We start from the raw sequence: 213,278 nt of genomic DNA on the forward strand, positions 1-213,278 counted from the left end.
TCCTGCTAAACTTTCCATACGGTCTCATCCAATATCTGGACGTCTTTTGACAAGTGTGTCTCGGCAGGTTAGCTTGAGGCACTGGGAAACTCACGTTTGGTTATGTCAACAGTCGCACCAGACAGGGCATCGGGGACTTTATTATATTACACAATTTTCTTCAATTAAAAAATATAATAAAACAGAAGTAATTGTTTTTGATCCCAAGGACAAACGTTTGAAAGTGAGTGCTCAGCTTCAATCACTAATGTTAAAAACCACAAACCCAGCCAGAAATCTAGGCGTAGTTATGGAACAGCCATATCAAGACAATAACAAAATCAGCCTACTGTCACCTGAAGAATATATCAAGGATTAGAGGTCTTGTGTCTCAACAGGATTTGGATAAACTTGCCCGTTCATTTATCTTCAGTAGACTGGTCTACTGTTCACGGGCCTCTGTACAAAGTCAATCAGAAAGCTGCAGCTGATACAAGACGCTGCAGCTTGAGTTCTCACTGAGACCAGGAAAGTGATCACATCACTCCAGTTCTGAGGTCTTTGCACGGGCTTCCTATCAAACAATGACTTGTGGCTTTATAAAGCACTGGATGGTTTAGGGCCTAAATACGTTTGTGATCTGCTGTTATCTTATGAACCATCCCGACCCCTCAGGTCGTCTACTTTCTGTTCCAAGAGTCAGATCTAAACATGGAGAAGCAGCGTTCAGCTTTTCTGCTTCACATATCTGGAACAAGGTCCCTGAAAGCTGCAGGTCTGCTGAGACCCTCAGCTCCATTAAATCCAGATTAAAGACTTTTCTGTTTGCTGTTGCCTTTAATTAAACCAGATTCAAGGATAGTCATTTCTGCATCTCACTACTGCATTTCATTTCTTAAACTGTACTGCAACCTTTATTCTAGTTTTTTAATGTTTCAAAATGGATGTTATTAATTGTTTTTGAATCTTGTTTTCTTCTGCTTTATGTTTTGATGCTGTTAATGGTTTTATGTAAAGCACTTTGAATCACCTTGTTGTTTAAATGTGCTGTACAAATAAACTTGCCCTGCCTTACGCCACTGGGAGTTTGAACTCTTGCAACCAGAGTGGATCAGACGAGTGCTTGGTTTCTGAGTTTTGAAAACCCAAACCACAGACAAATGGTTTGTCACAACAGTGAAGGTCCTGCCCACCGGGTAGCAATGTCACTTTTCCAAAATCCACACCTCTGCCAAACATTCGTGGTGTGGGATTAAAAACTGTTTCGTGATCCCATTTGTGTGGGTCATAACTGCACCGAAAACTGCCGACATTGCCAGCACCCGTTTACACAATGAAGGTATCAAGTGGAATCTCGGTGCCCAAGAATTGATGGGGAGGCAAGATGCTGATTCAAGGTCTTAAAAGCAGCTTGAGAGGCGGACGTCCATATGAATTTGGACCCTTTATTGTTTAATGCATTCAGAGGCTCTGCTATTCATTACAAGTTGGGAACAAAGTCGAAAAAATAAAAAAGACGTAGTGAGATGCGTATGCTATTTTATAATACGAGTACATCAAATCAAGCATTCTGATTGATTGAGCGTGAGTCACGGGGTGTACTTTATTCAGCCATAAAGTACTGTACCACCTACATTTACCAGAGCGTTCCATATCAGTGCACACTCAAAATAACAGGTAGATTTAAATTGCGCGACCGTTAGTTGTCATTTTTTCTAACTGTCATTTGACAGTTACCAAACATGTGTAGCCGAGGGTTTCTCTTGTACCTGTAGTTATATAATAATAATAATAAAATAACACGTTGCTCCATTAGGTAAGACAAGATGGCAACCACTTAATTCTTGTCTCCCACTCAAACAAATCTTCCTCTCCTCTCTTTCCGTTTTTCCCTCCACAATAAAAGCCCCCGCTGTTTACGTTCACAATATAATAGCTTACACATGTTTCGTGTAAACTATTTTGTGGGGAATGACTTTTGATGAAAATGTCAGCAGTGAATAATGTATGTGTGGTCCCTGTTCCTGCTGTACAGTCACACGTTGATACGGCGTACAATCAGGAGAGCAGACTAGTTAACGCTCTGAGAGGAGACTAGTTAAGGCTCTGATATCAGACTAGTTAACGCTCTGAGATCAGAGAGCAGACTAATAGCGGGGAGCGAGCGTGTAAAACAAGAAAATAAGATGAGGAATGTAAAGGGTTAGATCACAACATCGTGATGATTTCCAGTAAGAGATAATCATCGTCGGTAAGTTTTCTTAACATAATGGTGGGGAAAACTTACGGAGAAAAGACGGACAGAAGCAGCACTTCTTTACATCGGTGGCTCGTGTCTTCCTCCACCTTGCTTTCAACCGACCTGGTCAGTAAATCACTTTACTGACCAGGTCGTCAGTTTTATTGTCCCGATGTGCAGACTATGCAACCGCCAAACACACGGGACCAATTTCTCTTGGCTACTGAAATGCAATACACAACGTTTGGTGGCTACAATTATTTTGTGCTGAAAGGCAGTCACTATTACTATTCATAATTACGTCGGTAACCATATCACAAAAGCAACGAGGGACTCGAGGCAGTACTGTATCTATAATAATGCACTGTTCAAGGGTGTTGTTAGGCCCGACGCGCAGCAGTACATTATTGACGATACAGTCCCTTATTGGTTAATTGTGGTCTCATTATTACAAGGTTATATTATTTATTTCTTGTTTGCCTCAACTGACAAATGTCACTATCACAAGTTGAAATAGCATCCATAACTGGGATTGATTTAGAAATTCTACATATACCTGATGAGGTTTTCTGGGCATTTTGTTTCGTCACATCAGACCACCTGTATTGTCATCGATCCTGACTCACATAATGGACCCCTCATATCTCTCTGTCTCTATGTATAAAAGTCCCAGAGGCAACATGTCAAAGATGTAATGAAATTGTGAGTGTGCTACAAGCCTGGTCGTAGGGCCTGAGTCTCCAGATAAACAGATATCAGCTGCTCACTGAACATATTATCTGTGTGCAAACAATGACACACACACACACACACTTCCTGTGTGTGTGTGTGTGTGTGTGTGTGTGTCTGTGCGTGCGTGTGTGTGTGTGCGTGTGTATACAATGACAAACACACACACACTGATTGCCAGCAGGTATTTCTACACCAGTCAGCCTTTCTTCAACGTGTATGTCAGTCAAATGGAGACTGGATTAAATCCAATACTATCATTCATATTAACAGACTCGTAGGTTCAAGCTACAGTTACCTGCATCTATGCATTCTACAATTAAAAAAACTTTCACTGTACAGGATTTAAAAACAATCTCAATGTAAAAGCTGAACTAAAAGAGATGACAAATGTATAAGAAAACTGTATTATACATAACTTGAAATTGCACAAGGATTACAGTAACAGTGTGGAGTGTGAGGAATTATAATGTAGGCATACTGCCGACTCAATAAGACGGGGCTGAGTAATATCAAGATGAGAGGAACAAAGGAAAACATAGAAGGACAGAAGTTCATTTTGAATATGAGAGCAGGTAAAAAAAGAAAGTAATTCACTCTTCAAATCAAATTCCTTTTCAAAGGACCCAATGTTGCCAGTCTTTCACAAGTCTCTGATGACTCTCTGTCTTGCTGCGTCTCTGTGAAGTGCAATAGTGCCCCCTGTGACTCAACTGGTCTCTATCCAAGCACACTGCTTTTGGAGTCTGAAATGAAAAACTCTTATCTGCCAAAGCCCCATCCTTCTTTTGAGGAAATCCATGTTTCTCTGTTTTAATGATGATTTGAAAGTTTTAGATGTTATGGAAAGCATCAAATTACACAAGGGACTGTGCTATGTCTGTGGTTTTTCCAGCCTGCGCTCTCTGCTATCTGCCTGGTTTACCACATGGAAAAACTCTTCTCATCTAATCTCTCCTCAATGCATGATTTAAAGCGTGATTATAGCCTCAAAGTGACCATGAAGACACAAATTATGGCGTCTCAACTGTTTAGCAGACATCTAGCACACTATCTTGTCATGTGTTAGTGTGTGGGATCAGGATTTCTTGCCTTCTGATTCAACCTTTGAACAGCTAAAACCCTCATGATGATAATTTAAAACATTTTTGTCATCTGAATTAAGATTTCATTTGGGAAGTGATTTGCAAAGAAAATCGTGTGGAAAACATACATCGTTTAAAGCACTACACTCTGTTACAGTGATGTATAACTCCACAGTTGTTTTTTTGTAAGTTGTGTAAATGATAAATACATGATTTTGATTACTCACACAATGCAGCCATCTCTTTGGGAAGGTCCGTCCCAAACCGGCCGAAAAGGTGGCTACTGGCCAGCAGGTCAAAGGGGGAGTGGCTACGCATGGAGTTAAAGGTGAACGGGTACATGGCTCGGGGGAAGCCGGTCATGTGACGCACTTGGTGCTCCCTGTTGGTTGCCATCGGGAAAAGTGCTGCTGGTGGATCAGGTGACTTCTTTCTAAATGTTTTGTCGTTTTGTCTCCCTGCGTCGTCTTCGTCAGGGGCCTGCTTTGAGTTTAAGGTGGGCTGCAGCCATTCAGCCCCTCTCAGCTGCTCTGGTGTCAGGCTGCGAAGAGGCGGGAGGGATGCTGCTGCAACAAGAACGTAGACCAGGAGCCACGTGACCAAGAACTGACCGGGTCCAGACTCTGTAGAAAAGGAGGGAAGAGGAGGTTAGATGCTGAAACTGAAGACAAACCTAGCAAGCACAGTGGCTCAACAACTCACCTAACATCAAATCAATTCAACAAGTCAAACAAAAATATCAATTGCTAAAACAATCGCGGAAAAATATGAAAAGCAAACTCCAGAATTAAATCATGAGACAACGAGCAAAAGAGACTGCTAAAGAAACAGCGACACTTGTCTCATGCTTTTTGTCTGTCTTCGAAGTAGTGCAATGATTTCAGGCAACGCCAGATGATTTCAATCAGCAGAACTGTATTATAAAGGGTCTCTCTGTTCGCTCTGCCAGCCTGACTTTAGCCAGCCTACTTGAGAACTGCCATGGGTACACAACATGGGTACAATTAACCCTTTACCACAACAGACACACATAACCTACTCTCGCTCACTGTATCACACCATAAAACCCTTGTCTGTGCCTTCGATTAAGCACAGACACCGCTGAAGGCTTGTAATGATCTCACCTTTTCTGTCTCTCAGGACTCACAGAGTGACTCTGTGGCCCTGTCAATAAGCTGAAAGAGGGCTGCCCTCCCATCTTTCTCTCTGACTCCCTCTCATCCCCTTCAGTGATTTCATGAGTGGGTGGAGCTTAACTCTGTGGTGGAGCCGTGTGGTAAATACAGCTCTGCAGAAGAATGTCTTGTTGTTTCGGGCCTGCTTCGGCATGAGAATCAAACACCCAGGGAGGGTGAGACACAGAGGGAGAGAATTATGAATTTACAAATGTCCCTTACTGAACTACGAACAAGAATACACAGATTCAGTCGAAATACATAGTGAAAAAATATTTATTAAAAGAAACAATCTGTCTTTTAGAAAAGCAAACCCCTGTTCCTGTCTATCAGTTGTGCTGACAGACTGCTAAGGTGTACAGTAAACATAAGCAATACGTCTGGATTATTAGTACACGATTCCTCCAGTTCCATCTCAAAGGGTCAATTCATCAAGTTACCTTTTGTGTTTTTGTGATCTCTCAACGTGCAGATTAAGATTTCATTTGCTCAGATTTTAAAATATCTCTTCTGAGATTTTCAAAACCCAACCCAATACTATTGAGATGAATGAACGTTTGTTCATAGGGCTCACAGCATTCAACTAGAAGTGCACGCCAGTTCAATTGAGTCAGTGAGTCAATGACGGTATAATACAGTAAAATATGTTGGCACTAAAGTATGTTTGTGTGTGAAGTGTGAATCACTGCAACCACGAGAGGTCCTTGAGCAGACAGTCATGAATGAGCACAGGAAACCTAAGACAGATGGGTCCAACAGTATGCCAGATTAGCCACGGACTGACAGACACACAGATGTACGTGCTCACACACAACATATATACAAATACATAATCTACTGGTGCACATATCGTTCCAGGTATAAGGTCCCAGTTAATCTCAATAATCCACATATAACCATTCACCTCCATTATATTGGGTGGGCATCTCAATACCTGGACTAATATGTCTCAAACTGTTTTGGATGGCTCAGTTTCACAAAGGCTAAATGAAAAAAACATGTTTTCTCTACAATGAAAACACATTTAATTTTTAAACTTTAGCTGCTCCGTATTAAACAGCTCTAACCATAATAGTGTGCTCCAGACTTCATGAGTCCAGATTCAAAGACAATTTAATTAATGCAGTGCAATGGATTCAACCTTCATTAAGTCTTAACTTCATTTAATTTGAAAGCTACAGATTGTGCTGCTGTTGATTTGTATTGCATCATTCTGAGTGATGTTTCTAATAGTCACCCCTCATTGGCAGACAAAATAATAGACAAATCATCAGGCATCGCTGCTGCTTCTAGTGGAGTAAAATTATTCTACATCCTTTTGTTGTTGCAGCATCTATTTCTTCCCACACATGCGAGCACACACAGCACATATTACACATCCACACTCAAAGCCACAAAGTCAGCGCAGTGAGTGTTGTTTTTAAAGTCATATTTCCCATATTGACATTTTTTCTGTAACTGCTTTGCTCTGCTGTGGTTTTTCTTCACTACAAGGGCCAGTGAGGGAGAGTCCCGTCGACTATTTTCACAAAGAACTTTTGTGTTTGAAGATCGGAAAATGTCAATCATAGGTTGGACAAAGTGTGTAGTGATTAAATAAGTGATTACATAGATGGTGTGGAATGGTCACATTTTGCAAAACATAAGCATGCACATGCCTCTCAAAAAGCAGAACACAGAAACATACAAGCATGGGCATGCAGGCGGCAGAAGTGAACATACACAGATGTTCTGTGACTTTAATCACGTCCATGGGCAAGTAATCAGTGGAAAACACTGCGTTCACATGCTGATGTAAAGGTGCAGAGTAAAATATAGGACGAGGATCCCTCCACAGATGCAGCTTTTAAAGAGGAACTTCAAGTTGACTCTTTAACCAATTTAAATTCAAAGACTGAAATCACCAGTATGAAATCCAGATGTATAAAAGGATCGGGATGAGGGAAAAAAAAAGTGTTGCAAGCTAAAAAAAAAAAAGGATGGAAAATGATAGAGGGAAACAGAGGCAAAGAAAGGGAAAGAGTTTCAAGCATATGGCCGGCCATGTGTAAGAAGTGAACAGAGTCCTATTAATTAAAGCCATACTGGGATCTGGATTATTAGGAGAAAAAACGGACTGTGGTGAAGCAGCATGGGAGGAGGCAAAAAAAATGGGTCGAGCTGTTGCAAAAAAACATACATAAAAATAACGCAACGGTTTTATTTCCACTAATAAACTATGAAATAACGTGTGCCCAAGCCAAGGAATGGTTTCTTTCTCTCTAATGAGTAACACCCCTCCGCCCCGCCCCCTCACTCTCACTCCAGGGGATACACCTTGGGTAGGGCAACAAACGCAGTGCTGTGTCTCCGGGCCTCCAGGCCTCAATGCTGCTTTTATGAGACCGAGCTGGGTCAGGTCAGACTGGGTCACCTGGTCCTGGTCCTGCTGACACACCAACACAGGCATTCACACACACAACTGATGCTCCCTTTTTCCAGACTATAGGGATTAAAAACAGCTTTAGTGTAAAAAAACGTTGGGACTTTCCACCTCGGACCGTCAACTTTGTTTGTTTTCACATAACTTCCATCAAACTACGCTTCCAGGAGCTACCTCATTGTGTTCAGGGCATTGCTGCAGCAGTTGTAAACATCTTTCAGCTTGAAACAGTTGAAATGACAAAAACATTTTTTGGAATAACAAGTTTTCAGTGCTTATTAGCAGAATCATCTGGACATAGTTACCCTGGGTGTAATTGTGACTAAACTTTATGGTTTTTCCAACCAAAATCAGCTCAAGGTTAAAGTTATGGAACACACGCACGCACGCGCACATACACACACACGCACACACACACACACACACACACACACACACACACACAGGAAGTCATTCCTGAGAGTCTGTCCACACTAAGCTGGTTGTCGTGAAAACGACAACCAAGCGAGTGTCAAGAGAGTGTTAGGAGCCCACCTCACCAAATTTGCAACATGTAAGCTGCATGATATCATTGATTTGGGCTCACTTTAACATATTTAAATAATCAAAGCAAACCGCTGCATGCAAGAGCCCGATAGAACTCACAACTTGTTGAGCGACGATCATTTGTGAAAGTTGACACTGCCACCGCTTGCATGTAAGCAGCACTTGAAGATGTTGCCTTAGGTTGTTTTCATGGAAACAGAGCCGACCATGACCTATTGGGTGCCCTATGGGCAAGATTTAAGCTGGTTCCTCTTGTAATGCAGCCAGTTCCACCATCTATCACTGTCTTCATACACTCACACTCTTCATTACATTACTACAATACATTTAGCTGACGCTTTTCTCTTCAGCAACTTCCATATTTGTTCTATAAACCGTAGACGCTGAAACAGGGAGCAATTTAGGGTTAAGTGTCTTGCTCAAGGACACAATGACGTGGACTAGCGGAGCCGGGGTTCAAACCACCGATCCTCTGATTAAAAGACTCTGATTGAAAGATGGGCATTCACCCCTCTTCAGTGCAGACACTCTTTTGGATTAAACAGATAATTTTCTCAAAATAATAAATAAAAATGTGTTTTAAGCTATTGGGGTGTATATATGCTTTATAGTTATGTTGAGGGATATTTTATAATATTTTGTAAAAAAGAAAAAACATCTTTGCCTATACAACAAAACAACAAACAAACAACAAAACTGTCGCAGCCAACATCTGGTCAGGAGTGGGACAAACAGCTGGTTAAATATTCTTTCTGTTCCCTCCTAAGAAACACAATACACTGATTTGTTTCTAACTAAAAAATGTTACCTGTTGACAGACCCTCTTGCATATCTTCTATAACGCAAAGTTATGTGACAAAATCAACATAAATAATGCTTAATGAGAAATGATTCTTTCTGTAAAGCGGCAGAAAGTTGACTTCTTAAGACAACATAATAAAACGCTTCACATTATGGCAGTGAACTGCTTCGTTTAGGTCTTGGACTAACTTCTGTTTGGGTTTTTTTCTGTTGATACATGTTTTGTTGGTATGGAGATAATGTGGTGCAGCATGTTTAAAGGAAATAGAGGGCTGAAGAATTACAGTTAATCTTCAGTTTTATTGTGTAATGAGTCCAGGTGAGCAGCGTGAGTTAAAGTATTCACAAAATGGAGCTTGAGCAGGAGGTAAAACAAAGTATACATACATGTTGTTGTTTATAACTGGCACTGATTACCAGTGCAGCAATGCTACGATCAATGCATCATGCAAATATCATCATTTACAGTCTTAGATATTAATTTAATGAGCACGGAAAAGCAAGTAATCATATAATTCCCAGCAGTGCAGAGTGAAGTTTTAAAACCTACAAGTTTGCTGAGTTGATTGCCCAGGATATAAACCAGTTCTTGTACAGATCAGTCCCAGTATCCATCTGAAAGGACTAACAGTTTTCTGCCCTTTTCTGACTGTTTGGACAGGCGTCACATTGGCAGCAACTAAACCGCTGCATTGCTCGAGTACTACGGTCTGTATTGCATGGTTGCCATCATTACTTGTCGATATGCATCAGCCTGTTTTGAGAATTATTTTACTCTTTAAACAATCCCTCTTCCTAGTAAAGTCTCTTGGTCACTTTAGGGTGGGCAAGACATTTCAAAGCAAACTCTCCTGTAATAGAAGGACGAGCGTATACGGATGTCCCTCCCGTAGCACTATAAGTTGTGTTCTGAACTAAACTGACTAGTCGGCCGTTTAGGGTTTTTTAGGGTTTTTTATGTCAACTTAATCTTCTAACTGTATGCTATCGGGAAAGAAGGCAAACTCCATTATAAGAAGTTCTTAATCAGTAAAACCTACACAATTTGCATTCTGCATGGTCATCGTATTTGTTTGGCAAAGCATGGTGTGCACAGCGGATCATTTTCAACTTGTCTCAACTGCAATGAGTTCAAGATCAGTGCAAGCTTTAGGCTTACAATCAGAAGCTTTGAAACGAGAGGAACGTAGAGGAAAGGAAAACGGTAAAAGTGACCTTGTTAGCACTAGTAATTCATCACATGATGTCCTTTATTGTGTGTGATCGTGTAGTCTCAGTGGTAACACATCAAATGGATTACGTCCATGATGTTTTTCATCCTATCCTTAAAAGTGGGTTCACTCTGGTTGTCTAACACTTGTCTAAGGCAAAAAAAACTGTGAGTGATAATAAATCTTTTGGATGGAGAACAGGACACGTGAACCGAAAAGTCAAATTTAGGTCTTTAGTCTTTATTTTAGTCAACAATTACAGAGAAACAGTTGTTGTCAATAAAAATCTCCTCTGGCCTCAGGCGCACTCCAGCAATGCTTGTTAAATATCTATATAAAAGAAAATCACGCAAGTAAAAGTTAAACTGAATCCAACACATACAAATAGTACAAGTCAAAATATATGACTAAAATATGAGCACATACAATAAGTAAAGTCATATAAACTTGTGTAAACAATAATATGAACTGTCGTAAACGAGTAAGTAAAAGTAAATAAGAGAGAAGGTAAAGTGACAATAGTGATGAATTCAAGTCTTGTAAGGTCTGGAGGGACTCTGAGCCGCAGTGCCATCTGCCAGATGGCAGCAGGCTGAACATTTTGTGGTTGCGGTATTTGATAATCAATCCGTCAGTAAACAGAACATCTAAAAAAATAGGTTTTCTTCTCTTCTCAACTATTTAGGCATATTTCTGTTCCCAAACTTCCAGTGTTTGGTTTTAATCCAGAGCGGTGTGCGTCAGCTGGAAAATAGGCGGCTATTCAATGACAAAGTGCAAAATCATTTATTTTCTCTCTTTTAGATTATGTCGGTTTTTCTCTTGTTGTTATTTTTTGAACATGGGCTTTCCTTACTGCTGTTCTGGCTCTTTTATTATCAAATCAATGAAAAGATCATCGTTTTGTTCAGCTTGCAGATTTATTTCTATGGAGACATTAGATTCGAGTGTGATATTAGGATGGAAATCACAAGGGAATAAGTGTCTGCGTTTGAATTCACAGAGTTTCTCTGTATGTCTGAGTGCATATTGTAGCGTGATCCGAGATCTTTACTTTCATAATTTCCTCGATCACGCAACAATATGAAGGCTAGAAACTACCCAAAAAACTGCCAAATGCAAGAAAAAACATGACTTTAGCAGGGACAATTAGCTGTAAACCATAAAACCACAATACGATCTGGCTTATTGTGAAAAATTGCAGCCAAGGATGATCTGTGCTGAACACACCAAGTAGAAAATGCACATACTGACACACAGAAACCATTACAGAGGGGGAAACACACAGACCCAATCACCCACAAACAACATAATTAGACTCTCCAGCAAATAGCCATACTATATTTCATGTCAAACTGACATGTAAAAATGTCTTTTGACAAATAAAAATATTGCTGAGCCATAAACAATCAGCGTCTGACAGACATCTTATTTCCGCAAAACGTTTCAGGCTGTGGCAAACACAAATTTCCATTATATTTAAGTCATTATGTTGTTAGCTTAGTCAACAATGTATACACAGATGTATGCATTATGGTTCAAAACAACATTTTATATCTGATTTTCCAAGTGTTTTTACTCAGAAACATTTTTCAGAATATTTGCCAGATATTCATTTTATGAAAATGATTTCCACTAAACAGGATCTGATCTGCCTTGCCAAGTTCATAGAGGCTATAAAAAATATGTTTGAAGTTTAAAGATGACGAAGTTGACGCTACATTTGGTCCCAGTGACGTATCGACCTAAAGTCAATAATTCTACATTTTGGGAAATACACAACTTTGCTTTCTTACCGAGAGTCAGATGAGAAGAATTAAACATAATATCTTTAAATAATGAGCATTGTGTTACACTTCATGTCTTGTTCAGTTTTGGGAAGTACTTAGCTCAATCCCGTCGTGTCGCTTCTGGTTCCAAAGAACCAAGATGGTGACGGCCAAAATATCAAACTCAAGGGTTTCTACAAAGTCCACAAACCAATGGGGGATTGCGTCCAATTCCTATTTAAAATCTATGGTTTTTATTTCAAGTTAAGCTTTGAATTCAGGATACAAACACGACGGTGTCAATCCTCTCATCTAAATCCAACTAAGAAAGTCAATAAACATAATTCCCAAACACGCTGTACAACTTAGAGTAGAGTCGTTATGATGAATACGTTTAAAATTAGGATGATATTCTCAACATTTCCATTTCATTGATGATCAATAAACTAAACAAACAACCATTTGCATAAGTAACTTTTTGAGTCAGTAAAACTACATGTTTCAGTTAAACAGCATATTTCTATAAAATACTGAGATTCCAGTCATTGACCCAAAAAAAATCAACAAGATTTTTGCTAATTGATTAATCGTTTACTCCCTTTTTACTGAAAATGCTCACAACGCTCACAACCTGTATATTTGCGGTTTCCTTTAATCTTTAATGATGATTGGTTTGACAAAACAGACAATTAAAAAGCTCAGGGATATATATATATATATATATATATATATATATATATATATATATATATATATATATATATATATATATATCAATTAATGTAAATAATATACATCGTTAACTTTGATAATTGTCAAATATATAATCCAAAAACACATTGCACCACACACTACACCAAAGTACATATTTCGAGGTACAGCAATCATCAAATCGTCTCCGCTCAGTCGTGAGTTATCTCAACGGGTTCACCGTGTTTATTCTTTACCACAAAGTGTCACTTGACTCTCGGCTAATTTATAGCTTTACTCTTGTGCACAAATCTAATCTGTCAGACATACATGGAATCACACAGTTTGAATTCTGTATTAGCCGTGTTAATGGGGATGATGCTGATAATCGCAATGCTTCATAAAAGACACAATGTTGTCATTATGTGTAGGCAACCCTGTAGGCTGCCGGGGGTCGCCAGGTCGGAGTCGGGGTCAGCCCCTGTCGCTCCATGCCCAGCAGCCCAGGCCATGGGTCAGGCCTGATTGAGGCGTTTGATAGGCAGCTTTTCATTCAGTATTAAAGTGAAAAGTATGCCTAAAGATTGCCTGAACCCCCCACCGTCCACGTATTATGCACTCAGAAGCGGTGCCTTGCTGTTCCTCCACACAGCAGAGGATTAGAAGTGTGTTTAAGGGACTCGTAGCCTGCGCTGAACAGAAGCCTTGGGCCACGATTTAACACACAGAGAAACTCTTTAGACACACTGAGGACACATTCAGCCTTGAATTTAGAAAAACTGCAGCGAAAACAATAATGAATGTTACAAGTGATATATAAATCTCTGAAGCCAATTGGATACGTCAAGCCCAACCACAGCCAGTGCATAGCTCTCAAAATAACCGTGGACCATATGTAATTCTGCAGAACAAGAAAACATTTGTGTCTTCTGTTCTTAAAACCGAGTAGAAAATCCTGCTTCTTCGTTTGGTTAGTTCCAAGTTTCCATTTATTTGTAGCCAGCATGAGAACAACCCTGTACATAATTAAACTCAGCTGACACGGACCAGCAAAGATGTTTTTTTTTTTTTTTTTGATTTTTTTATATTGAGGATATAAAGAAGAAAGAAGTTAGTGAGACAGAGAGAAAGAGGAATAGGGGCCAGAAAGCCTCCTCAGCCTCAGGGGCTGTCAGTCTGAAAAGTGTGTAGAACAAAGATGAGATTGCAATGCAGTTAAAGGAGTTATATCCAACACACCCAAATCCATGGACACACACACGTTCTTTCTGGCAATGTCTTCTCCAAATGATGAAACCGAAGAAAAAAACAAGACTTAACCAAAAGCAGATGCATCCACCCTAAATGTAAGATTTTAAAAGTCTGACCTGGGATCCAAGAGACAGAGTTCACTCAGTAGCCGGCACTCTGCAGACGTCCACTGACAGGGAAAATGACCAAGATGAAACTAATCTGTTCATCAATCAAGAAGAAGAAGAAGAAGAAGAAGAAGAAGAAGAAGAAGAAGAAGAAGAAGAAGAAGAAGAAAAAGAAGAAAAAGAAGAAGAAGAAGAAGAAGAAGAAGAAGAAGAAGAAGAAGAAGAAGAAGAAGAAGAAGAAGAAGAAAAAGAAGAAGAAGTTATATTAGAGTAGTTATATTTAGCGGGTCTGTCACTACTCTCCAGAATGTGGTCTCTAATATACTATGTATTGTTTACACCCAGCTGTTTGTGCCCTGCTTATAGACTCGTCCTCCTATTCCTGTCGACGTGCTGATGAGAATTCCTCTAGACATTAAGGAAAATTAATCTGGAATAGATTTGTCAGGGCTTTGCTACAATAGCTCAGAGCGGGGCCTCGCGTTGGAGTGCATGGTGTAGAGTGGTATGCTCAGCAGTGTGGTGTTAGCGGACAGACGAGGGCGTCTCGGATCAGCTGGAAGGAGCACTTTGCGGATAAATAACATCCTAATCACGATCATCAATCATGCAATGTGTCTGAATTTATACAGCAGATATCGCACAAAGGATGCTACTTGAAATGATTCACAGACTGCGTAAAAACGAGAACAGTAAGTGTAATCACACACAAAAACACACACACTCACAATGCAAAGCAGCCGCAGCAGTGATTAGACACACAGCAGACTGTCTTGTGATATCCGGAGTAGCCTATTTCAGTGTTTCCATCCCGCTTATGTAATTGTGTGGATGGAAACCTGTTTACATAACCTTCGGGGGATGAGTGACTGAGTGCTTTCATACTCAGGTACACCAGACCTGCTCAGCCATTTGTGAGGTTGATGGAGTGATCCATCAAGTCTGACAGCCAGTCTGTTGGCTGAGAGCCTGCAGGGTAAAACAGCCACTTTGTCTACCGCTGGAAAAATGGCCTGAGACGTTTATCGAGCTCACCTGGAGCACTCAGACTGCCCCAAGGTTGCAACAATATAAAACAGCATGTGACTTATTCTCTTATTTATTTCATTTTTGAGGGGAATTCCAACATCCATCACTCAACACAACACTTTCCTCTTTCTTGTTCCGTGTTTTTAGCAGTTATTATACAAAACTTGTAAATACGAGTGTATGGAGTCAGGAATAAACTGATGTGCATCCTTCAGTAGGGCGCACAAAGGAGGACACACACACACACACACACACACATACATACATACATCTCCACAAGCATTCATCTTCTCAGATGGAGCGCCCCAGAGTCCTGATCAGCTTTCATTCCCCTCCTTAGCTGTATCTGTCTTTCTTTATTACTCGCTGGAAATCTCTGTTCTCAATTAAAGTTGTCCTCAGGAAACTCAATCTCTCTACTCGTGCTGTCCCAAAACACACATAAACACACACACACACACACACACACACACACACACACACACAGACGCACACAAAGAGAGAGAGAGAGAGAGAGAGAGACAGAGAGAAGAACAGAGAGATCACAAGAAAAACACACACACATCTCACTCATGCTCTGACATGTCTTCCTTTCTCACACACAAACACACACTGCCACCAGAAGGTTTAAGGAATCGAAGATCTTGAAAAATAGAATTGAAAACCAAACTTACCAGAAGTGGGATGTGAACACGGCACAGTGTGGCGGTTACTGAGGCTTTATCTGAGACGGAGCGTAGTAGTTGTGTTTGCGACGATAGAGCTCAGCCTGTTGCATTCCGCCTCCCTCTCCTTTTCCCGTCTCTCTTTCTCTCTCGCTAACACACACCCTCTCTCTCTCTCTCTCTCTTTCGCTCTCTCTCTCTCTCTCTCTCTCTCTCTCTCTCTCTCTCTCTCTCTCTCTCTCGCTCTCTCTTTCTCTCTCTCTCTCCTCTTGAAATCATTGTATACTTTGATTCACAAACCCTGCCTTTGTCACGTGATCCAAGACTTCAAATATACAGCACATTTTTTACCAGCCACAGAATGCCCAAAGGAAGGGAAAACAGGGTCCAGAAAGCTTAGGTTTCAACTTGCTGCCCCCCCCCCCCACCTTCTCTCTCTCTCTCTCTCTCTCTCTCTCTCTCTCTCTCTCTCTCTCTCTCTCTCTCTCTCGCTCTCTCTCTCTCTTTGTCTTACGGTCTCTTTCTCTCTCTTTACCTCCACTCCTTCTACAATGTACTGTCAGTCAATGCTCTTTTGTTGGACTTCAACTAAGTGAGTGTTTGTTTTGCATTTCTAAATTTGTTCCTCCTCTGCTCACCATCCAAAGATAGGCCGGCACTTACACACACGGCAGAGCTTCACATGAATGTGCACACACTCGCTAAAAAGAAACTGTCATTAACTCACAGACATACACAAACACACATGCTGCAGAGGGCTGCACACCTTTGGGGATATCAGTATCAGCCCTTGGCTTTCGCTCTATGTTTACAATGCCTTGACTTCGGGGCCGGGGCCAGCCAATGTGGGAGTCCATCGGCCTGGGGCCAATCAAGGGCCACTCAGTGCGTTATTGTGACTACATATCCCTGATGGGAAAGAAATACTTTCATCATCAGTTTCATTATGACTTAGGATGATGGAAACAATAACTTGGAAACTACAAATGCAACATTAAGCATCACAATGTCAGAATATAACTAAATGAATCATGCAATCTGTACAGACTGATCACATGTAAACAACCGTACAAATAAACTTCTTTACAGTAAAATAAATGGAAACTAATATTAAACACTAAGTGTTACAAATAAGAAGAGTAGTATGTACAAAACGAATCCCACAGTATGTTCTCTGAAAATCATACAGAGCCTGGTATATATGTTAGATGACTTCATTAAATCTCCAAAATGCAAACTACCGTGAGCTGTTTTCCATCTTTCCTAGCCTGAGAAATACAAAGGGCCATTCTCCCGGCAGTTTCCGCACCTTTAAATCAGTTTAAGTGGACTCTTTTCCTCCTACAGCATTTTCCTAAGCAAATCAACCCAGTGGTTTTCTGGTAAGGAAGCATTTAATGGCAATACATTTGATCCCTGATGAGATCAAACCTGGCCAGTCGGGCCCTGAGGGGCAGAGCTACAACTGTCTGCTGCCGTCTGGCCTCAAGGCAAGTCAGCCTGCTGGCAGGTAACCTTCCAAAACAAAAGCATTTTGTACAATCTTTAGGGTTAACTTCAACATATATTTACTTGAATGTTGTGTAACAATGAATATATGGACACTACAGTAAATTGTTCATTCAGTTTGTCCTAAATTGACCAAGAAGATTGCACAAGCTCGTCACTATTGTAAATTAAGTTTTTTTTAGTATTTCTATATTACATTCAATTTAAAACAAACCAGGTAACTTTTTTGATAAAACTTCCTTGACTGTAGTTAGTACATACAGGTACAAGGGTAAGTTGTATTTTTGGAATTACATTTCGCTATAATGTACAATAATATGTTGAATTAAATGTTGAATGCTTATTCTCATAGCTTTTTTGATTAAAAAAATATACTTTGTGAAATTGACCTGTTCCTGTCCATGACATGAAAACAACAGATCTAAGCCACATGGCGAGTGAGGGATGGACAAATGAAGTTAATAGCTCACTGCAGAGATACAATGTGTGTTTTCAATAGTAGAACAAAAGACATATCTGGAATGAATTTTGTTTGTGGGACTAAATGTACAAATATGAGAGGGACTTTTGTCTGGTGTTTGCTACCTCAGCACATTACTATACATACACTACTGAATGGAGACTTGAAAACCGTGTGTATTGTCCTCATTAACACATTGTCTAAATCTACATGTTCTGCTATGAGCTTTTTAAAAAATCTTTGGTTATAAACATGAAGCTGCGGACCGTCCAATCACAGGCTTCAATCATCTGTGTTACTGCCACACTTCTCAACAATTGTGTCGACGAGAGAGGTCAAGGGTCAGTCCCGTTTGTGTTTCTGTGTCAGTGAAATGTGCAAAGAGGAGGGGAGGGTATAACATCTGGTGTGAAAGAAACATTTGTATTTTTCTGACTGTGAATCTGTGGGGCAGTAATAAGCACAACATGTGGATGCACGTTGATACATGCACACACTCAGCCACACTCACAAGCATTATCATTCTCTCGCGCTTTTGTTATTGTTAAGTGTCAATGAGTGTCAAAGCAAGTTAACTCAGAAAGAAGATTACGAACTTGAGGAGGGTTTCGATGCCGTAGTAGAGGCCTCCGATAAGTTCTGTAGAAAAGTGTACAGCAAAGAACAAAGAAACAAAGGAGGAAAACTGAAAAGGAAAAAGAGGGGCGCTTATAACTTTCTGCAGAGATCGAAATGGGGCCCTTTTTGGCAGCGAGCAGTGGAGAAACCACAGAATGGTGCGACTCTTGAGTTGAGTAGTGGAGGAGGCAAGAGAAGGGGGGTGAGCAAAGGACAAGGAAGCAGGAGAGAGTTGAGAGGAGGGAGAAGAAAAGAAAGGGCGAAGGAGGAGGGTGCAGACGGCAGGTTTTAATCAGCAACAGGCTGTTGGTAATGAGATCACTATCCCACTGCTCTCAGATTGATGTCATGTGAAGCTCTATGGTGCACAGAGAGGCATGCAGAGGATGACAGGCATGCATGACAAGCTTGCTCTCTTGCTCGGGCACACACAAACATACAAGCATACATGCAGGGAGGCAAAGACAGAGTTATATTCATATCAAGGCTAGCAAATGCCCACAAACCAAAAGACACTGGCACCAAAAGAAAAACATGCACGACACACAAAGAACCTTTAACACACCACAACTCCCTGCTGTTAATTTTCTTCAAGCAAGAAAAAGAGCTGACACAAATATAATCACACCCACACATACACCATAAACAGGTTTCAGCTCCCAAAGCTCCTTTATGTCTTCTCTGTCTCTCAAACAGCGAACTAACATGAACACAAAGAACATACTGTACCAGTGGTTAGGGTTGGCTAGACTTGCAGTTAAAAAAAAAAATGTGGGAGCAAAGTAGGAAAGAAAACGAGGACTGGGGGGAGAATTTAGGGAAAGAAAGAGAAAGGAGTGACACTCTGGGTAGCAGTTGTCAGTTTGGGGTTATACAGTTAAACACACAACCTACAACACATTTACATCTGGTAAACGCATATTATAAACAAAGAAACTGACCAAAAATGTATTTGAAAGCGCCGAGGCAAATTTGAATATTTAGTGTTGTTTACATCGATTCGCGTTTGTGGCTAAGTGGAGAAATAAAAAAAAGAAGAAAAAGACGGGAAAGAAAAAGAAAGTTGGGGTCGCACATGTGCGTCCAATGAACAGTGAATAGTTTTTCCTATATAAATGTTCCCCAAAATTCAACCATGATGTCACCGTGAACCTGTTGTAACCCCAACTCTGTCAACTGACATTACTGTCTCAGTCTGAACTCAGGCTGCCTCTCCATTACCTCTCTGTCCCCATCTTGTTCTGGAGCTTCCTCTCTTTATCTCTTGCCATATCATGTTGTCCGGCTGCATTTTTCTTTTCCACGCAAACTGCATGTGCCCCCCTCTCCTACACACAAAAAATGCTCACAGTCATTTGGAAAGTCTCTGGTATAACAAGGACAGTTTTAATCAGAACAAGCTGGCATATTTTGGCCTAGACCTGCACTTATGGTAATTCAATCAGAACGAGAGGAGAAAGAGGGGGAGAGAAAAAGTGAAAAGGGGCACACGGAGGGTAGTAGAGTGTGAGACGGGGAAATAAGAAAAACAGAGGGAGGAAAAAGGAGACAGTGGGCGGATGGGAGGGTGAGGTAGGGGTTGAGTGGTTGAGGGAGTTTGATCCACATGTGGAAATGATTGTCTAATTACAGCAGATATGTATAAGTGTTACTGCCTGGAGGACAGATGGTGATTGGAGGGCACGCCGCTGCAAAGATGAAATGATTGGATGGGGAAGAAATTAAGACGGGTAATTGGAAGAGGAAGAAGAGGAGGAGGAGGAGGAGGAGGAGGAGGAGGAGGAGGAGGAGGAGGAGGAGGAGGAGAAGGAGGAGGATGCTCCTGCATCATCTTCCTCTTCTTCCTCTTCAGCTGGAGACAAAAGGCCCCTTCCTTATATAACGGTTCTGCAACTCATCCTCAAAATGGGACATGCTCCTCATCAACTCACACGGTCCGAAACTTTTACCAGATTCCCAGTAGACGTTTCCCTTAAACGGCTGCCAAAGAGCAAATACCCGTTTTAAAGGAACAGTTAGACATTTTGGGAAACACACTTAATCACGTTCATGCAGAGAGTTAGATGAGAAGATTGATACCACTCTCTGTCTGTCCAGTGAAATTGAAGCTACAGCCAGTAGCCTGTTAGCTTATCTTAGAAAAGACTTCATCTGTACAAAATAAAACCCGGACTACTTCTTGACTGGGACCAGTAACTTCATGGAGTTGCCTGGCAACGAGGTAAGAAACCAGTCAAGGCCTAGAAATAGTCTGGCTCATAACCTCCCATAAAAAGTAAATTTCAAACTAAATAAAGCATGTCAATTACTGAGATTTAGAGGTGCTGGTAGGTGGATTTTGTTTCATTTGGACACAGCGGTAGGCGAGTGGTTTCCTCCTAGTCCGACTCTTTATGCAAAGCTAAGCTAACTGGCTGCTGACTGCTGGCTCCAGCTACATATTTAGTGTACAGAGATGAGAGTAGTAGACATCTTATCTAACTCTCAGCAAGATATCAAGTATTTTTTAAGAAAATGTTGAACCATTCCTTTAAACTAAAACAAGTTTCAGGATACTCACATTTCCAGTAGAAGCAGTGAAATGTTTCCCCAACACATGCAGACAACTGCCAAATAGTAAGCCAGGTAGTATATTTTTAAATCTTAAAATGTAACCTCTTTCTGACCCATAATTCCAGTCTCCTACCAAAAGCAATGTCTGATTTATGTCTGACTTCTTTCAATACAATGCTTTCCAAACCTACAACAAAACAGTTTACCTAAACTCATCACAACCATGTGTTTGTTTCTAAACTAAAAAGTGACACCTGTAGACACAAGATAATGCACAGAGGTCCTCGCTCTGATCCCTGATGCCGCAATCTCTGGAAATTGTAAAAGCATACAACCAATTTAAATTAATGTTTGAATACAGTTTGACACAAAGTAACCCAGTTTGGAAACTAAGTTACTCAGATTAAACCAAATATTACACAACGACAAGAAACTCATAACTATACAGTCTGTTTTGCTTGTTTTATTGTTACCAGCTGACACTTTTATTCCTATCAGTTTGCCTTTCAGACACCAGTGAAGTAATTGAGCGTTTTTTTCTGCATAAATCAGTATAGTGTAGTCAGCATCAGTAGAAGATAATTAAAACGTGGTTCCATGCTGAAATTAAAATGTTGTTTTATTCTCTGGTTGACACATACTGTAGCTTGAATGACAATACAAATTATTGTAGTAATTCTGTTGTTTGGGCATTTTGTGTGTGGTTACAATCACACATTATTTAGATAAAGATATTTTCACACTTCTGTTCTGCCATCATTTTAACATTTCATACATGTTCAGAAAATTTCAATCCTCAATTAATATTGATCAAAACGTATGTGATTATGTGGATTATGCTGCTCGTGTCAGCAGTCCAATGCATGCAACTCTAGTGATCTCCATCTCTGTGGAAATAAAAGCTTCACCTCTTTACTGTGTCGACCAGAGACTTGTCTGGGTATGTCAGAAGCTGACATCCTGTTTTAGCTTCGTGGTGATGGGGACCTTAATGTGACCATTTCCAGTTGTTCCTTCACATGACAGTTGCTGCTTAAACAAATACTTGCGAGGTGAAAGAGAGACACTAAGAAGAGAAAGAACAGGCAGCATCCTGGGCTCAGAATCCCTCAACACCAGAGGATATCCCCATACCTGGACCTCTAAGAGGCCCACACCCGGACCAGCATACCTGGTATATCCTTATTATAGTCCATAGCTAAGAGCAAGCCTTTAAATACAGCCCAATCCACACTCATAAACTGACTGCACTGCAAAAATTCAGCTTCCAAAAACAAGAAAAAAAAAGTAATAAAATGAGGGAAATATTACTTGAAATAAGACAAATTATCTGCCAACAGAACAGGAAAATTTGACTTGCCAAGACTTCTTGAAACAAGTGAAATGCTCTAAAATAAAAACTGCCTGATAAGAAGAAATATCTTGTCAATCAAAAAACAAGCGTATAATGCCTTGATTTAAGATAGTTCATCTTACTTAGATTAAAATTTCTGCAGTGTGATATTTACCGGCTAATTTGCCATTACCAACCACGCCCATGGTGTCAGTTTTTCCTCCACAACACAGCAGCTGGTCTGCTGCCACTGGACTGATTGCCAACCGCAGTTTTCATCAAATTCATTAAATTGCTTTACCGTTCATATTATTGTGTCTGCCTAGAGGCTGATGGCAGCCCGTCAGACGGTTGGCACTGGGAACCCTCGGCTCCGAAGTATTAAATCTAATCAGTTTTAGGTCTTTATTTTTGTACTCTTGTCTGTTTTTGGAAATATGCATTTGTATTAATTGTCTATTATGTTGTTTTTGTGTTTATTTAAACTCACCTCTTCTGAAGGCAAAATAAATCCCCTCCTGGTTCAGTGGCGAGGTCTCTGCATTTCCGCTGGAAAGGAAAAGTAAGAGAAGGCTGAATATCCTTATCCTTTCATTATGTCATGATATTATATTAGGTTATGTCATATAATGATTGTGCTGTTCCTGTTCCATTTTTGTCTGCTGTATCGTGCATTATCTTTTAGTCTGTCTGGTTATACTTCTAAAGACAGGGGTGAGGGATAAACCTCATGTAGCATCTTGGATCTAAACCTGGGCTTTTATATGCTGCCTCTTTGTTGATTTCAGGTCACAGCGAAGGTATCAATACAGTGTAGGCCTTACACTGCAGCATTTTACAGCATTGTAAAAAAGAAAATGACAAAGATACAGCTTCTTTAGAACTTTCCAGGTCAATAAAATTGCAGTGAGTGAAGGAACAATGTACATACTCCTAACAGAGTTACTGAGACTTGGCTGCTCATATTTTTATGGCCGCACAACCCTAATTAGAGCACCAATGCTAATTAATTTGAGATCTAATTTAGTTCTCCCTGCATCTTTGCTGATGTAGACACATATATCCACACCTAATATGCAGGGTAATGACGGTAGAGGTCCTGAAGCCCTTAAACCATTAAAGGTAAAACTTATTGTGAGGACTCTGAGAACTTGATGGATGAGCCAACATTGTCCACTCAAAAGTAAAGCCAACTCAAATACCTTTACCAAACAAGCACTGCCACCTTGTGGAAAATAAATAGTAGGGAGAATGGATGTCTTTTTTTCGCCTGGCATTCTTGTTGCTAAAACAGATGACAGGCACAGTAGTGTGACCCACAAAGCTCAACAGATGAACTATGGTTCTGCAGAAATACATATGCTTAAACAATATGAAATAAAATGTAAAAAGTGTTACTATTTTTCATCATCACACAGCTGTATCTCCTCCGACACAGCTTCAATGTAACACTTGGAACAAGTAAATAGTACAGACTGCATGCCACAAATAACTCTTAGTGTCCAGATGAGCTGCTTCTTTGTATAACAACAAGCACAATCGTCAAATCTGTCTAATCCACAGAAGTGAAAATGCAATACTTTTGTAAACCACATGGAGGCGCTGTTCAATTACTTATTACATCTTCTGTCTGTATTTGTTTGTGTTCTGAGTCTCAGACAGTCTATGAGCCCTGCACATACGTATTTATTCATTAATTCCATTTTAAACATGTCTGGTAGATTCGGGTAGGACATACGCTATTTTAGAAAATTTTAAGGAAACTGCATTTATTTCCTCACAAGATATATACTTAAACAAACTACTTTAATTCAGCCCTTCAATACAAACTGTTATCAATAGCTAACTGTTTTTATGTGTCGTTGAAAAGGATGGAGCAAACCTCAAGCATAATGCTGAGCTAAAAAGAACAACATCAATATGCCATTAAAATAACCAGATAATAGAACCGTTATCTTGTATTTAGTGTTCCTAAATGTGATTTGTGGTTTGAGTTTAAGTTAAACACATGAAATCCACCCAAAACCAACAGTGAGCTACTGACACATCTTAACATCATTGTATTTAGTTAAAAAAGATGAATATACATAAAGGAATATACTTCATGAACTGTTTCATGTGCTGAAGTTACTTATTGTTGCTGATCCTTCAGATAAAGACAAACTTTCCTAAAGGACAGATGTAATATTGGACATGAGCTTTATCTTATTAAGTTGTTATTAAAAGTGATTTATTTTGACTGCTCAGTCCAGTATGGTCGATATTCACTGTTTGACATTTGATGCCAAAAATAAAGCACATTAGGCTACAGGTATAGCAGTATTAACTAAATGCACTTCAAGGAGCAAAAGTAAAAGCTTTTTAAATAGCCGGTGTTAGTGTTATAATATTAGCCTATTTTTAATATTAAATTATTATTGGATTATTTACATACCGGTATGTAAGCAAAACTCTAATATTGCAGTGGGCTGATGTGGAGTCTTTAATGAGACTACTTCATATACTGTTGGGTAGTTTAATCTTAAAATACATTCATTATATAAATTAGATCATATGTTTCTATATGAAAAATATGTATCTGCAATTAACTAATTATTAAAAACATGTAGAGAGGTAAAAAAAAAAAAAGAAGAAAAAAAGCAATACATCTATATCTATTTTGTCACTTTCATTTGAATCCCTCTTCAACTGTATTTTTTTTTTTAATAAATTGTGTTCAAATGTGATATAAAGCTGAGTATAGGGGCGTGACTTTGCTCTCCTTAAGCACATTCTTTTAAAAAGACATGGATCATGAAATACATCTTGTGCACTGGTTAATTGAATAATAATTAACTAATAATAATTGAAGTATTCCCTGTCCCATATTAAACCTGAGTTCAGTCAATGCAGACAACGCTTGTATAATTGTTCCCCTTCACCTTTTAGGGAATAGGTTATGATGGGGATTATAAACAAGGTGCAGCAGAGTCAAAACTGAAGGAATGTGTGGATTGAAATGTACAAGACACGGTTGAAGGTCTATGAAAATGTTCTATCATTAGATTAGAAATGGATAGCTACCAGCAGATTACATTGCAATCCAGAGCAGGTGCTGATTTTACCGTCACACACCGCGACCCTTTAGCCCAATCCCTACAAGAGGAAGGCTGTCGAGGAGTCTCTCGTTGGGCTCACCTATCGAGAATAAGAAGGTTGTGAATAAACACACCAAGGGCAGAGCTACGTGACCTAAAAGTAGCCTCATTTTCAATGTGCCTGCGAGTAACTAGGCGGTATTTAGCGTGTTTTCTGAAAGGACAGGGCGTTTTTTTTTAGAACACGTTTGGACTATTTTACGACGCTCATGTTTGACCTACATTCACTCTGTTCCGGCCAATCTCCGGCGATAGTTTGGCTTTATGCAAACACACAATCTGTGGAGAGAAAAGAAACGTGACGGAGAGGAGGAGGTGCTGTGGGAGCGCGGTGGGAGTCACGGTGAGCGCCGCCCTTTCCGCACGTGCCAGCTTTTTCAGGCGAAGATCGTCTATGCTTGGAGAGAGGGGCCGCCTCGTCGATCAAAGACTGCACCAGTTTCCGTGTTGACAACGTGGGCGTTGGCCGTCGCGCATGCGCACTGCTCATGTATTTGTACCCAGAGCAGAGGAGGCACGTGGACAGGCATTGACACGTTGACCTCACATTGCAGTATTCTGTTACCTCTCACCTTCTCTGTTTTATAAGGCTTTATGTGAATTAGGTTGTATTTGTTTCAAGTGAAAATGATGTCCTACACTGTGATGTGGAATACTGGAATAATTATAGACTTTTTTATATGTTTAATCAACTAATAAAACTAACACATATCCATGTAGGTGGTTGAAAGTAAAATACTTAAAACAAAAGTAATTTTAAAAAGATTATTTAAATTATTAATATCACCAATAGTTTTTTGTTTATAATGATTTGTTCATATATATATATATATATATATATATATATATATATATATATATGTGTATGTATGTATGTATATATATATATATATATATGTACATATATGTAGCTGTATGTATATATATATATATATATGTATATATATGTATATATATATGTACATATATGTAGCTGTATGTATATATATATATATATATATATATATATATATATATATATATATATATATATATATATATATATATATACCTGATTGTATTTACTGCACTATTTCAGCCTATCTAATAAAAAGTGTATTTTAAATATTACTCACTTGTATTATTATTACATTTGAAATAACAAGACAATCCATTGTTGATTGTGCACACAAACATTGCACATGTCATTAATGCAAACCAGTAATTAGGTAATTTAGTGTATGAAGATTTTTAATTCTGATTTATTTATCTGTATATACCTGTAGCCTCGTGTTTCTCGTGCCAACATCCTAAATATGTATCCTGGGGATCCTTAAAGCTTGAATTGTTTTGGTTTTAACAAACCTTAACAGTTTTACTTATTATCTTATTACTATACTAATTGAAGACGGTTTGGTCTGCTGTTGCCTTTAATTGAACCAGATTCAAGCCTATTAATACATTTCTGCATCTCACTAATGCATTTTATTTATTAAAATGCACTGCAAATTTTATTCTATGTTTTGCTTTTTGACTGTTTTTAATATTTTTAATGTCTGCATTATGTTTTGATTCTTTTAAAGTTGTATGTGGAGCACTTTGAATCGCCTAGTTGTTGAAATGTGTTATACAAATAAACTTGCCTTGGCTATTACGGTTACTCCCAGTCAAACCTGATCCATAACATGGTTAGATAAAATAACATCTACTAAAGGTCAAATATAAAAGGTAGGCTGCACCTCTCACTAGATCCTTTGAAAGAAATATGCTTTGCTTACACAACCCACTTTCATAACAAAAGGGATACATTATTGTTTTTCACCCGTGCCGAAAGACAAGATCATGTCTTTAAAGCCTATTTCTTGTTTGTCTTTACCGAACAAAAACTGCAACAAAAATCGGGAGAGGAGACAGGAGTGAGACCTCTCGCTTCCTTTGCCTCCCCGCCTCGTTTCCTCGTTGTCTTATCGCCGAGCCCAGGCAGCCATTAGCATAAAATGTGTGTCAGTAGGGCAGCGTGAGCTCACATGCCATGCGCACATGCTGGAGAGCTTTAACCAGCATTCCAATGTCGAACGAGCACAATGTGCCGTCTCCGCGCGGGGCTCTCAGCCAATGAGAGCGCGAGGACGAGGGAAAGAGCGGGGGCACGAGGAAGGGAAGGGAGGGGTGAATTCGGGTGAAATGTTTTCAGAGAGCGTGACACACAGGGAGGGGGAGAGAGAGAGAGAGATAGAGAGACAAGCGGTTGACGCGACTACAAAAAGAGAACAGGGGGGGAAATGGTCACATTTCGCAGGCACCTGAAAACGTGCTGGTTATTTTAGGACTCGTGTTGCTTATTGATGAGCGGGGAGTGTTTAAACTACTTCCACTCCGGTCATGTTTTGATGGTGACTGTACATGGCAAGCAGCTGCGCGTCAGGACCTCTGTAATTTAGAGAACCCCTTTACAGAGATATCTCACCACAGCCTGGCATCATAGGTGTGCAGACGGAGAGCTGTCTGTTGCTGTCTCTTCACCTCGGAAATTATTTGGAGCAACTACAGATCAGATCTAATTTCCCTTTTAAATATTTCTTTCATTTTTTTTCTTCGCTGGCCGGATTTTTTTCCTCAACAACCCCAAATGCCCTGCGTTTACTGCTGCGGTTCTAAGCTTTTGGATACACTGTGCCAGTTCTTGACTCTTTCACCTATATCAACGAAACTCATCCGTGGCACGCAAAGGCAGCCAGTCCAGCACTAGACGCCCACGAGAAGACATCACGGAGCAAGTGGACAACCTCAACCTACTAGGAAACATGGAGCACAGTCCTGGTGGTAAGTACGCTTTATATAATGGAATGTGTGCATTTTGACTGAATCCTCGAGAATGATTTGATGAGCCAAACCGCAGTAATTAGAAAAGAAAGAGGAAATGGTGCAGTTGGATTAGATACCAATGCACTTATCGACATCCAATATTATAGATATATCGCACATGTATTGATTAATTCTAAGGATGATTTATCAGCACAGTCTATTTATATAAGTGGCATCATGCCTTTATAAAAACTGCTCGTCATAGCGTGGAAATGCGATTGTGTTTTGTCCTGTTCCACTTCATGTCTCTTTTAAAACACTGTCTAATGCATTTAGTTGTGTTATGCACTTGTGTAATTTATAATTTGTGCCCATTGGAAACTGATATGTTTATATATATAATGCAGCTTTTGGTAAACTAGTGGTTCGGGATTATATTTATGAATATATAACTCTGGGTGAAAGGGGTCTTTTAACCGTAATTCCGCCATGTAACATCTGGCACGTTGCCAAGTGCTTCTGGGCTGCAGACAGTTGGGAGTTTTGAGTGAGTGAGCTGCGCACGGAGAGGGAAGTCCTTCTCGTCAATCTCTGCGGCGGACTTCCGATTCTCTGCGTGTAAACAAACTCACGTGAGGCGCGACCCAAAACGCCCCCTGACCCAGAACTTTTTCATCATTTTATAATCACCTTTTTATTCGGATCACAACTGATCGTCAGAAAAGGCGAATGGCCCACTGCACTTTGCGCATTAGTTCAGGCGAAGTTTCAAGTCTCGCATTAAAGGGAAACTGTAGATGAACTGGTTATTTGCTACTTTATTGCAGTGTTTCATTCATTTAACTTGGCTGAAGGGTAACTTTTTACCAAACACGCGTGGGTTGACTAAAGGATGGAGTAATTGGGCCCATTGAGTCAAAACATAATTTATAACCAAAGCCAGTTCCTTCAGGACCAGTATATTTATATGAATGTGAATGGAGGAAGAAAACAAGCAAACTACTTCATATCAGTCAGCAACCATTTCCCGTTAAATGACACGACGATGATGAACGCCTGTGTCCATTCCAGCTACAACCCTCCTATTATACAATAGAAAACACTCCCGGCGACAACACGTGAAAGGCAGTGCTGCACTGCTGAAGCAGGCTATAGGTCAACACCGACGGAAATAGATGCCATTAAACCTTGAAGTGCTATAGACCGTGACAAAAGAACATCATAGTGCACAGCGATGTCACTTCATTTAATCATCAAATACTTCCCAACATAAATACTAATGTAATGATAACCCTGCCGTGCAGACATTATGACGTCCTTGAGCAGCGGATGCCTATTATGAGTGTCATATATTTTCATCCACTCTTCGTCCAGTGCACCCTGGGAATCATGCGCCTGATTTTTTTATTTTTTTTTTAATACGCAGTTACCCCGCCTCGAGCTGACATCACGTGTGTACAGCCCCACAATCCACGTGCCGCGCTTGATTCCCAACCGCCCCGCCCTCCCGGTTGTTCCTCTCCACTGTGCGCACTGTGCTCGCGCTCAGCTTGCACGGGGATTCCTCTTCATTTACTGATAGCTTGGTCAGTGGGTCAGAGAGGGTTAGCAGCCTGTGCTTTCCTTCTGGTTGCTATAACTGGTTTACAATGTTTATTGGAGTTATAATTGGCCATATTACACGTAATTATAGTGTTAGGTGACTATGTTACCTACTTCTGGTTGCGTTCAAACCGGATTTTCGGGTGACATAACGTGCACACACACACCTATTTAATTGTAGTATAGTAGCAACAATAACAATTTAATTTTAACAAAATTAATCAACCATAGCTCGTCTCTTCCTTTAACCTCATTGGTTGAAAATTAAACTTCATAATTATTTGAGTTAGTTTGTGTGTGCGAAATGGCCAATCTTCAATGATCAAAACATTCGAGCTGTGTGTTTTCATTATGCAAGAAACAAATGTCCATTATGTACAAGTAGACGAATGCATCATGCCAATGGGAACAATACGCTTAATGGTGAGTTCTGATGCCAGTCCTGCAACCAGAGTCTTGCAGGACTGTCTTTCAAGTTTTCTTGAAAGACGATCGCACAACTCCCTAATTCATAATAAAAGCCAAGCTTGGTTCAGGTGTCAGATAGTATTTCCATCCCATAATTGGGTAAAACCTGCTCGTCTAATATATATGTATGGGTAAACGCACATTACCTACCGTTTTGCACTACACAACTACTTAAGGTTTAAACTGGAATGGAGTTATGAATATGTTTTTGTATAGCAATAAAAGACCCTGGATACAAAGTAAATGTTACCCTCTGTTCTGTGTCACCAGAGACCCGACCCTCTGTAAAGTGCTTCATAAATAGACACATGACATGGGGCCAGCTGTTTCACGTGGAGCAGGGCTTACATGCACAGTTGCAAATGTTCACACGAAAGAGGACAGACTAGTTTGAGGTTAAGAGGGGGCGTCTCCCCCTACATACATATGCGCATGCTGCCTATACAACTGGTTGGCCATGCATGCAAGCCCAGGGGGTGGGAACACATGAGAGTGGAAGTTCATGGAGCTCTGGCAAAAGGGAGGAGCTGTGGAGTGTTTTGTTTATTCTGTACTACTTATGGCTCTGTGTGTCCACAGGTCACATGTTGTAAATACATGTGCCTGAGTACAGCAGGGGTGATTTTCTTGGAACTGCCTCTGGCACCTAGATTCTAGGAAATGGTTACGAGGAGACAAAATAAGGCATTTGTTTTACGAGGGAAGTGCCGGAGATGCAATTGTGAATGAAGAAATTGGGCGTGGAGCTTATGTGACTGTACTGCAGATGATCTACATGCCCGTAAAGCTTTATATTTGTCATACATGCACACAGGGAACAACACCTCACAGTCGGCTGTTATTGGAGCTCTAACCACCACACAAGACCCCAGACCCAGAGTGCCTTACATTCAGTAGACACGTGTGAGCAGGAATTAAGGAGGCACTTAGAGATAAACAGAAATCCAGCACGTGTTTTCTCATTGAAAGAACAAGAGATGAGGGGGGGTCTTTTCTCCAATCATTCAAGGTCCTTGAGAAGAGAATTGCACAGAGTGACAGTGAAGACAATCCAAGGATTCTGTTACCACTTGAGATGATACCGCATCTCTCTTAACATGAGTGTTTTGTAGACTTGACATTTGACAAAAGCCGCATCACAAACCTGTGTTGTTCAGTGAAACTCTGACTGACGCACATTTATAAAGATCATGATATGAATGAATGTGGAGCATGTCATCTTCTCACATGGGAAACATTTTGGTGAGCAGACTTTTATGCCAAGATATTTAGACACCCGGCTGACACAGTGATCTAATTGCAAATGAGAAGCAGGGCAAACTCCTGCACTGAATCAGAGGAGCTTGAGGAGAAATATATAAACAATAATGTTTTCAATAGTGGAGATTCCCACTTCTGTTTTTATTTTTTATGACTATGGTACTTCAAATTAAAATGATTATATAAGTGAGAACATTTGAAAAGCATGCTATTTTCTCATCCTTTTAACAGCTGTTTTAGATACTGCAAATGATTAAAACCCTGAGGCAAATCATTTGAATGTTCACAGATAATGGCCAGAAACAACGTGACTGTTTCTCTGAGTGGAACGCAGAGAGTTAAGGTGCTTTGCTCTCCATCTGTAGTCACGGCATTACAGCCCTCTCTGTTCCAAACGTGATCTGCCCTAGCGCTTGTTATTGTACTGCTGCTGTTGTCTACACGGGACTGCGCAAAGAGCCTTGTGAGCCGGGCGGGAACTGTGTCAAGAGTCCATGTGAGCTCCCGGTCAGGTGGCTGGCGGATAGATGGGTCTGCATGCCCGCAGCCAGAGGGAGGAGGGGGGAGGCAGGAGGAGGAGGCAGAAGGGGAGGAGGATAGAGAAGAAGGGAGGGGGTGGGAGGAGGGAGAGGAGGAAAGACTCCATGCTGAAAGCAAGCAGGCAGGGAGCTGGCTGGCTGAGCCTGCACGTGAGGGGCAGGCTTTCATCTTGCAGAGAGAACACTGTGTGCAGAACAGAAGGGGGTGGATGGGTGTTGTGGTGTTGAGCGGTACAGGGCATTTCCGACTTGATGACATCCTTAAACAAAGGGCTGTTTATGGTCCGTGGCACAATGTGGAATGTGTAGCGACTAACATATAATGACACGCATGTCATGGTTAATATTCCACATGTATTTGTTATGTATATTATTCTTAAACTGTGTGTGTGTGTGTGTGTGTGTGTGTGTCAACATTTACTTACATAAAACCAATTGTTACCCAGTAAAAGCAACACGCCCGTTGGCATGACGAAGCCTTTTTTTTTTTTAGATAGGATTATCTATAGAAACCAAAAAACTACACAGATGTATCGATGTCAGAGTTGTTGTTGCTCTAGCGCTGGCATTTTTTCTAAATTATTCATCAGATAAAAATTCTGTTGTCTCAACATGATCTGTGTTTTTTTTAAGTCTGCCAAGTGCGCACACTGGATCAAAGTAGAGGATTGCTCAACACTGGAACTCCCACTCACATTGTACATGTGAACACGACCCAGAGAAAAATAACTGAGCTTTTTGCCCCTCTCTGTTCCTCCCAGGTGGTGTTATCTTGTATGCTGGCTCATCCGGCAGTGCCAGTCCGAGTCCTGGCAGCCCCTCAAGTGGATACCAGACCCAGTCGCCCTCCTCCCACTCGCAGCCTTCCTCCCCAGAGGGTGTCTCCTTTCAGGAGATTGGGCCCCTGAAGCAGAGAGGCGAACGAAGGGGAGGGACGCCTTCCCCAAAATTGGTCTTCCAGTTTCCTGAAGCAAACAATGCTCCCACTGCCCAAATAACAGTATCGTCCGCAACCTACAGCCATCCCACAGTGGCCAAAAGACCGTGTGGTTTCACAGGCACATTCACCAGTAAGTATCCACTCGCTGCCCTACTTCCTGTTCTCCTTTATGTTTACCTGCCAGCACTCTGTTTCTGTATTCCTCCCTCTGATGATGGTTGTATGCTTCTTTCATAGAAACCGGAGGTATGGTGCTTCTGTGTAAGGTGTGTGGGGACATCGCCTCTGGCTTCCATTATGGCGTGCACGCCTGTGAAGGCTGCAAGGTGAGACTACACAAAGATAGTATTATGTTAGGTCTTTTTATTCAGTTACACACATGCAGACATGTTGCCACAAAAACGACACTCTTTCAAAGCCTGTTTTCTTCTTGTGCCTTCTCTAGGGTTTCTTCAGACGCAGTATTCAGCAGAATATCCACTACAAGATGTGTGTAAAGAATGAAAACTGTCTCATCATGCGCATGAACAGAAACCGGTGCCAGCACTGTCGTTTTAAGAAGTGTCTCTCCGTGGGCATGTCCAGAGATGGTGAGAGACAGTAATGTTCATTAAAAAAGATATATTTTGACATATGGAGACTAAAACTTAATTTATCTTGTTTTATTAATGTAGAGGAGAGAATATATATATATATATATATATATATATATATATATATATATATATATATATATATATATATATATATATATATATATATATATATATATATATATATATAATCAGATGTACCCTCTGCAGCTTCTGACAAACTCAGATGCTCGTGTTGAAATTGTTCATAAAGAGGTCTCGCTCCTCATCACTAAACTTAATTTTCTTTTCAGCTTCTTGTCTCTTTTTTCTCTCCATTCCCTTCCTTTTGTCTTTCGTTCTCTCTGACATCCTTTCTCGTTGCCCTGCTGTCTGTGTTATAGCAAGACGGGCTCTAGAGTCCCGGTGGTCATCAGTCATGTTGAAACTGTGACAAATGTATTTATTTTGGGAAATTGGGGCACACAGTTGTTGATTACCCTGCACGTCCAGAAGATGTTACCTATTTTTTTTCTCAACAATCAATCATTTAAGATGTATTCTGTTATTATTGAAATCCTACCTTGCTTGAAATATGAAATCGTATTACTAAAGTTAATCTGCTCTACTGCATCATTTCACCGCAGTATTTTGATCTCTCGGGATGCAGCTAAACTAGGTGATGATAAATCATGTTTTTTCTGGAGCAAATATTTTTAGCTGACCTAAAAAGGCCAAATTGTGGAAGTGAAAAATCACTTGCTTGAGATCATGCAGGAAACTTTAATATTAATAACCATATTTTCATATTCTGAACACGCACTTAAAGTAAATAAAAAGGCAAAAAAAAATATTATTGGTTCTATTCAAACCCACAATGATAATACTATAGATCCTCTAAGCCTTTTAAATCCCTTGTCTTTTACTTGAGAACATTGCTGCTTGCAAATCAATTTTCATCATCCAATTTTCACTAATTCAACCCTTTATCTCATCCTATCTCGTACCTGCCTCTTTTATCTTTTTGACCTTTCCACTTCTCATTTGCTGTCATTTTACAAATGTAATCATGTTTAGTGTTAACCCAGTGACCTACTTTCACAGAAAATAGGAGATTGAGTGCTCAACTGAAGTCAGAAAGGAAGAGCGAGCAATAGACTGGGGGAGGTGGTGTAGCATACAGTGTACTATAAATAGGGATGTCAGTGGAGGTGCAGAAATAAAAGGGAGGGAGGGGTGTAAAGGCTGGTTGTTGCAGTCGGAAGGGATGAAGGCTTTAGTGTCCATATTGTGGTGAAGCGGCTGCGATGGACACAGAATAGTCAGACACTAGAGAGGTATTGGGGTTAGTAATCCCAAGAATTGACAGTTTGAGGGTCGGATGTTCAATCCATATCAGAACAAAGAGGTTGTTTCTCTTTATTTTCCATTCATTGGAGTTGCCTGAGTATTTATGTTGTTGCACGTTGTCAGTAAGGAGCTGGCAGTGAAATCAATTCTTATTTGTCAGGAAATGCTAACAGAGGATGCTTCTTTTCTCCTCAGCTGTGCGTTTTGGGCGTATTCCCAAGCGGGAGAAGCAGAGACTATTGGATGAGATGCAGAGTTACATGAACAGTCTCAATGAATCAGCTTCTATGGAAATGGAGGTGTCACCTCCAACCGACGCCCCCTGCAGTCCACAAAACCAGACGAATGAAGGTGCAGGCTCCATATCGCAGTCTTACCACAGCAACTTAATGAACAGAGACGAGAAACCACCCAAAATGGCTGTCGGCAACAGCAACATTGGCACTTCCTCCTTCCACAACAATCAAGCGCAGCAGCCTTCAATGTCGCACTCTGCAACCCAGACCCACCACACGGTCCACGGGGAGCAGGCAAGCTACCACGTCTCCACGAGCTGCCCGGTTTCTTCCACCAACAATGAAAACTCCGCCATTGTCGACAACGCCAAGTACACCTTCTCCTCCAATCAGAATCAGTGCCCCGTCAGTGGGCACCGCCTATCTTCTCAAACTTACTTAGCCAATCACAACAGTTACCCAGCCAGCGATTCCCACAACCAAGGTCCCTGCCCCTGGAAGCTAAACGGAGGAGCCAAAGTGCTGGTGAGACTTCTTTTTTTAAATTTAGATTAAGTACATTTTATTAGCACTCAATTTAATATCAATAAAACATTCATAATACTTATTTTCCTCTCTTCTCCCTGACTGTTTTGCAGGCATGTCCCCTCAACTCATGTCCTGTGGCTCCAGCTAGTCGCTCCAGCCAGGAGGTGTGGGAGTCTTTCTCCCAGTGCTTCACCCCCGCAGTTAAAGAAGTGGTGGAGTTTGCAAAGAGCATCCCAGGCTTCCAGTCGCTCAGCCAGCATGATCAGGTCATGCTGCTCAAATCCGGCACTTTCCAGGTAGATTCCAGCTCAAAATAATTTGGTGGTGGGGCTGTGGCACATTTTCTTTACTTTCTCTTCAATCATTTGAAATTGTTTCTGATGCTGATCTGGTTTGCTTCTGTCCACAGGTTCTGATGGTGAGATTCTGCTCACTGTTTGACCCCAAGGAGAGGACGGTGACCTTCCTCAATGGCCAGACATACTCGCTGGGATCACTTAGGGCTCTTGGCATGGGTTCCCTACTGGATGCCATGTTTGAATTCAGCGAGAAGCTCGGATCTTTGTGTCTGGAGCCAGACGAGATGGCTCTTTTCATGGCTGTCGTGCTTGTTTCTGCTGGTAAGCAGGCATACTACTACATACACAGAGCACACGCTGTATGTATACAATTTTTCCTTGTGTCTAAACTTGATTTCTCCCCCCTTTCACCAGATCGCTCTGGTATCGTGGAGGTGGCAGCAGTGGAGCAACTGCAGGAGAATCTAATAAAAGCGCTGCGCTCTCTCATCACCAGTCGCCGCCCAGAGGATAGCGACCTCTTCCCAAAGTTGCTGCTACGTCTGCCGGACCTGCGCACGCTAAACAACCACCACTCCGACAAGCTGTTAGCTTTCCGCATAGATCCCTGAGTTCAAAGAGCAAAAGCTTCCTGAGGTGTCTGCTTTGGGGAGCCTCCCTGCTCCCCATGCTAGTCTGGCCTGACACATACAGTCCACTGGCTTCTGCATGATGGGCCGTTGTTGTGGGAGCTGTGCCAAGTCTGATGCCATGAGAGAGTAAACTTGAAGAAGAAAAAATAAGAAAAAAAGGCTCTTCGCTCAGCAGGAAGGGGAGGCTCCTGAACTAATTCTTCCTCCAGTTCCAGGATCGCTGAAACGAACATTAAAACACAGACTACGTTCTTCCTTGGGTGCTTCAGATCAATATCCAACCACCAAGTCATCACCGTTCCCTCGGGGAGTTTGTGCTGAAGACCAAAAAGAAGCGAGAGCCTGTTGTTCCTCACTGGACTTTGTCTTCCCACCAGCACACAAAGCTAACGAGAGGGAAGGACACGCTCTCGCCCAGAGAAAAAGGAACTTGTACAAACCTTCACCAACAATGATTTCTTACTGTACATTCATGCTACAATGTGTAAAGGGCACTTTCCATACATTAAGTCTAAATCAATATATAACATAGCAATAGAAATGTCTAATACACAGCTGGGAGGGCGGTTTGTGGAGGCCCTTTTGAAATGACATAAGCTATTTTCACAACATGTCACCATGTGGGGAAATCTTTATGAAAAGCACCCATTTGTGATGGAGAAATGTATAACATTTTTAAGAAATGAGAGTAAATGCATTGTATTTGTATGCGGTAAACAGGGAGAAGTTATTGGTCATTTTAGACCGTGTCTGATGGGATATATGTTAAGATGTTTCCTTGTACATTTTGTATATAACCTTTATTCTTGGTCCTTGTTAGTTTGCAGATTCTTGGATATGTAAATGAAGCTAGTATTGAATTATTGTATGTATGTATATCACACTTAATAGATTGCTCTACAGACTGCAAAGAGAAAGCGACATTTCAACTTTACAGAGTATAAACTTTTTATTTGAAGATATATAATTGAAATAAATGTATTGACTGCATCACTGTGTGAGTATTTTGTAATGTTTTATGGTTGCACCATAGAGTACCATTATTAAATAATGTTATGTAGCATTTTGATCTTTTTCCATTTTCCTCTTTATTGTGACGCTACCATCAGTTTTATTACAGAGGCACACCGTGAAGCCGTAGCCTAGCAACAGAGGCAATCAGCCAATCATGCTTCAGCTCTGAGAATTAGGGGCTTTATTACAAAAAAGAAATGCCAGTCTATTTTTGAGTGTTTTTAATCAGTCAAAGCATTTCAAAGAAAGTTATATATCAATAAATGCACGGTGATGTTCTTTGCCACGAACACACAATGTGACATGAGACAAGTCGCCCGGGAGGGAGACGATAACCTAAGATGGTTTCTGCTCACTGATCTATGCAAATATGGCTCTTAACAAGACCATTTTACTGCAGGTTGATTTGCAGTGCGAGTATGAAAATCCTCCAGATACCAGACAGCACAATGAGAAGACGTCACTACTGCTGTCACTGCAGTCTGCTTGAAGGCCGAGGAAAAACATGTTGGTAAAAATGTTTGGGAACATTTTCCATAATGAGCAACTCCGGCCTTCAAAAGTATTCACAATCTGATTAGTCTTTTTCTATAAAATGGACTAATATATATGGAGATGTCTTAGATTATTGCTCCTATCAGACAAATAAGTGTACTACTTGTATACAGCAAATAGTACGGATTCATGCTGAGATAAATATTCGTTTCTTGGTAATTATACTGACTAACATTCAGGAGAACAAGTGACTCATCACATGAATATATACATACACATATCCACCAGTATATTTCTAATTAATTCAGCAACTGGCTAAAAGCAATGAATCACATCATGTGATTCTTTGTCAGTTAAACTAACTACCTCTAAGCAATAGCACCAAATGAATAGCACATATCCCTCTCCCTGTGCCAAGAAAATGAAAAATTAGCCAAAAGCTGCCTTCGACCCTCAATTTTTCTTAACATAGCCAAACTTTTATTCTCAAAGCTGCATTAGAAGAAGAACAAAACACTGAAAGCCTACTCTCCAGTAAAGAATATCTACTGGAGCTTCAACAAAATCATTCCAGTCATTTCTATGTGTCGTAAAGTGTTGAGGTCTTCATGTGTCACCTACTGGACAAGATGAGAACAACAAGATGTTTTGTGATGAGTAGACACGGGGTCCTATTCGTAAAACCAAAAAGTCCACTGTGTCAGTCAATAGTTCCACCTCTTATCGCACATGAAATGACAACAAAGAGTCAGCATCTTTGTGGTGTATCAAAGTGCGTGTCAAGGGACTTGGACCAGAAAACCTGAGTTTCAAAGTTCATTCTCACCACATGTTCCATTAAGTAGCTTTCGATTACATCACACAAGCAGAAAGAGTTGAGCAGTCACTATTGCACTGTGAATCTTCATTTTAAATATGTATGTTTTTTATAGGAACCTCATTGCTTTATTAGACCAACATATATTTCTCGGAAATAAGTGTGTGAAACATAGTTTTCAAGGAAATAAGTGTTTGAAACATAGTTTTCAAGGAAATAAGTGTTTGAAACATAGTTTCGCTCCCCGATTGGAAGTAAAAGAGACAGAAGGCATTTTTTTTACAACAGGGTTGTATTCCTCTGGTCCACTGGTTTGCTTATTTAAAAAAAAAAAACAATTGGACAAAGATATTTAAGAACCAAAGTTACTGCCTACCATGTGTCTGAAAATGGTTCCTTCTTGCAGCGAATACAAGTAATATATTATTGTCTGAAGGTGCCACCTGGTGGCGACAAGAAGGAAGTGTATACAGCAGCAGTAATGAGTTTATGGATTGAAGATTAAAGGAAATGTCTGCATAGCTATATATTCTTTAGCATTGAAATAAAAGTCCATCTGTCTGACTGTTTGTTCGAATCAAGGACAAAATCATTGAATTACTTAATTAATAAATGGATGGAAACACCATTTATTAAACAATCTTTTGCCAGTGTAAAATATTGTTATTTCCCACTAAAGATGATGTGTATGTACAATTCAGAGCATTAAAATAGCAGCAAACAACTCCTGTCAGCTATGTGAAGATATAGTGGAGTATTACAGCTGATAGCGATGTCCCAACCGGCTTTGTCCCTCTGGATCCCCGTGAAGTAAACACTGGTAGCACGTTAGCTGGTGTTTGCACTGTTAGCAATGTTAGCACTGTTAGCTATGAGCCGCCAACACGCCACCATGTTGAGAGCTAATGAGAGGCATTAGAAATGCTCTTAATCTTGGATCTTCTACCTTTAGTGTATGGTACAACTATTAATTGTTACCCAGACATCAATGACATGTGATTAGTGGTTGCCTTATGTGGGTCCTTACTCTAGGATCTACACTGAGACAAAATTCATTATGAAATATTGAATTTCTTAAGAGCCCTGTATTGTGTCAAAGTTGTTTCTAATTGTCTTCTTGTCAAAGCAGAAAAACACAAACTCAAGTAAGAGTAGGCCAAAGATGAGCGCACGATGGTTAATCTCGTTATTACAGTTTGTAAAGGCTATGGGTTTGCTCCATAATGTTCTTACCTTCAATCTCATTAGTCTGACGTGCCTGTTACAAAACTCTTACACAAAAACATGATGTCACCCAGTAAGGTCAAGAGATCACTGTCGTGTTGCTCAGAGTAAATAAACAGAATAAACACACATAAAATACTCATAATCTCCTGATAATGACATACATTAATGTTGTCAGTCACCATGCTAGTGTATATCAACATATTCACACGTCAGAATCAGAATCAAAACCATTTATTGTCATGTATGTTTTTACCTACAAGGAGTTTGTCCTGGCGGAAGGTGCATATCATTTAACAATAATCATTTAACAATAAACAGAGTGCAATAAATTAGAGCATAAATATTTACAATTGAATCTACAATGTAATATACAATACAAAGTTCACAGACAACAGATAACAGTGTAATGTGAATGTGACAAGTGGAATGATAAAGCAGCAAGTATATTTCAACATAAGGTGTAGAAAATTGTCTGGAGGTGAGTCAGTCAGTGGGACTCTGTTAATAAAGTTAGAGTGGCGTGAGGTCGTGGTCCTGATGGACCGCAGCCTCCTGCCAGAGGGAGGGACTCCAACAGGGGTTGTAGGTTTTGTTTTGAAAATACATCATGAAAATAGGAAGATTATCAAATATCCTCTTTGTATGTGCCACTCATTTCAACAAAAAAATATAACAAAATAGTTATGTAATGCATATGTAACTCAGAAATGCAAGTCCTTTGAGTCTGTTTGAATGTTTTGAGACTACCTGGACTTTTCTAGGGCGACCTCAATAGTCCGAGGGTAGGGGCGGCATGGGATCAGGGTTAGAGAGAGATTAACCACACGGAGGCCTATAAAGCTCCAGTGTAATCTGGAGACCAATTCCGAGCAACAACTAATCTGCGAACAACCTTTTATGGTCGCAGCTCGCAGTGTTCTGGACCACACATACCCCATTAAACAAGAGGCGCTGAGATTTTCTTCCATATTTTGGATTTTAAAGACAAGACAAATATTTTACTTTAATCCTTCTCATCATCAGCAACTTAAAGGTGTACAAGGGAAAATCATGAAGAAGGGAAAGGTATGTTATTAACTTGTTGGCTTTGTAATACATATAGGGACGGTTTACAAAGATAAATAACATTTCAATGCAATTTTTAAGTTTGTTTTTTGGCTGCAATAGATGATAATGTGAGTAAAAATTAGTTCATAGAGAGGCACAAACTATCAAGGCATGGCTTCGAGTAAGGATAGTGGATATATGATTAATCTCTGTCTGATAGTTATTTATTTAAGTGACAACATCACAGCTCAAAATAACAAAATAAAGTAAACCAAATGATGACGTAATGTGTGTAAAAGAGTGCATGCAAACAGCATTGGTTCATTCGGGCTTGATACTTACACTATAGTGTTATCTTTGCTGGATGGGAAAACAAATGGAGGTCCATCACATCCTCCTGATACTTTGAACTAATCAAATATGGAGGCTGTTTTGTGGACAATTCCGGTTTGGAAAAGTAAAATCCAACATCTTATAGACTTTTAACTATTAAACAGTTAAACATTAGATGAAAGTAAAGTTAGTACTGTGCTGGTTAGTTTGTGTGAGATACACATTTATTTTTAACTGCACAATGAAGGCAAAGACTGTTATGCATTTTATGCATCTGATTAAAAATTATAATGAGCCTACAAACTGTACTCCTATGCCAGCAGGTGTGTGAGGAAAATGAGCCCCCCAGCTACCGGGAGGCGACTGCAGGTAAACACTAATCTCTTTACATACTTCTGCTACTTGCTACATACAGTAGACGCTTGTTTGAGGCAAAGTAGTCTCCTTTCATTATGATTACATTTTGTAATCTAGATTTTTAATCACAATAATAGTGCACCTGTTCAAATTAAAACGTTGTGACTTGACATCGTATATTGAAATGAATAAATCATGTTAGTAGATGTCTTCTGCATAGTGACTCCATTTCTCTGACGCATGCTGCAGCATCATTTAAAGACACCACATCACTTCTCACTTGCCTCTTTCTTCAGGCTATGAGGAGATGGAGGCCCAGTTTGCGTGGGACGACAAGAACATCAGGCGGACCTTCATCAGGAAGGTAAATGTGTCAAACAGGTCACAGCAAAAAAACAAAAAAACAGTTACCTTTCCATTTTCTGATGCCACGTATGTCTCCCTGCAGGTCTACGCCATTCTCATGGTTCAGCTGTTAGTTACAGTTGCAATTGTTGCTCTCTTCTCGTTTTGGTAACTACTCTTTTGATTACTCAAAAGTTCTCACTATCACAACTTTTATGAATAAATAATAATTTAATACATTTGATTTTGTCTCGACAGTGCACCCGTGAGATTTTTTATCCAGACTCATCCAAGCTTGTACATGGCGTCTTAGTAAGTGGAAACACACATCGCTCACATTACAGTCTTTTTTAGGACTTTATTTTCTAAGCATCATCATCGTCATTGACATCATCATCATCATCGTCATCATCATCATTATCATCCTCTTCTTCTTCTTTTTCTTCTTCACTTTTTCTGACAGTCTTGTTTTCTTTGCCACCTACATCGCACTGTCCTGTTGTGGAGAGCTGAGGTAACATTTCTTTGCAATATAACTGACAACCCAAACATTCGTTATAAAGCAGTGACAACAAAAACAAAGATAACAATTTTTGTTTTCCCTTTACATGAACAGGAGGCAGTTTCCGTGGAATATCATTTTGTTAGTTCTCTTTGTGAGTATTCCTCATCATGAAAACAGAATATAATATATTCTTTTTTACTCAATCACTCCCATAACTGTGGTAAACATCTTTACTTTTTCCCTCAGACTTTGAGCATGGCCTCCATGATGGGATTTGTGTCGAGGTAAACACATATTACTGATGTCAGCATGTGTTTATGTGGGTATCTAAGACGTTGAATTCAACTCATCCGAGGCTTTCCAGACTCAAAGACTCCTTCTCTTCCTCCAGCTTTTACAACACCAAATCTGTGGTTCTGTGTCTGGGAATCACAGCTCTAGTGTGTCTTTCTGTCACCATCTTCAGCTTCCAGAGCAGGGTGAGAAGAAACTGCCTCAACTATACTGCAAACTGCTGTCAAACAATCAAACAAGCTAAACAAATCCACAATCCGTTGTTTTCTCACACCTGCTGCAGATTGACGTCACATCCTGTCAGGGCGTCCTGTTTTCTCTGTGCATGGTCATGCTTCTCTGTGCTTTCACCTTCTCCATCGTCGTCCCTTTTGGATATGTAAGTTCACGCACACCTTTATGGAGGAAATCTGACATTGCTGTGATTTGTGACTAGTTAAACACCAGTAGCTGGTTAATGCCACAGGCCCTGCTGGCTGGACTTGTGTGTTAACATGAAGGGATTAGCCTCACAGATAAGCTTGCAAAGCACTGCTCTGTTTTTCTTAAATTAGAATCCTGCTGTCCTTCTTGAATGTGTTTTGTAATGCTTTTGTTCTGCACCACAGGTTCCCTGGTTACATGCCATCTATGCTGTGCTAGGAGCCATTGTTTTTACTCTGGTGAGAATTAACCTCATTATCACCCATCTGAAGTTTTTCTTTTTACTGTTATTTATCAACTCTCCTTGTTTTTCCCACCTGTCTCTCTTTCTGCCACAGTTCCTCGCATTCGACACCCAGTTGTTGTTAGGAAACAAGCGCTACAGTATAAGTCCAGAGGAGTATGTGTTTGCCACCCTCAGCCTCTATCTGGACATCATTTACCTGTTCAGCTTCCTGCTACAGATCGTGGGAGGAGGCCGCGAGTAAAGCATTTTTCCTCGGATTTCTCATGTACACATACTGTACATGTCTTTTAGCTCTTAAACTCAAACTTTTTAGCCTCATGAACAAAACTACTTCAGGGTATTACGTTTTTTCATGAATCACTACTTCAAAGTTTTATTTTCCTGATGTAATCATGTCCGTGCAATCCTGCTGCTCTTGTCTCTTTGCCCTGACACACATACCTGCCTGATACCTCACTGTAATTTAGTATTGCTCTGTGGTCGACTGTGACTACACATCCAACAGTGTGTGTTAAACAGTCATTCGGCTCAGCACATAAAAACAGAGTTGAGTCTGATCAGTTTGTATGTTTATTCATAATTGAGCCAAAAAAAGAAGCTTGAACAAATCTGCACTTTTTAGTGGAGTTTGCTTAAATAACTATGCTAAGCTATGTACAGTAGATACAGTTGTGTTTTTATACTTGCTTTAAACACATTATCGTAGATACTTTGAAGATTTACTGTACGCGTCTATTAAATTTGAGTACATTTTGTTGTCGTTGTGGGAAACACTGTTTGAGTGAAACCTGAAGGATTTGAATTTAGACTTTCAAGCTAAGCTGCAGCACCAACCGCAAAGGGAAAATGTGTGTGTACGTTTGTGTGAGTGAGTGAGTGAGTGAGTGTGTGTGTGAGTGTGTGTAGCATCATATATACTTTACCAACACACTTTAGTTACTTGACATTAGTTGCAATTTTTTTTGTAACTGTAATGTGGCCTTTGGGATGTGAGAGAGAATAATTAAACTTAAACTGGTTGACATATTATAAATGTTCGACCTGTATCGTGACCAAAACGCTGATATTTTTTTTCTAAGAACAATGAGCTGTGTCCATTACATTCTGGCTTTATTAAAATAAAAGTGACACATAAAAAGTACTGTGTCTTGTAATGTGTATGATGAATGGTGTTTCGTCCGCTGTAGTTCTCGTACTCGTTTGCAATCTACTACTACAATCCACGCAAGATGTCGCAAGATACTACACTCTCTAGTCTTTAATCGAACTACCGTAAAAGTCTGGTCACAAGCTGCTTCTACCTTTCTGTCCCTGCAGTAGCCAGCTAGCGCTGCTGCTAGCTCACAGCTAGCTCCCTGCTAAATCCCCGACAACCACCGAAGGTAGCGGCAGCACGGTATCTATCACTACACCTGAGGCAACAACAGCAACAGATAATGACCCAGGTGATATCAATAATGCATCACTTCCACTCAAACAGTTGCTGTAAATTAAAAACACAGTTCGTCCAATCACTGAAACAAGATTTTTTTATTTAAAAAAAAGGGGAAAATGACATATTCAAATTCAAAGAGAAAACCAAGAAAGAAGGGAAATCTCATCTCAATCAATAAAAAAACAAAACACAAGTTACAGACAATTTAGCAACTCTGGCACAGGAAGACAAAAGTAGCCAAGTGGCTTTGCAAAACAACCAAATATCAAAACCTATTTCCTCTTAACAAAACTGTACAAAATGAGTTATTGTATAAATAAGAAAACTGTTCACAAGCAGGGAGCAGGATGAGCGCATCAGATTTTCAAAACGTCTGGGATTCACACCAATATGGTTCATACAGTGTGGAGCAACACGTTTATGTTATTTTGTATTAAAAAGTGTCATCATAAGACAACAATGATGGGTTTTAATCATGTAAAATACAATGTTAACTTCTTGTAAGTAAAACAGAATTCAAATCATGAAGTTATGACTGAAATTAGGGATACTCTGTATAAACCAAATCAAAATGAAAAGGGACATTTTGAAAATTCAGTATGGGCAACATCAAACCACCTGTTTGGAAATCCTGTTTTAGCAGCAAAACATTTTGAAGCTATGAAATAAGCCATCAAATCTACATTAAAAAGACAAAAAGAGCATTTTCAAATTGGTGTGGACTAAAAAAAAATAAGTGCAACAAGATTTTTGTGTTTTTAAATATCGAGTGTGGATCAGACGTTGATCTCAATGTTTCTACAGTTTAAGTGTAATTTAAGGTTTTATCATTTTCAAGTTGCTAATTATTTTGGAGCATCACGACTGTAATATTATCTCTGCAGAAAAGTTTGAAAAAAAATTAAAATAAAATAAATAAACATGTCATCGTAACAAGTGGTCATTTCATAGTTTCAAAATCCTGTTTTTGTATTAAAGCGATGGCTAATACATGGAATATCATTTCTCTGAACATATAAACAACATCCATGACATTTCCTTCATGGGGCACTGAATCTGAAAACCTTGCAAGTCACTGTGTTATCTGGACAGGCTACAAATCATTAAAAAAAATAAAAATAAAAACACACACAAAGAAACAAACAAGAAGGTGAAAGGGGAAAATAAGACTATTTACAAAATTAGCTCTCGTGTCTGAAACCTTTCACCAACGTGAAAGCTCTGGAGATCTCCTGTGTGTCTGCAGAGGCCAATGAAGTTCATAATGAGTCTGTTTCCATACACACCAACATCCCAGTACGTATACTGAGGTACGCTCAGCTTAATTAACTTGTGTCAACAAAACCAGATCATGGCCATATACTTTACTATATAACAGATAGAGTCGTGGCAAAAAGTTCCCACAAAACCTTAAACTGTGGTCTGAATGTGTAATATCGTGTACAAGTCACCACCCTTATTGTGATATTTAGCTTTCTGAATCTGTCGGAAGCAGAAAAAAGGCATTTCATCCAGCGACACACAACACATGATCGTCTACAAATGAGAGCAGTCTAACTGTGAAAAGAGGGGTGGCTACAACATCTTTGGTTGTGGAAATAAACAATACAAACACACAGCAAAAAATTAAAGTGAAAACAAGAAGTTAGAAACAGAATCATCAAACTGCGAGCCTTAAGAAAGATGTCTTCACACTGTGTTTATCACTGGACTCAAACATGGATGGTCGAGGAGCGGGAAGAAAAGCTCCTCGCATCCCTACAGCTAACTCGACTGACGCGACGACGCACTCGATGGCATTCAAACAAGCCTGTTGCCATTTCTGTAGTATGCACAACGTAGTGTCAATCTTATATGAGGTCAGGCAGTTCCATCCAGAGAACAAAATTAAGGCTTAGCTAAAACTTGTTTTTGCTGAATTTGAGATCTCTTCTAAATTCATTGAGGCTGTCTCACTAAAGGCTGTAAGAATCGCCTTTAATGGCACTTCCATGGTCTAGTGAGCAGTCCTTTGTAAAACCATTTTCTATTATCTACATATCTACAGTTTTTGATGTCTGCATAAATTAAAGTTCAGCATATTTGGATGCACTGTAACACAAGCTCCACTTGATAAACTAAAACATATCTGGGGCGTGTGCGCTGGAAGCCTCTTTGAGCACCAATGCAGCATCAGTATGAATCTTTTGGATCAGGACTATACGAAGTCGTTGTTTGGTTCAGCTCTCCACTCTGAAAGGCTTTCTACAAACGGGCCCGACACATTATGAGGACAGACGACACAAAGTTTGGAACGGAAGTTCGAGTGAGAACAAAAATGAGAGAAAAAGTAATGTGCACAAGAAAACAGCATCAATCCCTACGCAGAGAAAAAAGAAACTAACATCTAGTCTATGTAAAAAGCTAAAATCTAATCTACTTCAAAGATAATTTCATCAAAAATAAGGCAAATTAGCTCAAAAGGTTTTCAAGTGACAGACAAAAGAAAAACAGAAACATTTAACTTTCTACAAACTAAAAATCACTGACAGAGAATCAAACTCAGGTGACAACAGCAGCATTGAAAAAAGACTTACAGCTCCCTCTCCTTCCAAACTAATTATTCTCAGGGATCGTGTTAGTCTTCTATTTGATTTCCCTCATTGCTTTTGCAAAGCCATATGTTAATTTAGTAACTGCATTGTTCTTTGTACACATAATCTTTCAGAAATCTGTCTGCTCAGATCTAAAGCATGTTTATGTCCTCATCCCTTCGACAGAGGATGAATTTAATGATACCTGAAGGATTGCCAAAGCAAAACCGCTTAAAACCACTTCTCAATGACACAGATGTAACATGGAGTTACACTATAACAAAACATCAAATATTAGTATGAACAGGTGTCAGTTAATGGTGCATACAGCATCAAAACTGGTAATGAGCTGAATGTTAAAGCTCATCGTTAATGCGCAGGATTAAGTCTTTATAGACGACAGTATTAAATAACTTATTTTCTATAAATGTTTGTTCCAATGATAAAAACTCTAAAAAGAAAAAAATGCATGATAATTCAAATATAAATAGAAATAATTGATTGTCTTTTGTTCACTTATGTAAGAATGTCAAATAAAAAATAAGACTAAACAGACTATGAACATTGTTATTATCATCTGTGCGTGAATAGAAATCTCTGCAGCAGTTACAGGAAGAAGTAGCTTTAAACGGTTTGCCTCCAACACGTCAGATCAGCAAAAGTGTTTTTTAGGTTTTTGAATCTGTACAAATTGATTCCTCCGCTGCTGAAAATAGAACATCAAACAACAGACATCAGGAAATAAAAATAAAAGTTTGCATATTTTACAAAAAATAAAAGACACATTGTGTTTCAACTCTTCCTTGAATCACCCTGAAATGTCCAGAATGCTTTTTTTGTGTTAAAAATAAGAATTTGTTATATTACGTGCACAAAAATAATGTGTCTTTCAACCTCTCTTACGTTTTTTTTTTTTCTTCTTAGTTTTCTTTTTAACTTCTTGTTATGTTCCTTTTTTTCAGATATCAAAATAGATCACAGCTTCTGTGAAGAAGATTCCCACCTTTGGGGTAGATCAACTCTTGAGGATGTGAGCAGGAAAATCCAATGACATAAGTGTTGTCCTTCCTTTTTCTTAAAAAGAAAAGAAAATACAGACACACACACACACACACACGTTCCTTTTGTTATCCATGTTCAAGTCCGGGTGCTTGGTGATGTATAGAGGACAGTTTAGCAGGAATCCGGTTTGGTTGGATTCACCTCGTGCCCTCGGCCCCACCTTGCTGGGAGCTGCACGCACGCACACGCACACGCACACGCACACACACACACACACACACACACACACACACACACACACACACACACACACTTTATTACAGATCATTCTTTGAAACTGTTCAATCTTAGAATGGCTTGTTTGGGGTTTACCCTTTTTAATTTAATTAATTAAATAAATGCCTTTTGTCAATATATTGGATTAAATTGTACTTGTGTATGTTTTTTCATTAAATCTGCTACTGACTCTCGCAATAAAGCAGCCATGGCCAGTTTAAACAGGCTTGTATGCTTTTTATTGCTGGATTAGAAACTACTCTCATTCGTTCTGTATAAAGCTGAAGCAGCAGCAGCCAGCTAGCTTAGCTTTGTATGAAGACTAAAACAAGGGATACCAGCTAGCCTGGCTAGAGCCAAATAAAATCTCTGCCAGGAGGTGAATAAGCAGGAACAAAATGACCTGACAAAATGACTACGTAGTTTAGATACTTACAAAACATCTGCCTACATTTGTGTCATTAGCGGGACTGAGCAGAGCAGCCGTTGCTGTCTTACCTCAGCTTCACTTGGGGTGTTGGTAAGAGTAGTTTGAGTGTTCGGCGGGACTCTCCATAGCAACCTGTTGCTGTTGACCACCATTCTCCTAAAAAAGGGGGATAGGACTTTAGAAGAAGACTCAACTTGATGATGAATGATAATGTGTCAATTAAACAGAATCAAAAATACAAAGAAGAAGACGGCCTGTATTTTACCACTGCCCTCCCCACCGTTTCAAAGACATTATATGACTTGAAGTGGATGAATGCAACGTGCAACATCCACTAAAAGCCAGTGCATACTGCAGGACGTATTTACTAAAAGACATGCTTAACATTTTCCTTTGATAAGACTGACCCAATTCTCTCTTAACACCCATCACTCAACCCCACCCTCTCTTCTCCTCTCCCACTGGCTCTCACCCACCCAATCACAGTCAGACTTCATGGCTTACCACCGTGTCTCGTCCCATTCATAAACCTGCCCTTTTTCTCATTCACTGTCTTGCTCATCCTGTGGGCTTCCATCACTATCACAGAGCTCCACCTTCCAACAAATGAGTCAGGACTCCCTGCAGGCTCAGCCGGCATCCTGCAGAGGCCTCGGTCAGAAAGCTGCTTCACACTGGAGCACAGACTGTGGAGTCGGTGCCACGTGTCTCCATGCAATGATCGTGACTCTCATTCACAAGAGGCTCTTCTCGTTGAATAATGGAGGAGCTCATGAAGATCCATTATTTGGACAGCACACTGCTATTTAACAATAGTAACATTACGTGGGAAAAACCTAAGTTATTAATCATAAAATATTTTTCAAAAAAAAGAATGACAAAAATACATTCTTAAAGCTTTTCGACACAGCAGATGCTGATGTATCATTTAAATACTGTATGATTGCAGTGAGAAACAGTAAGTTTCCATCACAGTAAAGAACAAAGCCAATTCAAAAATCATTAGGACTGCTAAAATGGGAATGAAAACCTTCTCTTTCTCATTTACTTCCTCAGGTTGAATCTGACTGAGGATTAGATGAATGGTGAGAAGGTCATCAATTTAACAACAAGAAAATACATAATATTTTTAGAAAATATGTCCGAGAGCCTGTCCAATCACGTTTCTGCGAGGACGTGGGAGTGGTGTAACTTTTTCTCGCACTATGTTTGCTGACCAAATTAGAACAAGAATAGTTTTTACACCACATCACTTTCCTAAAACAAAATAATCCTAACCTTTGATGTAATAATATTGTATTCATAGAAAACTAGAGGAATCATCAAAACCACGACTTCAGCCTCTACCTGTCATAAAATACCACACACACCTCCAAGGCAAATGGACACTGTCCAGCTCAGTAAATCAGTCAGTTAGCAAATTAAATAGTCACCTCCCTTTTTGTTGTGCCTTTACTTAAAATACATACCACTGAGACCTGGCGTGCTAACAGATGTGTTAAGTTTTAGTAAATACGTCCCCATAAGAGTTAAATACTATTCATCCCCTTCATGGAAATATAGAATATAAGCATCTGAGGTTGAGGCTCGCATCATACCTCTACTGGGACACTGGAGGGAGGCACTGGGGTGTACTGGGGGATGTAGGTCCCCTGCATAGTTGTGTTGGCCGGAATATACTGTAGGGAAAACAGAGAGGAAAACACATATTGTGTGTTGTATTTGACATGAATAATAGATCTTCTGAATTTCAGGACAGTTAGCTATGGGGACAATTTTCTGCATATTGTGTTTATGTGTGTGAGATCGGTACTGACTGTGCCCGTGCCTCCCATGGACAGGTGGCTTAGCTGCTGGGCGAGAGGTCCCATCATGGACGTGGGCTGAATGGACATGGTGTGATCCATTGTTGGGGTAAGAACAGTACCCTGTGGAGGCACAGAGACACACACACAAGAGAGACACAGTGTCTGAATCACCATTACTAATGGAATTTGTCCTACAGAAACTATAGTTTGGATATGGGGGAATAGTTAACATCATAAAATTTGGCTTAAATTCAATTAAGACCATCTCCCATGGTATTGCATGCTTCATGATTTGCTCATGGATAGCTATCCCATCCGCCCAAGGTACATGGAGTGGCTAATTGGGATGAGGAGAGGAGAGGGGGAAGGAGGTTTACTCACAGCTGGCTGCATGAGGTATGACTGATGGTGCATCCAGGACGGGCTGTGTACCTAAAGATCAGGAAACACGTCATCAAACTTATTATGTAAGTCAGCAAAGAGAAAACCTACTTAAATAAAGAGTATCAGTACTGTGGAATGTGGTCCTCCTTGAGTGTCTGTTAACTTAAATAATGAAGTCTTGGCATTAAAGCAGCATTTGAATTATAAACACAATGAAATGCCCCACCTGGTAGGACGAGACAGGAGAATGCATGTAGGGCGAGAGAGAAGTCTGGGCGATCATTCGGTTTGGAGCCAGACTGTAGGGTGAGGAGTAGAAGCTGCCGAACAGATGGAGAAAAGCCAGAAGCAAACATGAAGACAGCCACGCCATGTCAACACTCGCCAACATTTCTCCAACAACTGCATGAACAGCATTCTGTGTTCCTTCAACACCCAGCAGAGGGCAGCACTTTACTACAGTTTGAGTTTGACTCCTGTTTTACTGGAGGGTTGGGACTGTTTTCTGTCAGTCCATGCATACCACTCACCCATTTTGTAAGGCTGTGGGGTCATACGCAAGCGTCATTCCTCCCTGGGAAAACAATGCGCAGGATTCAGAAACAGTGAGCTCATGCAAACACCGGTGCAGTCTGTGCTACAACCGTCATCAAGCACAGAGCCAGAGTGATGTTGCTTTAATTTCCAACAGGAAAGGTAACATATGAACACAGGAAGTTCCCTTTAGGAACGATGAGTTGAAAGTAACCATCTTACCGTATCTCCATCTCTCGCCCAGGGCCTTCCATTGTGGAGGTATTTCCCCTGGTTCTGCCTCTTCTTCTGACCCCCGTCTGCAAACTTACATAATAAGGGCTCTGAGGGCACTGTGGAAGCAACAGATCAAACAAGAGAGTGAGTTCAGTGGTCACACCGGGGAACAAAGACACTCAGCTCTGGCACCAACGACAACAATATCGGGTTCCTTTAATACCACAACGAACATTCCACGCACCAGGCACTCCCGGTGGAGTCTTGATGAATTTGCCATTGAAATGCTGGATTATGGCCTCACACTTCTCGGTGGATTCCATTCTGAAATAAAGTCGAAAGTCAAATTGAATCCTGTTTGTAGTGCACTGTTTATATTAGGATTGGACACAGACTATGTGTTATTTGAGGCACAAATTGGGCGGTGTGTTATGTCTGACCTGGCAAAGCCAACACCGCGGCTGGTCCCGTTAGCATCTCGGAGGATGCGTGTGGAAATGACCTGGCCAAAGGACTTGAGCATGCTCTCCAGCTCTTGTTCATCCATAGACACTGGCAGGTTGGAGATGTAGAGGTTGGTGGGGTCTTGCTCTTGTTGCTGTACAGAAAGTGAACATGAAAATCAGTTCACATGCAGATAATGTACATAAAGAGATTGTGTTGTGAGATTGTTTTTGTTTCATTGCAATGCAAATATGTGTTGGACAATTACATTTGAAACCATTGCTTTATTAGTACCTACTATTGTTTGAAACATCACTGCTTGCAGGTGTGTCACTGGAGGATATGAGCCCAAAGTACGTCAATTAATGCAGTTAATAAAGAACTGTAACTAACCTCTTTTTTTAAACCCATAATATCTAATTTAGCATACCACTTTCAAACATCTTCGCTGATGCATTTGCATATGGAAATTGATTCCAAACAATTTCCACAATTTTTCCAAACAGTTTTTCAACTGTATGAAATACTGTGTAGGCAGTGTGACCTGTTTGTATATCAGCACCTGTCATCGCTCTTGGCACATTAATACTTCATCATCAAGCTTCATTTCTTTAATGGGACTTGATACAGATAAAATGTTTTCAAGCAATTGGTAGCAATCAACTGAAACCGTAGATACTTTATCACATTTATCATTGCCTCAACTACGGCTGTCTGGTTTAAAAAAAAATACAGACACACATAAATACACTGACACATGCAAACATGAATGTGTCAGAAAAGATTACGTCAGATATTTGGGAGGAATGTTGCCTAATTAAGAGATCTAGATAGTCGATCATTAGAGACTTATTTTGTGGCACTCGCTTGAAATAGAAAAACGTTATGTGACTGTGCAGAAGCAGACAGGAAGTCAGCCATGAAGTTAAGCAGTTCAGAGAGCAACAGGAGCCTGGCAACCGGGAGAAAAGAGGCTGGGCTAGAAAGAGGGGAAGGGAAAACAGAGAGTGAAGGAAGGAAGAGGATAGAGCAGAGGGAGGGTGGGAGAAATGAGGAGCTTAAAAGGGTGATATTTTGTACAGAAGGAGGGAACTGACAAGATAGGAAGTAGTGGGAGTCTTGAGTAATTTGGGTAATGAAAGAGGAGGATGACAGAAAAGAGGATAAATGAGAGCCTGCTGATTAACAGGCTCCTTTCTTTAATCAAAATATCTTTTATTGCAATCATTTCCATTGTGTCCCTTCTTTCTAACACTCACTGCTTTCAGATAGCTCTGCAAACCAGTTTGTCACTTGTGCATGAAATTAACTGTCAGACGCAAGTCAAAGACCTTTCTCAAATAGAGATTTACTGCCTTTATGAGTAGCCTCTGTTCTCAGCCGTGAGCCACAGGGCAAAGACATTTTCTGTGATTGTCGTTATTGTGGGTGCGGCAATACGTCCATTATGTAACTCAGTGGCACAGTGCAGGCGGTCATGGGCCAGATGAGACTAATGGGGTTAAAGGCTGCATGTCGGAGGAAAAACTCACCCTTTTGACCCTTGTATTTACCCTCTAACTCAGCTAGCACACATGATATCTCGTTTCATATTCAAGCAGATAGTCTTATCCCCTGTTGGAGATATGAAAATGCTGTTGGACCGAGCACAGGCACATGTACTTTTGAATTGCTGAAGTGTCATAGTGCTATTTTTCTATGCCCAGCCCGAGGTGAGCCATGTCTGTTGAGGTGTGTCTCTGTGTATTTTCCTGCTTGTATGTTGGGCTGACGTCTGAGTTTGAACAGGGAGGTGCTGGGAAATAAGAAGGGATCTATTTTTAACTCTGCAATGGTTCTCCTACACTGTGTGCAGTCCTCTGGGGCCGCAGCCTCAGGGCTGGGGTGGCCCCTTTCGGGGACTGTGCGTACTCTGAGGACGGCCAGTGCGAGGTGTGGCTGATTCTGTTTGTGAATAACACTTTGCAGCAGCCATGGTGAAGGTGCAAACAGGAGGAACTGCACTTGAGTTTGATATTAAGCTCATGTCAGATACATTCTTCTAACCTGATGTGACCCAGCGACTCCGAAGCAGCTGTGTATATTTAGGTTTTTATAGTAGTTATTAACACCTCTGACTGAGCCCATGTTGTCTGGGTGAGTCAAGTCTTGGTGTCCGGTTTCACTTGTCGGGTATTGAGATACCCAGGATTGTGTGGCACTCTTACAGAGGAGGTGCAGAGAACTTAGACTCCGGGTTTGGTTGCACTGGACTGGCACAGGTCAGCCCGCAGCGCGGATCCGTTACAATTTTCCGGGCCTGGGCTGAGGGAGTCCCTGGTGTTACATTGCAGTGGGTCTGTTTGGGTGCAGGACACTGGGAGGGGTGGGCAGGGACACTGGTGGTGGAGTGTATTAAGTGCTGGTGTCAGCCCCAGGCCTAGGCCCAGACGATGGACAATGCCAGCCCATTGTGCCTGTCCCATTAACAGTGGGTGTAGTGGCACCCTCCCCTGGGTTCCCTCAATGGGGAGCCTAAGAGCCAGAGAGATCAGCTTAATGGGCCGACAAGAGTTGCTTTGACTGCAGACACTTGGACAAAGACCTCAGAACAAGCACTACAACAGGAGCAGGTTAGCAACATACACAGGGACGAGGGTGTGAAGGGAGGAGAGAGAGGTGGTAGTGAGGAGGGCGATGAAGAAAGAGGAGATGGAATTAGGGATGAAAGGGAAGGCAGTAAAGGATTAACAAAGCAGCAAGAGTGGTGAAAGAAAGAAACTGAAAAAGGGAGTCATTTTTGCTTTGAAAATATGTAGTCTGCGTCAAGCCAGACCCTATCTTTCCATCAACTGTCAATTTTTGGCACAGGTTCAGTCACTGAACACAAACCTCCCTATAAAGAGTGAATCTTGCCCTCTTGCCAACAAGACACCCGCTGCCAATCAGGCCACTGCATGTAACCTTTCACATGAGAGGAAGGGCGTGTGTGCTTGTGGAGAAAGGGAATGACTTTTTGTGGTCAAAGTTTAGCATGTGGCTCTTTGGAAATCAATACAGTTTTGAGACGCGCCTGACAAGTTTAACATCATGGTGATTGGTGAATTTGGGGGTAAAGCGAGCATTACAGAGCAGACTGATTCTTACTTTGGCCATCTGAGCCTGGACGCCACTGGACTTCAGAGCTGTAACAGCTTTCTGTGCTGCTGCTGGACTGTCAAAGTCCACAAAGCCATATCCTGTAAAACAGACAAAAACATATTACAATAGCTGTGACGTGGTTTTGTTTTTGAATGATGTGCATATATGTCTAATAAATATGATATTGTATAATAAATGCCTTTTTTTTCTGACCTTTACATTTGTTGGTGGTTTTATCCAAGATGGCCTTGGTTGACACAATTTTGCCATACCTGCAGAGACAGAAAGAAAGAACAGTCAGAACACAGAGCCAATGAGGTGACTGTAGGGCAACAGGAGGATCTGCTCTGACATCTGCATACCAAGCCAGTCGCACTTCCTCAGGCTGACTGACTACAGGTGTAAACATGAACACACACTCCTTTGTGTAACCAATTGTGTCTTTTTGTTGCAATCTTGCGCGTCTGAGAAAACCCTGTCTGCCTCCACCCCTCCTGCTCCTTGACGTTCTTTTCGACAGACAGTAGACAGTACCCCAGGGCAAAAAAATATTTGTTCTAGGCCTGTCTTTACCACGCACACACACACACACACACACACACACACACACACACACACACACACACACACACACACACACACACACACACACACACACTTCTCAACAAGCACTAAATTCAGCTCTGCTCTTGAGTATTTTGGGCTCAAATAAAGCTCTAAAGCGTCGTCATTGGCAAAGTCTGACATTTTGACTGTCAATAGAACAGACTGTATGCTTGATCCATCTAACACACAGATGAAGTCAAATAGTGTATGAGACATAAGCCAGTGTCCTAACCTGTTATTTCGGTCCAGGGTTTGCAATATAAAAACATGACAAATGCCAACCAGTAACAAAGGAGGATAAACGAAAGCATGGACGCCGTAACATTGAACATTCATGCCGTATGAAAATCACCTCAAAAGAAGTGCGATGTAAGATGTGGAGACCAATAGAATGCAGTAAGTCTGTGCGTCAGCTCTACAGTATAATAGACCTGCCCTTGTCTGGTGAATTTAGCCAGTGAGTTGCTCTGTTTGGGCGACATGGCGTCTGGGCGGAATGTACACTGTAACCTGATGCTGCACCCGTCCGCTCGCCTTCCTTCCCCCACATCCCGCTCCCTCGCTCTGTTTTTCCACCCTCACATTGCAGCGCACCGCTGGGTCCGAAACGCCTGCCTAGTTTCAGTGTACATCTGCCCAGATGACTCAGTCCGGACGGTCATGGCAGGAACCTGTGTCATGGCGGACACCAGTCTCAACTATTTCAGCTTAAACAAACATTGATTTAAAGACGGGGGAAGCGGAAGGGCAAAATGAATGGCCATGATTTAGGACTCGTTCCTGCAGATCCCTATTACTGTCAGGACAGATACATTAAAAAGGACACAAATTAATAATTCATCATCTGCTGCCACAGAGCCAGATGACCTTTCCCTAAGCTATGTGTATAATTTCCCACTGCCATATACATTCAATTTAAACCAATTCAAGTCCAAGATACATTTTATATTTATTGTATTCATATCTCTGAGCTTCTTGAGCACATTTGTAGAAACATTAATGTAAGATTTACAGTTTATTGTTAAAAAAAACTGTAGAACATGAGCAAAATCTTGTAGTTAAAACAAAGCAATATAATATTCACATTCAAGGTTCAAATAGATGAACCATATCAACACGTGTTCCTCTTAACTAATATTGGGCATTCATTATGTGAAACTGACTTGCAAAACTTTGCTAGCAGTGCATTTCAGGAATAATTTAACTGATATTAGGCCTCATAACGCACTCATTTAAAGTTTCATAACAAATATTTATTTTTATTTTTAGAGACACTGTTTCTTCAAGACCTATTACTTAATGTACATGGATGATAAAATGTTTTTAATAATATTAAAAATAAAGAAAAAAGGGAATACCTTGATTGTCACATACCCGCAACGTCTCTGTTTCAATTTTGGCAGTGGGACCTTTTTCGCATAAACAAACAATATGCACATACAAAGATAAACTATGAATGCTAGTTCAACTATTTTTGACGAGTATATCTCCAAAACTCTTCTTTATTCATTTGTCAAATAATTAAAATATCAATCATTGGTTTAAAAGAAAATATATCTTGATAAAAACCAAAGTCAGGGATAGAAATGTATATCAAAACTAAAGTTTGGCCTGCTGTTTGGTTTTTTTTCAGATTTAGGTTCATATCTTCAGATTGAAAAACCCTGAAGCCTTTGATCAGTTTCACTGCTTGGAAGCATGAGAAAGAAAAGCAGAAGCTGTGTTTCATGTTTAACCCAGAGAGTTTAAAGGTGTGATGCAGCGACTATGTGACCTCAGTCCCTCTGCAGATGAACAGCAGCCCACCACACGGTGGAGGCCACAGAGAGTTAAAGACAGCTCTGACCCGCATGCGGCTGTCTGACATTCTTTCCCAAAGGTAGCCCTCCCACCTACCCTTCAAGGCTCAGTTTGCTGTCATCTTCCCTCTCAACCCCACCATGACTTCTCTGTCGTTCCCCTGCTTTTACATTCAAATCCCAGAGTTCACCTTTTATTAGATTGATCCGGCTTTGATTATGTTTGTGTGCACTCAAATATTAAATATTAACATCATCATTAGATGCAAGTTGTGTACAATTGTAATGGGGATTCAATGTTTCTGAGGCTCCATTATGTTGGGCCCGAGTAGCTAAACTGGAGGATGACACCAACAATCTCAGAGAGAGGGGCGGTTAGCTGTGGCCAGTGCTTGTTCAGGGAGGCGTGTCGTTGATGTGAATGACCCGTCGAGATGACGGATGTAGAGTTAAAGTTCACAAATTCCTTCTCTTATATACAAAACAGCAAAACAGTTTGTTTGCTTGTTACTAGGTTTTATCAGTGTTTGCATGTGTGTATGTGCGTGTGCGTTCGTATGGCCGACATACTATATAGAGGGTTGACTATTTGTCACGGGGTATGCAAGTCTTAGTTCACTGCTATAGCGTCAAGTCGGCCTGAAAGGTTAGATCAGGACACGAGGAGGCAACATGCCGTACCCTTCTCTGGCCCCTTCCCTCTTCTTTACCCCGTCCTGTCCTTTTCCCAACTCTCTGCATCTGTTCCCTCTTTCCCCTAATTCCCTCTCAGACTCTACCATTTTCCTGTCAATTTCTAGGGTTTCCTGGGACTGTTAAGATTTAATCAAACTGACTTCAGTTGTGGCAATTCAGCAATCTTATTCAGAAACCACAGCTCCTTTTTCTAAACATCACATTATGAACTCAAAGAATTTGATTGCAGCTGTTATGTGTTTCTACTTGATTCTTTCAACAACTTAGCATAAAGGATAACTAAAGAAAATTTGTTCCATTTACGATGGAACAAAAAGTAGGATCAGTAATAGTCAGTTTAATACGGCATAATCATTTACAGTAGGGCGGATACCTTTGTGTTTCATCCTGCACCACGGAAAATATGCTGTGTGACGTTAACATTGCACTAGATGACGTTAATGTCGCGCTAGATGGAGTTAACATTGCACCGGATGAGGTTAATGTTGCACTGGATGATGTTAATGTTGCACTGGATGACGTTAACATCACGCTGGATGATGTTAATGTTGCACTGGATGACGTTAACGTCGTGTTGGATGACGTTAATGTTGCACTGGATGACGTTAACGTCGTGTTGGATGACGTTAATGGTGCACTGGATGACATTAACATCGCACTGGATGATGTTAACTTTGTGCTAGATGATGTATATGTTGCACTGGATAACGTTAACATTGCACTGGATGATGTTAATGTTGCACCGGATGACGTTAACATCGCGCTGGATGATGTTAACTTTGTGCTAGATGATGTAAATGTTGCACTGGATAACGTGAACAATGCACTGGATGACGTTAACATCGCGCTGGATGATGTTAACATCACATTAGATGACGTTAAATGTCGCACTAAATGACGTAAAAGTTACGCTGGATGACGTTAACAGCGCGCTGGGTAACGTTAACGTCTTGCTTGGTTACAGTAACATTGCGCTAACATTACACTAGATGACGTTAACGGTGCGTTTGGTTACGTTAACATTACGCTAATGTGGTGCTTGGTGACGTTGCGTTTGGTGACGCAGACTCAGAGGTACTATCTTCAAGCTCAGCAAGGTTCGTCTTGACGCTGTCTTCAAGCACAGACATGAGAGTGACACAGATTTTCTTATAACTCTCTGCAAGAGAGCAAATTAGCGTATTTCACAAAATGTGTGACATTACGTTATTTTCCATTTTAAGCATCTTTATGTAAAATAACTTACGGTTGGCAGAGCTTGACCAGGTCTTGGTCCGTGGTCCCAGGATGAAGGCCACGGATGTACAGGTTAGTTTTACTCAGCTGTTCCCCTCCCCCACTGCTGTTGTTGCTATTGTTGGTGTTGAGACTTGGCGGCGCCATCTGGTGGCCGGAGGACACATAGGTCTGCTGCAATAAGAAAGAAGCCGAATTAGTTAACCGAGCATGAACAGACAAAAGAAGTCATTGTGAAAATACTTTTAATTCTGTAACACCAGCATTTGGGCAAGCACAGCATTGGAAAAGTGTGAAACTTCAAAGTCGTCCTGCACGAGACATTTGATTTTGTGTCAGCTGCAAACAATAATATCACACAGCCCTCATGTCAACACTCACCAATCGTGTTTGTGGGGGAATGTGGGGCCTCTTGGCTGCCTAGTCCATACAGTGAAAAGGGGCCTCTTATGCTTTCTCTGTGTTGAGTAACTTCTTTTTTACTTTTGGAACCACAAAAAAAATCCTTGCGGTGAAAATCAAAACCAAAGCTCTAAAGATGTAAAACTAACATTTAGTCTGTCTGATGATGCAGAAATAAATATAGAGCCTGGATGTGAACATGTTTCATGCTTTAGCTACTTTTCTCAGTTTTTTTTTTAAAAGCAGGTATTTAAAATTAATTTCATCAAGCTTAAATTTAAATCGTCTTAAACTGACATTTCCCTCTCAAACAGTATCTGAAGTGAACAGCTAACACGATCACGAGTAGCATGACTGAAAAAAACATGGGTTAGTTCAGTCCACGTAACATACAAAGCCCCTTCATCCAAACAAAGAGAAATTCAAATAGATGTGTGACAAAAGCACAACAGGACCTTGTTACTATACGCCTCTAGTCACATGCCCATGCTGGACCATCTGTCATGATCCGATATGAACTTCAACTACTACAGAATTGTGTTCTCATTTTTGACTTCAGGTTGTTTTGTTTCAGCAGTCAACGAGGACTCAGCACCGGTGAAGAGCTGTAATCTACGGCAGTCCACTAATCAATGACTCACACGTGGAACATAAAAGGCATGAAAGAAAAGGTTGTGTAACATGGGGAATATTTCTCTAATGAGATAAATAAAAACATATCTTTCCAGGATTAGATCTACTGGCTGGTTTCCAAAAAAGACTGAGGCAATAAATAGCAACACTTTCAGATCAGACTTGCCAGAACTGGCAAATATCTGTTTGCAGCGAGAAGTTGACTTGAATCCCATTAATCCAACAGCCGCATGTTTTCATTGAGTGTTGCATGGTGAAGGAGTAAGAATAACTACATATGCGTGTAGCCGCGAACGTCTCGTTTGAGAGAGTGATTGGACGGAGGACAGAAGCGGACAATGGGTTAATTTCAGGGGAAAAGAGAGGGTCACTGAGCAGACTGGTGGTGTTTAGGAAAAGCCCAGCAGGAAGTCAAAGTCACACCAGGACCACCAGCAACGTCTACCAATCACGCTTATTAGACGCCATCTACAAGGCATGGAGCCCCTCTCATACAGCCCCTCTGACCTCCAGCAGCCGTTTCAACAAGAGGCTCATTTCTCTGAAGATAATCTCCTCTTCCTCTGCTGCTGAAGAAACCAGAACATTTTGCATGTGTTTGTTTGTGTTAGGTAAGATGGAGAAAGAAAGTAAAACTAGGGGGAAAAAAGTGCTCTTTCCTTTCATAACTTTCCCTTCAGAGATCCAGGGATATGTACACCCGTCCACCATGCAGAGAAGATATAGGATATAAAGATTATAGGATATCTTTATATTGGTCATGGTTGGATGAGAACATTAGTATACACATGAACATCTTTTTGACACTGAATCGAGTTGCATTATTTTAGAAACATTTTTAGGGGCAGTAGTAAACATACAAAAACTGCACAAGCTTGCCCATAAGAGTATCTATCTTATCACATGATGAGTGACGGAGAAAGCTAATTTTTGAATGAAAGAGCAGTCAGCAGAGGCCTGTAATCTCTTTCACACACGCTTTACCAGAGTGCCAAGTCCCAATCAAGCTCCAGACTGTACCAGGATCACACCGTTGCAACATAACCATTTAAATCACCAGTTTGCAACCACACACATGTACACAAACCAAGCACAACACATTCACGGATACACACTTGCAGCCTACTGCTGTAGAATGCTTAATTGATCTGCATAATATATCAAGTCAAAATAGATTGTTTATGAAATGTAAACTGCTTATGATGTTATAAACACCCCAAACTGAACTAACCTTGTGCATTGGCTTTGCATGTGTTCTGTGAAAGACATAGGCTGAAACACCAATTTCTTTATTTATTTGATTAGTAGGTCAGTAGTTGCTGAGAGAGCAACAAGAGCTTGTATCTTATATCTTGGACTGCAATGAAGTCCCCACCTCTAGGAAATTATGACTGGCCAAGGTGATGTCTTTAAATTGATAGTTTTGTCCGACATACAATTCAAAATCCAAAAGATGTTACATTACAATGACAGAAACCACCGACAAGCAAACTCTCACGTTCAAGAAATGAAAAAAAAGTGGTTTGGCATCTTTGCTTAATACACTACTTATTGACTGAACTGATAAATCACTTGTGATTTAAGCACTAATCCTTTGAGCCTATTTACCAAATGTGTATGATTAATCAGACATTCTCTGACCTCAGAAATCCATTTTAGACAACTTTATTTAACTAAAAGTAAGAATAAATCAAATGTGTTCCATTAATTCTATATTCTTATAAAAACTAATACAGACTTTCTAATATTAATAGTCAAACTACTAAAATCAAGACTGTCCTACCGCTGCACCATTTGAAACCTGAGCATCAACAGACTGTACAGTATATAAGGGCTTTGATGGATTTGTAATTTTATTTCTTTTGCAGAACTGCTCCAACTTCATAACAAAGGCTAAATAAAATCCACATGGATATTTTTAGGACCAAACTTAAGATAAAACTCAGTAACACTTCTATAAATAAATCCATTTCCTCTACCTTGATGTAAACTTCCATCAGTAATCTGAAGCTGCCAGGAATTGTCATTATTTATGAAAAATCTCTCAATACATAAAAAAATGGGTTTTTATTTTGTGTTCAAAGTTAAATGAAGCTATCAAGAGTAATTCCTTCATATGAGCACTTTAAACGCATGCTACTGTATCTCTGAACAGATCTGTTTCAACGTCTAACCCTCTTTTGAGTCTCACTCCACCTCTGTTTTTATCTCCGTCTCTCCCTGTGGGGGCTTCTCCACTCGACCCCAGTTTGACCCACAGAATTCCATTGATTTCCTGGCTGTTGGGGGGTCTGCTCGCCTTCCCGTGTCCTGGCTGCCTGTCTTCTCCTCGGGCATAAAGAGCCATGGCTGTCTGACCAGCTGACATGCTAATGCATAGATTTATAGCCCTGGCTGGATGAGGGCGCAGCTTCCGGCTTGAGTTACGCCGCTGAGCTGCCGCTCTGCACCAGCTCCAATGAGTCATGGGAAATAGTTTGATGCTTGAAATCTTCATTTCTGAAGCTTCAACGAACATTTCGGAAAAGCTATTTGATTTCAAAAGCGCATCTTTTCCTGTTTGCCAATGTATACAAACAGACATTTAAACGACTACTTTAAACTAGGACTAGAAATCCTTGGAAAATGTTAACATAGTCTTTTCACATTAGCTGAGGGTTAGGTGGGGACTGTGTGTCTAGTAAAGCGGTAAGCTGCAGTATGGCAGCAGGCAGGAAATCCTCTGTATCTGCTCCTGATCTTATCACGTAACCATCTGAAAGAGTTCTGCATTCCAACCAGGTGACAGGGACACCAAACTCACGTCCAGACTCGTTTCTGAATCCTCCTTCCTTTTTTGTGTCTCACACTCCCCTTCCTTTTGTCTTTTTATAGGCACCTTTTGATCCTCAAACTCTCCTAATGTTGTCGATCACAGGTTGATCGATTGAGGTCGAGGCACATGCACGCCGCAAATGTACATGCATGCCCGGCTTTCAAGCTGGGTCAGGTGGCCAAACCCGGGGAGCTTGGAAACAGATACCTACAAACACTGTCCCTCCACTCAGCTAGAGTTCTAACAAAATGTGAAGCACACTGAGTGTCCGGCATCACTGCGGTACTTGGCATCAAATTTCTGACAGCTGTGCTTTCCCCAAGGACTCTGACTCTCTCTCTACCTGTTCGCCTTAGTCGGTGAAGGTGGAGTTGGGGGCCATCCGAAAAACATCTGACACATTAAACAAAGAGATACCAGATAAACAGAGATAACTGGCAGAGGGCCAGAAGGACAAAGGTGACTGTTCAGGAGAGTTTACTGAGGACAGAGTCACTGCAGCAGAACAGCTGGTTTAATACACGCAGAGGAGAAAAAGTTGCCCTGTACACAGCAACTTGTGTATTTAATGTATTTTCTGTTGGGCGTTGTCTTAGGCATGCATTTATGATTTCAGTGCCTTTTATACACATTTATCTTTGGTTAATAGAAAAATGGAACTAAACCAAGATTGTCCTGTTATTTCAGCCCGACCGATACTGGATTTTTAAAGTGATATTTACTCCAAAGTACAATATTTATTATTATTATTATCTTTTATTTAGACAATTTTCGTATGGATCCCTTAAATGTTTTGATGTATGTATTATGAGACCAAGATATATCCTAAATAGATATAGATATATAGATAGATATATCCCATATATAATGGGACGTAATATAACCTGAAGTCATCGTGTCTGTGCTCTCTAGTGAACGTATTGGAGACTCCATTTCTAAATGACCTCAGACATCTTCTTTAAGATTTAACTCTGTTGACCAAACTCTAGCGGTCATTTTAAGGTATTAAGATATTACTTGTTGGGTTGTATGTTTTTTGGGCTTGATCTACTGCTGGCGATCGCTCTGTTGATGCTGGATGCTGGAAATACCGTGCTCGAAATGTGAAAACAGCAGAACCGAAAAAGTGTCTAAACGGCTACGAAGTGTTTTCAAAGCAAAAACATTTGATTCAATGTTAATATGTATTGATTGATGATGCCTTCAGGATTTATTGCTGCGATTCAAGAACACATGATATCTAACACTTGGCACGACTGATGACTTTTGAGATCAGACAGTGGCTGATAATAAGTCTTACGTAAGCAAGATCCTCTCTGAAAATCTAATTAATCAAGTACAACAAAAAACACACATGGTCATCATTGAAAATATGTGAACTTGGTGAATTCCTTCATGAAAAAAGATTGCTGTTAAGCAGCCAACTCTTGCGACATAGGAATCCAACGACAAGGAAAACTAGGTGTCAGATATTGCTCGGGAGTCAGCCAACACTCACTTAAGTTCACTTTATTTCTTTAACCTGTGTTCCAAGTTGAAAAGGATGTGAATGTAATAAAAAGTGAAAAACACACAGTAACTAAAAAGACACAACTGTTCACTTCACTTCTACGTTTCCACAGTGAAATAGGATTCAAAAGTCTAAATTCTTCAAGCAAAATATGAATTTAACTTACTAAATGAACGGAATAAAAAGAAAGTACATATTAATAAATGTAATTTCATTGCAAGTTGCTTGAGTAGTTAAAATGCTCTTGGCCACAGTGTTGAGAGCAGAGCTCCAAATGAACCATGAAATGAAGTTTCCAAGTGCATGAATTCATTCAGCTAAACACAAACTTTCAATGTTGAACCAGATCACATTTTGAACTGCTATTTATTTTTAAAAGAATCAATTGTTGCTTTGGTCATTCTGAGTTTTCTCTCCTGAAATTACAAAAATGATTATTCAATGTCAAGAGATTTTTTTTCAGTAACATATATCTTAGACATATATACAGAGTATAAATCATAATATACGCATCCCTATTGGAATTTCTTTGCAAAAGTATTCTGTACTCTTGTAGCCAAACCTTCCAAACTCGACCCATGATAATCAAGGTGTTTGAGAGGCATTTCTCCTTCTACGTTATAAAGTCAAGAAAAATCGTTCCTAAATGTTTTATGTACCTGTTTGTCAATGTGTTTTCATTTTGTTTGGAAGATTTTTTTCCAATTAATTCCACTGCTACCACACACAGCCGTCAAACTCTGACGGACAACTTTACAAAGAATGGAATGCGGCTGCTGATGGCGGCAAGAATTGCACATCACTTGCAACGGCTATCTGCCCACGTCTTGACGTCTGATTCCTAAGAGATATTGGGCTAAAGATACGACAGCGGAATCGTGCACATACATTTTTTTGCATTTGTTTGCATTTATCTCTGTGGCAAAGTATAAACACGGGAGACAGAACAATGGCGAGAAAAAGAAAAGCAACAAGCCCTGAAGGACGAGCTGCAGAGGAATTCATCAAACCTTCAGGTGAATTTAAACGTGACAGACAGAAACCGTAGTTGGGATATAATACCCGGGTCTGTCAGTGTTGCTGCTGTTTTCAAAACACACAACTTCAGACTGTAAAAGAAGATGGCACGATTTGATCAGAGGTCAAAAGAAAACCGTATCATTCACTGCGCTGCAAGGTCTGGGCGTGACTCCATTTATAAATGCGCTTCAGTTACCACCAACTCTCTGAGGACGCTAATAATCTCACTATATCATGTGGCTAACTGGCTATTAGTGCTGATCTTCCAGAATTGGACTGTTTTTGCAAAGAGGCTTATTTACTGGAAAGGTAAAATATGCATATTACCTCATTAATATACTGTACGTGCAAACAGCACAGGAGCATGACACACTATTTGCTTAGCAGGGATAGAGTTATGCAATCCCGTGAGTGTTGTCAAAGAGTAATGTCTATAAAGTTAGGAATACTCCGCATTGGCAAGAAATAGGATACACTGGTGACGCCTGAAAGAGTGAAAAGAGAAAGGGTGAAATCAGTGATTTAAAGAAGCATGCTAGACTGAAATTCTGCTATTCTGCCATGTCTAAAAGACATTTTTAGTGAAACCCTTTCCACCTGTCGGTCAATTTAATGCTCCTGTTAATGCATTTCTTTCAATTCTTTTGATATCTATCTCTGTTTTGAGCCAACAAGTATGTGTTGAAGCATCACAATGTTTATATCACAGCAGTAAGTTGACATTGAAAAGGACTAACGCCATGGGAGGATAAAAAGAAAGCCATTCGATGAGCCTAAGTCAGACGCCTAAGTCAGACGTATGATACCTTGAGGAGCGACAAGCCTCCTGATATTTTTCCACCCAGGAAGCTTTACACAGAAACCAACCAAATTTGATTTGAGGACATTAATTCTATTTATTTGAGGGAGGAAATGAGGTGCTCAGTCAGGGGAGGAGCAGCTGGCTTTAAGCACGACAGAAACCGAGCGCCTCGGTAATCACCGTGCGAACACAAAGGGCGCCTTTCTCACCGATTGCCGTGTTTATTTTGTGATCAGCTTTGGATTTTGTGAACTCGTGAAGCTCAGGTATGGCAGATAGTGAGCAAGAGATGAAAATAATGAGGAGGTGGATGTGGGAGGAGGAAATGTTGGGAATCACAACACAAGAACTTGACCTGGCTGTGAACTTTCACTTCACAATACAGAGCCCCACACTTTTTTTCTTTTCAAAGTTACTTATTCATGCATCAGTTCTTGTTCTTCTAGACTTTTTGATTGAATCTATAAAGCCCATCTTATTTTATATATTTGAGTTCAATATTTATAATTTTTTAATAAGTCTGCTCAGAGGGCACGTTATCACTGGTTCCTGAAAAACTAATTTTTGACCGTTCGGTCTTAGAAAAGGTTTAAACTATTAACAATGGACTGTAAAAGTCAACAACCATTAAGGAACTAAGATAAAATTACACATGTAATGGTGTAAATTTAATACACTTCAGTTATATACCAACCTATGGCAGGTAATCAACTCAAAACAGCATAAGGGTAAGGGCTATGTTGTCCCTAAAATATTGCTATGAGGCTACTTTAAATCCAATTAACTAGTATTAGTATTCTTTGGACAGACTCACCTGGCTAACCTTTATCCCATTTTTTTCGTGTTAAGCTGAGTTAAGCAGCTGCTGGCTGGAGTTTCATGTTTAACGTACAGACGTGACAACATCGATCTTCTTACAGTAAATGAATGTATTTCTAATATTGTCAAACTTTTCTTTTAACTTATCTAACTTCTGAAATACAAAACAGTGAGTGACCCGAGGCTTGTAGGGCTAGAATATATTATACATGTATAACACAAATTCATACGTGTTTAGAAACAACAGGGATCAATTTAAATGAATGAAAACGCAAGTACTGACACTGACAAGGTGACACTCCTGATTGCTTCTACCTTCCTTTTAAAAAGGGAACATTTAACATGTTAGTGGTCCCTTGTCAGCTAAAATAGGTTTGCTCTGATAGTATAGGGAAGGTTTGTCAAATAGTCTCCTCATAGCAACATAATGAGGTCCAAACTATGTGAGTTCATTACAATTGATAGCAAAATGTGTCAGGTGTGCAAGTGGGTGTAGAACCAACAATTCAAACTGTGTTGCACAGACTGGCACGAGTGTTAACATCAGATCCGGCAGGGATGAGCAACCAGGCGGTGCCCAAGATCACAGAAAGACAATTTGTCAATAGACATTTTCCAAATGCCATTTAGAGTTCAGCAGCTCACAGCCTCCCAGCTTGAGAAAAGCAGCCAGAGCAGAAGGACAGGATGAGCTACTGTGAATGCGAAATCTCAACATAATGCCGCCATGTATAATCAAAGCGCGTGTATCACTTCTAAACCTTTGTGGTCCATAGAGAACAGACACGAGATTTCCTACACCACTCGGGAAGAAGGATTATGAAAATTCAGCTTTGCCATGTAGCTAATTTGAATAGACATTTCATTAGTTTTCCTCCTGCTGTAGGCCTACAACATATCGTGTTTAGACTACCCTTCCCTCGCATATTGGTTACTAAAGTCACAGTGTCAACATTGAACGTAATTCTGGGAACGTAGTCACAATGGGTCTGGTGGGATTTTTCAAGGGGTGGGGCATATTCCGCTTTCAGATGGGAAACGAAAAAAAAAAAAACTTTGGAAACTTACGCGGCAGCGGAGACAATGAAGGAGCTGATTTAACAGTATATATTACTGTAGTGTCCGGAGGAAGAGGCAGAATTAATATTGTATCATGTCCACCCACAACCCTACCCCCACAACCACACACACATCCTGGCACCGACGCGCTGTCCCAACACGGTACAGTTACGCATATAAAAGTTGCTCTCCACCATTGACTTATTTTTCCAAGCGAGTGAGCAGAGCGGTATCGACACCCTCGCTGTTACTACACACGCACAAATACTACGAAAAAATCATTTAAAAAAAAAAACAACAAAAAAAACCCCTCGGCGTCCAACATGACAGGACCGGGGAGGGACGTAGTGTCCCACCTCCGCAGCCCACGGAGCACGGCTGGGTTTCCACTCCACAAAGTCTGAAGTTAAATTCACTACGTTTCGCTTCTCAAGGACACTGCAGCTCACTGTCACAAGCCTCTTTCTGTCGCGACAGATACGGGAGGTGTTGCCCTGCAGGGCGAGCGAGCCGACAATAGTGGGGGAAATGCCCCCAAAAGCGTTTACCTTTTTGCTGTTTCTGCTGTTATAGCCGTTGTATGGGTTGATTCCTGCCCTTGGCGGTACGGAGAGCAGCATTTTTCTCGGCGCTATGTCCGGAGCGGCGAGCACAGCCCAGGCTGCCAGCTGACGTCAGCAGCTGGGGAAGTGAGAGCCTGGAGTCCCGCTGCTTGACTGCGAGTGGTGCTGCTGCTGCGGCAGGACGGGGGCCCCGCCGCCGGCCCCTGCGCTCGTTTCAGGGGTCCTCCTCCACACGGCAACAGGGGCTCCACAGAGATTGGGGGGGATTAGTGAAGAAGCTAAACGCCTGAAAACTGTGACCTTGAAGCCGAGCACTTGTAAGACCTGGTTGTGACGTGCTATGTTTTGCTTTGGGGAGGTCCTTAATTGGCTCCTTGAATCTCACTTCATTTGAAATCATATTAGTTTATTCTTGGCTTTGTCTTTTAATCAGTTTTATATGCATTCAAATATCACCACAAAAACCTTACAAATACAATATTTTGTATGATATGATGTCACATTGGGCTTATTACATTACAATATCCTACGATTGGCTTTGACTTGTTTCTTACTTGTTTCTTTTATCTTATTACTTATTACTTGTAAGCAGTGCTACTGTAACTACTAAAGGATTATCTTATCTTATCTTATGACTAACATATTCAACTCGTTTGAGATATAGCTAATCCAATACGTTTTTGTAGCTACACATACATCAACCAACTTTACATACACACAGGGCTCAGTGGACATGCTTTAAAAATACATTTAAATAAATAAATAAAATCCCAATGGTTTTAAGCCACATTTACACATTTCTAAAAGAGTGTAAGGCCGTTCATGAAGGAACATGTTCAGTGTGACATGGTTTTTACTATATATGATGATTCATCTTCAAGATTATTGAATCAGCATGAGTCTGTAGTGCTAAAAATGCTTATGACAGCATCAGGACTCCTTATATGTGTAGCATACAATATAACAACTTGACCACCCTTTAACCCAAGCAGAGAGTGATTTTGTTTGTGTCACTGCTCCTCTTTGCTTGTCCCTTGTGTGTTTGCATTAATTGCTACGCACCCTTTAAACATTGTTTTTTAGATATTTGCAACACAAAAAATACAATCCATAAAAAGCTCAAAGAAGTATATTCTTTTGAAAAACATATTTGAACAAATACTTTCAGACAGTTCGTAAAAGCAAAGCTTTATTGGAGCACCTCCATTACAAAGATGAATTTAACAGTAGCAATGATCTGCTCTTGATTCAATGGCTTAATAAAAGAACTAAATAATATTTTTTAACAATCAAACTGTGCCAAAGAGAAAAAAAATGAGTCAAATCATTCTAGACAGCCAACATTTTTTACATACACATCTTCTTCACCCAACAACAAACTTGAAAATGTATGGATTTTATTCTTCAGTGTACGGTAGATATTTAAGACTTTATTGCTGCAAAAAGGAAAAGAAAAAGAAAGTAAACCGGATGTTTCTGTGTCATGAAGAGAGCACCACCATAACAGACAAAATTAGATTATTCTCCCAGACCTATTCAACAGGCCCAAAAAATAATAGAAACAATGAAAACATTAAGATGTTCCTTTACAGCCTTTTCTGCTCAATCGTGCACTCATCAGTTTATTAAAATGAAGATTGTTGCAGATCGAGGTCCAGACATATTGAACGATTTTTGGCTTGTGTGGCGAAATTAGCCACTTGTTGTTTGTGTTGCCGTGGTCACCTTGCCTGCAATGGATGACACAAATTGTGTACATGATGAGGATGATGATAATAGGAAACTAAAACAGCCTGTATTCTATTTTCATTTCATCTGTTGAAAAACTAAAAAGGCAGTACTTTTAAAACCAAAAGCATGAAATGATACACTTCATACGTAGTATTTCTAAGTATGTTAATTTGGGCTTCTAAGTAGAATAATACTGCAGTACTTGGAGTTTTCCCTGGGATTTTTCCTCATCTGATGTAATGCACAGGAGCAACTGATGATCAACAGTCCGTCTTATAGTTTGGTTTGTGCTCCCCCACATCAGCTGGTGATCCTGCAGCCTTCCTACCACGCAGCCCATTATTTCTTCCATTAATATCGTGTGATTAATTATGCAGCATCACACTGATGCAGAGCAGCTTCACGCAAGACATATTGAGTCAGAAGTCAAAGCTCTTGAGGTGTATTTAGAGGCAACCATCAGCCAAGCCACCCTAAAATAGAAACATCTGTGTGATCCAGTGATGAGGACTGGACTCATTGTGTGAAGCAGTTGGTTCAGCACATCTGGTGCCCACACTAAATGTGTCCTGCAGTCTCCTCTGAAGGTCACAGACGAAAGTTGTTAAACAGCAGACACACACACACACACACACACACACACACACACACACACACACACACACACACACACACACACACACACACAAATGGTACTAAATGTAAACATTTGTCATCGTAGTGTTAATGAGCCGTGTCCCAAAGTTACCTTTCACATCCCATCCTCAGTGACTCTGGCTTCGTACCTACATTATAAATAGCCATTGACTGCGAGATTTTTCCCAATGCAGCTGAAACCTGCTGCTGAAAATGCAGAGCCATTCAGAGTAATCTGTGCTAGTTACACTGCAAAGCAATGGGTATTAATTACACTACAACACATTTCTGCTATCTCGGGGTAGCCTGAATTATGTAACGTAAAGTCATATATCAATGTCATGTACTGCTCACTATGAATAGCATTAAACATAATCTCGTGATTGATGCCAAAACTCCTGCAAGAAAAAACGTGAATCATCTTTTTGGTGGGCTGTCTTAACAGAATCTATGTGCCTGTTTTTCAAATGAGGAAACGAGCTGGATGACTTTGCCAAGCCTCAAAACTTTGGTTTGCCTGTAGCTCAATACAGATCCAAACAAGCATTTTATAATAGAGGTTTAATGAATCCTGTAAAAAGTCCTCAAAGGAACAGCCAATACTTCATTACATCATTTGTTCATTTATTTTTTTTTCAATTAAATGCAAATTATTGTTATTAGAAATATAATCTAAACCAGTTGCGGAATTTGCCAAACGTATATGTGCCTCCCTGCCCATGTTTGAGCACATCTGCCTCCTTTTTCCAAAGACCGTCCACTTTTCCAGCTGTGAGCACTGCTTACCGTCTGCATGGACCGTAAAATGACAAATACAGGGGTGTGAACAGCATTTCTATGAATTTGCACTGTAAGCACTTTACGTTGGTCTCTATGTCATTCAGTTTGGCAGTCTATTGGCGGTTCCTCTGTCTGCTTTTAGGAACACACCAGTGACATTGTTAAACTCAGCAGAACCTCAGTCTGGCACAACCGACCACTTTGACGACAGGAACATTGTTTGGGTCAACAGGCTCGTTGCTAAGTCACCCGCCCCCTCCATCCTAAGTGTTCTGGCCTGTGAATCCATACTTACTTAGCTAAGCAGTGTGTGTGTGTGTGTGTGTGTGTGTGTGTGTGTGTGTGTGTGTGTGTGTGTGTGTTGCGGTAGGGGTGGTGGTGGTGAAGTTGTTTAATTTCCTAATGATTTGTCAGTATTGGTGATAGAAGACTTGGTGCATTGTTTAATTTCTTCAATTTCATTTATCACGTTATGTGGGAGTGAACCTTAACATTCAAGTGTTTCGAAACACAGGTCAAAGCACAGTCTGTCTTTATACAGTCTGTGGTTGAAACATGGTTCCCTTTTATTGTTATCTAAAATAGTATGATAAACTTAGCAGAAAGTCTACCTTCATAGGAGCCCCAGCCATACAACCTATTTAAGGACAACAGCACATGTTGAGGAAATACCCTTTGACTGCATTAACAACTCTCACATAAACACACACTCATGCACACACCCACACAGACTCAGATATACACACACACACCCACACACAGACTCAGACAGCAGCGTCAATGCTATGGGGGTGAACCTCTGTCATCAAAGTGGGCTGTTGTTTAGGAGGAAGGGACCCTGTGAGGAGGAAAGAGGACATGAATGGCCTGGAAGGGTTCAGGGAGTTCATGTGTGAGTGAGCGGCTCGGTCATTGAGACTGTCGCTGTGGGGTTCAAGGTCAGCATGGCGAGCAGAGGGGGAAGGGCGGCTAACGGTGATTGAACATAAAGGAGTGGGCAAAAAGAGGATAAAAGGGAAGTTTTAAAAGCTTACCTTTGAAAGTTGTGAGTGAGGCAGGGAGCACTCGTTCAGAGTGAAGGTAAAAAAGAAAACTTTGGTCGACTGTCATCTGCATAACTAAGAAATCTCTCCACCCAAATGTTAAACAAAGTTAAGTTAAACAAACTATATGTGTTTATCATCTTCAGACATTCATGATGAACAACAGTAGTTTTGATTTGCATTTGCTGACTGCTTAGTGTCAGAAATAATGACAAAATAAACTGTTTTTCAAGGTGATGGACAATAAAACATATAACATACGATACCACATATGGATCTCACAAAAAGTAGCTGAAGAAATACTATAATTGCAGTTTTAATGCAGTTTTTTAAATAACAAACTGCATATGTTTAATTGTAATTGTGCTTGTGCTCAACAGGGAGCCAGCAGGGTATTTCCACACTATTTATATCCCTAAATGAGAAACTGTAAAATTATGCATGTTCCACAGCACAAACAAACAGACAGCTGTATGTATGTTCTTGCTTCACGTGAGAAAAGTTGATTTACACGTCTGCTCAACAGACCACACACACACAAACCCACACACCCTCACACCCTCACACCCTCAGACAATCAGTCAAGCATTCCCTGCGGTTGGAATGTGTTTTTGAAGGAGAGTGTGAAAGAGGAAGTTTTGATGAGGAACGTGTAAGGGGAACAAAAAAAAAAGGAGTCGCTTATGTGCACATAGATGACTAGCTTCATGTGTGAATGACATAACCTATATATATATATATATATATATATATATATATATATATATATATATATATATATATATATATATATATATATTTACACGTCTATATATATTTACACGTCTATATATATATATAGGTTATGTCAAAACCAAACCATCTCAGCATATACAGGTTGTCACAGAATAAACCATTTTTAAATACAAGGCATACAGATTCTGGCCCACTTCTTCTGGCAAAACATTGCAACAATTTCTATCAAGTTCAGCAAAACCTGATTGTAAAAACCTTTGCAAAAAATGTATGCTGGTCTCATTTGTTTTCTTTTTGTAAATTACCTTTCAAGAATCTCTTGAGTGAGCTATTTACTTTATATTCCAGCTGGAAGTAATCTAAGCAGTAGATTTGAGAGGAAAGAGGCAGAAAGAGAGCCGGGTGATGGAGTGGGAAGGAAGGAAAGAAGGGGGGAGGGAAGGAAAGAAGGGTACGAGGGCAGAGGGAAGGGGAGAGAGAGCGAAGCGGATGGGGGAAGGGCTGTTTGTGCATGCTTCAAATTCCTTAGGTGTTATCAGCATTGACCGCTCCATAATTGTTCCTTTTTGAAGACAGAAAAAAGTACAGATACTTTACGACATGGTAAAGCTTCCTCTGCATTAGAAAAGGAGGGAGGGAGGGGCCTGGGGGGGGGGGGGGGGGGGGTCTAAAAGGAAAAAAAAGAAATACTGGTGGATGTTATTTTTACCTTCTTACTTGCAACAATTTATCTTAATCCTAAATCTTTAGAAATGCACACTTGTTTTAAATTATTTGTCTAATTTAAGTGGGTTCTTTATGGCAACCGTAAAAGGTGACTGACATCCATAATGTGTCAAGGCCACTCAACCCCCTCTCGGCTCCCCCAGACACTTTGATAATGCAATTATCTCAAACAGCGTTACAGAGTCTTTCGTGCGAGAGCGAGATTAGCAGTTTCCTGTGTGACTCCCTCAGAATGAGCAGAGGAATAAAATGGAATGATAAGTAATTACTTGAAACATTTTGGGGGGTTATTACAAAATGGCTGCAGTGAGCACCTCACACTGTTTTCCTACTGAATGGAGACACTGCATTGGTGGGACACCCACAGGACGTGATTCTGGGAACTTAGATTGATGAGGTAATCCATCTGGCTCCGAAGCAAGGGAGGGGAGGACGAGAGAAACAGCAAAGGGAGGGTGAAAAGGAGTGAAGAAGATGAGTGATGATGTAGGTCCAAATCATGATGCAGTTTAGAGATTTATGAGTGTGTGTGTGTGTGTGTGTGTGTGTGTGTGTGTGTGTGTGTGTGTGTGTGTGTGTGTGTGTGTGTGTGTGTGTGTGTGTGTGTGCGTGTGTGTGTGTGTGTCTGTGTGTATATGTATATTTGGGTGAGTTTTATATGAAAAGAAATTGATATTAATCCTTTAAACTGTCCATTCTTGGGGAGTTGGATTATTAGAAATGTCATGTACTTAAAAAAGTTTTTTGTTTGAGAACCACTGACCTGTTTCTCCTCTCTGTACTTCAACCTGGCTTCCATCACAGCTGCAGTGAAGTGGGCGGAGGTGCATCATGGGCCTTAGCTGTGGATGAAAGAATGACGCATGAAATGCTCGCTCCAGTCATGACACAAACCAGATGAATGGTGTTTTCACTTACTCCGACAATAAAATCGCCCTGGAAAGAAACTCAGCAGCAGCTCCAGGAGTGGTCTTTTTATCCGGAAACTAATAACTAGCAGCTCTCAGATAATTTAGACTGAGACGGGGAAATCAATCTCACAAAGAGAGGAATAACTCAGTCAGTGTCTATCTGTTGAGATAGATGGTGAAGAGAAAGTGTGGGATGCTCCGCTGCTGCACTTTTGCTCAATGATACCACACTTTTATACAGCTCGTCTTAAAAGATATTGTGGACTATGTACATCTCGCAACTGGTTTTATTTTTAGAATGTTATTTCTTTCACCTTTCACGTCGTCTCTGTGCTACCCAGTGTTATTACATACTTTCATTTGAAGACATCAAGGGAGATATATCAAACCAGGCAAGGTAATCACGGTACAACAATTTGACTGGCAGTAGAGACACTCATCCTGACAAAGAGAATTAATTGGGTCCAAAGATGCATGTCTAAATCCTTCAAAAGTGCAGCGTAACACTCTCACTCTCTATCTGAGTCATTTAACAGACAGAGTATGATGTTACACCATGATGCTGCAGAGGCACAGATCAATACACCAGAGATATAGAGAGAAGGGAAATTTGATGGACGAGAATGGAGGCATTAATGCTGCACAAAATGTCAGTATAATGAAAGCTGTGTAGAGACAGTATCAATGAGTCACCTTCTAATGACTGCAGGGTCAAATAGCAGCATAAGTCATGAGAGCGGATCACACACACACGCACACACACACGCACACACACACACGCACACACCACACACACACACACACACACACACACAGACGCTTATAAAATGTGAGGAGAAATTATGGTGTAAAAAAAGAGGGATCCTGGCAGGTGGATGAGATTGACTCACTTATGCTCGAACGTCATTAATCTTTTAACATTCTCAGGTTTTATATTGTGAAGAGTTTAGAGGATCGGAAGGAGAAAATAATGAATTTATTGTCATCGAGAGAAGACATTGCATATAATGAGTAACATTCGCACAGATGTACATACATTTGTCATTTTCATTTTCATTGATTTACTTTTTCGCTGTCTAATACATTTTGTGAAGCAACGAGATTCTGTTTTCCAAAAAATATCAAATTAAGACTCTAATTCAGTTTACATATTGTTTGATTATGCACAAGACTGAGGCCTGACCTTTGGAAATTAGATTCAAATGAAAGGGACGTTTGTAGAGGTTTGTGTGTCTGTCATCTGTGTTATGCTTCCACCTGCTGGTAGATTGTGTTCAACATGTTTTCATGCCTTATACAAGGATCAACGTTTCACTTTCAATGAGACCAAAAACAATCAGAGTGTGTGTGTGCTCAGCATGTGTTAGTCAATGCTGTAAATCACTGGTTGTCTTTCTTTTTTGCGTGTGACTCCTCAATAAGTATTCAAGTCTACTTTTGACCCCTCGACACAGGTCAAATTAAAATACCATGTTTAAAAAGATTAAAGATGATTTGAAATACAAGTTTTAAAAGAGGGTCTTAGACGGTGCCAAATGTGATTACAACTGAACACTAAACAGTCGTAGCAATCAGATCACAGAATGAGGCAAAAGGTTTCTGTGAAAATGAGTGTGCGTCACATGTCTGTGGTGTGTGTCGTGTGTGTTTGGGGGTGTCTATTTTGTTTCTTTTGTGCATTTATTTGGAAAGTCTTTGTGGTTGTCCGTCCCTTTTCTTTCCCTGAATGTCTGTTTTTAGTTTAGTGGGATTGCGTAAAAGCATTTGGTATGAGGAAATATTTGGACTGGACCTCAACATTTGATATGTTCAGAATGTGGGTTGTGGCAATGTTGCAGTGTGAGTCATGCTACAATCACTGAATCACCTCAAGTCTTGCCAATCACCTTTGTGCAAAAAACAAACACATTAAAGGATGAAGAATAATTTGGGGGAATAGCTTACAATCTTGATTAAAACAAAAACAGCACAAAGATTGAATAAAGCTGTATCGTGTATGCCACAACCTCGTTTCAGAGGCCATAAAGCTGTTTCTCTTTGTGCTGCCTACAGTGAGAGCTCAATAGATGGTAGCAAGATTGTTGACATCATACTGACAAGTTACAATAACATTGTCTTTCTCAAAACAGCTCTGTAAAGTGTTTTGCTGGATAAAGTCTGTGATCATGACTCATTTTTCTCTTTTGTATTTTTTCATTGTAAAGAAAAACCTTCGGCTTGAGAGAAAGAAAGAAGTAGCCTACATAAAAGGGCACCACCAAATCAAAATATGCTTATTTTTTCCAGTTTTTAGTGCTTTTTTTTCATCAATCTGGATGGTTTTGTTCGGAGTTGCAGATATATCCATTATAATGAGACTCTATCGGTTTGTGGTGCTCAAAACACCAAAATACCTTTGAAAAACACAACAGCCATTTCTCTTTCCAGAAATACTTTCCTGGTGACTGAATAAAATCCAAATACATCTTTGTTAGCACAGTTTTATGCAGGAACTATGGATGAAAGACAATAACAAACATTACAGATAGAGAAATAGCACTATTCATGAGAACATTTTTAGTTTTTAAATTTGTGTTGAACTGTCCCTTTAAAGACCATAACTCCCTTTGGTGCTTTGTTAAATAAAGGCCTTATTTAACACAGAGACCTATTTTTATTGAAAATGCAATACTGGCAGTGTAGACCCACTAGGCGTCAGTGCTGTGCAGCATTTCTCAGACAGATCGGTTTGGCTGTGGTGGTTATTCTTACATGACTTGGTATAATCACTCTAAACTAATTTTTGTACACATAATAACATTGCATTTCTAATCTAGATGATAGGGACGCTTATTAATGCATGTGTCATTTGTTATTCTAAATTTCCCTACTGTGGGACTAGTAAAGGCATATCTAATCTAACGATGTCTGTGCCTGTACTACTTGATGTAGATATGGTTTGACTAAAATCTGTGATTATGAACGCTTTCATGAGACTCCAGCTGTTCCCTCCAGGCCAGATGTTTCCTAAATGTATTTTTTTTCCTCAAAAGAAAAGTTTAAAATTACAGATGTAAGTTAAAAATAACTTCTTTTTTAAATTATTTTTATTTTAAAAAAGGAATGTCCTTTGGGGAAAACACATTGTGACATCTTTAAGACTCAAGACTAAGAATTGGAATGTGACCTGAAACTTGGCGGCCAAGACTTTCACTTTAAAAACGAGCTAAAAACAATATATTACAGCAGGCATATTCACTTACACCTTCTCTAAGATAATTTAAAAATAATATTCTTTCAGATGTCTTGCTTATGATTACATTCTTGTCACATAACAGAAAATAATGCATAGCGTATACTGTTTGTGATAAGTACTATCAAATTAGAAGTATGTGACCGTGGCTATTTTATTTTTTTTACAATCTCTTTGCCAAGGCTTTAAAAGGGCCCTGATGTATCTTTCCTTCTGGAGAAATACGATCTCATCTTGGTCTTATGTGTAAACAAACGATTTATGTGGAAAGACATAATTTGCTCTCTGCAGCTCTGGTGCAGCAGCGCTTTACTCTAGATTTATGGTTTGGCTTTAACTCCCATCCACATTTATACTTAGATGGATAATTTACTGGATATAAAACTATAATCAAAGCAATTAGATCGATCAAATACTTTTCTATTTCTATTTTTATGTTTATTGCTTCATATGCTCTACTGTGCATGTTGGATCTTTCAAAACAATATCTTTGTGTTCGAGACTGATGTAAATCAGAAGATCAGAAGACAATAGGTTCTTCTCCCCAAAGTGCTGTTTGATCAAATAAAATGTGGACTTTTTGCAAATTTGTGCTCTTCAAATCATTCAAGCATTGCCACGTGTTAGCTTGTTCTACTCGTTGCACACCATTAACTTCAATATATTGCATGTCATCACTTAGTGGACTGAACTTTCTTCTTCAGACTGCACCTTACAGCAACAAGGAGCTTGTACATGGAAATGTGAAGTGATGGTGAATCCATAATAATATCATTGGGACCTTGAAGTGTCTGCAGACTCCTTCTTAACAGCACACTGCAGGCTTCAGAGGATACAGAGTACATCTGGAAATGTCTTTTGGGAGATTTACTGAAGAGCCTAACCGTGTTTCAGAATTTTTGACCAATTTTAAGAGCTGTACAGAGAAAGGTAAATGGGGTATGAGGCGTAATGTTGGCGCTACTTTTTTGTAAAAACTAGAACCTCAGTCTTTAAATTGTTCAGTTGGAAGTATCTGTACCTCATTATAATGTATATGTATACTTGGGTGTCATCAGCATAGCAGTAGAGATATGGGATGCATTTGTGGTAGTGGTATCGCTGACTTAATTATATAGCACATTAAAAAAAAATCTTAATCTGCAGTGTTTGTAGGTGGGAAGCCAGTGAGGGATCCTGGTGATCAGTTGTTGCTGTGCTGTTGACCCCAAGAGGTTTGTCACGGCACCGGATGAGGGTGCAGGGCTGCACGAACCTCTTGCTGGTACAGTTTTCCATGTAGCTCTGGCAAGAGAAAAGACCCTTCTGACACTATCTAATGGAAGCAGCATGTTAAGTTTGTTTTATAGCTCTCTTGATGCCTTTATGTCTTATGCAAAGCCAGCTTTGTTGCTGAAATGTGCAAAACAGATTAATTTGCATTGCCTTGTTACTTTTCTTTTCCATGAAACCATAGAAATCTGGCACCTCTTGACTGGGTGATCATTTTGTATTTTTGGAGTAAATTCCTAAATGAAGTATCAGTAGGTAATCTGGACAAAATCAATATTAAATATCATTCAAGATCATATACATCATCAGCACGGGGGCCAACAGCACTGTCACCTCACAGCAAGAGTGGACAGGGTTCGATCCCCGATCCCGGCGGTTTTCTGTGTGGAGTTTGCATGTTCTCCATGTGGCAGCGTGGATTCTCTACAGGTTATTTGGCTTCCTCCCATAGTCCGAAGTTACTTGGAGACCCTGAATTTCCCGTACTTGTGAATGGTTGTCTGTCTCATTTTGTGTCCTGCGATAAACGGCACCTGTCCAGGGTGTACCCATGCCTTCGTCCAATTTCAGATGGGATCAGCTGCAGCTCCCCCGCGACCTTAAAATAGGATAAGCGGTTTGGATAATGGGATTAAATGCATTATGATAGGTAAACAAAGTGATTCCTAATGGTCCTCTAAATGACACGTAACAGAGCCTTCTTTTGCCAGAATTTGAAAGACATTTCTTGTTATGGCCATCCCATCAATATCCAACAGGTAATTTGCATGGTGGTCACTAGTTTTGGTCCTTTTGAGACTGAGGGAGGGATTTTGTGATGATGCGATGTGGAAATATTTTGGCCGAGGCACACCTTCAATGAGAATAATGTCCTCTGAGGCCCACATGAAGGCTGCATCCTTGGAAGGAGACGGTCCCTGACATGGGAGCCAGATTGCTGCTTCACATTATAGTGCACTTTCAAGAATTAATAAATAATTTAAGCTTAATGGATCCAGCACTACCTGCAATATCACGGCCAAATGTAAATGTAAATGGGGATTCAGGTGGTAAATGCATATTTAATGAAGTATGCACCTCTCACTTTCATTATTAAACGGTGTTGTTGAATTATTTTTGAATAAAGAAATTAGTTTCCCTATTTTCTAGATGTGTACAGACATTTCTACCCTGAAAATTGAGCTCTTTGAATGGTTCAGAATAAAAATATATCAGGATGTATATTTTATTATTCATAAAGCAACTGTTAAACACAATTTGATTAATTGTGCATTGATACATCTGATGAATAGTTAATTTGATTAGGCCACATGTTTTTAGAATATATATGTAATTGAATTATCCTCCCCTTCTTGTGCTTACCTACCAACTGGTTTTAGATGCTCTCTAACAATTAGCATAGCTCTGGAGGAGCAGCAATTATCATTTATTATTATTGTCATTATTATTATTATTGTTGTTTCACTTGTGGTAGTAGTAGTAGTCTTATAACAAAAACAGATGTAAACTACTTTCAAGTTAAATGAAAAAGAAGGAACAATAAACACATAGAAGAATCATTGCATACGCACTTAATAGTGAAGCCTAGAGCATTGTTGCAGTGAGATTACAGGAAAGTGTGTGATTTGATGGAGGTGGAGGGGGTCTCGGGGGTGGATGATGGGTGTCGGGTGCTGGAGAGAGGGGAGGGCCAGTTAAGCTGCTGCTGTTGCGACGTCACTCAGACCACTGACTGACTGAGCTCCGGCTTCAGCCTCAATCTGCGGCCAGCAGCGGCAGAGGTGGTGGTGGGGAGGAGAGGAACGCGTGATCCGCTATACTTTATTCCCCCCTTCGGCTTCTTCCACTTAGGCACGGAGAACAAAAGACGGACCACTGCATGATCAGAGGCGCCAGCTCTCCTTCATCTCGACTGCAAGCCGGGCTAGCTTGATGTTCCGTTCAGCCCGCTAGCCTTTGTGGCAGGGCTGTCCATGCATCCGAGGAGCCCCTAAGCAACCCCGGGCTGGGAGAAGCCTCGGCTTTTCTTCTTCTTCTTCTTTTTTTTTTTTTTTTTGCCTTGACAGTCTGCAAAAAAAATACAACAACAACAACAAAAAATAATCTGATTGGGCAGATAGCAGCATCTCTGTCAGCTCCATTGCGCAACCAGAAAGCGGGGTTTCAGTGAGGAGCATCCCCGCTTGGGCACGGGTACACGTCGTCGCCTGTCTGCAACCTCCAGCTTGACAGGACCAAGAGGCGATTGATGACTAATATTCTTTTAAGATAAGCTACAATGTTGCGCACCACGGCCAACGTGTTGGCAACAGGATTGCTTTTCTTGGGATTGTTGGACAGTTTGGAAGTATTCGCTCCGACCAGGGCTATTGATGGTAAGCAGGGCTGACTTCAAGATAAGCAGAATAATGTATAGAACACCCTAGAAGTGTGTGCTCGATGCGTGTCACTGGATGCCTTGTGTGTTTGTGTGTGCATGCGAGAGGAGGAGACTGTACACTGAAGGAATGACTGCTCGGCTGAGTGAAGCAACGTGGAGGGGTTGAAACCGAGGAGAGACAATTAAAGCGATCTTTTGTTTCTGTCTCTTAGTGCCACATGTGAATATTGCGATGTCACAGCAGCGAACACGCATTTCCTCCTGCCCATCCGCCCTCACACATGTACACAGACATTCAGTGATGACAATTGTAGCATAGGCCCCAGTACCTGCTAAAAAGCACTTGTTTACAGATCGGTGCATTCATTTTCACAAGAAAAAAGCAGCAGCAATCATATACGTTACTTTGAATTGTTTCAGTGACAAGAAGCAAATACATCGTCGGTGTCGTGTCTTTTATACATTGTCAGCTTCTGGAGCCTCCTGCTGAGCTGTAGTTTACATAATATGCCTTTGTTTCAGGCAGTTCACGTCCAACAGATATCAGAGTGCTGTGCTTATGTGATGACAGCATTCGTGCTATTCCTCCATAAAACAGTACCGTGATGTTTCCATCTATATATTTGGGGAAGTCAAAGGTGGTCTATAGTTTTGCTATCTTGTTGGAAAGTGTATGTGGCCGGCTGCTGCTTCATTGGGAATGAATGCTGTATTAGAACAATACACCCATCTATATGTGGATTATTATATGTAAGTTAGTTTTCCTCTATGAACTGAGACGTTTAGTGCTGCCAGCACTGCATATTTGGTCTTTGTCAGTGTGATTGTTCATCTTATCACCTAAAGGCCAAAGGACCCCCCTAAAAAAAAGCCAACATTACTGTGCTCTGCAGTCAGATAATGAACCGTTCAAACAGCTCCCCCCTACGACCCTGTGAACACATACCATCACAGACTGGAGCCACTTCTGGAAACTATTAAGCCTCACAGTCCCACTCACGCGCTCCTCTGTTGGTAAGAAAGGAAAAGGGCGTTATCAAAGGGGAGTTGGTGCAGACAGATTTGTTAAATTCTTTGCAGGTGAAAAAAAAAGTGAGTTTATTTTATTTGCAGTGATATAATGCTTCTCATTCATCTTGGAATAGCCTGACCTGGTAATGAATGTTTAGATTATTTATAGATGACGGCAAGCAATTGGCTCCAATAAGGAGCACTAGTTGTAAAGATAATCAGGGTTCTGCATTTTACATTACCTTAGATTCAGGAGGACTTAAACATGTATGACTGACTTAAACCACAAGCTGCATTTTGTGAGATTCATCGTCGAGCCATAAAGCTTCCTTCTGCCTTTGAAGTCATCTCTTTGCGCTTGGAAATCCAGTGCTGTGAGATTCGTTGGGAGCAAAATCCATATAAATTACTACCTTGAAGATAGTCTTGGATAGCCTGCAATCACCTTTAGTTTCTCCCGCCCCCTAAGTCTACAGCAACTGCTTAAAAACAAACAGTTTGTGCCTTGAAATACTGTTATTGTTTTAGTATTCTCAGTCTTTAATGCCTTGATTTGATGAGTCAGCCTTGTGCAGTATACCAGAGGACGTTGCCAAGCGTTAGCTTTACTTGAAAACCCAGTGGGACGCAGAGGCTGCTGTGCTTGTCAGAAACATACTGAATTTTGTATTAATCAGTTCGATTGAATGGAACATTTACTCCATCGCTTAGATTTTAACTGGGTGCCTGCCTGTAATTGTAACACCCACATTTTGAAGCCACCCTCTGCAATATGTTGCTTGTTGTGTAGGAAATTAAACTGCATGTTACTCCCCTTCAAACACAGCTAAATTACTTTTTCAACCTCTTTGATTGTCCTTTTAATTATTAAGGCCCTTTGAACCACATATGTTACTAGTAAAGTTTTTTTTTCAGACTTGCCTGGAACTCGTCTTTTTCCATTTTCTAGACCTCTAAAGATTTTCTCTCACTGTCTACTGTAGCCAGAGCAAAGACCCTGGGCCACCAACAAACCCTGAGTTTAATTGGGTCTAAACTGCTCTTTGTTTCCCAGAGGAGACCTCCATGAACAGTCTCAACTTGTTTAGAAGGCGCTGCTAATTGGGGGCCCAGTGGAAAAGGCCCTAATGAAAGAATTTGCATCGTTTCACTTCATGAAAGTACTGTAACGTCACACAACTAGATCACCAGTCCGCAGAAAGGGACAGTGCTATCCTAATGCTTTATGTGGTGTTACCATAGAAAATGTAATTATTTTTCATTCATTTAAAAAACATTTTTTAAGTGAGCTATCTCGTTCTGAAATCTCTGACTCATGTTTCCATATTTTTCCTTCCTTAAATGTTAAACTTATTCATTCACAGGCTGCTTTCTTCCTAATTAACTTGCCATCTAGTGCTTCTGCTGGCACTTTCCCCCTGTGACCGTCTCTGCAGTAACATTTGGTGGAGGCCTTACAACTGGCTCGGCATTTGGCTGTTATTTGGGGGATACTGCTATTACACTGACAGCCACATGGCCGAAAGGTTACCACTTTATTGTTTACTGACAACTGAGGGAAATATGGAAAACAGAGTACATTTGTTAGGTCCTCATCACTGTTGACCTATAGTGAAAAGCAGTTAATGCAAGTAACAGAGGATAAGTTTAATTAACACTGCTATACATTCATGGTTTTGATCTGCACATAACTAAAGTAGTGTTGGTAGCTGTCTAAAGGCCTTATATGACACACTGAAAACCACTGCATAACTGAGCAGATATAACATCCAGTACTTTGGTCAGCAGCTTTTCCTTGGGGAAAAACAACTCAGAGGCTAAGTAAAGTTCAGCCACATTATTACACCATTGGTTTATGTGGCTGAATAGCAATTATGAAATTCTCTGTAGCCATAGATTTCCAACTGGCACAGAAATGACAATAAAACTGCGTCACACCTGATGTGAAATCTTAGTGCCTTGAAGGTAGTTATTTGTAATGGTCTGGAAATACCCAAAGCAGTAGGAAGTGCTCCTCTTATTTCTTTTTTTATTTCATGAAAGAAAATAGCCTATTTTTATTCACTTTCTTGTCAAGAGATCTGTTTAATATGTAGCCTGCCAAAAAAATTAATCTTTGCTTTAAGGCCAGAAACAGCCTGAAGTTATCAAAATCCACATACCAGCACCTCTAAAGCGAGCAGAGGAGAATCCAGGAAGTCACTAGTCCCACACATAACACAGAGTAAACCACACACTTTTGTTTTCTGTACAAATTACACATTGATATTACATGTTAATCAGTAAGATATGCTTAATGCTAAGCTGACTGTCTCCTGGATCCAGCTTCACACTAAACGAAGAGCTTATTTATAGATGTACATAAGTATAGATCTTCTCATCTATCTTTAAACAAGAGATAGATTGAACTGCGAGCATTTTACTGCTGCCACTTTTTTATGCAGATTGTCTCATATCAGCATGCATAAAAATGTTACTTTTTTTAATAATTAACTAAAAAACTGCTAAAGTCTTTAAAAGCTGACATATATTCTAGCTTTACCGCTCCGGGTACATGTTGCCCCGGCCTATAACCCACTTTAGAGCAGTGAGCCATTGATTGAGATACACTATCAAGATAGAGCTAATTTAGAATTGAAGATAGAAAATGGTCTTAGGAGCTCCTCGGAAAGAACATGAGCAGAAACCTCATGAACAAGCAAGTGTATATTCACTTTACATTAGGAAGCAACTTTTGATATTGCAGCTATCAATACATGAAGACAAAGACAGGGGGAAAAATATCACTCACGCCGGCTCAGAGAAATGCTAAGCCCTACCTGCCAGAAGACTTTGATTTAGCTAAGACCCAATGCTGAGGTGAAGCTTGTATTGGCTGGGAAATCTGTCCTACTCAGTGGTTAATATCTCTCTTGGGACAAAATGACAGGAATCCATCCTGCATGATGACCTTAGGTTTAACATTACTCATTTAACACCAAGGAATAGATGCCATTTGTATTTCTACATTGTGGAGATGAGAAACGACTGCCTTCAAAAAGGAGTAATGCAAGATACATCAAATGAGAATAACAGTGTTTGCAACTTCCACCTGCAAACACTCATACTTATATTTGAGAGGGCACATGGCCAAGCCCGGGATTGAACCGCCAATTCCTGTGGGGGTGGGCTCACCCCTGAATCATCAGGTTGCACCATTTCTTGTTGGACTTTATATATTTGTCTTGGTGGTACAACATGTTGCAACACTAATGATTTCCATACTCAAATGGTTATGTTTTAAAATTGGGAAGCAAACTTGTGAGGGTTTGTCTAAAAACTATTGTAATTTAAAACAAATGTTGTGTATTTCTACTCCTCCTTAACTTTTATATTAACCCTCCACTCTAATCCAAATATTACAATCATCAGGTCACATTACACTTAATAAAGCCGACTCTTTGATTCGGTTCCTTTGCTAACGCCTCATCTCCACAGGCCGACCACTGAGCTAACGTTTGGTGGGCCGGCTGATATTGTTTGCTAACGCTGACTTGCTAATTGGTTCCTCATTTCAGCAACTTCACAATCCTACTTTTAGTTCATTTAAAGTTCGGCTGGAGTCACTGGGCCGAGCAGGTTCCTTCAACATACACCTATCCTTTCCTGTTCCCTTTCCGGCCATGATTAGGTACAGCTAATCAAAAGGTTTTCACTATTATTAGCCTGGGAATTATCTATTTAATACTCCCTTGATGTATCTGCATGAGTACGAGTTTGTGTAGGAGAGATAGAGAGAGAGAGAGAGAGAGAGAGAGAGAGAGAGAGAGAGAGAGAGAGAGAGAGAGAGAGAAAAGAGAGAGAGAGAGAGAGAGAGAGAGAGAGAGAGAGAGAGAGAGAGAGAGAGAGAGAGAGAGAGAGAGAGAGAGAGAACGATGTAATATGTGTCATACAAAACCTCCACAGTGATGAAGCTGTTATCACCAGGCAGCAGTCCTTCACATGTCTAAGTTCTTCAGGGGGGATTGTGATGTAAGATAGTGTTGTCTTGGCACTTGTTCAGCCTACGTTTGAACATTCATAACAACTCAAAAGTTGTTACTAAAAATTGGCCACCGCCAATTTGACTGTATATAATATACCTAAAGCAACTCTATAATATATATTTAAGTATCCATGTTCACTTCAAGCGGACCCCAGGCAGTGTCAGGGTCAGGTTGCTTGATTTGAATTCACGCCAACAGCATACATTAGAGGTGCTGGTGTTAGCTAGCTGTTCCCCCTGTTTCCAGACTCTATGCTAAGCTAAGCTAACCGGCTGCAGACGAGAGGGCTATTGATCTTCTCATCTTTCACTCTGCCAGGAAGTGAAATGTTCAAAAAACTCTTCCAACTGTCATGTCATCTTATTTGACAAGTAGAAGAAAAAAATGGAAGAAAAAAAAACAGCAGCAAATTTAAAGCTCAATAAAATGTGTATAACATCATGCACAAAATGAGTGATTAGTATTTACTGTGTGTGTACAAAATCCTGTTGAGGAACCTGTTGCGTTAGCTGCAGTGTCTTTAGCAGTGCTTGGCCTACTTTAGCACATGCACTACGAATGTGAGAGAGCCTTCCAGAGAATCACTTCTCCAGCTCCTGCGTCACACTTGAAACTTGTACTGGTCTTATGAAAAAGCACCAAAGAATTTCACATAATCGTCTTTAATATGTTCCCTTCGGCAGCACACTAAGTTGGCTTAATTGTCATTTTTCTCCCCGTGCAGCTATACATTCAGCATGTGCTCTGGCAGCGGTGGGGCAAAGGGATTTGTCTAAACTGACTCACTTGCTGATGGCGGATCACACCTGATGGTGTTCTGCTTCGTCCCCAACTCAGCTGCTGAAATTGGTTAATTCCTTCTGTGGACGTGAAGGAGGTCGTAGCCCCCTCCCTCATAGTTACCACACTCCCTCTTGTACAAAAAGCAGTCGGAGTTGATTACCACTCTGGGCCTGAGACTTGGTGGAATCTCAGACATCCAAATAGCCCTTCATTAAATTCACATTTGATTACTCGGCGTGGCTGCTTCTCACTGCCACAAAGGCTCATGGAGATTGACTATGTTTGTGCTCAGATCTGTGTTATCCTGCATGACGGAGGCTCATTTTACTTGGCAACTTTCACCAGACATGAGCACATTCCTGATGTTAATTCTCCCCAGCTCTAAGTGCATGTACAACACACACTTACAGAGACTTGCAAACATGCAGACTGTCTTAGAAACACACAAAATATCTTATAAAAGCATGATTGAAGTAAACATTTGTTACGTGCTGTGCACGTAAACAGAATCATCCCCAAACTTCAGCTCTTGTTGCTAGAATAATGGTGACTGCTACGTAAACACAAATAAGTTTTAGTCGTCCTTCCTCTGTGGTAATCATGTCAAGATTCTGTCTGAACCGTTAATTAATTGGTTCACTACCAACTGCCTCAGCTCCTCCAAACTCGGCTGGAAAGGTTTATTTAAGATGCACAGCTGGGGCTCCTTTTTCTGTTTAAAAAGAAAAAAAAAAAATTGGAAAACTTTTTCCCGCTCCCACATACGTCTTCTTACTCTCCTGCAATACAATATGCTAAAGGGTTTGTTGCTGGGATGTGCAGGAGGTGGCAGGACGCAGCCAAACAGGCCAATAGAAAAACATCACTTCTTTCTTGGCCTTAGCAGAATCCCCTCAGGTCAGCCCAAAGGTCAGGAAAATAGTCCTCACGGCCCTCTATCTTTCTGCTCGACATCTGTCTCTACCTATAGGTCTTCCGTTTGGCTGTTATCGGAGCTTGCTGTCTGACAACTGAACAAAAGTTTGTTTTGTTAAATGAAAGTCCATCAGGGCTGTCGTGCTGCTGAACACAAAATATTAAAAACATGTCTTATTTGATATTCTTTACGGACTAGTCTGAATTGTGTATGATTCATTTAAACCTGCAGCATTTCCAATGTTTAATTTTTTTGCACTCTAAAGAAATTGAGCTTTGAGTCAATGTTGAATTGGCTGTGTTGCTTCAGTCTGTGGCCCTCTAAACAAATGAAGTGCGTATAAAGATCTCGCCAAGTGGCGAGATTGATTACACACAACTCCGGTTGTTTATCCTGCCCTCATAAACCTCACTTTCCTAAATATTTGAAAAGATAATGAAGCTTTATCATGTCTCATGGTGAAAAGCATTTGGGAGAGAGGGATCATCTTCTCCCCTTGAGAAAAAGTGTTTTATTAGTGCGAGTACACTTTATCTTCAGTAGACTAAACTACATGCTTTTTTCCCCAGGAGACATTGCAACAGTCCTTGAAAGCATCGTGAAATACTTGCACGATGCACTTACTTTACCCAACACACCCACCTGGTGCATTTGTTTGGCCTGCCATCCTAATTATTCTCAATAGTTTGGGATGAATCAGTGACAGTTACAAAGGATCACCTCCTCACATCTGAGCAGATGTATCCTTAGGGAGGTTTTGTTAGTAAAGGAAAGCAACTGCTGTCATGTAAAAACATTAACTTTATGCATGCATAATTAAAATTCCATGTCTGCGTTGTGTTCCTCCACCTCTCAGTCTCTAACAGTTAGACTGACATTTACAAGGTGTGCATGTGAGTGACTTAGGTTCATTCACCAGAGCACAGGGCAAACCCTGAGTCAGGTCCTGTAGATTCCAGGGTTATGAAATGAGGCTTTTGTAACATATCTTAAATAAAGATAATCTTAACTGAGGACAATGTAAACTAATTGCACAATATTCTGCTAAAGAGTATTAGAGTATTTCAGCTGTGCTGGTAGCTTGACTCTGGATAGAAATGTCTGTCACTCGGTTCATCCACCACTAAGGTGCACATATCTCTATTGGTTGGATTTGGTACATGCATTCATGGTTTCCAGTGGATGCATCCTGATGACTTTGATGATTCTCTGACTTTACCATGAAGATGAGATTTGTGGATTTAAGTGAAATGTCTTGTCAACTATTTAATGGTCTACCATGAAATGTTGTACAGACGTTCATGTTCCTCTGAGAATTAATTCATTGGATTGGAGTTGACTTTTCATCATGTTCTATCATCAGGTTTATATTTTACTGCTTTACTTGGTGTTTAGTTCTCATGAGCAAATGTTAGCATGCTAATACGCTTAACTTAGATGCTGCACATGATGTTAGCATTCAGCTCAAAGCACCATTGTACCTATTTTCAGTCTCACAGAGCTGCTAGAATGGCTTTAGATTCTTGGTTTTGTCATACTGGACCTGATTAATGAACAGGGTTTGGAAGTGCAAAGATACTTGACTGTTTTCTGATTCTGGTTTCTCCTGTGAGCAAAAGGTATGGAACAAGCAGCTGTGGAGTTGGTGCCAATTGTTTTGCTCAAAAGCATGTGAACAGTGGCTGTCCAGTGGAAGGTGCGATACCTCATGCGGCCGTCTTAGAAGAACGGGTTCCATACTGTTCAAGCTCCCTTCAGCACCACTGTTGACAGCACTTTAAGACCACCTTCACTTGTACCGCTGTTGAGTGGTGCGTGATGGGGCACTAGTCTCAGTGTCTGCTGGAGCTCTGTGGTGCCCTGGTTGATCTCAGAGGGCAGGCCTCCAACTTATTTATAGCACTGCTGTGGGTGTCAGAGGAAATGGGCCTTTGGCTGGGGGCACGGCTTGTGTTTGCCTTAAAAGAAGACTCTCCCTCCCAACCAGACTGAGTTCATCTTGGAGGATTATCAGACAGCGGCGAGGGCAGAGGGCAGTGATTTGTAATTCGGTCCAAATGGCATTGACCCAAAGCATTTTCACTTAACCACCACTTTGGTAAACACACAGGCCGTTCTTTGATAGCATGTGTGACATTCCTCCATCCCATCCCAGGATCCCAGCCCAGCTCAGTCGGTTCTCAGATCTTCAGGTCTGCTCCAAGCTGTGAGAGCCCTGCCCCCCTTTGACTTGCAGTTTGCCTGGCCGCCTCTCCATTTGCTCGTATAACTTATTCTCTTATGTCATCCTGTGTGATGTCCATCTGTTTATAATCTTGTTTGCTGTATCCTCCAGCTGTATCCTCCAGCAGCCTGCCTGCATCATTTTATTTTAAAGCAAACGACAAACTTGTTGAGACTTGTTGTATTATGCACGCAGTTCACAAAACCGTGAAACAGACAACTAAAGTCATATTTTATATATTTACTTTTAAGTGGCATTAAAATATTAGTCAACATCTGTTACCAGAGATGTATTGACTGTGTATTGCTTGACATGCAAATATAGTAATGTTGTTTACTAATATATACAATATATACATTTTAACTATCTATAGGTGTATTTCAGGCAGTCACATAGGTTTCTCATTACAAAGTTGATTATTACATCTTTTAATCGAATATTAATCAATGTCGTAAGTGAGATGCAACTGTTTGCCACTTTGCAGTGTGCTTTGTGCTTTGTCTGAGATCTCAGCGCCAAGAAGATTGGTCTTAAAGAGCCTCAATGATACAAAACAATATTCAACATCCATGAAACTATGTCTACTGTATATTATTAGAAGTCATGTTGTGATGGATGGCCTGAGGCTGACTTAAACATTGCCTTTGTCTGCGCTGCCTTTGCTTCTAACCATCACAGCTCGCTGAGCTGGAGGTAACCCGTATCGTAGCCTGTCTTCACCTTCAGCTAGCTAACCTCCTGACCTACTTCCTACAGCCCCTCTATGTTTCTTTCAGCAGCATCTTCAGGTTGAGTCGTGTGTAAACTGATCCCACAGCCATCACTGGAACGCATGTTAACAGCACGTCGAGTTACAGCACGTCTCGATAAACAATAGACAGATGCACCACAAAAAGATGCCTGCCATGGCGAGTGGTGACACCTTTAAATAAACAAACAAATAAACCCGCACACAAAAGAAGAACGATAAGGAACAAAGAGGAAACATTTTAACACAAGCATGGTTGCATTTTATGAATAATTAAAATCCTTGTGATGCCCCTCAAGACACACACACACACACACGCACAAAAACCACCCACCCACTCTCACTCCCACACACACACACACACACACAAACACGCAAATTCACTCACACACAGCGAACACAGCGGTACACAGAGGAGGATAAGTGGGGAGTGTGTGTGAACGTGTGCAGCAATATGTCAGGTTGAATTCATGGTATTTAGGTTGAGCTCCATTTCCAGATTCCCTTCGCTGCAGGAGTCGAAGGCTAGCATTAAATGTAAATACAGTCGTCCTGTTTATCCTGCTTGATCCCATCATGCACCCCCTGGATGCCATGCTTCCCCCTGGTCCTATTCCTCATGCTCTATGCCTAAATAGTCTAGAAAGTGACAATAACATCACCGTCTCCGAACTGTGCTTTATATTCTGACCCGAGTAACTGAAGAAATATCTGTCCATGGGAGATGTCGACGCTTGTCCAGACACCACACCTGATATTCAACGTGATGACAGACATATACGAAAGGGGAGTGCATTAATATGTTTGGAGAGGCACCGAGAGAAACAGGAGCTCAGATGATACAAAAATCTGTTCAATCACGGCCTGGAGATAAATATTTAAACACGGAAATATCCAAGAGGGGATTTTGGGACCGCCTGTTGCTCTCTTTTAAATGTCAGCTGGTGAAATGCGAGTTTTGTTTATGAAAGCAGCATTTAAGGGCAAATACTTCATTAGTTTTGTTTTGTATTCGGTTGATGCTTTAGTACTACCGTGTCCCCATCTGTTGCTATACACCCACAATATGACAAGATCCTGTGTCCTCAATGATCATAAACTGTGACGTCATTCTTTCTCTTCCATGCTTACTGTGACATACGACTACATACTAAAGTACTTGTTTTACCTTTTTCACACTTTCTATTAGTATAAATATTGGAGCAATATAAACACGTAAACACGATTGATTCAACATTTTAATAGTTTAGTGCGAAATAACACAGGGGGGTCATGGAAATAGAAGGACAACAAGAAAAAATTATTAGCACAGTCTTGAGTAGCCAATCTATTTATCTTTGCTTTTCTCTGCTTTTCAATGACGGCTTAACAGCTGCTGAATGGAACTGAGTGCACAATATAATGTACTCATTTACATCCTGGATATTTCTTCTCCTTACTTTTAAAAACTATTTTAGTTACACACACAAATAGTGAAATACACTGCTGTCTTTCATTTTTGTAATGTATTTCCTACTCAGCAGCATGTTTCTGTATCGACCTCCCTCAAAGCTTCCCCTAAATTCCCCCGGGTGACTCAGCTTTGTTGCTTGTGTGTGTGTGTGTGTGTGTGTGTGTGTGTGTGTGTGTGTTTGCTGTCAGAGTGTTTATGTGTTATTCTAAGAGGGTTGGAGTTGGTGAGGGTTTGAATACGCTCCCCCATTTGGATGTGGGGAGCAGCTTTTTCCCTGTCTTTGAAAGGTTGGAGAGCGAAGGGGAAATGGATGGTAGGGGGGCAATTCACAGAACAAGATGTTCTTTGATATCCTCCAGTCATGTTGCATCACTGCTAGTGGCCTGGGAATGCTGAACTGGCTATTTAGGTGCAGCAAGTGTATGCAAAGCCTGCATGAGCGTGTGTATTTGGGTTTTTGGTGTATCAGTGCTCTAACCCCTCCAACAAGTAGCTACTTTCCAGGACCTAATTAGGACCAGTGAGGGCCAGTATCGACTCTGAATCCAGCAGACCCTGGTTGCTAATGAGATCGCAGGAATAGAATAGACCGCCGACACAAGAGCAGCTGTTCAATTCACTTTTTTCTTTGTCTCTTTTCAGCTCCAAAGACCTGCAGCCCAAAGCAGTTTGTGTGTAAAGACGGGGTGACTTGCATCTCTAAGGGCTGGCGCTGTGATCGGGAGAAGGACTGTCCAGATGGCTCTGACGAGGAGCCTGATGTTTGTAAGTCTTATGAAGACAGTATTGTGTATATAATATTTGTTGTATTGACCCTTTGGGTTACCTCCTTGTGCGTAAGTGTAGGATCCTGCTGCAAATGACTTTCACAGAGGAGTAAACTTCGGCTGACATTTAAATTATTCAGGGAAGATAATTGCGGCCTAGAGTGAAAATGCTTTTCAGCTTACTGTATGCATATCTATATATGTATTATATAATCTAAGCACCTAAGTCAAGTGGATTTTGGTCTGTTCTTTTTCAATTGGTACATATTTTTGATTCATTCAAGTCTTTTCAATTGTGTGAAGATGAAATTGAAGCTCTCACTGCTTATCTTCTCTGGGATAAAAAAAAATCAAATGTTAGCCGGACCTTTAATTTTATTCGTCTTAAAAAAAAGAATACAAACTTATAGTTAGTTACATCTTCAACATACCGGTATCTGTGAGCATATTAACATATAGTGTGTGCATTATGTAGATTAATTTGACTTAAATACTATTCAACAAGTAGAGGCCCCAGAAATAGATCAAAAAGCTGCTATTCTGGCTTTTAAAAGACCTTTAGGTATGCTGATATTTCACTGTAGCATTTGATCCATCCACACACATTCTAAACACAGTCTTCAGACTAAGCTTGTTGCCCTATTAGATTTATTTGGCTAACCACAGCCAGTCTGGAGAAAACAATGGGGTGTTTTATCAGCAAGGGAGAGAGGTCATTCTGACTTTAAACAGTCCTGTCAGGCCCAATTATGGGATTAACAAAGTTTATCTTTTATCATAGATGTGATTTCCTTTTGCATCGGGGCCACAGAGGATGCAGTCATGAGCCAAACTGAAAGTAGTACAATAAATTACATTTAAAAAGCTGTCATTTCAAAGTCTTCATTGGAGTTGAGATGCTTTGAGGCTGAATCCCTGCAGGGGATGAAGGCAGCAGTGCCTTTTTGGTCAGTCTCTCCGACTGACTCACTACCGACTTAGGTTGGTAGGGGGGGCGGAGGTCAGTCCTGTATGTGTGTGTGTGTTTGTGTGTCGGGGGTGCTTGGCTGGAAGAGAGTGAGTGCTGTAGCTGCAGTCTAGACGCTGAGACTGTACGAGTGAGGTCTGGAAGTCATTAGCGACTCGCCCAGAGCAATGGAGAAACCTGCTGTTTTTTCACAACCTGCTCTTTCTCTGTTCTCATCTGTGGGCCAGCCTCCTTCCAAGTCCCGATCTGGGACAGAAACAACAGTGACTCCATATTCTGTCCCCATCCTCTCTAGCTTTTAGAGGAACAGTTAGAGGATCTATGCTGTGAAGGGACTTGACTTTTCAGTGTCACGGTGTCGACGGAGATAACCAAGAATGAGCCAGAGAGACAAAATATATGCCAACCCTCATTTTAGCTTTGTTTTTTTAATTAAAGTGTTTTGTGGAGGTTGAAATCAGTGAGACTGATACTATTAAAGAACGTGGCAAGTAAAAGTGCATTAAACACTTTCAATCTGCTTCAGTAAAAACTGAAAGCTAAATAGTCTGTCTTTATTGAAATTGTGCCTTTCTGTTTATTTGATTGAACTTAAAGGATACATCTGTTGATATTCTGTGTAGTTTTCTTTCACCAAAAAGCTTCTTGAAAAGACCAAAAACAATCAATAAATGGATCTTATTTACACGTTTTGCCTCTGTTGCTGTGAAATATTTCTTTATTACGAAGAACATTGGCACTGTAGTTTATTCGATTCAGTCTCACATAGACCATCCTGCAGCTAAAGGAGAACAAACACACTATTTACAATTGTTTCCAACAGGTTTTCTTTTGTTTGAATAGACATTTACCTATGCGTCATTCAATCTAGACCTTTGTAACCCTCTCTTGTCTACCTTTCCTAAGGATGTCTACTGTTTATCATACATGGAAAACAAAGCTTAAAAATATGACGTTTGGTTCAGAGCAGATGTTGGGTGTTGAAGCTGTGGAGCACCGAATGAATACCAACCCACTAAATCGCTGGTTGATTAGAATTTTTGTAACTCATCAAATGTATACAGTAGACAGAAAAAAATAAAGCTGATCTACTTTTCTGAGCTGGAGAAGTTGTCACAAGGACTGAAAGTGAAAATGGATTTAAAGACCATATTGCCATATGTTTTATGAGCATATATCACAAACTGTATGTACACCACCCATACACTGAGTAGCAGCGGACGTTTTATTGTTGTGGTAAATGTGCTCTTTGTGAAGGTGCTTTTGCAGATGCTTCTGGTTGAAAAGATGCATAAGAGAGGTTTATTTATTCACTCATGTGGATGGGGCTTTGTTTGTGTGTTGGCCATTGGCAGTGAAGTCAGTCACTGTCCAGTGCAGCTGCTTTGCCCTGCTGTGTAACCCCCACAATGCTGTTCTTTGTACCCTGGGGTGCTGGGTCAGACTGACATAGAGGGATACCAAAAGAGTAAAAATGGTTGTCATGGCATATCACTTTTTATATGTAGCGCTTTGATGTGCATTTCTAATCAATTAATAATTGAAACACGGGCGGTACATGCAAAGATGATTTGCCTAGAGAGCCCTCAGGTCGGGTGGAGGCTCTAGAAGAGCTGCCATCTCCTTAGGCTGGAAACTTTATTGGGGTCCTGAAATATTCCCACGTGTAGTGAGCGTGTTCTGGAAAAACATGAAGTGTGTAACGCTGAAATGTTATCCCCTGCCCATGGCCTGTAATAAGGGCAGCTTTACAGACACTTTACAGGCAGTTTTTTTCCACCTATAGGCTGCAATTAGCTCTTTAGGAAATGATCCACTGTTGTAACAACCATGTTCAGAGTGTAATACACACTCCTTCGTGATGTAATGTGTGTCTTTTTGTATTTGTTCAATGGTGTCATTTACCAAACTCTGACTCCGAGCCAGTGTTTATATTGTTCTGATATAGAAAAAGATGGAATCTGTTTGATCCTGCTACTGTCCTGACAGCAGCCACCACACAGTCCAAACAGCCATCCACAAGACAAGGAAGAGAACCTTTGCTCAACATGAAAGAGTTGTTGTACAAGTGTTGCCTTGCAGCACCTTGTCCCTAAAGAACCTGTGACAGCATGTGCACACACGCACGCACACACGCACACACACACACACACAAACACACACACACAAACATACTTTTCTAAAAAAGTTAACAGATGCTTCACACTTTGTTCTTCAAACGGCGATCCCCAACTGTCACTTTCGTAAGACTGACGACAACATAAATATTAATGCAAGCGATAAATCACACACTAACAGCTCCCTTGCAATCTTTACACAGTTATGGTTGTATTGCACAGTTATGGTTGTATTCTTTTGTGTTTATATATATTACATATTTTGCACATTTTGCACACTGTTTACATTTAATTAAATTTCCTGCAGTTATTGTATTTACGGCAGTTGTTTGTATTCATTGTTTATTTACTGCAGTTATTTGTATTTATTGTATATATATATATATATATATATATATATATATATATATATATATATATATATATATATATGATTTCATATTGTGTGTTTAGTTTATTTAGTTTATTACATTTGTTCTCTGTAAAGTGTGTGGCGCTGCTACTTTGACAACAAATTCCACTTTGGGGATTAATAAAGTATATGTCCATCTACTATCCATCTCTATATTTATCTATCCAGCTCTTACTTCATGTGCTCTAATCTGCATTACCGTGATATGCCATACCTTTTTTGTTATGAATATTTTTTGCACTAAATATGATACCATCCCAGTAGGTTATGTGCTTTTTGTTTAACTTTAGTTTATTGTTGATGTTTTCCATCCCAATTTCAAGTTTAAAAACCTATAACTTCATTTGACAAGTATAGGAGTAAATGAAAACAAGGTTATGCCAAACCCATGCGAGTCGAAGATTTACAAAAGTCCCAATCTCTTACAGACAGAATATATATATATATATATATATATATATATATATATATATATATATATATATATATATATATATATATATATATATATATATATATATATATATATATATGTTTTATTTCAGGGTGCTGTGAGGCAGACGCGATCCCCAGGCCACCAGTTAGCCATTTTTAGATGAGGACTTGAGGTTGGGGCATTAGAGAGGGCAAAGCTGGCCCCTTGAAGCAGGACAAGAGAGCCGGCCTGTGTTCAGCCAAGAAAAGCGTGTCAGGGGTTTAAATTTTAAAAAGACCATTATGTAATCTCAGCAGGGCTCTCTCAAAAGGGGGTTGGGCGGGACAGAGGAACACTAGTGGGGGAGGAGGGAGAGGGAGACAGGGAGCAAAGCAGAGACAAGAACAGAGATAGCAGGGTTTGTGATGTGGTAGAAGGAGGGACATAACCCATAACAATATGATGATTGAAGCCCTCCACCCTGCAACTTGAAGCTATAGACTCACAGATGCTGAACACCTGGCCATGCCTTGTGGCTGCTCTGTCTGTACGGCAAACTACCTTGTAACTTATAAGTAGCGGTAATAAATGACTACATCCCTTATGCGAGATTGCATTATTGAATACACAGCCTGTCTTCTGTCGTGGATGTTTAACTTCGGTTTCCTCGGGTTTCTTGGCTTGAACAGGGACGATTACTCTCATCCTTATTTCCGACCCCCTTAGGCCTTTCCTGTCATTTGCATAGCTGTTTTTCTACGCAATAATTAGTCGTCTGTCCTATGTAACAAATGAAAACGACTGTCTGGAGAGGAGCTTGCTTGGCACTTCTGATGAATAAAACTTGTCTTGCTTTCTGGGTAGGAACTTTAAGTCAAAACAGATTAAATGCCTTTCAGATATTTAGTCAATCTGGGGCAGCAGCATTGCCCCCTCTCGGCTCTTTACAAAACAAACTTGCACAACACCAATAGTTTTAACTCCTCAGCACACTGTGAAGAAATAAGAGGCAAATTAATCAAATTATGAAAAAATAAAAGCCTAAAAACCTTATTCTGCCCTTTGATGCACAAGATTCAGGAAAGGTGTGTGTGATGGATGGCATAACTTCTTGAAATTTCACCATTTATTTCTTTGTGTACTTCTTTCTAGTTCATAACTAATACCTATGCTCAATCTATTTATTTGGTTGTACTATCTGGTTGTGTTGTCCTGAATAAATATTGTAATGTACTTTGCTGATAGAATTGTTTGCTTAGTGGCAGTAGTACTGCTGTGTTTGAGGAAGGCACAGTTTGTTGTGCCTTTGAGAGCTGGATTTAGACCTTCCTGCTTTGCTTGTCGCCCTGACAGCCACCCCAGAAACCCCCCCAGAAAGGAATGAAAATGTGGTGTTGATACCTTAGACGCAAAGTGGGAAGCAGAGAGAGAGCCAGAGACCATCAAGTGCAGAGAGGGCACACAGTCTGCCACCAGGGTGAAAGCCAGAGATGCTTATAATAAAGAGCATTCATGCTGTCAGCTTGTATAAATACATTGTTAAACTGTGGTGTGATCGCCTGGACAAAGGGAATTCACGGAGCAGTAAATAAACCCACTGTAGTAGTTGTGAGGCACTCACAGGTGTGATTGGAGTGGCAGGTTAATGTGTTGTTTTCCACCTGCACAGTGAAGTGTTTATAGGCTAGCTGTCAGAAATAAACAGTGTTATTACCAAAAAACAAATGTTGCCCTGTCTGCTCTGCTCTGTTGCTGTGCCCGCTCTTTTGCTGCCTGTGATCTTTTTGACAAGATTGTGTTGAGTATCAAAATACAAATAACACACTTTCACTTTAGCCACTGTGTCCTCTAGCCTAAATTAAGTTCTTCTGTTGCTGCGTCTTGTTTTTCTTCTTCTCTGTCCTGTGTCCTTGTTGTTTGGATTTTCGTTTATTTGGCAGGGCAGATTAAGGTTCGAGGTCAAGGGGCGCCTTGAGGCTGCTTGGTCAAGATTCGGGCGCTGCGTCCAAAAATATGTCATGTGGGCCGAGAGCTTCACAGCCGGTTTGTGGGGACATGGCCATCAGTGGTCAGAGAAACCAACACTATTTATTTATGAGGTATATTTATGGATCAACATGTTAAATTATTCAGCTATATGGGACTGGTTGATGTCTATGAAAATGATTATTTTTAATTATCTTGCTTGTTAGTAGGATATGTAAGTGTAGTTGTGCCATTGTCATGTCTATGCTGAAATAGTAGCTTCGTTGCTGAGTTGGCCTCACATACTCCCTTTTATGTTTTAGCACTGGCAGCGTCTTGTTAATTGTGTGTTTGTTATTGGTTAAATAAGCATTGTGTTGACTTGCATATGGAGTGGAGGCATGAATTAGTGAATGGAAAATCCCCACAGCCTGACAAGCTTTGGGCACAGGGACAGCCTGATCCAGACCCAGATTCTGACTCCTTCTTCGTCAGTCGGGCCTACTTTCTACCACTGGAGAAGAAATACAGATCAAGAGATCATTTCCAAGATGAATACTTCTTACTTATGAAAAACAAAACTCGACAGTCATGAAGGTATGTACAGTCCTAAGCTAGCAAGGAAAATGTGCCTTAAAATACAAATCCTAAAACAGCACATAATCATCAAGCGCCAGCTTCCTCTTCATCACTGTGTCCCCGTGGCCCTTGCCATGTTGCCGGCTCTCCCTCCAGGTGGCCGTGCCACAGTTCAGATCAGGCTTAGCACGCGGTGCTGCTTACAGCACTGCGGCTCAGCCTGCTTTGTAGGGGGCTCACAGCCGATTTGTGTGATCCAAACAATGGCCTTAGTTCTCTTGCCCCCCTTCCTCTTTCGACACTCCCTCTGCCCTCACTGCCTCGCACTGGAAAAGTGCATGTGATCTACCTCTATGTATAGCGGTTTAAACACTCCGCTCATGCAAGGTGTCTGAAATCCATTATGCCGTCTTGTTTTGATCGATGCAGAAGAAAGGCTTTGTTTGGCGCTCGAATGGTGAATTGGTGGCCTGCAGAAAAGTATCCATCAGGTGGTCACCGTGAATAGCTAGATATTGTAGGTTGAAGCTGTTTGCGTCTGTTTGTAGACAGATCTATGGAGAAAGGGAATTCTGTCCTGGTATCGGCTTACGTCTCCGTGACGTCTGTAGCAGAGAAGTAAAGCCTTGGAACAATCTCAGCTCTCCATCGGAAAAGAATAGTTACATCTCCACCCTTGGTTTTCACCCACTGGCTCTGACACAAGGATCGCCTGTATGGGTTGATGATGTGATGGGAACACGAGGATAATTTTCCTTTTCCTTGGACGCTCTAATTGAGCTACAGGATAGTTGAAGCTGCACCAGCCAGCCTGTGTAGATCTTTCACTGAACCTTTCAACAAGCTGTAAAAGAAACAGAGCAAATAGAAACTTCTCAAAGAGAAAACGGTTTGGGCCTGCTAACCTGGATCACTCACAGTAGAGGAATGTTAAATAAAAGACGCTGTTTTATTCAAATTCGCAATGCCTTTTCCACGGCGGCCCTGCCGACTGCTGCCAGCTCGCTTAAGAATGAAGTCTTGTGGGGCTCTGGCCACTTCCTGTGTTCACTAGGTGTTCACTCGGTCTTCTATGTCTACTCGCTTCCTTTCTCCTTCTCTCTCTTTGTGTCTCACTCTGTTTCGTTTTCCACACACTGGCCTCCCTCTTAAACACTTACTGTAAATGGGTCAACAGATGTCGGAAGAAATATGATGGGAGGAGATAAAGACGGAGAGAGAGAGTGAAGAGGAAAAGGGAAGGCCAACAGTTTGACTTTGCACATGGGCTGAGAAAGATGAGCCCTTTAGAGAAGCAATTTGTTTTCCAAAAAAAAAACCATAATATTGCTTGAGCTAGCTGGGGACAAGCTTAGTTCATCAACAAAAAGACTGGAAAACAGCCAGGCTCTCTTTTTTTAAGTTAAAAAATATGCGTACGTACTCTGAAGCACACCAAATAATAGGTCATCATGTTGTGTATTGGTTGTTTAAACCAGCCGCCGTTGAGACCATTGTCCAACTTCAGGGACTTCTTCTTGTCTTTTGCTCACACGCTCTGTCACCGAAAAAAAGTTCAAGCATGTTATTCTCTTTGAAAACAGAAATCATTGTTCGTACATTTTGTTTGTTTATGACATAATCACACAAAATAAAATGTGTTAATGGATGAGCTTTAGAAGTACCGGTAAGCAGATTATTGAACCAGGGTAGATGCGCGCTTTCTTTGTACTTATAGTGCCAAAATACAAATACTGTCTTCGGCAAGTATACAGTTCATCAGTCCACTCACCGTCCATAGACTTGGACAGTTGGCGACAGCAGTGTGGACAAACAGAAGTGGTTGGCAGCACGTAGTCTAGTTGGACTTAAGGACAAAAATTGTCATTAGTCTTTTTGTGAATGAAAGGCAGGGAACCTCAACACCAAAAAAAGAGCCACTAAATGGCATTAAGTCAAAAGCCCTTGCTGCTTGTGCAGTTATTTTATTAATTTATTAACTTCTATATCGAGTTAAAGCTGCATAGATTAGTCTTGGAGGGAGCAGTTGGACAGACTCATAGTTTCTAAATGTGTTCTAAAGTCTTCTCTTAGCACATACCACTATAATACCAGACGGCACGCCACTACACTGGTGTGCATTTTGTTGATGTTTTACCTGTGGGATGGTTGTGTGTATGCTGTGAAGGTAGTTATTTAGCCAGTTCCAACTAGGATAATGGTGTGTTTGTAGTTCCTGCTAGTTTTCTCTTGTGGCCATCTTTTGCTGCCACAATGGTTCTTTGAATTTCTGTCTTGTGGTTCTGCCTGCAAAGTTGGCATGAGAAAAAGATGAATATCAATCCATGATTGAGGAGAAAGGGAATGCTGAGCTGTTGGGAAACAAATTAAAGGAACAAAACATCTCGCGTTAGGAAATGGGGGGACAGCTGCAAAAAAACAAGCCTGTTTTCTTGAACAAGTATTTCAAAATCAGTTTGTCTGGTACATGCAAATTCCTATGACTTTCTTAGAAGCTGATTTCCAAAACATGTTTGTAGACGTGGTACAATCTGTAATTCAGACGGATCCTGACGTGTCATTATGAATTTAGTTACAAAGTAAAGGTTCATACAATTATCTTCCACACTTTGTTGTCCATCTGCTGTTCAGGAATGTCTTTAAGACCATTATCATCTTTGATTGCCACATGGAGAAATGTATCGTGTTGTTGTCCCCTACTTGTCTGATGATATTTATGGGTTTTTTCCTGTTCATATGCTACTAAGTTGGTCTATTTATTTCCAATAAGGGTGAGCATGAGAGATATTTGGGTGATCTGTTTTTAGTTTATTCATAGCCAGATTGTTTGGGGATGAGGCCCAAGACAGTGCCATCCATACATATGAAGCAAACTGTTTTGCTCTCACAGGGAGAGATGCTATTGACAGTTTCTTTAGTCTGACAAATATGTTGTCAGATACGCATAGTCAGAAAATATGTCTTCTACCGGCAGGATGAAAGGGCAGTGTTTTACAAAGATTGATTTGAAAGTATTACTGCGTTACAGATCAGTTTATAGTCGAGACAAAATAGATGAAGGAGACACAGGGAAATGGCAAGGATCCCATGGTAAGATCAATCTTATGAAGTACATAGTCCTGTACTGTACGTGCCCACGTGGCTGCAAACAAACCTTGTAACTGGGTGTGTGGAGTTGCAGAGCTGGAGCTGTGTTCATAGATAAGGTGCTGCAGTGCAATTTTTCATTTTTGAAAAAGTGCACTTGTGTTTCTGCCCGCTGAGAAATCCAATCAGAAAAAAACATTTTAGTGACTTCAGTAGACAGAGCCACACACAGACCTCTCCAAACACAAACTAGGGCAAATTGAGTTGTGTATTCCTTTGATGTACCGTGTAACTTGAATCTAGTATACGTCCAATATACAAACTAAAGTTAAACTTTTTGGGTTAGATTAACAGTTGGTTTGTAAGGTTATCCACCATGTTTTTAAATAACATTACTAAATATTTTTCTGTTTCAGTTGATTTAATATGTGTTACCATTTTGCAAGTATCATACATATGTTGGATGATCTAATCTCTAATTTGATTGGTGCACTACATACAATTATGCCCAGGTCAAACAGCCTGTGTAAAATATTTAGATCATTAAATGATCTAAATAATGTTACAGTGTTAAATGAAGTTTTTGTTCAAATTCATTCAGATGTACAACGACTTATTACGCTACTTGCCTTTTCAGTCAACCATAATCATGTGTGTCGTCCACAGGTCCTCACAGCACCATATCACGGTGCCCTCCCAATGAGTACCAGTGTGGGGGAACGGACCTCTGCATCCACATGAGCAAACTGTGCAACGGGGCTGCAGATTGTTCTGACGGCTGGGATGAGGGACCACACTGCCGAGGTATCACTGTCAAGCACACACACACACACACACACACACACACACACACACACACACACACACACACACACACACACACTCACACTCTCTCACACATGAGGGATATGCAATATGAATGTTAAAGAGTGTTTTGGTAAATCATACAATTCTTGCCGTAGTGCATCCTGTCTGTGTGAAAGAAAGCAGTAATATGCAGTCTGTCTAGATTTCTGTTGTTCTCTTTGTTGCTTTCTAATTGTTCAGTTCTCACCCCTGAAATCTTCACACTGAACTCACAGTAATTTTTGGGATTTTTTATTTGAACCTTTATTTAGCCAGGAGACTCCTATTGAGATTGTTCAAGGGAGACCCGGCCAAGACAGGCAGCAGCATAAAAACAACACATAGTTACAGATAGAAAACATAGAACAATACAAGTTAAAACAGTCAATTTAAGAAACATTTACATTTTAGGGAACCTGCCTCTATTTCTTTCATTCTAGATTTAAAAGTGGTCATTGGTATCAGTTCTTTGAGCTTTAAAACATTCTGCAACATATTCCATGTTGAAGGGGCAGAGTACACAAAAGCCCTTTTTCCCATTTTTCGTTCTGGCATTTGGTACAGTGAGCATAACATGAGAACTTAAAGAGTGTTGTCCGACACTTCCCTGCATGATGAAAACACGCAGGTAGTTCGGGAGCAAGCCAAGAATTGCCTTATAAATAAAAGTGCACCAATGACAGAGCCTGCAAAGGGCCAACGCAGGCCATCCTACCCGAGAGTATAACTCACAGTAGTGAGTCAGAGCTTTTCAGTTTGAAATGAACCGCAATGAAGCATGGTACGCTGCGTCCACCCTACGAAGACAGCAAGAAGAGGCATGCATATAAAGAAGATCACCTGAGTCCAACACAGGCAAAAAGTAGCAGCAGCTAATCGCTTTTTAACATTATTTGAAAAGCACATCTTATTTTTGAAAATAAAAACCCAGTTTTAGCCTTAACTTTTTGACTAGGTACTGTACGTGTGGTTGAAAAGGGAGGGAGTCGTCAATCAGGAGGCCCAGACCAAGAGGGACCACCAAAGGGATATTCTGTGGCTTACTCCGACTGTTTGAAAACAGCATAAGTTTTGTCTGATCTTTATTTAGAACAAGTTTCTGTTGAAAAAGGATATTATGAACAACATTAAAAGCATTTTGCAAATGATCAATTGCCTGCACAAGAGTTAACGAACAGCAGTATATCACAATGTCATCAGCATAGAAATGACATTTAGCGTCCACCACATTTTGACGCATGTATTTATATAAATAATAAATACAACTGGACCCAATACAGATCCTTGGATCATTTAAGTTTAATTTAATTTAAGTAACTGATTGATTTACCACACGAATGGAATAATATTGTGGTTATTTTTTATTCTGTATGCTTTGTAGACACAGCCAACTGTATGTTCAACACCCTTTTATTGTTTTTAGAAGGAAATGTATAAAATATACTGCCTTCACACAAAACTCTTGACTGTGCTAACAGTGCTTACAGAGCTAACAGAACTAATAAAGTTAACAGAGTTAAGAGAGATTACAGAGCTACCAGAGCTACCAGAGCTACCAGTGCTGATGAAGCTGACAGAGTTAAGTGCTGTGAGGGGTACGCTCACATGCAATAAAAGCCAGGCACAGCAGCTACGTCAACAAAGCAAGAAGAAGCTTGGATTATAACACACAGAGTGAGAGTGACTATATTGTCATTACCCCACTATCTTTGCATAGCAAATAGCTGTTTTCTGCTGAAAGCACTGAATAATGAATGGAAAATATTTGATTAATTAAGGAAGTAAGCAGTAAATTAAGGAAGTCGTCATTTTGAAACCCGAAACTGGGAAGCAATTTATGATGACCCTAAAGAATATACTGACTCTTACAATAATTTGCTGATCAAGTTGACCTCAGTAAAAACAGAACTTGATTGTGCAAAAGACCGACAAATCCTTACCGGATAGATGAATTATTACAGGAAAGAGTGAAGGTTTAGAAGGAACTGAGTCTTTCCTCTATGTCGGAGTCATGTCTGTCAAAAGATTAGAATAGAAACACCACTGTGTCAAATATTGTCCATCGCGTCCGAATACTAGTCACATGAATGTTCAAATAGCCAACAGGCATCAGTATTGAAGCTTCACTACTAACCCTGATGTACATATCAATGATGGATTCCCCAAACTGCCTTTTCAAACCTGTGCAAAATCCAACAACTAAGAATCTTATTGACTAAAGTAAAATACTGAGTAATATTTTCATAATTTTGATTGGCACAGGGTGCACAATTATACACCTAAGCTTCCTTTCCTGAGTGGATTTGGAGGTGGGAATTAACTTCTGTGTATGTGTGTGCCTGTGTGCGTGTGTGTGTGTTTTGTATTCACCACAAATATCTGTCCACTGGTGAGGGCGCACCAGCTTTCTGGGGACAAATATGGGGTCCATGTTTATTTTATGGTTTTGGTTCCAGGTTTAAGGTCAGAATTAGGCTAAACTGTTTGGGGTTTTGTGTATATTTGCGTCTGCAACATAATTATCTCTGGTTGACATCTTTTGTTTTCTAAGGGACCATCTGATTGGTATAAGTGGTGTGCACTGAAACAGAGCAATCGCTTGTACTTTTATTTGCGCAAAATAAACACTTTTTTTGTGCTATGAATCACTGTTGGCTGTTTACATTGTTGCCCATGTTGGTTTTCTAAACACATCTTGGTTGTTCATTGCTCAGACTTGTTTTGGAAAATTCCGGACATGTCTGTAATTTGAACTGTGGTTGTCCCGGCAAGCTTCATGGACTGCAGCAGGGAGACTTGTATACTCTTCTATAATATTCAATGCACTGAATGGAAGTTTATTGTCATATAATGCAGATAACTTAAAAGTCTGGGATAATCACTGAAAATTAGCAAAGAAAGTCCACTGATTTGTGTTGTTTAGCTTTTTCTATCTCAGCAGTTATTGCTGTTTGGAGCTTTTCAGGTTCATGTTTAACTTTAATATTGATTGAGGAAATTCATTTAGTGCATGAATACGACATGCACGATACAGTACCGAACCCAAACGGCGGGCTTTTGTTTCTTTTAATCTTGAAAGTTGTGGTAAGAATCTCGATGCCTCTTCTCTTGTCCCGGAGGTGCTGTGTAAGTGTGAATTGTCTGCGAGTGTTTTCTGGGCAAAGTGAATCACTTGTGACTGATAGATCTCATCCTGGTTTGACATGACTGTGTCTGTTTGACTATGACTCACCGTGTCTTGATTTATATCTCACAGGATGAGCAGTGCACGGTTGAAGATTCCATTCTGTGTCGGTCCGCTGACTGGAAGGTGTGATTGTAGCGGCTTGTGTTTGTGCCCTTCGTTGTTTGATGTGTGTGTAGCCTTGGATATGGTCTGGTTCACCGGATGTTTTGATGTTTTGATCTTGTTTTGCTGTTGTTAAACATCATGCCCCCCATTTACTCCACTTCGTCAAGACTTGTCATGTGTTTTGGGTGAAGTATTCCTTTAATTAGTGTGACGATGCATTAGCTGGCATTAGCTAGTATCTCTACTTCTTCTGTATTCAGCCGTTGTTCATATAAGGATACACATGTTGGATATAATACATGACAAATTAAGTTAATAAATGTTTGGCTTTTGGTTTTCCGGGACAAATCTAGCAACTCCATCTGAGCGGTGTTTGGCTTCTGGAAGTCAAACTTCCATCACAACTTTAGCCACTACTAATGCTGATAAATTGATTGGTAACTAATGTGACGCTGAAGGTTTTGCACTCATTATTTATAAGCGCCTCATCGTCAGGAGGAGGCAGCAGAGAGTATGCAGTCTTTTTTTTTTTTCACGCATTAAGCGTTAATACCCTTTAGCACTAAAGTGTACCATGGCAGCTTCAGCACCTGCGCCTGTCACCTGCAGACATGCCCGTCTTCGTGGTTTCTGCCAGATAGTACCCAGCAGGGTGGGAGAAATGAGTGATCACAGTATAATCTGTGGGTTTATAGGGACGTGTTGAATGGATTATCACAGAATTATGTGCAAAACCACTCTCCATTAGAACCACTGATGCAGTTATTTTAGCTCAATAACAAAGTTGATAACAGGAATGAAACAGGAAAGAAACATGAATAAACGCCTTATGTCTTAAGTCACTCCTTTATACAATGTTGTCTCTCCATGCGCATCACTCCAAAAGCTCACATCTGTCATCTTGTTTGTCTCCCTCCAGAGTTTGCGTCCAACTGCTCGCTCTGGAGTTGTCAGGAAAACTGTGCAGTGACTCCAGCGGGGCCTGCTTGTTACTGTAAGAGTGGTTTTGAGATCAGCGCAGATGGAAAGACATGCAAAGGTGAGTTTGTTTAATGTCCAATCTCTGCGATGCCTGCAGTTCAGTGTATTCTGCAAGTATTTAACAAATCAGGGAAAATAGCAAATCTTTGTATTTCATTTAAGGTGAAATTAGAGAAATGAGCTTGTTTAACTTGTCTGATAAAAGTGTTTACTCGTGTTTTAGAGAAGCTGAATTAAGTGCAGAGCACACAGTGGGTAGTTCAGGGGGCCCTGTGAATGTGGTGCTTTTCCCACTAAAGCCTGTTTAAAAACATTCATATCTTAGCAGGTATTGACATAATAGAGGAGTCACAGATGTTGATGAGCAACAACCTCACGAAGACAACCTCACCTTTAATGAATCACTTCTTTAGTCTGCCGAAAATAAACTGAACAGGAGACACAGAAATGTTGGTTTTTAATAAGTTAAATCAGCATTTTTATGTCTCATCCGCAGATATGTTTATTTTATTTTATAATTTTCAGTTCGTACAGTTCTGAACTGTAATTTGTTATTTGCTAGACCCTAACAAGACCATCTGTGGTTTCTGTGGTTCAGATTTTGACGAGTGCAGTTTGTACGGGACCTGCAGCCAGTCCTGTACCAACACTGAAGGCTCCAACGCCTGCTCATGTGTGGAGGGCTACTTGTTGCAGCCAGACAACCGCTCATGCAAGGCCAAGAATGGTAAGTAAGCCAACATCAGCAGGTCATCAGTTTTGACTGAGATTGTGTGACTGTTCTCTTCATGTTCCTCCTGTCAACCATTAGTTATGTTTATGTCACGTTCCAGTGCCAGTAGACCGCCTGCCTGTGCTGCTGATCGCCAACTCACAAAACATCCAGGCCACCTCCCTGAGTGGCACCACGGTGCACAGCCTGCTGTCCACCAGCACCAAACAAACCACAGCCATGGACTTCCTCTACGACCAGGAGACTGTCTGCTGGATCCATGTAGGAGACGCCCCCTCATCCACACACCTCAAATGTGCCAAGATTCCCAATCTGAAGAGCTTCACAGAGGAGAGAGTCATCAACATCTCCTTCAGCCTGCATCGTGAGTACACCACAGCAGCACAGAGCTTCACCTCGTCCATTTAGTACACAGCAGATTGCTACAACCTCGTTCTACACACACAATGCATCATACCTCAGCAGAAAATATTGCCTCACACTGCAACAAAGCAAAGCCTGTGTGTGTATTGTTCATTTTCCAAGATGTTTTATTTTTGGGTTTCACTTGTGAATTCACAGCAATCTGACAACCATTTCATGATTTTTTACAGAATTTCCTAGTTTTGGTTGTAGGATCATAGAAAAAAATACAGTCCTGCTTTACTCTCCAGAAAATGTATTTTGACATCAAATTCATCCCTCGCAATGCATTTTCTCGGTCTAATGTGACTGTGATTGCCTAATTAGAAAATGTGTGAGAAACACACTTTTTCTCTTGCTTCATATATAAAGGAGGAAGGTCTGCCGAAAATGAGGCAGAGACTTGATAGCACAGATGTGTAAAGATAAAAATACAGAAAAAAACAGCACAGCAGACATCCATTTTGCCCACAGCTCCTTCAGCATGTGGACCTTGAAACTATCAAATAGGATGACTACAAGCTTGTTTCGACACACACACAAATCAAAAAACACCTCCAAACCATAATCACTCGAAATAACTCTTCACATAGCCAGGTAAACGCAGTAAAAACACATTAAACCAAATGCTTTCAGGTTTGTTTTTGGTTTAGTTGCTGTCTGGAACTGAATGCAGCAGAAATTTAGATATCTGCTTCAGTGAAGTTCATATAGCAAATCATAATTTTAAGTAATTCTGCTTCGCTTTTGGCATTTCAAGAACGATCCCACCTCTGAGTAGCAAAGCCCAACCTTTGGCTACAGGCCTCAGCTGATCCTCACCTTTTTTTTGTAATGTTTGTCTGGTTTGCATCCTTTGAAGATGGCGATTTGGCCAGGCTTGTTGGTCTGACTTACTTCAAATGTGTTTCACTTTAAAGTCAAATGTAAACAGGTGGAGAAAAAATGTCCATAAATGTAGCCTAAACTGAACTGAGCATACCTACGTGCTCGTGCGCAGCCTTTGAGTCAGAGATATTGTGGCAGCACATTAAAAACAGCTGTGTTATCCATGGCTTGAGTTTCGTTTCAGAAAGAGTCTCTTCTTCTCTCAAAAGGAAACTAAAAGATGGACCTCAGAGATCTAAGGTACCGAATGAGTGCGTATGTGCGTGCTCCAGACTGTAGACAGCCTGCTGGTCAAAAGCCTCCACATTCACTTCTCTTTCTATCTGTTTATCTCTTGGTTGCTTCAAGTTCCTCGTCGTATTGCGGCCTGGTTTTAGGCTGCCTGTCTCCACGGTGAAAAAACTACAGAAACAACACATTTATCCACACAAAGGCAACAGGAATGCACCACTGTATCGTTTAGGAAGTTGGTTGTCAAATGATTTGTAACTCTCAGCGTTGTCATACTAATCTGCAAACATTAATATAATGCCTTGGCCTTCGATTAAAACAGCATTGCATTTCACTCACTCACTTAGTTTTTATGTTCATATTCTCTGCCCCGTCCTTCCTGGTTCTCTCCACAATCCCTTAACTCCACTTTTTTTAAAGTTCACTTTTGATTTATTTTCAAACAACATAACAACATGCATTTTCAGACAGTTGCTTTCTTTGTCCATTTTTCAGCCGTATGTAGTCTTGGTACACATGACATTCAAGCTTAACTCACATTTTTGATCCGTACACAACACTTGGGGTGTATTGTAGACCTACTTGAATTTTATTGAATCACATAGCTCAGCTTTATTCCTCTCCTTTCTCTTTATTTGTTCCTTACTTGGGTACAAGTATTATGACCTGTCACATTCACTCAGTGAATGCAGTGGCTCCTCTCCTTTGACGTCCCTTTTCCATGCGACTAAAGAATGCATTAACATGACAGAAATCAGACTCTCAGCACAAACCAGCACAGAAAATGAATAGGTCGAATCATGTCAATCGGGAGCTCTGTCTTGCACATGCTCGCACAGTGCACTGTAACTGTCATTTGGAGATATGTTCATTTCAAACCAGAATCAATCAGGCAAGCTTCAAATGATGAAAATTATGCATGAGGCATTTTGGTGTCTCTCAGTATTAAGAGGAAAATTGAGCCTGATGCCTCTCTCCATCTGTTTTGAGCCTTGCTAACGCCACATCTGTTATTGGCAAATTATTCAGTACAACCCTCAATTAATCAGGCTCATACAAGAACGAAAGACATTATAACAGCTTCCTTGAAATTACAGCAACATTGCCACACTGATTTCTTTTTGGAAAAGCATGTATTTGCACTTAACTTTATGATTTAAGTCGGATTATCACTGTTGCTATAACCGTGCAGCTTTAACCAGAACCGTAGCAATTTAAGGACCAGAGGAATTTGCAGGAAATTCCAGCAGCTTCAGCTGGTTTCTCCACAGCCAGCCCCCACACACACTGCAGTTTGGACAGGATGTGCATGACTGATGATGTCGGATTAAAGCTGTATTGCTGAAATAAGGAAGCGATTGAAGGCCACTGGACTTCCTGTAGTGACAAAATTACTGTTTTCATGTCAGTGCATTTACGAGAAACATGAGAAGAAGTCGTTTGGCATTTCGATTGTTAATAAGCCAATATGACGGAGAAAATTAAGTGTTGGTTGTTTCCTGGTGTGATTGTTTTGCACAATAAACCATAGATAGGTGCTAGATATGACACAAATCATAGGAAAGAGTATATACCTTTATTAATGATGACTTAGACAAACAATGACAGGAACAAATCTAACCATGCAGTGGATCCCAAATACTTAACGTCAGCGCAAAAAAATATACAATGCAAAAGGGGCGATTTTTTTCATCTGTTCCAGTCCCTAAACTGGAGCGACTTTCCAGACAGCAGAGTTGCTCTTTTGGACAGGCTGCTGGCCTGTGAGCGTGACAGAATATGAAGAGCAAGTTTATGCTTACGGTCAACATGGAAGGAGCCAGCAGCAACCAATGGCAGAGGTGAATGTACAGGAAATGATGCGTGTGTGGTTGAAGTGACTCATGACCTCAGTATGGCACAGACGAGTTGTCCAGATGTGTCCTCCCCCAACACACACACACACTCTCTCTCTCTCTCTCTTTCTCTCTCACTCTCGCACTTTCATGACATTCCCTTTGACTTTTTTAAATTCTTACTTTCCTCTTCCAAACTTCATTACACTGAATGTTTCTTTTGATTTCTAATTATACCAGTCACTCATTTTTTTCACTACTTTTTTCCCTTATTTAACAAATAATATAACATGCTCACAATTAAAGCGCGGACACGCTGCTGTTCTGCAAGCGTCATGTTTATATTATACACCAATTCAGTTATATGTGTAAGAATGCTAGCAATTGCTAATTAGCATTAAACATAAAGTACAGCTGAGACTGATGGGAACCAAACTATTGGGCCAACTAAAATGTTGACCTGATGGCGCTAGATGAGGTATGAAGGGATCGCCAAAGTGATTGCAGTCTATCGTAAGGGAAACATACAAATGGCATGGCAATTGTTACAATATTTCAGTCTTGACCATGACTACGGATCCAGATTACAAATGTATTATATAAATACCACTTGTGTAATACACGGTGCATCCAAAGCTGTTGTTTTAGGGACTGTAACTCATGAACCATATCCAATTTGCACAGTCTAATAATCTTTCCTCATTATTTTCTATTACATAGATAAAGCATATTCTGAATGAGCTGCGCTTGTCAGACGAAGAATGCGCTTGCCTTTATTGTTGCGAGGGACTTCACCCAGTCCAACTTGAAGTCTGTACTCCCCAAATTTCATCAACATGTCTCCTGCCCCATTAAAGGAGACAAGACCCTGGACCATGTTTACACCAACGTGGCTGAGGCCTACAGCGCCATTCCCCTCCCCCACCTGGGACAGTCGAACCATCTCTCTTAGTTCCTACTCCCCAGGTACACACCACTCATCAGCAGAAAGGTCCGCCTACTACTGAAGGCATGCGACACCGCCTTCAAATCCCGCTGGCTCACCTCAAAACCTGCCTACCACCCCCACTGGATCCCTCTAATTCGCATACCGCCAGAACAGGAGTACAGAGGACGCCATATCCACCGCGCGTTACTCCACCCCTCTCCTACCAGAACAACAATAACACCTACGTGAGAATGAAACCATCCACCTCAAGCGTTGCCTGCTGAGAGTGCACAACATCGTTAGGGACCCCAGTCACCCCAGCTACAGACTATTTGCCCTCCTTCCCTCTGAGAGGCGCTATAGAAACCTCCGTTCCAGGACCAGCAGGGTCAGGAATAGCTTCTTCAACACCCTTAACTGCTTCTTTTGCACTCTTGACAGATGCAAACTACATTTCGTTGTCACAGTACTTGTACTATGTGCAATGACAAAAGAATTTAATCTGAATCTGATGCTCTGCACTGTGCACAGGAAGGCTGATCTCAGAGCAGTCACTAAGCCTCCCTTCTCTGCTTGCACTGTAAGAGCTACAGTACCTGCTCCCCCTGCACAGTGAGCCACAGCGTGCTGCTTAACACAGACACTGGCTTGAAATCTCCTTAAGAGGTCATGTGCTGTTAAAAGGCAAGCCAGTCAGCACTTTTTCAAATCTTCTCTCTATTCAACATTGTGCTCAGCTTTAACGACCCCCCCCACCCTCCCTTTCTCCCTCCCTCTCTCTCTCTCTCTTATTTTTTTTTTTTTTACACAAATTGAGTGTACTATATGGAATCTTCTGAAAGTCCTTGTATTAGTTTCCCCGGTGGCTCTTAAGTGAACTGCAGTCAACATTCTTTGGCATTAGTTCGCCAAATGGGGGGTTTGGGCTTAACTAGGAAAACTTGTTTTGGTGCTTACTTGGACTTTGTGTTGTGTTGGTGGTTTGTTGATGTTAACGTACTCAATTTTTTAAAAACTGGTCTCAAAAACACTTTTTGAAGGTCTCCTCTCGGATTGCTCCTGTGCTGTAGACCCTCTGATGTATTTGTCAACATCATCGCTGATTAATTTATCAAAACATTCCTCATGGTATACTTGGTATACACACACATATGGCGTTAAAAGAGGTGAATGAAATATGAATCCCCATAGCCTGTTTCTGGGTGTTTATATGGTATTGTGAGTCTTTTATATAAATTTGAAGAGTGCCTTTTTGGTTTGCTTGTTCCACATTTTATCAAAAGTGTGTCATGCAATGTGGGACTCAAACTGCCTTGGTCTTTCTCTTGACTTGGTCTCATCCTGCCCTGGTCTTTCTCTTGACTTGGTCTCGTCCTGCCCTGGTCTTGGTCTTGACTTGGTCTCATCCTGCCCTGGTCTTTCTCTTGACTTGGTCTCGTCCTGCCCTGGTCTTTCTCTTGACTTGGTCTCATCCTGCCCTGGTCTTGGTCTTGACTTGGTTTCAACCCCTCAACTTCTTGGTCTTGCCTTGGTTTTGATACACTCCTGTCTTAGTCAAAACTTGGTCTTGGTTTAAGGGGTCCTGACTACAACACTGGTTAGCGCTGTATAGGGGCTGTAGAGAGGAAAGGCACTTGTGAGCGTCTATAAACATCACATTCTTTTGATTTTCCTGTCAAATCCGTCTTGAGCCCTTCATAATAATCACTAACAGACTGTTTATAAGCAACCGTGAACGTCTGGGAAAGGGCCCAGTTTTTAAGTTACATTACAGTCCGTTCACATACTGGCTAAATAAAACTGGCTATATGAGCTGCAACTAACGATTATTTTAATAATCGATTAATCGGTCGATTATTTTTTCGATTAATAGGATAAAAAAATTATAATTTTAAAGCATTAATTTGCAACCTTTTATTACAAAAACAGAACCAACAGTGCAAATTCACAGTGCAACAAATCTTAACAATAAAGAATTTATAAAAAAATAAAGAAATACAAATCAGAAAACTTAACAGGATTTGTCAGAACTAGTTCTCTTCACTCACAGACGCACACACATTCACACACACACACACACACACACACACACACACACACACACACACATGCAGACACACACTCAGACATGCACACTCACACACATACACAGACACACTCACAGACATGCACAGTCACACACATGCAGGCACACACACTCACAGACACACACACACAGGCACACACACACACACACACACACACACACACACACACACACACACACACACACACTCACAGAGTACACACTCAGAACTCAGAGAACAAGAGATGATATTCCAGAAGTAAACACTCAATGTATCAACGGATAACTTACGTGCTGCACTTTACCTAAACAAAGGTCGTTGATTAGATATTGAACTACAAATCCCAGCAGCACTTCCTCTGCATGAAGACTCATTATATCAGACTGTTGAACGCAGGCCTGTGTTCTGCACCTTAGAGGAGATGTTTACGCGTTGCTTCTCTTGAAGCCACCGCGGTATTTTAAAACAAAGACAGCGCGGCTCAAACACGGAGAATAAACGACTAGCTAGCGAGCTAACAACGGTTAGCCTAGCTGCTAAGTTATTGTACACGCAACGCGACTATGCAGCGACATACGAGAGGATACAGCGCGCTGCAGAAGCTCCTGGACCTTCAGTCTGCGGCGCTCCGCTTCATTCAAATGTTTTGTTCAATACTCAAACATCTCCGCGACTTATTGAGCGGCGTAATAATCGCGCGACACAACGAATCGATAATGAAATTCGTTGCCAACTTTTTTAATCATCGATTTTTATCGATTTGTTGTTGCAGCCCTACTTGAAATACATTTTAGTCACTCTTAACAGGAACACACTTTAAAAAAAAAAAAAAGTTTTCAATTCTCCCCATCGCTTGTGTTTCTTGTGTGACGTAGTCGCCAGATGCTTGAGGGAGTGCGGGTCTGGCGAGGGGAAGTGGGGGTTGGGGTGTATGATCGGTTGGTGTTAAAGTTTCAATCATAGTTTAAAAGTGACAGTTCTGAGGTATCAAACCCAAATTTTAAAGTTCATTTTAAGATATTACATAATTGATCTCGCTGCCTACTGACCGCTGAGGGTGCCTGTGAAGATATTTGCCTCTAATGTGTCCTCCTACATACAGTTATTGGAGTAAAACTCTGCCCCACGTTGCTCCATTTAGCAATACACTTTAAATACATTATCTCAGCTGTTGTTTTTCTGAGACCAATAGGGAGCAGAGAAGTGAACGAGGAAACGCGTAGAAAACAAGTTGTTTGTACAGAGGAGGGAAAAAATGAAGATGGTGGTCGGTTGTGTTTTTTCAATTATGCTGTGTTGTTTTTTATAGCATAGTTTGAGACAGACAGAGCTGCAGTTAATGAATCCAGACTGTTTTCCCACCTCTGGGGAACAGACAAAGGGGAGGGATAGGGGGATGATGCATGGAGGAGGAGGAGAGACAGAATGGAAGATTGAAAAGCCTTCACTGGAGCCATTTCTGTTAAGCACAGGGGAAGGAAAACGGGAGAGCGTGTGGTGTCAGAAAGCAGGGGACAGATATTTCTTCAGGTCGTTCAGTCACCTCCCTTCCCCCTTTGTTTACGCATTTCTTCATCAGTGAATCAGTGTGTTGTAGGGCAGCTGGAAGCGTTTAAACTGAGAATTTTGTGTTAAAAACTAAAAGCACCTTTGGGAATATGGCCCCTGATTCCCATAAACCTCAGAAATGCTGCTGCACAATGGCCAAGTTTCCCTAGTGGAAATCAGATCTCTCTCCCTATTTCTTCTCTGTCTTCTTTCTTTTCTTCTCCCTTTTTCTTCCTTTGCTTTTTGACCATCTGCATTTTTTCTTTTATTCGCTTTCCACTTTTATTTGAACCAAAATATTTTAAAGTGATCCATGGCGCTCCTTTTGCTATCCAGTCTCTTCAGAAAAATGTGTCGGTTTCTCTAAACACAATGGCTTCCTCTGGAATTGCACTTAGATTTAATAGCTGTTAAGCTCTCATTATGCACACTTTTATTGTGCTCTTATGCCAAGGAATCTGCTCCGTCATTTCCCCCCTCTCAAGCTTTTCTTTCCGGGTTGGAGAAACCGATCCTCTTGTCTCTCCTTAATCATCACAGTGACATGTTCACCCTGGTAAACACACCACCGTATTAGACCTCCACCCTGAGCACTGAGCACTGCATGACCATGGACCCCCGCAGCGCGACTTTGGCCCTATATCTGAGGTGTTTGTGTATGTGTGTCAGTAGGTGTGTGTGGAGAGTAGAGCTTGTGGCAGCTGTGAAAATACAAGTCTTGAGGTTTGTGAAACCCTCCTCCCTCTTCTCTCTCTCTCTCTCTCTCTCTCTCTCTCTCTCTCTCTCTCTCTCTCTCTCTCTCTCTCTCTCTCTCTCTCTGGTCATACAGAGATATAGTTTTCATTCCCTGTGTTAGGATTAATATGTATATGTGTGCTAGTCAGTGCTGGAAGAGGTAGTCAGATGTTTGCTTTCATAAAAGTTCCAATACCACAATGTGGTAATACTCAGTGAGGACAAGTCTCCATATCATCTTACTACTTAAAGTGTCTTTAATCAATTTGTTTATATTACAGTTTTTCACAATTGTTAACACACATTTTTCAACACAATAACGGCTTTCTCAAAACTGCTCACAGAAAACTGAAAACCTCACACAAAAGGCTAAACCTGACACTCCCTTTGCAAGATGACTCTTTGCCATCAAATCTCTTAAATGTTCACAAAATGGAACTCATGTTTTGGTTTGGTACACACGGCCATATGCTCAAAACACACGCATGCATTCATTGAGTAACACAACTATGCATTTGCTGCACACTACCAAGCATTTAGGTCACACAGAAGGGCAAAATTGAAAACAAAATCATCGAAATGAAACACCATATGAATCACAATGACTCTGGAGAATGAGCCATTTCTCCTTTTGTAAAATGTCTCAGTGTAGGCCTACTTTTTCATAGTGAAAAACATAAAACAGCACACAAATATGCAGCAAAAAAAGTCTATTCTGGTACAGAAACAACAGTACAGTACTGTAAACCGACCTGCTGAACCCCCCCCCCCTCTTCTCATAAATTCCAGTTATTAGGCATCACGCCTCCGGTTCCTGTCTGGTCATTCACATTGCTGGCAATGTTATCGCTGTCCAAGCAGCGTTGAAAGAATCGCCTTGAGAGACGCACGAAGCCCTGACAGGCCTCGACACTCACGTCGTCGCAAGCCTCCTCCATGGCCTGGAGCAGTGGGACCCGGTCCTGTGGGTTCCGCTCGTATACCTTCCACCTCCAAGCTGAAAATAACTCCTCAATAGGGTTCAGGAATGGTGAATAAGGTGGAAGGTACAGAACAGAAAAATGTGGGTGGTCCTGGAACTACAGACGCACTTGAGCAGCCCGGTGGAAACTGACATTGTCCCAGTAGACAACATGATCGACCCGCTGTTGCAGGCCATATAGGAAGACGAGGAGACGGGCGTGTTATAGGCCCCTAGGTGGGCATGACGGTGCAGGATCCCATGTTGATTCCTGGCAGCACACATCATGATGTTTCCACCACGCTGGCCGGGGACCTCAATTGGCCCGCTGGCCAATAACATTTCTGCCCCTTCGCCTCCTCTTCACCAGGTTGAAACCCACCTCATCAATAAAGATGGACTGATAAAGTCCTGATTGCAAATTGCTCAACAGACCTGGATGTTTAGAGATTTGACTGTGTGTGTTGTAGGTTGATGCTTTGAGATTTTACTTGAGAAGTGTGCGCAACAACTGAACATTGTGTGTAGTGTTTTGATAACAAGGTGATGTGTAATTGACATCCGAGTATAAACAAGGAAAATCAGAGTCTAATGCAGATAAGGGAGTGTGAAGTAGTGCCAAATTAGGTCGAGTGATTGGTACATAAAGAGAAGGTTGTGCAAATTGTGCCGAATTTTCGCTTTTTGGGTGTTAACAACAATGGAAAAACTGTAATAATGGATCACAGGACTTTATTAACTTAATAACTACTGTATGTTGGTAGACACAACACTGGCATGTTATCATATATGTTTTGATGACATCTTATCATGTTAGCATAATCATAAACTACTTCATATGCTGTTGAGTAGTCCAATATTTTGTGTTCATTCATGCCAATTTACATTTTTATTATTTATTATTTTCCGTTTGCATTGTAGCTGCAGCTGTTAAATGAATATTATGGCATAACAAGTTCAATATGTTTTTAAAAAAGGTGGTGTCCAGAAATAAAGTTGTGTAGAATTAATACAATTGAAATAAAATACAAGTATTTCTGAAGTATACTCAAGCACAGTACAGTAAATGTACTTTCCTTCACTCACTACAGTAAATATCCTCACATGTTCTTTTCTTTAGCTGCAACAATAGCTTTCTGTCTGATCCTTGGCTCAGCCTCAGTGTGGCTGAGCTGCTATTTGAGGAGAGGAAGGAAGAGGAGGGAATGAGGGAACCAGAGAGAAGGGTATATTAGTGTCTCATGTTATTCTTTTTGCAGTATTTTTCTGCTCTCTCAGACCCTTGCTATGTGGTCCTGCACCACATTCAGGACAGTTTGTATAGAGCGGGGGTATTCCAGTGTTTTTCCATGTGAATGTTTCATAAAGTGTGCATGCGTTTAGGTGTTTGATGTTCATCGTCGGGTGGGGCACCGGTCTTCCCCGTGATCTGAGCCTCATGAAAATAAACGCAGCGGAAACTGCACGCCCACTGTCGCTTAGCTACAGCTATGGTAACATCACACTCCTCGAAGCAACAAACAGCCTGTCTCATATTCTGTCTCATAGTCTGTCTAAGTGACTTTGAATGATAGAGGCATTCAAGACACTTGCTTACTGGAGTTATCTGTCATCTTGTTTGTTGAAAACTGACCAAACCTGCAGCCCAAACCTGAAAATCTGGACCGTGTGTGATGAATGTGTGCATGAGTGTTGCAGAGAGAGAGCAAGGGAGAGAGAGAGAGAGAGAGAGATAGAGAGAGAGAGAGAGAGAGAGAGAGAGAGAGAGAGAGAGAGAGAGAGAAAGAGAGCTGTTGAAGTAGCTCACACACAGTATTGCTGACTAATTTACTTCATCACATGACGGTGAGTCAAACTCTTACCCATCTGTTACAAGTATGTACGACAACATCACATGCTCAAGGTCAATGCGTCAAAAGTTCTGAATTGAAAAACTGAAAGCACTTGGTTTGCCTCGTCCTGCTCTTCCTGAGGCTGTGTCCCACCTTACCCCCTCCTGACCCCTCCCCTCTTTCTCTGTCCAGATGTGGAGCAGATGGCCATCGACTGGCTCACCGGAAACTTCTACTTTGTGGATGACGTGGACGACAGGATCTTTGTGTGTGATAAGGACGGGCAGACATGTGTCACCCTCCTGGACCAGGAGCTGTATAACCCTAAAGGCATTGCCCTGGACCCCACCATGGGGTCAGTTTGATACCTTGATTTCTGTTTAATGCATAAACACAATGCATACAAACTCATTATAATCCCATGAGAACAACTCAGACTTCTGTCATCTGCCGTTGTTTCCCAACTTTAAACATTAAGTTGAAATGGAGGGAAGAAGATGAATGCAAGTTTGGACGTTGGAGTAATTAAGTGCAGATTTTCTATTTGCACTGTTGTATGCTGACGGTATAGTTTCTGAATGTAAAAGCATGTTTTTGTTACAGCTCTTTTGTTTATAACTAGACTCCGTCACTGAATTCCTGAACATGTGTATGTGTGTATGTGTATCTGTGTGTGTGTGTGTGTGTGTGTGTGTGTGTGTGTGTATCTCTGTATCTGTGTATCTATCTGTGGTGCATGCATGTGTGAGTGTCTAACAGCTTGCGTGTGTTAGAAAAATGAACAGCACGCGTGCGTGCATGAATGTGTGCTTGCTTGCAGCTTCCACACAATTACCTTGTTGTTGTTGTGGTCTGCAGTGTCATTAGAGAGGGAGAAAAACAACACTAGCAACAATATATCAGCAAATTTCACCCTTTTTTGTGCCGTTAAATTAGTGACCACTGATCTTTAAATATATCCCAAAGTGATTGTTTACGGTATTGAACCCTCAAAACTGTGAAATTAAAACATTATATTTTGATTTTCATTCACCTAATGCTTACTGGTTGTTTTACTTATCACTCCACTATTATATGACTTTGTGAGGAATTGGTTTCGATGAGGAATTTCATCAAGATGTTGGTGGAACATGCTTTCCAGCTTGTTTAATACATTTTACAAAACTAGATGTTGCTTGCCAAATTCTTTTTGGCGACTGTGTGATTTTTTATTTGAAGTTTTAAATAAGTCACTATTTTTGCTTTGGCAGAAATGAAACACTTATCTAATGACTATGCTCGGACAAACTATTTGTGTTTGGTTCTAGATCAGATTTACAGTGGATTTGTTTTCCTTCAGAATGTTTCTGCCCTATAAAATTACAACTATTCAAAAACAATCTCCAATTATGGAATTCATTTTCATGGAATTCAAGTTAAGGACTTTATTTTGTCCAAATATTCTGCAAATATTCAGCATTATTATGTAAACAATGACTTCAACAATGCATGTTGATGCTAACAGCTGGAAGGGATGCACTTCATTCACCCCACTGAATCTAGATCATTATTGTCTCCCTGTAATGGAAATAAGAGCAATCAATCAATTATAACAAAGGCAGATGGGCGGAAAATTACACTATTTTCCAACTCAATTGATCTATTTATCTGTCTGTCCTCATTTAGATCCTTTGTTTCCACAGGAAGGTATTCTTCACAGACTACGGTCAGATTCCTAAAGTGGAGCGCTGTGACATGGATGGCCAGAACCGAACTAAGCTCGTGGACAGTAAGATTGTATTCCCGCACGGCATCACGCTGGATCTCGTTAGCAGGCTGGTGTACTGGGCCGATGCCTACCTGGACTACATTGAGGTGGTGGACTATGAAGGCAAGAACCGGCACACCATCATCCAAGGCCTGCTGGTGAGAACAGCTGCACAGAATGCGCCGCACTACCATTATCATCAATTAGCAGGAGGATAATTTCCCTTAAATTATCTGTCTTTGTGTATGCTATTCATAATGCTCTAAAAACTCCTGTGTGCTTTATAGGTCCCTATATATCTATAGTACACATTATGTTTCTCCTGTGTATTCCTGTAATGTGTTCTTTTCCAGTGAGTTATATGCAGAGAGAAGGCCACGGACATTTGCCTTTTCATTAAAGCAGCTGATTAATAGTGTCTGACGCTGAGGCTGTTGATGTTGCAGAGCTGATGAAGCACAGTGGCTCTTAAACCTGTTACCATGGCTTTTACTGTGATCTGTGGAGAAGTAATGGCTTTCATTTACTCACTGGACCTAAGGGCACACACACAGGTGCACACACACTAACATTTATTGCGTTGTGTGTGTGAGCAGAAGTACATTCACATTCAAGCGAAAGAGTACAAGTGTGTTATTGATGGTGTTGAGTTTGGCCTGTTTTATCTTGAAAGGGCCTGACATGCCCTTGTTAGGCTGCATAGGAAACTCATTTGTTTACAAAAAAAGTTTCCGAACCCCATGCCTGCTAATTGAGACTCTTATACACATTCAATTTGGACCAGTTCTGATGTTGGATGTGAATACTGACAGTCACTTCCTTCTCCATTGTCTATCTTTCCAGCTGTGTCTCTGTGGCTCAGCAGGCTCCAGCAGCCTGAGATGGACCACAATGCTGTCTCAGGGTTTAGGCTGCTGCTGCTGCTGCTGACACAGCCTTTTAGGGCACTGAGTCACTGGCCTATGTTTGTCCAGATCTGAAAATGTTTGCCTTGCTTTGCTTCCTGATTTTGACAATACAAAAGCTAGTTTATCTATGAGTTCTGACTATTTTGGTTAGTGGAAGTTTTGCTGGTTCGTCTCAGTCACTGCTGTTGTGAAACACTTCATTTAGTAATTCCACTTTGTACCACAGAAAATAATAGTTTCTGAACCGAAGGCATGTGGACTTTAAAATTGTGTATCAGCACATCTCAAAAAGAGGGCGAACAGTTTAACCACAAGTAACAAAGTAACAATTTAAACCTCACCTCTGCTTTATGTTACATTATCAATTAACACCCACTCACTAAAACTAACCAATGAGAGACATTATGAAAGAAAATCTCTGAAACATGGAAGATATTTCAAACAGAAAGATAAATGATCCTTTATTAATTCATTATTCTCTGCATTCCACCCATCCTTGCTTAAGGAGCAGTGGGCTGTGTATCTTATTGTCACAGCAAACAAGTGACAGTGTCAGTAAAAGTATTTTATGGAAAAACTAAGTCCGTAACCTGAATACATGTGTAGTTAAAAGTTATTTGAGGGAAGCACTTAACCAGGATTGTACATTGGATTCAATACCATCTTCCTCTCCTTTTCTCTTTCCTTCAACTTTCCATCATCTCCCCACTTTTCATTTGTCCTCTTCAAGATCGAGCACTTGTACGGGCTGACTGTGTTTGAAAACTACCTGTATGCCACCAACTCAGACAATGCCAACATGCAGCCTAAAACCAGTGTGATCAGGGTCAACCGCTTCAACAGCACCGACTACCAAGTAGTGACCAGGGTGGACAAGGGAGGAGCACTGCACGTCTACCACCAGAGACGCCAGCCTCCAGGTAGGCCACGACCACACACACACACACACACACACACACACACACTGTGATATTATCGGCGATCATCTGACATGATTTTCCACCTTCTTGATGTCCAGTCCGTAGCCATGCATGTGAGGTGGACCAGTTCGGCAAGGCTGGAGGCTGCTCGGACATCTGTCTGCTGGGGAACGGCCACAAGACCCGAACCTGCCGCTGTCGCTCCGGATTCAGCCTGGGTAGTGATGGAAAGTCCTGCAAAAGTGAGTAGGATTATTAGTGTAAAACAGTTATGTTTCAACAAATGTTCGAACTAGAAATAACTACTAGCTCAAGTAATTTGAAAAACAAATTTTGAATGAAATATTGAGTAGGCTGTAACACAACTAAACGTAGTTAGCAATCCTGACTGATGACTTAGCTCTGAAACATCGGCTTAGCTAACAGAGATAAAAGTACTATTTAAAATAAAAGTTTTAAATTGATGACTAACTATACATTATTAAACACAGTTGGAATTGTTATCGAAATGCAATGAAGAGACAGTTGGACCTGTTAGCTGGAGGTAGCCTCATGGATACATCATTACTAAAATAGTTAGCTAAAGTCAATGATTAATAATTGACCAAAACCAACCTCGACATTGACAGTTCAGATGTATGAAAACAAATTGGAACAATATCTTCTTTTGTGTAATTGTAAGTATTACATATCAGTTTAAAGGTTGGGCACATTTGTGACATGGCTGGTTGTGTCAATGAGCCCATCATGCTGTGAAGGTACATCTGAACCACTGCACTGGAGCACACTGTAGATTCAGCACAAATGTGTCGCAGCATAACTGTACGTATAAAGTCAGGAGCCACAGTGATTCAGCTTTATAGACCTCAAGCCAAGGGCAGCCAAGGTTGACTCAGGGATGTGGTTCTCCCCTGGGCACTAGACTGGGGAAGGGCTGAACAAAGTAGCTGAGCAACACATAACTTAGTCTGACTCTCCAGCGCTCTTCTGACCTAAAAGCGTTTGGCCGGATTCAGCTTGTTGAGAGAGGTGCTTTGATATTCTCTCAACCAGTATTAGCATTATATAGATCTGCCTCCTGACAATAGATTGTTCTTAAAACAATTAATACAAGTAAAGGCAACATACAATTGTAAAAGAACAGGATATACTTTAAAAGGGTGAAATAGTGTTAACTGTTTAATTGTGTCTATATAAATTCAGACCTAAGCTTCAGAGTTTGGTTTTCTTGTTTTGCTGCAGAACCTGAGCACGAGCTCTTCCTGGTCTATGGTAAAGGTCGTCCAGGGGTCATTAGGGGCATGGACATGAACGCCAAAGTACCAGATGAATACATGATCCCCATAGAGAATCTGATGAACCCGAGAGCTCTGGACTTTCACTCGGAGAGCGAGTTCATTTACTTTGCCGACGCCACCAGCTACATCATCGGGCGACAGAAGATTGATGGAACAGAGAGAGATACCATCGTGAAGGAAGGTAGGGTAATGACAACTAATGAAAAAAAACAAATAAAAAAATTCTTTCCACAGTCATTTCTTTACCAGGTTACACTGGAAGTTACACATGCACACTCACATTCAAGTCAAATGATTTTGGTTTTGTCTGTAAAAGCAAGGCAAACATTTTCACGTGAATAAAATTGCATGAGATTATACACAGGTTTACAAGAGGTGATTATAAAGAAGACAATAGGCATTGCTTTTTATTTATCAAGGTCAAAATCTTGTTTACACAAACATCATTTACTTATTTAACCCGTATTTATCCATTGAGTTCAATTGCACTACTTGGAAGTGTTTCCACAAATGTTGCAGATACAAATCTACATGATAACAATACTTTTTCCCCAAAAAAATCCAGGTTTACACATCTGAAAAGACTATGCAGTCAGTAGTTGTTTAATTGCAGCAGCAAGAGGCACCAACAGTCTCTGTTTGTCTCAGGAATCCACACAGTGGAGGGCATAGCTGTGGACTGGATGGCTGACAACTTGTACTGGACAGACGACGGGCCTAAAAAAACCATTAGTGTGGCTCGGCTGGAAAAAGCTTCACAGACACGCAAAACCCTCATCGAGGGAAAAATGACTCACCCTCGAGCCATTGTCGTGGATCCTCTGCACGGGTAAGACAAAGAGATGGAGGGAGGGATTGAGTTTGATGTTTTTGTTCCAGAGAAAAATAATGAAGATCATTGCACAAGGTTCAGAGTGAAGAGGTTATGGCAACAGTTCTAATCATGCCGACGTTGAGGTGGTCGTATGTCTGATGCAAGTGTGTCGGTTTGTGCCTATGTGTGGTCAGGCAACACACGGTGAAGGAACATGATTGGGGGTCATTTCTGATGACTCTAGTGTTTGTGCTCACCTCTCCACAAAGTTTGTCCACTCTCTTTCTCTCTCAGATTAATTAATTTATTTTGGATGAGCAATTTATTGATTTTATTATCCACCACTTGCATCACTCCTTTTCTCTTGTCTGTATCTCTTCACAATTTCCAGCAGAGAGTGTTTTATAATATTCATCACATTTACGTGGTTGACCATTACCACCCTGAAATGTCCCTTCTGATTTCACTTATCACATGCTGTTTAATAAAACAGATGGAGCATGTTGTGCATTGCATGGTAGATTTCCTCCCCAAGCTTATTAACAGACACCCATGTATGTCTTGCACTCTTTCAAATCATGCTTAATCTTGCTGTGTACGGATGTGTCTTATTGATAATGACCTCCTGGGATCCGAGAATCACACGGTCATAAACACACACACACACACACACACACACACACACACACACACGCACACACACTTTGAAGATTGCAAGCGGCAGGATGATGTGTGTCCACACACTTCCCAGGGGAAAGGCAGTCGCCTCCACTAATGCCTGTAATCAATCAGGCTCACCGAGAAGAGGGAGGAGAAGGAGAAATACACGGGGAAAAATGAAGAGAAGCAGACAGATGGAAAAGGGAAAATGAAACGTTAATGCTAATGTCAGTCATATTCCTGCAGGGAGATGGAGGTATAGTCTTGCACAGTGTTGTTGACAGCCAGTGAGCAGGCTGAGCCTAGAGCAGTGAGGGAAATTGACAGGTGCTAAAGTACCTGGTGGCAAACATTTGTTTGCCTGTGGGCAGATCTCCGTAGAAACACTATGGAGCCATTTCACTGAACGCTCTGCTTTTTATGGCTGCTCGACGAAATGTCCTTGCCTCTGTTAATGGCTTGAATTTTTTTCAAAATGCCCCAACAAATGTTTTTTTTGTTGTCTTGCTATCACATTTCATTCAGTGCTTGTACTCATAAGACACCCTTGTTGCCTGCTCAGGTGGATGTACTGGACAGACTGGGAAGAAGACCCAAAGGAGAGCAAGCGAGGGAAAATTGAGCGGGCTTGGATGGACGGCTCCAACAGAAACGTGTTCCTGACCAGCAAAACGGTGCTGTGGCCCAACGGGCTCAGCCTGGACATCCCTCAAGGCATCCTCTACTGGGTGGACGCCTACTATGACCGGATTGAGATGGTTTACCTAAACAGCACCGAGCGCAAGGTCAGCAGTCGCTCACCATGATGAGGATTATTTTACTGCAGGCTTAATTAAGGCAGCGCGGTTTACAGGAATCAAGGCGCAGGATTATTCTGACATGGCAAGTTGTGACAAGCTACAGTAAAAAGGAATGCGTTTTAGAGCAATGGAGGACTGTGGGTGGTCCATCACTATGCGGTTCATAGTCTGTGGGCTTGAGCCCTTATAATACTGGTCAATCCTTGTGGCTAAATTGATGGTATTTTGTTTTCACTGGCTTGTGTGTTGGTTTTATTTTGGTTTGGTGGTGTTTTTTGGAGCATTAAAGATTTGTAAAAACTTGATTTCAGTGCCACATAGATTTATGTTCTACCTTGTCGTACCACTATTACTTTGCCGCTTATTATTTTTATATTGGCAGCATAATTAAGTCAAATGTTAAAACAAAGAAGGTTCTTTTATCTTCACCATGAATTAATACAAATATGTCTTGGGCAGTTATTCTGGATACAGAGTGCTGCAGTCTGTTTTTTTAAAAGCATACATTACCATCATGCTGTTTTTTTTTTTACACATCAGACGGTGTATGAAGGTCAGGAACTGAACCATGCCTTTGGTCTCTGCCACTATAAACACTTCTTGTTCTGGAACGAGTATCGTAGTGGCAGCATTTACAAGTTGGACACCACCACTGGCACCGCCACTCTGCTGCGCAACGAGAGACCGCCCATCTTTGAGATCCGCATGTACGACGCTCAGCAGCAGCAAGGTGACTGGAAATCCATTACAAATAAATAATTCATCTATCAATCCATGTTCATTATAAATGATTATTATCCAGTGGTATTAACAAGGCATAATTGGTGCTAATTTGTGTTTGCATTGACTTTATGTATCTGCACATTCATGTTTGTTCATTCCCAGGCTCTAATGCGTGCCGTGTGTACAATGGCGGCTGCAGCAGTCTGTGTCTGGCTATACCAGAAGGAAGGCAGTGTGCCTGTGCAGAAGACCAAATACTAGACCCAGCTGACAACACTAGCTGCAAAGGTAAAGTTAAACATGAACGCTTTGTATGTGCTACTAAGAGTGTGTGAGACTGAAGGGTATTTCTTATGGCACCCATGTTGTTTTGCTACACATATAAGGTTTTATTGCCAGTATGTTGGACTCTGACTGTGTGCTTTGTTCTAACTATCTGAATATTTGAACAAATGTAGACATACACGGGGCCACAACTGAAGCACCTGCATCATGTAACACAGCCCAATACAACCTCTGCATTAAATACTGTCTTTTGCCAAGAATAGTCAAGGAGGTCCCGGTATTTTGCCTACACTCAAGTTGCTCAAAAATACAAATAATATCCAAACCAATTTAACACTACAAACGGCAAAGCTGTGACCTAGTCTCAATGAAAATAGTTTTCCAAATGCTGAAACACAATCTCTTTTATCTACAAACAATTAATACAAAACTTTATAAAGTCTTCTAAAAATGTTAGTTTTGCATCACAACTCAACACACAATCACAACATACATAGCTCTTTCATTAGATGCCATCTGTACACTGATATGCTGAGTATAAGGATCTAATATCTAGAGTCTCATTTCATGTGTAGCCCTCTGTAAGTATAGACTATCAACATATATATGGGGAAACAAACACATTTTTACTCATATACACATAACAGTATCAGACACAATTGCTTTAACAAAAGATGACATGAACATAGTTACTGTATAACAAAATACGGTATATAATTAATTTAATTGGTCACATGTGTTTTCAGAGCTGCATCCTGTGTGTAGGTGATTGATCATCTAGCAAATAACACACAGGCTTTTAGTTTTGAACAATGTGTCTGACAGATAACTGTTATTTTTATAAAGTATGTTTTAGAATTGCTGTGTAAATCGGTCAAATTGCTTATGGTTTATTATACCATGCTAGGTAGATTGGCTGTCAATATTTGCGCCTTCAGTACCAGGTCTTGTGTCTGGGCATTCACATTGACTCTTCTTTAGTTTTGTTCCAGCACCTGTTAAAGTGTATTGGATGCCACTAATGGATTTATACTTTTCTTTTAATTGTTATTTTCCATGAACCTTTCATTTTTGGCCATTCAAAACCGTGTTTTGCTTGATGTAATCATATTTCATATTCCTTTTATTCCTTCTTTCCTACTACTTCTCTGTCCACAGCCAATCCGTCGTATGTACCTCCTCCTCAGTGCCAGCCTGGGGAGTTTGCTTGTAAAAACAATCGCTGCATCCAGGAGCGCTGGAAGTGTGATGGAGACAACGACTGCCTGGACAACAGTGACGAGGCTCCTGATCTGTGCCGTCAGTTACTGCGTGCACACACACATGCACACATACACACACACACACACACAAACACACACACAAACACACACTTAATCTAACAGCTCCAACCCCTGTTGGTACTGAGTCAAATGACCTCAGACCGTCTGAATTTGACAGTCTGGTGATGCCAGAATGGAAATGAGAGAGCAGAACCTACTGAGTGTCTGTTTATATGTGTGAATGTTTGTGTGTGTAGCAATATCTGTGGATCTAGGAAACCCTCTTTCTGCTTGTCCATCTGTCTGTCTGCGGTTGGAGACCAACGGTTGATCCCATCTAAGACAAATCAAACGCCCATCCAAAACAGCTAGAATATTTGCTCTTTTTTTACTCGTTTGCAAATCTCATCCCGCCACAATTTTTTCCACGGTTTCTTCTTCTTGCCCTTCAATGCATCCTTTCTTCTCTCCAGACCAGCACACCTGCCCCACAGACCGGTTTAAGTGCAAGAACAACCGCTGCATCCCTCTGCGTTGGCTGTGTGACGGCGACAACGACTGCGGGAACGATGAAGACGAATCCAACACCACTTGCTCAGGTACACAAACAAGCATACTCACTGTGCCACAGCTGGACAGGTCTTTTTAGTCGTTCACATGTGACATGAGTTCAACTGTGTTGTCTTTTAGCTCGTACCTGCCCGCCTAATCAATACTCATGTGCCAGTGGGCGCTGCATCCCTATTTCCTGGACATGTGACCTGGACGATGACTGCGGTGATCGGTCAGATGAACCTGCATCCTGTGGTTGGTCAACTTCAGTAGATTGGTCTTTAGCTGAAGGGTGATTTATAGCTGTTAGAAGTTGTTTTAACACTGTATGTCTAAACTGTAGTTTTGTCCACAGCCTACCCCACATGTTTCCCCCTCACCCAGTTTACCTGCAACAATGGACGCTGCATCAACATAAACTGGCGCTGTGATAACGGTTAGTGTCTGTTCTGTATCTCTCCTCCTCTTCTCCAGTATGCCTATTTATAGTTGCGACCACTTGCTTTCCTTTGTCACAGTTTTGCTGTGCATGTTTTGTCACCACCCTCATTCGTATTAGCACACACGCTTCTTTTTGTCACCTCGTACGTTTTCTGTGTTTTTACCTTTTACTGTTGCTATTGTCTTTCGTTGTTTTGTGTCGTTGGTTTTGTTGTATTGTGTTGTGCTCTTCGCCCACTCTGCTGTCTTCCGTTGGTTCTGTCTTTCAGAAAAGGATTGTGGGGACGGCTCTGATGAGTTGAATTGTCCAAACCTGACCGGTTAGTGCATAGATCAACATGCACCACAACAGCCATGATGCTAGCCTCGTTCTAGGACTAGTTCAGAGACGCTAGGGCTGCTTTTCTGCATTAAACAAGGCCACAAGCTAAGGGCCAATACTGCTGGCTTTCATTTACCATAGTCTTCTTCACACAGGTTTCAAAGCTAAATTAGATTTGATATCTTGTAATACATTATTCAGTCAAGCGAAAAGTGTAGTCAAATAAATGAAACTATTTAATTCGGTATAGATTTAATAGAATGCCAGAATTATTGATGAAAAGTAGAAAAACTACAGATAATGTTCCCTTGATTACTATGAAATTAAATGCTATGGAAAGCACTAAAGGTTTTACATCAGGTTGCCCTTTTACCTTAGTATGGATATAACAGCGCTTAAATTATGACGCTCTGCTGCCAAGCTCAATGTATCAGTGCTCGGTACATTCCTCATGGTGCATGGTCTGATCTATGCAGTTTCTGTCATTATTTACTCTCATCTCTCATACTCCATTTCATTTGTATTTCATTGTTTTCTCTGTCACCGTGTTAATTGTGGAAAAAAATAAATTACTTTCTGCATATTTATATGAATATTGTTTTCCCTTTGAGGCAGTGGGCGCCTCATAATGTGAGAGAGTGGGTGTTGTTTGACTGTGTTTGTTTTTCAGATAACGACTGCGGGGACAACAGCGACGAGGCAGGCTGTAGTCACTCCTGCTCCAGCGCTCAGTTCAAGTGTAACAGTGGCCGCTGCATCCCAGATTACTGGACCTGTGATGGAGACAACGACTGTGGGGACTACAGCGACGAGACGCACGCAAACTGCACCAATCAGGGTCAGTGTCCTAACCTGCCCATCAGGTGGGACAGTTAGTCAGTCCATAGTGCTGGTTCTGCATCAGTGTTGACTTTCTGTTCTTCTTCAAACAGCACACCGGCAGGAGGGTGCTATACCCTGTAATTTAGACAACCGAAATAAATTAAATATGTTCAGTATAAAATCTATAAACACAGTACCCCGGTGTGGTTTAATGGTGCATTAAACCACACCTCAGTCATTATTTGTGGCACGATTACGTGATCAGAAATGGGTTGCTGCAGCTGATGGGACTGATGCACTGATAATGCATGTTAATGGATTTCTCTTGAGTCCAACTTGTTTCCAAGTGTGCGTTGGGTTTGCTATGCACACCTGGACATGAAAGGTCCTGAAAAACCTGCACATGATGCATTGAGTACTCTGCATCTCGATTCAGGAAAACATGGTCCCTCAGTCACCAAGAAGAACCTTTATTAACGTGTCAATGTTAAACGCTGAAGCTGATGTTAATGATGTTGCTTCTTTTTTAAACAGTATTCATGGCACACTGCTGAGACGAGAGGTCGATATTATTATAGATGGACCGTTGCATCTCTGCACTGTTTTGTCATTTATTCCCTGGACTGCATGTGGCACTAAAGTCATAGCTAGTATTTTCATCTCAGTCAGTAGATTTAACAGGTTCCTGGTCTCTATTAGTCTCACTCATCATTACTCTCCCTAGTCGTTTAGTGAGTGATATAATAACTGTTAAGTGTACCTATCTTATATATCCTAATTATCTATTCAGTATTATGCTCATGTTGTTAAGAGCAACATTTACACAATAACACAAATGATTTATTAGCAGCTGGTGTTTATGACTAAAGCAACGACTCTCTGAATGCTTACTTGAATCTGTTCAGTCTGTCCCGTTGCTAAGACCTGTTGCCATCCAGATTTCCAACAAACAACTCATTAGTTTTTGTTTTCACAGGCTTTTGATGCTGTACATTGTCTCTGCTCAAGGCTGTGTGTCCTGATTTGATTAATGCAGGCAAGGATTGAAGAAAATGTCCCGTTAGAGTCCTAATGGCGTCTTTCTCTCCACAGCTACGCGTCCCCCTGGAGGTTGTCACACAGATGAGTTCCAGTGTCGTATGGACGGACTGTGCATCCCCCTGCGCTGGCGCTGCGACGGAGATACTGACTGCATGGACCTGAGCGACGAGAAGAACTGTGAGGGCGTCACACACATGTGTGACCCAGCTGTCAAGTTTGGCTGCAGGGACTCTGGTGAGGGGACCATACTTCAAATGAATGAGAAGTATGTGAAGTCAGCTTAGTTTTTTGTTTTTTTAAAGTAACCCTGCCTTCTGTCCTTAGCACGCTGTATCAGCAAAGCCTGGGTGTGCGACGGAGACAGCGACTGTGAGGACAACTCCGACGAGGACAACTGTGAGGCGCTGGTGTGTAAGCTCTCTCACCATGTGTGTGCCAACGACTCCACCATCTGCCTGCCTGCAGAGAAACTTTGTGATGGCACTGATGACTGCCCAGATGGCTCTGATGAGAAACTCTGCGGTAAGAAATAACAGGGCCCAGGCTGCGTTTTAGTGCATGTAACACAATGACAGCGAGTAAAAGTCTTAAAATATTGTCTTCAGGTGTTAAATAACCGTTCTGTGTAGCTATCCCATGGGTCAGTCCTCATCTGATTTTGTCTGTCTTACAGACCTCTGTTCACTGGACAATGGCGACTGCAGCCATAACTGCACAGTGGCCCCTGGCGAGGGGGTGATCTGTTCATGCCCACTTGGTATGGAGCTGGGGGTCGACAACAAGACCTGTCAAATCCAGAGCTTCTGCGCCAAACACCTTAAGTGCAGTCAGCGCTGCGAACAGGACAAATTCAGTGTGAAATGTTCTTGTTACGAGGGCTGGGAACTGGAGCCTGACATGGAAAACTGCAAGAGCACGGGTAAGGGACCGAGCGAACCAAGATTGTGGCAAGAGACATCAAGGAAGCATTTTAACATTTGATTGATGGGAGCTGTACAGTTCGGGAGGATACCGGAGAAGTGACTGGTTTCCAGCTTTTGTCAGGGTTCAAAACTGCAGAATCCAGAAATGTGGTGAAAGTTTGGGATCAACGAAATGAGAAGCCGCCCAAGCAGGAAACTGTGGTTAGAGAAGACTCAGTCTGGCAAAATGTGATACTCCTTTAGACAATAGACGAAGCGCTGGAGACAGAAAAGAGCTTAAATACTGTTTGACTAAAGACTAAGACAACATGAAAAAGACTTAGGCTTAGATTTCTAGATGTCATCTTTTTATTTTTTTTGAAAAGACATAATCGAAACTATTAAGGAATGAAGTGAAGAACAGATAAGCGTTTTGTTAAAGTCAGATGTAAAAAACGTAAACAGCTGGGTCACAGTATAATCAGTTTGGGATTTTATCATCCACATATAGAATATAGTTCTCTCCCTGCAGCAACTTGCCAATGAGGCAACATGAATTTAGGATTGTGCTCTTCACTGCCAGGTCTTAGAGGCTCGCCGCCAGCACCCTGTCATTCATCTGGCTGCCTGTTAGGTACAGATAACTCCTGTCTTATTTACTCTGGGTTTTAATTACCCAGGATTAGAGCCACTCTCAACACAGCAGCTCTGTCATTGGACAAGTCATTCACTGCAGTGTAACATGGCTGCGATGTTTTCCACGCTGTAAAGCAGAGTATTTTAAGTAACAAGGGTTTTAACCCTTTACAATCTGCTTTGTTCTTCGCTGATTTATCTTGTTCACTTCCACAGATCCTTTCAAGCCCTTTATCATCTTCTCAAACCGCCACGAGATCCGCCGCATTGATCTGAATAAAGGAGAGTTCAGTGTGTTGGTACCGGGTCTGAGAAACACCATTGCCCTGGACTTCCATCTCAGCCAGAACGCCCTTTATTGGACTGATGTGGTGGAGGACAAGATCTATCGTGGGAAGCTGTCTGAGAATGGCGGTGAGCATAAAAAAAACACTTTTTTGTACCATTTTGGATTAAATATAAGGTAATTACAGATGATTTAGGTTTAGAAAATGAATGTCCAGCATCTAGATTTCTTCCCGAGCTTTTAGCCACATCAAGTGTTCTTCATCAGCGGATAGAGATTACAGCAGCGCACATTTAATTAAGACTACACCATCAGATAATTTGGAGTATTGCATGTCTTAAATCAGACAAAATGTCATAAGCAAGCCACTTGGACTTGGTTTTACTGGATTAGAGAGAATTATGAGTCATAACATTTGAATCTCTAAATATGTTATTGCACACTGGGAACATATATTCTAGTTCTGTTGAGGTGAATCATTTGTACATTTCAGTGATAGATACTTTGTTGTGACTTAACTGTTTGTAACACTGCCCAACAGGCAAACATATCTGGTAAACTATGAAGGTTTTCTGCATGTAAAACTGCCCTGTCGGCGCCGTACAGTGGCTTCTTGTGAGCAAAAAATCCAATGTGGTTTCATAAAGGCCAGACCAGTCAATCATGACCAGTGGGCTGACAAACAATGGCCTCTAACCACCACAGCAGAAACAAATGAACAAATCATGTGTACAGGCCTGCACTTAAGTCGTGTTGCATGTTATGTGCCATGTTTCCTTTGCAAAGCTAATGGCCTACATACAGTTAATGTGTGTTTTCATTGCTTCAGACAGGATAATGACTCATCTCAAATAATTAGCCCTGTCCCTCTGATTAGGGACCCAGTGGAAAATGAAAGGGATAGAAAGAGGCTGGAAAATGTGTCTCTTTAGCCCAGCAAGTCACCACATATTTAGTTGTTTTCGCTCTCTGAAATTGTAGTATCACACAACGTCTGCTGAGACATTACTGTACTTATTTATATTTTAATTCATTGTACAAACATGTGATTTCACCCAAACATAGCTAACAATTAGAATAGACAGATTGTGATGCAATGTTAGCGTTGAATCCTAATAGCTTGATTACATTTACATCATTTGTAAATACTTGGAGCAAAGTGGATTACTGCTTCAGGTTACATTGCAATCTGAAATGTTGCCATGAGCAAATCCCAGCCTTCGAAGCTTTTATCCATACATATTTAAATACTGTATGAATTCATTAAGAAACTTAAGCACCCCGAAGGAATCTTTATTTTACTGAGTAGCAAGCTAAAATATAATTAGATCAGAGTTTTTATGCAGTTTTTAACAAATATGGATGATGCAACAACATCCTGGAAACGTGTTATTTTCCACAATGTGCAATAGATTTTACAAACAATGAAAAGTGTACATTCAGTTAAACTTGTCAAGGATAAACACTCAATACAGTTTGAATTTCCATCGTAGTCCTCATTTGAAAAGGCAAAGGATACGTTGGCATCTTCAAATCAAGTAAGAAAGTTTAAAAGATCCACAAAGGACGGAGGATTTATTTCTTGTTGAACAATAAAATACCTAAATAAGTGATAAAGCATCAAAATTAGATCCACAAAACCAAACATGTTTATCATTTATCCTTTAAATCTGTCCTTAGCTTTAACCAGCTTCGATGTGGTAATCCAGTATGGGCTGGCTACACCTGAGGGCCTGGCAGTGGACTGGATAGCAGGAAACATTTACTGGGTGGAAAGCAATCTGGATCAGATAGAAGTGGCCAAGCTGGACGGCACCATGAGGACCACGCTGCTGGCTGGGGAGGTGGAGCACCCTCGAGCTATTGCCCTGGATCCCCGGGATGGGTATGCTGACTGTACCTCCTGCTCACATCAAACAAAACACATTTACACACTGACCATGATCTTCTTGCGCCATAATCTTTTATCAACTGCATGTTGTGCAATGATGTTGCAGGATCCTGTTCTGGACAGACTGGGATGCCAGCTTGCCCAGGATTGAAGCTGCATCCATGAGTGGACAAGGCAGGAAGACCATCCATAAGGAAACTGGCAACGGAGGCTGGCCAAACGGACTCACTGTGGATTATCTAGAGCGCCGCATCCTCTGGATCGATGCCAGGTCATAAAAAGGGCACACTCACACAAACACCTTCATTTGATGCACATTATGTGTCCTTCCGTCGACCCAGAAATTAACTGAAAGGTTGTGCAAAATGCAGGTCTGATGCCATTTATTCAGCCAAGTACGACGGCTCCGGGCTGATCGAGGTTCTGAGGGGACATGAGTATCTGTCACATCCCTTTGCCGTCACCATGTATGGCGGAGAGGTTTACTGGACGGACTGGAGGACCAACACGCTGGCAAAGGCAAACAAGTGGACAGGAGGCAACGTCACTGTGGTCCAAAGAACCAACACACAACCTTTTGACCTGCAGGTCTACCATCCATCCAGACAGCCGCAGGGTGAGAAACGCAATGTTGCCCGTGACCATACACATACTGGCGTATATTAAAAGTGTTGTTTAGAAATTAGGGCTCAGAAATGCTAGCCAATATAGCTCCAGAAGCAAATAGTTATTCCTAGTATAGTACACTAGTATATTCATGTGAGTGACAACTCAAGAGTTTATATGATGAATTATGAGATGTTTTAAGTATATATTCTGAATTATTCTTCCCTTCTCCCTAGCTCCTAACCCATGTGCAGCTAAAAATGGCAAGGAACCCTGCTCTCATCTCTGTCTCATCAACTACAATCAGACATTCTCCTGTGCCTGTCCGCACCTAATGAAGCTGAGCCCTGACAAACGCACTTGTTATGGTAAGTGTGAGCACACGCACGTAAATGCAGTTACTGTAGTAAACATTCTCTTTGATTCCTTTTTGAGTTAGCAGACAATTTCCCTCTCTACACTGTGGCATTCAGTTGAATGCTGAATGCCACAGTGTAGTCCCCGTCCTTACAGGATTGTTTATTTATTGTGTATGTATGTGTGTACGTGTATGTGTGTGTATGTGTCTGTTTGAGAGAGAGAGAGAGAGAGAGGATTTGACAATCTTTTTTCACTTTGAGGTGCTATTGCTTTGACAGCTTTGGAGCGCATTGAAGTGTCTGTCCGTGAAAAGTGAGAGCGGGCCTGTTTATTCAGTGTGTGAGTTTAGTATTCAGGGGAGCACTTTCTATTATCTTCAGAGGTAATGGAATGGAGAGCCCCATTCTGTCTGATGCAGGCATCAGCCACAACCCTCCACATCCACCACCTAGTTTGGCCTGGCCGATGCAGCCCTGACTCTGTCATTACACTCCCCCTCTCTCTCTCTGTCTCCTTCCCTCTCGTCCTGTCTATCATTTAAGCTGCACACAGTTAAATGATGATAGGACTGTTGAGACCAATGCAATTGTAGCGTCTCTGAACTGATTGAATTTACTCTCGCTGTCATGGCTGTGCTATTGAGTTAGCCAGCCAGACACAATCATTAGAGTCAAAGATGTAATTGGATTAACTGTTTGTTCAAGTGGCAGGAATAATGTGCAGATTCAACCATCCATGCTGCAACAACGGATCCCCACAAACCTAGAATTTGGGAGCACTCATGCATTTGACTTTTGACTTGAAGCTGCATTTAACTGTTGATTACCCCCATTGAAGGCTGAAGGTTTAGGGAGTTACTGAAGGATTCTTGTCAACATGTTCCCCACCCTGCAGAGTCTCGTCAGTTCCTGCTGTATGCTCGCCAGATTGAGATCAGAGGGGTGGACATCGACAACCCTTATTACAACTACATCATCTCCTTCACCGTGCCTGACATCGACAACGTGACTGTGGTGGACTATGATGCTCTGGAGCACCGTATCTACTGGTCAGACGTCCGCACCCAGACCATCAAGAGAGCTTTTATCAATGGCACTGGAGTTGAGACTGTGATCTCTGCTGGTACGAAGGAGGCAACACAATGAAATACACACCAGACTAAAGGCATATTGGTTTCAGTATTGACAGCTTTTTTTTGCCAAAGCAGTGCATGTTGCACACAAAGACTGTGGAGGGTAGTGTCTTCTGATTAATGGCTATATTTATATGTTGTATTTTTTTTATCTTCAGATCTGCCCAATGCTCACGGCTTGGCAGTGGACTGGATTTCCAGGAACCTGTTCTGGACCAGTTATGACGCCAATAAGAAACAGATTAATGTTGCCAGACTGGACGGCTCCTTTAAAAATGCTGTCATCCAGGGCCTCGACAAACCACACTGTCTAGTGCTGCATCCAATACTAGGGTTGGTCACCCACACACACACACACACACACACACACATACATACACACACACACACACACACACACACACACGAACACACGAACACACACACTTAAGCTGTCAAAGTTAGTCAAAATTATGCTTGCAGAAATTGCTCTCAGACACCCTCCTGATTTCAACTTTAACCTACAACACATACACACAGAAGTGTGCACATACAATTATACACACTCAAGCGATGTCTGGCTGTCGGGCTCCCTTCTGTTTGCAGTCAGCGATGACAGGCAGAGTAGTTTGGTATAGATGGTCGCTGACCTCTGACTGTTTCTTCGCTCAGGATGTGGTTCCAATTTTCCTCCCCTCGTGTCATCTTTCTCCTCCGTCGCTCTCTTTCTACATCTTGCTCCATTTCTATTTTTGAAGATGGCGTCTGCGTCAGATAGACTATGAATTATTTACTGCCAGTGTCTCTGTGGCTATCTGTCGCTATTTCCAATCCAGTGTTTATCATACATCCTGTACCCTCCTGCCTTGTTTAGCAAATGTCCCTGCTTTCCCCTTGAAACCTCATCCCCTTAGCTCCCCAAACAGAACCTGGCCTCTGTCTGCAGAGCAGACACAGACCATCTGTATTTATATATTTAGCTCTGTCCTGCAGGAATATGTGTGCTTTTGAGTATTTGAGGTGGATGAAGAAAGGATATTTTCTTAAGAAATGTCTCTGCCTCATGTGTTTTTTTGTGTACTCCTTCCTGCTTTCAAAGACTTAGCCTACTTAAGCAGAGGAATGTTTCAGATTTGAGCATTGTTGGCAAGGGGGAAAATAAGAAGCAGATGCTGGATCCATATGCTGGGGCTGTCTTCTCTTTCTGGCACACACACTGCCCAGAATACGTCCAGGAGTGGGTGGGGGCAAAGAGAGTCAGGGAGAGACAAACTCAAACTTGCATGTTTGTGTGTGTGTGTGTGTGTGTGTGTGTACAAAACATAAGAATGAGGGCGTTTAAATGCTGCAGAACTTTATTTAAAGGAATGTTCACAAACAAATGAAGGGTGTGGTGGTTGTGGTGGGATTTAACAGGAAGTGGGTGATGGGAGAGGATAGATACACTTTAAACATAGATTGCACACAGTCTAATTACAGTGACACACAATCACATTGTCTTGTATACTGCGCATGCATGAGGACTTTGATCAGTTTGAGAAGCAATCAAGTTAAATGATGAGCCAGAAGTCATTTTGAAGCTGAAGTGTTGAAGTGTTTCTCCATAGCTATATATCTGCTTCATCCAACTTCTTCAGCCTCTGTTGAACTTAAACAACGTATTGGATTTTTTTGTTTTGTTTTAAACATTCCTGTTAAAGTCACATATGGTATGGGTTACAGACCTTATGCTCAATTTTTAGGGATTTTGTTGTCACTATTCCTATTATAAAAAACTGCTAAGTTTTATAGTACCTATTTATAAAACCATGCAGTCTTATTTAGATCTGTTTCACTTTTTTATGAGAGAAAACATTTCCTAACATTTAACACAGAACCACAAAACCAGCATACAAACCATGACCACAAGGAAACTAAAGGCTCTCAAAATAATAATAATTATAAAAACTATTACAACAGTTAAGATAAACATCACAAGATACAACTTGCAAACTGTAAGAGTAATGCAAGAATGTAACTTGACAGCTGTTTGCGATCAGTTTCAATTAAATCCAGTCCTGCCACAATGATTAAGTAGTTATGGTATATCTGAGATTAAGAAATGATTGGAATGTGTGCTGTAATTATGAGATTTATTTAAGATTTAAATGGGAGAAGAAATGTGAGGTGTTCATTAAGACAGGACGTTCAGCCAGCAAATGTATTTTAGTTAAGATTTATGAATGATTAGTAGTTCTCTTTCTGCCTGACCCTTTAGGAAACTCTATTGGACAGATGGGGACAACATTAGCATCGCAAACACAGACGGCAGCAACCAAAGTGTCCTCTTCACAGCCCAGAAAGGCCCTGTCGGTGAGTATCCTCCTGTACCTCTTTGTGCGAATGCATAAGAGACAGCACACTCTAGTGGCAGGGCATGTCATTACACATCAGTTCTCTCTTTGTTTTTTTTAGGTCTCTCCATTGACTTTGACACTGAGCAGTTGTACTGGATCAGCTCAGGAAACAGCACCATCAACCGCTGTAAACTGGATGGTTCTGGCCTGGAAGTGCTTGACGGGGTAAAGGGCAAGCTGACCAAGGCTACGGCTTTGGCCATCATGGGTACGTTTCTGGAAAGTGTTCATTCAAGCCAGAGAGCTCTCCCCTGCAATATAATGATAACTTTTATATTTGATGTATGTGTGCCTTTAAATGTTGCTCTCAAGGTTCTATCAGTGTTAGGTCGAGTTCGGATGGAGAGAGTTAAGCATCCTGTCCTCTGTTGTATACTTTAGGAGAAAAGTTGTGGTGGGCAGACCAAGGAACAGACCAGATAGGAACCTGTGACAAGAACGATGGTGGCAACTGGAAAATCTTGAGGAACAGCACGTCCCCCATGATGCACATGAAAATCTACAATGAAACAGTGCAGAAAGGTGCAGAGCTGGCTGCCACACAACAACATGTTTTTAGTTAAATTACTGAGCAAATACATTTTTTAAAATGAGGGGAGGAAAATATGTCCTTTTCTCATTGAAGGTCTGTTTTTCTTGCCGCATGAAGCCTGTTTATCTATGCCAAAACACATCTGTTTATGTCTCTGTAACCCCTCTTTGAAATGTTTTGTGTATTTGTTCTTGTGCTTTTGTGTTCCCAGGCAGCAATCTCTGCAGTAATAACAATGGAGACTGTTCCCAGCTGTGTCTCCCCACCTCCCCAACCACCAGAGCCTGCATGTGCACTGCAGGATACAGCCTGCGCACAGGGCAACAGTCTTGTGAGGGTAGGACACATTCATACACGTTTTCTTAATTCAGCCAAATTTGGATTCAAGAATTAATGAAAATTACATGTGCAATGTTACTCAAAACATTGAGTGTTTTTTTTTTGTAGGTGTTGGCTCTTTCCTGCTGTACTCTGTGCATGAAGGCATACGCGGTATTCCTTTGGACCCATCAGACAAGTCTGATGCCCTGGTACCAGTGTCAGGCACATCCCTGGCTGTGGGCATAGATTTCCATGCTGGTAAGATTGTTTTTACAACAATAAACATGACATACACGTGAAATAACAGATTCATTTAACACTGCATTTAGTATGTACTAAATTATGGTAAAGGAAAAGTTCTGTTGAGTCAAACTCGTTTCACTTGTTTTCACAGACAATGACACTATCTACTGGGTGGACATGGGCCTGAGCACCATTAGCAGGGCCAAGAGAGACCAGACCTGGAGAGAGGACGTGGTCACTAACGGCATTGGTAGGGTGGAGGGCATCGCTGTGGACTGGATAGCAGGTGAGAGGCACCTCAGACATGGACAAAGCAGCATCAATCATACAAACTGATCAGTTCTGTCAGTATATCTATCATCCTTGTTTGTCTGTTACCATACGGTATTCAGAGGAAAAGCTATTGGATCAGAAAATAGGAAAGAGATGCGCAAAGAACAAACACAGACTTGAAAAAAAATTTTATTTCCGAGGTCCTTGAAAGTCACTTTAAGTGTCCAGAAGGAGGTGTTACAGGGCCGGCGCATGACAAGTTCTCCTTCGTGCTCTACAGGAAACATATACTGGACGGACCAAGGCTTTGATGTGATCGAGGTGGCCAGACTGAACGGCTCTTTCCGCTATGTGGTGATCTCCCAGGGCCTGGATAAGCCTCGAGCCATCACTGTCCACCCTGCGAAAGGGTGAGAGGCTACAACACTCCAATTACTACTGTAGCTGTCTGTAGCTTCTGCTTCTGTAATCTCTCTCATTATTGATTACTGAGGAAGTTGTCTCTGTTCTTTGTGTGTGTGTGTGTGTGTGTGTGTGTGTGTGTGTGTGTGTAGCTACCTGTTCTGGACAGAGTGGGGCCAGTACCCCCGTATTGAACGGTCTCGTTTGGATGGCACCCACAGAGCCGTCCTGGTCAATGGCAGTATCAGCTGGCCCAATGGGATCTCCATTGACTATGAGGTGCAGTACAACGGGACCATTCTTGTATTTTTATCGCTATATTACAGTGCATACAGTGAACACCCCATCGTTACATTATCTCAACTATGCCTGTCTGTATGCATGTAGGAGAGTCTGCTGTACTGGTGCGACGCCAGGACAGACAAAATTGAGCGCATCAACCTGGAGACTGGAGAGAACAGGGAGGTGGTGCTGGCCAACAACAACATGGACATGTTCTCTGTGTCTGTGTTTGAGAGCTACATCTACTGGAGTGACAGGTCAGACATCCTCCCCTCATTTTTCACTTTTTGTGAGTGTAAATATTATTACATCTAGCTTAATTTCTGCTTTATTTCTGTTTACCGTTTGAACCAGGACACATGCTAATGGCTCCATAAAGAGAGGCAGCAAGGACAACGCCACCGACTCTGTGTCTCTGAGGACTGGTATTGGTGTACAGCTCAAAGACATCAAGGTTTTCAACAGAGCCAGGCAGCAAGGTAAGCACTAAGCAGTTAGTTTTAAAAATACAAAATGTCTTTTGTATTTTTGCATCATCATCATAATTAAATGCTTCATAAATGTTACAAAGCATTTGATGTGCAATTTCATGTTGTTGATGATTATTTCATGGATTTCGTGTCTGTGTACAGGAACAAATGTGTGCAAAGATAAAAATGGTGGGTGCCAGCAGCTTTGTCTTTTCCGTGGCAATGGACAGCGGACATGTGCCTGCGCTCATGGCATGCTGGCTGAAGACGGCTGCAGCTGCCGTGACTACGATGGCTACCTGCTTTACTCAGAGCGCACCATACTAAAGAGTGTCCACCTGTCGGATGAAAACAACCTGAACGCTCCCATCAAACCATTCGAGGACCCCGAGCATATGAAGAATGTCATCGCACTCACTTTTGATTACAGAGGAGGTGGAGGAAGGGGAGCTAATCGTATCTTCTTCAGCGACATCCACTTCGGCAACATCCAGCAGATCAGTGATGACGGATCCGACCGCAAGACCGTGGTAGAAAGTGAGTATATCCTCATGTTGAGTCACTTGTCTTTTATCAGTCAACCAGCTTATGTCCCTGTTTATCTACAGTTCATTTCCCCTCCCAAAGGGGATATTGGGCATGTCATTAGTCAAGAGGTATTTCTGTTTACTTTTTTAATAAAAAAAACAAAGTACCTTAGTTGTAAACATCTGATCTCAAAACCGCTGTTTTCGAAACACAGCCAGAAAGATTTTAGTCTGAAGTTGTAGCCAAGAAACTAGAAACAAATTGAAATATTTGAGAACAGAGTGTATATTATTATAAACACGCCTACAGATTCACAGATGACCTTATCTCAGCTCAACAAAACACAGGTGCACTGTTAATATTTACCAATGTGCCTTTACTTGAAACTGTTTTACAAGGAATACATGATTCAGGATTATTTGTCCCACTGCCCCTGTGGAGAAGCAAGTCCCGGGACTACTGGTTTGATCTTATTGTACAATATTTAGGCAACCAGTGAATTTTTGTCAGGAGGGAAAGATGTTGAATGTTGCCTTGTTAAGTCGACTTTTCTCATGAGCGTAAAGATTATGTCCATTTTTTTCAGGTGAGTCTTTCAGCAAAGCTGGTCAGTTTATAATTGTTTTATTCTGTTATTATCAGGATTTGTCTAGTGTTTCTGTGTCAGATGTTTGGCTACGTCAAGCTAGTTGTTGAAGGTGATACTGTCAGGCAGCTGCCATAGCAATAGCTTCGCTGGCTCCTTGCTCCGCCTCTTGAACAGCCTCAGTAGGTTTATAATTGTTTTATTCTGTTACTATCAAAATGTGTCTAGTGTTTCTGTGTCAGATGTTTGGCTACGTCAAGCTAGTTGTTGATGGTGATACTGTCAGGCAGCTGCCATAGCAATAGCTTCGCTGGCTCCTTGCCCCCGCCTCTTGAACAGCCTCAGTAGGTCTTGTCTGAACTTTTGGGACATCAGTACATATAGGATGGGGTTCATCACCGTAGAGGAGGTCGCCATGAGGCGTGCAAATACATTGAAGGGGCCATAGCGCGGAGATGCACCAGTGGCCCCAGAGCTTTCATCCGCCAATAAGGCCAGTGTCAGTCCATAGGATGGCAGCCAGCACAGGGTAAAAGCCAGCACCAACATGGCCGACGTCTTGGTCACTTTGCTCTGGTAGCGCTCTACTTGGGAAGCGCTGCTGGTTTGCTGCCTCCCCCACAGGAACATGTAGATGCCTCCATAAGCCACCGCAATTGTGACCAGTGGAAGCAAGAAAGCCACAAGGAAGTGAAACAATCCATAGATCAGCTGGTCTCTGTGGAACAGGAAAGTAAAACAAGCGAGGCTTGGGGTTCGGAGTGGGGTTCCCACAAAGCGAAACACCAACTGTGGAGTAGCCAGGCAGCAAGCCGGCACCCAGAGGAGCACAGCAGCTATAGACACACAGCGAGAGGAGAGAAGGCTGAACGCTCTGGCAGGCCGCACCACAGTCAGATATCGAGACGCAGCCAGCATGGCCAGTGTGAAGGCGCTGGCTGAAGAGCAGGCCGACCCCAAGAAGCTCACCAGACGACACATGAAGTCTCCGAACGGCCATCGCTGCAGGGCTATGGCAACGGTGTGGAAGGGAAGCATGGAGAGCAAAAGCAAGTCCGCAGCGCTCAGAGCCAGCAGGAGGATGTCGGTCCCTGCGCCTGTCATGGATCTTTGAGGGGACTGTCCAATATGTCTCCTCCCACTTCTCTGCCTTCTACACAGGATCATCATCACCATGGTGTGCCCGCCAACTCCCAGCACCAGAATCAGTACATCTAAAATGGGGACGAGGACCTGCTCCACATTGCCCAGCCCAGGGTCGCTGCTGTTCCCCAGCAGACCCTCTGATCCCGTAGAGTTCAACAGCAGCATCCTGCCTTCAGTTACGGAGAAGTCTTCCAGTCATACTGCCACTGTTGGTATTTGGTTGGGTCAAATATTCTCATGCCGGTCATAAAACTACAGATAATGCCAGTGGGAAGGATTACTCATACTGTGGGTCAACAGCAGTTTGCTTTAAAAATAACATCAAACTAAGTTCCAATAACTTCCCTTTGAAGGTTGATGGTAAAATCTACCAATAAAAACGGTGGATGTGATTTACAGGAAGAAATGCACACATAGATGACATACATTCACGTCTACTTTGTGAACTGACATTCCCTTTAAAACATATCCGGCAAAATGACATTTTCATAGTAGAATTCAGGGTGTTTCCAAAGTGCTGCATGTGAATCAAACCACTCCAGTCCTGACAGTCAGGTCCACCTGTGATTGGCTGGGTAAGACTCCTCCAATGAAGTCAAGACACTCCTGATTTCTTAGTTGCTGGGTTTTCCATCCATCTCTTGTTAAAGCGTCCAAGTGTTGAGAGCTAAATGCCGTAGGTTGTGTGATTTCCTGTCACTTCCGAGCAGGCGGCCACTCCACATGACATCTCAATCAGACCCGTGCTCAGCAATCCACAATCAGCTTCACGATTGCCTCCAACGAACAGCTCTCCTGAGACACACAATTCTGTCAGAGGAGGAAATGAAAGGAGGTGAATAGCTCGACAGTAAGAGAGGATGAACCAGAGTAAACGGCAGGTGAACTCTGGACTGATTATCATAGAGTAGGCGAGAGAAGGGCTGGCCAGCTCTCTGTGGGAGGGACTAAAGGGGCCAAACATTGTTTTTCCTGAGGTCAATTGTTTTTGTACATTCTGGAGTTTTGTCCCTGGACACGCCTCTACAAAACACACCAAGATATGATACATACAGACAGAGACAGAGTAAAATTGTGTTTGTTGTCAGAAATCTGGGTAATTATTGACTCCTGGTCTGATTGCAAACACTGAACGGCTATCACACCTACTGCAGATAACCGCAATAAAGCACTATCAGTGTCAGTATATCCAGCTGAGCTCAAGAGCTGTAAATCCAGCTCAGCAGAATAATTGTACGCAGCTAGAGAACATGTACAGGAACCCAAATAGGCCCCGGTCAACAATGCAGTGTGAAGTTGAACACAACTGAAAAGCAATAATTGAATGGAGGGAGCGGCATATAAGAGCTTTATAATTCATTAACAGCACCAGAGAATGAGGAAATAGAGATGAATGGATTTCAAGTTGCGCCTTATCGATTTTTAGGATTTGATTTATGGGCACGAGAAGCAGTGGCGAGTTGTTTTTGCGTTGCATGCCTTCGCTCAGTTCTCCAGTTGTTTTGGTTCATTCACAGGCTCCTCGCATGAGCGAGACAAATGTTGATTCATGTTCGCGGCGTTTCACTGGATATGTTGAGGTGTAGTGTTAAGTGTCCCACCTGGTGGTGAATCTCACTGATCATCCGGCCCGAGCTGACGGAGTGAGATCATACCCAGCCGCCCTGGAAAAGGCTACTGCAATCATTACACCCTCACTGTTCAGTAACAGCAACAAGAAGGCAACAATTACCAATTATTTGGCATTGGAGCAATCTGATGTATTTTTAAATTTACTCCTCCATAATGTACAAAAGTGTACTGTGTGTGCGTGTGTGTGTGTGTGTGTGTGTGTGTGTGTGTGTGTGTGTGTGTGTGTCAGCAGAGCAGCTGTTCTCTATCTGCCACTGCAGAACGTTGTGTTCCTCCATCTTGGCTGACTCTTGCCTGTCCTCTGGCCTCTGCGGGCTGAGAGCTCATAACCTCTTTCTAATTTCAAGGCTGTAGAGCAGAAAAAAATGACTTTTTACTTCTCATCTGTTGATGAGGTAGTGCAATGGAAAGTAATACGCAAGGCTGCAACTGTTATTGTGACCTTTTTAGTAAGCTATTTGCTGGATAAAAGCCTTGAATCACACTGTGTTCTTGGTCATTAATACCACGCTGTCATGGCCGTGGCCCTGACTATGTGCTGCCCCACAGCAGTCTGCCAACACTGAGCTGCAGCCAGACAGTCCACATTTGGCCTTTTAACACAGAACTGGGATTGACGTGATTCTTTTCCATACCCTCTTTTTTCTTCTCCCTCTCTCCCTTTCTTGTTCCTTTTCCACATTTCTATGTATTTATCTCCCGCTCTTCTCTCTATTCTTATATTTGTTTTGTCAGATGTTGGTTCGGTGGAGGGCTTGGCGTACCACAGGGGCTGGGATATGCTGTACTGGACCAGCTACACTACCTCAACCATCACCCGCCACACTGTGGATCAGAGCCGCTGGGGTGCCGTTGACAGGCACACCGTGGTCAGCATGTCGGGAGACGACCACCCCAGAGCCTTTGTCCTTGATGAGTGTCAAAGGTTAAAACTAACTAATTTCTAATTCGCACCACGCCTCTTCACATTCAAAACTATTGCAAAATTCACATGCTCATTGTTGTTGTTTTTTCTTCTCTCTGCATGCAGCCTCATGTTCTGGACCAACTGGAATGAGCAGTCTCCCAGTATTATGCGTGCCACACTGGCTGGTTCCAACGTCCTTGTGATCATAGGCAATGATATCCGAACCCCTAACGGCCTGGCCATAGACCACCGCGCTGAAAAACTGTATTTCTCTGACGCCACACTAGACAAGATCGAGCGCTGCGAGTATGACGGCACTCGCCGCTACGTGAGTAACATACACGCTCACATGCAAATAATTGCGGTGCACAATGGTAACACTCTGAATGACAGTTTCTTTATCTGTTGCAAGGCTGGAATTTTCTGAATGTACGAGGTCGTGACTGTGGTTGTGCTTCCCCCTGCAGGTGGTGTTGAAGAATGAGCCGGTTCATCCGTTTGGCCTTTCCGTGTACGGTGACTACATCTTCTGGACGGACTGGGTGAGGAGGGCCGTGCTTCGGGCTGACAAATACACAGGAGGAGACATGAAGGTGCTACGTGCTGACATACCTCAGCAGCCAATGGGTATCGTCGCTGTGGCTAACGACACCAACAGCTGTGAGTTTTTAAACAGTGAGGGGTCCAGCTTTGTGTGTGTGTGTGTGTGCGTGTGTGTGTGTGTGTGAGAGAGAGAGTGAGTGTTTGTCTGTTTGTCTTTTATATATCTAATTGTATGACTACAGTGTGACCGAGTTTATGAAGTACATAGTGCTTAGCAATGGGTGCTATGGATGAAGTCACCCAGTGATATTTTCTCGAAACAACTAGCAAAGTAAAATATCTGGCAGGTTATCTTCATCAAAATGATGTAAAATAATAGGGGGTTTGAAACGCATTGCGAAGACAATCAGTTAAGGAGGTGGCAGAAACAACCTAGTGAATAGTTATCTGACCATGGAGGAGATGAGTTGATAGCATTTTATAAAATGGGCCCCCCTGACATTCACAACCCCATCAGCTCTGTATCACCACAGACACAAACACGCAAGTACCTGATGAATTAATGTATTTCACTTTAATCTATACTTCTCCACCGCCTTCTCAAATTCATCTTGGTTGAAATCTGCCCTTGTCTGTATCCTTTTAAATCAAAGCAGCCCTGCGTTTTGTTGTCTCTCCCATGTCGTCAACCATCCTCTCCCTCAAGCTGAGTTGCCTCATTCAGTAAACTCTCTCGCGCTCCAATACCCACAGCGACCATACAAGCAGAGAGCTTGTGGTAATAGCTGCAAATCCAATTTAAATTGAGTCACATTGAAATATTGAAATATGCATTCAGTGGAGGCAGAGACATTGCCACACTCATGCAGCCGTATCTGTCTGCTGATGTGGACGCACATGGGTGTGTGTTTGATTGTGTGTCGCAAGGGTGGAAGTGGAAATCCTTAGCCGACTCACTCGTGTGTGTGTGTGTGTGTGTGTGACTGTGTGCGTGTGTGTTTGTGTGTGTGCGTGCGTGCATGCATGTGTGTGTGTTAATAAGCTCAGGTGTATGTGTTTAGCTTTCCCTAACTTTCCTCATGTCCCCATAGGTGAATTCTCTATGTGTCGTGTCAACAATGGAGGATGTCAGGATTTGTGTTTGCTGACCTCTGAGGGAAGGGTCAACTGCAGTTGCCGTGGCGACAGGAAACTTCTGGAAGACAACACCTGCATAGGTAAAACAAGACAGGGAATCACAATAACAGAAACATTTGACTCAATAAAATGTAGATGCCAAAGCTCTATGTGACACCAAATAAAGGGGTTGTATAAAAGTTACCCTATGCACATTATTCTAATAACATATTGTTGGTAATAGATGGAGATTAGGCTATGAATGGATTTGAATGAGCACTTAAGACGTACTGCTATTATCATTCTTAATATTATCATTATTATTTATAGTACTGACAATACTATTGTTGCTTCTATTATCATTATTATTCTATTACATCCACTGTTGCTGCCTTTTTTATCCTGTCAACTACTCTCATTATGTAAATCATTTCGGTCATATGCATTGAATGTGCTGTAACTCTGTGTGTTGTTCATTCTGTACACATGACGTCTATCGTACGTTTGTCCATCCGGGGAGAGGCATCCTTCTCTGTCGCTCTCCCGAAGGTTTATTAAGTTTTTCTCCCTGTGATTTTTTTTTAAAAACTTTTTCCGGATTCAATTGTAGGTCGATTTAAGGCAAAATTGTCATTTGTGATTTTTGGCTATTCAAATTGAGTTGAATTGAATGAAATTGAATTGCATGCCTCGGGGTAGACAACTTTTCCTCAGTGCATTTTTCTGTCTTTGTCTCATAGCACTCAACACGACCTGTAACAACATTGATGAGTTTGAGTGTGGAAATGGAGATTGTGTTAACTACACCCTGACCTGTGATGGCATGGCCCACTGCAAGGACAAGTCTGATGAAAAACAGTCCTACTGTGGTCAGTTGAACATTTGTCTCACTAAAAACTGTTTCAACCATGTTCCTGCTGTTGACATTTGTCGTTTGAGTCTGTATCATTTCCTTTCTGGTCCTCAGCCAACCGTGTGTGCAAGAAGGGTTATAGACGGTGCGTGAACAGCCGCTGTGTGGGGCATAGCTCCTGGTGCAACGGGCAGGACGACTGCGGTGACAACTCTGATGAAGTCTTCTGTAACAGTGAGTCAAGTCTTCGGATTCAACACGTTTCTCTCGCCTGTCGTCATATGACATTTACAAATTAAATTCCACCAAAACGTTGTCGCTTGTTTTTTGTTATGCTTGTCAGCTACACTGTGCACGGTCGATCAGTTCCAGTGCAGAGACGGAGGCTGCATCTCCAACTCCAGCAAGTGTAACCAGAAAGTGGACTGTGAGGATGCCAGTGACGAGATGAACTGCAGTACGTTAAAATGATCCATTCACAATGCTTGGATGTTACTGGATGGAGAAATGGCAGCACTTTCTCACAGGCAATGGTATAAACCAGTGTTGCTCTCTTCTTTTAAGGTGCCACGGACTGTTCTAGTTACTTCCATCTGGGAGTGAAAGGAGTGACATTTCAGAAATGCGAGTTCACTACACTCTGCTATGCTCCTTCATGGCTGTGTGATGGAGCTAATGACTGTGGAGACTTCTCAGATGAAAGGAATTGCCCAGGTATTTTATGCTCACATTTTCTCACAGTTAAATGTCCGTAGACTATTCAGGGGAAAAAGATTCGAGCAAGAAGTCCAAATTGGATAATTCAAAATGGAACAAAAACAATGAATGCTTTCATCCATTAAATTGTGGTTTGGGATGAAATTCTCCTTGAAAATTATTGCTGTGAAAATTACATTTTCTAGATCTCTTCTTGTGTGTGTTCTCCATTGACTTGCCACTTTTCTGTCGCTTTGCCAGGGAGCGGAAAAACAAAGTGTCCAACGCCCTTCTTTGCCTGTCCAAGTGGACGCTGCATCCCTATGAGCTGGACGTGTGATAAGGAGAACGACTGTGAGAATGGTGCAGACGAGGCTCACTGTGGTAAGTCAAGACACTCAAGCACAAACCAGCTGAAGAGCAATCAACTTTTACTTTGTCTTGGCACTTGCATTTTGCACAATACACATTCTTTCTGGACCCCTAGATAAATTCTGCTCAGCCTCCCAGTTTGAGTGTGGGAACCACCGCTGCATTCCCAACCGCTGGGTTTGTGACGGAGCCGACGACTGTGGTGACAGCAGCGATGAGGACAGCAAGTGCAGTGAGTGTCGGACGAATACCTTCAATGAATACAAATACAAGTTTAAGTTAACTTTTCTCGCACCAACAATATTTTGACAGCATCTGTGGAAAGTGAAGATACATTATTAAACTTGGGGGATTCTCTGGTTTGTGGATATTGTGATACTCTTTAAACTAGAGCTTAAATTCAGCTGTCCACTGCACAAAACTCAAGTGCAGTATGGACTAAAATATTGGCTTGTATGCAAATTATTTATTTTTTTGAATCGTTTGAGCAATAATTCTGCTGCTGAAACCTTTAAAAAACTGATTCACAAAGGCTTCAGAAACATCTCTAACAACCTCTTTCCAACTCAGAGACCAAAACCTGCAGTCCCGAGGCGTTCCAGTGTCCTGGATCCCATATGTGTATCCCCCAGCGATGGAAGTGTGACGGAGATAAAGACTGTCCTGATGGGGCTGACGAAAGCGTCAAAGCCGGCTGTGGTGAGTGCAGGCTGGGGTGGGTTGTGTCAAAATAAGAACATTTTAATAAACCAGAAAAAGAAAGACGTCAACATTTTCTGCACTTATAGGGTTATATTTCCATCATTCACTCACCACATATTTCTCTTCTCAGTGTTCAACAACACGTGCAGCAGCAATGAGTTCATGTGCCAGAACCGCCAGTGTATCCCCAAACACTTTGTGTGTGACCATGACAACGACTGCAGTGATGGCTCAGACGAGTCCCAGGAGTGTGGTGAGTGAAACCTGATGGGGCGATTTTAAAAAAAAAACTCTCTTTTTCCTCGACTGAGTCTCTCAACTGTCCCAAACCCTCGCGCTGTTTCCTTCTTCAGAATATCCAACATGTGGACCCAACGAGTTCCGCTGTGCCAACGGACGCTGCCTCATCCAGAGTTCATGGGAGTGTGATGGAGACTTCGACTGCCATGACCACTCGGACGAAGCCCCCAAGAACCCACACTGCAATGGCCCAGGTTAGCTCCACACAGCCACCACAAGAGCACTTTTTGCTTACTTTTCATTTTATTTGTAATTGAATCAGTACATTAATTCAGGCCAGTGTTTGGTAAATGTAGACCAACAACATTATAGCACCTTCAACAGATCAAGAGTACAGAGAGCAAACATGGAAAAGGCACATCAAGTAGAAGATCATATGAAGTTCAGCGCTTATCTAATTCGCAACTGGACAGCACAGCTGTGATATAAAAAAAAATGGTTGTAGCGATACGTCGATATTGGGTTGATAGTGACTCACATAGCTGGTTAAGGTATCGGTGACAATAGGGTTGATGTATTCAACGCAATTCTATGTTTATCTGGATCTGGATCGGTGGATGCTTACCTGACACCTACCTTCCTTTCTTTCTTTCCCTCTACAGAGAAGAAATGCAACGACACTTCGTACGCCTGCAATAACGGAAACTGTGTCAATGAGACATTGCTCTGTGACCATACGGATGACTGTGGCGACGGCTCCGATGAGCTGAACTGTTTTATTAACGAGTGCCTGAACAGCAAATTGAGCGGCTGCTCACAGCTCTGTGAAGACCTTAAAATAGGCTTCAAGGTACGTGAACACAATTCTGACTTTAGCTTTCCAGTAATAGGATGCGCAGTTGCTTTACCTGCTCTGTACTTTGCCCCCTCACAGTGTAGATGCCACCCTGGTTTCCGTCTGAAAGATGATGGGAAGACGTGTGTGGACATAGACGAGTGCACGACCACCTATCCCTGCACGCAGCACTGCATCAACACACACGGCAGCTTCCACTGTCTGTGTGTGGAGGGTTTCGAGCCGAGCCCTGAAAACCCCACCATATGTAAATCCACTTCTGGTAAGAAACATGACGAGATTAACAACATCCAGGAAGTGTTGAAGAAAAATCCACTCACATATGATGTCTCCCTCCCTGCAGATGAAGAACCCTTCCTGATCTTTGCCAACCGCTACTATCTGAGAAAGCTCAACTTGGATGCCTCCAACTACACACTGATCAAACAGGTGAGACTTACAGATAAAGTTTGACCTTTTGAAGTGCTGAGAAATCCTTCAAACAGGGATTTAGAGCTGGCTCAGACTGATGCAGCGACTGTTATTTGACAGGGATTAAACAACGCGGTGGCTCTGGACTTCGACTATCGGCAGCAGATGATTTATTGGACAGATGTGACTACCCAGGGCAGTATGATCCGACGCATGCACATAAACGGCAGCGATGTTCAGGTCAGTGTGGAGAGAAAAGTGTGCTGAAAATATCTCTTGAGTCTTAACATAAAACATGTAATTAAAACAAATAATTAAGCGTCATTCTTATGCATGCATGTGAAGTAAAAAAACAAACAAGCAAAAATAATTGAATCGCTCATTATGAGGCACAGATTCAGAGTGTTCCTTCAAGTATGTACCGCTCGCTCGTTTGTTAGGTCCTTCACCGCACATCACTCAACAACCCTGACGGGCTGGCAGTCGACTGGGTAGGAGGAAACCTGTACTGGTGTGATAAGGGACGGGACACTATCGAGGTGTCAAAGCTGAACGGAGCATACCGGACTGTTCTGGTCAACAGCGGCCTGAGGGAGCCACGTGCCGTGGCTGTGGACGTACGCAACGGGTAAGACTGATGATCTAGGTAAAAAAAAAACTTGTTTTATTCTGTTTGGGCAGAGCCAACACCATAAATTAATGCACTGTTGAGTTAAACTGCCTACTCAGTTGTCAATTACATACAATAAATGTATACTAGACTTTTAACTGAACCTAACTAAAGCAGTACATCCCTGACAGGTACTTATACTGGTCAGACTGGGGTGACACCCCCCACATAGGAAGGATTGGGATGGACGGCTCCAACAGGAGTGCCATTGTGGAGGATAAGATCACCTGGCCCAATGGCTTGACGCTGGACTTTATCAATGACCGCATCTACTGGGCCGATGCTCGAGAGGACTACATTGCATTTGCCAGCCTGGATGGAACCAACAGACACACAGGTAACACACACATGAACATATTAGGAGTGTGCACCTTTCCAGTTGTTGACACTAACTTACTTGTCTTTGTGCCTGTGCCCCTGTAGTTCTTGTTCAGGATATCCCCCACATCTTTGCTATGACTTTGTTTGAGGAGTACATCTACTGGACAGACTGGGAGACAAAGTCTATCAACAGAGCTCACAAGACACTGGGAATCAACAAGACCGTGCTGATCAGCACCTTGCACAGACCGATGGATGTCCACATTTACCACCCGTATCGCCAGCCTGAAGGTAAAAACCAAGTCATTCATAAGTGCTACATCTAAATGTAAATCTTTGTCTGTGTCCTGTCTGACCATTTCCTTGTTCTCCAGTGGTCGGCCACCCGTGCCAGACCAACAATGGAGGCTGCAGTAACCTGTGTCTGCTCTCACCTGGAGGGGGCTACAAGTGTGCCTGCCCCACTAACTTTTACCTTGCAGCCGATGGTAAACAGTGCTTGTCCAACTGCACTGCTAGTCAGGTGAGCTTGCTTGATGCTATTGTTTGACCCTGTATTAACAGATTATTCATTAAATATAAATATATATAAATACTTGTCTCTTCTGTCCCTTCAGTTTGTTTGCAAAAATGACAAGTGCATTCCGTTTTGGTGGAAGTGCGACACTGAGGATGACTGCGGGGATCGCTCAGATGAGCCTGCAGACTGCCGTGAGTGACGATTGTAGACCGTCTACTAAATGTATGATTATATGTCAGTATTGTTAGTACCATTTAATAATGTTCTGTGTTTTGCCTTTGTAGCTGAGTTTAAGTGCAGACCGGGACAGTTTCAGTGTGGTACAGGCATTTGCACCAACCCAGCCTACATCTGTGATGGTGACAATGACTGCCAAGACAACTCTGATGAGGCTAATTGCGGTACACGCACCTACTCATACTAACGGAATAAAAAGAAAAATCTGACATGAACACATAGTAACCCACATGCTTTTTTTTGTTGTCTTCTTGTCTTCAGACATCCACGTGTGCCTGCCCAGTCAATTTAAATGTACCCACCCCAGTCGCTGCATTCCTGGCATCTTCCGTTGCAATGGACAGGACAACTGTGGAGAAGGAGAGGATGAGAAAGACTGCCGTGAGTCTCATTGCCCGTCTGTCCCTTAGACCTACTGCTGTTTTTCTGTTGTTGCCCTTTACAAGAATTAATTTATCTGAACACGTTGGTCCAGAGCAAGCTATCTCTACAACTTGATGCATGACTAAATTATGTCCCCACCAGATGAACTCTACTATTTATAGTAACCCCTTTAACCTTTTCTCTAGCGCCTTTGAGCGCCACAGTTTCCACACATATACATACTGTATATCAAAAGCGAATGAGACACTGTTGCGCCCCCTCAGAGAATCTCGATCTATTTTGACCTTTGCGTCATCAATACCCATAGGCCAAAGGATGCTGCATAATGTAATTGCCAAGTAATTTGCTGAGCACGTTCATAAGATCACATTGTAATCATTTTAATTTGTGAAATTTGTGATACGATAGAAATTATTCTGTATTTATTGGAGTGTCTGTTTGTTTCTTCTGCAGCGGAAGTGACATGTGCCCCCAACCAGTTCCAGTGTGCCATCACCAAGCGCTGTATCCCACGGGTGTGGGTGTGTGACAGGGACAACGACTGTGTGGATGGATCTGATGAGCCTGCCAACTGCAGTAAGACACAGCTCATCACTGTACCAAGCAGCACTGCTGCTTCAAAATAAGACTCTACAGCATGAACAGGACCTAACTGATTGTATTGACGGGAGGCTCTGGATGCCCAGCTCAAGGAGCGTACAAAAAGAACTTAGGGGACTAAACATGAAGTGATACTAACCCTGGACAGTTTTGACAATTGTCATCCTGCATCATAAGGATCCAAAAAGGGAAATTCAGTTCCGGTGACCGAAAGAGGTTTAAGCAGCACTGTTATGCTTTTATCGTTAATATTTATTGGTGTTTTTGGTGTCATAAAGAGCTCACAAAGAAATAACTGATTAAAAGCATTATTAGTAATAGATAACAGACCCTTTGCACATCCCCAGATAGCTGGTGCAAACGTTGTGAAGCACACAGACACGTGGATGAGGCTTCTTGTTTAATAATGATTCTAACAGCTTTTGACCATCAATCAGGGGAATTGCTGAAATGTATGCACAGTTTATTTGCACAAAGAGGTTTTAAACATGGCCTTATACTGATCATTTATACGATTGCTTCCCGATCTGTTAATGCTGTCCCAGAAAGAGAGTATCACATCATGTATGTCAAGTGTCAGTAATCCATGAAATCCTTTCTATTGCAGCTCAAATGACATGCGGTGTGGATGAATTCCGCTGTAAGGACTCGGGGCGCTGCATCCCGGCACGCTGGAAGTGTGACGGCGAGGATGACTGTGGAGACGCTTCAGATGAACCAAAGGAAGAGTGTGGTAAGGACAGAGTGGCAGACGGAGAAAGAAAAGAAAGGACGTCGTAAACAGGGCCACACTTGTACTCATCATGTCTGTTTGGTGCTCAGATGAGCGGACGTGTGAGCCATACCAGTTCCGCTGTAAGAACAACCGCTGTGTGCCAGGCCGCTGGCAATGTGACTACGACAACGACTGTGGGGACAACTCTGATGAAGACAAGTGTGGTAGGTTCCCCTCTGTTTCTCTGCTTTGCTGCTCGCTCGAACAGCCATAAGCAACATTCATTGTCTGTATCAAAGCAATCATTTATCATAGGAGTTCAACCGTTAGCACACTGTTCAGCTGCAACGGCTTAGAGCGGTAAGCAATGTATCACCTTTCACTGTGTTTGTCCGTTATATTTACACAATTACACGCATGATTGAGACTTCTTTTTTGGGTTAATTAGTCCTGTGGCCATTTGCACATCTCACATCATCTCATGTCTATTTTGCATTTCACACTGGCCTGTTGATGTGAGCCAGAGGTAGGTGTTTCTCACAGTTTAAGCTCAACCATTCACAACCTCAGCCTCCCGATCCTTCATGTGCCCCCCAGCTTCTCTCTCGGTGTGTGTGCATTTTCTTTCCTTTTCAATCCCACTATCTCCTTAACTCCTCCACTCCATACAGTAGAGAATGTTGCAGCATCCCACCTCTTTGCCCCATGAGTCAGTCCTGTGATATGAATTACCAGCCTCATTTTATTCATGTATGTCTGGCTCTCAAGAGAGCACCCTGCGCTCTTTTTCCAGTTTGCTCTATTCCCACCTTTCTTGCCTCTTTTACCTTTCCTTATGCCTCTCCTTTGCTCATTGCCTCTACTCTCTGTTCCTGCTAAATTATCCCCCCTCACCCTTCTAAAGTGTATTCTCTCTGTTCTCAGTGCCTCGTAAGTGTTCGGAGAGCGAGTTTTCCTGCACAAATGGTCGCTGCATTGCCGGACGCTGGAAGTGTGATGGGGACCATGACTGTGCTGATGGTTCAGATGAGGTATCGCTCAGCTGTTTCCATTTTGATTGACATTCTGCCTTGTGATTTGACATCCTGGCGGCACTAATGAAAATAATCCTTTGGTTTGGTCCAGAATGGCTGCGATGTGAAGTGTGACAGTGATCAGTTCCAGTGCAAAAACGGTCATTGCATCGCCATTCGCTGGCGCTGCGATGCTGATGTTGACTGTTTGGATGGCAGTGATGAAGAGAAATGTGACAGTGGCAGTAAGAAAACCAGACTTATTTTCTCCTGGATGTTTATGAATTAGCAGCAGATTTAGTGTGTCATTCATTCCTCTTACCTCTTCTCTCATTGTTGTTCATTCAGGGGGTAGACACTGCCCCCTAGATGAATTCCAGTGCAACAACACGCTTTGTAAACCCTTGGGCTGGAAGTGTGACGGAGAGGACGACTGTGGAGACAATACAGATGAGAATCCAGAAGAGTGTGGTGAGACTCACTGCGTTGCGACAGTATTCTTGAAGACCACTAAATACCTTCTTCCATCTTTCTTAATGTTTCTCGCCTTCTGTCGCTTAGGCAAATTCCAGTGCCCACCCACAAGGCAGTTTCGTTGTCATAATGACCGTGTGTGTCTGCCTTTATCAAAACGCTGTGATAGTATCAACAACTGCGGGGACAACAGCGATGAAGTCAACTGCCGTGAGTTTGTTTACTCTATTTAATAATTTCAAACTTATTTGTTCACCGTAAAGTTACAGGAACAATTTGAGAATGCATGTCATTTAAATTGCATTAGGATAGTACTTTGAATCACTGATTGGGTGGATTTATGCAAATAATAATTAATTAGGGTAATGACCTCTCTGTGACTCTACTTCTACAGCACCGGCTACTTCCACACCCGTCTGCCAAAAAGATGAGTTCCAGTGCTCTAATGGCCGTTGCATCAGCTCTGTCCTGCGCTGCAACTACTTCAATGACTGCGAGGACTATGGTTCTGATGAAATCAACTGCAATAAGAAAGGTGTGTTGTGTCACAATATGGATGTCTCATTGACTGTGTAAAGGCAGCGTCTCTGTGAGTTCATGCAACCTGTTGCTGTGCTGGCAGACACGGTGCTGAATGACTGCCGCAGTAACAGGACAGTGTGTGGAGATGGAGACGAAGCTCATTGTGTGGTGAACGGCACCGACTCGTTCTGCTCCTGCAAGCCCGGCTTCCAGTCCAATGGACGTAACAGATGTGAAGGTACAGTTTCTTCTGACTTTGCTCTGTTAGCGCGTGCCATTTAAAACTATTTGTAATGTGGCCTCTGGGTGTTTCTTAGATAAGAACGAGTGTAAGCAGTTTGGAGCGTGTTCCCACATTTGCAACAACACAAAGGGTTCCCACAAGTGCAGCTGCCATAAATACTTCACCAGAATCAATGACACCTGCAAGGCTGATGGTGAGTACTTTCACCATACCTGACATTTCTTTACAAGCATATGTATGTGCTCGTTGTGTACTGCTTTTTACCTACCAGTTTTAATTTTCTCACATCTCTGCTCCACTACAATGATCTGTTTGTCCCTTTCTTGGCCTGACATCATTTTCTGTACATCCCAAGCCCCGAGACAAGTGCTCTACATCGCTGACGACAGTGAGATACGCAGCCTGGACCCTTCCATGCCAAACTGGCGCTACGAGCAGGTCTTCCAGGGCGATGCTAACGTGCGCATTGATGCCATGGACCTGCATGTCAAGGAGAACCGCATTTACTGGACGAACTGGCACACAGGGCGGATCTCTTCCTATGATTTGCCTTCTTCCTCCTCCTCGCCCAATAGTAACCGCAACCGACGCCAAAGTGAATCAAGGGTCACAAATGTTGAAGTAAGTGTATATGTACATATATATATATATATATGCTTGTACTTATGCATGCATATGATGTAAACAAAAACGTCTCTGTGATCAGATCCCTGATCTGAAGATGCCCCGTGGCATTGCTGTGGACTGGGTGGCAGGAAACTTGTACTGGACCGATTCTGGCAGAGACGTCATTGAGGTGGCCCAGATAAGTGGAGGACGCCACCGCAAAACACTCATCTCAGGCATGATCGATGAGCCTTATGCCATTGTCGTAGACCCACAGAGAGGGTAAGTGTGTGTGTGAGTGTGTTTGTGAGGAGGGGGTGTGTGGGGGGGGGGGGGGGCAGTAACATGGCAGTGACAGTAGCTAATTGTAGAAAATCACAAGAATGCGAGTTAAGATTTATATGTGACAACAGCATTGACAAATGGAGCTTTCATATGTCCTTCGTTAGAAAAATGTACTGGGCAGACTGGGGGAACCATCCCAAGATTGAAACAGCTGCTATGGACGGTACCATGAGAGAGACGCTGGTGGAGGAAAACATTCAGTGGCCAACTGGTAAAACATGCACACGCGTACATAAGTATTTCTCTTTACAAGGTTCATTTATGTCATTGGTCGCAACACAGGGTCGCTTACATGAAATGTAAGTTGTAGTCCTTTCATGCTACGCACAAATATAGAACGCAGTATTTACAAATATTGAAAATATAAAAAATAATAATAAAAAATGCAGTCATTTATATACCAATCATTTACATTTAACAAGCATATATATATATATATATATATATATATATATATATATATATATATATATATATATATATATATTTGGTTTAGCAAGGGAAGGAGTGTAGTGCAATAGGTAGTGGTATAGTCATATCCAAACTGACTCTTATTATCTGCTTTATACTAAATAAAAAATGTAAATCTTTAATCTTTCAAACATTTTCTAATCCTGCTCTCTCTCCGTATAGGTCTCGCGGTGGACTACTTCAGCGAGCGTCTATTTTGGGCCGACACTAAACTCTCCTTGATCTGCAGTGTGAGGCTGAATGGCAGTGATGTGGTTGTGGCTGTAAACAGCATTAAGAACAGTTGAGTGGCACTTTCTGTAATCTATACAAGTTGCAATACACAGCAGGCATCAGTTGCTATTAGTCAGGAGGTGGTGCACAATGTAAGAATGTGTATTTTTGCGTTTAACATGTCGCTTTGTTTCTACACAGACCTCCACCATCCCTTTGGCATCGATGTCTTTGAGGACTACATCTACGGCGTCACCTACATTAACAACTACGTCTTCAGAGTGAATAAGTTTGGCAAAGGCCCCATTGAGAACCTGACAACTGGAATGAACCACGCCACAGATATAGCGTTGTACCACCGCTACAAGCAGCCTGAGAGTGAGTAGAAATCAGACAATTTTCTCAACAGCAGCAATGCTCACAAGGAATAAGACTGTGAAGAAGAGATAACGGTGGTGGGTGGTTATTTTCTTCCTATTTCTTAAGACTGGTTCTCTTCCTATCTTTGTCAGTGACCAATCCCTGCGACAGGAAGAAATGTGAATGGCTGTGTCTGCTGAGCCCCAGTGGACCAGTCTGCATCTGTCCCAATGGACGCACGCTGGACAACGGCACATGTGTGGAGCTGCCCACTCCCACTCTGTCCCCTATCTGTGAGTAAACACACACTCACACATACAGAACACACACCCAGCTTTTTCCAGCAGCTGAACTCATTCTGTATGACTAAAAAACGTCATCGTCTGCAGCTCCTCCCAGTGGACCTTGCTTGGTCCAGTGTATGAACGGTGGCAGCTGTTTCCTGAATGCTCACAAGCAGCCCAAGTGTCGCTGCCAGCCTAATTATGGAGGAGATAGATGTGAGATTGACCTGTGCAGGGACTACTGCAAGAATGGAGGCACGTGCACACCTTCCCCTACAGGTAAGACATGGGCATTTCATGCTCGTTTTGGCATTTTGTGTTTACTTTGTTTGACTTGTGCAGCTTAAGGTAATAGTGGTTTAATTTAAAGTTTGAATTCCATTGATCCAGAAATATGACATATTCTATCTCTCTCATCATCCCTGTTTATTTATCTCTTCATATGTCTTTCCTTCCACAGGTTCACCTACCTGTCGGTGTCTGACAGGCTTTACGGGGCCAAACTGTAACTTACACACCTGTAAAGATTACTGCAAAAATGGAGGCAACTGTACAGTCAGCGCTGGAAACCAGCCAACCTGCCACTGCCCCCTTTCCTTCCTGGGCAACCAGTGCCAGTACAGTGAGTATTCCTACTATTTAGCCAACATAAACATGTTCAAATACTTTTTTTTTGCATTCAGAGTGCCTTTAATATATCATGATGTGCTCGGGTAGGAATGCACTAACATGTGTATGTGTGTGTGTGAGCAGGAAGCTGTGAAGGCCACTGCCTGAACAAAGGTACATGTCTACAGAGTGACAATGGCTCCAAACTGTGCCGCTGTCTGCCTCAGTACTCTGGCAACACTTGTGAGATTGACAAGTGTCACTATTGTCGTGACGGCGAGTGTATCCCCAGCATCGGTTTCTCGTCTACGGGAGACTTCACCTGCCGGTAAGACATGTCATTTACTCAACACAAATGACACATGCAAAGGTGTCCTTGTCTTTGCTACTCACAATTTGTTCTGTCTTATCCAGCTGCACAAATGGAAGAGTCCAGCCCAGCTGTTACACGTGTGATACAAATGAGTACTGTGCAAATGGCCAGTGCTCTATTAACGCCATCACCCGACTTCCAGAGTGCAGGTGAGGAGAAGAGTATCTCCAGTGCACCATTGCATAGACGCAGAGTCTATGCAATGGTGCACATATGTCCATTTCCTCTCTTCTTGTGTGTTTGTAGATGTTCACCTGGTTGGGCAGGGCATCGCTGTGAGTCCGTAGCTGCCAGTGACAGTGCCTCAGGTTCAGGTGGACGTAAGTCGACACTTTTTCCCGGGACATCAATAATAGATGTTAATTGAATGTGATACAATTCTCCATGGACTATTCTTATGTTTGTGTGTGTGTTTGTGTGTGTGTGTGTGTGTGTGTGTGTGTGTGTGTGTGTGTGTGTGTGTGTGTGTGTGCATGTAGGAACAGCCTCCATAGTGATCCCTGTGCTGCTGCTGTTGCTGCTGGTCCTGCTGGCTGCAGGAGCGTTGGTCTGGTATAGAAGAAGGATGAGAGGGTGAGTAACTCTCTCCTATTGAAACAAGAGGCAGTTGAGACCTTTTCAACTTTTGTGTTCCCTCTTTCTTCCTCTTCCTTTCTTCCCTTTCTTGCATCTGCACATGTTCTCTCCTCTCTGTAATGGCATCTCTTCTGCTCCTTAGGTCTAGCCTGCACAACAAAACCAGCTCCAGGCGCTTGCGGTAACGGTTGCCAGGGTTAAACATCCTTTCCATACCCTCATTCGGTTCTGCATCCTGAGGCTTTCTCTCTCTCTGTCTCTCCCTTTCCCATAAGTCTTGGTTGCTGTGCAGTGTTTGGTCCTGTGTTGAATGTCGCGCCATTCTCTCAAATGTTCATGGGAGCTGTAGCTCATCCCGCTCCCACAGTATCTCTCCCGTTTAGTCGCCCTCTTCAGAGCGGCTCAAGGCAGATCTATTGAAAGGATGCATTGAATATATCTGCTTGTGCACCAGCCAGTGCTGTAGAGCCGTCATGCTGTTGTCCATCATATTGTGCCATGTTGTACTTACTGTGCTGTGCTGTGGTTTGTATTGTGGTAGTATCTCTCACTGTGAGAGATGGACAGTGTGGCAGCATTCTTTCAAACTCAGATTGAAAAATGCAAAAGAGTGAAAAATCCAGCATTTACTGAGAGGTAGATACCATAGACAATGCAGACATCCATGACATGTTTAGGAGGATTTATTGTGGCTTTAAAAGATAGTCTGTACATTAGCAGTCCTGTGCCCAGGTCCTCTGCGTCTGGATCTGTCATGAGTTACATGAATGCTGGGTTTGTGTTGGTGCTGTGGCTTCGTTCACTCAGCCTGGATGGTGGGAGGCCATGTGACGCCTCTTTCCTCCCTTCATAATGTGGCTGTCTCCCTGCTTGCACTGTTTAGGCTCTAATAACCTGGAAAAAGACACAAAGGTTTGACTGTGCCGTTCATATTTTTGTTTAGGGCCAAGGGCTTCCAGCACCAAAGGATGACCAATGGGGCCATGAATGTGGAGATAGGAAACCCTGCCTACAAGATCTACGAGGGCGAGCCGGACGATGACGCCGGGGAGCTGCTCGACGCCGACTTCACGCTGGACCCAGACAAGGTAGAGAAAAAGACCAGGCTTGCATATATATATATATATATATATATATATATATATATATATATACACACACAAATGTTATAGCCTCTGCTCATATTGTATAATATCTAATGGATGTCCTTTTGCAGCCCACCAACTTCACAAACCCGGTATATGCCACTTTGTACATGGGAGCACACAACAGCCGCAACTCTTTGGCCAGCACAGATGAGAAGAAGGAGCTGCTATCACGCGGAGATGAGGAGCCCCTTGTGGACCCCCTGACATAGACTGTCCATTGGCCTGGATCACAATATTTCAAACACACCCCTCTTCTTGCCTTTTAAAGAAAAACAAATGGAAAAAATTGATAAAAAGTGTGAGAGAAAATTGATTAAAAAAATGTGTGAACACTGTATAAAATGTACAAAAATGAAGGACTACTTTTGTATGTGATTGCAGTATTATATTTTGTTCTTTTGAGATTCCTCTGGTCAAAAATGAATAACATTTTCTATGAGAGATTTTTAATTTACACTTTGTCCCTTACCCTTTACCTAAATAGCCACTACCTCTGTGCAAAATGAAATGGAAACAAGAAAATCTGAAGAAAAGATGCTATCATTGGAGCAATTTTAATTTTTTATTTTTGTATGAATTGTATAGAAAAGAAAAAAACATTGTTCCATTTCACCAGTGCCAACTGTTTGTTGTTTGTGTTGACTTTGAGCGGGAAAGGCAAAACTCAAAGTTTTCTAAACCGGTACATATGTTGTCTTGCTGGAGTGTCTTAGCAAGATTGTGCGAGACAGATTTGTGATAGCACCGTTTGTGTATAGCACATGGAAAATGTCAATACCAGATGGCAACTATAGTATTTCCACATAATTTCTTCTCAGAGAACAATGTTCATGAAATTATTGTGTTGTCTTCCTTGCACAGAATTCATATTTTATGGCATAGTGTACACCGTAGGCTTTATACCGTAAGATGTAAAACAGGTATGTTTGTTTTTATCACATTGTATGACAGTTGGAGTCATGTGTTGCAGAAATAAGACGATGAGAGGTGTTTTTGGTGTGTGATTATGGAGTTGGAGAGTGAGGAAGTTGGTCATGGGTTAAACATTCCAGGCAGAGTGGTGGGTGGAGATTACAGATGTAAAGAGATGCCAGTTGTCTGTGGATAAGAGTCTCCCTTCACAAGGAAAGGGAGGCTGCAATTATGGTCAAACTTAAAGAAAAGATGGGTCTTTTCTTTGTCTTTTATTTCTTCAGTCCATTTTTTTTGTAAAAGACCAGATATCATCCATCTGGATTTGTGAGTAGATTAACTTTCTACCTTGAGAGGATCAAAGTCTGTACGTTCACAGTTTTGTAATGACTCGAGTCTTAAGTGCATTATGTTCATTTGGTCTTTAGCGTGTCTCTGCTCTTCTTGAGCTTTCTAATCTCTCACTCTCCTCTGTGCCCTGCTGCTGCTAATGCTACCATTCTGGTCGCTCTGACACGTCCTTACGCTCAGCCTCTGTTTCAAAATGCTGCTTTCTGTCAGAAATGTGTCAGCCATATGTTAATGCATGTGAAAAGTAACACCAATCTTTAATGTAACTACAATAACAAAGTTTTTATTTTGCTTACCTGTCAGCAAGTGATATTTTACGCTGTTGTATGTTTTGACTTTAATTGAGAGAGAAGTACAATCATTTTACCTAAAGAACATTTTTGCAAAATCATACATGCATTTTCAGAATTGTTTTTGATTAGTCCTTGTTTTTTTTCTAATGAAAAATGACACATAGCTTTTATAGTACAGGATGCATGGAGGCTCAGACTTTCTTCTGGAAAGAGAATAATGTTTAATTTTTGCTGGAGTACTTTACAAGCTAAATAACAGATATTGTTATAAATAAAAATTCAAAAAATTGTACAGAAAACAAGTCAAAGTGTTTTGTGTTGTTTTTTCCAACATGCTTGCTGATAAAGTGATGAATACTATGACACAATGTGGGTTTGTTTAATCATTTATTAGACAAATTGTTAATCAGATTGTGTGTACTGTAGACATAGCGCTAATTTTATCAATGCAAATATCATTGTTATTCGGTTAGAAGTTGAGAAACTTTATCAATCAACAAAAGAAATGATAAAATCCTTCATCAAAGAAAGTTCAAACTTAATACGTGAAGACAATACATTCGGCTAAACTATAAACTCTTAAGATGTAAATGCTGTCCGACACCTCAAAAAAACCCTCACTAATAATATGAAAAATAACAAGACAAGCGACACAGCATAAAATACATCGACATGAGCATTCTATTAATTACTTGTTCTCCATAATCATCTTCTTTTTTGTGTGTGAAAACATCTCTCCTCTGCTACTTTGGATGGAAGTCTTCACACGATGCCTTTAGCCTTCAGCTCCTCTTTGACTCTGCTCAGGTATGCAGGATCAGGATACCCAAAACTGTGGAGGCAGAGTATGTGCAAGTGTTCATGCATAACATTGTCAACATTACAGCAGACTTGACATAAAGAAAAGAAGCCATTTGGCTACTGTACCACGCTGCTCCTCCTGAATGGTTGGTCTTGTGGTGAATGTCGTTCCAGGTCACTTGGTTCTCCATCCCAGTCGTTACGGAAGTCCCAACAGTGAAAATCAGCCTCTGTTCGAATGCTTTCTTCAACAGCTGGAGCACTTCTTTGCCCTCTTTGTTGTCTGGCAGATATGCTGTTCTGGTGATGCCAGAATAGTGCTTCCCAGGATTTGGATGTTTTTCCTGCAGATGGAAAACGAGAAGTAAAGATAACAGACGACCAAATTAGAAATACAAGTAAATGAATGTCTTCAACTTGAAAAGTTATCAAATTGACAAAATGTCTCAAAATATAAAAATGCAGGCATTTACCGTCTGTATACCACTTGGAATATTATAGTTGATGGTTATAGTGCCGCAGTTTGGGAATCCAAGAAGGGATGAAGAATTGAATCTCGTTGTCATTTTTCCCCTCGGCTGGTCTCCCTCCATCAGACCAAAGACATCTTTGCAAACAGGACAGATGGGTCCGATGCTTTGTCTTGATCTTTTCAGGCAGTCTCCACAAAATTCGTGTTTACACTTAAGACTTCTCTTATTGGTAAATGTATCTATGCATATAGGACATTTTTCGTCTTCCTCTGAGTTGCCACCTGTTGCTCCGCTTCCTGTCGGTGCTCCAGTGTCGTATCTGGAGGGTCCTGTTCCTCCGCCTCCTGTTGCTCCGCCTTCTGTGCGTGCTTCAGTGTAGTATCCGGAGGGTCCTGTTGCTCCACCTTCTGTTGCTCCGCCTCCTGGGGGTGCTCCAGTATCGTATCCGGAGTGTCCGCCCGACCCAGGTCCACCAGAGGCACCCTCTATTTGCATCAACCCAATGACACCATTTTGGCGGGTGAAGCTCAGAGGGGATGTGGCAATCTTTTGGTACAGTTGAAGAAGAGCTCTGACAGCGTGGCTCTCCATTGACGCGTTACTTTCAAAGTTTTTGTTGTAAGCTTTGACTTTGACTTTTCCCTGACTGGTGAACGATTCTCTGAAGTCCACTTTGAACTTCATTCTGATCTCAGCTACTTGCTCACCAAAGGAAGTGGTCATCTGCTTCCAGTGGCTCTCCTCCATGGTTAGTCCAGCATTGGCAAGAGGGTCTTTGATGCTCATGCCAATGTTGGGTGGTTTGTCTTGAGACGGCCATGTTGACTCTCCAACATAAATGCTGGTGTTTGTTGTTGCGCTTAAGGACTTTTTGATGAGATCTTGACTTTGTCTTGGTCCATGTATGGTAATTTCTTCAGAGGATACAGTAAGCAAAAGCTTGTTTTCCTTTCTCTGGATGATATTCACTGTGTCCTTCCACTCTTCTGAATTCACTCTCTTGAGAGGAATAATTGAGCCATCTGATTCACCCAAGCACTTCTGGACAAGGCTTATGAACTCGGAGCAGGCTTTTTTTTGGGGGGGGCTTCCATCTTTCTGGTCTCCTTGAAAGGTCACATTTACCTCTGGCACGATTTGAACTCCATTTTCTTCCTCTATACGTTTAATTTCCTTCTTGTAGATGTGGTTGATGTACCAGAAATGGTGCAGGGGAACGGAACAGGTGCCTGCCTCCTCTCCGGCAATAGAAACTGCACCATGCTGCACCGGAAGTTGCACTTCCTTCTGGAAAAAAATTCAATGTACTAACTTAGGAGAAAGACGTAATTTTCAATCTAATTCATTCCTACAGATTCACGACCCAGTACTACATACATCATGTTGCTCTGATACAGACGCAGGAGGAAGATTGATTGAAGCTTCCGCCAGTGCTGGTGTATTAACCTCTCGCAGTGTGGAAGAAACAGACTTTATTTTGACTATTTTCTTTTCATCTCGCCCCTTCAGTTCTTTTCCAATTAGTTTCTGAAGCTCACTCTGGGCTTAAAGAGAAAAGAAGACAAACACAAAATATATATTTCCCAACAAATGATATTAAAAAAGACAACATTTTAGGAAAACAACTATATCTACACTGCTGGTCAAACGTTTGGGGCCACATGGTATGTTTTTTCTTTCTTTTAATAAAGGTTGGATTTAGTCAAAAACAGCTCATTTTAATCATACAAGCCTCTGGGAGCCCTCTAAAAAACCCGTTCATACAAAATAACATAGAAGAGGACTTTCTTGACAAATACAGAGCCATCCTGTAGTGGCTGAGAGCAGAACAGGGCTGTATGCAGGGCCACTAACAGTAAGACCGCGTTGTCTCTGGACACTCGACCGAAAACCGATAGATAATTGAGAATTATTACATTTTTATGGATCACTTCTATTTAACCGGAGCAGCTTTTCTAGCCTTTACGGCTCTAGTTCAGCAGTCCAGGAAACACACCGACCAATTGCACGCCTTGTAAATCATCTCACGTGAGCTCAAGTTTGCATTTCGTTAAGTGCCGGCCTCGACTCCAGTGACATATTCAAACACACACACACACACACACACACACACACACACACACACACACACACAGGAGCGACTCAATAGATGGAAAAAGTATGTGAGTAAGACAAGTAATTTAAATGCTCAGAAAAGAGAAATGTGAATTGCTAAACCAGAGCATGGACAGACTATTAGGTTTATTATTCCCAAAAGTAGCTTTCAAAAGTTTTCTGTTTTATATCCAGCTTTTATTTTACTTGAATATTTGAAAATAAAATCATGTATTTATTATTGCTGTATGTATTATTCATAATTTATCCAGATAAATTGAAAATTTGTAATAAAAAATATTGCTAAGATGTTAATTAATTGAACTTTAATTCATTTTAGTTAGTTGCTGACTACATACAGCCGTTAATACAACTGTTGGCTACATCAATATATATGGCACAAAATCATACAGCGCAAATTTGACATTATTGTGATGTTCTGCTTTGCATGAGGAAACTCTCTCGAACTGGACCTTGCTGAATTTTAGTTGAATACTACCCCTGCTCGAGTGGATCAAGCTTTTGTGGCGGTGGACCCCAAACTTTTGACCGGCAGTAGGTAATACATACATACATACATACATACATACATACATACATACATACATACATACATACATACATACATATATTAAATGTGTAACTTTCATACTATACCTGGAGCAGGTTTAAAACTAACCACAGCGCTTTCATCTTGATTGAAACCTAACACTTTGCAGTCTCCACTGAATGTGTTGTCGTCGTTGTTGGCCCAACTCTGAAGAATTTTCTCCAGTTCAACTTTAAGTTTCTGCTGTAGGAATCCGTTTGACCACTCGACTGCGATGGAGAGTTGAACTTCTTCTTTGTTCTTTTATAAAGTCATCAGAGCCAGAAAACATGTTAGTTAATGTAACTGCTTTTCTAAGGCAAGATAGTACAAAATCATTGATGCCATTCAGCCAAAAAGGTCTGGTTTGAAAATAACTTTGTGTATGTAAATGTAATGTAAAAATAGTAAATACGAAGACTGATTGACACCACTGTCAGTTTCCAATTGATCACTTTTTTCGGTCATAATTTGTTTTTGCATGTTCTGTATACAACACTGGGGATATGGATTTGGAGGTGTAGCCGATGGTTTATCTTGCGCCTGTTCTGTACAGTAATAAAAAAGACAGCAACACATGGCTCCGTTAGTTTGCACGAAACAGCAACCACTCCTCTCCTCTTTCCCTTCACGGTAAAAGTCCCAGAAACATACACCAGAACGTTGCGTCCTAGAGAGCTCTTTGTACGCAATATAATGGGGTACAGAGGTTATGTTTATGACTTAACTAGCATTGCTTTCATTACGTTACAGTTTTACATAATGTTGATAACCTGGTTGCAATGTTAACTCAGTAGAATAAGACCGAGACAGACAGCTTCAATACAGCAACACAACGGAGGCTAGTATAGACTAACATAGTCTGTCCTGGGTAGGCATGACTGGATTTCATACTTTCACTTTCACTTCATAGAAAAAAAAATATATAAACTCTTCATATCTTGCATATGTCACCGCCACTGTGTCCACCATCCGCATAAGTAAAATAATCATAATAATAAAATAGATTAGCACCAGACTGACTGAAGTTATGTGTCATTGAACACGTCAGCGCACACACGCACGCACGCAAGCGCGCGCACACACACACACACACACACACACACTCACACACAAACACACACACACACACACACACCTACACTTACCTCAGCATACTTGTCATCAGACATCGGAGTGTCCTCGCTTTGGTCAGTATACTACAAGATATTAAAATAAAATGGCAGCGTGTAACATTTTAAAATACACTTTTAACTAAACAGTCACTGTAAATATTCACACAAAACAGAACAGCTTCCTAAACAGTTGTCTTTACTCATTTTAGTTCTCCGTCAGTTTACTCACATCCATGGGCTCCGCGTTCTCAGTGTCTAACATGTTGAGTCTTCTCCCTCAAACAAACAAAGACAACCACAGTGTCATAGTTAAAACAGCGAACAGTTATTTATGTTATCTCTCTTCATAAAAAGCGGTCTAACTTTATGCTAAAACGTTCAACATTCGCTCTCTCCACTTTTAGCTAAATCCGATGATACATTTGCCTTCAATCTTTCTCATTTCTTCAATCTTCCGCTCCACGTTACGTCACAAACTATTCATAAACTGTTTGAGCATACATACAGCACGTAAAATATGAATTTATGATGCATCCGACTCAACTTACCTACACTTGGCTCTAAAGTTAATACGCAGCTTCTTCCTGATAATTGAAAGCGAAAGTGTGTGTGTGTAGCTCCGCGAGACTAGACGAGACAGTGACGTCACACAGGAGAAGGAAACGAGAGTTGTGGACTTTTCACTTCTAGTTAGTGAGGTCGTCAGTGTGTTGTTTATGGGATAAGTTGACGTTTCTCCATTAGCTGCAGCATTGCGACAGATATTTTTCCTGGTGTACACACTGTCGACGTGATGACAAAAACGAGACAAAAACACACAATAGCATAATCTCACATATTATCATAGAATGAACCGGACAAGACTGACACCCTCACACAGAGACAAGCAACACTCTGGACAATTCAGGTAATATACATATTATTGCAGTTATTGCAAATCATACAATCATACCTCACACAAGAAACAAGTACACACATCAAGTACATTAAAATCCCAGGTCAAGGCCTATGACTATTCTAGGTGGATTTTTTTTTTAAAATTAAATAGCTACACAGGTGTATAGAGGCCCAATACCAGCAACTATCACTGTGTCATTGTGTTTGCTAATCACCTCAGAAGACTAATGGATGATTAGAAAACCCTTGAAAACCCTTGTGCAATTATGTTAGCACAGCTGAGAACAGTTCTGCTGGTGAGAGAAGCTATAAAACCAGCCTTCCTTTGAGCTCGTTGAGTATCTGGAGCATCACATTGTGGGTTCGATTATACTCTCAAAATGGCCAGAAAAAGATAACTTTTACTAGCCAATCTATTCTTGTTCTTAGAAATGAAGACTATTCCATGTGAGAACTTGCGGAGAAACTTTTGGACGGTAGTATATATATATATATATATATATATATATATATATATATATATATATATATATATATATATATATATATATAGTACCGTCCAAAGGTTTCTTGTGTATGTATGTTATAGTAACATTTTAGCAAAATCTAAAACAATTACAAGTGTGTCAGCATCTGTGTTTACATCCATTTGTATCCCAAGTTTTAAAATATCTCCAAAAGACTGTCTGACCAGGAAACGGCCGTCTGACCTTTAATTGCATACTGTACTACATTTTTATACATGGTATGATATATTGTGACAATTGTATGACCTTTTTATTGCATATTGTACTTTGACATTTTTTTTACATTATTATTATTTCTATGGTATGACATTTTTTATTATTTTGTTACTTCATACTATATTATCTTTTAACAGCATACCATACTTTGACTTATTGATGGCATACTTCAATATGACCTTTTTTCATGACATTTTTTATGGCATGTTATACTTACTGACCTTTCACAAGTATAAAAGTATCAATATTTGTTTTACTGTTTTTTCCTTACCCTTAAATTGCTCCGCATCCTCTGCTTGCCTTAAATCTTGTCTCATGGAGCAGATAAGTTGCTTCTGATGAGCCTCAATATGGTTATATAAATAAACACACCTATCCTAACTTTTAACACAACTGACAGCTAAAGTAAATAACATCAAACATTGATACACTCTTCTAAATTTGAAGTTCCTCTATATCATTTTAATTAAATTCCTATACCCACTATCACAGCAGTGTGCGTCAATTAAATAAAGAAGGGTTCAAAATATAAATATTGAAAAGATTTGGTTATACAATGTATGAATGAAACGTGTATACAACTGTAACGTCCCAAAACAGTTTCACAAAAAGAAAACTGTGAGATGTGCAAAATCTGTTTATTTTTGTCATGCCATCCTTCAACAAACAGCATTGGATCCGATCAAATTATTTGCAAATATACACAAAATCAAACATAGGATATAATTGTGACGTTGATGTAAGAAATAAATGTCTTGTAAAAAAAAAAAAACATGTAAAAATCATGTTCAAAAGCAATTTCAAACACAAACAAGGTGCTGTGAAAGATAGAATAACTTCAATATCGGCCTGTCGTAAAACAGAACCAAAAAAACTGCACTTCAAGATAATCTCAAATCTAAAACATTCCTGCAACAAGAAAAGCAAACAAAACAACAAATTATGACTTAATTCCTTCTGGATCTGTTCATCTTTCACTTGCTCCACTCTGTCTTAAAACTATGTTCTCTTCATATAGTAAAGTATCCTTCAGTCAATATGCACTTTCACTGTCCTTGTCAACTCAGCTACATCAGCCTTCTTATCTTTGGTTTCTATTGATGTGTGTGACTAAACGGTGCAATTCTATATTATATGGTAATACATGGAGAGCCAGGTGAATGCAGGTAAGGCTGTCACGGTGGGACTGTATGCAGAGGTGGGAAGGAGAAGGCATCAGTGTGAGTTACAGCAGTGGCGCAATGCCAGGTTGAGCGGTGACATCATGATCATCATCATCATCATCATCATCATCATCACTATTCAGCTTCATCTTTCAGGGTGAACCTGAAATAAATAGAGGGACAGAGACATTTAACATTGACAAAGAAAACCGGTGCACAGTTAAGAAATACCAGACAGAAACTTTTCAAATTTCTCCCTCCAACATCTCTGCTATCTGTACACTCAATATATGAATTAACATAAACTATTAACTTTTTGCAGCTCCCTTTCAATCTTAGAATCACTTTAACAAACTTGCACAGTTTACTCCGCTCACCATTCTGTGACACCGGAAGTCAAGTCCACCTGGGCCAACTCGATCAGCACCTAAAGAATAGGAATGACATGTCAGCATCAAGCTGCACATAAAGCTCATGTATTTGAAGTATTTCTGCATACAATTGGTGCACTTCAGAGTGAAATCATTTAAAAGCTAGGATCACAATCCAAAGCAGTAAACAACTACCTGGCTGGCTAGCATTAGTTCTCAGCGTGTGGATTTAACAAAGTTATCTCAATGTGAGTTGCGGAGGAGTCACATACAGTATGTCATTATCTGGAGACCCTGATATACTCATTAGCCTTTAGAGGTCTCAGACTGACCTGTCCAATGATGTCGCGGCTCCTGAACGAGGCCGAGTTATTCTTCACTGATACATTGAGGCGCTTGAACCTTATTTCATCCACAGACAGTTCATACTCAAACCTAAAAAAAATAGACAAAGATGATTAAATGTGAACAATGACAGTAACACAATTCTTAAGAAAATTATTAAAAACAGCAGAGGAATGATAATACAATGAGCTAATTATTTAATTACCTCTCATTGAATTCTGGATCGAGGTCTCTTTTCTTCACTGCTGTCTTCCTCTTGGTGGCCTTGCTTTTGTCTGGAAGCAGCATGAGAGAGACATAGCTGTCCACTCCATCCTTACTTTGAGACAACAGACCTCTGAACACAGAAAGAGAAAGCATAACTTAAATAACTGTGTTGAATATTGAAAAGTCCCAGTATACTAGAACAATATAGTGCCTCTTTGCAAACTAGAGCCGTTATCAACAATGGCTTCCATTGTTTGTTAAGCGCCAGCTTTCTCTAAAAGGGTAGGTTTATCGACCCTTTTCCAAAGTTGCTGAGAACACAATCCGACTAATACACACTATTTGAGGAAGCACACCTGCAGGCATGGACGATGACGGTGAGTTGTCTCTCCAGCGAGGCATATGAAAGAGACAACTTCACCTGACCAGATCCACATCCAGCAGCACACGGCAGAGTCCCTGCACTGATCATATCCACCATTTTGGAACGTAGAACCTATTGAACATGAAGAACAAGTGTCATTGTTAATTTGTTGTTATGTATTACAATACGTGAGTGTGTGCGTAGATGTTTGTCACCTTGAGTTCAGCCCTCAGCAGGATCTGACTCTTAGATGTGGCTCCATCCAGATGGAACCACTGGTCAAGGACCAGTTGTGGTTCTGCAAGCAGCTCCTTCATAGGAATCACCAGTGATCCCATTGGCTGGTCCCAACCACTGGACAACTGCAATGCAAGAAAGAAAGGGACTGAAAACAACCAATATCATTGCTGTGAAATGTTAGATGCAGAATAAAAGTAAAATGAATATCTTGCCTTTAGTACAAGCATCTGATGTTTAGGGTCGTGCACCAGGAAGTAGAAACACTCATTCCACTGAGGACTGGTGCTGCGCTCACACAGCTTAAGAGATGAAAATATATGCTAGTTGTTACTAAAATGTATCTATCAGACTGACAATACAGCACCATGTATCAAAAGTCTTACTTTGGTTTTGTAGGTTGTTTCACCCAAAACCAGTTCAGCTCCTGCTTTGGGTTCCTTTCCACTCTTCTTCAACTATCAAGGGAGAAAGAGGCATCCAAGTGTTAACATATGAAAAATCTTTTTACTTATTGCATTGCATGTTAATAAAGTACAGGTGACTTACAGGTAATGCATGCGCTTTCTCCAAGTGGACAAAAAGTAGAGCAGCAGAGGGGACCGCTTTGTTTTGATAAGACTGGAGAGATTGAAGCTGCAGCACCTGTGACATGGAGCAAAAAATAAAATAAAAATCTGTTTTTGCTTTCCAAAAGTGGAAAGTGAAAAAGTAAATGGTCATTGTTTTGCAGAGTGAATAATATGTCCTGCGTGTTGGAATGTGACTAGACCGCATTATCTAGGAGGCTGCTTTGTCATGGACACGTCAATACTGCTTGTTTACAGAGTGGTAGACTAAACAGTGGGTGGACACAAGTAAGGACCGACCTGGTCAAGGCTGACCGAATGTGACACTGCAGGCACCCATTCCAGTATCAGGTGGACCCGACCAGACTTCACATCATTCAGAGTGTACCACTACAACAGAGACAAAGTCATTTAAAGAAGCAGGGCAACCAACACCCTTACGATAAGGAAATGACACAGAACAGAGTTAAAAATTCACATGGAAAAATTCAATAGAGTTATTGACTAACCTGATCTGTGTACTGGGATCTGATGACCTCATCTAGCTTAATGCTGAATCTGTGACAATGAAAATAGGCAAATGATTCACAAGATGTGGTGTATAGCAATAATTCTTAATGAAAACTAAAGAAAAATAATTCAACCCCCTATTAACAAAGATGATTTCCAGGCATTTGTAAATAATACCCCTTCTGTAAATAAATCCACCAACATCAAATATTGTATAATACATGTTAATGATTAGCAGCTGCTGGACCCCACTGTGAATGGCTATTGTATTTCAGTGTAACATTATGGGAAGTAAGTCACATGTGAATGTCACTGTGGATCATTGCACTCTGTATACTTTTTATCTGAGGTGCTTATGAATGTGACTGATTAACCAACATTAGGACACATACCTGCCAAGAAAGTCATCCGCATCTAAATCCTTATCAAATGCTTCAAACTTGATCTCCTGGACGCTGTGCCCGCTCAAAACCAGCTGTTAGAAACAAAATATATTTGTGTCCAAAAACTCTCCATGCAGTGAAATCCAAACAATATGCAACGCCTAACCTGAGAATACTTCACACCTCATACATCTCCTTCCATGTTGGGTTGAGATTCTCCTTGATGACATGACTTTTAAATGTAACTCCCCCTATGTTGATCTTGACATAGGGGTCGCTCTTGCCCTTCACCATGCCCCCCATCAGGTTGTCCTTGGCCACCAGGTTCTGGGCCTCCAGCAGGTGAATCCTCAGCAGCCCCTGCAGGGTGAAGAGTGTAAATGTTACAACACATACGGTGTCACCGATCACACAACACAGTAGCTTGGTGATGTGAACTATATGTGTGACTGGAAAACAGGTGTTTTTTAAATTATTTTTGTCATAATATCCAAATCTTTTCTTTGTTAATTTGAACATACCCACATGATAAATACTACAAGCTGTTATTATACTGCCTTCAGGAGCATATTATGCTGCTGTAGTAAGTCAAGTGAAAGGGAACATGATAGAGGATACGTTTGTCTGATCTAAATTTGGTTCATGAAAACTTGTTTTTTTAAGTTGTAACGGTTCCTCCCTCACACCAGACTTCTGTACATTGTATTAACGATACAATAGTTGGCACTTTTTTTTTTATTGTGCCTCCTGTCTGGAAATTCCTCTTTTTTTTTTACTAAACTTGGCGTGACACAGGTATCTATGCAGAGGTTCTCAGGAACACACACCTGATCCATCAAATCACCAGAGGACACTGAAATCTCCCCAGCAGAACATGCAGTGATATTTAAAGTCAAGAGGAAGTGGCACATTCACAGTGTTTGAAAAGAGTCTGCGGTTACTCAGAAAACCCAGAAGATGAGGCTGAGATTCATCAGCATGAGTTATCTCAATGATTGGGGTCAAAATGTATAACTAGCAGGATAAGCAGGATATTACTATCAGTATGATGGATTCTCAGACACACAGTTCTGATGGATACGTGGCCCAGACATTTTAAGATATTGTGTTGTTTTTTCTTGAATGATGAACACCATAACTCAAGTGTGTTCACTGAGGGAGAGGAGGGGAGGATCCTGCTAAAGGAAGTGTTTTCTTATAGTTTTAAATAATGAACTTATCCCAAAAATTAAAGAGGGGCAGTGGACAAAGAACAAATGCCACTGTTCAGTTGGTAGCAACTAATTATTGAACTTCCACTCTGCATACAAGACGTAAACCCACCTCTTCACCAAAGTCCTGGCTGGGGGTTGTGTGTGGTTGAAGGACTTCCTCAGCTTTGGGGATTTCTGTGACCTCTGCTGGCCCCAGTGTGTCAGCAGGAAGACCTGTCACTGTGGCTTGAACAAGGTTTCCTAAACCAGTGCTACAGAAATGTAAACATGTTTGTTATTAGGTCCATTATAAATAATATATTGCAATTTATGGATCCTTGACGCAACAACAAAGGGTAAACTAAACAATAAACATGTTCTTATTTGCTGCGACATGGAGCTCACCCTCCTGTCTGCCGTTGCTGCGGTTCAAAGTCTCCTTTCACCGCTGTGTCTGACTGCTCGGGATGTTCTTCTGGATCTGTTGGCTCCTCCACCAGCTGAGCCAAATTTCATGAACGTTATAAAAGTGTCGGATGAGTTTAGTTTCGATAGTTAAAGCTGATAACGACTGACTATAATGCGCTTAGACTCACAGCAGCGGGGAACGCATCAAGTGCAGTGTGAATGACAGCTGGTTCAGGGGGAGCAGCATCTTCTGGGAAGGCCACAGCATCTTCCTCTTCAGAGTGTTTGAACTGGCTGGATACTGCAAACAATCTGAAAATACACACTGCTGTCACAAAACACCACAGCCAGACTTCTGACTGGAACTAACAACAGAGAATATGGGCTTTTATCAGAGCATATCCGCTTGTACATCCTACCGATAGCCAGTCACTACACTTTTAAATGTCTTGTTTATCAACACTAGTTTATGTTTCTAACTTGTATTTATTGATAACTGTTCTTAATATGTTGAATACAGTAAGTGGTATGCAGTTGGTGTTTTATTGAGAAGACCAAGCAACAATCTGAAGAGTGTTGTGCATATTAATAAACCAGGCAAACAACACTCACTCATCTTTGGTCAGCTCTGAGCTTTTTTTGTCCTCACTGGCTGATGAAATAACCGACTCTTCCTTCTTTGAAGTCGCAGACGGCTGAGGAGCCTCAGTCATCCTGGAGCTCAGGACCTGTCAACAACACATCTGCTGTTGGGTGATCAGTGTATCAATGACAACTGTAACAATGCCCTGTGTGTGTCCTCTCTTACCTTGAGTTCAGCCCTCAGTAAGATCTCACTTTCAGGTAAGGCTCCATCCAAAGGCATCCATTGGTCCAGAACCAGCTGTGGTTCAGAGAGCAGCTCTCTCACAGGGAGTACAATAGATCCCATTGGCTGGTCCCATGCACTCGACAACTACAGCAATAAGGACACATGAAAGACTCAAGTCAGAGCAGGAGATGTTCCTGCCACTCCCAGTGGTCTTCAGCAACTGTTGTACATCACACTCACTTTTATTATGAGCATCTCCTCTCTGGGGTTGCGAACCGGGAAGTAGAACGCCTCCTCCCACTGAGGTGATCTGGAGCGATCGCATACCTTCAGATAGAAAAAGAGCACGGGTAAATTGGATGAGGGTTTGTTCTTTAAGCTGGGCATGGAATAATAATATCTATACAGTCATTGTTATCTGATTACATTGTTACTTCTTCACTGGTATTTTGAACAAAGATATCTGCAAGTATTACTGTCAACCCTTGTCTTTTTCAATATCACCAGTGGGGGGCGACAAAGTTTTAAGTTTTAAACATTGAACGTAGTCATCTATTCCATACAACTGTTTAACTATTGCCGACAAACTGGTTAGGTTTCTGGGAAATTGTGATGGGAACTTCTTAATTACATTTTATTGACTTAATGATTAACATAAATATTTATTAGTTGCAGTCTATGCTGGTATAGAAAACATGTAGGTTGGTTTTATGTCATCCGTCTCATACCTTGGTTTTGTAGGTTGTTTTACCAAAAACAAGCTCAGCCGCAGCCTTGGGCTCCTTTCCACTTTTCTTAAACTGAACACAGAAAGACACATAACATTATGTGAGTAGTTTGTATTGTCTCACTGTAATTACAGCAACAACAGATGGAAAGCCAACTTCAATTCCTTAAAAAAAATTAAATATTCCTGAATAATTACATTATTATTCCCCCTTGTGCCAATGGCGCCTCTGTTTTATCAACATGTGCTTTCCAAACTGTCTATCTATAACTCTGAGATAGCACACTTATCATAGTGTACAGAGACTCACAGGCAATGCGTGTGCTCTGTCAACATAAACGAAGAGCAGGGCTGCAGAGGGAACAGCCTTGTTCTGGAAAGACTGGAGAGACTGCACATGCATCACCTGCAGCAGAAAAATCACATGACAAATACATTACAATGACTCACAACTGATGTGCATGGTGAAATAAACAGGGTATCATTATGGAATAGAACTGATGTGGGAGCAATAAGCAATGCAATTGATAAAGATTAGAGATCTTTGCATGAATAGAGGAAAAAACAAATAATAAAAATGGCACTAACTTGGTCCAGGGGGTCATTGTGTGACACAGCTGGTACCCACTCCAGTATCAGGCGAACACGTCCAGACTTCACGGCATTCAGCGTGTACCACTGAAACAGAAAGTGATACTTAGTGAATTAAAGACGATGATAACGCCACAGCATTAACTAAGATACAGTTGGGCCAGCAATACTGACCTGGTCTGTGTACTGGGAACGGATGATGTCTGCCACACTGATTTTGTATCTGCTCAAAATGAAAACATGTTGGCACATTTTACACAAACAAAATGTGCAAATGAAGCCAGACCCTTCATTTGAATTTCTCTAAAAGGTTATATATTGTTCTAATGCTGTAAAAGGTTTGTTTACATAAGAAATGGTAGTAAACACTTAAGAAATACAACTAGAAAGACTTGATAAACACCAAATGCAGATTTTTCCATAACTTAAACTAGACAGAAATATACCTGTAATGTTGTGTTTATGGTCAAATAACTACAGTTTGAGCGTGTACATGTTGACTCACTGAACTTACCTGCCCAGGAAGTCGTCTTTGTCCATGTCTTTGTCATACAGCTCTACTTGCACCTCCTGTCCTGACTGAGGCCTCAGCACCACCTGGGAGAACACAAGCATTAAAATAAAAAACAAGTAGGTTAACTTAAAGTTGTATCATTGCAATTTTATTTGAAATAAGTAATTTTATACACACCTCATACATCTCATTCCAGACTGGGTTAAGATTCTCCTTGATCACATTACTCATAAATTCAACTCCTCCAACATTGATCTTGGCATAGGGGTCACTCTTGCCCTTCACCATACCACCCATCATGTTATCCTTGGCAACCAGACTCTGAGCCTCCAGTAGGATGATTCTCAGCAGCCCCTACAGGACGGGATCATTAAATGTTTTATTGCTAGTTTTTTTAAATTAAATTGTGTCACATGCATATGCTCCTGTAGATCACGGTGTTGTACCTCACTGGCAAAGCTGAGGTCTGGGGAAGTATGAGAAGGTTGTTTTACGGCAGGACTTGGTAGTTCCTCCACCTTCTCTTCAGTCACACCAGCTGACGTTTCCTTTTCGTCAACATCTTCCTGCAACGTCACTGAGGAGGCAAGAGTCTCCACGGGAGGAACGTCCACTGAACTTGACCTAAAACCCAAAAAGTAGTAATCAAAACATGTAGGTGACAAAAGGCCCAATTGAAAGTATGTACAGACTTTTTAAATTAACTATCTCACCTAAGCATTGTGTCTATTTCCTGTTTTTTCTGAGCAGGGGAAGGGTCTGATGCTGAAGTGACAATAGCCTTATCAATGGGGCCCGGACATTTGCTGGGAATCAGCATCTGCATTTGATTCAAAATTATTAATGTATCATTTTGTTAACCAGCTTTGTATCCGTTGTGGCTGCATGTATCAACATCAGTACAAATACAAAACTAACAAACTGCCTCAAAAGCCTCATGATAAAGAAATAAATGATACAGATACATATAAAGAAACACCAACACATATTGCAGATAGTTATACTGAGTAAAACAAAAGAAGAGATATAACAGGTGACCACAGAGAGATAGAGACAAAGAAACCTAATGGACATTTGCAAAATAATTTAAATAATCAAAATGTAGAAAATGACAGGGAAACCACCTTCAGTTCTGCCCTCAGAAGAACCTGACTCTCAGGTGAGGCTCCATCCAGATGGATCCACTGGTCCAGGACCAGCTCTGGTTCAGAGAGCAGCTCTCTGATAGGAACCACCAGGGAACCAATGGGCAAGGTCCAGCTGTGGGAGAGCTGAAGAAACACAATACAGGCTGTTAGTATAGGTCGTATTTATATATCGGAGATCGCACTCCGTTTGCATCAGTATGCCCGACACTCTTTCTGCGCCACTTTGATCGTGTGCTGTACTGAGCAGACCTTTACGACAAGAATATCTTTTCTGGGGTCCCGAACCAAGAAGCAGAATGCCTCATCCCACTGAGGTGATGTGGTACGATCACACACCTGCAGAGACGCAAAGGTCAGTTAATATTACTGACAGATCTCATGTCACTCTTAAAAGTAATGCTTAGAAAGTACCTTGAAACATAGTCATTCATTTCTTAGCAAAATGAAGTTTGAGGTCTTACTGTAGTTTTGCGGCACATTTCTCCAAGAGTAACCTCGGCTCCTACTTTTGGCTCCTTACCACTCTTCTTAACCTGTAAAGAGACAAACAGGGAATGGTAAGAGAAGCATATGTATTCAAAACAATAAATACCTGTCCTGACTTAACCCTTAACATCAATAGAAAAAGACTCACTGGTAAGCCATCTGCTTGCCCAATGAAGACAAACAGTAAGCCTGCTGAGGGAACTGCCTTGTTTTGGTAGGTTTGCCTGGAATAGAACTGAAGAACCTGAAGACACAGACAATACTTGTTAGTATGGACCAAGTTTCCCATCAAAAGCCCATCAATTCATGTCTACTCAGGGAATACCAACCTGGTCCAATCGGTCTGACTCTGAGGCGGTCGTTACCCATTCCAGTACCAGGTGAACTCGCCCAGACTTCACATCACTGAGAGTGTACCACTGAGAAGAATTTGAATAGTTTTAACACATGAACTGTGTTACAGATGTAAATGTATTGGATTCAGAGTCTTAGACAGTTGCACTAATGGGAGTTCGAAGATATGGCAGGATTTCATGAAGCTAAACGTGCAGCATTGTGTCTCGATAGGAAGATCTTACCTGATCAGTGAACTGTGAATCGATGATGTCCTTCAGACTGATCTTCAGCCTGCATATCAGGATATGTGAGCTTAGAATGCATCTCTGAATCCATACATTTTATGTAGCAATATTATTGTTTATAGCTCTTGTACCTGCCCATGAAATCATCCTTCATGTCCATGTCTTTATCAAACACCTCCATCTGCAAGTCTTGGCCAGGCAGCTGGGTGAGAATCACCTGAGGGGTGAAAAGGTGTTGCAAATGTCAAAGGATTGAAACCAATTAAAAATGCACGCAAACTTCAGCCACAAAAACAGTCAATAAATAGCCTTGTTATTTACCTCATACATCTCATTCCATGTGGGGTTAAGATTACTCTTGATAACTTGACTTGTGAATGTTTCGCCCCCGATGTTGATCTTGACATAGGGGTCACTCTTGCCTTTCACCATGCCACCCATTAGGTTATCTTTTGGAACAAGGTTCTGTCCTGCCAAGAGGTGAATCCTGAGCATTCCCTGAAAAAAACAATTACAAACATACTACAATAAGCATGTGCAATTTAAGAAAAGTCCAAATCAGAAGTGCAATGTCCTCCATTACCTCTGTGGCAAAGCTCGAATGAGGAGAGGACTGCTGGGGCAGCTGTCTGGACGTTCCTGACTCCAGATTAGATGACACATCAGATGAAATACGTTCCTCATCTAACCACAGGACCTATGTTACAATAGAGAAGAGACCGCTAAAATACACATTTATATAAATACATTATATATATATGAAAAAAAACAACATATTTTATGATTAATAGTCTCCAATATTGGGCTAGTTTATTTTACTTATTGGTTAGTAATTGGTCTGATGCAGTTCAAGATGAGTGAAAAGGGTCTCATTGCCATTTACCCTGAGAACTGTTTTGATATAGATGCGACTGGCAGACTCAGAGTTGTCCAACTGGAACCACTGATCCAGAGAAAGATCAGGACTGGACATCAGACGAGACAAAGGAATGGTCAGACTGCCCAATGTCTGCACACGGTCAGCGTCCTTCACCTGGTTTATTTACCATGAAGGTAAGCCAAAACAAGAACAAAAGACGTTTGTATACCAAACACAAAGTTCAGTGCAGAGAAGCTACTCGTACGAGCTGTGGTACCTGAATGTCTATGTCCTGCTTGCGAGGATCCTGGATGAAGAAGGTAAACGCTTCCTCCCACTCTGGATTGATATTTGTGTAACAAGTCTGAAGACAATAATAAATAGTGTGCATATAACATAGAAATAAATGAAACAGTCGACAGTACCATCATTGGTTTTCACAACAGATATACCTTGCTCTCTCTTGTGATGTCCTGCACAGACAACTGCACCATGGGATTGGGCTGTTTATTTCCCTTCTTCATCTAAAAGATATGCCGTTTCAGAAATATAGGAATAGACAGTAAAGCATGTGTACAATGGAATACTTTAACCAAGAGCAGAGCAATAAATAGACTTCATCCACCACCCTGACAACACATGGTTAATGTGAATAATTGTGGGCACTGGGTTACGATAGCAACTGCACAAATAACTGACAGGAAGTACCACACAGCGTGGTATAATCAGGAAGTATAACCACAACAGCATTCACAGAAACCAAGTTTTCATTGTAAATAAATCAAATGTTACTACTGTGTGTATTACAGTGTATGAATTGACATGGTACGAAATGAATGTTCAACAACTTTGGATAAAGTTATCTACACGACAATAGAGGGTACAGGGTCAAAAGCCAAAGCAACAACTTTATGGAATGGCATGACAGCTGGTAGTTACAGCTCTGCCCTAGTTTAACCACACACACGCACACACACACACACACACACGCACACACACACACACACACACACACACACACACACACACACACACACACACACACACACACACACACACACACACACACACAGGAAGCAGCTCTGTGCTGAGCACGAATGTGGGCAGAGAGAGTAGAGCTATTTGACTCACAGGAAGTGCCTCCGCCTTGTCCAGATATACAACCAAGATGGCTGAAGAAGGTGGATCGGCTGTCTTACTGGTGACGCTTTCATTTCTCTTCAGGATCTGAAGGAGAATTGCAAACGGGTGATTTAGAGTATCGGGTATTTTTGTTAATGCATCTGAGCAATGCTTATTAGTTGAATGACAGCGAGTGACTCAAACCTGCTCTAGTTGATCAGTGACAGGCAGCAAGGCCAACCACTCCAGTCTGAAATGAACCCGTCCCGATGGAGTATCTTTCAAAGTGAACCACTGGGAAGACAGCCACAGGCATACATTAACAACCCAAAGACCCACACATAGCTTATTCATACTGTGACTGAGACAATAATAGCCTTTACTTACATCATCAACAACTATGGATTTCTTCACAATGCCCAAATCCAATTTGGTCCTATATGAAGAAGGAGTGTAAGACAGAATTAAATCAAAAGAAGAGAATGTATTGCTGAAAACAACAGCATTATAGCATAGAAAGCAGATGAAGTTAAGTTAAAAATACAGAGAAATGCCTCATAAAGAGGTAGTGTACTTGTTCCCAGTGGCCAGGAAAGATGACAAATGACAGGTGACAATGCGAAATTAAATGTAGGCACACGAGAGACATGAATATGTATATGTACCTGCCCAGGAAATCATCCTGGTCTGTGTCTTTGTCATATACCTCCACCTCCAACTCTTGACCAGGCACTTCATGGACTATAACCTGATGTACCAGACACACACAAGGACATGAAGACGGACAGAGGGATTTGTATGGGAACAGGCTTCGGCCCCATGCGACCATGAATGAAAATGAGCATTCCTAGGGCTGTAGCGGTCTAATCCCTCAAATACAGAACAAAGTGAAATGATATTTTGATCTGTGCAATGATGACACAAATGTAAAGCTTTCCATGAAACGTTTCCCTGTTTTTACCTCATAAATCTCTTCCCACTTGGGAGAGTCTGTGTTGTCAAAGTGTTTGGAGGTGAAGGTCTGAGGGCCAACCCTCAATATGGCATAGGGGTCAGACAGGCCAGCCATAACCCCTTTCATGTAGTTGTCCTTGGCTGCTAGATTCTGTGCCTCCAGCAGGTGGATGCGTACCACACCCTAATAATGGATAAGAGGGGACCAGATGTAATGTACTGGTGTACTGGTGTTGACTGAGATGTGACAATTAAATAAGAGTCTTCCTCTATGTGTAGGTGCGTGTTTAGGCTTTACCCTGGGCAGAGGGGATCGTAGTTGGGCCACATGCAGGCCTGGAACCAGGGGGACAACCAAGCGATTGGGCAGCACCAAGAAGGAGGCAATGGCATCCATAATCATGCTGTCAGACATGACACTGAAACAAAGAAACTGCATTTTAATGGAAATGTACTGCCGTACCGACTTCATCATTTACTTTGTTATTATAAGGTTCTTGCTGTTACTAATGAAAGGTTATTTGACCATGACTCACTTCAGTCCAGGGATGTCCAACAAATTAGTCATTCCAGTCCAATTGATGTCTAGTTTCTGGGAAGAGATAACACAGAGCAAATCAATCAGAATAGATGCAAAATCAATAGCATGAAAAGCATAAAAGACTATCACCACATGATGTTCACAGGAAATGAGTTTGAGGGGCAACCAGAAAATGACAAAAAGAGGTGAATGAAGATGGACGTACAGGTCGCTGGATGAAAAACATAGAGACAGCACCCACTATGGGCACATCCCCAATCAGGGGCTCCAGGATCACCCGCATCATCCCATGTAGCTGAGGACAGAGGAGCATGACGGATGTTTGTGAAACATATGGATAAATGCTGACACAACAACAGACAACATCTTTGTATTGATGACATGCTACTCTGTAATCTAATTGAATTATAATTTAACTTTGAAAAGAAAACTGACCTGTATTCCCTTGACTCCAGCGTTGCAGAAATATCTTTTCACCTCAACGTTGATCTCGACATTGCCAACATAGCTGAGGACACAATGAAAAGCAAAATGTCACCCACATTAACAACTTCTAAAAGTTGTGATACCAAGGTGTCGGTGTTCCCAAACATTCACCTAATATACAGATCTAGCAGGACTTGTCCTCTGTCATTCTCAGTGTGCGCCTTGATCCCCACGACCTTCATGGCCTGCAGCAAACAGAAAGCACATTTTCAGCACAATAAAAACAACATGCATCCTCTGTTTGAATCTTTACAGCATCGTCACTTTATACTTGCGCTATCAATTCCATCACCTTGTCTCCCATATCCACTTTTGTAAAGCTGAGGGTTTGGAGGTGGGCACTTGAGGCTCGGATAGATGGAGCAATGGTTTCCACCAGCAGCTTCTCAAGGTATTGGCCAACAAATGGCCACACCTGCTGTAGCACCTAGACAGACCAACAAGGCCGGGGTTATAAGCTGCTCTTATTGGTAAGACGCAGCCCATGACACACACTGTACATCCCTGCAACCAGAGACTAAGTCTTTAAGAAAATTAAACCACACTGTCACAAAACGGAGACAGCTGTTGAGTCCTTACAAATACCACAATGACTCCTGTGCTCTTTGTGTGTTCACGTTTTACACAAAGGTAATGTTTCTACATAAGCATGTTCAGTTGTTCAGTCTTTATTCCTTCAGTGAAAGAACCAAAAGCAGAGGCACTGCTTGTTTGTGTGCTTGTGTGACTGTGGAAAAAAAACTAAAAAAGAACAGAGTTTGTTTCAGCATAAGTGGAGAGTGAGTCATCAGCTGCCTGCTGCTGGGAGGGATGCAGCTTGAGCAACAAGGAAACTGCTGACCTCCCCTTCAGTAACCAGTCTCAAATCACTGCTTTGTCTGGCTCGGATTTTTCGATCTCATGGTTCTGTTTGCATGAGCACTTTTATTACCTAATATAACTGTTTGTCTGAGCGAGAAAAAGCCAAGGGGGTGGAGGGACAATGGCTGCCATTTTATTATTAGTTTGGGGGCTGTGCAGCTCCTCCTTCCTGTCAGCTAGCCTGTAATGAAATGGAAATGTTGAGAGGGTGGCCTGGCACTGGGCCTGCTCTCTGCAGCACAGACAGAGTGGCTACACTTATGGGGGTGTGGCCTCTTCTGGGACATGGCAGCAACAGCAGCAGTGCTACCAGCTATTAACCTAGCAGGCTGTACAGAACGTCATTCAGCACAACAGCTGAACGGACAGACACGTGTTTTCTGTGGGCTTAACAAAGAAGGAAACACGTTGTCTTTCTATAAATTGATAGTTAAGACATGAAGATGAATAGGAAAACACTGATACTTTACCTTATTCAGCCACTCAACCTTCTCAACATCTGGAAAGCTGACCTGAAGGAAATAAAGACAATAAGTGCACATAATTAAATCACGCATAGGGCCACAGAGACACACAACAGGATAGGGAAATGATTCAGTCATATTTTAAACAGTTAGGAAAATGTCATCAATAACACTGTTGATATTATCCCAGTGCTTTTTGCACCAGGCCTTAGGCTGGATAACTATTACAAAAACAAAAAAGGAAATCAGATGAGTGCAACTGTCGAGATCACGTTGAATGACACAGCGTGTTATTGTGTGGTTTACCTTTCATGTGTGACAAAACGTTTACAAGTTGAGATGCTAAATGTGAATCTCTGTATACTGTATTGAACAACTCCAGAACATCCTAAAATGTTATTTGCACACTTAAGAGTAATACACAGATGGTCCTTTTTGATACCTTAATGACAAGTATATGCATGCAAAAGTAAAACCACTGAAGGAGAACATGTATCCACAGGATCATTATTTGGGTGTGGCCAGATGTTCTGACTAAAAAAACAACTAGGTGAATTTCAGTATTTCCATATTTGGTACTTGTCCTCTCAGGATGTAAACTTGCAAATCAACGCTATGACACTCAATGCAAAAAATTTCAAATGCAGAATTAAAAATGAGTGTCAAGGCTATGATTAGGATAGTTTACTCAAACAGTGTGAGATTATGCTTTTACGGTAACTTCGGGTCATTCTAGGTCTGCAAGGGTTCAAGGGTAGTGAGAAGCTGGTGAACACGGAATGTTGTTGACAGATTAAATCAGACACACGCAGACTGGTGAAGGGTCCTTTCTTACCCACGCCGGGAGCCCTTGCTTGCTTTTTTTGGACACGAGCATGGATGTGTACTCCTCCTCGCCATTGAGCAGCTCCATGGCTGACCTCAGGCGAGTCTCCTTGGCTTCTCGGGCATGTTTCCATCCCGTGTAGACCATCATCCCGAAGACCAGCAGGCTGGTGCTGACCCGGTAGTACCCGGCCAGGTAAACGGGGAGCAAGGCGCCCAGACATTTCCCAAACGTCCAGAGCACCGCGACCGCACTTATGCCTTTCGGTGTGGGACCTTCAGTCCCCACGGCGCTCAGCGCTTTCTTCTCGGCGTCCTCTGCGCCCTTCGTGGCTTCGCTCGGCTCCGATTTGTCGCTTTGCATCCTGTTTTCCTCGAGGAGACCGTCACTAATAATGTTACCGTTGGATATACACGATAGTTAAGAGTTGGGTAGAGACACGGCTGGCTGAGTTAGTCTAACGCCACATTTGTAACATTGTAACTTGTAACTGCCGTTTGAACTAATCCACGCCGCGTGGCGCGTTACCGTGAGCTCACCGTTAGTCCGTGTCGCATTTTTAATGATATTTCCTTTATCGCTGAATTGGAGCAGTTTCACTGACTGAAGCACGGTCTAGAAAAAAAAAGTGTCAGACAATTTCTGCCCCTCTCCCCCTGTCCCGTTATCTAGATGAAAACACGCCCACTCCCTGAAACAAAAAAACCCCATCTTTGACTCTTTCGGTACCGCAGCAAGACAGTCATCCACTGTGTGGTAATTACCGTAATTACTGCAGCATTACGCGATGAAAATGCAACATCCTTCACTGAAGTAATCAAATGAAACGTTCACGGTCCCAAAACATACCTGTCGAACAATGCAGAATGTCTCCCTGTCAAGTCGTTAACCCCCCAGGTCCTCAGATCAACTCTTTCTGCTGCTCTAGTTTATTTTAAAACTGCAGAGTGGACATTCCCCTTAATCCCCTTGAGCCTAGGCCATGATTCACACGCTGCACAGACACCAAACGGTGCACTTGTTTAAAGAGCCACACGGATATGAGGCTTCTGAAAAAGGAACTGGTTCAGGTTTACACAAAGTGACTCCACCCAAACAACTCCAGCAATGGGATGTAAACATGAGCATTGCACCTGTGAACTGAGTACAATTAAATGTGAACTGAAAAGGGCAGATGTAAAAGAAAAAGACCAAAAAAAAGGGACACAACACAGGATTCATTGTTGAGTGGCTGTTATTTTTTTAAATGTGCAATGTCTCAGTTATATTACACCAGAGCATCCACAACTATGTCAACACAAACTGCTTCCAAAATTGTTATGTCCCCCACAAGGACTGATAAAGCAGTGTGGCAGAAATGATTGTGCAAAATCCGTTCACAGGTCAGTTAGTCTGTAGGAAAAATGTCTTTGTAATGTTGCTACAAAATAGACTGAGGAGAGTCTTTATCCTGCCCCCTGGTGGAGAAGTAGAAGTGTCTAATACTTCTTGGTTGTCACTATTCCATCATCAGGTAAGTATGCATATACAGAAAAGGGCATCTATTTAAAAAAAAAAAAAAAAAAATCACAGTTCAGGAAGCCAGTCTGACTCATTACCTGCCATTACTCAATTAATGAGGCAGAGTGGGGATTCTCATGCTTTGACTCACAATGGGGTACGACACCATCGAGGTGGTAGCATGACTCATGGTAATGCCGGACATAGGCGTCATGGACACTGCCACCGGTGCCACAGATACAGCCACAGGTGCCATAGATACAGGTACCACCAACCCCTGGGCAATAGTCTGTGCAATGGCAGCGGAGAGGGGTGTGATCTCAGGGTTGAGGTGAGGCAGAGCGGCTGTGGGCGGTGCAGAGATACTCTGGGCCACTGAGGCGGCGCCGGTAGATGCTACCAGGTCTTGCTGGGTGACAGGCCGAGGTTGTAGTCCAGCGCTGCTCAGGGTGGTGTGAGTTTGAGCAATGCTATGATTGTAGGAACTTATTGCACCCAAAGGGGGGACCAGACTATGCTCAGTGGGTGCAGGGGTGGAAGTCATCGTCATCACCTTGGCCTGGTTTCGGAACTGGGCGTTCTGGTCCAGAAGAACCTCATTTGTGGCAATGAGATTTGAAACCTGAAAAACACACAAGACACGGATTAGAAAAGAAAGTCCAATGCCAGAAACCATGGCTTTGTGTCTGGCAGAAATAATGTTCTTTTAAAATGATACTTCTATACATTATAGCTACTTTAAATCAAAAATAACATTATTAATTTCCATTTAGTTTGTCACGTAACTACTGAGCTCACAGCTTTTACAGTTAACTGATTCTAAAAGCTTGTGCAGAATTATTAAGCATCATTTAATCTTCCAGAAGTGTGTATGTCTTATATCAGAGAAAGTCTTTCCCTTAAAAAATGTGCACAAATGTATTCATAGGGGTATTAGACAGGTGCTTGTTTGGAATAATTAATGCATTTATTACATTACTATTCTCTTGTGCTGTCATCTTTTATCAAAAACTCTGAAACTTCTAGTTTATAGATTGTTTATCTGTAAATACAACTTACAAGATTGATGATTGACAAATTGTACTACACAAGTCTGTACGTAATAGCAAGTTGTGTTCAGTTAAACTGTTCCATTTCAACCCTCCAAGATGTTTGCTTGATATGCTGCTCTTCAGACGCTGTGGTAACGTTAGATAAGAAGTCTTGTTGGACAACAAGGATTTTATTGTTAAAATCAACCTCTGAGCAGAAACTTTACTTTGCCTGTGATTTGGCAGGGAGATATAATAAAAACTGAAGTCCTTGTGACTAAAGCTAAAATTTAACTATGTTGTAAAATAGTTATTTCAAATGACATGATCATGATTCATTCAGTAAAGTAAATTTCATTTGACAATGTATCTCAATCTGATACAACGGCCTACAATAAATGATATCTTTGTTGAGCTTATAAAATCAAATTTTCTGTAAAGACTTGGACTTTGTTAACATACTGTAGTGCACTTACATTATGCAGTCAAATGTGTGTTATGTTGCACACCATTGTCTCTGGTATTAGTTGTACAAAAAGACTGCTGCATAACTGCATAACACATATTTTTAGATTTTACTGAAATAAATGTGTGTTTAACGTAAGATGTTGTTCCAAAAAATGTTAGTTTACCATGTCTCATTCTAACCTGCTTTTTCAACTCCTCAACTCTCCTCCTTAGCAGGGAGTTCTCCTCCTCCAGGAACCTGTACTCCAGAGGGCGTGGAGGAAAGGTGGCTTGAACTCCCAGCTCATAGTGTGCACCTCCACTCACATCCGCCAGGCGCAGCCCCTCTAACCGCCGCCTTTTCAACTGTAGAGTAGTGTGGTCCATGGAGGCCTCGAGGGAGCTTGCATCAAACAGCCCACTTTCAAGTAGAGGGTCATACACTGAGCATGCGCTCCTGTCAAAACGTCGTGGCCCTGCAGAATTTATGGACAGACACGTGCTCATCCCACCTCCACCTACCCCCCCAACTCCTGTGATACCTGGATCTCTGCAACCAGCCAGGCTGGGGCAACCCATCCCCATCCCCATCATATTACTTCCACCTCCACCTCCCACAAGTCCTTGCATTCCTCCGCAGGCACCTGCTCCTCCACCACCTATCCCTCCCCCAGCATTCACCATTCCACTGGTGCCTGGCCCTACAACACCACCCACTCCAACCCTGGAAGGTTCATATTCATAGTCTTTTTGGACATGGCGAAATTTACACTTATTGCCCCTCTGGCATTCCCCCTTCAGGAAGTCTCTGCAGATAGGCACTTCCCCACGGCTGTGGGGAAGATCCATTGGAGACAGGCCCAGTCCTTCAGCAACTTTCCCCCTTAGTCTGAGGGGTAGCTCTCCTGATTGCTTATAATAGTCCTCATCCTCTTTAGATCCATGGACAAAGCGGCAGTTAGAGCGCATACACTCCTTGTTCTGGTAGTCGTGACAGAAGATAAATTCATTCTTTTGCACCCCCAAGTCTGGCACCTCGTTAAAATCTGGGTGTCTAAAGCGGCAGCGTTTTCCTCTCTTGCAGACATTGCGTATGAAGTCCCTGCAGACGCCGCCGAGTGCCATTCCTGCACCTTGACCTCCACCTCCGCTGTTCCCACAGCTGTTGCCATTTCCGAGCGCCCCTCCTCCGCCCATGTTCCCAGAGCTAGAGACGTTGCCTCCGAGACTTCCTCCTGAATCACGTCTGCTCTCTGCTGTTCCCCCTGCCAAACCAGACCCAGGTCCTCCTTCCTCAACCAGACTACCACCAATCCCACCGCCACCTGTCAGGTAGGAGCTGTCCCGGTCAGGCATAGCGCTCGGCCCAGCTCAAGGAGAAAACCGCACTCATGTTTGTGATGGGGACGGACATGACCTGCCAAACAGTCACATACAAAGTTAAACAAATCATGAACAGCTTTTTCCTTTGAGTATTGCAATTTCCTATTCAAAGATCTGCAAGGCAAGAACATAAACCAAAATTTAGATATAAGCTTTCAAAGTTTGAAATGTTCGGCTAGTTTGCGATGAGCCAGGCTTGTGCAGAATTAATTACCGGCGATCACTACACAAAGCATGCCGGTTGGGTTTGTGTCAAACTTGATCTCATATTGCTCTGACATCATGCACACGTAGGTAACTAAAGCTTGACAAGATTGAGAAAGCCGCAGTACATAGAGCCTGGTGCTGCAGTTGCTCTCACAATGAAGATAGGAATTATAAAGGTAAAATATAATAAAACATAATAATAAAGAATAAAAGATACAATTCGATATTTATGGTATTACAAACTAATCCAAACGTGGTCTGCAAACTACAGTTAGCTTAAAAAAAATCACCAGATTTAACTATTTCAATAACTTCCTGCATACCTTTGGCGGCTGGTGGAAACTTAAATTACTAACTACGTCCACTTTCCAGGCGAGGTAGGTTACCTCTCTAATTAGCCTTTTAGCACGTGGCTAAACCAGGTAAATAATAAGTAACGTCAGCATTTTTGTTGTTGTCACTGGTTTGGTAAAAAAAAAAAATCCACAGAATGTGAAGCTCAATTGTATCAGGTAACAGTAGCTGTTGGTAAATAAAGAGCACTTGTATGTGAGGCTAGCCTAACTAATTAAGTAGCTAAGCCCATTATACCCATTTTAGACTTAGGTTACACTAGCTAGCGACTTGTACCTAGCTAACTAGCTAAATGCTAACGTAACCCATGGGTATATTGGACACTAACGTTGTCTTACCAAATATAAACTAGAAACAGGTTCCAGAGAATAGCCGAGGGACTCCCACGCAGAAACGCCCTGCTCTCGTTCACTGAAATCTAGACAGCGTCAACATCAACCAGACTTGTGTTTTGTTTCTTTTGTTTTTATGGCAATTTTTCGATGCCCTGGTCTGTTTACCATAGTACTGCACCTTTCACTACCGACGAAGAAGACGCTCTTCTTCTCCGTTTCTTCCAGCTGTCTCCCGAGTGCTCTTTTCCCCTCTAGTGGCGTTTGTGCTGTATTGCACTGAAAATGCTCGGCTTTCCTTTTTTTCACATGAGAACAACTGTTTTTAAAGGTTTCATCGCATGTAGCCCTACTGCAAATCGACGGCGAACTAAGCTGGAAACCACCGCTTCATAATAGCATTTAATTTGACACGCTTTCACTACCACGTGTTGTGCGAAGTTTGGCTGAAATATGCGGAACATCTTGAGTCTCAAAGATGTCAGCTAAGTTTGAGTTGACTATCCCTGGGGCCAAACAGAGTCAAACAACGTCATAGGTGTGTTGAGTGCCGCTAAGCTGACGTGTAGACGCTCACAGCAGTGCTGAAAGCCTTACAACACATTTGACATGATCTGTCAAACCGCAACACAGCTGCAGCCAACTTCTAGATAACGTCTTTGCGTAAACAGTTCCTCATCTGTGTTCCGAAAGCACACGATGGCAGTGCAAGGTGTTTTCTACTGGATGCAAGCCTTTGTTGTGTTGTTGTTCTGCTTAACCGAAGTCCTGCCCGCCGCCTCAGAATCGGACAAAAGTTACTACGAGACTCTCAATGTTGAGCGATCAGCAGCTGGCAGCCACATAAAGAAGGCTTTCCGCAAACTGGCCATAAAATACCATCCAGATAAGAACAAGAGCGCAGGTGCAGAGAAGACTTTCAGAGAAATTGTTGAAGGTAAAACATATCTGCAACACGCTGAACCTTTTTTTAATAATGTAATATATATTATATATGTAATTTAAACAAGTGAAAGTAATTGTACCATTTTCAAAACAAATGATTTCTTTATTCTCTTGATAAGTTGGTTTTATACACAGTCAGAGTCAGTTGGTTGTCACAGCTAATATGGATTCAGTCTAATCAACAACTCTGCGATACATTCAATTAAATCTAACTTTAGTTCAGTTATTCATGTGTGTGTGTATATATACATATGTACATATATGTGTGTGTATATGTATATATGCATATATATGTACATATGTACATACGCATATGTACATATGTGTATATGTACATATTTGCGTATATATATTGTAGAGGCTATAGTTTGTTGGGCTGTTGTTATTTATTATACATCGATTGTTGAGTGTGCAATTTGCCATTGCACACTCAACAACAGACAAAGTAATACTGTGTTGCCTTCTTTCCTAGCCTACACAGTGCTCTCCAACAAGGAGAAGAGGAGGCTGTATGACTCTGTGGGCCACGAGGCTTTCCTAAAAGACGAGGCCTTTGTTCACCCTGAGGATGAACATGAGACAAGCTTCCCCTTTGGGTTTGAAGACTTCTTCCATGACTTTGATAATAGTCCCTTTATGGAGGAGGAGTCTTTTGGCCACTGGACCTTTTCTCAGGATGGGTGGAATGAGGATGATCAATTTCAACATGACAATGTAGAAGAGCCTGGCTTCAGCTTTTATTTTGTGGATGACGAAGAAGAAGGCCCCCACTACTAGATGTTTAGCATCTTTGACCCTGTATCCCGTGTGTCTGTTTAAGTGTATTGACTTCATATTAAATTGTTATCACACTATCTGTGTCCTGTATTAAATGTGTGGTGATCCTTTATGTGTTGCACCCAGCTCTAAACTGCTTCTTTTTGTGTGTGCTTGCAATAGCACTATAGCTTTGTTTTTTTTTTATCAATTCTATGCTTTTATTAATTTCGTTGTATTATCTTATTTGTGTCTGTGTTTTTATTAGATTATTCCAGAGTTTTATTTAATTTCTTTGTAAAGCACATTAGTCAACGTTGGTTGTTTTTGAATTTTCTCTATAAATAAACTTGTCGAAGGAAGCTGTGTATGTGTTCTGCCTCTTTTATGAGACAACTTTAGTATTAAGTTCAGGTTGACCAACTGGACAGCTGGACCACTTTTCCTGTGTGGGTGTGTCGAAGGTCTTCAGTTACTGACTAACACACAATTTACTCATCTTTTTTCCCCACGTCAGCGCTTTAGATCTGGCACTGTTTTACTACATTTCTCACAGGACCATTGTGCACTTTGACCCAGAGGATATCCTGTGCCTCTTCAGCAGTTGGAGCGTAAGCGCACTAAAGCCAACACAAGGCAAAAGATTTTTTCAGCTTTATGCACTTTTATCGAGTTAAACAGAGATTTAGGGATTCTACAAAGCAGATAAAAGACTTACTGGAGTCATTAACTTACAGGCTTGACAATGATGGTAAGTATGCCTGAAAATGTTCTTTTTGACTGCCTCTGAGTGTCATGTGACTTTTTTTTCTATGGAGACTTTCAGATTTACAGCATGGGCTGTAAGTTAAGTTTTTAATTTAACTTTGGCTTGCATAATGATATGAATTTACTTCCAGCTGTTGATACAATTGCTTTTGACATTTAATCACAGGAAGAGGTTAAAGAGGAGAGCTCTACTCTGAGTGTCCATGTTCCGAACATTAAGGTTACAGAGGTGTTGAAAGACGGTGACACACTCACCTTTTTAATTATATCTCAAAAGGTGAGATGATTAATTTATTCGTTATTTGCTGCAAGCTCACATTAGATCTAGATTAATGTAGAAAACCAGTTGATTGTTTGAAATATGGTACTGCAAAAACAGACTGCTCTGATGAGATGTTGTCTCTCGTCCATGCTAGCTGTCTGGGACAGGGGAGTACCATGTGGACCGGACCTATGAGGATTTTGAATGGCTGCAACAACACCTGTTCTCTCAGGAGGATGAGCCCGGGATACAGGGAGTCATAGTCAGTGCTTCATTTCATCTGCACACAGTTCCGCATTTCACTTGTATCTCGTATTCACACTTTTCTGACAATTACTATCAATACTGGAATATCTATTGGTGGAGTCAGCAAAGATACAAAGAAACATCTGAATTCTGTTGAAAACGTCCTTTTGGAAATGTGCCAGCTGCTATATGTTATCTTCTTTTCTACTTGCCTAACAGAGTTTTTTAGTACATAAAATGATGTGTTCTTGTAACACAACGCTTTTGTAACGGACACATCTTAAATAAAATCTTTTGGTCATACAGTGACTTAACCGCGTGGTTAGAAAAGGTGCAGTCAGAGAAGTTATGGGAAGCAATTAGCTTCTTTTAAAAAGCTCCTCCTTTCATTGTTAACATACTTTACTTTGTAACCAGGAAGATAACTTTAGAGCTGCCATTCTGCCCGCTGGCACAGTACTGTAGGAAAATAAGCCAAGACTTTGTGGTCTGATTGGATGCTTTTTTTTCTTCAAGAAAATGCAACAGTATCCAGTCAGGAAGTATTTTTGTAGACTACTTCCTATTATGGCCGTGTGTGCAGTGGGGCTATGTTCGTCATGTAATACATGTGTGAGACTGCGTCTGATCCAGGCCATACAGTGTGCGTACTGCAAAGCACTGCATATTAAAAAAAGCATTAACCGTATTTTTATTCCTCTCCCATGCCAAGCACCTAATTATAAAAAGTTTAGTCTTTTTGAAAAAAAAATAAACAATAGAATAAATCTTTGACAAACAATGTAAAGTAATATAATCCTACTCTGTTTTTCTTCCAAGTTTCCTTCTCTTCCTGCAAAGGCTCAGGTCAATGCATCTGCCAAGGTTATGAAGCAGCTTGGTGAGTTCGTCTGACACCACTTCCATAATAAAATAAAGAATGTAAAATTAACCAAATGTATTCTCCGTTTGAGTGTCTATTCTGTTGCATGGTGTTGAGTGTGGCATGAAGTGCTGATGACGATACAAATGTTGATGGTTTTCCTGCAGGTTTCCTGGCTCTAGGAGAGTGGCTGCCATACTGTAAAGCACTGGAAATCTTCCTCCAGCAGATTGCGGCACACAGCATACTCAGCAAAAATAAAGCTGTGGAGATCTTCCTGACTAGCTCAGACGTAAGTGGACGCAAACAAACAGCCAGTTTTTATATATTATCTTCTTAACGATTACAATTTCCTGTGACAAAAGGGTGCAGCGTTATTTTTTTCTCTCCAAAAGAGGCAAATAATACGTAGTTACACTTTCACTGACATTGTTTGAGAATAAAAAACATCATGTCCTTCTTCCTGTAGTCTCGTACCAGATCTAATGATTCATTCAGAAAGATCCGGACACTACTGGAAGAGCCTTGTGTATGTGGGGCTGTGATTAATGTGCACTTTAAAGAAGGCAGAGCCCTCGTGGGATGCAGCTACAGTGGAATTTTTGTCTTTCGTTCAACAAATGGAAGAAGAAAACATGCAAACAAGCTGGTGAAATGTCACAAAATGAGTGCATTGACATTTTCAAAAGGGACCAAGTACAAATTATCCACCTGCTCAGTGGGCCTGCAAACAGCATCAAGAGGGTGAAAGAAGATCTCACTTGATGCTTGAATCAAAGAAACGTAAACCAATTGTTTTCATTGGTTTGTTGTCTGACTGTGTCTGACAAGATAAGATAAGATGAATAAGATATGCTTTTAATGTCTCTATAGGGAACATGTTGTAAACTTAGCCCTGTGTTTCATACAACAGCACGTTATAGCGTGAACACTAATGTATGACTCACTTTGGGAAGATTCCATATACTGTACATACCGTGCTTGAAAAATGTGAAACTGACGTGTGTCCTTGTGTGTAGCCTCCAGGCAGACAGAGAGTAAGGAAAAACATTTTTAACCGGCTGAGTCAAGCTGTGGAGGAACGGAGGAAAGAAGGCCATAAGGTACACAACTGTGACTCATACAAACTGAATTGACAGCCTCTAAACCTGTATGTCCTGTTTTACTACCGTACCGTCTGTGTCTGCAGGATGTGGATGAGTTCTTTCAAACTGAACGCCACCATAACCTCATTCTAACCGGCTGTGCCAAGACTGCAGCCGAGGTGAGCCAGTCCGCTGTTGGTTTTGTGCACGTGTGTTTTGTCCTCCTCCCCGTTTTATTCTCTCACACAACCAGACACATTGTCCTGTGTCATCATTGCACTTTTGTTTTTCTTGCAGAAATTCTTAGATGTGGTGCAATCTGAGCAAAGTAAGAACACTTCATTTAACATTTAGAGTTATAGGATTAGTGGGTGTTTTGTTTCAACAGTTAAAATCTATGGGAGGTTAGGTACTGTATCCAAATAAATTTTTGTCCTAAGCCTGATTTTTAGTGTGTGCTCCATGTGCCGTTGTTTGCAGAAATAGCAGTGGCCTATGGGCACTTCTCGGCTTCTCTGCGTCTCTGTGTGGAACCAGGGGAGGATCCTGACAAACAGGCTTTCTCCAAGTGAGACAGTAATCTCGTTGGCCATGGGCCAAATCACATGATCTTAAAATGAATGCAGACAAGCCACTTCCAATAAATGACCATGATAAAGGAACAACACTGTCTTCTTCTTACAGGGTTTGTGTGAAATTATCAGAAGTCTTTGATTCTATGAAGGTAAGTTGCTTGAGCTTTTTAACAAGGATATATCTACAGAGCAATGCACCATTGCTTTGGCAAATACACTGCACATTATGTGATTGTGTGTGGGCAGAAAAATATGACAAGTGTTGCTGAGAACAACATGAACACTCTTGGTCTTGGCCTGGACCTGGAGTCACGCTGCCAGGAGGCAGAAAAGGTGTGTCTTATTGTTCTAAAGTCATTGTATTAGCCATTGTATGTTGTCTCTCCATCTACCTTAAATCCTGGCCTTATATTAACATGTGAAAAGCCACATGCAAACCTCTGACTGATATTGCTGTGTGTAATATGAACATTATGTCCAACACAGGAGATGCTTTTCAGGAGAACCTGTAAACTAGTGGACGTAGAGATTGCCAGAAGGAATGCAGAGAAGGCCAAACCTTTAAAGAAGGCTGCTGTGAGTGCCGGTACTTGAGTATCAAAGAACATATAGATGTGCATCCTTTCTTGTGGCCAGCAGGTGTCAGTGTTGCTCTGCTGAGTTTATTCAGTTTTAGCCATAGACCTGGAAAACTGCTGAGAAGACAATCATTGCAGGTTTAATCTGTGTGAATTATATAATGAGGATTAACATCATGCTCCCCTCAATCATCAGATGGAGGAGGCAAAGAAAGCGGCGGAGACAGAGTTTGACTGCATTAGTGGAGTGGCTAAGAAGGAGGTAAAACACCAAATTCAAAACCGGATTCTCCGTTTCCGTCGTAAGTGCTTTGTGAAACTTCCTTTTCGTTGACATTCACATACTGTGTTTCTACCAGGTGGCTCGGTTCCAGGCTGCACATGTGGAGATGCTGCAGCAGGCTCTGGTTCAGTGGTGTGAAAAGCAGCTTCTTACAGCCAAAGAAAGTGCTGACCAGTTTACCCAGCACCTGCACGCCTTCAGGGGGATGGCCTAGTGAACCCGCTCTTAATGAAGCATCCTCACTATGTCTAAACATAGCATGGGATAACCCAAACATGTCCTTCATGCTGTTCTGCCGTGGTCTGCTTCAGTGGATTCATTACATCCAGTGAATAAGAAAGGGAAACCTTATTGATCATCAAACCTGCCTATAATTTGTACACTCACTCATTCTCCTCCCTCACTATCTTCAATCACACTCCACAAATAAAGGGCCTGTAGAAATGATGCTTTTGATTTTTTAGCAGTGGACTTGTTGTTGGGCGAGGCCATTGTGTATGTGTGTGTGTGTGTGTGTGCGTGTGTGTGTGTGTGTGCGTGTGTGTGCGTGTGTGTATTTGTACTATTCTTCACTCATAGATTTGTGCTGAGAGTGTATTGCGCAGCTCTCTAGCCACCACATCAGCCGGGGTCACACAACAAAATAAAGTGTGATGAATTGATTCCCAAAGCACCTGCTTGCCTTTGTGTGTGTGTGTTTCTTACTCCTGGATCATTAATCAGTTGGTCTGACTGCCCCGGCAAGGACGTGGCAACAAGGACACTCTGTGCCGGCTTTTGGAAACTATCCTGGCTTTGGAAATGCCTGTTAACAATTTCTCCTACAATCATTGTATTTCCTATGTAACTGTATGAAACCTTGAGTGAGGTCTGGCGTTAAACTAAATAGAATAAAACTTTGCCGGATTAAAATAAACCTGCACATAAGCACAACGCCATCCCACTCTTCTGTGGACTGGAGGTCCGTCTCTCAGCACTGCTGTGCGCCTCAGCTCATCTGTTCTGGCCCGTAATGTCTCCGCTGGGTGAAGGAGGAGGAGTGAATCCCATTTGAGGGAATGACTCAGAGCGAGATAGATGACTGTCTCATAAGAAGAGAGGGTGGAGAGGAGGTTCGGCTGATTTGACGATGAAGGACGAGATAAGGGCAATCATCCAAACAGAATGAATTCATGAATGGAACAATTTGGTATAAGCGTAAAAGTAACGGCTGGCTGCTCAGAGCATCGGGTGGCACATGTTGTCCTCCCTTTAGGACATGTTTCATGGTCTTGTAAACTGATATTATTTCTACACTTATATCCTCCAAACTCATAACTACTGCTAGCCTGGGATGGTATTATACAATGCTGCCAAACAATAAATAAATGTACTTCATCTTGTCTATGTGGTCTGGGCCCTAGAACAATACACACGTAAACAGACTCATGTTTACAATGACAATGCAAACATGCTAGTACTATAGCAGGTATAATATATTTACCATGTTGAATATCTTAGCCTCAATTCATTAATATTTTTGACAATATTTAAGTTTTGACTTGCTGGACTGAAAGTCCATGTACTTGTAAATGTGTGAAAATATGCACAAAAAGCATTAGTCCCAAAGTATGCACGCTAACGCGGTGGGCTTCTGTTGAAAATGAGAGACAGCTGTTGTAGGAACCCACTTTGTTCTCGTGCAACTTGAACCACAACAGCTTGAGCTTTTTACAACCGAATTCTGTGCCTATCTCCTCATTTTAAAGCAAAGTTTATGTTTATATCAGATTTTTATACCCCATTTTATCTTGTTTAAGTAGCAACAAAGAGACATGCACTCTCCTTAGTTCACACATTTTATTGATAATGAATACAGCAATTTCACCATTTAGGTTTCACACTCCCTTTTTGTGGTTTATTGGTTTTAATGAGGCGCAGTAAAAGTTAAATGTAAGACGTGGACCATTTTTATGATGTTTTTATGTGAATGCTTCAATATCTACCTGAGAGAAGCACTGTGGATGCAAACCTGTGAGGTTTGTGGGGTGATGAACAAATGGAAATCTGTGCATGTTTTCACCGGCGTCTATTCATTGTAACATTATTCTCTGTGTTATTATCTGAAGCTGTGACGCTTCCATCCCTGCTGCTTGGAACAGCACTATACAAAATTAATTTCACAACAGGAAAGCAACATCTCTGGTGCTTTCATTTAAGGACGGCAGCGGTTAACTATCGCACATGGAGAGCGTATGTACGCGCCCGCGCACACATATAAGGGAAGTCTTGTAGATTGTAACATTCATACACGCACACACACACACACACACACACACACACACACACACACACAAACACACTAATAAGAGCTCCTCTCAACTGCTGAGAGCATGACCCAGATCAAGGGTGGAGGGATCATGGCAACGCTCTGTGTCAGTAAGTGTGTGTCTGTGAGTGTGTGTGAATCCTATCGACAACAACATGCACTAACAGCTGATTTGCTAAAGTAGCTCATTACTGGTGGAAAGGCAGCACTCAGCACAGCGCCCTGTGGCCTGAAAGAGAGCATCTTAGTGCGAAGTGGAGGAAATAATTTCTCTGAATACACAATGGGACAAAGGCTTTAGGACTCAGCCGTCCCACCGTAGCTGTTTCGCAGCAGTTTGATGAGTGTGAGTATGTCTGTTCGAAGATTACAAAATATGGATTCAGGCCACAATTGATTAGCAGGGTCTACAAAAGAGAAGGGTTTTATTGTTATTAAGTCATTCATGTGTAAGATAAGTCACAATAATTTTCATGTGAATGTTTTATCTTGACAAGAATTGAAGTGAAATAGGATCTTGTTGGATCTTGTTGTTCTGCAGCATTGGCCATCGACTGTTCTAAAGCTAAACTTTGTTTATAACAAAGATTTGACTTTCATTCCACCTTTATTGGATATTTGTTTATTTGTTAATTGGGAAGCTGTGAGGACTAAATTTAACTTTTCAATAGAAACTTGACATCCCTGCCAATTACACGGGTCTTGGAATAAAAAACATACTTTGAGGCAGTTCGTTTTTTAACCGCTTGTGTGGTGCTTCGGTCAAAAGGGCCGAGGCTCTGTCACTCTGACGCTGAAATGACTCAACCCAAGGTTGGTGGCGCCTCATTAAATCGAATCACTTCGGTACACAAAATATGAACCATCTGTAGTTCAAACAGCTCCATAAGGCACAGCCCATTCTGAATGTGCAGCACGGCACAAGGTGAACGCTACAAAGTAGTGCCTCTCAGCCCTAAAATCAACCTTAATGGCAGCACTCCGCCGATGATTTGGATAGCGGTTACTGTATCAATTTTCTCCCCTTGCAGTAGATTATAGCATTGCAAAGCATTAGACTTGCTAATTTACTCCATTTCTCTGTTCACTACTGAATGGATTCATAAATATTAATACTTTCACACTCCCCTCCTGGCTGCTTGTCATGCACTGAAGGGCTTGTGGGTGATGGTATGATATTGTTAATTAGGTTTGCAGGAATAATGTCAGCAGCAAACCTCTGGACAGGCTGAGTTGCTGAGGTGATGACTTTCCTGCCATTCCTAATACACAACAGTGTTCTCTGAAAAAACATGAAAACACTAAAAGGAGACATGCGGAAGGGAGAAGAAACTGTCCATTATCTGATCTAAAAACATGATCATTCTCTTTTCTCTCATAAAAGCTTGCCATTAAATATTAAAGGGAACACATTATCTGAAAAATAGTGATTATGTTTTGTCACGCAGAAGTTACAGTACGGTGACTTTGAACAAGTACACAATTCAGGGGGCACAACTTACCCACACAGACACAAATGCACCCATTAGAGTAAAATCAATTATTCATCAATTTTTCCACCACAGCTTTGACCGGAGTATCAGGGCACCCATACACAATCAGGCTCTCCTCTTCCAGAGGTTATTTTGTCACATGTCTTCAACATGTGGCCTTTTGTTCAGTCTCCATCACCAACAGCCTAACATGCAGCACTGTGTGCTGCATTGCACAACACATGGGTACTATGAACTACCATTGTAGCAACAGTTGTTCTGCATGACCACTGCAACGTGGCAGAGGTGAAAGAATCGGCCACATGGTAGACGCCTGTGTTTGGGAAAGTCAGTGAGATCCAAGAAGAGACTCCATCTTGAGGTTTTCTGTCATTTTACTTGAACTAAAGAAGACGGCCTAATGATGTGAGCAGATTTGTGTTATTTCTGCTATTCTGCAGAACAAAAGTACATTTTGTATTTGTGTCGTTACATCTTTGATGAAAATGTGTTCCATGAAAATCTATACAATTTATTAAAACTGTGGAACCAATATTGTCTCTAGACCTCTTTTTCTCGAGTTGTAAATTCATTCCATAACTTGTTTTTATCGTTCACCAAAAAAAAATTATATCCGCAAAAAAACACTTTTATAACATATTTTTGGGGCTGCACGGTTGTGTAGTGGCGAGCACTGACGTCTCACAGCAAGAGGGTCTGCGGTTCGGAGTTCTGTGTGGAGTTTGGTGGATGTTCTCCCCGTGGCAGCGTGGGTTCTCTCCAGGTTCTCCGGCTTCCTCACAGTCTAAAGACATGCGGCTTAATTCAACTAGACTCTAAATTGCTCGTAGGTGTGAATGTGAGCGTGAATGGTTGTCTGCCCTGTGATGGACGACTGACTTGTCCAGGGTGTAACCTGCCTTCAATCATTGACAGCTGGGATCGGCTCCAGTGCCCTAAGCGGTTCGGATAATAGAATAACATATTTTGATCATAACTATGAACATCCAACAGGATATGAGTCAGATTTTCCAAAATCTGCAACAAAAATCACAATAAAACAAAGCATTAGGGTGTTACGAAAAAGTTTTAGTCAAAAAATGTTGTTGTTCGGTTAAATTTTTGTTAAATGACTTATTTTATGCCAAAACGTTGTCTGAATGGGGCATGCTGGGACTTGAAATGTTCGTCCGCTTCCGCACTTTATGACGCGGCATTAGGAACGTGAGCAGAACAGGAAGCCTTGAGGACCAAGGCTTGTCCGATAATAGACGCGGGGGGATTTTCGCGCACGGTTTCCAGAAGGTTAAATTAATGTACCCATCAGCTACTTTACTGTTCCTCTGGAGCTGCACAGGACTCACAGTTTGGTTCAAGGACACCTCAGCGGGCTGATGCTCGCTGCCAAACCAGGGCCTTCCACAGACTCTTTACTCAGTATTTTTCCAAACAAACATACAAGGGCAAAGCAACCAGATGGAAAGTCATCCCGAGCCCGGCGGCAAACAGAGGTTGAGCATCTGTTGCAGGGATGTATCTGAGCTCAAGACAAGTCCCGCCTCACCTTTCCTGCTGCTATTACCTCTGACTCCAGACTTGGCAAAGAAATACAGATGGGCTCACAAATGCCCCCTGGATACTGCTATTAAATTTCGCTTTGAGATAATGCAAGCTAAAGTCTCATTAAATCCCAATCAGAGATAATGCATGGTAAACTTTCATTATGGTTTGATTAAAAGGCACGGGGTCTGCCGTCGTGCTGATTGTGTTTTTAATCAGATCCATCCTGCTGCAGCGCAAACAAGAGCTAAGAGGAGCGAGAAAGAGAAGGAACAAAGCAAAACAAGCTGAGCAAGCAGAAACAAATTATTCTCTCCGAGGACACAAGTTAAATGGTTGTGTATTGTTTTTGGCATAATGAAAGTATATGAGGGTGGATTTTAAATGGAATTGTTTCTTAGTGTTATTACTGTGTGACTCCAGTAAGGCGTAATTTGGTGGAACACAAACCAATGAACAAGCAAAAAGAGCTTCAGATAAATTTAATTCCTCTCCAGCTCTCAAACTTGGTCGGAAAACTTTAATATTTTATTAATTATTTGTACACTCTTATAAGAAGCACAAATTAAGTTCTCAGGTGCATTTCTTTGTTGAAATTCTCTTCACATTGTGACAGCCATCAATAGATTAAATACTACAACCAAAAAACACTCTGCCCTCATTGCCCGTCACCGAAGTCTTCCACAAGCTGCTTTACGGCTGTGAGTACTAACAATAGCCATCTTTGTTGTTTACATTCATTATGATCATTTAGGGGGAGTGGCTTACTATTGCTGGTTTCTCCAATGTTGCTGACCCCAGCTCTATGGGAATGCGTTTTAGGGGATAAATGGCATTCACAACTACCTGTAATACACACAGCTACACGTTAAATATTTCCAAATGATCATTCACTGATAATGTCTCTGTCTTAAGCTACGGAGTAGAAACAAAAGAAGTAAGGTCTCACAACGTTGTGTGTGAGCATTTGTGGATGGAAGTGAGGAGACAAACTGTTTTAGTGTATTTGTTACCTGCACCCTCTGTATAGTTTTCCTTTTCTGTGAGAAAAGATGAGAACACAGGATTCTCCTCCTCCTGACAGGACAGAGCGAATCAGATGTTAGGACGATGTGAGACGAATCTGTGACAATAATCTGTGTATGAAAAGGCCCCACTTCTGTTTGTCTGGCGGTTGTTCTTTTGCCTACCGGAAAGTTGGTTGTTCAACTCATTGCTTTTGCAACTGAAACCCTTATGACTTTACTTGTGATTAAGAAAATAAATTACGAGAACGAGAGAAGTGGTCAAACTGAATTATTCTGTCCGCTACACCAGGCTTCCAATAATTGTACACGCTAACAAGGGGTTAAAAATTAGAAGTAAAATAAAGAAAAAAAAGTCCAAATGTTAAAATATATATCACATGTATATACATCCAGACCAGGATAATACATCCACAGTATGACTAGTTTTTATGTCATTCAGAGTTCACAAGAGGCCAAGTGGTTGAGTGGAGGGGTGAGGGTGTAATGGGGTAGGGGGTTAAAAGGCCCCATCCAACAAACTCCTGCTAAAAACATTCACCGAGGCAACAGTGAAATGGCTACATGAGTGTGTTGAGCCCAAACAGCATTGCAGAGACTATTTAATGCCATCAAACTTAAAATGTCACGCTCACTCTTGAGACTAGTAGGTTTGAAATCTGGATATGAAAATGACAAGGAGGGAAGCTTCCCTGACAGCAGCTGGAACTTTATATGCCAAAGAGAGGCGTCACAGGAGGAGAAGGCTCTGTTTCCTGAGGATTTGTCTTCGTTCTTGGAAACCAAGCGGTCTGCCTGCTGAGGTCTTAAAGCCTCTAAAGAGACGTGGGAGCTTCTAACGGTTGTTAAGTATGGCTGAGCAAGATTATACACTATTTCAGATGCTTGGAGCATAATTTTAAAAGCAAGCCTTGCAAGCCGTCCCTTACGGAGACGATGCTGGGCAAATAAAACTGAAGACATTTAGGAATCATTAGTCAAAAATGTGTCTTTTTCTATAAAGGTTCGGGCATATTAAACCATAAGAAATAACATTACAGCACAGTCTGGAAGTTAGGTGTCTCAGGCTAGGTTGCACCAACAAGGATTAAATTAATCCTGGTTTAGAGTTAAACTGGGGTTAGTAAATCTAGGTTTAAACTGGTTTATATTTAATCAGACATGTGTTGCACATCTTAACTTTAACCCTGGATTAGTTAAACTAGTTTAAACTAGGGTTAAAACAGGATTAGTTTATGTTCAATGTCCGCCATGATGGATTCCGACGAAATGTAAAAAAATTCACAATATACGTTTAACAAATACGGAACTAAATAACCCTAAATAAATGCAATTTTTTTCCTAAACTAACCTTGTCGCATAAAATCACAAAGCTACTAGGAGCTGGAGAAGTTCTGGCACGGCAACGTTCCTCTCACTTCCATGCTTGATTGCTGGTCCAACCTTTCCATTGAGGTTCATGACAGACTCCTTTGTGAATCTATACGCTGTGAAAACTCGCTGTTGTCATAAAATTCAATTGGGTTTAACTTATCTCTAATTTTCCTGCGAGGAACTCTTTCCTCTAACTCCATCCAGCGAAGATATGCAGCCATGTTGTCAATAAACTGGACATAAACTTCCTCCCGGGGTGGTTTAAATATAACTGCTAATCCTGGTTTAGTCTAGGTTTAAAATAACTGGTGCAACAGATTTGATTTTAATCTTGATTTAAATGAGAAATAAACCAAGATTACCAAAGGGTTAGATTTACCCAGGATTAATTGTAAACTAAGGTTAAACTAGGTTTAAAGTTTGGTGCAACTGGATTAAAAGACAAACCTGGTTTAAGCCTAGTTTAAGAGTTAATCCTTGTTGGTGCAACCCAGCCTCAGAGTCCATGTACTGCTTCTCTCACATGCTGCCTGAGCAGCGATTCTTCTTTCTGTCTCATTCAGCTGAGCCCACAGAGCCGGCAGGAGGAGAGTAACTCGGCCCAATAAAAAAAAGATTTCTGCTGATTACAGCAATTACAGCGCATCTACAGGAGAGAGCAGCTGAGACAAAAGAGAGGACACAATACCTATTGAGTTACCTTATGAGGTCTATTTTCTAGCCAAGAAACTGTTTATGTTTTACTTCAGAATATACACCTATCCACAACACACATGCACGCGCACACACACACACACACACACACACACACACACACACACACACACACACACACACACACACACACACACACACACAGAAGTTGTTCCTTTTGTTCCCAGTCAGACAAACTAATATTTATTTTAGGTTAATCCAATAATTTGTCTCTTAACAATAGTGAATATGCAGGGTGCATTGTTTTAGAAACACCTTAAATATAACCAAACAATGTGAAACAAAACAAATTAAGTGTAGTTTAATGTGTAAAATGAGTACATGAACTAGTTTAATGAACTGAAACAAAACCGCAGCATGTTCAACGCAACCTGCAGGGACAGTGAGCATGCAGCCCTCCACCTTTTCCCCTAAAACAATAATCCCCAGAAACGCACACAAAGCCCCCAACACTGCTCTGTGTGACCGGTGATGAATATGAATGAGGATATGAATATAGATGAGTAAAATAAATGTATATTAATGAAGGAAGGCAGTTTCTCAAGCCTCTGACTGATGGTGTGGGAGCACGAAGTGGAACCAATCAATCACCACAGAGCAACCACATGATTGGCAGGCATAGCTCTTGTCAGAATACACACTTTCACCTCAGTGTGTGTGTGTGTGTGTGTGTGTGTGTGTGTGTGTGTGTGTGTGTGTGTGTGTGTGTGTGTGTGTGTGTGTGTGCATATACATACATGTTTGATGTACAAGGATTTATATGAGAGAAGCTGTCGGTCAGCTGACCTTTACTGTGCAGTGTTGTCTCAGAAATCTCCCCCTGCATTTGTAACACTTCACTGTAACTGTGCACTGATTAGTCTCCAGCCTCAGTAATTAATAATAACTGGTATTTGTGTTGGTACATTTAAAGCTGTGGTAAACAAAAAGTAATGAATGCATCCACCCTGACTAACTAATGCCATCACGGCAACATGTTTGTTGGGATGATAAATTACTTACAAAACAAGCACATGCATTTTCTTAATGATTTCATAGTCATTAAACTGATTACGCCAACCCCAGAGCTTAATGAGGCGAGCCAGTCAGACGGCAGAGGAACTGATGGACGCTGTGGGGTTAGGTCAAGGGTCATCATTTCTTATTACTGAGCTACCATAAAGCACGCTATCACTGCTGATGGATACCTGACATTGTTTTGATCTTTTCAGTGTCACCCAGCACTCAATCCAATCCGCTTTAACTTTCCATTGCAATGAAAAGCTCTCTGCAGGTTGTTGCCTCTCAGTGCTTCATTACAGGGCTAATGCAGCGTCTCCTGTTCCTACAGCCGTGGGATCATTTACCACCTCTTTACCTTGTGCTTTTCCCCATTTACCCCAGGCTTCCCATTCACAGTAATGAGTCAAGAGGCACCAATGGCTGAGCGAGTCACATTGTTCTCGCACCATCTGTGGGATATTGACTGTGCAGCCCTTGATCCCTGCAGGAGAGAAGTGAGTCTTGAGTCTGAAATGCCTGCATGGACAACTACACGTTATTGCTTTACCAAAGAGTCACAGTGAGTTCAAGGGCTCTTCATTAGATGACTGAGGTGCACGTTTGCTCATAGAGAAAAACGGCTTTTACTAATGCTGGCCTGATGC

General features: G+C 41.4%; 11 protein-coding genes across 21 annotated transcripts in view; 5 read left to right on the forward strand and 6 right to left on the reverse strand.

Annotated features, from left to right (window-relative positions):
• Positions 1 to 33,092, reverse strand: part of rargb (retinoic acid receptor, gamma b) — a 52,923-nt gene extending 19,831 nt beyond the window's left edge. The window contains exons 1-3 of one of the 2 annotated variants that reach the window (XM_068595081.1): positions 33,079 to 33,092; positions 22,662 to 22,720; positions 4,260 to 4,655 (exon numbers count right to left, since the gene is read on the reverse strand). In XM_068595081.1, the coding sequence (XP_068451182.1) occupies positions 4,260 to 4,428 (169 nt within the window). In that variant the 5' untranslated portion in view covers positions 4,429 to 4,655; positions 22,662 to 22,720; positions 33,079 to 33,092. Of the gene's footprint in view, positions 1 to 4,259; positions 4,656 to 19,506; positions 19,564 to 22,661; positions 22,721 to 33,078 lie in introns of those variants that run through there. The other variant, XM_068595079.1, reaches the window with a different exon arrangement.
• On the forward strand, positions 27,544 to 37,508 carry LOC137796868 (nuclear receptor subfamily 1 group D member 1-like). The gene is made up of 8 exons (XM_068595082.1): positions 27,544 to 28,110; positions 32,723 to 33,031; positions 33,139 to 33,227; positions 33,347 to 33,491; positions 35,019 to 35,584; positions 35,698 to 35,883; positions 35,997 to 36,207; positions 36,301 to 37,508. Exons 1-8 carry the CDS (start codon positions 28,092 to 28,094, stop codon positions 36,495 to 36,497), a joined length of 1,722 nt encoding a protein of 573 aa, XP_068451183.1. The 5' UTR covers positions 27,544 to 28,091; the 3' UTR covers positions 36,498 to 37,508.
• Positions 37,509 to 41,121: 3,613 nt separating this feature from the next.
• faim2b (Fas apoptotic inhibitory molecule 2b) lies at positions 41,122 to 43,863 on the forward strand. 2 transcript variants are annotated; one of them, XM_068594838.1, is made up of 12 exons: positions 41,122 to 41,136; positions 41,772 to 41,820; positions 42,105 to 42,172; positions 42,257 to 42,321; positions 42,412 to 42,465; positions 42,617 to 42,667; positions 42,770 to 42,809; positions 42,905 to 42,942; positions 43,050 to 43,137; positions 43,236 to 43,331; positions 43,561 to 43,614; positions 43,714 to 43,863. In XM_068594838.1, the coding sequence occupies exons 1-12, from the start codon at positions 41,122 to 41,124 to the stop codon at positions 43,861 to 43,863; spliced, it is 768 nt and encodes a 255-aa protein (XP_068450939.1). The 2 variants fall into 2 exon arrangements, with proteins under 2 accessions (XP_068450939.1, XP_068450940.1); XM_068594839.1 differs by having other exon boundaries at positions 41,775 to 41,820.
• A 1,270-nt stretch (positions 43,864 to 45,133) lies between these two features.
• Positions 45,134 to 69,940, reverse strand: LOC137796567 (RNA-binding motif, single-stranded-interacting protein 2-like). Of its 2 annotated transcripts, none has more exons than XM_068594568.1 (14): positions 69,790 to 69,940; positions 60,192 to 60,355; positions 56,058 to 56,116; positions 55,851 to 55,942; positions 52,721 to 52,878; positions 52,525 to 52,604; positions 52,287 to 52,396; positions 52,061 to 52,104; positions 51,757 to 51,850; positions 51,528 to 51,578; positions 51,156 to 51,266; positions 50,937 to 51,017; positions 49,407 to 49,494; positions 45,134 to 48,863 (listed from the first exon to the last, which is right to left on the reverse strand). In XM_068594568.1, exons 1-13 carry the CDS (start codon positions 69,859 to 69,861, stop codon positions 49,414 to 49,416), a joined length of 1,197 nt encoding a protein of 398 aa, XP_068450669.1. In that variant the 5' UTR covers positions 69,862 to 69,940; the 3' UTR covers positions 45,134 to 48,863; positions 49,407 to 49,413. The 2 variants fall into 2 exon arrangements, with proteins under 2 accessions (XP_068450669.1, XP_068450670.1); XM_068594569.1 differs by lacking the exon at positions 69,790 to 69,940 and adding an exon at positions 69,251 to 69,292.
• A 12,666-nt stretch (positions 69,941 to 82,606) lies between these two features.
• LOC137796171 (low-density lipoprotein receptor-related protein 1-like) lies at positions 82,607 to 168,434 on the forward strand. Of its 4 annotated transcripts, none has more exons than XM_068593912.1 (90): positions 82,607 to 83,245; positions 95,053 to 95,175; positions 105,386 to 105,523; positions 109,777 to 109,896; positions 110,437 to 110,565; positions 110,672 to 110,935; positions 122,190 to 122,352; positions 123,680 to 123,902; positions 125,383 to 125,572; positions 125,671 to 125,814; positions 126,815 to 127,051; positions 127,519 to 127,699; positions 128,907 to 129,129; positions 129,685 to 129,874; positions 130,030 to 130,155; positions 131,311 to 131,451; positions 131,888 to 132,013; positions 132,105 to 132,221; positions 132,310 to 132,402; positions 133,400 to 133,567; positions 134,644 to 134,826; positions 134,917 to 135,114; positions 135,266 to 135,511; positions 136,347 to 136,544; positions 138,097 to 138,301; positions 138,414 to 138,578; positions 138,679 to 138,923; positions 139,150 to 139,281; positions 140,168 to 140,395; positions 140,564 to 140,738; positions 142,642 to 142,736; positions 142,839 to 142,988; positions 143,162 to 143,302; positions 143,524 to 143,649; positions 143,760 to 143,891; positions 144,028 to 144,162; positions 144,430 to 144,559; positions 144,704 to 144,830; positions 144,939 to 145,090; positions 145,188 to 145,312; positions 145,466 to 145,840; positions 149,931 to 150,120; positions 150,226 to 150,430; positions 150,570 to 150,762; positions 151,737 to 151,862; positions 152,502 to 152,630; positions 152,729 to 152,848; positions 152,958 to 153,071; positions 153,179 to 153,328; positions 153,572 to 153,694; positions 153,798 to 153,914; positions 154,253 to 154,381; positions 154,515 to 154,637; positions 154,738 to 154,878; positions 155,287 to 155,474; positions 155,559 to 155,742; positions 155,824 to 155,909; positions 156,012 to 156,131; positions 156,332 to 156,519; positions 156,693 to 156,898; positions 156,985 to 157,173; positions 157,257 to 157,405; positions 157,500 to 157,593; positions 157,687 to 157,803; positions 157,901 to 158,020; positions 158,477 to 158,599; positions 159,231 to 159,356; positions 159,446 to 159,562; positions 160,263 to 160,369; positions 160,464 to 160,596; positions 160,700 to 160,822; positions 160,913 to 161,035; positions 161,220 to 161,360; positions 161,448 to 161,585; positions 161,665 to 161,784; positions 161,947 to 162,212; positions 162,298 to 162,479; positions 162,647 to 162,753; positions 163,176 to 163,295; positions 163,428 to 163,604; positions 163,739 to 163,879; positions 163,976 to 164,149; positions 164,331 to 164,492; positions 164,624 to 164,807; positions 164,894 to 165,001; positions 165,099 to 165,172; positions 165,332 to 165,425; positions 165,571 to 165,609; positions 166,372 to 166,516; positions 166,645 to 168,434. In XM_068593912.1, exons 1-90 carry the CDS (start codon positions 83,149 to 83,151, stop codon positions 166,783 to 166,785), a joined length of 13,722 nt encoding a protein of 4,573 aa, XP_068450013.1. In that variant the 5' UTR covers positions 82,607 to 83,148; the 3' UTR covers positions 166,786 to 168,434. The 4 variants fall into 4 exon arrangements, with proteins under 4 accessions (XP_068450013.1, XP_068450014.1, XP_068450015.1 ...); XM_068593913.1 differs by having other exon boundaries at positions 132,322 to 132,402; XM_068593914.1 differs by lacking the exon at positions 165,571 to 165,609.
• LOC137796173 (somatostatin receptor type 5-like) lies at positions 146,700 to 147,728 on the reverse strand. The gene has a single exon (XM_068593921.1). It carries the CDS (start codon positions 147,726 to 147,728, stop codon positions 146,700 to 146,702), a length of 1,029 nt encoding a protein of 342 aa, XP_068450022.1.
• An 84-nt stretch (positions 168,435 to 168,518) lies between the features above and the next one.
• Positions 168,519 to 173,788, reverse strand: dtx3lb.2 (deltex E3 ubiquitin ligase 3L b, tandem duplicate 2). 3 transcript variants are annotated; one of them, XM_068593920.1, is made up of 8 exons: positions 173,753 to 173,788; positions 173,434 to 173,480; positions 173,238 to 173,288; positions 172,158 to 172,350; positions 170,784 to 170,950; positions 169,407 to 170,690; positions 169,060 to 169,277; positions 168,519 to 168,964 (listed from the first exon to the last, which is right to left on the reverse strand). In XM_068593920.1, exons 2-8 carry the CDS (start codon positions 173,464 to 173,466, stop codon positions 168,895 to 168,897), a joined length of 2,016 nt encoding a protein of 671 aa, XP_068450021.1. In that variant the 5' UTR covers positions 173,467 to 173,480; positions 173,753 to 173,788; the 3' UTR covers positions 168,519 to 168,894. The 3 variants fall into 3 exon arrangements, with proteins under 3 accessions (XP_068450021.1, XP_068450019.1, XP_068450020.1); XM_068593918.1 differs by having other exon boundaries at positions 169,407 to 170,693; XM_068593919.1 differs by having other exon boundaries at positions 169,407 to 170,693; positions 173,434 to 173,473; positions 173,753 to 173,777.
• Positions 173,789 to 175,486: 1,698 nt separating this feature from the next.
• Positions 175,487 to 192,492, reverse strand: esyt1b (extended synaptotagmin-like protein 1b). 2 transcript variants are annotated; one of them, XM_068594354.1, is made up of 52 exons: positions 191,575 to 192,492; positions 190,746 to 190,787; positions 189,707 to 189,841; positions 189,526 to 189,599; positions 189,364 to 189,436; positions 189,134 to 189,223; positions 188,924 to 188,979; positions 188,686 to 188,806; positions 188,395 to 188,571; positions 188,099 to 188,181; positions 187,821 to 187,869; positions 187,638 to 187,727; positions 187,443 to 187,538; positions 186,764 to 186,835; positions 186,589 to 186,675; positions 186,336 to 186,485; positions 186,036 to 186,149; positions 185,774 to 185,950; positions 185,584 to 185,669; positions 185,450 to 185,498; positions 185,201 to 185,290; positions 185,020 to 185,115; positions 184,847 to 184,918; positions 184,635 to 184,721; positions 184,362 to 184,508; positions 183,951 to 184,057; positions 183,684 to 183,861; positions 183,415 to 183,591; positions 183,238 to 183,320; positions 182,898 to 182,946; positions 182,721 to 182,810; positions 182,443 to 182,538; positions 182,134 to 182,205; positions 181,646 to 181,732; positions 181,403 to 181,549; positions 181,207 to 181,322; positions 180,783 to 180,906; positions 180,592 to 180,686; positions 180,317 to 180,458; positions 179,177 to 179,353; positions 179,003 to 179,085; positions 178,610 to 178,658; positions 178,401 to 178,490; positions 178,081 to 178,176; positions 177,918 to 177,989; positions 177,747 to 177,833; positions 177,510 to 177,656; positions 177,287 to 177,426; positions 176,929 to 177,060; positions 176,711 to 176,813; positions 176,385 to 176,434; positions 175,487 to 176,170 (listed from the first exon to the last, which is right to left on the reverse strand). In XM_068594354.1, the coding sequence occupies exons 1-52, from the start codon at positions 191,926 to 191,928 to the stop codon at positions 176,143 to 176,145; spliced, it is 5,484 nt and encodes a 1,827-aa protein (XP_068450455.1). In that variant the 5' UTR covers positions 191,929 to 192,492; the 3' UTR covers positions 175,487 to 176,142. The 2 variants fall into 2 exon arrangements, with proteins under 2 accessions (XP_068450455.1, XP_068450456.1); XM_068594355.1 differs by lacking the exon at positions 189,134 to 189,223.
• Positions 192,493 to 192,781: 289 nt separating this feature from the next.
• On the reverse strand, positions 192,782 to 197,003 carry zc3h10 (zinc finger CCCH-type containing 10). Its single transcript, XM_068593382.1, has 3 exons — positions 196,826 to 197,003; positions 194,745 to 195,960; positions 192,782 to 193,687 (listed from the first exon to the last, which is right to left on the reverse strand). Exons 2-3 carry the CDS (start codon positions 195,897 to 195,899, stop codon positions 193,178 to 193,180), a joined length of 1,665 nt encoding a protein of 554 aa, XP_068449483.1. The 5' UTR covers positions 195,900 to 195,960; positions 196,826 to 197,003; the 3' UTR covers positions 192,782 to 193,177.
• Positions 197,004 to 197,431: 428 nt separating this feature from the next.
• LOC137796848 (dnaJ homolog subfamily B member 9-like) lies at positions 197,432 to 198,818 on the forward strand. Its single transcript, XM_068595056.1, has 2 exons — positions 197,432 to 197,756; positions 198,237 to 198,818. The coding sequence occupies exons 1-2, from the start codon at positions 197,519 to 197,521 to the stop codon at positions 198,539 to 198,541; spliced, it is 543 nt and encodes a 180-aa protein (XP_068451157.1). The 5' UTR covers positions 197,432 to 197,518; the 3' UTR covers positions 198,542 to 198,818.
• A 328-nt stretch (positions 198,819 to 199,146) lies between these two features.
• On the forward strand, positions 199,147 to 203,694 carry si:dkey-28n18.9 (sorting nexin-6). Of its 2 annotated transcripts, XM_068594823.1 has the most exons (14): positions 199,154 to 199,271; positions 199,455 to 199,565; positions 199,705 to 199,812; positions 200,616 to 200,676; positions 200,826 to 200,950; positions 201,678 to 201,761; positions 201,848 to 201,922; positions 202,041 to 202,071; positions 202,224 to 202,311; positions 202,428 to 202,467; positions 202,565 to 202,651; positions 202,805 to 202,894; positions 203,093 to 203,158; positions 203,256 to 203,694. In XM_068594823.1, exons 1-14 carry the CDS (start codon positions 199,266 to 199,268, stop codon positions 203,391 to 203,393), a joined length of 1,110 nt encoding a protein of 369 aa, XP_068450924.1. In that variant the 5' UTR covers positions 199,154 to 199,265; the 3' UTR covers positions 203,394 to 203,694. The 2 variants fall into 2 exon arrangements, with proteins under 2 accessions (XP_068450925.1, XP_068450924.1); XM_068594824.1 differs by lacking the exon at positions 199,455 to 199,565 and having other exon boundaries at positions 199,147 to 199,271.
• The last annotated feature ends 9,584 nt before the right edge of the window (positions 203,695 to 213,278 follow it).

Source organism: Clinocottus analis, unplaced genomic scaffold, assembly GCF_023055335.1.
Source record: "Clinocottus analis isolate CAN_PGR_092001 unplaced genomic scaffold, fCliAna1.0.p SCAF_3, whole genome shotgun sequence".
Lineage (NCBI taxonomy): Eukaryota > Metazoa > Chordata > Actinopteri > Perciformes > Cottidae > Clinocottus > Clinocottus analis.

Excerpts from the sequence above, each read along its gene's own strand:
- LOC137796848 (XM_068595056.1), top strand. The coding sequence starts at position 197,519 with ATGGCAGTGCAAGGTGTTTTCTACTGGATGCAAGCCTTTGTTGTGTTG. Across the intron at positions 197,757-198,236 it reads TTTCAGAGAAATTGTTGAAG|CCTACACAGTGCTCTCCAAC; the intron begins GTAAAACATATC and ends CTTCTTTCCTAG.
- LOC137796173 (XM_068593921.1), bottom strand. The coding sequence starts at position 147,728 with ATGCTGCTGTTGAACTCTACGGGATCAGAGGGTCTGCTGGGGAACAGC.
- zc3h10 (XM_068593382.1), bottom strand. The coding sequence starts at position 195,899 with ATGCCTGACCGGGACAGCTCCTACCTGACAGGTGGCGGTGGGATTGGT. Across the intron at positions 193,688-194,744 it reads TTGAGGAGTTGAAAAAGCAG|GTTTCAAATCTCATTGCCAC; the intron begins GTTAGAATGAGA and ends TGTGTTTTTCAG.
- LOC137796567 (XM_068594568.1), bottom strand. The coding sequence starts at position 69,861 with ATGCTGCTCTCCGTACCGCCAAGGGCAGGAATCAACCCATACAACGGC. Across the intron at positions 52,605-52,720 it reads CGCGGTGTTGGCTTTGCCAG|AATGGAATCCACCGAGAAGT; the intron begins GTCAGACATAAC and ends ACTTTATTTCAG. Across the intron at positions 49,495-50,936 it reads CCTCCAGTGTCCCAGTAGAG|GAGAATGGTGGTCAACAGCA; the intron begins GTATGATGCGAG and ends CCCCTTTTTTAG.
- LOC137796868 (XM_068595082.1), top strand. Across the intron at positions 35,585-35,697 it reads ACGGAGGAGCCAAAGTGCTG|GCATGTCCCCTCAACTCATG; the intron begins GTGAGACTTCTT and ends ACTGTTTTGCAG. Across the intron at positions 36,208-36,300 it reads TGTCGTGCTTGTTTCTGCTG|ATCGCTCTGGTATCGTGGAG; the intron begins GTAAGCAGGCAT and ends CCCTTTCACCAG.
- faim2b (XM_068594838.1), top strand. Across the intron at positions 42,322-42,411 it reads GTTGCTCTCTTCTCGTTTTG|TGCACCCGTGAGATTTTTTA; the intron begins GTAACTACTCTT and ends TTGTCTCGACAG. Across the intron at positions 42,943-43,049 it reads ATGATGGGATTTGTGTCGAG|CTTTTACAACACCAAATCTG; the intron begins GTAAACACATAT and ends CTCTTCCTCCAG.
- esyt1b (XM_068594354.1), bottom strand. The coding sequence starts at position 191,928 with ATGCAAAGCGACAAATCGGAGCCGAGCGAAGCCACGAAGGGCGCAGAG. Across the intron at positions 188,807-188,923 it reads TTGGACATCCCTGGACTGAA|TGTCATGTCTGACAGCATGA; the intron begins GTGAGTCATGGT and ends TCTTTGTTTCAG. Across the intron at positions 183,321-183,414 it reads TCTGGAATGAGATGTATGAG|GTGGTGCTGAGGCCTCAGTC; the intron begins GTGTGTATAAAA and ends GTGTTCTCCCAG.
- LOC137796171 (XM_068593912.1), top strand. The coding sequence starts at position 83,149 with ATGTTGCGCACCACGGCCAACGTGTTGGCAACAGGATTGCTTTTCTTG. Across the intron at positions 155,910-156,011 it reads ACTACACACTGATCAAACAG|GGATTAAACAACGCGGTGGC; the intron begins GTGAGACTTACA and ends GTTATTTGACAG. Across the intron at positions 165,610-166,371 it reads ACCAGCTCCAGGCGCTTGCG|GGCCAAGGGCTTCCAGCACC; the intron begins GTAACGGTTGCC and ends ATTTTTGTTTAG.
- si:dkey-28n18.9 (XM_068594823.1), top strand. Across the intron at positions 202,468-202,564 it reads AAGTCTTTGATTCTATGAAG|AAAAATATGACAAGTGTTGC; the intron begins GTAAGTTGCTTG and ends GTGTGTGGGCAG. Across the intron at positions 202,652-202,804 it reads GCTGCCAGGAGGCAGAAAAG|GAGATGCTTTTCAGGAGAAC; the intron begins GTGTGTCTTATT and ends TGTCCAACACAG.
- dtx3lb.2 (XM_068593918.1), bottom strand. The coding sequence starts at position 173,466 with ATGTTAGACACTGAGAACGCGGAGCCCATGGAT. Across the intron at positions 172,351-173,237 it reads CTGATGACAAGTATGCTGAG|AACAAAGAAGAAGTTCAACT; the intron begins GTAAGTGTAGGT and ends ACTTTATAAAAG. Across the intron at positions 170,694-170,783 it reads CTGTATCAGAGCAACATGAT|AAGGAAGTGCAACTTCCGGT; the intron begins GTATGTAGTACT and ends ATTTTTTTCCAG.